This window comes from Andrographis paniculata, unplaced genomic scaffold (assembly GCF_009805555.1).
Source record: "Andrographis paniculata isolate CXL003 unplaced genomic scaffold, ASM980555v1 Contig57END, whole genome shotgun sequence".
Classification (NCBI taxonomy): Eukaryota; Viridiplantae; Streptophyta; class Magnoliopsida; order Lamiales; family Acanthaceae; genus Andrographis; species Andrographis paniculata.
In genome coordinates, this window is record NW_026137592.1 from 2,021,349 (window position 1) to 2,235,306 (window position 213,958).

Sequence of the window (213,958 nt, forward strand, 5' to 3'; positions counted from 1 at the left end):
TCAAATCAAACATTTATTTTTTATTTATCACATTACATTCAAAATCGAAATAACACATATTTCAATTCAAAAATTTACTATTCAAAACCAAAACCCAAAATCAAAATCTTACAAATAAACACGAATGTGATGTATATTTTAAATATTATTATTGATGAATAGTGTTATTTCTTAAAAGATATATATATATATATATTTATAAATAGAGTCTAGATTTGATGGAAGTCCCCTTAGTGTAAGGGGTAAAGGACAATTGCAATACACCATATTTGAATTTGACCTAATTCTATTTTTGGCCTCTCTTGTCACAAATTTTTTAGACAAATTTTCGATCTCAAGTTAGGCATACATACATGAAGTCATCGTCTCACACACACGCCCACACAACATACAATTTATTATGGCCAATAATTTGATACACCGGTGGTTCTTCCTCGATCATTTTCCCTATATAGATTTGCAGATCTAATTTGTCAATGAGGCTTTAGATATTCGATCATAATTGGAATGGGTTAGATTTTGAAGAATCGTATGCATTTAAATTTCAATGGAATCGGACAAGTTGAATTTGAAAATTTTCTAAACCAACTTCAAACTCAACTTGTCACGATCTATCTTTAATTAAATGTGGTTATAGTTCGATTACTCGTATACCATAATTTATATGTATATATACAGTGACAGATCTACATTGGGGCTTGGGGGGTCAACTGACGCTCCAAGCTCTTCTCAAATTTTTTTAAGTGTAATTTTTTTAAATTTTTTTATTTAGTAATCAAATTTCCCCTCCCCCAATTTGGAATTAATACTCTACATAAACCTCCATATTATTATTATTTTAATTTATAATAATATATAATATTTTTATTTATAAATATATTATATAAAAAATAAAATATTTTATCTTAAATATTGTTTTCGTTTATTTTTTTTCTTCTTCACAACCACGTGAGAGTGTTAATAAAAATTAAAAAAGTTAAGATGACATCAAGTTGGTATAAATGAATCGACGAGAAAGTTCTTATATTATTTTTTGTACACACAGAAACAACCGTTCAAATAAAAAATAGGTTCGAAATAAGTTGAAACTAAAAATAAAAGGTAAAAAAAATGAAATAAATAAACATAACAATTTTGCCCCCTCCGGAGCTTCCGTCACTATATATATATATATATATCTAGCATTTATTTTGTTTGGAATATTTTATATGTTAGAAAATATAAATAAGTTAAAAAATATATTATATGTAGATGAAAATTTGTAAATACCATTTGGAAATTGAAAATAGTAAATGATATCACAAGATTTGGGATAAAGATAGTAAGATATTTCTAAACTTCAATAAATTGAACAAATATACAAATCAAATTATGACATTGGTGTGTGGTAATTTAGAGATATGTTTATTTACTATGAAATTATTTTTTTGTGTTAGTTTGAATGTAATATTTCTTAAAAATAAAAAATAGTCACACGAATCCTACAAATTTAGTCCACTTTATTTGTATTTTTAAATTTTTTACATAATATCGTATAAAAATATTATTATTATTATTATTACTATTATTATTTTTTTTGTTACAAAATATCTCGTTCAATCAAGTATATACGTTACAACTAAAACAAACAATTTTATCTTAGGGTAAATTATATAACACATTATTGTATTTTGCTAAAAATGCACAAAATACCCTATATTTTATTTATTACGTGAAACCCCCTTTTTTAAATGGAAAGTTTACATGAAACACCTTTTTGTCCAAAAACTGATGTTTGGTTAGAAATAAATACCTAAATGAAGTAAATTTTATACAAATAAAAAACGTAAAATATTTTAAATAATTTTTTTTGAATAAAATACATAAATAAATAATTGATCAATCATTTATTTTTATAATTTTTTTATAAAAATCAGACAACAATTTCTCTCAAAAAACTATAAAATGAAGGACTAATAATTTATTTATTTATTTATTTAATGCAAAAAATTATTTAAGATATTTTGCGTTTTTTATTTGTATAAAACTTGCGTAATTTTATTATTTATTTAGAACTAAATATCAGTTTTGGTTAAAAAGGGTGTTTCGTGCAAACTTTATATTAACACAAGGGAGTTTCATGCAATAAATAAAACACGACATGTTTTGTGCATTTTTACTAAAATACAAGGGGGTGTGATATAATTTACCCTTTATCATATATATATATATATATAAGTATTAAAAATGCATTCTATCATATTTCATGATTAAGTTATTTTATAAAATAAGTTAAATATAGATGTATTTGGTTTGCATTTATATTCTATATGTTTTATAAAATAAAGTATAATTTATTAAGTAAACAAACAAATACATATAGAGAACAAAAAACATTGCTTGTTTGTGTATGTATTTTATTTTTATTGTTTTTAAATAAAATATTTTATATACTAAATAGTTTGAATATATATATATATTATAATACTTTCTTCGTCCAAATAATTTGCCGACAAAACTAAAAAACAATAAGGACTATAGGACGGAGGAAGTAATTATTAAAAAAAAAAAAAAAGAGATACTTATCTAATAATTAGTGAATAAATTCTTTTGTGTGTATGTGTGTGGTTTTTTTTTTTTTTTTTTGTTTTTGATTATAATTTTTTTAAGTAAAATAATTGTGGAATATAATATTTCATGAAAAATGAATATTAAGTATATAATATAAACAAAATTGGCACTGGTGATTTATCTTGCAATTAATTAATTAGTTTTTATATATTTATTTTTAAATGTAGAACTAAATACCTAATTATTTAATGAAAGATCTAAACCAAATTGGAAAGGCCTGAATTCAGGGCAAGTTTGGCATATTTTGGAATTTATTATCATTCTATTTGTAGACCATTTGCCACAAATAAACCATTTGCCACAAATAAACCTTTCGTTTGTAGAATTTTATCAAAATCCTACTATTCATTCAAAAATTTTCCCCCAAAAATATCAAATCAAACACTTATTTTTTATTTTTTATATTATATTAAAAATCAATTTTACATTCAAAACATCGTATCAACACCTATTTATATCGCATCATACAACTATTCAAATTCAAAACTTTTACTATTCAAATCTCAACTCAAAATCCAAACCCCCAAACAAACACACCATAAATCAAATTCGGGGTTGTGTTTGTTTGTACGATTTTTATCAGTTTTTGTTATTTATGATTTTATTTTTATTTTCAAAAAATCAAATCAATTATTTATTTGTTTTTTTTTATATTACATTAAAATTTATTTTAAATTATAGATATTATATCAATACATGTTTATATCGTATTAAATCACTATTATAATTCACAATTTTATTATTCAAAACTCAAATAGATCGTACAAAGATATACGTTATTTTAGTGATGATTTTGATTTAAAATAGTAAAAGAACAAACCGAATTCATTTAGTTTACAAAATCAAAATCCAGAATTATTAGAAATATTTTGTTGGTCCAAATTATAGGATTTGTTTGGTTTTGATTCAAGATTTGATTTAAATTTTAGTAATTTGAAATGATTTTTATAAAAAAAATTATATGATTTTTACTAAAATCATATGAACCAAATATTGAAATAGATTTATATAATTTTTTTGTTAATTAGTTTTTAAGTAAAATAGTAATTAAATGTTATATTCTACGTAAAAAAAAATTACTCTATCCGTCAGCCTCTATTTGTATTACGTTTTGATATAAATAATATTCAAATATCAACGCACATATAAAAAAAATAAATGAGACCATTAGATCTGAACAAAGATAATATTATATTTTTATAAAGAAAAATATACTCCCTCCATCCCATACAAAATATCCATATTTCCATTTTAGTCCGTCCCATAACAAAGTATCCATTTCATTTTTTAGTAACTGTACTTTTTACCTAACATTACAAATACTCTTACAACTTACAATATATTACACAAATGTCATTACGTTTATATCACACATAATAATAATAATAATAAGGTTATTTTAGTCATTTCTACTTTATTCCTACTATATCTCAATATAATACTAGTATTTTTAAAATTACGTACAAAAGCAAATAAATATTTAGTTTCGGGACTGAGGGAGTAAATAATATTAATAACGGTAAAACATAAAATTATACAAAACGGTTTTATTGTCAGCATGTCTGCCGGTGGCCAAAAAAAAAAAAAAAAAAAAAAAAAAAGCTTCAGCAAACATTATACCTAAATAATTTTTTATTATTAATTTTGAAGCTTCATTAAACCGTAATCAATAATTAATTATAACATCGCCATTATGCAAAAATTAATACTGCATCAAAGCGACGTCGTTTCGTGTCCCTTTCCTCCAGTGCTTATCAATGAAGGCTTCCACCGTCCGCCGGAACTCTTCACTGCTCAGCCTCTCTATCTCCGCCGCGTCGAACCGGAATTCACTTTTCCGGCCACTCCGATTCTCCGGCCTTCGCTCCTCCGCCGCAATCTCTCGCCTCAGCTTCTCCGATTGCACCATTTGGAACTTTTCTATTTGCATCCTCGCCTTCTGTATTACCGCCGAAACGTCGTCGTATTCTTCGACCGTCAATTCTTCCACCGCCGGCGACTCCTCCTCGCCGCCATCCTCCGCCGTACCGGAGCCCGCCGCCGGAGGCAAATACATATAAGCAGATGCAGAAGTCGGCTGATCATCGCCCTGCTTCACGCAATCGCCATCGTCGGAGTTTCTGTCACCGCCGGAGACGGCGGCGTCGCTGTACCGGAAAAGGACGTAGAGCAAGACGATAATGGCGTTTCCGATAAGGAAAACGACGTGGTGGTTGAAAAGAGGGAGGGTAGGCAGGTGTGAGAAACGCGCCGCCGATGCCAGCAGCCCTAAAGCCGCCAGGAGCTCGAAAATCCGGCGGAGCCTCACGGCGGCGCTATCCATCATCATCGCGGAGACAACATCAAGAACGACGTTGGATTCCATGAAATTAATTACTATTAGGGTTGTAATATATAATTAATTGGGATTATATATATATATATATGTATAGCTAAATGATCAGTTTATGATGTTCGAATGAAGTGTGAGTTTGAGTTTCGATTGACTGACTGAGTGCTGCTACACTTTATATAGAGGGGTTTGTTTGTAATTTATTTTATTTAAATAATATTTAAATTAGATATTTAATAAAATAAATAATATTCTCTCCATGTACACAAATTTTAATGAGTATCATATTTTATTAGTTGTTGTGACATATAGTAGGTTTAAAGTGTTGTTGGGATATGATTTAGATATTATATTCTAAATTTTAGATATATGATTTGGATATTGCCTATAAATATTCATGTATTCTCACTTTAACGTGTGTCTGCGTACTTTACAGACTTTATAGCGACGTAGATCATTCTGATCGAGTTACCAAATTTTTGTGTGTTTGTTTGTTTCTTCTTGGATTCCTGGAATTTCCATAACAATATCGAATACTCCATCTGTAAAAATAGTTTATTTGAATCCGATACGAAAATTAAAAAGAATAAATATTTTATTAAAATAACAGTATAATATATATTTTTATGTGTTTGTTTGTTTCTTCTTCTTTTTTTTTTTAAAAAAAAATAAATATGGAATATTATAATTTGGGTGTGATTTAAAATTGATTAGAAATTAAGTGTTAATTTGAATTGTGATTTAAAATCATAGAAGAACAAACTATTCATTGTACATTGCAATTTGCAAATAACAGATCTTGTACACACTAAAATAAAATATATTTAATTATGAGATAGTATAAAATAATTATAACTAGATCAGATACATTTAAAAATGTGTATAATTATGTATACTTAGGATTTTTGTATAATCCGTAACTTACTTTGAATTTATATCAAAGTTATGACTGAATATGTACTATTTTTTAGTATTATCAGGAGGTAAATTGAAATATTTTTATTTAATTATTATCATAATATTTAAAAATAAAATCAAGTAATAAATATTGGATATCAAACCATTCAAAAATTTGTAATAAAATTAATCAATATACTTGTCAGATTTTAAAAATATTTCATAAAAGTCTATCTCCCATTAAATAAAAACCTATCTGATTATTCAACTGATAAAATTAATTTTTAATATTGGTATTCAAAGCAAAAAATATAATGAATTAAATTGAAATATTCTTTTTTAAAAGACCTCTATAAAAATAATTCAAAGCAATTTTTTTTTTCCATACTTTCCAGAGAGAGATGAAATGAGGTTTTTTTTTTTTTTTTTTTTTTTTTTTAATTAGATAATTTTCATGTTGTTTATAGATAGTGACGAGCTCTAAATTTTAGTATTTAATTTTTTAGTGTTTTTTTTTTCATCAATTTCTACTGTAATAACAACTTGAAAGAAATAGTGTCAAATAAAATATACCAATGGTCAGCTCTTTAAAATTCGGAGACTAGTTCTGCCACTTCTTATATAAAGATATTATTTTATTACAAAATATCCCATCATATAACTATTTAAACGGGGAGCAAAATTAAGAAACAAAATCCGAGGTCAATCTTTTTTTAAGGTTTGATTTTGATGTCATATTATTATATATTTAAAAAAAAAAAAAAAAATCATCTCAAAACAATCCATTCAATAGCTTAATTTTTGGACAAAATATTATACAAAAAATTATATCAAATAATATTTTTCATTCAAAATATGAAATCAAAATATTTAATTCAAAGCTTGTATTATGTTCAAATCCAGTGACAAGATTTATTAGTTTTTAATATACATATACAATAGTCAAAATATAATATTCCCTTCATCCCTTAACAATTTATTCAATTTTTTAATTTTGATCCGTCTCATAGTATTCATTTATTTTTTTTTAGTAATTGTACTATATACCTAACATTACAAATACCCTTCAAATTTGCAATATATTACACAAAGGTCATTACAATACTAATAGAATTAATTTAGTATTTTTACCTTTATTTCTATTTTATTTTAATATAATACTAATATTTATAAAATTCCGTATAAAAAGTAAATGAATATATAGATATGAGACGGAAGAAGTATTTTAAACATATACATACTAGATAATACAACAAATACCTATATAACTGTCACAGTATCTTATATAATAAATTATTTTATAGATTACTATCCTATAAAAATAATTATTTAAACAAAACCTTAAAATCAAACCTAAACCAAACAAATCCTATGGTTGTGTTTGTTTAAAGTTTTACAATTTCAAATGAACAACAATTTCCAAAATAAGATACTCCCTCAATTTGGATTATGTAACAATTTCTATTTTTTGTTTTTATAGTTAAATTTATGCACAGTTTATTTACGATAATTTTTTTTATAAAAAAATCTATTTATAATTTTATTACTATCAAGAAATAATAATTTTACCTTTTTTCTTTTATCAACTTTTAATATTTTTTCAATACATTCACTTTAGGCTTTACCTATTTTGTTTCTATCCGACTGGCCTAGTTGTCCAATTGTATGCTTGGGCTTTTAGACACATATTTTAAATCTGTATATATATATATTTCAAAAATAGGCTTATACAATATTTAGTAAAAAAAATAAATTAAATATTTATTCACTAATTTTGTCTGTATTTACATTATTATCCGCACTCATTTTATTATAATCAAAATTGTAATATTACTGCTAAAAAATATTCAAATTCTACTCTTATAAAAAGTACATAAATAATACTTCATCCGTCCCATAACAAGTATTCATTTTTTCATTTTAGTCCGTCCCATAACAAAGTATTCATTTTCTTTTTTAGTAACTGTACTTTATACTAACATTACAAATACCTTTACAACTTACAATATATTACACAAATGTCATTACCTTTATATCACACTTACTAATAAAGTTATTTTTAGCATTTTCTACTTTATTCCTATTATATCCCAATATAATACTAATATTTCTAAAACTACGTGCAAAAAGCAAATGGATACTTAGTTTCGGGACGGAGGGAGTACTCTCTTCGTCCCAATACAATAGTTTTGTTTACCATTTTTGTTCGTCCTAAAACAATAGTCTTATTTTCATAAATAACCATATCACCATAAAACTACCATTACTTTTTCATTTTTATTACACAATTGTCACTACTTTTTACACCGATACACTCACAAAGACAAAAAAAAATCTTTTATCTATGTTTTTTACCAACTACCAATATAATATCAATATTTCTTAAATTATTATTTTCCAATATTTTGAACACACCTTTATTATACGGAAAAATTTATAATTTTTAATTTTAAAAAATAATAATATATCTTAACTTAATTTCTTGGCCAGACAAAATGCAAAAAATTTAGGACGGAATGAATATTATTTATTCAAATCACTTACACAAATCGAAACCAAACAAACCGTAGGTATAATAAATAGAAGTATATACCAATGAAGAAATAAATTAGGAAATAGAGTTTGAGTATTTACAGATTATTACCCCAAATAAAACAAATGGTTGTTCATGAAAGGCATCGATTCCTAAATAGATTTTGTCATTTTTATGCAACCACTTATATGCTGCCATTTTTATTTAATTAAATCATATTCAAATAAAAATAAAATCAAATTAATATACTCCCTCTGTTGTACATATCAGTTTGCTTTTTACACAGACTTTAAAGTATATTAGTATAATATTGATACGTTGTAGAAATAAAGTAAAATTGACTAATATAATTTTATTAATATTGTGTGATATAAAAATAATGACATTTGTATAATATATTGTAAATTGTACTAATATCTGCGCTTCTTATGAGAGTAAACAAAATGAAAAAAAATGAATAGTTTATTAAAATTTTTGTTCACTTGTATTAGTATCAATATTATCATCTGTAGTTTTAAATTTTAATAAATTAAAATTAAAATAAATATTTAAAATATAAAAATAAAAATAACTATTTATTTATTTACAATAAATTGTCTCTATTTTTTGGTCCAATGTTTTTTAATGAAAGCATCCACCGCCCACCGGAACTCTTCACTGCTCAGCCGCTCCATCTCCGCCGCGTCGTAGCGCTCGATTCTATACTTTCCCGGTCGCCGGCAATCCACCGCCGGCGGCCGCGCCGCCAGCTCTCGCTTCAGTCTCTCCGAATGCGCTCTCTGAAACTTCTTAATTCGCCTGGCGGCTTTTCGTATCGCCATCGAAACGTCGTCGTATTGCGGTAAGACCTCCAAATTATCCTCCTCAATTTTCTTCTCCGGCGCCGGCGCCGGCGCCTCACGGAGCTGCGCGTAGTCTTCATAAAATTCCGCTCCGCCGGCGGCGGCGGCGAGACTCGTCGTGGCGTCGCAGCGGGAAAGCATAAACAGCGAGAAGATAATTGCATTTCCGATGAGAAAAGCGACGTGTTGGTTGAAGACATAGCTCTCCGGCGACCGGAAAGACGCCGGCAGCGGCGGCGCCGCCGGTGACAGCCACGAGATTAACCCTAGAACCGCCAGAACCTCCGTGATCCGGCGGAGCCTGGTGATTCTCCGGCACGAATTGAACCGCGCCATTGCCGTCTCCTTCTCCAATTTCACGAAATCAACGACGGCCGGCGATTCCGCCATGGATCCAATTAATCGAAGCTAATTTGGGGATGAAATTAAACAGTGTCGGAATTCTTAAAGTTGTTTGGGAATTATCATGGGACTGAGTGAAGCTCTGAATTCCGATTGTCCGTTGGTGCAGTTTAAATAAAGATGTTGGGAAATTTGGAATTGTTCCATTTTGTAAAAAATATTTATTTCATAGTATCTAAATACCTAAAAAATATTAAAAATGTAAAAAATCTAAAAAGGCAATGGGTATGACTTTATTTATTAATAATAGATTTTTTTATTTTTTATTTTTTATTTTTTATTTTCATTCAGTAGCACTATAAAATTATTTTATTGTGCTCTTATTTATTATCTCATCATCTCCTGTGGAACATGGATAATTCTTGAAAATCTAAAAAATAAAAAATCAAACCCTTGATAAATAATATTTTTACTAATTATAAATATTTGTCGATGGAAATTCAATTTAATTTTAACACGATGGTCTTGAGCTAGTGAATTCCTATTCTACTATTCGTCTATGGCTTTATGTACTTTGTTATGAAATATCGAACTATCTAGTTATGAAAGTTTGTATAACGAAGAAATATATTATGCAATAAATATTGAATTTCAATACTCGATTATATATATATATATATATTCCATAAAACAATGCAATATGTTGGAAAATTTTCAAAATTATGAAATAAAAAAAGTATTGTTCAACAATTTTTAAGCAATTGGATATATAATATATATATATAGTACTTTTTTTTTGTTTTTAACAAAATATACTCTTCTCGTCCCACTTAGACTCTTTTAAAATTTTGTAATAAATTAAAAAATAATACTATTTTATTGATTAAAATTTCGATATTTTTACTTTTTGATTTTATGTATAAAATAATTGTATTTATAATGGTAATTTAGGTAAGAGTTAAAAATATATTGATATTAATGTATGACTATTTTTACTAAAATAAAAATATATCTTTTCAAGTGAAATATACGAAAATAATAATAAAAGAAAAGTATTTTGGGTTGCAAGACGGAAAAAATATATTTAATATAAATATTACCTATATATATTGCTTAACACTATGAATTTTCTGTATATATGCTATGTATTAGATAATCACAATGTATTGTGATCTTAGTAATTTCTATAGTTATTTAAGTTCTGGGTAAACTGTTTTTTTAGTCCCGATAACTGGACCCCCTTATCATTTTAGTCTCGTAAGTGGAGCCTATCGCAAAACTAGTTTCATAAGTGAAAAATTTTCGCTGTTTTAGTCCTCCGGCGCTGGAGATGCCCGCGTGGCTCGCCGGAAGTGACGTGTTCGCCAGGTGTCGCTGACCTGGTAGACACGTGAATTTTTTATTTTTTATTTTTCATTTTTTAAATTTTTTTAAAACTTATTTTAATTTTATTTGTATTTTTTTATTTTTTTTATTTGGTCCAATTAAAAAAAAGTAAAAAAAATAAAAAAAAATAATAAATCCACGTGTCCTCCGGGTGTCACTGACCTGGCTCGCCGGAGGACTAAAACAACAAAAAATTTTTACTTATGGAACTAGTTTGCGACATGCTCCACTTACGGGACTAAAAAACAGTTTACCCTTCAGTTTTTAATACTAATTTTGATGGTCTTTGTATATACATTATTTTGGGGAATGAAAATAGATTATTTGTGAATTTTTTCCTTAGATGATATATATATTTTTCAAAATTCTATTATTTAATTTTCATAATTTCTATAATAATACATTATTAGTCTTACAAAGAATCACATCTAAACTATTACTCAATTTTTGTTTTTAGAAAAAAAATAAAAATACCAAACACAACCAGAAGAAATCTTAACTAACAATATTGTCATTAATTTAGTACACTTATTTTCTGAAAAAAAAAATATATATATTTATTTATCAAATTTCATAAATTATATATTAGCCAATTAGCATTTTAAAGCAACCAGTGAATTTAATAATTTATTTAAATAGTGGATATAATTATAAAATTATGTAACGAATTGTTGGTTGTGTTTGTTTGAAGAATTTAACAAATTTATTATTTATACAAAATTTCTCTTTAAAAAAAAATCAAATCAAAACACTTAATTTTTATTTTCTATATTATATTAAAAATCAATTTTACATTCAAAATATCATATCGATATTTATTTATATTACATTATACCACTATTTAAATTTTAAAATTTTTACTATTCAAATTTTAATCCAAAATCCAAACCTCCAAAAACACACGTGCCAATAATAATAATAATAATAATGATGATGATGATGTCGAGAGAGAGATTTAGAGAGAGACATTTAATTTGGTGAACGAATCATGCAAATATTTTGATTTGTGGTTGTAATTAAAGTTTTTTCCTTGCATGGATTTCATAGCGTCATTATTATTACTAATTATTAAATTCTTGTCCACATTCACCCATTCCTTAATTAATTCAACGTTATTTATCATTTTAAAAAATAAAAATAAAAATTGTAGGATTCTTGTGATTTGATTTTATTATTCAATATACTTAATTAATTACTCTCTCCGTCCCAGATACAGTGTCTGCTACACTGTAGACACGGTGTTTTAGAAGGGGTGTAATTAGTAGATAATTAACAATGTACTAGTGAAAATAAATTATCCTATAATATAAATAATTATAAATTAAGATTAAGATAACTAATTAGTTTCATTAAAATTAAAAAAATAAAATTAAAAAATTTAAAATAAGATTAAAATGTGTAATTTTCCAAAAAAAAAATAATATGGTATGTAGAACAGACGGCAACGGAGACACTGTATCTGGGACGGAGTATCTTTTTTCTTGTACCCGACGTGGACGTTAAGAACTGCTACATCTCCGCAAATATTTGATTTTAAAATTAAATGGGCCTGATTTATGATTTTAATAATATTAATAATAATCAATGGCAAAAGTTTTTATATTTTATATTTTTTAATTTTTAAGTGTAAATATAAAGGGCGGGACATTGGGTCTAAGTTAGAGTTAGAAGTTGAATTTTACCAAAAAAATAAAAATAATAATAATAATAATTAAGTTTTACTATTGAATAATATCCATCTATAATTCAAATATATGCGCATATTTGATTGTAATTTGAGTTATAATATAATAATATATATGGTTAAAAATAAATAAATACTATCTTCGTCCGATTCTAAAAGTTTTATTTATTTTTTTGTATGTTGATATTTGAATATTAATTATTATATCAAAACGTAGTATAAATTAAAAAAAATTTAAAAATACTTCAATTAATGTGTTATAATACTAATATAATAAAATTTATACAAAAAATTATATAAAAATAAAAATATTTTTAATGTTAAAGTATAATGATGCAAAATGTAAATGTGACCCTTAGACGGAGGGATGAAGTATTATATTTTAAAATTGATAAAAATATACTCCCTCCGTCCACTTACAATGTTTACATATTTCTATTTTGGGACGTCCAATTACAAAGTTAATATTTCATTAAATACTCTACTTTTTTCTACAAATACTATTATTTTACATCTCACATCATTACTTTTATACAAAAAAAAAAGTAAGAGCAAAAATGTCATTACATTACTTTTAACTACTCACTATAATTAAAATACTATTATTTCTTAAACACCGTGCCAAAAATAAATGTAAACTTTGTAAGTGGACAGAGGAACGTATATATTTTTTAGTGTTATTTCACAGAAAATAAAATTATGTATTCATGCGGTATGCTATCACTATATTTACTTTGTTATTTTAAATTGTCCACAATTAATAAATTCATTTTTCAATTCGGTAAATATCGATGAGTTCTTTCTGTAAAAAATACTCAACACATTTACCCTAAAAAAATATGTATTACTGATACTCATTATTTTGTATTATCTACGCAATTCTCTATACATAACATGAGTTATTTTGTTCTTCAAACCAAAACACAATACAAATATACCCACGAGCTCTAACTATAAATATGTATTAATTTGATATTTTAAATATAAAATTAAATTTTAATATAATATAAATAAAGATATTTAATTTATGCTTTTTTTTGGAAGGAAAAATTTATGGAATAATTGAACGTTTTAAAAACACCACAATCAAACACATCCCACTTAAAATAAATCTGAAAAAATAGTTTAAAAAATAAAAAATAAAAAAATAAAAATTGAAAGTATAAGCTTACGGAGTGTTGTAACCGATCAAATTACGAATGGTTCGTGTGGGTGAGGGAAATCCCGCACGCCCATCGGCACATGTCATGTCACGTGCAACTCCATTGCCTCCGTCAAAGCTTGTCACGTGCCCGGTTGTTGTTTTTGTACCATACTTTTATATACTCAATCGAATCAAATGGTACCTACATTCGTACGTGCTATATATTCATGCAACTTTTATTTATATTTATGGATATATTTATGTTAGGACACACACATTCTACATGCATGGGGTGTGGATTTCAATAAATTGAAAGCAAAACGAACTTAGGTGGTTGTATTTGTTTTGGGGTTTTTATAGTTTTCTTTTTTAATGATTTTCCTAATATATATATATATATTAAATTAAATATTTATTTTCATTTAAAAAATTAAATTTTCATTAAAAGCAGTGTACCGTCATCTATTTATATTATATTAAATAATTATTTCAATTGAATATTTTATTATTTAAAATTTAAATGTAAAATTCAATGGTGTGTTTGTTTTGGGAGATTGTTGATTTTTTTTATTTTTTTTTTTTAATGTAAGGTATAAGAAATTTTGTAGAGAATATAAAAATAATGAATATATGTAGTATATTAATTTTTTTTTTAAAAAAAATGTATGCTTAATATAAATATAGATATTTTGAATATAATATATTTTTTAAAGAAGTAGGCCGCTACTAATCTGCACATCACATAAAGAATGTGAAATTACTATAGAGTCTTTTCCACCAAATTTATTTTACTTAATATTATTCAAAAATATTTGAAATAAAATAATAATTAATATAATATTTTGAATGAAAAATAAAATTAAAAAACACAATAAAAATAAACAAAGCATTTATTTGCAAATACTTCGAATTACACTTAATTCAAAATTTAAAATTCTTCTTTAACACATAGATGATCATTCAATCAACTATGGTACATTTCTATTACTATTCAATTGTCTTTTCACATATGCTTTTCGAATGTTATTAAGCTTCTTCGACTGCTCTGCGATCACTGCATCTGTCGAAGGATTTTCATCGAACACGATTTCATAACCATCTCGAAGGCCGTCCATTCCTTCCATTAGAAGCTGCCAAAACAACCCGCCGGCTGCCGCTCCTTCTTCCTTAGCCGATAAATAAATCGTCGAAAAAACTGTCTCGAACATCACATCCCTCTTCGCCGTACTGTATCCCGAATCCTTACAAGACTTTCCGAACTCTGCAACCATAATAGGCTTCTTGAGAACCTTAGCCGCATCGCGAATGTGGTTGTTGTGCCACTCGTTCAAGAACGACATCTGCTCTTCGTCGCTTCGATTCGTTAACCTGAAAATTCAACCATTTTTTAGGTAAGATAAGATAAGATAAGATAAGATATGATATGATATTTTTTTATATAGGTTAAACTTTTACGTGATATGTCACTTAACAAGATAAAAATTCATGTCTTTGGACGTTAATATTGGTATACCATTGGTCGGGATATGAATGGATAGTTGCAAAGTCGATCTCCGGAATCAAATTGTTGGTTAGAAAATCCGTTCCGGTTTGAAAATGTGTACTATTGTCCTCATCCGATTGCCCGTAAAAGCCTTCGAGTCCAACCTCGAGTAGGTGGTGGCTATCTATCGACTTCACATAGCTAGCCATTTCAGCTATCCAAGCCTAATGACATTAAAAGAACATCGGGGCTCATTCATCATAAAAATGTAGCAATTGCAGATTTTCACATCATAAAAATAAAAAAATAAAAATTTATAATCAAATTGGTATTATTACAAAAACTGATAACCTGTAAAGTAGCTCCCGATGGATCGGAAGAGCATCGGGGCTCATTAATGAGCTCCCATGCCATTATTGTCGGGTCATCCTTGTATGCAATTCCCGTAAGGTTGTTTTGCCGGTTGAGGACAACCTAAAACAATGCATCAATGATGATTATAAACTTCAATAAAATTATATAATATATAATGATGACGATCTTTATAACAAACTATTCATCATTTTATTACATGAATATGACTTTTGTAGTAATCCTTCACTACAGAGTTTGTGAAGAACTCATCCTCCAACGACACATTTTCCCCGTGGAACGTTCTTGCCCAATCTACATATCGTTGTTTTCCTCCAAAATCTTCATAATTGTTCACTAGGCTTAGAATCAATCTGATTCCCCATTTCCGAGCCTCTGAAACCACGAAATCCAATCCCTATATATAGACCAAATAATCAATCCTTAATCAGGATAGACACAAATGTATGATGATTATTAAATGACAATCTCATATAAAAACTTACTAATACAAAATTACCATATTGAATCATTAACCACTGTATATCTCACATAAAAATTGAAGTAATTCATCATTAATTACATATTATATAGACTTCCAACAATGATCAAGACATATAAGCTCAACCTGGAACATTTGTTCATTGTAAGAGCCCGGAGAATATTGTAAAGGAGAATCTCCGCCGTCAGAAAATGCCCATGCCCGAGTGATGGCGAGGCCATGCCTGGCGGCCGCAACGAATGCCGACGAGACTTTAGATCTCTGAGTCGGATCAGAAGCAACAGACATGAGCCAATATGCATTGAATCCATTTGCATAAAATGGGATGCCCTCAAGCATCAAATGATCCTCTTGAATTGTGATGAATTCATAGCCCAAATTGATTTTCAAATTCATTGCTAAAATAACAATAATCAAGAAGACTATTATTATTGTTTGATTCAAATTTCTCATTTCTTTAACAAGCAATGTAAGAAGTCTTGATTAAGGGTTTTAATGTATTGAGTTGTTGGTGTTTATTATGGTATATATAGTGAAGTATTGTCAGATTGAAACTTTGGTAAAAAGAACATGTGATAGAAATTTTATTTTATTATCTATTATTATTTAAAAGCATTCATATTTTTCTACATATTTGTACTTTACTTTTTCTTTTGCACATTATCTTATAATATATATTCATATTACAAAGTGATTAGTTAACAAATTACGAGTTTTAGTATAATAAGAAAAATCTAAAATATAAACAAATACCACATAGTAATATTATACACAATATAAATGCTAACATACATAATAATAATAATACATACAATATATATCACAATTAATAATAATATATATAGTATGTTAATATAATACAAATATATAGTATGAAGTAACAATACACGACAATAATTCATAAAATCCATATTGTTGTAATTTTAATCATATATTATGTGCTGATTAATATTAATCACATATGATATTTGCGCTTTAATATTAATCGACATGTTCTAATACAATACATTTTTCTTCAACATTGAATTTCCGGTGTATTCTTTTATTTTATATACTTGAATATGATATTTTCATATCACAAAATGATATCAGAAAGTCACTTGAAATGAGAAAATTGAAAATATTTCAACTTCTATTGCCAAAAGATTTTTATTTTTATTTTTTTATATTCTCTTTTAATTTATTTATTCTTTTAACAAACTCTCATGTGATATTATCATACTTCAAAATGATTGTTTAGAAAATCATTTGAACTTTGGCAATGACAAAAATCTAAAAAATATTTGTATGCGAGATTTTGCTCAGAGTACGAAGAGATATTGAATTTGAAATTTTTTAAATATAGATTTAAATATAGATGATTTAGCCATATTGTTTGCATCCATTTTTAGATTGCAATGATTATAGAAATATTGATGTTAATTGATGGTGTGAAACTATTTAATAAAATTTAAATTAAATTGTATATGAAAGTATTTAAAAATGATATTTTAATAAAATAATAATTAATATTTATATCATTTTATAAGTATTTGTTGTAATACAATACAATAGAGTAATGATTATTTGTAATTTTTTCATAAAAATATATTATTTTATATCCTTAAAATATTATATTCAAATTATTATTTATATTAAAATAAAAAAACTACAATCTAATGAAATAAATCCACAAAATAATTATATTCTCTCGATCTAACTCAATATATTCATTTTATCATTTTTATCAATCCCATTAAAAAAAAATATATGTATTATTATAGTAAAAATAATTTTATATAAATACCAAAATAAGAAAGATGTATATTGTCAATACAAATTAATATTTTTAAGAACACTATAAAATAATTAGCAAAAATAATTAATTTGATATATTGTTTTAATAGATCTAGACTTTGGATATGGTCTTTTTGTATTGAAATTTATTTATTTGTTACTGAATAATTTGCATTTTCTAAATAAAGATATATTATTGGTATTATATCGTAAAAGATCACGTTTAAAATGTTATTCAAATAAATTAAATCTAAAAACAAACTAAACAAATACTTCAAACTTTCATTTGTAATTTTTTTTTTCATATTTTTGTGAAATATTCAAAAAAAAATTTATTTTTTTGGTTGTTTATAATTTACTTTTTATTCAGTATACTTTCATATGATTTATAATATTAATAATTATTTAGAAAATCTCTTGCAATCATAAAAATTTGAAAAATTTTACTTAGAGAATCTCTTGCAATCATGAAAATTTAAAAAATTTGTATGCTTTGCTATTTAATTATAAAAAGTAGATTTTCATACTACGTGACAATTAAGTTTTGTTTAACTTTAAAAAAATTCAACAAAGTATTAATTCTAGCAATATATTATAGGTTTGTTAATGTATAAGATTATTTTATTCATTCGAATTATTTTGAAATAGTAAGGGTGCTTTTAATTTGTGTTTCAAATACGAATTGACATTATATTATTCAACTTGTATGATTTTTAATAAGAATATTTTTTCCACAAAATATCAGGTCAAAATATTATTTACATGGAACAAATTTCAACTCAAAACAAACAAACCCAAAATCCCATCATTTATTTTAAAATTATAATTTTTTGTGGTTATGTAACAATTATATTAGGTTGCCAAATTCTTGTAAATAAAGTGACAAGACATTTTTATTTGAGGTCTATAACTAAGTCTGATTCTGGACAAGTGTGAGTGTATTATACAGTAGATTATATCATTTTTAAAATTATATGAAAAAAATAAAAAAGTTATATTTTAATTAAAAATCATGCAAACTGAATAATGATAAATTAAGTTTAAAACTCAAACTAAACACACTCGTATATTGGATAGTTTTCAAGCAAGTTTGTATTTTTATCTTTATAAATTATTTCTTTAGTGATATTAAAGTTGAAGCCAGTATTTGAATTGAGGATTAGGAATTAAATTTTGGATTTGGAATTTTGAATTGAAATAAGATTTTTGAATGGAATGTTTTAAATAATTTTTTTATGTAATATTTTTAAATTTTGAAATGAATTAATTGAGTTTGTTTGGTTTGTATATGGAGTTACATTTTTAATTTAAATTTTATTATGTATATAATTTGAAGTATAAACTAAACACACTCATCATTTTTAAAGAAAGAAAAATATTATAAATAAAGTGAGATCAATCCAAAATCTACAAACAAACACCCTTAAATATGTTATCAATTCAAATTTTTATGATTTTAATTTGTATTTGTATTTTTATTTCATATTTGTATCAATCCAAATTTACAAACAAACACCCTTAAATATTTATATTTAATTTGTTTGATTTGTACATTTCGAAAATTCAATCGAACCTAGTACAAAATAAAATGTGTTCAAACCTTAAAAAAAATAGACTAAAAATTTTTGGGCATGGGCCGGGCTTGGGCTAGCCCAATTTTAAATATTAAATATTTATTTAAAAGTTTTTATAAATACTTAAAAAAATTGTCCAAAGAAAAAAAATATATATATTTTTTTAAAAAAACACAAAACTCAAATAATAAAATTTGAAAAAACGTGACACCTCTAGATTTTTGTATCTAACCTTTCAATTTTATTAATTTCCATTTTTATTTTTACAGAAACAAAACACCACATAGCTCATTTTTTATTAAATAAATAAATAAATAACAAACCATTAATTATTTATATATACATATTAAAAATGTAACAGATTACGAGCGGGATTGATTTGGGCCAAAAATGAAGGCTTGGTTTAATTTGGGCCAGACCCAATATGGAAGTAGTCTCTCCCAAATTAGCTTGAGGAGGAAGAAATGTACAACAAACCCACCACAGTGTGTATGTTTCTTCTTCTTCTGCAGAGCGAGAGAGAGAGAAACCAGCTGCTGAATTCGTTGATTCACTGATACGAAACCTTATTGCACAATGTTCAGGAACCAGTACGACACCGATGTCACGACATGGTCGCCGGCGGGCCGGCTTTTCCAAGTGGAGTACGCCATGGAGGCCGTGAAGCAGGGCTCGGCGGCGATAGGGCTGAGATCGAAGACTCATGTCGTGCTTGCGTGCGTCAACAAGGCCAGCTCCGAGCTCTCGTCGCACCAGAAGAAGATCTTCAAGGTAGATGACCATATAGGCGTCGCCATAGCCGGACTCACCGCCGACGGCCGGGTCCTCTCCAGATACATGCGCAATGAGTGCATTAATTATTCGTATACCTACGAGTCGCCGCTCCCCGTTGGCCGTCTTGTTGTTCAGCTGGCCGACAAGGCTCAGGTTCGATTTGATTTGATTTGATTTGGTGTTTTTGGTTAAACCCTAACTGCTCGATATTAATTCTGCGTTCTGTTTCCGCGAATCGTTGTTTGATGCATTTTGTTCTTGAGAATTAGGTCTAAAATTGTTTGATATTAATTTGGAATATACATAGAAATCATCTTATTGATGCTCATCACTAGTTTTAATTGCTTCTGTGAAACACGAGGATTTTGCAAATGAATCTAAGACTTAAACTTGATTCAATTTAGTTAATGAACGTCACAATGTCAGCCAACGTTGATAGAAGATTTCCATAGAAATGTGTATATTGCAATTTATCAGGATGGAAATTGTATATGTGAAATTGCTTGGATAATTGGGACGCACATTTTATGCAATTAATGCATATTCATCCAGGAAAGTTTGCACTTTGGTTTTGAGTAAGTTCAAATTAATCTGTACAGAACTGTGAATTGGATTTCTTTGTTGATGTGGAAATGTTTTTGTTGCCATAGAAATGAAACTATAAACTTCACAAAAAGAATTTTATATGATGAGAGGTTACTTTCGCAGGGAATCTAATCATAGCTATTGATTACATGTTAGCAATTATACTTTTTGTGCATTTGGATGCATCTGAATTCATTGAAATTCTGCCTCCCACTGTTGATTGTATTTCATGAAGTTGACAATTAACAAACTGATGGTAATCTAGATAGCCCGAGACTCAGTAAGTCCCTCCTTGGAGAAATTATCAAATTTGATTTTTGTAAAAAAAATTTAACCATCTTGGATATGATTGTTTTGTCAAACTTGGAGATCAAAGATGCATATTAACAAGTGGTAGTAGATTCATGTTCCTAGCATCTTTTATAACTTTACCATTAGCATGGTTCAATGGAAATTGCGCCCCCCCCAACCCCCCTTAATGAATTGCTGCAACATGTGTTAGATTGATATGAATTGGAATACTAGTGATATTTTATATTTTCATAGCGAAAACCATTTTTGATACTTTATAGCAAACATTGCACTTTTGTCTAACTACATGTATGCACTCATGATTTTCCAATTCTATTTGGAAAATGCCCTTTAGTCAAGTTATATAACACCTGGATCGATGGGATTTCAAGTTTCATGTGAGTATATCAATTGAAGCATGTGTTTGATTAGAACACAGGGTCTCTCGTATAGTATTTATCCATTCATTGGTTGCCAAGGCTTGTATTATTCCTTAATATAACCCATCAATCAGGTCTGCACTCAGCGGTCATGGAAACGGCCATATGGTGTTGGCCTGCTGGTTGGTGGTCTGGACGAATCCGGGGCCCATTTGTATTACAACTGTCCGAGCGGCAATTACTTTGAATATCAAGCATTTGCAATTGGATCTCGATCCCAGGCAGCAAAGACATACTTGGAGCGAAAGTTTGAGCACTTTGTGGACTCATCCCGTGAAAATCTAATCAAGGATGCACTTTTTGCATTGAGAGAGACCTTACAAGGGGAAAAACTCACGAGCACAAATTGCACAATTGCAGTGCTGGGAGTCGGGGAGGCATTCCACATGTTGAATCAAGAAACTGTGCAGGGACTGATCAATGAATTCGAGATTGTTGGTGAAGACCCCCCAGCTAATGTGACTGTTGAACCTGAACAAGGCAGTGGGGCTGAACCTGATACAGCTCCTGCTGACCAAGATGTCGCCCCGATGGATATCTGATGATTCAGTCCTATGCATGTATGAGGTAAGAATTATGTCTTTTATTGTCGGAAAAAGTGAATCCGTTTTATTTCATTGAGGAACTATTTCACTGCCCTTGAATGCAAACCATTTCATGTCTCTCCATCGGTACCCTGTTTCATTCATTCCGCTTGATGACATGTGCCTTTGCTTTACATTGTTACTGTTAGAAAATATGACACTTGTTATAACTTATCTCGACATTACTGCAATATTTGTTTGTTTGCTAGTATTGATTTCGTATTTAAAGTATGGCATCCATAATTGTCTGCTATAGGGTATGGTATTGGCTTAGCACCATTTTTGCTACACAACAGTTTCTTGATTTTCTTCTGTGCCTTAATGATATGAGTATATTTGCGTGTTAAAATTGATGGGAACATATGCTGATTGAACTAGGCTCGTGTTGTATTTATATTATATTAGAAAATGATTATATTATAACATGTGTTGTGAAGTAGGTGCTGAATTTTGAATTTATAGTTTTTTTTCCATTAGTTGGGTATTCATTTGTCCCAAGCTCAACAAGATGATCTGTGAAAGATGATCATCCATAACATTGATCAAACAGTTAAGATTGAATAGAAACATATATATATATATATATCAGTTTGCAGCAAGCATTGTCTTTGCCTTTGACAGCTCAAGCAGAAGTCTCTTTATCTTCTACGCGACAAAACTGTCGGGCACTGCCGGGATCGGGATACCTTTGGTCTGCATTTGCTTGTACATCCAGTGCCAGTTCTCGGGAGTTACCTCGCCACCGAGCGACCGGATGACAGACCCCCCGCTGCATGACCCAATCTTGCAACACTCCTCCAGCGGCAGCCCCTTAACCAGCCCGTACAGAAACCCGCTGGCGAAGAGATCCCCAGCACCTGTGGCGTCCACTGCCTTCGACTCTCCAATTGCAGGAACTCGGACAACCTACGAGTTTTTACACATGCATTTAGCAAATAAACCGTACGTAGTTACACACTATTTTTACTTTTCTCCAACCGAACTTAATACTCTGCAAACTAAGCCCGATAAAGCAAATCACACTAGGCGAACCATGTATGTCAGATGGACTTGGAGGCGTCGGGTTTGAACCCATGACCTCACGGTCACAAATTCACTTACTACATCACCAGGTTATCCCGTTACGGTATTACTTTTTTCTTTACTTATGAGTGCACTCGTGTTGTGCTTTAGATCGTAAGTAGAAGATAAAATTATGTGCACCTCTTTTCCGTGCTTTGCGATGCATCCCTTCGCCCCTAACGTCACCACGGCCCATTTGCAGTATTTCGACAGAAACTCAATAGCTGACAACTCTGGATCTGCACCGGCTTCTTCGCCCCTGCAATTATATAATGTTGCGACATTGATTTCGTAGAAATTCTAGGGTAGAAAGGAAAATGATCGACTACGCGCGCACCTGAGCAACTCGGCAGCTTCATCCTCGTTGGCGAAGCAAAGGTCTACGCTACCCGACTCGAGTAACTGTAATAATGGCAACTTGTACTTCCTAACCATCTGCACGACGAATCAAAGCCAACAACTTACAGTTAAACATATGATTAAGATGAATAAATTTAACGTCTTTTAGGTAATATTACCTCAAAACTCGCAAGATCTAGCGACACCGAGAGGCCCTCTTGCTTGGCGATCCTAATGGCTGCTTGAATGACATCGATGTTGAATATAGCGTACCTCAAGACAAGCCACTGAACCATAGAGACGGGATTAGTTCCATTGCCCGGCGCAATAAAACCTTAGCACGACACAATTCGTGCATATTAAGTATTTCTAGTACATATCGAGGTTTCACCTTGGAGCCTTTGAAGTCTTCGGGAGTTAGATCGTTCGCCTGGTCGAGAATAAAATTATAAAATTACGCAATGTGCGGTCGAGAAACAAAAGAAGATGAAAACAAATAAGGTGAATGTACCTGAACTTTGACGGCGTTGGAGAGACACGGCCTCATCGTGCGATTGCCCAATTCGTCGACCATACAAACACACTGCATCGAACATCGAACGTTTCAGAAGTATATATTTTTCCATCAATCAATTTTCCGGTGGAAATTGTACGACGAGGAAGAGGGGTACCTGTCCAGTAGGGCCGCGCTTGAGCCTCAATCTCGAGAGGTCGACATTGTGGAAGCTCATATTGTCGATGAACAAGGCCCCCTGATCGTCGTCCCCACACGCCCCGATTATGCCGCAAGAAATTCCGTAGCCGGCAGCGAGGCCTCGTACAGTGTTGGCAACGCTTCCCCCGGCGATTGTCTTCATCGGAGGAGCTGATGCGTGGGCATTGATCTCGTTCAAAATGATCTTCAACTCTTCGGATGAAACCTATAAAGAAGAAAGAAAGAAAAGCCAAAGCTTTCATCACATTATGTAGGACAAAAAGGGATCAGATTTACATGCTAAGTTGCTCGCTGTAATTAGTCCGTATATAAAAATAAATAGTAGGGAACTGTTACGGTGCTGAATTAAAAAAATCATCACCCATAATATATACAAACAACATATATTCTTATTATATACAACACGTGTTAGATATATAATAAATACATGTATTTTTTGTTCATAATTACTAGTGTGCTGTATAACAATATATGATATTATATGGTGTTCTGAAATTTTATGCCGTATAAAACTATAACGTGTGTTATTAGTTAATACTGTCGCCTAAATCGTAAGATATTATAGGTTAAACATAGTACAAATACAATACAAGATCTATGTTGTGATGACAAACTATATTTTATGGCTTATTTGATATATATATATATATCAAATCGACATCAGAAGAATCTGTGATGAACTAGAATGCCAAATTAAAATTCACAAAAAAAAAGAGATTGAAACTTTATAACAAGTGAAATTACATACAGAAACTATCCTGATCCCTCCTCAACTTATAAACTAACAAAATTCCATAAGAACAGTGATGAAGAACTGCGAATTAAACTAAACTACATTGAATTGAATTAAGAGGGGATTTGGAATGGAATTCAATTATATCTATTAGTATCTTACAGGGAAGGAGCCGCCGGGCTCGCCGGGAATTCGGGAGCAATCAACTCTGGCGACGTGGTCGACGAGAGCCGACGGCTGGAGGCCGACTATCACCGGAGCAGTCGCAGGTAGAGTGGCGTCGCCGTCATCGTTTTCGTCGCAGTTTTTGTGAAGAATCTGGAAACCCATTGTTCGATTGGGTTCCGGCGGATCCTTCTCTCTTTTCTGATTCTAAACTAATACTGCTGCGGTGCCCCTGCTTTGCGCTGCCCTCTGTTACTGTTTATTTGTAGGCATAGGGAAGCCATGGCGGGCGGGCGACCCGACCCGACATCATCATCGCGCCTCTCTCTCTACTCTACCCAATTAAGGGCTTCTTTACTTATTTTACAAAGCCCATTATAAATATACAACAAATAATAATAGTAATAATATTAATAAAGTATTTTAGAAGTTTTGTTTTTTATTATATGTATTTTTTAAAATTTCAATACATTATTATGTTAAAAATCAGTACAAGCTAAATATATTGTGAACATCAACTAAACTATAATGTATCTTTAGAAAGAAAATATTATCTTCATTTATTTGCATCTATGTATATATTATTGATTTCCATATGATGCATGTTTATTTAGTAAGTCATATTTATTGCACAGTATTTATATATTTTCTTTCTAAAATTCATTATTTATCACGGTCACCAGTTACTTCTATTTTATTTAATATATATTTTGTTCTTTTGTGATTTCAAATTGTGCCGTTTTTAATAAAATATAATAGTATTATTATTTTTTTTTACAAAATATAACATCAAAATATTATTTAAACTAAAATTTAAATTAACACTCTATTTCAAATCAATTTCAACAGCGACCAAACAAAGTCAATTGTGATAATAAGTTTTTAATTACTGTTATCAATAATTTATTTTTCAGCTACACAAGGCTAAGGTCTTATATTTCCACTATTGATAAAATTTTATTTATATGAATTTATTCAATTTTGTTAGGGTGCTAGCTTCAAGCTAATATAAAAAATAAATTATATTTCCACTAATTAATAAAATATATTATTTTTTAATTTACTATATATATATATAAAAAAAAAAAAAAAAAAACCAAATGATGTAGTTGGGACAAATAGAATATTATTAGTTTTGTCCCACATGATTTGTATACTATTTCTACTTCGATCCGTCCCATATAATTTGTCCACAATTTCTATTTCGTTCCATCCAACATAAATTTTTTAAAATATAATTATACACTTTAATTACATTTTAAAATTTAAAATTTAAAATTTTTTTATTTTAATTAAACTATTTAGTCATTTTAATCATAATCTATAATTATTTTTACTAATATATTTCTTAATTACATATTAATTATACAATACCTAAAGTATAGTATCCAAACTAAGATCAACAAATTAGCTTTGAGTGATGAAAGTAATACTCCTTCCGTCCAAGCTAAAAGTATAAGCGCGAAGATTAAGGAATAATAGTATTTTAATTATAGTGAATAGATAAAAATAGTAAAATGACATTTTTGCCCTTATTTTTTTGGTATAAAAGTAATGACGTGATGTAAAATAGGGGTATTTGTGAAAAAAATTGAGTATTTAATGAAAGAGTTACTTTGTAATTGGACGTCCCAAAATAGAAATATGTATACTTTGTATTTATCTTTTGCTTATTTATACTTCGGGTGTGTTTGTTTGGGGGATTGGATTTTAAATTCACTATTCATCCCATTTTTTCCCCAAAAATATCAAATCAAACACTTCTTTTTTATATTATACTAAAAATTAATTTTACATTCAAAACATTGCAACAATTCCTATTTATACCACATCATACAACTATTCAAATTCAAAATTTTTACTATTCAAATCCCAATCAAATGACAAACACACCCTTCGTGTATTGTATTTCAATCATTTATATGCGGTAATCACAGCCCTCTACTATAATGGTCAAAAGATAAAAAGAAACCCTAAATGATAAGGATAATACTATAAAGATTTCTTATATTAAAATCGATAATTTTCTATTAATTAAATATTGCTACAAAATTGAGAAGATAGGTGATAATATAATGAATCAGATAAAGTGTTCTCTTTCTGTATTGAGTGTTATGATGTAATAATATTGATGTCAATTTTATACTTTTTTTAAAAATATCTATATATATATATATATATATCTAGATTGCTATTTAAAACCTAAAATACAAACCAAGGAAGACTACACTCCAAGAAAACACCTTTAAATGTGGTTTTTGTGCAAAAAAATTGTGATATTTTTATTGAGAAGGATGATATTGTTTTAAAACGCCAGGCCCTGTACAAAGTGAATATTGTTTTGCATATCACTGTAAATTTCATATGAAATTAACACTAAACTAATAAATAAATTTGGACTGGCAACGTGTAATCCAGTCAGCTTCTGAGAATCCATTTCATTAATAATAGAAGTAATAAAATATTATTCCCTAGAAGAAGACACTGTTCAAAGATTTTTATTCTGTGAAAAAAGTGTGTACTCAAAATCACAAGATTGTGCTTCAGAAATTTGGCCCCACAAATAAATCCCCACTCTCATCAATTATGGCTCAACCACTCCAAACAAAAATGTTATTTTAATATACTAGGAGTATTTGATTGAAAATCCTATAACTATAATTTATGTTATAATTAACTAAACACTAATCATATTGTAGTATTATTTCTTTAATTCAAAACAAAAAGCCCCAATTCCAAAACTTATCGAGTCCTAAACCAAAAACCCATTTCCAATATATATTCATAAATGTATCACAATCAAATATAGCATCTATTTCAATTGCCAAGACAAAAAAACACAATCAAGTAAACACAATTTTCAGGCAGAAATATACAAACAGAATCTAACACCTAATTCATCACATCACAAAACACCTTCAAATTCTTGGCATTTCCTAAAAACTAATTACATTAGATAATAAACACTTATTTTCAATCAAAAACCTACTTTTAATTTAAAAACTAAATCCAACACTTGTATATTATTTCCAAAAAACAAAAAAGAAAGAAAGAAAGCCAAAACTTTAAAAATCCAAATGACAAGCCAATACAAAGATTCGAGTATCTTTTATGACAAGGTCGAAAAACACTTTAGCTGTCAACTAGTCACTGGGCAGCCGCAGTAGCGGCGAGACCCAGACAAAAGTTCATATAAAAAAAAAAAAAAATTGATTTTTAAGAAAAAAAAAACAGATAGGGTCACCTAGTGGGATGATTGGGAGCCTCTTATGATGATCATTCTACCTTTATCTATTTATTTATGCAGGGAAAACAACTAAAAATAAATTCACGAATAGATAAAATAAATGCAGGTGAGCTGAAATCACGGATCAGTGAACAAATGTTGGCCATTCAATTCAATTCAATTCCCAAACAAACAGAAACACACAGGCAATCAATCATATTCATCCCACTATGCTTTTCAAGATTCCTGACCACCAATAATGCAGGGGGAGTGACTTACTGACTGACTGATTCATTCTATTTATGTATATAAAACACCCAGCAGATAATGCCTATGATGCTGCTCTAACATGTTGTTATTATCAATCTACAATTTTAAGGAAATCATTCTGCATTGCACATGGGGGGGGGGGGGGGGGGGGGGGTTACGAGTTAAAGAACTTCATACCTGCTTAAATGGTGTCTTAGCCTTTGGGGAAAGAAGCCCGTCTTTGTGTCGGGAACATGTCGAGAGCTTGCTAACAAGTGCAGCATGAAAAACAGAAATGAATTAGTCACGGCATACTATTGATCGAAAATCTTTAGAGGATCGGATTGGATTGGATCTGTGCGCTTACCTTACTGCATTCTCTCCTTTCCATTGTTAGCTGTGGCCGCGAAGCTCAACTGCAAGTCTTGCAAATGACAATGAAACATAGAACTCAGATTATGAATAAATTCATTATGGGATTGATAATCAGATCTGTGAAAGTTAATGTAAAGGGGTATATTCAGATAAAAGGAAAGCATAGTTGCTCGATTGATTCGCTTTGTCGAATGATCACTTGGGGGTGGCAAATCCTCATAACCTTAAACCTTATTTGTCTGGAGAAATGAAGAACAGTTTATTACAGTCTCTGCCTGGAGCAGATGATGGGTCCTAGGCATGAAAATTGGGGAAGATCTGAATATGGATAGGCAGGCAAAAAACTGCTTGTGAGAGATCTCATTGAACAACCTTTTGGGCTTTCTCGGGTAGTCTCTCGAACTATGCCAATCATTGACTCGTACTCCTCATCGCGGTTAGTGAACTTCTTGGGGGAGCATCTTTTCCAGCTCAATCTCCTCAAGAACTTGGCCTGGTTACCTGCCCACAGAGAGGCCTTTATATTAGTGACAAAAATATAATCAAAACAAAGAGGCCTGCAATTTATAACAGGTATAACTTCTTAGCCTACAAAAATAAAAAAGTGAAATAAGCCCAATAGAAGATAAACAAGAGTGGGAAGGTTGGAAGGAGTGAGAACATAAAACCACAAAAAAACATTTCAAGCCCCACATTGATACATGGATTTGGATTTAAAGAAAGAAAAAAAATGATGGGGAATTAGAAATGACTTGAAAATAGATTGCATGCCAAATATTTCAGTAAATCTGTTGCAAATTAAATCCATCCATACAATTGCAAAGAATATTGCTATCAATTTGAAGTTCCTCTACTCAAATGCTTGAATCCAAATTGGCCCTGTTTGAATAGAATGTCATACCTCCCCATAAGGGACTCGAGTATTCTGTCTCACAAGGGAAACCGAAGCAGCCATGGCATGTTTCTCCACAACCACGCCCATCAAGAAGGGTAGCTCCCATTCCAAAGAAAGCCTCATCCTCAATCGTGCAGCCATGTAGTACTGCACTGTGGCCTGTGTTTTCACAGTTCAAGTTAGAATCAATATACATTCATAAGTTATGACAAATGTTCAACTTTTGCAATGGAACTACACATGAAAGGTAGATAAACACCATGCCAAAGATTGTAAAGAAAATAAAAACGTGAAAAGAAATACAAAGCAATATGAGCACTCACCGATGGTGACATTGTTTCCAATAATAGTTGGCAATCTATATCATGTATAACTTCTTAGCCTACAAGAATACATCAAAGTGGAATTTCCAATAATAGTTGGCGACTTATATCATGTATAACTTCTTAGCCTACAAGAATACATCAAAGTGAAATAATTCCAGTAGAAGATAAACAAGTGTGGAAAGGTTGGAAGGGGTGAGAAGATGAAACCACAAAAACGTTTCAAGCCCCACATTGATAGGAGGATTTGAATTTAAAGAAAGAAAAAATGGCGGGGAATTAGAAATGACTTGAAAATAGATTGAATGTAAAAAATAATAGTATATCGATATGATGCTTTGTCGTAAAAATAACATATTTTTATTAAAAACCATACGAATTGAAGAGTGATGGTTTTGGTTTGAAACCAAAATCAAACACACCCTGTAATTATGTATGAATAAACAAAGAATAAAATCAGAATGGTAATGATTTTGATTTGAGTTCAAAAAATTTTATTTGAAATTTAATTTAAATAATATTTTGATGTGATATTTTATGAGATAAAATTGAATATTTTTAGTAAAAATTGCATGGGCTGAATATTATAAATTTGGGTTTGAAATAAAAAACAAACCCTCTGAGAATCAAAGGTTCCCTTTACTAAACACTTTTGAAAATTTTAGTAATATTCATCTTATCTAAAACTTCAATTTTCTCACTAAATATCACATTCATTACTATTTTTTACTATTCATAAAAATTTTCATACCCAATAATCAAGTTGTTGCGGTACATTGGCCAGTGACTGCAAGGTCACTAGGTCAAACACTACCCACACTTTTCCAATCTAGTTTGTCCCCTAGGGCAGGCCATCATAAAAATGAAAACACACTAAAAAATTAAAAATAAACAAAAGTACTACTTCCTCCGTCCCGGATATTTTGTACACGCACGGGAATTTAGGAGGGGTATAATTAGTAAATAATTAAAATTAAAAATATTATAAATTAAATTTTTAAAAATAAAATTAAAGTGTATAATTATTTTTTCAAAAAATGAAAGTGACAAAATAAGTGGGACAGACGGAACGGAAATGGAAAGATAGACATGAGAAATGGAACGGAGGAAGTACTATTTATACTATCATCCAAAAATGGAAACAAAAATAGCTCTGTTCTCTTTGAACTTACAAATGCAAATCAAAAACACCCGAAGAGAATTAGATATATGAAACAAAAGATTTGGTTACCCAATTCGAAGTTTTTTCGGTTTTTTCTCAACCCTCTGTTGCTACTACAAACAAAATGATTTAATTTGAGCATACTAAGCTCTCCAAAGAGTTTGCATTTCACCGCAATCCAACTCAATACCCACATGTATGTTTGGTAGATTGTCACAAACAGGACAAGCAAACACAAACCTAAGAAAATGGACACACGGCCGAATTGAGAAACAAGCAACACTGGAAAGTGAAGAGAGTACAATCAACATTATACATACGAATTGCCACCACCCACGAACAACAAGATCTTCATTCAAATGTAAACAACAAATCTATTCGCTATCAAGTCTTGCAACCTTTCCTTTATTCAAAAGACATTTGCTCCACCAATTCCTTTATATACCATCAAAATTCTTATCCATTTTAACTTAAATTTCGTCTACAAATCCTTTTCCCTAATTCAGAACTAAACCACACACCAATGCTTGAAAAAAATTGCTTACTATTGTTCTCTTCTAGCCGAATCTGAGCTCATCATCTTTTGAATGCCTCCAGAAACCTTTCAAGGGCAAACATGAATCCATCAGTTAATTGAAGAACGGAAAAATTTCAACAATATATGTATATATATATATATGTTTGTGTGTGTATAATGTATTTCATCTTAAAAGCATAGAATCTGCAAACTTAAACTACATTCGTTCACTCCATATTTTTGCTTCCTAAAGATTAAGAGCTCATAAAATTATCTGTACTCAGAGCAGAGCAATCGATTAAACAACACACAATCAAGATCAGATAAATCAGTTCATTGTGGCACATTTTCCCCATATTTTCTTCACAAAAATTCAACAATTACAGTTCGAAACCCTAAATTAATTGAAGAGCAGCAAGAGTAATTCATTTCTTTTTGCCCTTTCCAGATCTTCTCTTAGGGGGAATCACAATCTCCCCCTTGAGCACCGGAATCTCCATAATCTCGTCAAGGCCTGCGAATCTCTTCCGGAACTTCTCCACCTGATCGGCGTCGATGAGGAGCTGCGAGCGGCTGCCGAGGTAGAACGGGTGGTTGCCCGACCACACGTCCACCACATACTCTTGCTTGGTTCCGCCGGTCGTCATCACCAGCTCACCGTTGCAGTAAACTTTGGCGTCTTCGTAGAACTCTGGGTGTATGTCCTTCTTCCGGCAGCTCCACCGCGCCGGACTGTTGCCGGCCGCTCCCTTCACCTGTGAAATCAAAGTGAAACAGAATTACAATGCGGCGTCTATCGCTCAAAACACGAGCTCCTTAAATAATTGTAGCTTTCTAACCTTGGCTTTGAGGGACGGCGGCGCGTGGACACTACTGTGGAGGAATGAAGTGGATAGAGAGAGAGCCATGGCGCTGCTTGTTTGGGGAGGATGAGGAATTGGGGCTTAATTGATTTGTGGTTGAGCAGTAGATTGGCGCAATCGGTTTCGAAATGGCGGTTGGAACCGCCGGTTTGACGGTTTGGAACCGGAAAACCGGCTGTTCCGGTTCAAATAGGAACCGTAAACTTACTGTTCGAACCGTTTTAGATTCCAACCCAGTTAGATTAGGGTGTGTTTCTGCTGCCCAAATTTAGGCAGAAAACTGCCTAAACTTGGGCTGTTTGGTATCACGGCCTGACGGAGGCTGTCACCTTCTTTTTTTTTCTTTTTTTTTTTTAATTTAATAAAATATATACAATATATATATTATTTTATAGAGAATAAAAATTTTTATAATATAAATAAATAAAAATTTATAAATATATATGTAGATATAAAATAAATTTATAATTAAATTATATAAATTAATATACATTTATATTATTATATTTATTATCATTAAATAAATACACAAACTCTCCAAACTCAACTCAAACTTAAACTCAAAAGAAACACATAAATTCAAATTCACCTCAAAATTCAAATAAAAATTAAACTGAAATCCAAATATCTTTATATATACTACCTCCGCTCTAAGGTCTCATTTATTTTTTGCCTTATTTTTAAATATTAATTATTTAATCAAAACGCAGTACACTTTAACAAAAAAAAAAATTGCAAAAATATTTTCTCCTGTAATACTAATAGGATATTTGTAAAAAAAAATTTGTAAAAAAAAAATTATACAAATACAATATATTTTTAATATTAAATACAATACAATATATTTTTAAGGCAGACAATGGAATATAAATTTTTCTATAAATATTATAATAGTATTATAAGATATTAATACAAATATTTTTGTCATTTTTTATTAATTTATAATACGGACAAAAACTAAATGAAAAAGACTAACGGCAGTAGTATAATAATAATAATAATAATAATAATAATAATAAGGGCCTCAACTGCAAATCTTGGAAATGACAAGAAAACATAGAACTTAGATTATGAATAAATCCATTATGGGATTGTAAATCAGAGTTACTGTAAAGGGGTATATTCAAATACAAGGAAAGCATAGTTGCTGGATTGATCCTTATAATCTCAAACCTTATTTGTCTGGAGAAATGAAGAACAGTTTATTACAGTCTCTGCTTGGAGCAGATGATAGGTCCTAGGCATGAAAATTGGGGAAGATCCAAATAAAGATGGGCATGCAAAAAACTGCTTGTGAAAGAAAGATCTCATTGAACAGCCTTCTGGGCTTTCTCGGGGAGAATATTATCAGGAAGAACAAGTTCCGGTGGAGTCTCTCGAACTATGCCAATCATGGACTCGTACTCCTCATCGCGGTTAGTGAACTTCTTGCGGAGCATCTTTTCCAGCTCAATCTCGTCGAAGGACTTGGCGTTTTCAGCTGCATGCACCTTGGCAAGGTTGACGTACGTGGTGGCTGATTGGGCGATGAAGGCGATCTCTTCATCGGTGAGCCTCCTCAAGAACTTGGCCGGGTTACCTGCCCACACCTGAGATACATACACAGGTTTCCGATAAGATTAAGTATGGTCACAGCCCAAGGTATTCAGACAGAAAAAGAACAAATTCCGAATGGCCATTTTTTTGCATTTTGGTAAAAAAAACTTTCACAAAGACTTCAATCACAGCATCGATATTATGGTAGATTAAGGTCTAATCTACTTGTACATTTATAACTTTATTCAAATAAGTATGAACGCTAATATTCATTGCTCCACATGTATTGTATATATATCGATCATAAGATGATAGCCTTAACATTAATAACAATATATATATATGTGGCAAAACAAAGAGGCCTGCAATTTATATCATGTATAACTTCTTATAGGTTGGAAGGATGAGAACATAAAACCACAAAAAACATTTCAAGCACCATGCCAATAGGAGGAGTTTGGATTTAAAGAAAGAATGACGGGGAATTAGAAATGACTCAAGAATAGAATGTATGTCAAATTTTCAGTAAATATGTTGTAAATTAAACTCCTCCAAACAAGAGCAAATAATTATTGCTATGAATTTGAGGTTCCTCTACTCAAATGCTCGAATCCAAATTGGCCTGGTTGAATAGAAAGTCTTACCTCCCCATAAGGGACTCGAGTATTCTGTCTCACAAGGGAACCCGCAGCAACCATGGCGTGTTTCTCCACAACCACGCCATCAAGAAGGGTAGCTCCCATTCCGACAAAAGCCTCATCCTCAATCGTGCAGCCATGTAGTACTGCACTGTGGCCTGTGTTTTCACAGTTCAAGTTAAAATCAATACACATTCATGAGTTATGTCAAATGTTCAACTTTTGCAATGGAACTACATACGAAAGGTAGATAAACACCATACCAAAGATCGTAAAGGAAATAGTTAGTCAAAAGGAATACAAGGCAATATGAGCACTCACCGATGGTGACATTGTTTCCAATAATAGTTGGCAATTCTCTCCCACCGAGATTATGTTTTGCCACATGCACCAGGGAATTATCTTGTATATTAGTTCCAGAGCCAACACTAATGCTATTCACATCACCTGTGTCCAGGGAAAAAACAAAACAAATAAAAAGGAAGAAAAAAATTCAAAATTTATGGCAAGAACCAAATTCTACTTTTGTTTTCTCCTTTAAAGGGTTATTTTTCCAAAATATTCATATTAACTTAAGTACCCAGTAAATGGAATCATCCAGGTCATTATTCCTTGATAAAATTAGAAACCAATTTTAAAAAGCTTATTCAAACTAAATCGTAAAAACTGCAAAGGCTTGTTTTCCTAAGAAACAACTAGATGAAAATTTATAGAGACAATGTAGAGAATGTATCGTCCCAGTCATGTAAGTTGCTGTGGAGATGGTTGTCAATGAAAAAGGGTATGACAAGGCGGAAGATCTTCTTTGACAACACTGAGCATGACTGCACTACATTGAACTTCAACATATTTGTAACACAAATAAAATACAGTTACACAGCACATAAAATTAAAACAAATAAAATATTATAGGGTGTGTTTGTTTGTGAGATAATCTGAAGGGGTATTTTTTTATTCGAGGTATAGGAAATTGTGTAGGAAATATAAATATAATGAATGTATGTGATACATAATGTTTTGGGGAAAACGTGTGTGTTTTTTTGTTGAAAGAACACACCCTATATAGTGAAGAGAAATTAAAATATACCTCACCTTATACTTAGCAAGAAATTACAAAATAACAAAGAGGTGAACTTGCTGCAAAAAAAAAAAAAAAAGGATAAGGTGGGGCCATGCCTTGTCCCGTGCACTTGAGTAAAAGGTACTTAGGATGCACACCAAAGGTGTGATTAGTGACGACAAAACCCAAGTGCCATACTACATGATCTGCTTTAGATTCATTTCTTACGACCCTACATTAGTATCGGTGATTCCATGGATACAGAGCAGTAACAGTTCACAATCAATATGAACTCTTGCATTGGTTTTGTAGGCAGCATTAAGAACAAGTGTTGCTTAATGGAAAATAGAGACATGTTAGAACTCAATGAAACACAGGCTCTATATTCCTTAATTTCACTCGCTCACATATCAAACAAATAGAAGACAAGTTGTTATGAGAAGATTGCGTTTAATTTGCAACATCTACTTGTAAATAACATTCATCCATCAAACCTTTTAATCGGGCACATACCTCGCAGGACAGACCCATACCAGATTGATGATCCTCGTCCCACCTGAACATCCCCAATGACAGATGCACTTGGGGCAACAAATGCATCCTTATCAACTACAGGAGCTTTATCAAAGAGGTTCATCAAGGTACGATGCCTAGAAACTGACATGAAATAATACAAAGTGAATGAAAAGGCCAGTTACAAATGACAAAATAAAAAAATAAAGGAACGAATATCGAAGGCATTTGAAAGAAAAAAAAAGAACCTTTTTATTCTTTAATCTCAATGAATTATTAATCATAAAAGAAACAGGGGTAGGGGGGATATAACTTGATGTTATATTGTCTCCTATATTCTTTGTTAGACACTGCTATAACATTAATTAAACAACTTTACAAACTCATAAAATTTATGTTTATCTTCATTAGAAATTATTGCTTTATTATTCAAGTTGTGGCTTATGGGCATTGTAATAATATCAATTTCATTTTTTAATTCGTTTAGTTTTTATTTATAACTTTCATTACAAGCTTGTTCACAACTTATTAACATTATTCAGCCAAACAGACAAACTTGTTTACTAATAAGAAACACAAACATATGTTTAGAATTTGTATGAAACAAATACGAACAAGCATTATGTTAGCAAACAAGCTTGTATCTATGGTATATTCATTCAACGACACCACAACCCCCCTTAACCATGTCAGTGTCTTAAGAAGCTAAGGCAAGTATGCCTTAATCAAAATTAGAATTAGGTCTGTTCAGTTTGCTACACTCATTAAAATCGAAGTTATAAATTATAACATAGCGTGCACAACAAAGTAAGCAAGCCCTTGAAGTACTATGAGAAATACATAAGATTAATGCACACACAGGAGTACTATTACGGCTACATTTGGATTGATATATAACTACTAAATAACATATTCTTATGCCTGTTTCGATCAATTCATTTTACAATGTACTTCGAACCCTCCATCCTCATCTTAAAGTCTACTTAATAAAAAAAAGTCTACTTCTTGGGATGGGAATGAGTTTGAATTCAGTTCTAATTTGAGTTGCTTCGAATCCTTTATCATAATCTCCCGTTCATAGTCAAATGTTCACTGAACCCTAAACTTCCTTTCTCCTGCATACTAACCACTGTGTTCTCCAGCCTATGAACCTTCATTCCTCTTAAATCCTTAGAACAACACTCAATACTGTCATAATGATTTCAATTTCCAAGATTTTCAAGCAATTGTACTGAAATTAATCCGATAAACCCTAAATCGAATGTACCTATACATCGAACTGATTAATCATCCCACCGAACACCCACTAACCCCCTCCACTCCACTGACCTAACTCTAAATCAAAACACAAAATGACAAGTCGATCAGATTTTTCTTCTCTTCTTCGAAGTAGCCTGAATTCGAATAAATGAAACTAAAACAAACGAAATTAGCATACGACTCACTTTGCTCCGGGCAATAGTAACTTCCTTGGAGGAGGACACCCAGTCGATCCATGGCTTGACCCGTTCCTCTAATCCAGTTCCCCAAGGAGTAAATAGCTCGCCCTAAGGTGCCCATTTCACCGAATCAACCTCGTTTCTCGACTACAACCGTATCAGCAAGATCTTAAACCCTAATTCGCAAGGCTGAGAGGGACCTCCGAGTTCGATCGGCGAAGAACTACGGGAGCTCGGCAGCTACCTCTGATTGGGGGCGCAGCGATTGAGGGCAGGGCAATGAACTGTTGACACTACCAGGGGCATTTTCGGGTTTTCGGACACTGCACTTGTCTGCCGCTTTCACTTGAAAATATTTGAGTGTGTTTATTTTTATTTTGGTATCAATAGAAATATACGGTGTTTGCTTGGTATTTGAATTTTGAGTTGGAATTTGAAATGTAAAAATTTTAAATTTGAATAAGTGTATGTGATATAAATAGGTGTTGATGTGATATTTCGAATGGAAAATTAATTTTTAGTATAATATAAAAAATAAGTGTTTGATTTGATGTTTTTTTGGAGAAAAAATGAGATAAATAGTGTAAATAATCCAATCCTCCAAACTAAGATTTTGATTTTGATTTTGATTTTGGATTTTGATTTTAAATAGTAAAATTTTAAATTGTAATAGTTGTTTGATGTGATATAAATATTTGTTGATATAATATTTTAAATGTAAAAATAAATTTTAATATAATATTTTCTCCTCTCAGACAAAGTATCCATTTTTCTATTTTAGTCTCAAGTATTCATTTTTGTTTAGTAACTGTACTGTATGTCTAATTACAAATACCCTTGCAACTTACAATATATTACACAAATATTATTATTTTTATATCAATTTTTAAAACTACATACAAAAAATAAATGAATATTTAGTTATGAAACGAAAATAGTATAATAAATAAAAATATAAGTATTTAATTTGATGTACTGAATTAAAAAAAAAAATTAGTAAAACAAAGTTAAAAAACTTAGAAGAAAACACACCCATATAAAGCTGTGTTATTCAACCCTTTCATAAAAAACCACATTTTTTAAAAAAAAGATTAATATTTTATTATATATATTTATTATTAATATTTACACTATATTTTATATAAAAGTATATATATATTATATATATTCAAACAATTTCATTGACAAACACTTACTAGTAAAGTATTATTTAATTTAATTTAAATTTTAGATCAAAACTAAACAAATTCTTAATATTTGTTCTTTTTAAAAAAATTACTATGCAATATTTTTTATAAAAACATATTTTTTTACATCCTAGTCAAATGTATTTATTTTATTGGTCTATCCAAGCTAAAGGTGTTCATTTTTTTTAAAAAAAAAAAAATACCTCTCAAGTTATATACCAAAATATCTATTATTATAATAAAATAATTATATATTAATTCTAAAATATTTTTAAATTTTATATAATTTACAAATATATTATTATACATATATATATATACACATATCAAGTACAAAGGATGAAAATATCAAAAGTATCTTATAAATTTTTACTAACTAATAAAATATTATTTTCTTCAACCAAATTTATCCTCAATTTTTTAAAAAAATTCATAAATTAAATTTACTTTATTATTAATTATTATAAAATTAATCAATTTATTTCTTCTTTTATCTTTACTGTTTTAAATTTCAATGTATACAACAGACCAATCGAAGTATGACACGTGGAAGAGAACGGTCCTATAAATATCAGTCGCGCGCTTGAACATTTTAACAGTGTATTTTCAAATATCTGAAAAGCTTCGGGAAGAATCTGCAGAGCAGACATGGAGGAGAAGAGCAGGATTCTGATCATCGGAGGAACTGGCTACATCGGGAAGCTCATCGTGGAAGCGAGTTTGAGGTCTGGTCATCCGACATTTGCGGTGATAAGAAAGAGCACTGTTTCTGATCTTGTAAAAGCGAAAATAGTCGAAGGATTTAAGAGCTCTGGAGTCACCATTCTTAATGTATGTGTATTCATCTTTTGCACCGTTCGATTCATCTCTCTCTGCGCGAATAACTGGTTGATGTCTTCCATTTTTTGGTGTGTGCTTTCTGCTTGGGAAAACTGCAGGGCGATTTGAATGATCACCAGAGTTTGGTGACCGCGATTAAGCAGGTGGATGTGGTTATATCGGCTGTAGGTTCGTTGCAGCTGGCTGATCAAGTTAAGATCATCTCTGCAATTAAGGAGGCTGGAAATGTTAAGGTTCATCCGCTTCTGATTTTTCCATCGTTAATCGTTAAGCTTCAATTCTTCCGGTTAATGTCCTGTTTCTGAATTTGGGGATTAGGTCTAGGAAATTCCGATTCAACGATAACCGCCTGTGAAATTGGGGATATTTGATTAAATTCCACCAGCGGTGATCTAATGTATTTCAAAACAGAGAATCAATCATCTTCTATCACCAATTCACCATTATCTGCAGAGATTCTTACCTTCTGAATTCGGCAACGACGTGGATCGCGCGCGCGGCGTTGGACCTGCGAAGACTCTACTCGAAATCAAAGCTCAAATCCGGCGTGCTACCGAAGCAGAAGCAATTCCTTACACATATGTCTCATCCAATTGCTCCTTCGGATATTTTCTGGCGACGCTGTCGCAGGAGCCCTACGCCACAGCTCCGCCTAGAGACAAAGTGACGATCGTAGGAGATGGAAATACCAAAGGTATGCATCAATCGCACCAAATACACAAACAAATTGCACGATTGTATTTGTATTTGTAACAGCAGCAGTTTCGATTCCTTCCAGCTGTTTTCGTTGATGAACGAGACATTGGCGCATACACAATCAAAGCCGTGGACGATCCGAGAACACTGAACAAAATCCTCTACATCAAACCGCCGAAGAACATCTATTCCTTCAACGAGATGGCTGCATTGTGGGAGAAGAAGGTCGGTAAGAGCCTCGAGAAAGAGTATATCTCTGACGAGCAGCTCCTGAAGCAGATCCAAGGTTATATCGATCATAATTAGCCCTAATTTCTTCCAATTGCCGCTCTTCATTAAATTTCAGATTGTGGTTCAACAAATCTGGCTGGGGATTGCAGAATCACCGGCTCCAATAAATTTCTATCTCGCTATCCTGCACGCCATTTACGCGAATGGCGATCAAACGTACTTCGAAATCGAGCCATCTTTTGGGGTGGAGGCTTCAGAGCTGTATCCTGAGATCAAGTACACCACTGTGGATGAGCATCTTCATCAGTTTGTGTGAGACTGCATATATATATATATATATATATATATCATGATTATGGCTGCGTTATTTAATTATTGTCATTTTATACAAATTAATACGGATGTGTTTGTTTTGTATATATAATTTTAAATATTTTTATCTTAGTTATGAAAAATGTGTAAGTAATATTAAATACAATATTGTGTTAAATTATTGGTCGGTGTATGTATATTGTATATATATTATATTATTTTTTTAATATTATTTGAAAAATGTATGGTAATTTTTTTTTTTGTTAGTTGAAGATACTATAGTTTTAAAATCAGACACGACCTTAAAAATTTGAGATTATTGACATGCATATATATATATATATATATATGGCTTGTTTTCTTGAAGTTTTTCATATTTTCATTTTCAATGTTAGGGTATGTTCAATCACAGTGATTTTGTTGAATTTTTAAATTCTGTATGTATTTTAATTCAAGTTTGATTTAAAAAAAATTAAAATTGAGAGGTATTCAATTTATTTTAAAATATGGATGTAGATTTTTAAAAATCTTTTAGAATCATGAGGTATTTAACAATGAATAAATTTTGTAAAATTTATGGATTTTATTGGATTTTGATAGACAATTATAAAAAAATTTGTACCGCGTCCTTATTTAACCGTATTTGATCTAAATGTGTCCAAATTGTGATGAATTTTAAAATCTCAATTTCCAAACCTCTAAAATTACAAATATATTTATTTTTTTTTTTATTTAGCCTTAAAAAAATAGTCAAAATAAATTCTTAAAACCTGAAAATAATAACTATTTTTTAGTATATTTACTAATTTTTTTAAAACTAAATATAAGAAAAATGAATATATTTGTAATCTTAGGGGTTTAGAAATTGAAATTATAATATTTATTCGCAATTTGGGCGCATTTATTTCAAATATCGTTAAATAAGAATCGTTGAAGGGGTTAGACGCAAAGTTTACGAAATCACGAGAAGTTTGATGCAGTTTTAGAAGTATAGGGGATTTGACGCAATTTCATGAAACCACATGTAGGTTTTATGTAATTTAGCCTTCTTAAAATTATTATTATTATTATTGTTGTTGTTGTTGTGGTGGTGGTGGTGGTGGTGGTGGTGGTGGTGGTGGTGATGATGATATATAATGATATTTATTAATAATTTATAAATATTTAATAAAAAATAATTTAAAACTAATATATATTAGCAAATTATTATTACCCAAACACACTTGTAACCCACACATATATATTTACCCAAACACACTTGTAATCCACACATATATTTAGCCCGTTAGGATGATATGGTGGTGTGAGGAGTTAACTTAACCGTGAGGTCATAGGTTCACATAAACGGATATCACATTGAAACAATGGATAATACAAATAATGAATATTTGATTATTACAAAATTTATTAATGGGAAAAAAATGTGCAATTGTAAAATTATCTTCGTTGTCCTCTGGCTTATATTATGTCAAAATAAGTGTCATAAAAACGTATTCGGAAGACCTGAAGTTTAGACGATTAAATAATTTTTTTATTTGGCACGATCGCCTCATGCATCTTGGAAATACCACAATGAAATAAATAATCGAAAACTCTATAAGTTATTCGTTGAAAGATTGAAAGATTTTGAATTCAAATGAATTCATTTGTGTTGCATGATCACAAGACAAATTAATAATCTGACCGTCAACAATCAAAGTTGGGAGTGAATATCCATTATTTTTTGAAAGAATCTAGGGTGATATACGTGGACTTGTAAATCCACCACGTGAGTCTTCTAAATATTTCATGGTGCTAATTGATGCATAAACGAGATGGTTACACGTATACTTACTATCTACGCACAATTTAGTATTTGCAAAATTATTTGCACAAATAATGAAACTGTGAGCACAATTTTATAATTATCCAATAAAAATAAATTCATCTCGATAACACTAGTGAATATTCATCACAAGCATTTGACGATTATTATTGCGTAGCTTTAAAAATAACTGTTGAACATTATGTTCTTTATGTTCACACTCAAAATGATCTAGCAGAATTCTTTATCAAAAGGATGCAATCAATTTTCAAACTCATATTTTCTGTTTTTTATTTTTTGACATGCAATATTAAATACATCAGCATTTGTGCAAATTAGACCAACAAGTTATTAGAAATACTCCCCAACACAATTAGTGTTTGGACAAAGAGCCAAATATTTCTCACTTGAGGATTTTTTGTTACACAATTTACGCGCCGATTGCACCACTTCATCGTCCAAACAATGGGCCTCCAACGTCGTTTGGGAATTTTTATCGTGTAAAAATCACCGTCGATAACTAAAAACTCAAGCCACCTACGGGTGATCTTTTTACTACACAATTTGCAAACTGTCATTTTGACGAAACAAATTTTTCGACATTAAGGAAATAACATAATCAACTGAAAAGAAATTTTTTTAAAAAAAATACCTATGAATTTCCTAGATCCTCGTTCATGACAATATGAATCAGAAGTATAAAAAATTGTACACTTGCAACATATTTCAAATTAGTTACCGGATATATTCAATGGTTCTAAGTACAAAAGTCACAATGTCATATATTCCATATATAGATTGTAGCCCATTTAGATATTTTGTAAGCTTAACAGTACATGAAAAGCTTGATATGCGTCTTATGAACGTAGTCACTGGTTACCTATATGACTCACTGGAGAATGATATTTATATGAAAATTTCTGAAGGATATGGCATGCCTGAAACATACAAAGCAAATCGCAGATAATGTTATTCTATCAAAGTACAAAAGTATTTATGAACTTAAACAGTTTTGACGCATATGGTATAACCGCATCACTGAGTGTTTAACCAAAAAAGATACATTAATGACCCAACATGTCTATGTGTTTTTATGAACGAAAATGATCGAAATTCATGATCAATTCAATATATGTTGATCATTTAAATATTATCGGAACCCCTGAAGAGCTCCACTAAGTTGTGCAATATTTGGAAAAAATTTTAAAATCAAAGATTTTGGAAAGATAAAGTTCTATCTTAGTCTGCAAATTTAATATATGAATAATAAATATTTATCCACCAAACAACTTATATCCAAAAGGTATTAAAATATTTTTATATGAATAATGCCATTAGGTCACTTAATCTTAATAATGATCCATATAGATCGGAAATAAAATATGAAGAAATAGTTTGTCCACAAGTATCATATCTCAGTGCTATAGGTGTACTCATATACCTAATAAATTGCACAGTGTTAGATATTGCATTTGCATTTAATTTATTGGCTAGATCTAGGTCATCTCCTACTAAACGACATTGGAAATGTGTTAAGTATGTTTGTGCTATCTCCAATGGACATATGATCTGGGCCTATTTTTTATACGAGTAATTATCGACACAAATTATTAGGCTATGCCCATGCTGGGTATTTGTTTGATCCGTATAAAGTACAATCACAAACCGGATATATATTTATATGTGATGATATTGTGATATCTTGGAAGTCCGTCAATTAGACAATAGTTGTCGCATCATCGAATCATGCGAAAGTATTGACTATTTATGAAGCCAGTCAAAAATATAGTTGGATGAGGACAATAACTCAATTATATTTGAAAAATTGTGAGTTAATATCTGAAAATAAAAATCCTCCAACAACTATACATAAAGACAATGCAATTTGCTCATGACCTTCCAAAGAATGTGCAACAAATTCGATTTTCGAAAAATTATGCAAAATTTATTAACCAAGGCTCTTCTAACAACAATCTAAAACAAATTAATGAAAGAAATTAGAATGCTTTGACTTAAAAATGTCAAATAAAATTCAAATTATAAAGTACAATACAAGAATAATATACTATTTTTTTCTTCATTGAGATTTTTTTCATAAAATTTTTTACTGATAAAATTTTAACGAGACAAATTTTTATATAAAAACATTTAAGAAAAAAGTCTTGTAAATGACGTATATATTATATAGTGCACATGTAATGATACATAGATGTTGTGAGACTATACATTTTTATATACCATCACAATACATAATAAGACATTTGAGCAGGTTATCCACACCTAAGGTGGAAATAGGCCAGGTTAGACCAGACTTTGACTAAATAGGCTTGGCCTGGTTTAAAAATATATAGCTTGAGCTTGGCCTAAAATCTGAAAAAAAAAAATATTTTAAAAGTTTAAGCCTGGTCTTTTTAAAAACCTGGTCTGGTCTACGAGCCTGTTTAAAATGCTATATAATAATTTTTTATTATAATTTTGTAAATTTAGTATTATAACAAGAAAAAAATACCATTATTTACATTATATATATATAAAATAAAATTATGTTTTTTCAATGACAAAAATAATAATATTAGTTTGTCATATAAAGTAGAATATATAATGATAATAGTTTGCAAATATATATATATATATATTACAATTCATAAAAAAATAAAAAAAATCATTATTTAGAATTGGAAGTCTGCATACACCAAATGAAAGCTAACAGAGATCACTGCATAATGACATTAAAAAAATATGTATTTTACATCAATTTATTTTCATTTAGTTGATTATTTTTACAAATAAAACACACAACAATTAACTAAAAAGTAATATTGAAAATTTCCACAAATTATTTAGAAATTAATAACATAGCTCCACCAGCCACAGGAATTGAGACTATTTCAATTAGGGTAAATAAAACAAAGAAATTGTAGGGGAAAGCAATATGTGTGCAACAACCGTTCATATATTGAAATTTTAAATTAGGATAAAAATTATTTTTATTTTTGTTTTTTTATAATAAATTTATAATTAATTTTTTTTAAAAAATATTATTATATTTTTATATATCATTATTAGATATAAAACTATTCTTAATTAATAATAAAGAGAAAATATTTTTTATAATAATAATAATATTATTATTAAATAGGCCGGCCTATTTGATAAAAATTTTTTTTGTAAGCCTAAGTCTACCCTATTTATATAAAAAAGCTTTAATAAAAATCTGGACCTAACCTTTTTAATAAATAGATCAGATCAGGCCAGGTTTTATTCAGGCGAAGTCGTAGGCATATATACACACGATATAAGATATTTCTACTGTGTGCAGGCGAGGTCGTAGGCTTTTGTAAGCCCTGGCCTATTTCCACCCCAATCCACACCCATATATACACACACGATATAAGATATTTCTACTGTGTGCAGTAAAATGGGCGCGTTTTTTTTTTTTTTTTTAAAAAAAAATTAAAATTTTATTTAATATTTATTATAATTAAATGAAAAAAATATATACAATATATATCATTTTGTAAAGAATAAAATTTTCTATAATACAAATAAATAAAAATTTAAATATATATATATTTGATATAATATAAATTCATAATTAAATCATACAATATAAATTTTATCAATTAAATTTAATATACATTTATATTATTTTATTCATTATCCATCAAATCAATACACATCAAAACTCCCCAAACCCCAATCAAAATCAAATACAAAAGAAACAACAAAATTCAAAGTCATCCCAAAATTCAAATAAAAACCAAACTCAAACCCAAATCCAACTTTTCCCAAACTCCCCCGACGAATCACACCCTCACATTTGTAATATACATTTATATAGTCATTTCATATCTACAAAATACATCCAAACAAACACCTTTGTGCATGTGACCCATGTATATATATATAATAGTTTTTATATATATAATAATACCCTGACACAGTTGCACGCGTTCCCAAATATATATATATACATGATATAATATATAATAATAGTTTATAAATAATATAATACCCAAACACACTTTACACGCTCCTAGGTTTGTGGATATATATTTATTGATTATTCCTATAATATATAATAATATATATATATATATATAAAGTAGTGGTGGTTAATGTATCTTTATAATAATTTTACGATAAATTATACTCCTTTCGGCCCAGAAATTAAGGGTGGGCACGGTTCAGTTATTTGTAAATATGCAGGTATTTGATAATTGAACCGAACCGAACAAATATCCGAAATCGCGAACCGTATTCAAACCGAAAATTTCGGTTAATTGAAATATTTATAGTATTTGCAAATAAGTCGAACCGAACCGAAATTAAGAAAAAATATATAAAAAAAAAATTAAAATTCTAATTAAATAAAAAATATTTGCAAATATTTCAAATATGTGAACCGAAACCGAACCGTATATAATTATTAATATAGATTTTAAAATATAATATTATAAATACATAAATATATTCGGTTCGGTTAACCGAACCGAAAAAAATATGAAAAACCGAAACTGAACCGAACCGAACAAATATCAAATATGCAGTATTTGTATTCGAACCGAATTTGCTCGGTTAACCGAAAATTCGGTTCGATTCAGTTCGGTTCAACGGTTAGACAATTCGGTTTGGTTTTTTTGCCCATCCCTACCAGATACCGTGTCTGCTACATTGTAGACACAATATTTTAGGAGGTGTGTAATTAGTAGATAATTAAGAATGTATTAGTGAAAATATCCTATAATATAAATAATTATAAATTAAGATTTTAAAATTAAAAAAATAAAATTTAAAATGAGATTAAAGTGTGTAATCATTTTCCAAAAAATGAAAGTGACATGGTATGTGGGACGGACAGAAACGGCAACATGGACATGGTATCTGGGACGGAGGGAGTATAACATCTTCTTCTATTTTTGTAAAAATGCATAAAGTATTATGTATTTTATTTATTGCATGAATATAAAATTTGAACGAAATATTTATAGTAAAAATACAAATAAAAAAATAAATTATACAAATTTTATACAAATATAAAATATCTTAAATATTTTTTTAAATAAAATAATTAATTAATTATTTATTTTATAATTTTTTTTAAATTTTTTATAAAAATTATAAAAATAAATTATTGATCAATTATTTATTTATTTATTTTATTAAAAAAATTATTTAAAATATTTTACAACAGCTGTTGAACTTGTCAGAACTTTAGAACCAATCATCACTTTTGAAACAAACACAATAAATAAATAAAACATGTATTTTGTACATTCTTATCAAAAACACAAGTAGACAATAATGTAACAGTGTATCATCTTTAAATATGTGCAAATCTTCAGAAAGAACCTGCAGAGCAGAAATGGAGGAGAAGAGCAGGATTCTGATCATTGGAGGAACTGGCTACATCGGGAAGCTCATCGTGGAAGCGAGTTTGAGGTCTGGTCATCCGACATTTGCGTTGATCAGAACGAGCACTGTTTCTGATCCTGTAAAAGCCAAAACCGTCGAAGGATTTAAGAGCTCTGGAGTCACCATTCTTAATGTACGGGTATTAATCTTTTGCAGCGTTCGATCTCATCTCTCTCTGCGCGAAGAACCGGTTGATGTCTTCCATTTTTACGCAGGGATTTCTGCACGATCACAAGAGTTTGGTGAGCGCGATTGAGCAGGTGGATGTGGTTATATCGACTGTAGGTGCGTCGCAGCTTGGTCATCAAGTTAAGATCATCGCTGCAATCAAGGAGGCTGGAAATGTTAAGGTTCTGTTCATCCGCTTGTGATTTTTCCGATTGTTAAGCTTCAATTCTTCCGGTTAACTGTCATGTTTCTGAATTTGGGATTAGGTCTAGGAACTTCCGATTGAATGATAACCGTTGGTGAAATTGGGGATTAGGTCTAGGAAATTCCGATTCAATCATCTTCCATGACCAATTCACCATTATCTGCAGAGATTCTTACCTTCTGAATTCGGCAACGACGTGGATCGCGCGCGCGGCGTTGGACCTGCGAAGACTCTGTTCAAAATCAAAGCTCAAATCCGTCGTGCTACCGAAGCAGAGGGAATTCCTTACACATATGTCTCACCAAATTGTACCTTCGGATATTTTCTGGAGACTTTGTCGCAGGAGCTCTACGCCACAGCTCCGCCTAGAGACAAAGTGACGATCGTAGGACATGGAAATACCAAAGGTATGCATCAATCACACCAAATACACAAACAAATTGCACGATTGTATTTGTATTTGTAACAGCAGCAGTTTCGATTCCTTCCAGCTGTTTTCGTTGATGAACGAGACATTGGCGCATACACAATCAAAGCCGTGGACGATCCGAGAACACTGAACAAAATCCTCTACATCAAACCGCCGAAGAACATCTATTCCTTCAACGAGATGGCTGCATTGTGGGAGAAGAAGATCGGTAAGAGCCTCGAGAAAGAGTATGTCTCTGACGAGCAGCTCCTGAAGCAGATTGAAGGTTAGATCGATCATAATTAGCCCTAATTTCATTTTCATTTAGAGTAAAAAGTCTCAATCAAACTCTTTCTTTTTTTTTTTTTTTTTTTTTTTTTTTTTTTCTGATCTTACTCAAAAAAAAAAAAAATTATCAAAATTAATCTTATACAAAAAACAAACTATCATTTTTAGTCCCATAGCTCATATTCAAATTGGCGTTATATAATAATGGGTGTGGATCCCAAGCTCATTATATTATGTGTGTGAGTCCCACACTCATTATGAATATATATAATAATTTATCTATGATATTTATTTGTTTTTTTAATTTAATATATTTAGTTATATATATTAAATTTAATTGATAGTATTTAATAACATTTAAAATTAGATTTTATTTTTTTATGTTTCAAAATTATTTTATTTTTATTTTTATTATTTTTTAAAAATATTATACTTTTAAATGATTTTTTTTCTTACTTTATAAAAGATAATCTCTATTTATTTTTGATAAATTTATTAATTTTAAATACATTTATTTATTACTCCCTCCGTCTCATGTACTATGTTCACGTTGCCGTTTCTGTCCGTCTCACATTCCATGTCATTTTTTTTTAAATGATTATATACTTTAATCTCATTTTAAACTTTTAATTTATTTTTTTTAAATTTTAATTAAACTAATTAGTTATCTTAATTTTAATTTATAATTATTTATATTATAAGATAATTATTTTCACTAATACATTTTTAATTATCTATTAATTACAACCCTTTAAAATACTATGTCTACGGTGCAGCAAATATGATATATGGGACGAGAGTAATATTTTCATATGAGTAGTGTTATTGATATTTTAAATATTTTAAATCTTATAGGAGTAGTATATAAACAATACTATTCATATATATTTAAATATTTTAAAATTTTAAAATAATATATATGAATAGTATATGTTAAATATTTTAAAATTTTAAATATACTTATATTTTAAACATTTAAAATATCAATAATATTATTCATATAAAAATAATAAATAAATATATTTAAAATTAATAAATTTATAAAAGTAAAAAAGATCTTTTTATGAGTGCCGGCTAGTCTATGAGTGCATATCAGTCTATCCTCTTTTTCTGCACACTGAGCTGGTGCACTACTCAGCTGGGGCACTCCTCCCCACAATGATGGCTCTGTTGTCTTGGGCAGCGTTGAAGCTATTCATCTTGACAAGAAATTCTATACATGATAAAAATAAAGTGAAAAAAAAAAAATCATTTAAGTATAATATTTTCAGAAAAAAAAAAATAAAATTAAAAATAAAATTAAAAATAATTTTGAAACATAAAAAAATAAAATTTAATTTTAAATGTTATTAAATAATAAATACTATCAATTAAATTTAATGTATATATAACTAAATATATTAAAGTAAAAAAATAAATAAATATCATAGATAAATTATTATATATATTTATAGTAAATGTGGAATCCACGCTCATTATTATATAACTCATAGTCCTTCCAACCAATTTGAATATGGGGCTTGAATTTGAACACGAGAACATGCCTTTGTTGGTATAAATATAGTATATATTGCTGATTAGAAATAACACGCCCGTGTTATTATTAACACGAGCGTGTTTGTTCCAAATCACTTGCCACATCAGATTTCGTTATGGCCACGTCAGCTTATTCCGTTGAAATTTTGTATAAGATTAATTTTGATGATTTTTTTTTAATCAGACCAAAAATTAAAAAAAAAAAAAAAAAAAAAAAAAAAAAAGAGGTTTGGTTGGGACTAAAATTAATTTTTCCTCTTAAATTTAAGATTGTGGTACAACAAATCTGGTTGGGGATTGCAGAATCATCGGCACCAATAGATTTCTATCTGGATATCCTGCACTCCGTTTACGTGAACGGCGATCAAACTTACTTCGAAATCGAGCCATCTTTTGGGGTGGAGGCTTCAGAGCTGTATCCAGAGATCAAGTACACCACTGTGGATGAGCACCTCGATCAGTTTGTGTGAGACTGCGTGCATGTATATATCATGATTATTGCTGCGTACTTTAGGTGTGTTTACCCGTAATATTTTAAATTAAAATAATTATTTAATTGTGATATAAATATTTATTGATGTAATATTTTGAATGTAAAATAAAATTTGATGCGATATAATAAATAAAATAATATATGTTTGATTTGGAGGTGTTTGACAAAATGTTTTTTTAATTCAAAAAGCTAATTGTTGGAAATGTTAGATTAGTTAGCGTTTCGAAATAATTTTGTCTGTTTAATTTTATTTTTTATTTGCTCTTAAAAATTTATTATGAATTTTACACAAATAAATATATTTTGATTATTTATTAATTATATTAGAATATTTTATTATATTATAGTTTATTTTTATAAATTTAAAATAATTAATTTTTATACATAAATTATTTTAATTGTAAAATATATAAAAATTTATTAAAATGAATACAAAATAGAAAATATAAATATTAATAATTTATTTTTATATTAAAATCACATTATATAAATTTTATACTGAAAATAAATTAAATTTATTGAAAATTATAAATATAATGAACTGATCGACAATTAACATAATAAATATATACACGAAAAAATTATAATTTTATATTTTATATCATTTTCAATAAAAAATATATTATTTTTTAAATCTAACTATAATAAAAATAAATACTATTTTATAACACTTTTACAATTTTCAATAACTAATAACAAAAATTTTTATACATTCTAAACTCAAAAGAACACAATTGAATATAGTAGAAAAAAATAAAATAAAAATGTCATCAATTGTCATTTTAGGTATAAACAGTTAATATCAAACAGTTTTTACCAAACATTTTTTAAAAAATAACTAATCGAATCAGCTAGTCAAACCAGCTAATTGAATCAGCTAACAGTTAATAAATATCGGCTAATTATTGAATTTTTTTTTTTTTTTTTTGCAAGAAAGTTAAATAGTAAAATCAAGGCTAAAAAACCCACAAGTAAACAAACCCTTATTATTGTCATTTTATACAAATTAATACGGATGTGTCAGCTTTGTATTTTTATTTTGAGTGTATATTGTATATATATTATGTTATTTTTTTTTTTTAATATGATTCGAAAAGTGTATGATAATTTTTTTATTTTATTTTTTTTATATATATTATGTTATTTTTTTTAATATTATTCGAAAAATGTATGATAAATTTTTTTATTTTATTTATATATATATTATGTTATTTTTTTAAATATTATTCCAAAAATGTATGATAATTTATTTATTTATTTTTGAAGATACTACAGTTTTTGAATCAAATACGGCCTTAAAAATTTTGAGATGATTGACATGCATATATATGGTTTGTTTGCTTGAAGTTTTTCATACTTTCATTTTGAATATTAGGTGGTTCATTCATTCACAATTCCATAGGATCTTTTTGAATTTTTAAAATTTGGTTGTATTCAACTGATACTTTAAAAAAAAATTTAAAATATGAATGTATTTAATTTATTTTAAAATATAGAGTATTCAATCTAGACTTTTAAAAAAAAAAAATCTATGAATTTTATTGAATTTTGATAAATAATTATAAAAAATTTGTACAGTAGAAAATTTCTTTCGAAAAAATAAAATAAAATGGATTCTTAAAATTATTATTATTGTTGTTGTTGTGTTGCTGGTGGTTGTTGTTGATACTATAAATAGTATATATTAATATATGTATATAAATATTATTAATTATTTCTAAATTTAAAAATATTGCATTGAGTTTGGGACAAATAAAAAATGAAATATTGCAAGGTGTTTGAGACAGAGGGAGTATGATACTATTTATTAATAATTCAAAAATATTTTATAAAAAATAATTTAAAATTAAAATATATTAGCAAATATTATTACCCAAATATACTTGCAGCCCACACATATATATACACAATATAATAATTTATACTTCCACCGTTCCAATACAATAGTTTTGCTTACTATTTTTGTATGTTTTGAAATAATAGTCTCATTTTCATAAATAATCATATCACCATAAAACTATCTCTATTTTTTCATTATTATTACGCGTCACTTTTTTTTACACTAATATACTCACAAGTGCAAAAAAATTATTTATTCATACTTTTTGCCAACTATCAATATAATATCAATATTTCTTAAATCTTGTATCCAATATAGTAAGACTATACTTTTGAACGAATGAAGTATATAAAATAATTTTTATATATAATAATACTCAAACACACTTGTAACCCATATATATACATACATACATACATACACAATAGAATAATATATATATAATAATAATACCCAAACACACTTGTAACCCAAACATATATATATATATATATACACAATAGTTTTTATATATAATAATACCCAAACACGCTTGTAAAGTTGTACATGTTACCCACATATATATATATATATATATAATTCTCCGTCTCCCTTCTAATAATCTATTCAATTTTTTATTTTAGTATATTCTATAACAAAATATTTATTTTTTTTTAGTAGCTGTACTTTCTATTAACATTAAAAATATTATTACAATTTACAATATATTACACAAATGTCATTACTTTTATATCACACAGTATTAATAAACCTATTTTAGTTTTTTCTACTTTATTCATATCATACCCTAATATAATACTAATATTTTCAAAACTTCGTGTAAAAAATAAAACAAATACATAAATAAGAGACGGATGGAGTAAAAATTAGCGACAAAGATAACTAATATCTCTATTAGTTATTGTTAATAAATTTATACATGCTATCAGTACAAACCATTCTTCCTCCACGGTATATATTGTAAGATTTGTATATCAATATTTTCATATGATTATTATTATTATTATTGCAATATAAAGATTTATATCACCCCTTATGATCATAAATGTATAAATGCATCTGGAATTCTTAGGTTTGAAAAGAAAAATAATTAAAGGCAATAATGCCACCAATCAAAGGCAAAATAAGACAACATTGAAATATCTAAAAATCAAGAATCAGACCTGTGAAATAAATTAATATAAATATACAATCACTTGAAATTGACCCTGTCAAAATTCGCATTAAATGATAGAAATTGGAACTTACAAAATTTCAAATCAGTCGCTAAATATAAACATTCTAGCATCTAGAAGATATCAAATGATTACATACATTGTTATATCACTTTCTCCGTCACCATCTATTATGTTATAATCTCCGCATTTTATATCCTATATGCATTATTAATATATTTGTATAAAAGTAACAATGTGATGGTAAAATAAAAATATTTGTGAAAAAAAAGAATATTTAATAAAATAATTATTTTATAATTGAACAATCTAAAATAAATTTATATATATATTCTAATTGGATGAAATAATATATGTTTTTTTAAAAGATTACAAAAATTATATATAATAAAATATTAAAACTAAGGGTATGTTTATTCAACCACAAATTTGAGATTGTCCACCGTTTTGCAGACAAGATGCAGGTTTTATTTTTTTAAAAAAAAATAAATTAAAATATAATTGAATATTTATTATAATTATAAGGAAAAAATATATATACAATATATATATATATACTATTCTGGAGAAAATAAAATTTTGTATGATATAAATAAATAAAAATTTAAATATATATGTTGGATATAATATAAATTTATAATCAAATCATACAATATAAATTTTATCAATTAAATTTAATACACAAACTCTGACCAAACCTAAACACAAAAGAAACAATAAAAATTTAAACTCATTTCACAATTCAAATAAAAACCAAACTTAAACCCAAATTTGCCCTACCACAAAGAAACACACCCTAAATTTCATCTAAACATTGATATATTCAAAATGTTATTAATAATAATTTATATAAAATGATCATAATTATACAACACAACCATAATCATCACTCTCACACAAACTGATCAAGATACTCATCTGCAGTGGTGTAGTTGATCTCAGGATACAGCTCTGAAGCCTCCACCCCAAAAGATGGCTCGATTTCAAAGTAGGTTTGATCACCATTCACATAAATGGAGTGCAGGATCGCCAGATAGAAATTTGATGGAACAGATGATTCTGCAATCCCCAACCAGATTTAATGAAGCAAATCCATTAATTATCAGCAGCAATTCGAAGAAATTAGGGCTTAAGATCGATCTAACCTTCAATCTGCTTCAGGAGTTGCTCCTCAGGGACATACACTTTCTCGAGGCTCTTACCGATCTTCTTCTCCCACAGTGCAACAATTTCGTTGAAGGAATAGATGTTCTTCGGCGGTTTGATGTAGAGGATTTTGTTCAGTGTTCTCGGATCGTCCACTGCTTTGATTGTGTATGCGCCAATGTCTCGTTCATCAACGAAAACAGCTGGAAGGAATCGAAACTGCTGCTGTTACAAATACAAATACAATCGTGCAATTTGTTTGTGTATTTGGTGTAATTGATGCATACCTTTGGGATTTCCATCTCCTACTATGGTCACTTTGTCTCTAGGCGGAGCTGTGGCGTAGATCTCCTGCGACAGCGTCGCGAGAGAATATCCGGCGAAGAAATTGGATGCGACAATTGTGTGAGGAATTCCTTCTGCTTCGATAGCACGCCGGATTTGAGATTTGCTTTCGAATATAGTCTTCGCAGGTTCAACACCGCGCGAGCGATCCGCGTCGTTGCCGAATTCGGAAGGTAAGAATCTCTGCAGACAATAGTGATGGAAGAAGATGATTGATTCTCTGTTTTTGGTGGTGGAATTTAAACAATTATCCCCAATTTCACGAGCGGTTATCGTTGAATCGGAAGTTCCTAGACCTAATCCCCAAATTTCAGAAACAAAAACACCAGAAGAGTTGAAGCTTAACGACGGAAAAATAAAAAAATCGGACGAACCTTAACATTTCCAGCCTCCTTAATTGCAGCGATGATCTTAAATTGATCAGCCAGCTGCAACGGGCCTACAGCCGATATAACCACATCCACCTGCTTAATCGCGGTCACCAAACTCTCGTGGTCATTCAAATCGCCCTGCAGTTTTCCCAAGCATAACCAGACACCAAAAAATGAAAAACATCAACCAGTTATTCACGCAGACAGAGACGAGATGGAACGGCGCAAATGATTAATACACATACATAAAGAATGGTGACTCCAGAATTCTTAAATCCTTCGACGATTTTTCCTTTTACAGGATCAGAAACAGAATTCTCTCTAATCAACGCAAATGTCGGGTGGCCAGACCTCGAGCTCGCTTCCACGATGAACTTTCCGATGTAGCCAGTTCCTCCGATGATCAGAATCCTGCTCTTCTCCGCCATTTTTGCTCCGCAGATTCTTCCTGAAGCTTTTCAGATACTTGAAAATACACTCTGCAAAATAGTCAAGCGCGCGACTGATATTTATATAGCACCGTGCTCTTCCATGTCACGCTTTGATTTGATTGTCTTTTTTTTTTTTTTTTTTTTTTTTAATAAAATATATATATTTTTTCATTTTGATCCAATCTCAAAATAAAGTATTACTCCCTCTGTCCGGATACAGAGATTTTAGGAGGGATGTAATTAGTAGATAATTAAAAAGGTATCAGTAAAAATAATTATCTATAATATATATAATTATAAATTAAGATTAAGATAACTAATTAGTTTAATTAAAATTAATAAAATTAAAAAAATTTAAAATGAGATTAAAGTGTATAATCATTTTCCAAAAAAGAAAAGTGACATGATATGTGGAACGAACAGAAACGGCAACGTGGACATAGTATCCGAGACGGATGGAGTATTTATTAGTAATTGTATTATCTATTTAGTATTAAAACTATATGAATAACTTACATTATCCTTTATCTGTGTTTCTTAACAAGTTATTTATTTGTTTTGCGTCTATTTAGCATTAAAAATATTGTTATAATGGTATAATATCTTATATAATATTTGTATTATAAAATAAAAATAAAAATATTTTTATTTTTTTTTAATTTGTACTTATGTATGAATATAATAGTAATATTTAAAATTTGACAATACAATATTGTCTAGACGCTCTTATGTCTACAATGATAGAGTTAAAATCACTAATTTAGTTATAAATTAAAAAACAATGAATAGAGATAATATGATAAAAATAGTGATATTTATTGTAAATAAATATTGAACGAATGATAATAATTAAATATTAATTTATTAAGTTTATCAAACAATAGTAATTAAATAAAATTAACGAGCAAAATAAAATGAAAAATAAGATTAAAATTGTCCAATGTGGAAATAACAAATTCAAATGTTTATGTACAAAAAGAAGTATATTAGGTTCTCCCGTATTTTTATTTATGATGAAAAAATATTTTCCAACGAGATCAAATTTGATTCTAGTAATGTTACGTATAGCTCTCATCGTTCGTGCATCGATATTATTTTATTTATGATGAAAAATATGAATAATACAGAGTGTGTTTCTTTCAACTCCAAATTTGAGATTGTCCACTATTTGGCCGACAAGTTTCAATTTAAAATATAATTAAAATATTTATTATAGTTATAGGGTAAAAAAATACATATAATGTATATATTATTTTTGTAAAAAATAAAATTTTCTATAATATAAAGAAATAAAAATTTTTATATATATATTAGGTATAAAATAAATTCATAATAAAATCATACAATATAAATTTTATTAATTAATACACATCAAAATTCTTCAAATCCCAACAAAACTCAAACACAAAAGAAACAACAAAATTTAAATTATTTTAAAATTGAAATAAAAACCAAACTCAAACTCAAATTTTTCCAAACCCCCCCTAAAGAAACACACCCATAATTAAACACATCTATTATACTACCTCCGTCCCATATAAGAAATATCAATTTGCTATTTGTACGTAGTTTTAGAAATATTATTATTATATTGGGATATAGTATGAATAAAATAGAAATGACTAAAATAACCTTATTAATACGTGTGATATAAAAATAATGGCATTTGTGTAATATATTGTAAGTTGTAAGGGTATTTGGAATGTTAGGTAGATAGTATAGTTACTAAAAAAAATTAAAATTGATACTTTGTTATGGGACAAATTAAAATGAAAAAATAGATATTTTGTTATGAGACGAGAGAGTATAAAGAAAATATAATAAACCAACAAAAAAAAATGGAAATTTGAATCTTACATACAATATACAATAGAAAAAAACCAAATACTGGAAAGAACGTATCTGGTTTATTTTGAGTCCAAATTCTTAATCAATATAATAAACCAGTTGCGTAAGGGATAGTCTGGTGAGGTAAGGGTTGGATTTGTCATCGTGAAATCATGAGTTCAAACCCCCGACGCCTCAAGCACTTTCGGGTAACGGGTTCTCACGTCATAAGTAAAATATATATATATATATAATAAACCAACAAAAAAAAATGGAAATCTGAATCTTACATACAATATACAATAGAAAAAAACCAAATAGTGGGAAGAATGTATCTGACTTATTTTGAGTCCAAATTCTTAATCACTTAAGTTGGGTATCAATTTTTTATTTATTTACTTTTTTTCGATTTACTTTTATTATATTTATCTTTTTCAAATTTCATCGCATCGGTTAAGCTAATTATATTTTCATATAGGGTAAAATATATACTAACTCAATCGGATCGCGTCAATTTCAAATGTGAAATTTTGACATAGATATAATATACTCCCTCCGTCCACAAACTAATGTCCTATTTTTTTTTATTTGGGACGTTCAATAATTATTGTCCTTTTTAAAAAAAAAAAATTTTTTACATTTTTACCCTTCATTCATTTATTACTTTTAATTTATACCATACAATTATGGGAAAATTTGTCAATTCATAATAAAAAAACAATTACCTAAAAAACCGTTCAAATATACTTTAGGACAGTAGAAATTGGACGGAGGAGTAGTATTTTTGTTGTAAGATCATAGTGTAATAAAGAAACTAAAACCAAATTAATTAAACAAAGCTGAAATTGTAAGTTAAAAGAGAAGAATCGACGAGTTTATTTGAAAGTGAAAGAATAGCATAGTTAATTAGTTATGAATGCGGACCTGATTTCGTCTAAGTTCAACTATGATTATTTAATCGGCACCTGATATCGACCACTACTAATTACATAAGGATAACGGTCCAATTCTAACCCAGTGTTTAGCGTGTTCAAATTTGTGTCTGACTCATTATTATTATTATTATTATTATTATTATTATTATTAAATCTATCTAAAATCTTTAAACTCAAATTTTATTTATTATTTTTAAATATATATATTTTTTAAATCCACATTTTCTTTTCAGATCAATTCAAAACTCCACACTTTGTTTAGAGAAATTTTTGGAGGATTTAGAAGTTTTGGAAATTTTAAAATTAATATTTTATGGTAAAAAAAAAAATAAATTAATTTAATATATATATATATATTAAAAAATAGTGTCAAAGTTTAAAGTTAGTGCACATCCCACAAACTAGGCCTCACAAAATAAGTTATACTAGAGAAACCATATATGGCAGATAAAATTCGAATGAGTCAAATTTAAATTCATGACTTTATGGTCACAAGTCCACCGATTACTATCATATCATCTCTTGGGACACATTTGATCATTTGTATTTTGAATTGAAAGTTTGTCGAGTAGTATTGTTAACATATATATATATATATATTATGTGAGCGTCGACATTCACTTAGTTATTAGGAAAAAAAAATAAAAAGTAACGTTGGCCAGATGGTATTCCGTTAAGCAACACTATAAAGGAAAAAAAAAAATCGAAGGACACCAAAGAATACGTAATTCTATGAAAGAACAAAATAAACATAAAATTTAATGGAGGAAAAAGATTCGGCAAAACTCCGGCGACCAATCGATCACGGAGGAAAATATAAAATGTGAGAGTGAACGCACCCAAATTTATCGCATCGTCGGTCATTCGATTGGGCTTGGGTCGGGCCGGGTCATGTTCGATGGGTAGGATCGATTGAAGTATGTTAACATCTTCGTCTTTATATATAATCCTCAAAAATCTTATAACTAAATAAATTCTGAAAATTACTAAGGGTGTGTTTGAATGGGGGATTGGATTTTAAATCCACTGTTCATCGTATATTTTTTCCAAAAATATCAAATCAAACACCTATTTTTTATTTTTGATATTATACTAAAAATCGATTTTGCATTCAAAATATCACATCAACACCTATTTATATCATATTATACAACTATTCAAATTTAAAATTTTTACTTTTTAAATTCTAACTTAAAATCCAAACCCCAAACAAACACACTGATTTAAATGTTAAGTTACATATATACATACACACATATATCATTCAATTCAATTATGTGTTCAATAACTTCATAAAATAAAATAAAATAAAATAAAAAGGAATAAGTCCATAATTTGATTTGATGACAGAGTCTAAAAATTCCAAAGATTATATTTTTGTGTGTTGTACAAAGATACCTGTGTTGGTAATAATATAAAAGATTTTTTAAAAAATGAACGAATATATATTACATTATGTGTTAAATGGTTTACTTTTTAAACATGAATGATATATGTGTTAAATGGTTGACTTTTTAAAACATGAATGATATATATTACATTAATGTTTGTATATGTGTATTTTTTAATAATATTTATAAGAAATTGTTTCATTCAGAAATGCCGAATCAGCGGTGATTGTTGTAACACAATGTTCTTATTATTTCACACAAATCAAACCATCCCTATACACACATTTGATCTTAATCAGCTCGAACCATCATCGTCCCTTGCACACGACCGGCGGCCGCCGCTGCCACCGCCACCGCCGCCGCCGACTCGGCATCCATGCCGTCGAGGATTTTCTGGGTCGGAATCGCTCGACTCCACGAGAAGTCCTCTAAGGCACCGTCTCCGCACCCGGGGCTCGTACGTAAGCTTCTCCGGCCGAGCCACATTGAACTCGGCCTTTTGCACAGTCTCCGTGCTCGGTTTTGGTTCCTTCGCGATGAGTTGTGCCATAGCCATGTGAACTCCCGGGTTCCTCTCGGTTATCGACGTGTTGACGACGATCGTGTTGTTGATCGCTTGCACGTTGTTGTTCACGTACGCCTCCGGTCGATTTCGATTAGCATTCGCTTCGTTTTTGTCATCGTCGTTCTTGTTTTTTTCGTCGTTGCTTTGGTCGATCTTGTAGCCCCGGCGGATCGGGACGAGCCCTTCGGACGAATTAGGCCCCATTTGCATTACGGCTCCCCTGTTTTCTCCGGCGAGCGTTATGACGCTGACGGGGTGGTCGGGAGCGGCGAATTTGGGATCGCCGACGCGGTTGACGAGCGTTTTGATGTCGTCCCTTATGTCCTTATGCATTGGGTCACGTATTTCCGCGACTCCGGCCGGTTTTGGAACTTCGGTCTTTTCGTCGATGGCTGTGGCGTCGGCGCGTGATTCAGTGATCTGACCGTTGTTGATTTCTTTCACTTCTTTGATTTCTTCGGGATTTGACGACGACTCGAGTTTCGTTTTGATATCTCCGGGGATGTCTTGAGACGAGGTTTTCGGCTCTTTCGGCGATTTTGCGGATTTCGGAGAGTCGGAGGATGTTTGTTTAGGAGAGCGGAGCGGCGAGGCCTTTTTTGGCGCGGACGGTGCGCGGGAAGGCGACGACGGGACGGATCGTGGCCGAGGAGACAGCGTGCGCGGAGGAGGCGATCGGGATTGCGGCATGCGGCGGGAGGACGATGCCGACGACGGCGGGGATCGAGCAGCCGGCGACAAGGATTGAGGCCGGATTTTATTGACACTCGTTTCGTCTTTCGTCGATTGCGTTGATGACGATGATGGAGGAGCCGGCGACGGCCGTGGCGGCTCAGCCTTTTTCGGTGGGGCGGTGGCAGCCGGAGATGATGACTGAGGCCGGTTTTTAGCGGTGTTCGTTTCGTTAGTCGACAATGATGGTGGCGACGGCAACGGCGACGGCTGCTCGGCCTTGGCGGCGGCAGGAGTAGGGGTTGATTGGTCGGCATTGCCGATTTCAGGTGGCGGCGGCGGCGGCGCTGTTGCCGGCGGTCGGGAGGCGGGGCGGCGGCGGGAAGCCGGGAGCAAGGAGCGGAAGAAAGACATGGGGCGGGGATTTTAATTTAGGTGAATTAAAATGAGACAATAAATAAATATGTTATAAGTTTGGGGTTTAAAAGGCAAAGGGTTTATGATTTTGTGAACCTTTTCTTGGTTTATAGTTTTTGAGGGAATCAAGTTTAGAATCTGTGGGAAACTTAAATTGAGATTGTTGGAAGGTGTCGTGTAGTGAGTGGATTCTTGATTCCTATTAAAATTTGAAGAAAACTAATATGCTTGTTCAACATTTTAAATAAGGTATTAATTTAGTGTTTAAAATAAAATATGAATATTAAATGTAATAATTTTGATGTAGTAATAATGAATCAATAATATAGTATAAGATTCAATATAAAACCCAAACCCGTCCACACAAAAATTGCCAAAAATCTCTGTAAGGATGACCAGGTGTGTTGGGAGTGAATCACGTGAGCGTGAGATCAGGAGTTTAAATCTGGTGCTTATATACAGATCCATCTGCTATAAATGATTCACTTAGTGTAACTTTCATTGTTGAGCTTAATTTGCAAAATACTAGGTTCGATCAAAAGTGGGATGTTTATACACAAAAATTATAATAAAGACAGCACCACATATGAATTTATATAATTTTGGAAGCAAATATATATAAATAATTTTTAAAAATAATATTTTAACACAATAAAATAATCAAAAATATTTGGGCTTAGGAGGCAATTACCCCAAACTCGAGTTGTGATAGTGTGAACTGACTCAATTTCAAATTCATTAAATTGACCCTTCAGATCACCTGCCACACATGATTCGCCTAGTGTGATTTACGTGTCGAGAGGGTATTAGGTTCGGTCGATGGTTTACCATTTTTCTTCCAATAAAAATAAATAAATAAATGTGTTTACTTGTGAAATTTTGAGTTTTATTTTGAATAATGAAACTTTGAATTGAAATAATTGTCTTAATGTTATATAAATACACATATTGACGTGATATTCTAAATGTACAATTAAATTTTAATCTACTATAATAAATAAAAATCAATATTTGATTTGATATTTATTTTTAAAAAATTAAAATAATAAAATTATTATAAAACCTCTTAACTAAACACTATTTGATATTTATTTAACAAAAATTAGAATAATAAAATTCCCTTACTAAGATAGAATGACCAAAATAAAAGCACACGACAAGGACGACTCAAAGACAATCCAACGACCATATTTCCTACCCACATAACAAAAACTAAACACTCTCAAATAATTCAAAATATTCGGGTAGATTTTTCTCAAATATATATATATATATATTGAATTTAATATTTTTTTACTAATAATTAGTAAAGAAAATTTGATATTTTTTAATATTTAAAAATATACAAAATAAACTATGTTCGTCACGCAAATTTTTTGAATCTCGATTCCCCAAAAATAATAAATTAAACAATCTATGCAACCCAAAAAATTGATATATTACTATGCAACCCAAAAAATTGTTGCCCTAAAACAAGAAGATCGAGATGAAGCGACCTAACCACCCATCCATGATAATAATAAAATGTCGATCACTCCATAGCCTAACCCATCGTATTGAGGGATGAAACTAAGCGGGCCTCCAACCCCTAAAAAAATATACTCTCTCCGTCCCATATACTTTGAGCGTGTTACTGTAGATACGAGAATTTAGATAAATATAATTAATAGGTAATTAAGAAGTATATTAGTAGAAATAATTATTATTTAGTAAAAATAATTATAGATTAAGATTAAAATAAGTAAATAGCTTAATTAAGATTAAAAAAATTATAAAATTTAAAACTTAAAATGTGATTAAAGTACATAATCATATTTTCGAAAAAGAAAATGACAAGTTACGTGGGACAGACGAAAATAGAAAATAAGGACAAATTATGTGGAACGGAATGAGTAAAATTTTATAATTTTTTATTTTTATTTTTATTTTTATTTTTAATTTGGCCCCTTCCCTCCCCCAATTTTAATTTTTTAGTGCAAAAAAAAATTAAAAACATATGTAGTTTTATTGATTTGCACTTCTAGTTTTTTAAAAAAACATATATATAGTGAAAATATAAAAATATATGCAATTTTGGTAAGTAGTAGTATTTCTCTAAGCATTTAACTATTGTCATTTTTTTCTCCATTTCTTCTTTACATTGCGAAAAAACAAAAAAAAAAAAAAAAAACGTCATCGAATCAGTAAAAATTGTTGGAAGTCCCGTTTGCGGATATATAATTAATGGCTGAGTTTTCCTAAAAGTTCGAGCTTTTAGGTGAGACGGTCATTCAGCATCCGACAAAAATGAACTGAGATTTTGCCCGAGTTATTCCATTTCTTCTTCATGAGTTTCTATGTGAGAGTTTCGAGTGAATTTGGAGTTATTCCGATTAATTTTGGGTAAGAATTTTCTTGGGAGAGAGAGAGAGAGGGGATAGGGATTCTCCAGGAAAGCTGGAATATGCAATAAGAGTCAAGATATTATTGTATTTGTAGGGTCAAAAAATTCAAAGCATAAGAAAAAATGAAGAAGATGGATTCTGATTTTTTTTGAAGATACATATATATATATATATATATATATATCTAGATAGATTGAATTTGAAATGGAAGAAGAAATGGTATTGATTCTCGTCAAAATTAATTAATTAATGTAATCAAGATCTCTATATATCGAGGAGCATAAAGTATATATAACATTATTATCTACAAAAATGGTCGATCATTAATTCGATTCCAAACATGTAGAATAATATTATCCGCGGCTTAATTTCATCTTTATTAGCTCCTATATTCATGTACTTCGTTATTCATCCCATAGACATCGATGACTTCAATATATATATATATCTCATTTTGACAAATGGTTTTTTAAGATGAATAATTCGATCGTGATCTAGTCCACTATTATATTACACTACAATATGATTTTCTTTTTTTTTTTTTACTATACAATTGATTCATCGTTCTCAATAATAAATAATTATATAAAATATTACATCTAGTTATTATTTCATATCAAAACAACAAAAATTAAAATTTACAAAAAAAAAAAAAAGAAGAAGATAATTTCGAATATATATATATATTTTAATTCCAATCAAATCGCTGAATTATAAGTTCAACTATTATGCCAACTAAACGAGTACTGTACGAGTTTCTTTGGGATGTATAACTTTAAAGTTCTATAGTTTTTTTTTTTGGATGACGTGGGAACCTGCAGCCGCTATCCGAAAGTGCGTACTGGGTAAACCTCCGGCCGAACCTAATACCCTGCGAATCAAACCCGACGGGAAAGTCATACTAGGCGAACCATGCGTGGCAGGTGATTGAGGCGTCGAGGGTTTAAAAGTTCTATAGTTAATTGATTGTGGTGTGCTTCCATCATCAATTTTGTTTGGCAAAAAATCAACTTTATATTTCATGATGCATCAGAATATATCTGTGGCCAGATGGAAGAATCCATATTTATTTATTTATCTATCTGATCTTAATCGAACCAATGCAATGCAAGAACTCAACAAGCTTCTTCTTCTTAATAATAATAATAATAATAATAATAATAATAATAATAATGTGGGGGATCTAATCCCAAATCCTATTTCTTCATTTCCCACCAGCTATTTGCAATTCCTTATTTTGTAGTAATCCCACTTGTTTATGATCATATTATTATTATTGCTTCATCTGTTCCGGATATTTTGTCCGCTTCAGAATTTAGGAGGAATATAATTAGTAAATAATTAAAAATATATTAGTGAAAATAATTATAGATTAAGATAACTTATTAGCATAATTAGAATTAAAAAAAATTATAAACAAAATTTTTTTAAATAAGATTAAAAGTGTATAATAATCACCATTGAGATGGTTTAAAAATTATTCAAAACAACTTTGTTTCAAGGCCAGATAGTATGGGGATCAATTCAGCAAGTCAAACTTATTTTAACAGTTGTACATACATTTTTGAAATTATTTATTTTAACTTCTAGTTTTTCATATACTCTATAATTTAAATGAATTTATTTTGACAACTCTAATTATGTAATTTATAAGAAGAATTCCACTTGGTGATGACGATGACAATGGCGATAATGTATTATTATATTTAAGACAAGGAAAAAGGGGTTATTTTTGCAAGAATCAAGCAAACCCTTTGTCCCCTTCGTCTATATAATTTATCATTTCGCTCTCCACTTGTACACTTTCTGACTTTAACTTAGGACTATTTTAATCAAATCGCCTCTCTCTCTCTCTCTCTCTCTCTCTCTCTCTCTCTCTCTCTCTCTCTCTCTCTCTCTCTCTCTCTCTAGATATATATATATCTAGAGATATATAGAGAGAGAGAGAGAGAGAGAGAGAGAGAGAGAGAGAGAGAGAGAGAGAGAGAGAGAGAGACGATGTACTATACTGAATTTTTAACAGTAGCCATATGTGATGATAAGCATATATACAATATAATACTTATTCCAACAAGTATCATGTCTCTTTACCCCCCCGCCCCCCCCCCCCCCCCCCCCCCCCCCAACGCACCCTATATATATATGCAAGTGTTAAGACAATCTAGTCATTGAGACAAACTAGTGACACACTCGAAACAACAATTTGTGGATTATTATTGATTAGGGTTTTCTCAAAGAAATTAATCTTAATTTTCATGGCGTGGACGACGAAGCAGAACAAGCAGTTCGAGGAGGCGTTGGCGAGGTTCGACAAGGAGACACCGGACAGGTGGCAAAACATCGCGAGGGCCGTCGGAGGAGGCAAATCCGCCGAGGAAGTCCGGAGACATTACGAGGTTCTTCTTAAGGACATTATGCGGATCGAAGCGGACCAAGTCCCCATTCCCAATTACACTGCAACAAGACGATCTTCTTACACTACTGTTACCACCAATCAATATGATCACAGGTTAGCCAATCCATTCTTTTTTCTTTTTTTTTTTTTAAAAAAAAAAAGAAATTTGTAAGAAAAATTAATATAAGGGCACATGAAATATAATCCTTTTTTGGGGTTGTGGTTTAATTAATATATAGTACAATGTAACGGCACATTGCATATAATATTGAAGTAGATAAGATTTGTCACATGATGTATGAATTATGATCAAATTGATTTATTTATAAATTTGTTTCTACAAAATTCCTTCATTGATCCCAACGTTATATATATATATATGTATGTATGTATATATGATGATGACTGAGCAGACAGACAACAAACACAGCAGTTCCTGAAAAGTTGTGCTGCTGTAGGATAATAAAAACAATAATATCACAAAACAACCATATCCCTTGAGGATATTTTTTTTTATATAATTCTTCTTCTTAGAAATTTCATCAGATATTTATTTATACTTTCTTGCAAATACTTAAATTAATATTCAATTTTTAAATGATAAAAATAATAATGATTGATTTTTATTGCAGGCTTATGAAGAATCTGAAGCTCTACTGATCTCTCTCTCTCTCTCTCTCTCGTCAATGTGGGCTTTTTTTTTTTTTTTTTTTTTTTTTCTGGTAAAAATATGATCCAAGTGTTCATTCCCTCGTATTTGAACAAACCCTAAATGTGTGTTTGTTTGTTTGTTTAATCCAGTTTCTTCACACTCCAAATGTAATCTTGTAATATTGTACTGATTGTCTGATTCCGATGTTAAGTTATATATATATATATATTTCTGTATCAGTGGTGCATTAATTTTCTGGAATCCCAAAAAATTAAATAAATATGAAAAAATGGAGATGCGGGGTATCGATCCCCGTACCTCTCACATGCTAAGCGAGTGCTCTACCATCTGAGCTACATCCCCATTTGTCTTATTTTATTTTATTTATGCAATTTATTATATAATTTTTAAATGTCCAATTTTCTGGGCTAGGGCGTCACTATTAAAGCCCAGCCCAACTGGACGGACAGACAAGTTTAATTAACCCACCAAATATATTGAAAAAATTTAGTTGAAGAACAACAAGTATTAATTTATTTTAGCTACGTTTTCTTTGACTTTAATAGAGATTAAGAGTGTATTCTTTCTATCCTTTTTTTTTACTTTAGTAAAGATTAAGGGTGTGTTTTTTCTTTTTTCTTTTTTTTTTTTTTTTTACTTTAATAAAGATTAAGGGTGTATTCTGTCTATTTTTTATTTTTTTTTTACATAAATATTTTCAAAAAAAATTATACACTACACATCTTCGTAATTTTTATATTTGTTATACAATTTTGAATTTTCTATAGTTTACGATATAAAATTAAAAAAAAAAAAAAAAAAAACTTTCCAATCATTTCACAAAAAAAAAAGGGACACCCTTTTTTTCAACTTAGAACATATACAATGATTGTATCTAAATAAAACCTATAATAGCTTACGCGGCTATAAAGTAGCTTAGGAAAATTCTGACTCTAAACATTGGACAAAAATAATTACACTTATACTTTTGTTACGTACGAAATTTAGAATTAGGTTAAAAGCCCAAGGTAAAACGAGGAATGGGCCTGGCAATAGGGTTGATTGAACTGGCTGAAGGACACCGTGAGGAAATCAAGGAAAATAAATTTATTTATTTATTTCTAAGAAAATTTCAGGACGGAAGGTCTTCAGGTCGAGAGGTCCGCAAGACGGAAAGACCTCAAGTCGGAAGGTCTTCAGGTCGGGAGGCCCTCAAGATGAAAGACCTCAAGTCGGACGGTCTTCAGGTCGGGAGATCCGCAAGACTGAAAGACCTCAAGTCGGACGGTCTTCAGGTCGGGAGGTCCGCAAGACGGAAAGACCTCAAGTCGGAAGGTCTTCAGGTCGAGAGGTCCGCAAGACGGAAAGACCTCAAGTCGGAAGGTCTTCAGGTCGGGAGGCCCTCAAGATGAAAGACCTCAAGTCGGACGGTCTTCAGGTCGGGAGATCCGCAAGACGGAAAGACCTCAAGTCGGAAGGTCTTCCGGTCGGGAGGTCCGCAAGACGGAAAGACCTCAAGTCGGAAGGTTTTCAGGTCGGGAGGTCCGCAAGACGGAAAGACGATGAGTCGGAAGGTTTTCAAGTCGGGAGGTCCTCGAGACGGAAAGTCGTTGAGATGGGATATCCGCAGGTCGGGTAAACTGTAGGTCGGATAGAAGGAGGAGTCGGACAAACACGGAGGCCTTTGATCAAAGACAGGGGGCGGTTGATATGGAGGTCGGCCCAAGTGGGGTCGGGCGAAGAAGTAGGTCGGACGAAGGACGAAGTCGGGCCAAAAGAGCGGAAGGTCTGTGGTCGGCTCAAGGAGTGAAATATAGGGAATTTTGGTCTGCTGGGGACACGTGTCAGCATAAGAAAGGTTGGAAGACGGTTGAGAAGGAGACGTTGTAACCGTTCGGGTGACGGTTTTCAGTACGGTTTCCCAGGGAATATTTAAGGATTTGGATCATCATTTGGCAAGGAATCTTCAATCAACTTCAACAAAGCAAAGTCAGATTTGGGGATCACCACTTTAAATTTCAGTCTTTTATTTTCCAGTTTATTTTCTGTACCGTACAGTGTTTAGAGATTCCTAATCTCAGGCACTAATTAATCAAGTTTAAGGATATTTTCTATATCTTTGAATTTTACTTTATTTTTGTTGAAAAATTACATCAACAAATTGGCGACCACAGTGGGAGCAAGACAAAATTGCTCATTCCAATTCCGGCGATAATTTCATACGTCTTAGATCCGGCCGAATCATCGGAAGGGTCCATATGGCAGGGTCACAACCGCAAGCATCTTCGACACCGGTGGGAGAATCCGTTCCACCACCCATTGTGCCAAATGCCGGGGAAATCCCACAACCACCAACTGATTGGTGGTCTTATGTTCAACAAATGAACAACCAGCATACCTTGGTTATGCAGAATATGTTGCGTGAGCAACAAACGAACATGTTGCGTGAGCAACAGAGTCAGTTGCAGAACATGATAGATCAAGCATTGTCAAGGGTTAGTCTTCAACCCACTCAAACGCCACCAGGAGTGTCACCGTCCAGACCACAGGCAAATTTCGCAGGGCCATCATTCGTGGATAGTACATTCCCAAGTGCCACAAATCCCAACCGAATGGATCGGGGAAAAACTCCTTTGACTTTTCCCAACAATGTTCCACTGGGACCAAGGGTTACCAGTTCGCAGCCGAACAATACAAGGGAGGACAGGCCTGAAGGATATATACATGATCCGATTCATATTCCTGTGCAGGATCCGTTCCAGGTTCCTGATCATCAACGCTTTCATGTAGATCCTGATGAGATTGCACATATATTAAGGGATCAGTATGGATTAACTCCTCAGATGGCTAACCGCCCTGCATATCAAAGACCTTTCCCAGAAAGGATCATTCATGAACACCCTCTCCCAAGGAATTTTCGACCACCCGACTTTCATGCATTCTCAGGGGAGGACGGATCTTCCACCATAGAACATGTTGGTCGGTTCACAGCACAATTAGGAGAGGTTGGCAATAACCCTTTTTATAAGTTACAGCTGTTTGGTTTGTCTCTTACCAGAACGGCGTTTTCATGGTTTGTAAGTCTACCTCCTGGACAAATTCAGACATGGGAAGGATTGGAGATGGCATTTCACGCTAGATTCTTTAATCCTTTACCAGTTGTTTCTTTAACTGATTTACTTGAATTGAGACAGTATCCAGAAGAAACTGCTTCACAGTTTATAGAAAGGGTGCGATTGATGAAGGGACGATGTCCTACGGTAATCAGTGAGAAAGAGATGACCAATTTAGTGGTCCGGAATATGCATAATCGTTTAAGAAAGGCACTCACTGCCCTGGATGTTGAGGATTTGGCAAATCTTGCATCCAAGGCAGGACGTCTAGAGTCTTTGTTCAGAGAGGAAGATCAGCATAACAGGCGTAATAGAGGCCAACATATGGCGAGTATGGGAACAGAAACATGCGACTTTGATTTTAATCAGTCAGAAGAGATGGCAGCCGAAATCCTTTCTGGAAAACCGTATGTATGTCCTAAATTGAAGCCAGTACCAGGATCTGAAGGAAAGGAGCAACCGACCTTTGATAGTTCGAAAGCTGATGAAATCTTTGATATCCTACTGACTGATGGGCAGATCCGTATTCCAAAGGGCCAAAGACTTGCCACTAAAGAAGAAATCAAAGGGAGACCATATTGTAAGTGGCATAATTCTTTCACACACACTACAAGTCAGTGTACTCATTTTAGGAAGGAAATTCAAAAAGCCATCAAGACAGGTCGGCTCAAATACATCACTTTAGGTGTAGACCAGCAACCATTTCCGAAAGTAACAACTGCAATGGTTGACATCCAACCAAGTTCGGAAACAAGGAAAAGTTCGGTCAATAGTGGACAAACAGGGGAGCAAACTCAGGCAAGTCCCGGAAAAAAGAAAGGGAATCAGCCAAATAGCAGCCGACCGGAAGAACGACTCAAGGTTGTTGAAAGGCCAGTCGCTGAAAAATGGGACCGTCCAGACGGTTCTTTTAACGTGGAAGTGAAGGAAAAGGTTTTAGTGAGAGACCACCCGACCAGAAAAACGGGTTCAGTCGGGAACGATTGGGCTCGAAATAAAAAGCCTTTACCCGTTGATATAGATCCTCGTTTCCCAGGTATGAATCGTACACAGATTCGCAATGCCAAACGCAGGTATGCTGCAAAGTATGGGAAACGAGTTCCTGCAGTGCAACAAAGAACCGACGAACAAAATGCGGCCGACCACTTGACAGGAGATCAGTCCATTAGAGTCTTTACAGAACAAACGACCGACGAGCAGGGAGCGGCCATTCAGTCTCCAATAAGTCGGTCCAGTCGGGTCTGGTCAGGAAAGCAACCGAAGGACGGATTAGGAGCTTCCGACTATACCAAAAGAAGTTCGTCGGGACAGGGGAAAGGTAAAGGAATGGCAGATGAAATAATTAAAGGTTTTAGATGCCAACATTGTGAACGGATCAACATCAATCCATCTCTGGAAGAATTTCGTATTGAATCCTTGACGGTTCAATCTCGAAATGAGACGAAGGAAGAAGTGGTGCCTACAGAGGAAAATTCAAGATCTGTTAAATCTCGTCTGGGACCACGAATCCCTTGTCGAATGACAGAGGTTAACCAGATGAGTGATGAACCGACGTGGGCGAGTCTGGTAGATGATACTATGGACGAACCTTTATGGGCATTCTTGGCAGATGGCGAATTAGAGGAAACAGAGTGGGCAAAGATTACAGATTCTGAGCCTCAGTCGGAAGCACCTTCAATTGTGTTTCCTCCTATTCCAGAGGGTGCGAACTCCCATTTGAAACCCCTGTATGTTAATGCTCACATTTGTGGGAAACCAATCACAAAGGTTTTCGTGGATAATGGAGCAGTCTTTAATGTTATGCCATTGAAGACTCTCAAGAAGCTAGGGAAAGGAATTCATGATCTGTCCCCTGTGGAATTCGAAATGACAAGTTTTACAGGGCAGCCGACCAAGCCTGAAGGTATGATGGTTGCCACAATTGAGGTCGGACCAAAGAAAATTTCCACTGTTTTCTTTATTGTGGACGCAGATACTACATACTCTCTTTTGCTGGGACGAGATTGGATTCATGCCTCTCAATGTGTGCCATCAACCTTGCACCAACAGTTAATGTTCTGGGAAGGAAATCAGGTCTTTAAAATGGAAGCGAATGACAACCCATTCGACGTAACAGAACAAGTGGAAGAGTCAGTGTTTTATTCTAGTCATTTGGCTCCGATGTCTCAGTTGTATATGGCCAGGGAATACCCAAACAAGGGTTATAAAGTCACTGGCCAGAACTCGATGTTCTATTAAAAGAACACCTTTATTGTATGGCTCATGATAAAGCCACACCCATTTCTGTATAAGTTGTTTGTTATGGAAGATACAACTTTAGAAGTATGTAGTTCTCTTATTAATAAGTTCTATTTAAAACAGTTATTACATAAAGTAGAAAATAATAAAGAGATTCTGGATGTTCACCTCCAAGAAGATGAACAATTTCGTTGGCCCGACTTATTAGAAAAAACAGAACCAACAGCTTCATCACAAGACCCGTTATTGGAGTTTAATTTAGGAACCGAATTGGTTCCAAAAGTGATCAGGTTAAGTGGTTATTTGTCTAAAGAGCAACAAACAATGATGCTTGAAGTTATTAGAAACAACATTGATTGTTTAGCGTGGGATTATTCAGAGATGCCTGGTTTGACAAGAAGTCTAATAGAGCATCGATTGCCCATCAAAGAAGGTTGTAAACCTTACAAACAACCTCCAAGGCGAATGAGTCCAGATCTGATGCCTCAAATCAAGGAAGAAATCCAAAAACTTCTCAAAGTGGGTTTCATTCAACCTTGCCGTTATGCGGAGTGGCTGGCTAATATTGTGCCAGTGGTCAAGAAAAATGGTAAGATAAGGATATGCATCGACTTCAGGGATTTGAATCTAGCTACCCCTAAGGACGAATACGTGATGCCTATGGCCGACATGCTGATAGATGCAGCAGCAGGGCATAAAATCCTTAGTCTGATGGATGGCTATGCAGGTTATAACCAAATATTCTTGGCAGAAGAAGACATTCCTAAGACAGCATTCAGATGCCCAGGGGCTTTGGGTATTTATGAATGGACAGTCATGCCATTCGGGTTAAAGAATGCAGGGGCAACTTACCAAAGAGCCATGAATTCAATCTTTCATGATTTAATTGGCAGATCTATGGAAGTGTATTGATGATGTTATAGTTAAATCTGCCAGTTTTGACGAACATTTGAGAGATCTTGAAGAGGCATTTGAAAGAATGAAGAAGTACAAGTTGAAGATGAATCCAACCAAATGTGCTTTTGGAATATCAGCCGGGAGCTTTCTAGGATTCTTAGTTCATGAGAGAGGAATTGAAATTGATGCCAACAAGGCTAAAGCCATTCTTGATAGTCGGCCACCCAAGACGGTTACAGAAATCCAAAGTCTGTTGGGTAAGGTGAATTATTTGAGGCGTTTCATTTCTAATGCTGCTGGCAAGGTCAGACCCATTACTAAATTGTTGAAAGCTGGAAAAATTGCCTTTGAATGGGGTCCCGACCAACAAACGGCTTTAGATGCTATCAAGCAGGCATTGGTTCACCCTCCAGTCTTGATGCCTCCCAAACAAGGTCGGCCACTCAAACTTTATTTGGCAAATACATATGAAGTGGTTAGTTGTTTATTGGCGCAGGATGGTGATGACGGGAAGGAAAGGGCAATTTACTATCTCAGTAAAACCCTTACAGGACCAGAACTGAATTACACTATCCCAGAAAAAATGTGTTATTCATTGGTCTTCGCTTGCACTAAACTCGAGCATTATTTGCTGCCCAGAAGAGTTGAGGTCATATCAAAGGTGGATCTCATCAAATTGATTTTACAGAGACCTACTATGAAGGGCAGACTCATGAAATGGGCCATCAAATTGGCTCCTTTCGATCTTCACCATTCCCCACTGAGGGCAATTAAGGGACAAGCAGTAGCCGACTTCTTGGCAGAATTCTCACAAGTCGGGTATTCTCTTTGTGATAGTGTCCGACCATTTAGTTGTGCATCATATCTGGATAATCTACAGGTCGGATGTGTGCCTTATATAAGTACCAGAACATGGTTGATGTTCTTTGATGGTTCTACCTCTGGAAACAAATCGGGGGCAGGGGTCTTTTTGCAAGGACCTGATGGTCAAAAGATCAACTTACAACTACGATTGGAATCCATGACCCATAATTCGGCAGAATATGAAGCTTTAATTTTGGGTTTGGAGGCTTTAATTGCCAGGAAGGTCCAGTCTGTAATCATAAGGGGGGATTCTCAATTAGTAGTCAACCAGGTAAACAATCAATATGTGTGCAATTACCCTCATCTTCGCAGATATAGGGACATTGTGAGTCGGTTACTGACAAAAATCTCAGAAGTAATAATTGAGTTCATTCCGAGGGAAGAAAACCAACGTGCTGATGAATTGGCTCAAAGGGCATGTAAAGGAATTCTGGAGGATATGTGGTCGGAGGTCAAGTCGGGCATAGAAGGAAAGACAGACCCGATCTGCGAAGTTACGGTCGGGCAGGAGACTATCGGACAGGACCCCGACTGCGAAGTTACGATCGGGCAGGAGAGTGTCGGACAGGAGCCCGACTGCGAGCCTGTCGGGCAGGAGACGGTCGGTCAGGAGCCCGATTGTGAAGTTATGATCGGGCAGGAGAGTGTCGGACAGGAGCCCGACTGCGAGCCTGTCGGGCAGGAGACGGTCGGTCAGGAGCCCGATTGCGAAGTTTTTATCGGACAGAAGTCCGATGGCGAAACAGTGTCCGATTGGAGAACGGAGCTTATCCTGTATTTACAGAATCCTGGTGCGAGTGTTTCAATTGCGATACGATTGAAGGCTTTACGTTTTCAATTGATAAATGGAATTTTGTACAAGAGATCATTTGAAGGTTTACTTTTGAAATGCTTGGGATCTGAAGAAGCTCTAGAAGTGATGACAGAAGTACATGGTGGGATATGTGGAGCTCATCGGGCAGGTCTCAATATGAGATGGGCCATTCATCGCTTGGGTTTTTTCTGGCCTAAGATTTTTGAGGATTGCATACAATTTGCAAAAGGCTGCCAGGAATGTCAGAGACATGGAAACTTAAATCATTTGCCAGTAACCGAATTACAATTCTTGGCAAAACCATGGCCTTTTAAATCGTGGGCTATGGATATTATTGGTAAGATACATCCTGCTTCATCGAAACATCACTGTTTCATATTGGTCGCGACTGATTACTTTACCAAATGGGTGGAAGCGGTTGCTTTGAAAAATGTGGATCAGAAAGAAGTGATAGACTTCGTTTTGCACCAAATTATTTACAGATATGGTATTCCTCAGTCTATAACAACCGACCAAGGCTTGGTCTTTACAGGGGAAAGGTTCTCTAATTTCTTGGCAGAATTCGGTGTTCGGTTACATCATTCTTCACCTTATTATCCCCAAGCCAATGGACAGGCGGAAGCAGCAAATAAGATTATCATTGGGATTATAAAGAAGATGATTGAAGGGAACCCAAGAAAGTGGCATTTGTTATTGTCTCAGGCTTTATGGGCACATAGAAATACCAGAAATACGGCCACAGGGTTCTCACCGTACCAACTTACGTTTGGCCAAGATGCTGTTTTACCAGCCGAAATTCGAGTATCATCCGGCCGAACAGAATTTACTGATAGTGATCTTACAAAGGAATACCAACAACTTATGTTGCAGCAGTTAGAAGATTTGGATGTTAACCGTCTCCATGCAATAGATCGAAGTGTGAAACAGAGTGAAATCAGAGCAAGGAGTTACGGAAAGAAAGTTCTTCACAGGACATTCCAAAAAGGAGACCTAGTCTGGAAGACCATTCTTCCTACATATAAGAAAACTGATCAATTGGGAAAGTGGTCACCGAATTGGGAAGGACCATACATTGTTCAAAAAGATATTGGAAATGGCGCGTTCATTATTGTAAATCATGAAGGTAGAAGAGTACATGATTGTATTAATGCTAAATATCTGAAGAGGTATTATCCTGCCTTTTCAGATAACAAAACTGCCTGAAACCACATATTATTCAGAACCCATTTATGGGGGTTCGAACCTACTGGAAGGTTCATTTCTGTTAGTCATCGTGTAGTTGTGAGAAATTTTCTGTCTCTGAATCAGACTTTTCATCCCAGTGAGTGGATATTAGCTCTGGTTCTTCTTCAATAAGATCTTCCAAGTCTGGTCGGTACCTTTCCCATTGGCTTTGCATGTCATCTAGATCTTGGTGGGTACGTGCTTGCATGTCTGTTAGGGCTTGATGTTCACGGTCAACAATGGTACGCAATCTTGAAAAGACTTTTCGTTGATTGGAAAATATGTTATCCCAACCAAGGTCTGGAAGTATGGTTGCTGCATGATTTTCAATCATTTCCATGTGATGATGGAGATCAGGGATGCGGCTGAGGATGTCACGAAGAGGTTCATACCCCTCAATGACTTTTTCCATCAGGCGGATGACGCGATGAATAGTTCTTCTACCTCGTTGGGAGAATCGGAATTTGAAGTCTAGTTGCTTGAGTATATATAACAAGTCTTCTGCATGGCCTCCAATAGGGTGATTACCTACAAAGAAGGGTTGAAGAACACCCTCCCAGTTGCTTGATGGAACATGAGGTCGGTCATTCGCCATGTTTGTTCACACTTTCAGTGTTTTGATTTTTAAAATATGCCTGGGAATATGTTTCTTATGCTTTTAAAGAAGGAGTTTGGTTCGTTTCCTATAAAGCTGGGAATTGAAAGGTGATCCTTGTTTTGAGAGAAGAAAGAAAAAATGGATTACTAAGTCAGTTGTTGTTACAAAGGGGGAAATATTACAACAGTGCCCCTAGGGCAGTTTTTATCTGTGTCCATTTGTTTTCATCCCTGGATAGCCTTCTGGTATTGGCAGCCGTCTGATATCTTCTGATGAATTGGGATCGGGCTTGGGTTTTCAGCTCTTGATCCAATTCAGCCTCATTTTTGGTATACTTCTCAAGCAGATGCTGTTCATTGGTAATTTGCTTATCCAGGGTAGACTGTTCTTTCCTCAGCTCCCGCAATTCTGCCTCCTTTTTCTGAATGGCATCATCAACCAGAGCTTTCGTGCTAAGGAGACCACCCAGTCTTCCAGTAGTATGCTGAAGGGATTCTCGAGTCTTGGCCAAAGAATTCTCCAGCGTTGTTTGATCGAAGTCGGGCTGGGGGGTTTCGGCTGACAGAAGGCCAATGACTACCACTTCAGTCTTGAGCTCTGTAAGTCTTTCCATCAGCCGATGCAGAATGGGGACGGCTGGTGATTCCGTTGGAGTGTAAAAAAGAAGGCCACCAACCGTCTGAATGAGTTTGTCCAATAAGTCGGACCTTAGTTCGGACAGGGGACGGTTAATGGCCTCAGTGAACACAGTCTGGGCCTCCGCTGGAACCGGAACAGTCGATAGGACGGCTAAGTCCGAAGGCCCCTGCAAGTCCTACAATGTCAATAAATATTCCAAGGGGGTTGCAAATTTGTTCAAAGAAGATATGTGGTACCTCTGGGCGGACTGTTGTCAGTGAGGGGGGTAGCAATGAGGTCGGTCGAGCTGGGCAGACAGCTGGTATAACAGCAGCCGACTCGTCGGCTGCTGCGAATGGTCGCTGAGGTGCCGACCTGGGTCCCTATGGAAAGTAGTATTGGAAACAGTTAGTGTTTTTCGAAAGAAAAGTTATGACCTGGATTGGTTTAATCTTACCAAATTCACAGAAGTCTCCGAATCGGATGAAGACATTTCTTCCATTTCTGGAGGTTGGGCTGCCACAGGTGGTTCTTCTGCCTGCCATTCGATGGCTAGGGGGGGCGCCGCTGCTGGTAGGGCGGTTGCAGGTTGGACGGCTACATCTAGAGCCACTGCAGCCAGGATCTCTGGGGCACCTTCGATTTCGGGATCAGCAGCATCAGGGATGTCGTTCTGAGGGTCAGCTTCGGCGAGGGCGGCTGGTTTTTCCTTTGATATAGATGAGTCTGATGCCATGTATGACGGCCGACCCATCTGGGAAGTAGTCCCCTCGCTGTCAGAAGAGACCCCTGCTGCTGATGGGATGGGTGAAGGTGTCTATGGAAAAATCATGAAGATGTTTGTTGTTAAATATATTAAGGTTGATCATCCGAATCTTAAGTCTTGCTGATAAGGAACTTACTGGTTCTATAGGCACTGTTGGTAAAGATTGTTTCCTGGTCGGGGGCCTGGCCCGACCACTCCTCGGTACGGGAGGAGGGGTTTGCCTCCGCGTCGGGTCCTCCGCCCGACTGCTCATTGGCAAATTGGTCTGGACCAAAGGCCCGATTGAATGGTCGGTTGGTGCTGGCGTCGGTTGCTTGGTCGGTGTCACCAAGGTCGGTTCTGGGGAATGAAATGAGTGAAATCAAAGTTATGATATAGTGAATTGGTTCACGGTGTTAAGAAACATTACCAATTCGGGGTCGGGTCCTTGCTGACGTCCTAGTTATTCCAAGGTCTGCTAGTGTTTGCTGGTCGGTCTCCGAGGTCGGGGGTGTTTGCAGCTGGGAAGTTTTTCTTTTGCGCGTGGGACCCCCAGATCCGATTCCCGGGGCGGTTGTTTGTTTTTGGGTGCTAGTATGTATCGCCGCCCCTAGAACCAGTCCTTGGGGAGGGAGGAGTACGTTCAGCAACCGACCCTCATCAGGGGATATCAGGGACCATACGACCGACCACCATTCATTGAAAGTATCTACACTCTCAGGGTTGGAGCGGAAGGGAATATAAGAATTGGAAATTATATACGTGGTAAGCTGGGAGATATAAGAAGGGATTGAATTAGGAAGGACTCGTCGGTCGGGACTTTGAAAAATTATTTGGGGACCCGCGACGGGTCCGGGGATACCTTGGCAACAGCCGAACTGACGCGCCATGAATTGAGGTTCATAGTTAAAAGTGTAAAAAGTTTTCTGCCCTTTTTTATCAAGTTTCTTGCTACTAAAAAGAGACCTGGGTTTGAGGGCGACGTCCCAGGCGAAAGGATAGGTGGGATGAGGACAAGGCTCAGGAGTCGGAAGCGGGTTTGGTACTGGAAAGGGCCAAAAATGGTCGGGAGCATAACCCGCATACTTTTTATACATAGAAAATCGAGAGTTACTGCGGGTATCTGTTAAAATGGCAGTTATTATTGGATCGGATGATTGGAGTTTATTGCGTCCTGAGCAGAGTCGGTTGAGGACTAATCCTAAATGTTTTTCAGATGTTGGCATAGTGGGCGGAGATCCTAAGTTAAACGCGTTGGGAAAGTAAAGACGGAACCAAAGTTCTAAAAACCAAAAAGGACCCGACGCGGCAGTGTCTAATTTCCTATTATCGTTATCTGTTAAACGAAGGCTAACCCGGGTGAGTCCTTCAAACAGATTGGCTAAAAATAGGGTACCAAGGGAGAAGAACCGACCTGACGCAATATGAATGGCCAGGTCGAGGTGAGAAGGAAGAACACTTTTGGAAGGAGAAACAATGATGTACCTACAAAGCCAGAACAGAATAAAGGCAGTATGCTCCCGGTCGGTTACAGGAGTCCCTGGAGCCCCTTGCTGGTCGGTTGCGAACTTTGTCCAACCCCATTCCTTCACACCTTGTAAAGACCATCCCGGATGGTCTTCTGATGGCTCCTGCCCATCTAGGGCTCCCATTACAGGGTCTTCACCCACGACTGGGAGATGTGCGATCATGGCCACGTCCATAAGGGTTGGGCCAAAGGGGGCCGAGGGCAAAAGGAAAGTCCCATTTTCCGCATTCCAGAAGGCGGACATGGCCAACAACACCTTCTCATGCAGGTTGATAGGCATGGTAGACAGTAGTATTGCTTGGTCGATCTTTTGGGATCGCCATTGGGTCTGGAAGTGTTCTGCTACTCGTCGATACCAAGCACGATACAGATCTTTTGGGTCTGTGAGATGGGTCTTGATGCTGTCTCGGATGCGAACTGCTTGGTAGTTGGGATTGTTGATAGCCAAGGCGTTGCGAGTTTCCAAAACTTCCCTCATCCGATTTGAATCTTCGGGAGTAGTGCAATATGGACGGATCGTCGGAGTTAGTACTTTCGAGGCTGAAAATGGACCTTCTGGAAGGGTTCCGTCGAAAGGAAGGGCAGGAATGTATTGATTCGCCATAGTTAGAATGTTTTGGGATTGTGATTCACACAGGCTTGTATTGCGAAGAAGGAATAAACCAGGAGTGTTGCAGTAACTGGTGTAGTTGCTAAGGGAGTTTCTCGAGAAGGTAGTGCTTTATGAACTTCCAAACATTTATTGGCGTTTGAAAGTCCCTTGGCGGCGGGCAAGTTGTTACGTACGAAATTTAGAATTAGGTTAAAAGCCCAAGGTAAAACGAGGAATGGGCCTGGCAATAGGGTTGATTGAACTGGCTGAAGGACACCGTGAGGAAATCAAGGAAAATAAATTTATTTATTTATTTCTAAGAAAATTTCAGGACGGAAGGTCTTCAGGTCGAGAGGTCCGCAAGACGGAAAGACCTCAAGTCGGAAGGTCTTCAGGTCGGGAGGCCCTCAAGATGAAAGACCTCAAGTCGGACGGTCTTCAGGTCGGGAGATCCGCAAGACTGAAAGACCTCAAGTCGGACGGTCTTCAGGTCGGGAGGTCCGCAAGACGGAAAGACCTCAAGTCGGAAGGTCTTCAGGTCGAGAGGTCCGCAAGACGGAAAGACCTCAAGTCGGAAGGTCTTCAGGTCGGGAGGCCCTCAAGATGAAAGACCTCAAGTCGGACGGTCTTCAGGTCGGGAGATCCGCAAGACGGAAAGACCTCAAGTCGGAAGGTCTTCCGGTCGGGAGGTCCGCAAGACGGAAAGACCTCAAGTCGGAAGGTTTTCAGGTCGGGAGGTCCGCAAGACGGAAAGACGATGAGTCGGAAGGTTTTCAAGTCGGGAGGTCCTCGAGACGGAAAGTCGTTGAGATGGGATATCCGCAGGTCGGGTAAACTGTAGGTCGGATAGAAGGAGGAGTCGGACAAACACGGAGGCCTTTGATCAAAGACAGGGGGCGGTTGATATGGAGGTCGGCCCAAGTGGGGTCGGGCGAAGAAGTAGGTCGGACGAAGGACGAAGTCGGGCCAAAAGAGCGGAAGGTCTGTGGTCGGCTCAAGGAGTGAAATATAGGGAATTTTGGTCTGCTGGGGACACGTGTCAGCATAAGAAAGGTTGGAAGACGGTTGAGAAGGAGACGTTGTAACCGTTCGGGTGACGGTTTTCAGTACGGTTTCCCAGGGAATATTTAAGGATTTGGATCATCATTTGGCAAGGAATCTTCAATCAACTTCAACAAAGCAAAGTCAGATTTGGGGATCACCACTTTAAATTTCAGTCTTTTATTTTCCAGTTTATTTTCTGTACCGTACAGTGTTTAGAGATTCCTAATCTCAGGCACTAATTAATCAAGTTTAAGGATATTTTCTATATCTTTGAATTTTACTTTATTTTTGTTGAAAAATTACATCAACAACTTTTTTTAAAAACTTATAAAATTAACAGATTTGTAAAAATGTTTTGGCTCTTGCTTCACCTGCACAAAGCTCTGTTCAGGTGCTTCTATATTTTGGCTTTCAAAACTGAGTCACTACGTCTTTATTTATTTGACATGAATAAAAAAGACTGGTTAGACCTCCACTACAATAGTTATGTTTATCATTTTTGTCAGTTCTAAAATGATAGTCTTATTTTCATAAATAACTATATCATTATAAAACTATCATTACGTTTTCATTATTATTACATAATTGTCACTACCTTTTACACTAATACACTTATAAAGGCAAAAAAGTTTTTTACCCGTACTTTTTATCCATTACCCATATAATATTAATATTCTTTAAATCCCGTATCAAACACAACTCAGACTATAGTTTTGGGACGGAGGGAGTATATGTTTAAAAATTTTCGGGGAAATAACGAAATTGTCTTATTGATCATCAAAATAAAGGGCTTGTATACAAACAATACAAAACGACTGATAGACTCAAATTTAAGTAATATAATATACGGATAAAACTAAATATAAATAAATCTATTTAATCTAAAATCGAATATCTAAAATATCTCAACAATATGAAAAGTCATCTATAGACAATCTTTTGTTTTTGTCTCGGTATATTTTCCATGAGAGGATTCTTCGTCCCTTTCTCTTAGCAATGTGTGAGAGCTTTACAAAATGTATAAATGATATTATCTACTATAATCACAAAAATAAACAAATATTATAGCGATTGCGGGTTCTTATATCATAAATAAATAAATTGTGGAGTTATTTTTGGCTAATGACAAGTGAGGCCAATAATGCACAAACCTGCACAATCCGAAACCCGAACCAGATCCGATCTTCTATGAAACCGGCAGTCCACAGCTGAACCGAACCCGGTCCAGTGGCTTATATATAAAAGGGCAGGGGGGCCCGGTTTCTGAGACACACAGACTCTCACTCTCACTCTCGCATTCTCTCTCACCGACTCTAAAATCTTCTCTCTGAAAGTCCTACCTTGTGACGGTGATCGAGCGATCTTCCTTGAGTCTTCTCCGATGATCTGTCCGGCGATTCGACTGAGTTCCTTGATAAACAGATTGTGCTGAGGCTGTTCTTCGGTTCGATTTACGATTTCGAGCATTCCTTTACAGTGTATTGATTATATTGTCTGTTGGGAGGGATTAGACTTAAATCGTTGGTGTTTTCGTTAGATCGTAGTTTGGTTCGTATGTTTGTTGCGTTTCCGTGGATGTCGGCTGTGTTTAGGTTGTTATTGTGCATTACAGTAAGTGTTGAGATCGATATTAGATTGGGTAAACTGAGTCCGAGCATTTGCTTTTGTTTAATAAAAAATTCTTTAAATTTTTGATTTAATTCGTGTGTTTCTTATATATATATATATATATGACATATTGATCTTAAATGTGTAACAACATAAATAAATAAATAAAAATAAACACTATATGCATAAATCAACAATATAAGAACATTATATATAAATTAATAATATGAGATATATATTTATATAATACAAATACTTCCTCATTCTCAAAACTATAGTTTAAATTGTGTTTAACACGAGATTTAAAAAATATTGATATTATATTAGTGGTGGGTAAAAAATAATAACAATTGTGAAATAATAATAAAAAAAATAAAAATAATTTTACAATGATATGTTTTGAAACGGATAAAAATAATAAACAGGATTATTATATTGGAACGGAATGGCCATAACCTATCTATCTAGATAATATGTAACGCTGAACTATATACTTTAATTTGATAGTACTCTTACCTAAGTAATAAGATCACATCTTTCAATAGATTTTAACATTTGTTCAATCATTTCTCCCACACCATTTCAACATAGAATATATTTCATTTTTAAATAAATTCAAATTTATTGACCCTTTATGATCATTGTTTCGATGTGAAAATAGAATTTGTAAAATTAATTAATAATAATAATATTTTGAATTAAACTAACCTCCAAACCATTGCATATTCCATACCAAATTCTAACTTACCAAAAACACACAACAATTCTAACTTCCAAGAGTTACCTTCTCCGAACTTGTACCTATTTTTATCGTCGATTCCGATTCCAATTCCGGCGGCGGCGCCACCGTATTCCGTTCGCCGAGTGGTTTTCCGGCGAAGCCTCGATCCACCATCATCCGATTTATCTCGTCGTGCTTCTTCAGCTGCCCCGATTTCCTCAGCTCCCGCATTACCATCTCGTAAAGCGCCGGGCTCGGCCTCAAACACCTCTCCTCGACCATCTGCCGGAAATATTTGTAAGCATTGTTCCAATGCCCGATCGAACAAAACATCAATATCAAAATCTTGAAGCTGTTGGCATTCGCCTCGACTCCAATCTCATCCATCTCCTTCCACAACTTGATCGCCATATCGTTCGACTTCGTCTCCACGAACATCTGCATCAAAATATTGTATGTAACAGTATTTCCCCTGCATTTCATTTCGTTCATCTTCACGAACAAATGGTGCGCCGCGTTCACATCCTTGTCACCAGCGATCAGCCGGAAAATCGGATTGAACGTCGATGGATTCGGGGCGCACCCTTTCTTGGCCATCGTGTTGATCACCTTGATCGCCTCGTCGCGATTCCCGTCCTTGCAGTGAACGGCGATCAAGAAATTGTATGTGATCGCGTCTGGCTCGACTGATAGTCGCTTCATCTGGTTGTACACTTGCAGCACTTTGTCGGTCCTCCCGGCTTTCGCGTGGACGCGCATCAAATTGTTGAATGTAACCGTGTTCGGCGAGCATCCCACTTCGAGCATCTCGGCGAACACGTCGTGGGATCGCGCGATCTGCCCGCAACGACACAATGCGTCAATCACGATTGTGTAGGTGTATACCGTTGGCTGAATTCCGGCCATTTTCATCTCCCGGAACACCTTTTCGGCCTTGCCGATATCGCCGGCGCGGCACCAGCCATGGATCAAGCTTGTGTAGACGACAACATCGATCTCGAATTTGTGTTTCAGGTTATCGAAAAATGCTTGTGCTTCTGCTGCTCTTCGTTTTCTCGACAGCATTCCGATCACTATAGAGAATGATTTCATATCAGGTTCGCAACCGTAATCCTGCATTCTGTTAAAAGTGTGCACAGCTTCCGCAACCATTCCGGCGCGGATGTATCGACGGATTAGAATCGAAAATGTTTCCAAGGAAATTGGAATGTTCTGAGATTTCATCGAATCGATTAACTGCCAAGCTACGTTGAAGTGGCGTACCTTTCCGGAGAGATCGATCATCGAATTGAAGAGGTCTAGGGTTTCGGAAGGTTCCAGAGACGATTTCGCCCAATTGAAGAAGGCTAGGGTTTGGGGGAAGGGTATGCCGTGGCGAGGAGCTTCGCACTTCTTCACTACAAATTCAGCCATGGCGGGGGACGGAGGAGAGTGGACGGCGGCGATTTTGGAGAACTCGATTGAGAGCGGCGGGAAGGCGACGTCGAGGCTCGGCGAGGTTTTGTAGTTTAAGAGGAGGTTAGGGTTGCTGCGATGGTGGTGTATGATTGCGTAATAGAATCTATTGGCTACAGTCATTTCCTCCGGCGTAAGCGGAGGAGCGGCGGCGACCGGAGCTCTCCCATCGCCATCCTCGACGCCGACCAAGTCGATTTCCGGATCAACTACGGGAGAGGACGAGGATAATAGTCTGATGTTGTTTCTGCTCGGGAATTTTAGTCGGCCAGTCGTTCGGGCGGCGAGCGCCATTGCAGTCGGCGGTGGCGGCGGCGGCGAGAGAAGGAGTGAATGAATCAGGGAAATGAAATGCAAAGTAGCGGGTAAACTGGTAAGCCTATAGTCCAAATGTTATTAATTAAAGCCAAAGCCCAAACACAGGCCCAATCATATATTATATGATTATTAAAAAAAATTGAAAAACAAATACTTCCTTAGTCCGAGTGAAAATTATCTATTTTGACATTTCTTAGTTCGAGACGAGATGAAACTGTTTATTTTGTCATTTTTGTTTTTTCAAATAAAATACTCCATCCGTCTCGGAACAAGGTTGTCGTTTACTTTTTGCACGTACATTTTTTAATATTAGTATTATAATCGATTGTGGTGAAAAAGACGAAAATACCTCCATAAGTATTGTGTAATATAAAAGTAATGATATATGTATAATATAGTGTAAGTTAAAAGTAGATATATAGTACAATTACTAAATTAGAAAATAGTAAACTTGTTTTGGGACGGACGAAAATAAAAAATAGGAACCTTTCAATTGGGCGGAGGGAGTATACTCTTTTTAGCCAATGATAAAGTATATATATATATATATTTTAAGTATAATTTAAAAAGTAATAATATTTTAATTGTTGTGGTTAGTTAAAAATAGTTTAAAATAATATTTTTGTGTAAAAATAATAATGCTATAGTAAAATATGGATATTTGTGAAAAAAAAAAAGAGATATGTAATGAAATAATTATTTCATAATTGGATAAATTAAAATAAAAATATATATACCGGAGGGTGAGGACGGAATGAGTATTTGTAGTTATTCTTTCAATATCATTAATGTTTAAAGGGAAAAAAAAAAAAACCTTAATACCGACTTATTTATAAAATATTAATATACCTAAATTTGTTAGCAAAAGTCAAATGAATGTCATTGACTCAGACAACGAAATTATATTATATAGTTATTTGATTTGATATAAATAAGTATGAAAAGTTTAAGTTACAAATTTAAATTTTAAATGGTAAAATTTTGATTCGAAATATATATTTAATACGATATAAATAAATATTGAAGTAATATTTGAGCATAAAATTATATTTTTTTTGTTAGTATAAATATAAAAAAATAAATATTTATTTTGAAATTCTTTAAAGAAAAAAAGTTGAAAAATAATAGTACAATTGAGATTTTAAAACCGTCCATTTCTTTTGATCAAAACTCCTAATTTTTTAGTATTTGAATTTTATATTTTTTGAAAAAATATATATTTTTTTTTTACAAAATATTTTATTAAATATTATTTTAATATTAAATTTAAATTAATTTTTTTTTCAAATCAATAAAAAGAAACTCACTTTTGTAAAAAAAAATAATCATAAAAAATAAACATATATGAGACAGTGTTTCTTTGACAAAATTTTTTAAAATTTTATTATTTGAATTTTGTATTTTTTTAAAAAAATATTTTTTAAAAAAAAATTAACATTAAAATAAAATATTGTCTTTTATATTATTTTTATAATGTTTTATATTCCATATTAAAAAATAAATAAAATTTCAAATCAAAACGCTAAATAAGCAAACCCATAGTCTTATATGGTGCAATAAAAATCCTTACATTGCGATTGTCGCGCCGGATTAGGACTATGTTTCGACAACAACATTTGTACTTTTATTTTTTCTACTTTTTATATTTAAAAAAAATTAATTAAATGATATATAAATGTGTAGTATTTAGAATTACAAATTGATATTAACTATTATTTAATTTTATTTTTTAAAAAATAATTGTTGATTGATTAGTGAAAAGTAAAGAAATAAATTTATGGTTGTTCCAATTTTTCCTATTTTGGCAAAGGTTTCTCTTTCTATCTCTCTCTCATAATTATGATTTATAGTGAAATAAAATAAAGTTAGATTGGTAGTAATAGGTTTTACTTTTAAATTTTAAGTGTGTATTTGATTTGTGTTTAAAATATAAATACTATTCAATTCTTATACTTTTAATTTTTTTTAAAAAAATATATATTAAATTCAAATTCAAATATAAAATTGAAACTCAAATTAAAATAAAACCAAAAATTAGAAAAATAAATAAATAAATACTTGTAAAATAATTCTTGAATATGATGTTTTATACTGAAAACTATCACTAAAAAAAAGTAATATATCTGTAACGGAATTCCGTCTTTAAAGTTCACGTAATTAATATAATTTCATTCATAATTCCGTGAGACAAAAAAATTTTGTTACAAAAATGATTTATATAAATATTTTTAAAAAACAATTATAAGATTATATTGTTCTTTTTTTAAAAAAAAAAACTAATAATAAGCATATATAATCATAATTTTACGTGGGACGACTTGAATTTGTTTAAAATAAATTTTATATATATATATATATATATATGTAGCTATCCACACGAATGTAAATGTATGACTTTTTTTCCCACTAATCATCATTCTTCGTGCACCTAAATACCAATTTAAAATTAATTACTACAACAATCTATTTTAGCTGTCAAATGAGGTGAGGATTCAATTTAACATTGCTTGCTTTTATTGCATTCTTCACCCCAAATATATTTTTTTATTAAAAAAATACACAAAAGTCTTTCTTAATATGTAGAGCCCGCAATGGTCGATTAGTGTCGGGTTGAATACTTTAAATTGGCTAAATTATTCAATCATAATCACACCCGTTTATTATCGTGTCGGGTTCGTGTCAATCCGTATACATAATCGGGTTGAAATTTTTTATCCAAACCCAATTATTTTGTATCGGATTGTTATATTAGGTCAGTTTTTGTGAGCTCTATTAATATGTACATATGCATACGTGTATATATATATATACTTTTTAAATATAATACTTAAATTTACATACTATAAAAAGAAAAGGAGTGCTTGTTCATGTCTACATCGTACCATGCAATAAAATATTAATTACTATTTTTAAAAAAATATATATATACAACGTGTATATTTAAAACTTATTTCTATTACAAAAATAAAATTTAAGATGACCCAATACAAATCCAACAAGACCCAAATTTTTTAAGGGTATGTTTGTTTGGGGTTTGGATTTTGAGTTGGGATTTGAATAGTAAAAATTTTGAATTTGAATAGTTTTATGATGTGATATAAATAGGTGTTGATGTGATGTTTTGAATGTAAAATTGATTTTTAGTATAATATAAAAAATAAAAAATAGGTATTTGATTTGATGTTTTTGGGGGAAAAAATTGGATGAATAATGTAAATCCAATCAAATGTCCCAAACAAACACACCCTAAGTGTATGTTTAAGTTAAGGTCTTGTTCACGTCTCAAAAGTATTTATCATTTTTTAAATTCCTCTCGGAATTATAAGATGAAACTAATATTTATTTATTTATTTTATAATAAATCATTTTTTCATTCAAAATCTCAACTCAAATATCTATTTATATAACATCAAATACAATTTCAAATAAATTTTTTAAAATTCCAAATAAAAATCCAAATTACTTTCAACAACACACCCTAATAAAAAATTTTAAGTGCACAAATTTTCAACTCCTTTATTGCTTGTATAAGATCACTTTAAACAATAATTTCATTCAAAAAATCAAAATCACACACACACACACTACGTGTGTGTATATATATATATATACCAAAAACAAATATTCCCTCCGTCCCATTGAAAGGTTACCATTTTTTTTTCCGTTCGTCCCAAAACAAGGTTACCATTTTCTAATTTAGTAATTGTACTACCTACTTAGAAATAAATACCCTTTTAAACTTAAAATATATTACAGGTATTTGTCTTTTTACTACAATCTAATATAATACTAATATTAAAAAATCTACTAGTAAAAAACAAACGCCACCCTTCCAACGATACGGAGGGGATAACAGTAATAACACCTACATATTTACAGTCATTATTTACAATTTGTAGAATCTTTTTTGTAATTTTATAATTGAGTACATATTCATATATTCTGAAAGGAGCATTTTATGACTGCAAAATGATGTTACATCCACATCACTAATTATTATAAATAAATAAAATAAAATAAAAGGGATTCTTGAGCTATATATGAAATGATGATGCAAGTGAATAAATGAATTACAAAAGGCTCCCACCACATTTTTTCTTACCTGCAAAATATTAATTGATCAAGGCTCACAATCATCAATATTGATCTCCTAACATACATACATAATTTATAATCCTAGGACAAAAAAAAAAAACATTCCTCTTGATTCTAGTTCCTAATTTATTTCACAATAAATAAAAATAAAAATAAAAATAAAAGCATGCATACAAGGATTCATGAAATGATGTAATGGAAATGGAAATGGTTCTGAGCTACATATGTAACTGATTAATTGAAATTAATTAATTAATTAATTAAAGAGATTAGTTCATGAAATGATGACGATGATCAATCACCTGATGAGCTGAGAGCTAGGGCTGCTGCAAAAATGGCGGATTTAAGTACTTTCCATGATCAATTGTTCCTGCGGGGGAGGAGGAGTTTTCTTCGAAGACGATGATGTCTTGTTGTTGTGCATCCACACTTTAAAGACCTGTCTTTTTACGCCTACCTCCGAGCAAAACCTCTGCACCTCCGAATCGTCTTCCCGAGGAATCCGCCATCCCAATTTCTCTGCAAATTCAAGCATTTTTTCCTTCTGCTCCGCCGTGAATTTTGTCCGGAACCGTTTTCGGCCGCCGAATTGGGGCGGCGGAGGGGCGAGACCGCCGCCGCCGCCGGTGTTGAAATTGAGTTCGTCGCTGGAGGAGTCGGTGCCGGCGGAGGGGGCGCCGCCGCCGCCGCTGCCGAAGGCAATTTTGAGGGGTTGGACGACGGAGCCCCAGTGGGCGGCGGCGGCGGCGCGGTGTTGGCTCATGGAGGGAGACGGCAGCGGCGGGGGCAGCTGGAGGGGGTGGACCATGGCGGCGGCGGTGGCGGTAGCGCCGGAGGGATCGCCGGGGTGCTCCTTCCGGTGGAAGTTCCGGTGGCAGTTGCAGGCGGCGCATTTTAGAGCTTCTAGGGTTCCGTCGTCGCCGCTGGGCATGAACTCGCCGCAGCCGTCGGTGACGTGGCCGCCGATGGTGGCGGCGTGGTTTTTGAGGCATTCGCGGTAGCTGATTCTGGGCCGGGAAGATTTGGATCCGCCGGGGTTGTTCGGGTCGGGTCCCCGGGTCGGGCTCATCATTGACGGAGCCGCCGCTGAATTGCTGTAAGCTTGCATTCTCATCATTTCTTTATCTTCCCCAGGTAACGACATTTTTTTTTCAAACTCCCAATTCAGATCTCCACAAACCCTAAAACCCCAAACCCAAATTAAAATAAAACAAAATTAAATTAAATTCACGACTGCACTGTACTAATCAAAGGGATTCCTTCTGCTTGACGATCATCATAACCATCATCATCATCTTCTTCTTCTTCTTCTTCTTCCTAATCCGCAGCAAACCCTAATTCCCAAATTGATCGACGACAAAACCCTAATCAAGAAAACCAAAATTAGAGGCTCTAATCCAGGAATCGAGAGCGTGGGAAAGAGGGGATTAGGTTAGATTTGATTAGAAATCTTTTAACAGTGGAAGGGAGTGTGGAAATGAGTGTGTTTCAGTGGTTCCAACAGCCAACTGAGTATCCAACAAGAGACAGGTTGGTTTCTTGAGAAGAAGCTAAGGAGAGAGAGAGAAACAAAAATGGTTTTGGGGATGAGATAGAGAGAGAAAGGATGAATTGAGTGGGAAACAACTGATGAGATTAACAATCGATCTGAACACAAAAAACAACCGACAATGTCATGTTCGTCCTCTCCCACGCCCTGCCACTTGGTCCCATCCCACCCCTTCATTATTGCCCATTTTCAGGCCAATTCTCAGAAGCTCCCGGGACCTCCATCATCCCACCGTTGATCTACACAATCGACGGCCACAATTCAATCTGGTGCGCCATGCAGTTCCTCCTAAGCTTCCCTCCCTCTTCCTTTTTGCAGTTACTTTGTAAAGAATGACGCCAATAATGTGGCTGGCTGGATGGCTCGAATTATTTCTGATTTTAAATTCATATTTGGCCCTGGATTTGACCCCTGCTCAGCTTTTTTCTTTTTTTTGGACTTAATAATTAGTACTGTTAAATTAAAATTAATTGGAGTATATGGATAATAGGTTGATTGATTAAATAGGTTTAGGGAAATGCAAAATTGCAAAATACAATGCACGTTTCCAGCCATTAATGCAGTATCAGAAGAAATTAATTAAATAAAAAGAGTGACGATGATGACCAGAGAAATGAATTACCCGTTTTGGGATAGGTACGGATGGGAAAGAAATGGCAAAAAAAGAACACTTGCACATTTCCATGAATTTTCTTTTCTTTTCTTTTAATTTAATAAAATCATTATTAATAAATAGGTGGTGTCGAATACTTGAATTTGAATTGAGGTCTGAGCAGAGAAAGAAAAGATGGGCCAATAGTATTTGAGTGATCAGTGAAAATAAATAAATATATATACACATATACATATTGAGAGGGTAGTTTGTATGGCACTGTACTGTATGTATGTATATCTGCAAATTGTGGCAGGGCTCCCATGCTTTTCCCCAAGCATTCTACAATAATAATAACAATAATAATAATAAGAATAATAGTGTCTTCTCTCTCTCTCTCTCTCTCTATGAGACTGATGAGAGAGAGAGAGAGAGGGGTCTGTAAAAATTGCAGTATAGTATAGCATAGCATAGCATGGCAGCAAAACACTGCCATATTTTCTGTGTCATCTGCATTATATGTGTATGTGTTTTTGCTTCGGGACTTGAGGATATATGAAGTATGCAAGTACAGCAGCAAATTACTAAAAAACACCCAACTCAAATTCAGCACTGCCCACCTCTCACCTATATGCCTATGCCTATGGCTATGGCTATATATATATATATTTTTTTAATTTTTTTTTATTTGAAATTGAGATTTAAAGAGTGAAGATTTTAAATTAAAATAATTGTATAATACGATATATATATATATATATATATATATAGATTTTGATAAGATATTTTGAATATAAAAATTAAAGGTTTGACAATAATTTCATTTGTCTAAATAAAAACGTCAAAAAAGTTATCTACAAGTTGGCCCCTATAGCTCAGTGGTAGAGCGTCAGTCTTGTAAACTGAAGGTCTGTAGTTCGATCCTGCATGGGGGCATTATTGTCAATTAATTTTTATTTATTTATTCAGTTTTGGCGCGAAGAACAGCTTGTTCTTACATCACACGACGTCATCCTTACAGAGAAGACAACAAATCGGAAGGACTACTATATCTGGACGACGACTTTAACGTTGCAAGAAAAGTACCGTTACGAAACTCTGTTCTAAACACCACATTCATTTCTCCTCTTTCCAATTTAATCTTAGCAGCCCATCTTCGAATCTTACCCGACGTCGTTTTGGGAATGCTCCCGCTCTGCACAACCACCACCGTTCCTACTTCGATTCCCGCCAAGGAATCTTTTATCCTTTCGCATATTCCCGCCAAAATTATCTTCTCCGCCACCGGTCTCCGCAGCTCAGCCACGACCGTTACACATCCTAACGATTCGAACGCCGCCACGCAGCCGGCTCTGAGCAGCCCTGGGCAGCTGTCGTAAGCCGATGTCTCGATGCGATGAGGATGTATCTCCTGCCCGTCGGCTGCCCTAATTATGTCCGAGCATCGCCCCGTTACGTATAAATATCGTTCGCATGTCGCTATGATGATTCCCCTATCCCCTGTTCGGACAAACGATCGGGTTAAATAGTTTTTAAGCCTCGCATGGAACGTTTCGCGCGATAATGTCGGGTGTCCTAAATAACCGTCGCAATTGCTCGGTGACGAAATCCAAATTTCACCCTCAACTCCATCCTCAACCGGATCGAACGTATCTTCGTTCACGATCACCATCTTGATCTCTTCTTCTATTTCATCCATCTTCGCGCTTGGCAATAGCCCGTCGTGTATCGGGAGATTTTCGCCATTTCCGCTCCGCCAAGCCGTCGACACGAACGTGCAATTCTCGGCGAGGCCGTAAGACGGCGATATGCTCCCGGGACTCAACCCGAACGGCGCGAAAGCTTTGACGAATTCCTCCGTCGGAGCCCCGTAAAGAGGCTCGTTGATGATGATCAAATTCTTCAAACTATCAAGCTTTAACGAACAAGTCCCAGCTTTATTAGTATCCCCGCGCCTTACGACGAGCGGCAAAGCGAACGACGGGACCGGCGTGCACGTCGCTTTATACTCAGTGATCATCTCGAGCCAAATCCTCGGCCGGGTTACGAACGCGCTTGCAGACGTTAACACGCACGTCGCGCCAGATACGACAGTCAGAAGCAAGAACATTAAACCGCAATCGTGGTATTGCGGTAGCCACGAAACGATCACGCTATTCGGGTTAAGATCGTACGCCTTTCTCGCGACCCGAACATTATGAGCCGCCGCGCCGGCCGTTACTAAAACCGGCTTCGGATTTCCCGTCGTCCCCGACGTGTATTGAATCAAATACACTTCTTTCGCTCGACACCCTCGATACGGCGCCGGTAACCCGTCGCCGATTTTCGCCCCCTTAAGCCCCTCCGCGCCGATCCATACAAGTTTCCGTAGAAGTCGAGATACGCGGTTATCATTTTCCGCCTCGTACGACCAAACACAGTCTATATATCCGTTCGTCGCAATCGCGGCCTTCGGCCGCGTTTGCAACACGGCTCTAATAAGGTGACGGTGATCTCCGTCCGGGAACGACGGAGGGGTCACCGGCACCGCGACGAGCCCGGCCCGCATGCATGCAAATACGATCTCGACGAGCTCGAGCCCCGGCGGGCATAAGATCAAAACGGTGTCGCCCCGCCGGAGCGAAAGCGAGAGCCGCGACGAAATCGATTGCACGGACGCGTCGAGGTCCTCGAACGTCATCGACGCGGCCTCGGCGCCGTCGTTGCACCATACGAAGGCCGGCTTGCGCCGGAAGGCCGGGAGCTTGGCCCATATCGGGAGGTAGAGATCGGCGGTGGGTTGGTCGGGGAAGGTGAGGTCGTAATTCTCGAACATCATCGGAATTTGAATTTTTTTTTTATATATATATATATAAAATTAAAATCTGCAGCAACTGCTCTTCGAATAAGAAAAGTTATTAGTATAATTATATATAGGGGCAATGTGGATAGGATTTGAAGTAGCCGTTGGAGCCGCCGGAGTGAAGACAAAATTGGTGGGGTGTGACGTGGCAAATATTCGGTGAATATCCATACGTGGGTTTTGTGAAAAACGTCGTAGGTTTTGGATAGCATTGGTGTCGTGTGTGGGGTTTCATTTGTTTTCTGGAATATTAAGCACTAATTCTCGCATATTCTTTATTTAAAAAATTATTGGGAATAAATAATTAATGGGTAAGCCACGCCTATAGGCTATTACTACTTAACAAATAGTAGGATCATGGAGTCTATATTAGTATAATCCTATTAATTAGGTGTGCTGCTCCTCCAATTTTATTTTATTTTTTTTAATTACTCCCCCTACTGTGTCCACGTTATCGTTTTTGTCATTACACACTTTAATCTGATTTTAAACTTTTTAATTTATTTTTTTTTTAATTTTAATTAACGTAATTAGTTATTTTAATCTTAATTTATAATTATTTATATTATAGAATAATTATTTTTATTAATACATTCTTAATTATCTATTAATTATATTTATTTTAAATTTTCGTGTCTACAGTGACCCAGACATCCAATGTGGGAGTATTATTTTGATTGTCTACTATCAAAATATAATATTCATTGTCCAAATATATGCTCAAATAGCTCTAAAAATCACATTTATCTTTTGTTTTGTTCGTTAATATTTTAATATTAATTATTATATTAATTATTTGTTAAAGATGTTTTAGTTAGTACATAGACAAATTATGAGTTCTATATAAAATATTACCCTCTTTTTTATTTGTCAAATTTATTATTATTATTATTTTAATTTATCCATTAAATTTTGGTCATTATTACTTGTAAGATTTTACGTATGATTTTATTATTTATTTTTTTCTCAAAAAATCAAATTAAATATCTAATTTTTATTTATTTTATTATAATAAAATTTAATTTTACATTTAAAACATCGCATCAATACATATTTATAATCAAAACTCAAAACAAAAACATCACAAGTAAATATAGAGAATTTTTATTTATGTAAAATATTGATAATATGTAAGTAATATAAAAATAATAAGTATGTGTAATATATCTATTTTTTTTAAAAAAAAATGTTGGTATTTTTTTACAAAAAAAAAAACATACCATTTAATTTCTAATTAAATTTTTAAAAATACACTCAATTATCTTTTAATATTTTTAATAAAATATTTATTTTATTTTATTTTATTTTATAAGGCTCAAATATTCTAATCATACCATAGGGAAGTAGTAATATTTAGTAATTTACATATAAAAAAGAAAATAAAAATATACATTTCGAGTTAAGAAAGTACTATTTTAAATATGTTTATGTCAATTATTATGGAATTTTTTTATTTTTAATTTAAATAATAGATAAACATTTATTTTAAAAAATCAGATAATAGTACTATGTTTCTATGAAAATAAGTAAAAATTGCAAGAAATGACAAAATGAATAAAAAATATAACATGTGTTAGTCAGGTTGGTTGGCCTATGCGGGATAAAACCTAAAGTTTTATGTATCAATAGAGTTACCTAGATATAAATGATTTTTGTATGTCCTAAAGCCTAAAGGTATCTATTTTTGAAATATATATATATATACTTCTTCCGTCCCATAACAAAGTATTCAATTTTTTCATTTTAGTCTGTTCCATAACAAAGTATCTATTTTCTTTTGTAGTAACTGTACTTTCTACGTAACATTATAAATACCCTTACAACTTACAATATATTACACAAATGTCGTTACCTTTATATCACACATACTAATAAGATTATTTTAGTCATTTATACCTTACTCTTACTATATCTCAATATAATATTAATATTTCTAAAACTACGTGTAAAAAGCAAATGGATACTTAATTTCGGAACGGAAGGAGTATATTATATTCTTTAGTAAATGAATATTCGACTGTACATTATATTAAAATAATTTATAAAGGTAAAATAGTTCTAGCAAATGAAAATACTACAAATTACTATAAAGGTACGATATTCATTAAAGTAACTACAAAAGGAACGAATATTTCTCGAGTAGATTGGAGAAATAAAATTATTTATTTAGTTATAATTTGAAATTGATATAAAATATAATGTTTAATTCTTTTAATTTTGTTTAGGTATTTTCAACCAGGACCATTAATGACACTGCATTAGTGAATTGCCTTTGCTCAAATTCCACGCCATTTTTTTTTTTAAATTTTGTTATTTTCATTTTGGGTTTTTATTTTATTGTAAATTATAAATATAAAAAATTATTTAAAATAAATATTTGAATAATATTAGTGAAAATAGAGTTATGATTGGAATAAAAATAATATAAATTATTCTTTAGAGTTAAAATTATATACATAGAATTTATGAGTGGAAGATGACTTTAAATAGTATTTTGATATAATATTTTATTATAAAAAAATACTCCCTCCGTCCCGGTGAAAGAGTGGCGTTTGCTTTTTACAAGTAGATTTTTTAATATTAATATTATATTGAATTGTAGTAAAAAGACAAAAATACTCCTATTAGTACAGTGTAATATAAAATCAATGGCACGACGGATGAAAATAAAAAATGACAACCTTGGACAGAGGGAATATATATTTTTACTAAATATTGTACAAATTAAATAATATAAGTTTGTATTTGAAATCATAAAAAAACAAACCATAAGATCCATGTGTTGATTTGGAATTTTGTTTTGATTTTTTTCTTTTTTTAAATAATGATTTGAAAACAATAGTTATGAGATTGAATAATTTCCTCTTATAGAAATCATGATAACTGTATAATAAAAAAGAAATTAAACTTAAACTTTAAAAAAATAGAGACATTATTTTTCACTTGTCAAGTGAATTTAACTTGGCCAGTGTTTGGTTACTAATTGTAGTTGAAGGTATATTCTATCTATTTCAAACAAATAAATATATTAATATATATAAATATATACATATTTTATCTATATTATAATTTTTTTATATACTATATACAATAAAATTTATATTGAAATTAAAATATTATTTTAAATTTATTTTAATTAAATATATACTCCCTCCGTCCCACTTCTCATGTCCACGTTTGTTTCTATTTATGTCCGTCTCACTTCTCTTGTCCACATTTCTATTTCTGTCCGTCCCACTTATTTTGTCACTTTTTTTTTGAAAAAAATTATACACTTTAATTTTATTTTAAAAAATAAATTTATAAGTTTTTTAATTTTAATTATACTAATAAGATATCTTAATCTTAATTTATAATTATTTTTATTATACGATAATTATTTAATAATTATACTCCCTCATAAATTCTCGTGTCTACAATAAAGCGGACAAAATATCCGAAACAAAAGGAGCATTAAATTATAAATGAACTTGAAATACTAAAATGTAAAAATAAATATTCAACTATGCTTGCAATCAAATATTTTTGCTATGTTCTTTTAACAAAAAATTTCAATATATTTTTTCAAAAAATTAATATATTACATATATTTTATATGTTTATATCATCTATACAATTTGAGATATTTCACGTGAAAAATATCAAAACATAAAATAAACATACTTATTTTAATTAAATACGAATGTGTTATTATTGAGTTATTATTATTATTATTATTATTATTATTATTATTATTATTTAAAAAATAATAATTAAATAGTGCATTCCTCTCGCTAGGGGTAGGGTGGGCTTGGGTAGGCTGCCCACCCCCTCCTTAGACATATCACATATCTATAAACACATTTAGGTGCAAATATTTACATCAATGGATCAATAGTAATAATTCAATGTATGTTTTATTTATTTTGATTATTTTTACTTCCCATCTTTAATTAAAAAACTATGGAGTATATTTAAAATATGTTTCATGCGTCTCAATTCAAACGAGTCTTTTGGGATTTGTAATAAATTTAAAAATATACTCCATCCGTCTCAAATATCCTGCAACATTTTATTTTTGGTATGTCCCAAACATCCTGCAGCATTTCCAAAATATGAAATAATTAATCATACTTAATCCATACTCCACACTTTATCTCCTCACATCATCTAAATAAAAAAAATAAAATATATATTTCTTTCTTCATCACATCACTTAATTTCTAAATTATCCTACTTAAATACTACCCACCTAAAAACTCGTGCCAAAAGTAAATGTTGCACCTTATTTGGGACGGAGGGAGTATAATATTTTATTAGTTAATGAAAGTGTGTAAGATATTTTTGATATTTTTGCTATTTGATTTAATGTGTAAAATAAATGTATGTGTAATGATATATTTGTAATTTAAGTAAATATCAAGAATATTTTGGTATTAATGTAAGGTTATTTTTTTAAAATAAAAAATAGATATTTTTAACTGGCACAGACAAAAATGGAAAAAAAATATTCTCCCGTCCCATTTATATTGTCCACTCTTTCTATTTTTATATGTCTCATATAATTTGTCATTTTTTTATTTTAATTAAAATATTTAGTCATCTTAATTTTAATTTATAATTATTTTTATTAAATCATAATTATTTTCATCAATACATTTTTTAATTACTTACTAATTACATAATATCTAAACTTCGTATCTAAACTAAATGAGACAAAATAGGTGGGACAAAGTGAGTAATATTTTGAGTTGAGACGGAAGGAGTATAAAATTGTTATGTAAATATCACAGGTTTCTTTTTATAAAAAACAATATACATATTTTCTTAAAAAAAAACTTAATATACTACCTATATTTATTATTTTTATATTATTTATATAATTTTTTATACCTCACATAAAAAAATATCACTTCAACCATTTCACTTAAAAATTGAAATATAAATATAGAAATAAATATAAACACAAAGGTTGCCCTTTTTTCATTAAATTTCAATTTTTGATATATATTTTAGATTTTTAATAAAATACATATATATATATTTATAAATATCATATTCAAAATTGTGTAAACTAAAATTTCAACCTAATATTACAAAAAATAAAATAAAACAATACAAAAAGAACTGACTTTTGATTATATATATATTTTTAATATATTATACTTAAAAATTCAAAACCTATGAAAATATATTAAAGGAATAAATAAAGGGTTTGCTCATTTTTTAAAATACTACATAACTATTTTCAATAACTATTTTTGAAATTGATTCCAAGTTGAATATTGATTTAAATATTTGTTAAAATATTATTTTGATATAATATTTTATGTAAAAAAATAATATTTTTATTGAGAAGCATGAAGTTTAAATAATACTCCCTCCGTCCAGTTAGAAAGTATACATGTTTCCATTTTGAGACGTCCAATTACAAAGTAAATATTTCATTAAATACCTTACTTTTTTCCACAAATACCCTTAATTTATATCACATCATTACTTTTACACCAAAAAATAAGGGCAAAAATGTCATTACACTACATTTAACTACCTACTATAATTAAAATACTATTATTTCTTAAACACCGCGCCAAAAGTAATTGTATACTTTTTTTGTGGACGGAGGGAATAGTAAATGTGATATTTTAACATAATTTTATAAAAGTATATTATTATTCTTTACTACAAAAAATTATATTTAAATATTATTTAAATAAAAAATATAATTATAAATACAACTACAAAGTCAAATAAATAAGGATAACTAAAAAATAACACAAATACTATATGTTTAGTTTGTATCTGTGTTATATTTTAAATAATTATTGAATATTATAGGTTATAATCTCAAAGTAGTACTTTTTAATAAAAATTATCTGTATTGTATTCTTCAAAAATATAAAAATATTAGAGAAAACGTGACCAAGATAACTCAACTTGAATGTGGGAAATGTTTACTTATTTTTCAATTTTTAATGTAATTTTATTTTTTCTAATAAACAATATATTAAAATTTTAGTATTTTATTAAAAATATTATATTTAATTTCATATTTAATTTCACTTATACTACACGTATGTCATTTAAAAACATATTCATTTTTTTTACACTTATTTTAGGTTTTGTTTGAAATTGTTTTGAAATAAAGTGTTATTTGATATTTTTAAATAATATTTTGATACGATATTTAAAAATAATAATAATATATTTTTATTGAAAACTTTATAGAATGAATACATTTGAAATTATTAAAGAAGAAACATAAATAGATCATAATAGATATACTTTTATAAATATATAAATGTAAAAATAAAATTGTATTTTTTTTATCAATTTAAATTCAAATTAATATTATTTATCTCCAAAATTTTTAATAAAAATATATTATTTTCTTTAAAAAATAAAAACTATAAAAATATTATTTAAATAAAAATTTAAATCAATATTAATCAAATTAAACCACAACCAAACCAAAGAATAAATATAATTTTGTACTATTAAAAACAAACTTCTTTCTAGACATGGGACCAAAAAAATTTGCATATTATCATGAAAGAAGTTTACTTTTAATATCAAATTGAATATTTTTAGTGTATTTTCTTATCTTTTAATTTATAATATTTTAAAAATAAAATAATACTATTAAATTTTGTATGAAAAATAAATATCAAATATTAAATATAACATTGAAAAATAAAATAGATATAAAACACACACCCACACCCTTTATTTTAACATTTATATAAAAAAAATGAATTTGTTTATTTAATATTTTGTTTTTTAAGTATATTTTCATAAAAAAAAAAAACAAATCCTTAGTATTTTTAATTTAAATATTTTTTATATCATATAGGGAAAATATAATTATAGTATAAATTTTATCTTTTATATTAAATTATTAAAACTTTGTAAATATATAAAATATATATTGAATATATAAGCATATATTAATATTAATAGGATGATTTAGTGAACACGCCCTAAATTTTTAATGAACTTCCCATTATTGTCTAACAATGATTATATTTGTTTATATGATTGAAAGAAAGATCTAGACGCTACCAATGGCAGCTAGCTACGTACGCTGTAACTCTACAGCAAGTCCGGGACCAAAGAACCAGGTAGATCTCCCAACCATCAGGAATATCTTTCTGATTCTGGCAGTACAGGGAGCTCCAGAGGATTACTCCGAGTTTTGTCTTCTTCCCTCTCAATTTCTGAGATAAGAACAGTCGTCTTATCGAATCACGACACCACATTGCCAAATCATTTCCATGGAAGCCCCAAAACGAATCTCTGCCCCTTCAAACACTGAGTAGCTGCTGCATATTTATTTCTGAACAGAAAAAAAAAAAAAAAACATAGCCCCGTGTTTATCTCCCAAAACCGCCTTGAATTGAAACTGCATTGACCAATTTAGCAGTTTCTGATCGATAATTGCACGGATTTTAGTTGCGTGGAAGTTTAATTTCTTGTGAATTTTCGATTTGGATTTTGGTTGGGAGGAAGGCGGCAGAGATGAGTTTCAGGGAGGAATCGGACGATGGAAGAGGGGATTTGAGGAAACCCTTTCTGCACACGGGGAGTTGGTACCGAATGGGATCGAGGCAGTCGAGCTTGATGGGGTCTTCTCAAGCAATTAGGGATAGCTCAATTTCAGTGCTGGCTTGTGTCCTGATTGTGGCCTTGGGGCCTATCCAGTTTGGTTTCACCGTACTCAATTTTCTTCTGCTCAGTTATCTTCCAAATCGAAGTTAATTTTTCGAACATGTTTGGGGATTTGGTGTTGCTATATGCCGATTATGAATTAAATTTGAAATTACGTCCTGTTGGAATAGTTTAGTTAATCTATTTGATGCTTTCATCGAAATTGAGTTGGATTAAGCTGTGTTGTTGATTCGTGTTTGAAATCCTGGCAATGCTCATTTAGTTGAACAACAATGGCTGAATTATGATCATTTTCTTGGTCATGTAGTGTGGATATTCTTCGCCGACACAATCGGCTATTACAAAGGATCTTAAGCTTACTGTCTCACAGGTTAAGGATTTTGTATGCTCTTGGTTTCGATTGTGTCGAATTTATTGTGTATTATGTGATAACTCAAATGGTTATTGCAGTTCTCTTTGTTTGGTTCGTTGTCGAATGTGGGAGCTATGGTGGGAGCAATATCTAGTGGTCAGATTGCAGAGTACATTGGTCGAAAGGGGGTTGGAATTTAATTCATTCTTTATCTTCTTACATGTCTTTTATTTCGAAAACTTTGGTTGTAAACTCATAGTTGGGATCGAATGTGTCGATATGCAGTCTTTAATGATAGCTGCTATTCCCAATATCATTGGCTGGCTTGCAATATCGTTCGCCAAAGTGAGATTTCCCTTTCCAAATCACATGGTTTTTAGTTATTAGTACATTGTTTCCTTCGATGTGGGATCTTGATTCTTATCATTCTCGACGAATGCTTGTTTAGGACATTTCATTTCTTTACATGGGAAGACTGTTGGAAGGGTTTGGTGTTGGCATAATCTCTTACACTGTAAGAATGGTGCTTTGTGTAAATACATTAGCAGCGATAAGATCCTAATAAACTTATTCGACTGCTGTCTCCATTTCCATTTTGTTGTTATAGGTGCCTGTGTATATAGCTGAGATAGCACCTCAAAATCTTCGAGGGGCTCTGGGCTCAGTAAACCAGGTTTGTTGAGTGTTAAAAGTAGCTTATTTTTGTTTGATTCTTTCGTGAAACACATTACTTAATTGTGCATCCTTATATATATATATATATATATATATATTTGTAGCTCTCTGTGACAATCGGGATCCTGCTAGCATATCTCCTCGGGCTGTTTACTAGTTGGAGAATTCTTGCTGTTCTAGGTAAAAAAAGTCTTAGCTAAATTTCTGCTCCAAGAATTCTTCGCATCCCTGTGACGATTTGCTGTTGAACTAAATTGGAAAAGTGTATGTTTTTTACTTATGTATGTCTGCATTACATTCTTAGGAATATTGCCGTGTCTGATATTGATACCTGGCCTCTTTTTCATCCCGGAATCTCCCCGGTGGTTGGTGAGTCGATGAAGAAATATATATAATTCTTTTTCTTTTACAGTTTTAGTTAAATAGCAACGGTATACGAGCAATGGCATATGTTTCCATCTGTAATTTAGGCTAAAGTGGGAATGACCGATGACTTCGAAGCTTCATTACAAGTTCTTCGTGGATTCGACACTGATATTACTGTCGAAGTAAATGAAATCAAGGTTAGTTTAATCCCATAGTTGTTGTTGTTGTTCATAAGTCCTCCCAATTCATTCAAACAATGTGCCTTTGATTTCGAATATCTATTTTCTGCAGAGATCTGTAGCTTCAACGAGCAGAAGGACGACAATTAATTTTTCAGAGCTCAAGCTAAGAAGATACTGGCTACCTCTAATGGTTTGTAATCTTTCGAAAACCAGATATCACTGCTCAAAGTATTCAATCTCGATTTTAAATAGCGTCCTACATGTGACCTCTCCTCTGTTTCTAATCTTCGGGTGCAGATAGGAATCGGATTACTTGTTCTACAACAGCTAGCCGGAACAAATGGCGTTATATTCTACTCCACAACCATATTCGAATCTGCCGGTGCGCGAAGCAGCTCCATTGCCATCCATTTTATGTTGTGATTTTCAATCGACGTGTTATAATTTAGTTACTTTCTGAAAACAGGTATTTCGTCAAGCAATGCTGCAACTGTTGGCGTCGGAGTTATTCAGGTCATTGCAACGGGAATTTCGACGTGGTTAGTTGACAAAACAGGGCGACGGATTCTTCTAATCGTAAGTGACACAAAAAACACATCGATTGCATTTTTTCTCATCTGGTTTTTGTCATGATCGCCATTTTTCGTGATGTATGTATTTCTTCTCCAGGTTTCCTCCTCCGGGATGGCTTTCAGTCTCCTCATTGTTGCGATATCATTCTTTGTAAAGGTAAATGATGGGATCATACACCCCCCCCACCACCTCTTTGTTCATCGTAAATTTTTTGATGATCTTGCAATTTGAAACTGTTCAAGGGCATGGTAGCGCACGATTCTTCGCTCTACGACATATCGGGAATCTGCTCGGTAGTTGGAGTCGTGGTATGTCTTCTTCTTACACACACTCGATGATCTTCGATTGCAAAGGTTTGTTATTTTGTTCGACTAAGTTGTCCCCGTTGCAGTGCATGATCATTTCTTTCTCCCTCGGAATGGGACCGATCCCCTGGCTCATAATGTCCGAGGTACATCTTCCTTTAAAAGATTCTGCCTTCCGATATTCGAGGTTCAGACAACAATGACAAACCCAAGAATGTAATGATGGATGATTCATTTCTTACATCTCAGATTCTTCCCCCAAAAATCAAAGGCCTAGCCGGCAGTGTCGCGACGCTCGCCAACTGGTTCTCGTCGTGGATTATCACTATGACTGCGCCATTGCTGCTTGATTGGAGCAGCGGAGGTTCGTTTGTTCGTTCCAATTCTTTATCAAGAAAATTGCAAACTGAATTCTGTACATATAACCAATTATCACTCGTCTTATTTATTTTCTCCGTGTGTTTTGATCATATGCCTTAAAAAAAAATCGTTTTTCTTGTCCCCGGTCCAAATTCACATGAAATATGGTACGGGACAATAAAAACAATTTTTTCTTACGAGGCATAAGATCAAAACACAATCGAAGAAACTATACAGCACGAAAAAATGATAATTCGCCATACAATTGACCCGTAAATTTTGAAGAACAAAAACACTATATAACCGGATGCGAGCTATATTGTCTGGTACAAAAACACAAACAGATCTTCGGGGTATTCGGACAAGTTTGATGTTTTGTTTGTTTGTTTTTGAACAGGAACTTTTACACTCTACACTGTGATAAGCACAATGACAGTAGCATTTGTGACCATTTGGGTTCCAGAAACCAGAGGAAGAACTTTAGAAGAAATTCAACAATCCTTTAGGTGAAACAAAGGTACATTATATCGATTGATCAATCGATCATCTTCTATGGTTTTTTTCCTTTTTGCACAATCCTAAGTTCCCCATGATGTCTTAGATCCATTCTTTTCTTTTCGACAAATCCATGAATTGAATTCATACCTACTGCTGGAGTTGCAGGCTTTGTTTTCTTACTTGTACTAAGAGGATCGAACTTCTCGGGGCGTAGCATATATATATATATATATATGTGTGAAAATGTTCGAATTTTAGCTCGTTGTATGAAATTCATTATATTCTATTCGATGATATACAATAATGCAGTTTAATAGAGTACCGTAAAATACTCTCTGTAAATTTTATTGCATCGTTAATTTTTATTTAAGTGAAAAAGTATTGGGTGTCGAAAGAGATTCGTTATGACATACTATCTCCTTGAAAAGATAATGAGAAAATATTTCGATGACCGAAGTAGAATTAGTTATTCAAGTAGAATTAGTTATTCGATATAAATAATTATTGATATGATATTTTGAAGGTAATTTTTTTTCTTTATATGAAAATTTTGAGTTTGATTTAATGTTTTTTTAGAAAAAAAAATAAAAATGGAGAATAGTGTAAAATCAATTGGCATGCATGCATAATAGCCCATGGCGGCCATGACTGTATAATATATATTATTTGAAGAAGTCACCTACATTAAACACTGTATAATATATATATATATATATATACATAACTATTAGTTCAATAATTTAGATTGTATACTTATTTTGAATAAATGTTGCTCACATAATTAATAAAAAACTCTTATTATTATTACTCTCTCCGTCCTACGTACTATATTCACGTTATCGTTTCTATCCGTCTCACATTTCATATCAATTTTTTTTAAAAAAAAATGATTACACTTTAATATCATTTTAAACTTTTTAATTTTAATTAAATTAATTAGTTATCTTAATCTTAATTTATAATTATTTATATTATATGATAATTATTTTCAGTAATACATTTTACATTCTTCCTAAAATACCACCGTAGCAAACACGGTACGAGGGAGGGAGTATTATTATTACAAAACATTAAATTGGTCTTTTAGAAATGTTTTGACCTAAGAATTGTAAAATAATATTGTATTTGGATATGTTTTGAAATTTTTATTTTTTTTTCTGGAGTGTATTATTCATGATGGGCTTGTTCCTTTGTAATTTTTTTTTTTTATTTTTTTTCCCTAATTATTTAAACTGAAATTATTTCATTTGTGGTCATAATACGGCATAATAGATATTTGTTTGACTAATTATAAATTACTACAATTTACAAGGGAAAGGAAGAAGCCCATAATGAAGTTTTCACATACTATTAATTGATAATATATATTTTTAAAATATTAAATCAAAGTATTTAATCTTTAGCTACAATATTAAGTTAAATATATTTTTTATTTACAAAATATGACAAATATCATATTTTAATTTGTAGTTATTTACATCTACCAAATCAAAATAAAATGACCAAACTACCCTCCCTCATTTTCCTGGCGTAAGTGTGACCGAAGGCTTTCGAATACACAGCAAAGTTCAAACATATATGGCTCATTGATGTTTGACTTTTGACATCATCAATAATTAATTAATTTATTTATTTTAATATAATAAAAATAATATATATATATATAATGAAATTTATAAAGGCTGTGTTTGTTTTGGGATTTGGATTTTGAATTGGGATTTAAATAGTAAAAATTTTGAATTTGAATACTTGTATGATGTGATATAAATAGGTGTTGATGTGATGTTTTGAATGTAAAATTGATTTTTAGTATAATATAAAAAACGAAAAATAGGTATTTGATTTGATATTTTTTTGAGGAAAATTTTGGATGAATAGTAAAAATTTGGATAAAAACCTTCAACCGAACACACCCAAAATATATTAAAGCATATTAAACATGATCACGTTGTTAAAATATTTGAATAAATGTGTAAATATACTGAATTATATTACTCCTTTCGTCCCATAAGTAAATATCTATTTGCTTTTTGCACGTAATTTTAGAAATATTAATAATATATTGGGATATAGTAGGAATAAAGTAAAAATAACTAAAATAACCTTATTAGTATGTGTGATATAAAGGTAATGATATTTGTGTAATATATTGTAAGTTATAAGGATATATGTAATGTTAGGTAGACAGTACAGTTACTAAAAAAAATGAATACTTTGTTATGACACAGACTAAAATGAAAAAATAGATGCTTTGTTATGGGACGGAGGGAGTATAATTTTTTTGTACACATTTTGAACTATTGAAATATAGTTGTTATGGGTTGAATTTCGCCTTCTACGGTAAATTGGATTTGACCGGTTGGAAGATCCTCGTGGTGCGTATTCATCAATATACTATTATTTTTTAATTTACCATTAAATCTCAAATCACTCCTTTTAATGATACAGAGTTTTAAATATTATGTAATATGTAAGTAATTATAAAATATATTATTAAAAATAATTATAATTTAATAAAAATATTTATAAATAAAATTAAAATAATTAAATAATTTACTTAAAATAATATATATTATGAATTTTAAAATATTGATTAAAATGTATAATTATATTTTTTTTAGAATATAATTTATTTTTAGAATAACATTAATTTTTTATTTTAACTATAAAAATATTGTAAATAATTATATATATATATATATATATTGTAGTGTCTTATTATCGCGTAGATTTACAAATGGAAGTCAACATTCGGGATTCAACGCAAGCCGCAGTCCATTTTCGGCAACAAATCAAAAAGTCAACTTCACTAAATCCGACTCTATAAATATTCGACGCTGCATCATTTTAATTCTGCAAATTATTAATCCAATTCTCATACAACCTTAAACATTGCATCAATGGCCGCTATCCTGTTCTTCATCTTGGCATTCATTTTTCTTCTTCTTCTTATCAAGCATTATTTCCAGGCCCGACAGCGCCTTCCTCCAGGCCCGAACCAATTCTGGGCCCTGGCATACATTCCTCAGCTGATCTACAACCCCCACATCGCCCTCCAGGCCCTGTCCAAAATCTACGGGCCTGTAATATCATTACAGCTCGGCCGGCAGCTCCTGGTGGTGGCGTCGTCGCCGGAGACGGCGAAGGCCTTCTGCAGAACCCACGACAGGGCATTTTCCGGCAGGCATTTGCCGGCAGCGTACCGGAATCTTCCAGGGTCCCTGGACTCGTCCATCCTGTTGTCGGACTGCGGTCCAGCCTGGAAGCTCCTGAGGTCCCTGGCACAGAGCGCCCTGTTTTCACCCAGGGCCATGGAAGCCGGCGCTGTAGTGAGGAGGGAGCGGGTCCGGGACCTGGTGGAGAACCTGAAGTCCAGGGAAGGCGCCGCCGTGAATTTGGAGGACATGATGTTTGCCACGCTGGCGAACATTATTTCCAGCGGCCTGGTGTCAGCGGACCTGTTCGATCTCCGGAGGCAGGCCGACAGCGACTACGAGAAGGTGATGGCTCTGGTGCATGAGTTGATTGAGAAGATGATCACTTTTGGTTTTGTCGATTATTTTCCGGCGCTGAAATGGATCGACTTTTGGAGTAAGAGTAGGGCTGAGGAATTGTACACCGAAATTAAGGATATATGGGGAGCCATCATCGCTGAAAGAAGATCGGGCAGCCGCCGCTCCGGCGGTGGCGATAGTGGTGGAGATTTCCTCGACATTGTCTTTTCGGACACAGCATTTTCCGACGATCAGATCGCCAATTCTTTAGTGGTAGTCAATAAATAAAATATTTTTATGTTTGATCATTTCAATTAATTTTATATTGCAATAGCCATTAATCTTGATTATCCTTGCTCTAGTTGTTTTGATTTTTGCATTTGACATTTAGGCATTACTAATAAGACAATACGAATCTTACTAAGGTCACCAGCAAATATCCTACGAACAAATCCAAGAGACGTCATTTTTTTATATATTTATAATTTTGTATCGCATGTTTGATCTTGTACGGAATGTTATTCCAGGAGATGCTAATAGCGGCTACAGATTCAACGACAACAACAACCGTGTGGCTAATGGTGGAGCTGATCCGAAACCCGGACAAGCTGACCCGAGTCCGCGCCGAGCTGGCCGTCGCAGCCGACGGAGACGGCGGCCTGAGCGAGTCGGGCGTGTCGGCTTGCAGCTACTTCCAAGCGTGCATAAAAGAAACTCTGCGGCTGCACGTGCCGGCGCCGCTGCTGGTGCCCCACCGGGCCTTGGAGTCCCGGGAGCTGGAGGGGTACGTGATCCCGAAAGACAGCATGGTGGTGGTGAACTCGTGGGCAATTGCGAGGGATCCGGACATCTGGGAGGATGCCACGTCATTCAGGCCGGAGAGATTCCTGGGAAGCGGATTCGGAGTCGGAGTCGGGTATAGAGGGACGCATTGGGAGTATATGCCATTCGGGTCGGGTCTGAGGATGTGCCCCGGAATGAGCGTGGCGGTGAAGAACGTGGAGATGGTGGTGGGATCGCTGCTGCATCATTTCGAGTGGGGGATGCCGGGCGGGTCGGACCCCGCGGGTATGGATATCCGGGAGAAGTATTATACCACTCTCAAGAAGGAGACGCCGTTGCTGCTCGTGCCCACGCTCAGATACCATAACATTAATTTAATTAATTAATTAATTAATCCCTGAGATTCACATCTAATTTTATGTTGAACTGTGGCGAATTATCTTTACATCTTTGTTTTCTTTATCCAATCTTTTCACCATGTAATCTTCAGTAAATATATATATATATATAATACTAATTTAGTCCATCAAATTTATTTTTCATTTTATTTTTTAATTAGTTTGTTAAATTTATAATTATTAATTTAGCAAAGTTAAAAATATTATGTTCAAGTTAATATTTATTTATAATAAATATTATTATTTTTATTACATTTTTCTTTTACTCTTTTTTATTTTAACTAAATTTTTAAAATTACTTTCAACTATTTCTTTATTTATATTAATATTTTTTTTAGTCACCGTATCAAATTTAAATGTACTAATTTTACTGAATAGATAGAGTATCATTTTTTTTATAAAATATTATACTCACAATAGGTATTTAGAATAATTGTATTTAAAATAAATGCATATAATATTATTTTATTATATTTTACATGAGTGACGTTGTTTATAGTTTTAAAATATAATTTCATATATATAACTAAAAAATTAGAATATGTATTTAAATATTTTAAAATTTATATTTAATTAAAATATATACAATAAATAAAATATATATTAATAATAATATAACTTAATTTTATAAAAAAATGAATTGTTTTAAATATATATATATAAATATTTATTAATTAAAAAATAGATAGTAATAGAAAATTTTGAATGAATCTTATAAATTATTTATTATATACTTAACTAATTAATTTATATTTGTTTAATACTTTATATTTTATATGAATATATTTTATTTAAAATCGAAATGTATTCGTTACTTTTTAACATATTAAAATAAAAAATATATTAATTATTATAAGATGAAAAAAATCAGTTATTATTTAAATAAAAAATAAATTAAAAATTAAGACCTATTCACATTGTTGTGTTAGTGTTATCTAGTGTGCATTTAAAAAATAGCAATCGATATTGACATTTTACACTTAAAAAACTAAACGAAAACTAAAAAATCTTTTATTTTTGTATATATAAATATATGTAAATTTAATTATGATAACTATTGATTTAATACTCCATTTGTCCTAATATATAAACATTTCTGTTCCGTTCCAAAACAATAGTCTCATTTCCATAAATTAATTATATCACCATAAAATTATTCCTATTTTTTCATTATTATTATACAATTGTCACTACTTTTTACGCTAATATACTCACAAAGATAAAAAAGTAATTTATGTTTACTTTCTACCGACTACCAATATAATACCAATATTTTTAAAACTCCTATCCAACTCAATAAGACTATACTTTTGAGACGGAGGGAATATAATATTATTATTTTTGCCTTAACTTATTTGCTAGCTTGGGGTCCGGCACTGTTTTTATGTGATATGATTTTGAAATTTGTCTATTTTATTTTTACTCTTTATTTGTAATTATTTTATTAATTGTATTGGCAAGAGTAAAGAAAATCGTAAATATTTTGAAATATTTCAATATAAATATAATAATAGTAAACAAAAAAATTTCTTATAGTGAGGATAAATCCAAAAAATATTAAGTGAGATGATTATACATATAGCATGTTTTTTATTTTTATTTTTTTTCTAAATTCATTAATAGATTTGAGTTGACATTGTATAAGATTTAGGTTTTGGTTACATAAATATTTCCAAAATATTTAGTACTATTTATAATAATAGTTTTTTAAAAGATATTATACCAAATTAATTTTTAAATCTCACAAAATATAATTTCACATACCTAATTTTTAATATTTTTTAAAATTTCAAAACTTGCAAAATTTTTATCTAAACGAAACCTTAATTCCGATTATGACACAAATTATTATCACACCAATAGAAGCTGACCATGGGTAAAGCCAATATTTAATCTAATATATATATATATATATATATAATAAAATAAACTGTTTTTTCAGTCTCGTAAGTAGAGTCTGTAGCAAACTGATCTCATAACTAAAAAAAATTCGTTGTTTTAGTCATTCGGCGCCGGAGACGCCTGCGTGGCTCACCGGAGGCTACGTGTCCCCAGGTGTCCCGCCCGGTCAGCGACACCTGGCGGACACTTAGATATTATTTTATTTTTCATTTTTTTAATTGGACCAAATAAAAAAATTAAAAAAGACAAATAAATTTTTTTAAAAAAAATCCACGTGTTCGCTAAGTGTCGCTGACCTGGCGGACACATGGTCTCCAGCGAGCCACACGGGCGTCTTCGGCGCCGGAGGACTAAAACAACGAAAATTTTTCACTTATGGGACTAATTTGCGATATACTCCACTTACAAGACTAAAATAATAAGGAGGTTCGGAACTAAAAAACAGTTTACCAAAAAAAAAAAAGCAAAATATTACAACTAATTCATGCCGGTTTCAACAATATCACGTTATCGCATATAACAATATTTTTATATTAAATGATATTTTAGCTACTATAGTTACATATATAATTATTTTAATAAATGACTAAAATAATAATGAATATAACTCTAGAAGACTAAAAAGACGTTTATTTCTATTTTCTAAAACATAAATAATTACCTTAACGTTTTATCTTCCATTTGTAACTCACATTGCTATTTGCATTGTTAATAATACTTATGTTTTTCTAAATTATTACTTTTATTATAAGTTGAAATTTTGAACAAAATTTTCAATAATTGCATGAATAATATGAGAGAAATACGATGACTACTAAAGTCTAAACGAAATAAAAGATCGATAAATGTCAATAGAATGAAAAGAATTCAAGAAATTGAAGCCCAAATATTCAATTTCAATTAAGATTTTTTCTTTGCATTTTAAGTATTAAATTAATCTTCTTTAATTTTTTTAATTCCACACATTTAGTTATAAATTCATTTTTATTAACTTCCAACTATGACAAAAAAAAAAAAAGAAAGTAAACTTCACAAAAATCAAATAAAGACATACATATGAAAAGAAACAATAATAACGACATTAATTTGATTAAAGCAATTAATTAATCATCTTCTTCATCAACCATTATATGTTTTTTCTTTTTTTCCCTTTGGAAGCTTCACAAGCTTCATGATCATGGTCATGGAGTGACACTTCTCCTCTCACTATCTTGAATTCGGTCTCGGCTTCTGTCTCGACATTTTCATTTTCTTCGATGAATTGCTTGTAATAGCGTTTCATGTCTTCGGGAGTTTTGTCTCCGCCAACCACATTCGCCAAATTTTTCCACCTGTCCGGCGTGTCCTTATCGAACACCAACAATGCAACCTCGAACACTTTCTTTTCAAACACACTCCAAGTTGTGTTCGACGATCCCATTTCAATTAGTGATGTTATTCTTTTATTTTTTTGTTAGATTCAAGATGGAATGCATTGTGACACGTTTCGATGATTTATAGTCGAGAAAGTTGCTATTATTAAACAAAATATTGTTAACGGTTGAGACTTCTTACATTTATTCTTCTGCAGTAAGAGATAAAACGAGATATGTATAGATAAAATTAAACGGCCGGGGCGAGAGAATTGATGTATATATGGATTAGAACAAAGCTGCGATTGCTTATCTGGAATTAATTCAAGAATTTATTAGAAGTATAACTTTATATTTCGATGTAGCTGGAATCAATAGTAATATTTAAAGAAAAAAAAAATATCACAATTGATTTGATTTTTTAATTTCTTCAAATAAATTTAATTTACTATGCCGTGTAAAAAATTTAAAATTTTTTTATCCCAATATATTTTGAGAGTGCTTGTTTAAATTTAGGGTGTGCTTGTTTGGGGGTTTGGATTTTGAGTTGTGATTTGAATAGTAAAAATTTTGAATTTGAATAGTTCTGTGATGTGATATAAATAGGTGTTGATGTGATGTTTTAAATATAAAATTGACTTTTAGTATAATATAAAAAATGAAAAATAGGTGTTTGATTTGATGTTTTTGGAAGAAAAAATTGGATGAATAGTATAAATCCAATCCAATCCCCCAAACAAACACACCCGTGCATTATTGTATTATTTGGTACTTTTGAAGATGATAAGTGGTTAGTTTTTGTTTAATGCATATAAAAAGATTTAATTATTTGTTTTAAATACTCCATCAGTCAATTTTGAAAGTATACATTTATTTATAGCGTGAAATTTAAAAAATAATAATATTTAATTATAATGAGTAGTTAAAGATGGTGTACACATAATTTTGCATTTTTTTTTTTGTTAAAAATAGTGATCCGACGGTAAAATATGATATTCGTAAAACAAGTGAGATCATATAGTTACTAAAAAAAAATAATTATTATTTTATAATTGGACAACCAAAAATAAAAATACGTATATTTTTTAGTCATGTGAAGGCATGTTAACTATTAAGTTTGGGATTAAAATAAGTCAGATTGTTTCTATAAAATTAAATTAGTAAATGTAACTATTATTTTGATCTAAAATATCTTTAACTTATATGATATATAAAGTTAATATTAAATTAATTCTTGACGAATAATAAAATAAATTTTAACTATAATATTATTATATCATTTTTTTTTACCTATTCAAGACTTTAATAATTGAAAGTAAATAACAATATTCTCCAATCTAATCACATTAATTAAAATGCAGCATAGTTCCTTCAATAATAATAGTTCAAATAAAAATTTTAACCAAAAATTTTACTAAATACTTAGATTTGGGTAAACTGTTTTTTAGTCTCGTAACTGGACCTCCTCATCATTTTAGTCTCGTAAGTGGAGCTTGTCGCAAACTAGTCCCATAAGTGAAAAAATTTCATTATTTTAGTCCTCCGGCGCCGGAGATGCCCGCGTGGCTCGCCGGAGGTGACATGTCCGCTAGGTGTCGCTAACCTGGCGGACACGTGGATTATTTATTTATTTTTATTTATTATTATTTTTAAAAACTTATTTTTAATTTATTTTAAATTTTATTTGTATTTTTTTATTTGGTCCAATTAAAAAAATTAAAAAAATGAAAAAAAAAAATCCACGTGTCCGCCAGATGTAGCTGACCTGGCGGACACGTCACCTCCGGTGAGCCACGCGGACGTCTCCGGCATCGGATGACTAAAACAGCGAAAACTTTTCACTTATAGGATTAGTTTGCGACAGGCTTCAAGATTAAAATGATAAAGAAGTCCAGTTACATAATTAAAAAAAAATAGTTTACCCTAAAAACATTGGGCTACAACTCTTGCCAAAAAATTACTCCACCGGTTTTCAAACAGAAGTAAATAATTTTTTTTACTAAAAATGATGAAATCCAAAGATATCATCGATAAGAACGAAAACAGTGTGTCTCTAATCGGTCTTTCTTCTCTCCAGATGTTTAATCTTATCTTCACACTGCCCGGCAATCTTTTTACCTGAATTAACTCGAAGATAAGACAATGTCATAAATTTAAATAAATGCGGCAAGAGCGAAGCCCTCGCCCGCCGCTATAAATAACGGCCACAACCCCGACGATTTCCATCGCAACCTAAGTGAGTTCCAAACATCGTCGCTAATATCATTAATTAAAATCATTATGGCGTCGAACACTCCATGGACTCGCCACGAGAACAAGTTGTTCGAGAATGCATTGGCCGATTATCGACATGACTATCCGAATTGGTGGGAAAAAATTGCCAAGGCTGTCGGGGGAACCAAGACCATCGAAGACATCAAGATTCATTACCAAAAGTTGGTCGACGATATCGCGGATATCGAAGCGGGGAGGGTGGAATTGCCCGATTACGAGGGGTATGAGGCGAAGCAGCACGAGAAAATAGAGAATGAGAAAAAATAAATCGGTATTATTAATTTTTTATTTTTATTTTTTTGCTCGTACTATAATATTTTCCGATAAAATGTGTCTATGTCTTAAAATTTGTTTTTTTTTTTTGGGCTAGTAGGAACCTCAAATGATTGAAGGCATGGAGCAAGATGAGAAGCATGGAATGCTAATCCTTGGAAATTTTCACTTCTTGATTTCAAGGGAAATTATTAAATTTAAAAATTAAAATTAAAGAAAAGGAATTAAAAAAAAAAAAAAAAAATCCTATTTGCATGTTTTTATTTATGTTATTATTGCAGTTGATGTTGTAAGAAGCTCCATGCTCTATTTTAATGAATGACTATATGAGTATTTTATATTACTTATTGCAGTGTTTTGGTTTGCTAACTTTCTTTTTTTTTTTTTTTTAAATAAAAAATATTCTATATTTTATTTTCATAATTATATATAAAAATATATATATTATTGTTTAAGAAAATATTCCGCCCAAATTATTATTATTATTTACAACACCAAAATTACATCACCACCCAAACAAAAAGGCATCTAATAAATAAAATAACTATACTATTACCTCATGGATTATTCAAATTATAAAATTAAACTTATTTTTTAAAAAAATCAATACAACGGTCACATATTTCAAATATTTATGCATTGTGTTTAGATATATTGAGGCCTAATGTAATACTCCCTCCGTCCCATGTAATATGAGTGTATTATTATAGACACGGAAATTTAAGTAAAGTATAATTAGTAAGTAATTAAGAAGTGTATTAGTAAAAATAATTATAGATTAAGATTAAGATAAGTAAATAGTTTAATTAAAATTAAGAAAATTATACAATTTAAAATTTAAAATGCGATTAAAGTGCATAGTTATATTTCCAAAAATAGAAATGACAAGTTACGTGGGATGGATGAAAATAGAAAATATGGACAAATTATGTGGAACAGAGGGAATATATAGCTAAGTCCTTCAATAACTTCACAAGATCAAATCCTGTCCGTCTAATTGAGGGTTTTAATCATGACCGTTCATTCTGTTCTTTAATATTCGCGAGAGAGTTGTGGATTTTCGATTAGATTTTCTTTCCAACGGATTAGCAAATAATAAGAGTGTTTTAAAAAAAAAAGAAAAAAAAACACTTTAATTCAAAAATATTAATATATCACACATATTCATTATTTTTATATTTTTTACAGAGTTTTTTTATATATTACATCAAAAAGTATTTATTCAAATTATCTCACAATAGCGAAAACATTCCAATACCCTCCCAGTCTAGTAAGTAAAATATCAGTTTCTTTTTTGCACGTAAATTTTTTAATATTAGTTTTATATTAGTTTGTAGTTTAAAAGATAAAATATTTTTATGAGTATTACGTAATATAAAAATAATATCATTTGTGTAATTTATTGTAAGTTTTAAGAGTATTTATTACGTTAAGTTTCCTAATTGGAAAACACCTACAAATCTCCAATTTTTGATCAAATCAAAAAAGATTTCAAAAGGGAGTAATAAAATTTTGATATAATATTTTAAATAAAAAATAATTTAATAACATGATGTTTGGATAGTGTCTAAAATATTTAAAAATATATATAGATTTACAATTGATAATATATTTGAAATTATATGTACTATAGTACTTCTTTCATCCGCCTCTAACGTTACATTTACCTTCTGCGTCATTTTACTTAATATTAAAAATATTTTTATATTTGCGTAATTTTTTTGTACAAATGTCATTATATTAGTATACAAGACACTAATTAAATGATTTTTTCAATTTTTTTTTTTTAAATTTATACTATGTTTTGATATAATACTTAATATTCAAAGATCAACGTGCAAAAAGTAAATGCGATCTTTCGAGCCGGACAAACAAAAAGGTAGAACGTTAGTTTGTGGATGGAGGGAAATAAAAAATTTATTGACTTAATTCCGAATTTAAGAAAAAAAAAATTGAATTACCATACGGCAAAACAATTTCATCGCTAAATATATTATATAAAATACGATGAGTCTGAAACTTATTTTAAGGCTTGAGTTCGGGTCTAAGCCCGAATTTTTTAATTTTAAAATTAAGTAAAATATTTGATGTAATATTTTATGAAAAAAAATTAATAAATATAAGATATTTTTCGAAATAAAAGTTACATCTAAGGAAAATATTGATTAATAATAATTTCCTAAAAAATGAACAATGCAATAACTATTTATTTAATTCACTCTTCAACATTACCTAACAACATTTCATTCATATCATAGTCTACATTTCTGCATATACTTATGTCTCAATATTATTTTCAGATTCCCTTTCAAGAGTAGCAACAGCTTCATATGCAGCCAGCCCATAAACAGGGACAACCTTGTTCCCTATCAAAATGACCTCATCCTTAATCTCCGCCGCCGCATCGCGGCAATCGTCGACGTTGTCCGTGCTCGCGATCAGTAGATCGTAAGTCGCGGTCTCGTACTCCTTGGAATCCTTAACTTCCGATAGAGCGCTCGAAAACGATCTCAGGATCAAATCGTAGGATGTTTTGCACCGTTGGATCGCATCCATCGAACCCGACGCCGCGTCCCGTTTCGCGAACATCATGTTTAAATGCACGTGCGTATTTGTCACGTTTGAAATTCCCGCCTTCATGATCGCGATCGATAGATTGAACAAATCTTGCGCGGATGACACGATTTGATTGTCCGATTCGAGGATTTCGACGCAGAGTTTTGGGCTGAAGTTATGACGGCGTTGATCGCAGAGCCGTCTGATCAGCGGAGGAGACGACGCCGAGATTTTCGACGAAAATAATGTTGTAAGAATAGAGAGTAAGAGGAGAATTTTAGAGATGGAAGTGAGTGAAGAAGACATTGGGGATTTGGTATAGTGAGAGTTTATGTAATAAAATGGTTTTGGATATGTTTGGGAAAATTTTGTTTTGATTTGATTTATATAGAAGGGTGTCTAATTTAATTGAAATTATTTCAAATTTGTGACAGATAAGAAAAAGAAATGTGGAAAAATTTTGAAATTTAATATGGGAAAGCCTAATTTATTGCAAGGCTGTCATGGATTTTATTTCAATAATTTTTTTTGGGGTGTAGTAATTTAGGAAAGTAAGAATTGAGATAGGGCTGTGGATTTGAAACAGTAAATTAATTTTATTATTATTAGAAAAAAGTGGTAGATATTACTTTAATATTTAGGAGATATTTACAAGATATACCATAAATATTTTTACAAAATAATATTTTACAGATATTTGCTCAAAAAGTATTTTGGGTTATACTTTTGTATTGTATATTTTAATCTTTTTCTAAAAAATTAATTTACATTGCATACTTATTTTTACTTAATTTATGATTTAATATTATTTTTACTTCAAAATCTTGAAATTTGATATTTATACCTATCTCACTACATTTATAAGAAAAATGTTATATTATAATTCAACATATATTATATTATGACTCAGTAAATATTATATTATGTAAAAATATAATACTGTATTTGACTGTTATTATTTTATTTTATTTTGCTACTTTTAACAACGAAATTATAAGAACTTGTGGTGTGCTTTGTTTGGAATTTGATTTTGAATATATTTCTTTATAGAAAATAACATAGAAAAAAAAATCTGAACTTCTTAACAGACAAACATACGAAACAAAGGTTAATAAACTAAATTTGGATATGAGATATTGATTCAATCCAATCAGTTTATACCTCTTCTAACCATCAGCGAGATTCCAGAAAGTATCCTACCGACGAATCGAATCGAACTCGAATCGTCATCCTAGCAATGTACAATTGCAAGGAACCATGATAGTATACGGCCATGGCAGCAGCAGCATCAGCATCCATGATTTTCATATGGAAAGAATGTCGAATTCGTGGGGCATGAAATCTTCACTTGGCCGGTAGTATTTGTCGGGTGAGTATAGGCTCAAATTCGTCACTTGGCTGGTGTAAAGACAAGCAAATCTCTCAACCTGACAACATATTTTCCACAAAAAGAATACGATGATTCAAGATTGAAACGAAGATAGAGACCAGCTCGAGACAGACAAACACGACTGACCTGATGTGCAAACCGAGAGTTCTGATAGCCCGTCTTCATCAGCTGTCCCCATACCTTGTGGAACTGAAAAAACGTTCGATGATATACGCAAAATACTTTAGTCGTTATTCACAGCAGCTTCATAATTTCTTTAAAATAAGCTAACTAATATTTACGAGCATATCTTCCAAACTCCTTGTATTCGTAATTTCAACCTTTAGTTGATTTCATTGCAACATTTTCATAAAAGTTGGATTTTTTAACTCGGTTCGAAAGAAGTTTCATTAAATTCATAATCTCGTGCTAGTTGATGGTATATTTGTACCATTTGATGCCATTCTCGCTGCGCTTGCTGATGGCTTAATCGTACGTCTTCCTGCTGTGCCTGGTATGAAAAACAAAAACAAAAATCATGAGTCGGTAAACATGTTCTTGCAATTTAGGGATTTTGAGGGTCGGTAAATAGTAGTAGTATTTCAACTAAACAATGCATTGAAGATGCCAAAAATGAGAGAGAAGATTATGGATCTCAGTTAATAATAATAATACTGACCTTTAATTTGTCAAGCTTCATATCGAGCCCATCCCGGTTCCCATTATCCATTTCATCAAACCTAATTATCCATTAGGCGAGAAAATGTATCATATGTAAATTTTAGATGCTTCACTTTTGTCTAAAATGCCTGAATTGATGAGGTTTACTTAAAAGACAAGAAATCGGGAGATAATTACCTGAGCGACCACTTAATATGATGTATCTGGTCTTCAATCTCATCGCGATCACGCCTTAATTGCTGAAGTTGCTGCAGTATATATATTATATGCGAACTTTATGAATAGAAATGAAGTAAATCAAGAATCTGGATGAATCGATGTAAGCAGAAACAAAAACAAACACCAACCACACATCCCAACATCAAATTGAAGAAAAGGACTTTTTTCTGAGGCGTGCCATTAAAAACATGTAAATGTTCTATAAAAGCAATTTCTTTCAAAATGTAAATGTTCTCTAAAGCTTAATCGACAGTAGTCAGAGAAACGGAACTGATTATGATAGTCTACCACTCTTAATCTGTAATTTCTTAAGATTCCGTTGGACATTAAAACAGTTAAGTTAGTCCCCTGCTATTTAATTGCTAAGCCATGTAAAGATATTGTCTGGCGAATCAAAATCAGTCTCAAACATGTACCTTCCGTGCATCCCTCAAGGTGCAGAGAATTTCAACTTCCTTCTCAAGCTCCGGAACAACAAGCATTGTTCTCCAACCTACAACAAGATGAAATTGAGTCAGACTTGCGTGACATAAACACACTTGTAACAGAACTTGAATACTAATTTCATGGAAAAATGACCTTATGTTTTAGAATAACTCATTTCAGAAAACCCTTTATTATATTCACAAACATCCTACATTGTATACAGAAAACCGACACAACCTTTCTATAGGAAACCCCCAAAACCAACAAGTGATGCCAAATAAACCACAAAGACATACCGAGAACCTTTTTGCTGCGCAATATGTCTCCATATATGTGATCACCAACATAGAGTACCTGAAAATCAAAAAAATCCCAAGGCCAAAAATTATGCCAAAGGGACAAAGGGTAGAGACTAGAAGTTGACCAGTAAATCCATCTCATATCATTCACATGCTATGGACAAGTGTCCCCCGTAATACTATGGTTGTGTTTAGATATGTTTTGGAAATGCTTTTGAGATTTTTTGGTTGAAAAGTTGGAATATAAAATGTGTTTGATGTGTATGGATGTGATGTTTTGAATAGATAATAGGTTATTTCACGTAATACTTTGAATAAAAAACACGTTTTGGATGAGATGTTTTTAAGATGGAGAAAATTTGATAAATAGAGCAAAAAAACAGAGCCTATATTAAACTAGTGACTTTAAGTAAAACTACACATCAAAAAGCCTTATGTGGCAACTCTCTTTCACTTTAAGAAATCGTACTTGTATGGCATGAAGCTATTCACTATAACATTTTTTAAAAAAATACTTTGATCCGGAGCAGAAAGAATACCTGGGAGCTTGACTCTATAGAAAGTAATTTGTGTAGATGACCAACGTTTCCTCCCTGTGAATGTGTTCTCAGAAAGATTATGAACTAGTAAAAATGTCGGAAAAGATTGCAAAAGATATAAACACCACCATGTATTATTATAATTGCATGTTAAATGGAGACTATAAAGTATATACAGACCTGGAAAACTTGTAATCTGTTGTCCTGGTTATTCAGAGGCAACCTTAGAGAAGTATCTACCTGGTTAATTATAAAGCCAATTAGACTTGCATGAGGCGAATCTTACGACATATAAGTTTTGGAAACAAGGTGAATAATAGATCAAACCTGAGGCATAGGAGTTCCATTATCTGTATTAAGAAGCATCCCTGTCTCGGTGTCAACTTGGAAAAGATTAGCACGGTTTACATCATTGAAAAAACCTGGTTTTGCACTGTTCAAATGGGGAACAAATGTATCATCAGAAGAACCGTTCACTGAGTGGCCTAGCAAATTATGAGCCACCTAGCAACACTAAACAGTATCAAGAAATTCGACAAGATATAACTGCGCAACTCGATCATCCAATTCATCCCACCAAGAAAAAATTTTAATTTATGGCAACACAAAACAATGAAACCAATTTAAATACAGTTAAAACAAAAATAAACAAATATATACTAATACGAATTATTTTAAAGTTTGGTGCAATTCAGCCAGAAGCGGGAAGATTACTAAATAGTGTCTGCTCTTACTTATCAAATTGTCACGTAATAGTTACAAAGGGCAAGATATAACTAGACAATGAAGACTCGAGAATCAAGAATGATTGTGACCTGCCAGTAATAACGACGTCAAAATACTGAAGCCAGTCAAAGTTCAAGGTGCCACAATCATCCTCAGTTTTTTCCCCACAGAGGAAGTTCATGACAACATTTGTATAATCCCATAGGCTGCACCACAGCAAAAATCAGATCAGCCATTAACATTTAACCATGTCACTCAAGTTAATAACCACAAAGGCCTAATAGCATCTTTATTATTTTAAAACATATAATGGATTTAATCCAATTGATTGATTATTATAAGCTGAATGGGCTTCTAAACAAATGATTTTCGTAGATAAAATCTTATCCAATATAATTACTTGAAAAGTGAATGTAACCTCTTAAACACATTCTCAATGACTTTCCATATGCCTTCTGATACATGCAACATATTAAATGTATGGAAATTCTTTACCTGTTTGTCACCAGAAATGTATGGCGGCCAGAATCTCTGAGCATCTTTAGCATGGGAATAATTGCAGGGTCCTCGTTAATGTATCTAATAAGCAAGTAGGAACCAAGATATACAGTCAAATATATCTAAGCTTCTTCAAAATCTACATTTTAGTTGGACGAATAACAACCAGAATCACTCAGCATTCTGAAAGCAAGTGCATGATTTCTTATAAACAGTACCTTCCAGGATCTTTGGCAACCATTTTCTTTAATGTTCCATCACGATGGCACAAATCAACTGCAGCTCGAACATCTTTATATATATGGGAGTAACTGCAACATTATTCCATGAAGGGATGAGGTTAAACTAAAAAAGAATCGCCGATACTACAAAAGTGAAAATATAGCCAACAGCTTATCATTAGTAGCTTATTCACTTCAATATGATTTGCCTCTTCTTACTCTGCAGTAATTTTCTCGGGACTGCTATCTTTCAGATCAACAAGTTGTGCGAATAAATAAGCCTCGGCAAGGGAGAAAAGGGTATCAATCAGAGCATATTCAGGCTCATCAAATGCATCACGGATCAATGTACTTCCATATGTGGCCGTTTTCTCTTCCTTTGACAGCTCTCTAAATCCATGATAAGCAACCTTTACATACTTGTGACGATCCATCTATAATTTGTTCAAATACATAACACCGGATTCAACTTGGAAATGGAAAAGATGCAGCATCTGAAACAATATTGAAAACTAGTATTTCAAATAAGAACGCAGCCCAAACCTTCAATATATTCCCCCTCTTTTTATCTAGAACCAGTCCTCGAACCATGTAAGTCCAATCAAAAGTCCAGCTTAACAACTGCATAAAACCAGTTGTATCAAACTTCCATATAATACTCGAAAAGAAAAAGCAATTACCATGGAATACAAGTTGGCTGCAAAGAAAAATCAATAAACAACAAAAAGGATAACCACACACAATACACTTCACTTCCCGAGCTAAGATAAAGGTATTGAACAAATCAAATTAAGACAAACCTCGGTAGGGTATCCCAAATCATTGACAAGCTTTTGGACAGTGCCTTCATAGGCTAGTGATTCAAATGTCTCTGGTTTGTATTGTGCCAACGTATAATCCATATCAAACCCCACAGCAACAATGTTCCTCATATTCAGAGATCTATTGCAAAAGATCTGTTTTCCTATATCAATTTTCTGTCCTCCTTGGGGAGACGACCACACAAGAGGATGTTTGTCACCCTCACTGCTGCTAGCCCTCTCCAACTCCACTTTTTCTCCGTCCATAGTATCAACAGTATGTAGTAGATAATTTATTGACTCTGTTGCATAAACGGAAAGCAAACTGCAGTCACAATTAGTACACACTTAATCAAACCCATTCGTCAACGAAAACAAATCGCCCAATAAAAATTTAAAGTTCTTCGTGATGTAGAAAACAAGAAATGAACATCCATTTTCACGTTCCAATGGAAGTGTAAGATCAGCTAGCACCAAACACCACCTATCTAATAAAATTTTTTATCCTAAGAAGACAGCTAAATATGTTCCACAATGACACGAATAAAAGGCAAACGACCATTGCCAAGGCAAACAAGACAAGCATATACAAAGATAAGAATAAAAATTAAAATTCAAGCAGCCAAAATGAAGAGCACATGACTTGGACTTCAGAATTCAGATCCACAGGCTAAATATGATCATATATCTTCATCCTCGTGACCATATTTCTCGAGAAAAATTTACATGATACCAGTTGAATTCAATCCCTACAAAAGTATGGACAATGGAAGCAATCTTAAACACCATTCTCCCTATTTATGTGAATTCTTTGTTCCTGGATTTAATCCATGAGTACAGAAACGTCGATATCAGTACATTATAATTCAAAACAAATATTTGGATTCCCTAATCCCTATTGGCCAAAATCGACACTATGGAGTCCTATCAACACAAGAAAGTCCCCTTTCCTTTTCGTTTGGTAGATACAATTCAGCTACGCCACCTATAACTTATCCATTATGGTATATAAAGAAACAGAACGATCCAAGAAAGAGGAAAATGAACAAAAGAAAAACTACACGTCACAAATCAAGCACGTTGAATTAGAGGAATCGCTTCAAACTGATTCTTAATTATCAATTTCAATGACGAAAGTATCTAAGAAAGAAAGGCACAATTTATTTGGATCAAGAACAAATCATACACGTTGAAATCTAATGAAACAGTTCATAGTCCAATAGACAGAGAAATCATCTCAACCCCTTCACGATCAATTACAATTACAAACCCTAAGAATATTCCCAAAAAAAAGCAGTAGTGCAGAAAATGCATCCAAGAAACCAAACCTGTGCAACGATTCGCCTTCCGACCCCTCTGAAACCGATCGGAAATCGAAGAACAACAATCCCGGGAATGAAACTGCAGAATCCTCGAAGAACACGGACGGGAAGAAACGTTGGGGAAGCAAAACACGGATACGCAAACTGTAACTGTTCGACTTCTTACAATGCGCATCTTCGCATTAAATACCCATTTCCATAATCTCTTTTTGAATTTGTTTTTCTTTTTCTTTTTCAAATATGAGTGATCAACCACGAACCGAATCAATCACTGAATCAATCCCAGAAAAAGTATGGAGCAATTCCCGTGCCCCATTGCGCCCCGGAAAGGAATCGAATTCGAATAGTCCCGCAACTGGGCTGGCGCCACGTGGCTGTCGGAACTGTAGATACCCAATGTGAGTTTAGGGCTTCTCGAATTTCATGAAGGAACGGCCTTTAATTTTGCGAGGGAGTGATTGATAGATTAATGGTGAAGATTTGCAGCGTGGGGAGCGATAGGGAGGAAGATGAAAGGGTGACCGAATATTCCCCGGCGCATTTTAGCGCGAGCGGGGGCGTTGAAGGTGACCTGACCGCACGCCAATTTCCTGCCACGAAATTTTACTATATTTTTATATATTTATTCATTTAAATTATTTTTATCAAAAAAATAAATATATTTTCCAAAATTAAAAAGTTAGGCATGCTTTATAGTAAATTAAAAAATTCTTGAGGGGTTTTATTGTTTTAGCCGTACATTAAAAAAATAATATTACCTCGTATTAAAAATACAGGATAAAAAGAAAATTAATAAATATCTCGTAATACTAATAGAATAAAATTTGTAAAAAAATATATACAAATATAATTATAATCTTTAATGTTAAGTGCAAAAGATAAATTAGATTTTTAGAGGGGACGAATAATACTCCAATCACGCAAACATGTGCTAATTTGATCGGACACGAGTTTTAATAAAAGTAAGTAATAATTGTTACCTTTTTCTTTTATACTAAAAAAAAGTATAAAAATGTAATAATTTTTTACTGTTTATTTTTCAATGACAACCCAACAAGGAAAGTGAGCATAGATTTGAATGACTGGGGAAATATTTTATTAATTATTAGAAATGTGTAAGAATTTTTCGATATTTTTTGCCTGTATAAATTAATTGTATGTGTATGATATATTTATAATTTAGATAAATGAATACTTGAAATAAAACAATGATAAAGGTGTACTTGGAATTTGAACTGATTGAGTAATATTTTATTATTCAGTGAAAGAATGCAATAGTTTTTTATATTTTTGTTTTTTTATTTTATATATAAAGTAAATATGTGTGTACTGATATATTTATAATTTAAATAAAAATAAATTATAAACTATTAATATATAATTATTATCAACAAAAATAAAAAAATAAAAGAATATTTTAAATTTGAATGAAGAATATTATTTTTTATATTTTTATCATAAATAGTACTTCCTCCGTCCATTTACAAGGTTTACATTTCCTTTTGACGCGGTGTTTAAAAAATAATAGTATTTTAATTATAGTGAATAGTTAAAAGTAATGCAATGACATTTTTGCCCTTACTTTTTTGTGTAAAAATAATGATGTGATGTAAAGTAATGCAATGACATTTTTGCCCTTAATGAAATGTTAACTTTGTAATTGGACGTTCCAAAATAAAAATATGTAAAAATTGTAAGTTCACGGATGAAGTATTATACAACTATTATAATTTCTGTTTAAAAATTTGAATATATATTTGAATAACGGATAAACTATTAAATTTTTGTGGTAATTAAAATTATTAGCTTTATTAGGTCGATATATACCGAGTTTGATTCTTGAATCAATTCTCTGCGTTGTGGTGACGTGGCGGTATCTAATTGGGTATCAACTAATATGCCATACACAACTGATCGATTAATTTAGGAATATAATATTTGTAAGGAAGGAATTTGTTTTATATGGAGGGAGAAAAATACTCCCTAAAGTATACATATGATTCGAACAAAAAGAATATATTGAAATCAATAATAGGTAAGCTTTTTTTTTTTTTTTTTCCTCGTAATTGGACACTATTATTTTAATATTATTTTAATTTTATAATCGAAGCATATCACAAGTTAATTTTGTAAGTAAAATTTTTTTGTAGTTTAAGCCCTTTATCGATGGAGATGCCTACGTGACACCTGTCTCGCCGGATGTCACCTGTCCGCTAAATCAACGACGACGATAACGGAAAAGCTCCTAAGATGTCGGCTGTTCAATTGGATGACGGACAAGTGGTTTTTTTTTTAAAAAAAAATTATATATTTTATATTTTTTGTATTTGATCCAATAAAAAAAAAATTATGTATCCGTAAGATGTACTGGTCTGGTGGACATGTGGCATCCGGCGAGCCACGCAGGCATCTTCGGCGCCGTAAAACTAAAACTGCAAATAAAATTCCGTACACATAACTAATTTACGACAAATTCCAGTTACATAATTAAAATGATAAAGAGTTCAGTTAGAAAACTTAAAAAATAGATTATGCTAATATATATTACTCTCTGTCTCGTATCTATCTATTCGTTTGTTTTTTGCACAGAGTTTTAGAAATATTAGTATTATATTGGAATGTAGTATGAATAAATGTAAAGATTAAACAAGACTTATTAGTATGATATGACATAAATGTAATGACATTTGTGTAATATATTCTAAATTGAAATGATATTTGTAATATTAGGTAGATAGTAAGTAATGTTATAAAAAAAAAATGAATACTTTACTGTGAGATAAATTAAAATGAAAAAATAAATAGTTTATTAAGGGACAGAAGAAATATGTAAAATATTTATGTATTATCAATGTACTTGTAATATATAAATATATGTATTATATTAATATTTGCTATTTTCTTTATAAATTATTTGTTAATTATGTCAAATTACTATTGAACTAAAATCAAAATATATTTTGTTAAAAGCAGAATATATTTTCAATATATAATTATATAATATATTGTTCAAATATGTATTACATATTACATTAATATTTATTATTTTTTATACATATATATTTGTTAATTGAGTCAAATCATGCAATTAACACCGAGTATGGTAAAGAGAAAAACTTAACGCCTCAAGGTCACACATAGTTCGCCTAATATGACTTAGTTTATCGTTTTTGTTGTATCTTTTTTTGTACTTTTGGCTTAGTTTATTGATTTTTTCAAATTTTTAAAAGAAATTTATTTCTTTTTATCCACATATAATATTTTCTTTTAGCTTAGTTTATTGATTTTTTTCATTTTTCTTTTAAATATGTATCTTTTTATCCACATATAATATTTTATTTTTTAATTTAAGTTCATCTCAAATACTATATTACATTCCTTTAGAAAAAAAGTTATCATATTCTTATAATTTTATTTACTAATTATATCTCTCCTAAATTCTTCTGTCTACATACTAAAACAGATAAAATATCATATTGTTTTAAAAAAAATATCAATAAAATAAACCTCTTTGTATTTTAAATTTGAAATGAAAATTCAATTTTCTTTTTTTTTTTTGATTGAATTATTAATATGATAATTATTTTTACTAATATATTATTAATTATTTATTAATTATATACTCTTTCTAAATCGATAAATCTAGGACAAAATATCCAAAGAAGTATTTATCATATTGTTTTAAAAAAATTATCAATAAAATAAACTTTTGTATTTTAATTTTGAAATGAAAATTAAATTTTCTTTTGTTTGATTGAATTATCAAAATATGTATTGGTCTCAAACTCTTTAAACAATTAGCAAGACATAAATAACAAATTCTTTCTTACAAACTTGAATTCACCCAGACCAGAAAGTCGAACAACACATGCCCATGGTTAACGCATAAATAAGACACACAACTTGTTCCTCCAAATTGACTTGCATCCCAATCTAAATAGAATCAAACAACACAACATTATTTCGGTAACTGATAAATACATATAATTTGGGAATAAAAAAATATACAAAAACAAATAAATATTGTTAATAAATATGTACGGACCCAACTTTATTTCTAGCAAACACTAGTAAATATCATTAAAAAATACACAAGTAATTAAATGTTTAATGTTACATAGTAGGGATTTTAATTTAAATATTTTGAGTCAAAATATTTACAACTTCTAAAAAAAATAAACATTGAACATAATAAAGTAGTACTGTCGATAAATATTTGTAGTAACACATAAACACAAAGGTTTAGAATGTACATGTATATAGAATTCACCATGGCTATCCTCAAATTACATGAAAACATATCAGAGGAGCTTACTTTTTTATCATGTCAAGTGAATAAAATAGTTACCAACTTCAATTTATTGCCTACTTAGGCGGAACCAGGTGGAGTCGAACCACCAACCTCTCAACGCAGCAAATAGCATTGAGCGCTCTCCCAACTTTGAGCTTATGGATCCATTGAAAACGACTCAGCCCTCTCTTTTTAATTATTTGCACTTGGGAACGAGCACTCGAGTTGAGTCATTAAGAGAGAGCATTAAAAACAAAACTCAATATTTTTTTAATCTTGAGAAAACAATTATTTACCATTTTCTGGTGATCTTTTATGGATATAAGCGGAACATGAGCCCCCCAGCTTTAAGTTATAGGCGAGTATATAGGAATGAACACATTATGTTTTCTATACTAGAAAAACGAAATAATTAAGGTAAATTTCAAACACAAGAAAAATTAACACGCAAGCACTAACTAGGCTACAAAATCGTAGCAAGAAAACGCATTAATCAGAGGGCTCGAAATGAAAATTATTTATTATTCAGTTCTGAATTAAGAGTACTTCCCATCCGCAACGTGGATAGCAGGAACAAGAACACCATCTGCACCTCCTTCGCGGGTGTCAATCAAACATTGCAGAATCACATCACAGAAGAGAGTGCAAAATTTCCTGTCCAAAACGTTGATCCAAATCTCCAGCTATATATCTGAGCAATCATTTTGCAGATACACACATCAGAAACAATCGTTGAATGACCATAGGCATGAGAAAACAAACAAATCAAAACCTTGAAAGAGAAACATATTAACAGCTTTCTACCGAAGGGGAATGAAAGGAATCACTTCAACACAGCTGAAAAGCAGCAGCAGCAGCAGCACCGGCAGCATGTGGTTCTTTCACCAAATCAAGTCAGCTGCACAACAATGAACTCAAGGGTCGAAGATCTTCGGAGGACACAAAACTTGAACTGCAACACCAGCATCTTGAGTCTGCAGGCTTCCTCTCACCCATTAGCCACAACAGCAAAGCAACGAAACTTGAGAAGCAGCATCTATCTTCAAACCAGATCCCTCTTTCAAGCCATGGAAGTGTAGTGTAATCCAGCTCTTACAAATGAGACCCACAACCAAACTGCTTTATCTATTACAAGAAACCATGCCTTCAAACTAACATTCTTAGGAAGAAGGCTTGCCCTTAACACACTATCACCTACCTTGACAATGGTAGATAACTCTCCACAGCCAATATGGTAAAGTGAATATAATCACATAATTATTAGAGTTCAATTGAGAAAAATTTAACAGTTAACAAAAACAAAATCAAGAAATAACAAGCCTGTGTTGCAATTTTGTCTGACATATGAACTTTAATTGCGGTGTGGTTAATATGCGTGACTATCAAGAAATTATTGTAGTTCATATGTTGTGTACAAGAAATTAATACCAGAATAGAGCCTCCAGCGTTAACAGCTTTGATTGCTTTTAGAGTGCAGGACTGCATTTATTTTAGGTGATTCAAAGATGGGAGAATGAAATAAGTTGAAGCTAGTCATAATTTTTGCTTGAGCTCGCCAAGAGAATAATGAATTGCAATGTTCAATTTTAGGGTCTGGTTAACATACTATTAAAGATGAATCATGCTCTTTGAGGAGAAGATTTTGTTAATAATAAGAAACTGCGGCAAAAATATGTACTATACTATTTTTCAATTTAAACAATTAACCAAAAACTTCCGTTGCTTGAGCTCAACGAGAAAATAATGAATTGTAACGTTGAATTTTTTGGGTCTTGTTAACATACTCTTAACGATGGATGAATTTCTTACTAATCAGGGATTATGTGGCAAAAATATCTATGATGCTATTTTTCAATTTAAATAATTAACCAAAAACTTAAAAGTTGCTGTAATTAAAATGAACAATAAATTGTATGTACCTCAAACTGATATTGTTGATTCAGATGACGATCCCGATATTGCATATGCTTGCTGACGAACTTTTATCGCAAACAATTTGTACATGCTTTGGAGATGAATGGGTGCTAGCGTTTGTTAGATGATGTCATAACAAACCACGCAACCCATTCATCACCAAACACCATTGATGTATTGCCGAGTATTGAACTTAAGCGAGCACGATCAAGGAGAATAATAGAAGGGGGAGGGGGCAAGAGACGAGACAACACAGAGGGGAGAGCCGGGCAAATCCCCGTACCATCTCCCCTCGAAACAAAAAACCTCAACTTTTATTATGCGGTGACCTGCCATGCGAGCGCACCCAACATGGCAAAGGTCATTCCAAACACACGCAGTGTCCTCACCTCTCACGATTTTTTTCACAAATTTCATCCCTCGCTCTCTTTTTTTACATAAAACTCCCTCAAAGTAACTATAAGCATAAATTTAGCAGAATAACAAAAAGAAATAGCACAAACCATTTTGCCGTAACCGTACGAAGGCGCTGCTAGCGCAAATCCGGCCGACAACTGTAACGAACACGGTAGTCCGTGAAAGGAACATCGGAAGGTTCGAAGAGCAAGCCAATTCACAACTTCGGGCGAAAAGACTCGGATCCGCTTCAGGCACCACTCTTGAACCTGCTAGATTGATATTCCAGGAAGCAAAAATTAAAAGAACAGTCGACGAATATGCTGATAAACCTCAGAACATGAAAATACAAAATAAACGGAAAAAACAACTACAAATCCGTCCAAACAACTAGCAAATTCAAACGATCTGGTACGCGTAGGCAGGGAAACCACGCATCCATAGATTATAGAATCAAAACATAAAATACCTCAACCGATCTTCCAGATGCTGATACATACCCATCGATCTCCTCGATCGAACATCTACGCGACGGATCAAACCTCAAGAAATCATACAACCGACAGGACGAAACCTCCGACGGCCAAACTCAGATCGTAAAACCAAAAACCTAAAAGCCATAGCCAAAAGGTAGATCGGCTCTCGATCTACAAGAATATGCGAGTATTACGCCCGTCGGAGAAGCTCCGTCGCCTAGATCTACGAAACGAAGAGCGTCGTCTACCTGCGGCGGCGAAGGAAGAGAATGAGTTACGATTAGGGTAACGAGGGTAAGGGGATATTTATGGATGAGGTGGGAAGATCCAACGGCTGGAAATTGTGATGGTAAAATATTTCAACGGCTGGATGAGGATCTATGATGTAGGGTTTGAAAGGTTCAATAATTGCGTAAATAGTAAGGCGGTTTAATCGGACGGCTGTGATTGAATCGTTGAAAGGGAAGGATCTAGAATATCGGGTTACGTATCACATAGGGACAGCTAATGCAGCGTGTTTCATCTCTATACGCACGTTTCTCGAATTACCGTAATTACCTTTTTAGCCTCGTAGAATTTGCGTGAATTAAAAGCGAATACTTTTCTGGACGATTTTACCCTTATAAGTAGACGCACGTACTTTTGTGACTTTTTTAGCCTTGGACATTCACGTTAATCAGGCGCAGTACTTTTGTGACCATTTTATCCTTATAAGGTTTTGCGTTAATTAGACGCACGTAACTTTTGTGGACGAATATGAACTCCATTCCCACTCACGCGGTTGATAAGCAAACTCGAATCTTCATACACGAAATCCTAAACCCTTTGCCAAGAACACTGATCTGAATCATTCGTTGTGAATTCATGCTCCATTTCGCTAAATTCCGTTCCAATTCCTACCGTCGCTTATTATTCCACCGACTTAAAATTCCCATTTTTGTGATTGCCCTTTTTTCTCATGGATTATTCAATTGTTCCCATTTGCAGAGATTCGGGCACTTTTTTCCCGGACTATATGTAGGTGAATGCGAGAACGTGTATGGTTGGTGCTGCGATCAGGTTTATTCAGAAACCGGGTAATTCTCGCTGCATTCAATTTTGCGCGTGTTCGATTTTAGTTGCTAGATTTTGTGGTGATCTGGAAATGCTTTGTTTATTGGTATTGCAAAGTTGATGCTAGCTTTGGTCTTTGCTTTTTAACAAATCAGTCTTGCTCCGCGGAGTGGAATTGGGCACTTGAGTTGAAATTTTGCTCTTTGATCTATATCAGACTTCATATCTCGATATGTGTATTGTGTTAATTCGTTGGACTTGACCTTCATGTTTTGGTGGACGTAGGAACTTTGTTTGATCAGTTTCAATTTTTTGGAGATAAATCATGGGCCACTCGAGAAATGTAAGTTGCACACGCATGATCATATGATCCATTATGTAAGTATGACTTGTCGTTAGATAAGACAGTCTTTTCATAGCATTTGTTCTTCAAATGCAGGAATTCCATCAAAATAATCAGCAGAGTGATCCTGGTATGCCTTCTCAACTAATCCGAAATTCTGCAATAACAGATGTTTTTTGCTGTTTATTAGAAAAACACATTTCTCATGTGAGCCATATCTTTGTGCAGCTGCAGCAATACGCAATGGGAAAGAAGTTATATTGCAGGTGAGTAGATAGCACCACAATCATCTTTATTCAATTGATAGGATAATAGATATGGGCATACTGTAAAATTATTCTCTGCTTTGCCAAAATGATTGCTTTAGAGTGCTAATATATTTGAATATTAAATTTATTATGAAGTATTTGAGTACTTTAGAAAAATCTAAAAACTAACTGTTCAAATCCATACATAAGATATCTGAATGCACCAACACTAAAATTTACTTAAAATTTAATGTCTTAGATTTCATAGATTGAGTTTTAATGGTATTTAGTAAGCAAGCTGATATGTTTAAAGAATATTATGATATTCTGTTAAAGTATATGTTGATCTTTTGCTTTCCAGGCCTTCAATTGGGAATCTCATAAACATGATTGGTGGAGGAACTTGGAGAAAAAGGTTCCCGATATTGCCAAGTCTGGTTTTACATCAGCTTGGTTGCCCCCGCCCACAAACTCTTTTGCACCAGAAGGTAGAGAAAAACTAACTTGATGGTCATCCTCTATTAACCTCACATTCTTATTTTTGTCGTTTTAGTACTGATTCTCTTAATTGGCAGGATATTTGCCACAGAACCTTTACTCCCTTAATTCTTCATATGGTTCTGAGCATCTGTTGAAAGCTTTACTGAACAAGATGAAAACATACAAAGTCAGAGCAATGGCGGATATAGTCATAAACCATCGAGTTGGAACCACCAAAGGGCATGGTGGAATGTACAATCGTTATGATGGAATTCCATTGCCATGGGATGAGCATGCAGTTACGTCTGATACTGGGGGATGGGTAAGGACATTGCAGCTAATTAGGACTTTTCGATAGGAGAGATGCAGTAGTGATGTGATGTAGATCATGCTTGACTTTTGGTGTACAGGATTGCTTAAATGCCTAAAAAGTAACTAATTGAATATGGGCCTTGATTGCATTTTGATGAAATAATCGAGGCACTATTCTTTGATCTTATATTAAATCCATTATAAAGGTGTTTATTTTGCTGTTATTTTTGCCATTGTGGCATGCTTACTTCATTTTTTTTCTGTTGATTAAACCACAGGGGAATAAAAGTACTGGTGACAACTTCAATGGAGTCCCAAATATTGATCATACACAACAGTTTGTCCGAAAAGACATAACCAACTGGCTTCGATGGTTGCGCAATGATGTTGGTTTCCAGGATTTCCGCTTTGACTTTGCTCGAGGGTCAGCATTATATTCATATATTTTAAGTTTGTGTTGTAAGAACTTGTTTAATTCAGTAACTCCCTTTATGACTAATCCACTATTGTTGCAGTTATTCTCCAAAATATGTGAAAGAATACATTGAGAATGCAAAACCAATATTTTCTGTTGGGGAATATTGGGATTCTTGCAACTACAAAGGGAGCTACTTGGAGTACAACCAAGGTACAAATTTTCTGCTAGAATGCTTGTAGCCCGATACATTTTGAATTCCACAACTTAATTCTTGTCATTTAATTAATCTGTCTAGGCATCTTATTAATTTCCCTGGAATAATTCATTTTATTGATGTATTGTGGTGTTGAGCCTTTGTCACATATTGGGCTCTTTTTGTTCAAGTACTATTCATCCCCCGATGTTTATTTCGTATATCCCGTGCAATTTTATGGATTAATGGGGTGAACAACATTTCTTTTCATGGCATGGCTTTATTTTGATCATGTCTTGTGGTGTTTTATTCTCTTCAAAACATATGCAGACAGTCACAGGCAAAGAATTATTGACTGGATCGATGGCACAGGACAACTATCAGCTGCATTTGATTTCACAACAAAGGGAATTCTGCAGGTAATTAATATATTCCATGAACGTTGCGTGTTTATACTTCATGGAATTAAAACATTTCATTCTCGATAGAAATACAAAACCGTAAAAGAGCAATGGCCGCGTATATAAATTCTTAGAATACACATTGAAGATGTTGGAATAAATGGGCTAACACAAACCTACCCTCCACCTATGAAAGCAATTCTCTCACGGTTCAATACACGTCCATATTCTGTATTCAGGAAGCTGTTAAAGGACAACTCTGGCGACTGCGTGATGCTCACGGGAAGCCACCGGGTGTTATGGGGTGGTGGCCTTCAAGGGCTGTTACATTTCTTGATAACCACGACACCGGATCAACTCAGGTTCTTATTTCCTTACACTTGTAAAATTTCAGATGATAATAACAATGCCGGCGAAAAAAAATTTCTCCAATCAATGTCGAATTGCAGAAGCTACTCGAATAATTTTGGCGACTATTTGATCCCGCACAAATAACATTCTCTTGATTGACACGAAACTTTTAACGCATTAAAGTTTTAACTACCATAAGTGTTTCTTTCTGTAGGCACATTGGCCATTTCCATCACACCATGTTATGGAGGTACCCATCCATTACAAACTTTGCTTGATTAATAATGCATCTACCTGTGTCATCTTATTTTGAACGTGGGTGACGATGCTTGACAGGGATATGCCTACATACTCACACATCCAGGAGTACCTTCCGTATTCTACGACCATCTCTACGACTGGGGCAATTCATTTCATGACGAAATTGTTAAGCTGGTAAGCCTTTCTGAGTATTCATTGTCATCGACTCGACTAAGTTTACATACAGCATGATCGAGCTCATGCATTGATCTCGAATTTGCAGATCGATGTTAGGAGACAACAAGGACTTCACAGCCGGTCATCGATCACCATCCTGGAAGCACAACCGAATCTGTACGCTGCAAACATTGGAGACAAAGTATCGATGAAGATTGGCGATGGTTCGTGGTGCCCCTCCGGGAAGGAGTGGGCATTGGTGACGAGCGGACATCAGTATGCCGTCTGGAAGAAATAGGTTACAACAAAATAGACTGCTTATAAAGGTACTGCGTTTGCAAACCATATAAATAAATGGCTTCGTCTCTACTTGAGATATATATATATATATGTATGTATATGTATTGCTCTTATGTTATTGTTAGTTGGAATTAGTGTATTGTGATAAGGTCCCTATTGACCATTCCAGATATCAATATATTGGGGTGTGTTTGGTTGAGTGATTTGCTAGTGAAAGTTATATTATTTAATTTATAATATAGTATATACATTTAAAATAGATCTAAGATGTATTATGGGGTTTGTTCTTCCAATAAATTTTATACTAACCTGATTTTTAATATTTTATATTATTGAATCATGCGATTATATATTACTAAGAAAACAGCAATCACTTCTAACACCTCCTCAAACATATTCAAAAAGATTACTCATAGTTCCGATCAAAAAAAAATAAAAAAGATTACTCATAGTTACATAAATTACACAATACTAAAAATCATTTATTAACAAAATATTTTGAAACAATACATTTTGTCGACAATTATGGGCTGATCCGATGATGATGATGATTGTGTCAACAACATCGAGGGTTTGTATCGACGAAGATACAAATTGAAGACCCAAACTTGTCTTCAGCCCAATCAAATAAGAAATTTGTTAGAGTGAATATTCTTATGTTTATAAATTTACCTTTATAATAGAATATAAGGTGAAGGAAAAAAGATTTGAGAAGTATAGAAAAATCTGAATATAATTCAAGAATGTGATCGTTTGTAGACTCTTGGGTAGAAAGGGAGATAGACACTAGTTCGTTGAGTTGATGGCGATGAGAATGATAGATTAAGGGTGAGGTATCTTCAAGAAAGAGTGAGATAGATTTCTAGACAGATCTAACTTTAATTGTATCCATGGAATTTCATGTTTCGATTGCTTTGATAGTGAAATTCGCCTGAGTTGAAACCCAGATGTAAATAGTTGATGACCAAACTGAGTTATCAATTGTTTTGCATTTTATGTTTTAGTCGTCATCAGTTTGTTGATTTGGACGAACAACCTTAGAGCCTGATTCTGTGAGTGGTCTTAGCGTTGAGATATTTGCTGCCGTATGATTTGGAGCGAATTTGAGGTCAACAAAATTCTTACTTTATTTACTTATAATTAATATAAATTAATTTTTATATAAAAATATATATATAAATATAAATATTAATTAAATCCCACATATGATATTATATAATTAATTAAATTAATTTATATTTTTTTTAAATATATTTTATTAAAAGATATATTAATTAATTAAATTTATCTACACTATTTAATATAAAATATTTATATTATTAATATAATTTGTAAACAACAATAAAATAAAATAACAAACCCTAACACGGCGGCAGAAAGCGGCAACAATCCCAAACCCTAGCCTTAGCTTCTGAAATTTCTATTTAAGCCTCCAGTGGCCGCCGCATCCTACATACCGCAATCACTCTTTCATGATTTTGATCCCAATCTCTATTGCTTACTTCTGTTTTGTTCGTCTTCTGCAAAACGGAAGCAATTTACGGTTGTTTCTTGATTGATATTTTTTTTTATTGCATCCGGTTTACCCTCTCCTTGCAAGAATTTGTTGTTTTCATGGAGATATAGCTGATGCAGATACTGAATTGGATGGCTTACCAGCGCACTGCACTGTATTGCATTGATGTCAAATGGACCTTCCTATATTCTTTATTTCTTGTTCAGTTTTCAATAATCTGGTTGATTTTTTTTTCCAGTTTTTGTTTGGTTTTAGTAAATTGTTGGAATTTCTGAAGGTCTGAATTTGGCGTGGCAGATGATGTGATATTAAATCTTATCCTACACACTGAATACTCGTGTTGATTTCTTACTCCGCTTATTATCTGATGCCATTCTCTGTTTAGGCATTCAAATTATTGTCTTCCTGGAGCACTTTATGCAAGATCTTTTTGTTTTTCCGAAAAAATCATTTAATGCGGCAATTAGGCTTATGAGATTGCTTCCTTGTTACAAGATCGGTTTTAATTTTTATTTTCACGTGAGTTTGAATGGTCACTCTGTTGAATGATTCGAAGTGAATACGAATGTTTAGAAATTTGGAAGCAATGAAGGCAATTGATGCAATTTTCTTATTATACACACTGAATATCTGTGTGGACTAAACTCCGCTTATTATCTGATGCCTTGGGTTTTCACATTATATTTGGGTTTTCACATTTTGAGGCATTTCTTGAAAATGCGGCTGATGAGTAGAAATTTTTTATGTGAATATTTTAGGTCTTGACCTTCAATTCCGCTTCATGGTTTCATGGCCCTTTGAACTGTTTCTTTTAATCTGTTTACTTTTTGAGAATTTTCTGTTTTATAGTTTAATTTGGCCATTCTATGATGAGAAAAAGCAGACGGGCGGGCAGAAACTGATGCCGTGTTGAATGTCTGCAAAATTCCTGTTGGGAATGCATCTGAGATTAGGTTTTGCTACATGACATAGTTTTGATTTGTTAACTTTTTTATGCTGTGATGAACTCTTTGAAACAAATGAAGCTTTCTTATGATTATTGATTATGAGTTATGAGCAAATGAATCTGTGTTTATTGTATTTATCTATAATTTGTTATCTATCTTTGCTACTAATCTTCTAGAATCTGTCATAATTCTGTCTACCTTGTTAGGGATTTCATTATTTGACATCCCAAAATTGTGATGTTGCAATGATGCTGAAAACTACCTATTTCCTGATGGGAGTTTAATCTCCATCTGATTATCGAAACCAATGGATCCTGCTGAGCCTCTTTTATTGTTAATTTGTAAACTATATTTTTGTGGCCTTTTCAGTTGGATTTCTTGAATATGGTGTGGTTTGCTGAATTCTGTGGATTTAAAATTTGTTGAGCCATCGAAGGGATGAGTGCGTACCCAGATATGTTAGATGATGATCAAAAAATCCTTCCAGACTACAATTATCTGATCGATGGTTCTTGACAAAATGTGGTTTTATTTATCATTTTCTTCAATTCAAACCTTGTGTTTATATATATACCCCCATATTCATAACAAGTTAATTTATTTGGAGCCCCCTATGATGTGAAGATATTCAAAATGTTTCAGCCTTGTCTGAATATTCATTGTTGAAAATTTCTTTCTGAGGGATCACTGTCCTTTCATTGGGTATATATGGTTTTTGTTATTCCCTTACATTTTTCTAAAATTTAATATTTGTGATTTTTTTTCAATATTTGATTAAAAATATAAAATACATTGTACAACTTTTCACATGCCTTGTGCTACAAAAATAAATTATCTTAAGTTTTGTGAAGACTTGAGCTATGCATTGTCTTTGTTTTGCAGACCTCGCTGCCATTGCTAAAGACTGTTAGTAGCACAAGATCAGTATTGATGGAGCTTTGTTGGTACTGCTTGTGGTTGCCAATTTTAATCAATTTTCATGTATGAAGGTAGTGCTGCAACTAAATTGTTGTTTGAGAATGGAACTCAATTTGTGATCATTAGGAGGATAATTTCCCAATTTAATGAGAAATATGCCCTTAGCTCTAAGTTATTTTCTTTTTCCAATGTTTTTGAATATTTACATATGTTGAGATGATTTTATATTTGCATATTACCATTGTGAAGTTTCATGTGTATGTTCTAGTGTAAGTTTATTACTCTTTTTGTCTCATTTTATTTTTGTCCCGTTTCATCTTATTTGTCTTTTTAAAAGAAAATTTTAATTTATAATTATTTACTAATCATATTTTTTTTGAATTGTTGAAGAGGAAATGGTGGTAAAAGAATAAATTCAATTAATATGTATGATTGATTATTGATATATAGATAAAGTACAACAATGTGTTACTCGATGATCGACGATACAAGATAGCAAAACATTATTGACGCGATACTAGTAATCAAAGAGTCTATAATTTTATAAGTATTGTATGTTATTCGGATAGAAGATTACTTGGCGTCGGTGCTTGTGCAGGAGATGATGGCAAAAGTGGGGTAAACGCCGGAGGAAGACTAGGCGTCGGTGTAGGCGACTCTATCGGAGATGGTGGGAAAATTGGTGTAGGCGACTCTATCGGAGATGGTGGGAAAATTGGTGTAGGAGCCTCAATTGGAGGTGGTGGTGGTGGTGCAATCGGAGGTTGGGATGGTGGTAGAGTAGTTTCCGGCGGTGGGGGCGGGGGTGAGCAAAAGATTTGAGGCGGACGACCGATTATGATTCTAATACATAATTTTGGGATATGGCGCGCATTTGTGGCGCCAAATTCCGCACAAATGATGATAGCTACAAATACAACACACAATTTGGATTCCATTTTTGCCTATATTTTTTAGAACAAATATTGATTTTTCTCAATGTTGAAATGGGAATTGTGATTCATGTATTTATAGGAAAAGAATTTGTCACATTTAGGGTTGTAGTCAATTAATTCATTGTTGACTAAAAGCATCTCTTAATTCACAACTTTTATTCCATTTACATTAAATAGTTTTTTTTTTTATAATATATATTTATTTTAAATTACTCCTCCTTTATGCAAATGTGTGCTCATTTGACGGGCACATGTTTTAATAAAAATGAATAATAATTGTTACTTTTTCAAAAATATAATAATTTTTTATTTAAAAAAAATGAGAATATTTTTCAATGATAATTCAAAAAAGAAAGTGAGCATAGATTTTATTTAACACTTTCTATATATTCAAAGTACAAATACAAATAAATACACCCTAAATGTTTATTTGAAGTATTTTAATTTGATATTTTGTGAACAACAAAAAAAAAATTATTTTATTGAGAACATATTTTGATTTCAATCAAAACCAGACACATCTTTAATATCGAATGTTTTGATAATATTTTATCATTTTAAAATTTAACATTTAATTTTATGGGATTATTCGAATGACAAAAACATTCACCAATTGCGGTGGAGTGTTGGGCTAGCTAATTAAAATATGTTATAAAGTCACTAACATTAATATATATATATATATATGTTATTTATGTCAAAGGTATACAAAAAAATCTCAAAAATATTATTCAATATGTAATCTAATATTTCAATATTCGGGTGAGTTTTTTTAGTCACTTTGTTTACATACATAGTAGAACTATCATTGTGATATTTTATATAAAAATGAATCTTAGATATAATATATATTTTTTTTTATAAAATTAAATTAAATAGTTTTTTGGGGCATGTTTGATTTATATCTATTTTAATATTTTAAATTCAAATAAAATTCGATGTTTAATATATATATATTAATAGAAAATTCTAAAAATTGCATAGTAAAAATATAGAAATAAATAAAACACTTTCACAATTTTGCAAAACGTCAAGGCTATTTTAGGGTGTGTTTTCGAAATTTTAGCGTATTTTGGATTTAAAATTTCTTGAATAAAAAATATGTATTCGATGTAATATTATTTGTTAATATACAATATATTTTTCTATAGATTGTATAGTATAAAAATATGATGGAAAACACAATTAAATATATTCCAAATATTTCAATATTCAAAACAAAATTATGTTGACTACTCATGCAATACTTTATTGTAAACATGGTTCGTTCTTTAAACATTTTAACTCAAAATCAACATTATCATAATTTTTTAATGACAATATACTAATTTTTTTCTCCAAAATATCACATCAAAATACTGTTTAAACAAAAATTCAAATCAATAGTATTTTATTTCAAATCAATTTTAAACCACAACCAAACAAAATAATAATCTTTTAATTTCAATATATGTTTAAAAAATAACCCATTAAGCATTCCCATGTCATATATGTATAGTAATTAGTTTAGGTATAAATCCAAGATCATTTTGAGGGAAGTTTATAGTGATTAGTGATGTCATTAGACACTTTTTCCAAGTTTGGGAAGCTACAACTTTTAATATATTTCATACCTTCTTATTAACATGTTTCGTTCGCCCTTTAATAATCTATCTATTTTTCCATTTTGGTCCGTCCCATAACAAAGTATCTATTTTCTTTTTTTAGTAATGGTACTATTTACTTAACATTACAAATATCCTTTTAATTTACAATATATTACACAAATGTCATTACCTTTGTATCATACAATACTAATAGGGTTAATTTAATATTTTTACCTTTATTTCTACTTTATCTCAATATAATACTAATATTTCTAAACCTATGTTTAAAAAGCAAATTGAAATATAAATATAGGACGGAAGGAGTATTTAATATTTCTTCTAGGGTAAATTATTGAGAATAATTATAAATTACGATGGCCAAGTACCATGAGTTTAATATATATATATATATATATGAGTTTTAACCCAATGTTATAAGTATGATAGATGTATTTTTATAAAATGTTAATTAAATATAAATTATATGTTGTTTATTTTTATATACAATATTTGTCTCACATATATTTGAATGGTTAAACTAATGTTATAATTATATATATTTTCATAAATTGTTAATTAAAATTGAATTATACATTGTTTATATTTATATTCATATTGTTCTCTAAATATTAGGAGTTATTTCATAAAAAGTGTGAGGATATTTATAAATATTGTTGAATAATCGGTTATTTTGCAATCGATTATTTTGTGAGTGAAAATGCGACAGGCCGATGTACCAAATTAATAATTAATTTAGAAGAAATAAATAAATATTATTTATTTATTGTGTACGAGATTTGGTTGATATTTTGGCTATTTTGCCTGTTTCGACACAAACCAAATTGTGCAACCCCAAATTAAACCCGGCTATATGGCCTAAGTCGCAATATTATTTGGATAAAATATTATCCGTTGGACAAATTTATTATAATCTCAAACGGAAGGTTTGAAATTAGAATAAATTACAATCGTTTCAAATAAATTACGATCGTCACAAACGGAAGGTTTGTAATTAGAATCAATTACGACTGCTTCAAACGGAAGGTTTGAATTATAATTAATTATATCGATAATTATGATAGTAATTAATCCCCTGCCATTTTGGCGGAGTAGAGGCGCCTATATAAAGGTCTATCCCTCATTCGAATCACCAACAACAAATAATCCTCTCGTCCTACTCTCCTCTCTTTTAGCTTTTCGGCAGCCTTTCCAACTCAGTTTTTCTCTCGTTTTTTTACGTCGGAACTCCAATGATTAGAGGTGTCACTCTCATTGAAGATGGAAACCGTTTTATCTTTGGGTTAGAATGTCATCCACCAGAGGCACTATCGAGGCGTATTTCATTCTCGACTCGGTTTCACGTTTATTCTCGCTATACCCACACTTTCCAACAAATATTACTCGATAAATAATAATAGTATTTTGTTTGTATCCATATGTCTAAGACTATTAAATATTCTAGATTATTTACCAAACATTGATGAATAGATGTATTATTTGTCTTTGTATGCAATTAAAAGATGTTGAATGAATGTTAAATTTTATTAATATCTATATATATTATGATTTACTAGGGTGTGTTTGTTTTGTGAAAACTATAAGAAGCAAAAATGTTAAAATATATATTAACAAATCTAAAAAATAAATAAAGTAAAATTATAATGTATTTTTATACTGAATTATAATGTTTATATAATAAGAATAAAAATTGAAATCAAATTCTACATAAAGAAAAGTATTTAAATAGCTTTCTTTCCTTTTTTTCTTTCCTTTTGTTTTTCTTTTTTTCCTCCATTTTTTTTATATGATTGAATATAAAACCTCTGCAAAAGTTGATTTATATTCTAACTTTTGAGTTATTATTGAATTTAAATTTTAAAACTATTGGTCTAGCAGTTCTATTTTTCAAATATTTGTTTTACTTAAAATATTACCTTCTATTATCCAACACCAACTTACATCATCCATCAAATATTATTTCCAAATCTATTCTCATTTGAGTTAAATGTGAATTTTAACAAATATATTATTATTATATAAAATAAAAATATACAAAAAATAAATAAAGAGAAAAAAAAATAAAAAATTGATAGATTAAACGTGTACATACCCCTCCCACCCACCCCAACCAACCCAAAATTTCAAAATACTTTTCCATTCAGATTACAGTGTCAACAAAAAAACTCATCAAACAACAAAATACCCCCAAAAACACAATCCTAAATTACAGTTCATAATCTTAACAATCCTATTATATCAAATTCCCAAATTGCTTGACAACTTGTAATAATTCCAAATATCACAAGAATACTCAGCAATTTCCACTGACTTCAACTCTAAGAAAACATTGAATCCTGATTTGAGGAAAAAAAAACCCATCGAGGATCCAAAGGGCCAAGAAAACAAAACAAAACAAACCTCAACTCTAGACTAGTACTAGTAACTACACTACAATAAATTATGAACAACATAACAAAATTGGTAGAGCAAGCATGTACCATTACCTACTGCAATCAAAACTCATTTACAGACATACCTGGGTCGGATCATGTGTGTATTTACAATGTCCTATTACTCGTCGACTGTGTGGATCTCTCCCATCATGATCCTATTGCTGACCACATTAAATCCCAAGACAGATGGGCTCACTTTCTTCCCTTTCTTTCCCTTCTTTTTTCCTCCTTTTGTTGCACCATCGATTGCACCCAATGTACCCTGCTCATTTGCATTGTTATCTCCTGCTGCCGAAACAGTGGGCTTTCGGTCACTGGGATTCTTGAAGGCTATTTCAAGGATGTCAGCAGGTAGAAAGTCTCGATAGTTCAGGAACTTGTCTATGAACTCACGGTTGGCGTCGAGGGAACCAAGATTCTCTACTAGAAGAGTTTCAGCCTCTGATTTTGGTATCTTTAAACAATACTCTAAGATGCTTGTATCTACAAAGAAGATTGTGTGTATGATGATCAGTGCAAACTCTGAGCATGGGCATATACAAGATTTACACACTTTAATGATAAGGCTCGACTGAATCCAGATACCAAACACAAGAATTTAATTGCAGCAAATAATTCTGTGAAAGCTCATTGTGAATCGTGATCTTGACAATAGTGTTACTTTCAGGAAAAAATAAAAAAATAAAACGCAGATTCAGTTTGTACCTTTTGAACCAAGTAGCCTTATGGATTCGCTCTCACACCATTCCCTGAAGTCCATAGCCTCTGCAATATCAACACCGAAAAGGATGTTAATGTTCATCAGCTCTTGGTTTTTAACTTGTGCACAAACGATCATTGACTCCAAAACAGTTACCTGAATTTTTGGTTGAATCAACTTTTTTCCCTTTCACAGATGAATGAGCTTGGGAAGACGGATTGGAAGGTAAGTAATTACTGGATTTGCCACCAGTAGACTTCTGTCGGTTCAACGACCCTCCAAGAGTTCCTTTGACTGGGGTACTTTTGCTTCCCCAGCTGCCCTGGTTACCAAGCTGAGGAAATTCAGACCTGCAGGCACACAGAAGCATCTTATACACAACACAAGATTTCCTTCTGAAAATAACCTTGCACTATACCCCTACACAATATAAGAATTGAATAAAATACAAAACATAACAATTATCAGTTCCCATAGCATCCAGAAAAAGTAATTGAATCCAGAGGGCCATAGTAGTAGCAACTGGAAGTCTGGATGCAGAAACTACGGTATATTATTCACCCACAAACGCTAAGTTGTCTAGTTACCCAAATCTACAGAAAAGGAAAAACTACTAATTCAAAGAGCAACTTCCAAGCCTACCCAGAATCTTATTTCTTACGCTAACAAACTAAAGCTTAGTAATAACTGGCAATAACAGTAGAAATATGGAAGCCTATCCCATATTACTGAATAGTAGTAAGTAGATTTGAAATTTTCAATCGAATGTAAAATACAAAACCAAATGCACGGAGGATAGATAAGAAACAGTAGATTGTAAATGAAAATGGATTCATACAGATTCTCTTCTGCCCTTGATTGCTCTAATGGGCCCCAGAAAAGGTCGTCGTCAACTTTTTGCTTTGTGTACGAAGCAGCTTGTGAGTTGATTGGCACGGGAGTAGCAGCCTTTGCAGGAGATGAGGACCATGAAGGAGCGTTTACTCTAGCAGGTTGAGTTGTAGCAGGTTTTTGAATAGGAGGGTTTGGGATTTCTCTCTTTTCTTGTTCTTTGAGGATCTCCCTCAATGACATTGGCTTTTGAGGTTTTCCAGAATCTGTGGACCATGCAGGGGCAGGAGGACTTGCAGGCTGCTCCCCCTTCCAAAGAACAAAATCTCCCAATGAAGGACCAGACGGAACCGCAGGTAACAAATCCTTTTGTTGCTGCGTCTGGCGAGTACTTTTACCCTTATCAACGGGACTAGATCCAATTGACACATCAACTGGAGCTACAGTAGCAACCTTAGCCCCTGCATTTTTAGCTTTAGACTTTTTATAGCTCTTCCGGATTTCTTTAGCATCAATAAAGTCACCATCATTAAAAGAATCAGTTTGGGAACTCATATTTGAGGTTAAGGGTACCCCATATGCACTTTCAAATATTTCCTTCTCTTTTTCATGTAAATGAGAAACACTACTATCCCAAAATGAATCTTCTTGGCTCTTCTTGATCTGCGCAGTTGAGGAACTGTCTGACTTGGCAACATTTTGTTCTTTGCTGGAGGCATCCTGTGGAATTTCAGTGAGCGTCTTGGGATCTGCTTTCGAGACTACACCAGCCCAAGGAGTGGATGTACTTGTGTGACTCAATGTAGTTGGTATCTCAGAAACTGCAGTCACCTTTTGTACTCTTCTCTGTTCTTCCTGTTGTATCTCCAGTAATGACTTTGGCTTGAATCCAGGAGCAGCTTTCCATGCCCGCTGTCCAGTTTGTGCTTCTATGTTCAACGGAGAAGCATGCGCATCTGGTCCAGTCTGCAGCTTGGTCTCAGCTGCCATGACACCATCTGAATGATCAACAGCAGGCAATGTGATTTGATTAGTTAGAAGATCACCATTATCAGAAACTTTGTTGCCCTTCTTTTTCTCTTTTTTTGTTCCAGATGCCACAGACGAGTTTTCTTGGGCAAGATTTGTCTCAGATTTTGCACTACTGGATGTTGTTTCATCAACTTCTGTGAGCTTTAACTGTTGTGCCTTAGAGATACCCTTGCCTGCATCAGTAGAGGCCTTTGTAGATTTCTGCTTCTTTGACTTCTTCTCAGGTGCCTTTTTTATTTCCCCAGTTTCACGAATTTTTGCTATGTTTCCAGGAGAGGAATCACAAATTTGATGTTTTTGGGCATCTTGTTCTTCAACTGCTCCAACAGGAGTCTCCATCAATTCATTTCCACCCCGATGGGATCCCTCCTCGGCATGACTGAATTCTATATGCTGCTGAGAAATTGATTCTGCCAAATGCTCAATGTCAGAGTTCAAAACTCTAGCAGAATCATTGATGTTTGGTATAGGCTCTGATGTGTGTTCAATTTTCTTCTCTGGCATCTGAAACAAATCTGTAACATCCATCGAACTGGAACCCTTGTGCTGCTCAACATGTCCCAAAAGTGATGCATCCCAGTTATTCTCCTTCACATTATTTACAAAATTTTGCTGTGGCAGATGCATCGAAGTGTCCGAGCCAATCCTGAGGCTAATATCTTGAGCAACACCCGAAGCTAAAGCAAAATCTGGAGTGTTTACACTTACATTGGAAGCTAATGACTGCGAAGCAATCTGAAATAACTCTTGTGGTTGTTGTATATGGATGTGATCAGCATTAGCATTTCCAGCCATAAAACCACCTGCCTGCAATTGTGCAAAGGGTGCCTCACCCAGTCGTTGGATCTGTTCACGCTCAGAGAGCACTTGAGAAAGTAACTGCTGCTGCTGGCGCATTAACTGCTGCTGCTCTTCCTGCTTCTGTTGTTGCTTAAGCAACAGCATTTGATCCAAAATTGGCAAATGCTGCGATGCCACAGAGGTATGTGATTGCTGTTGCAACTGCAGCAAATACTGCTGTTGCAACAAACTAAGTAGTCGAGGATCATCAGACATACCAGAACCAAGAAGATTTTCTTGTGTCAGCATCTTGGAAGGATCAAGAGGTGGATTTAATAAATTAGCTGAGGGTGTAGTATGTGGAGGTAGTCTCTCCTGTTGTATCCCATATGCAGACTGTGGAGGAAAATTCTGATGGTAATGAATGTCCAGCTTATCCTGAAGCGGATTCAAACCACCGGCAGGAAAATTCAACCAACTAGCTGCATTGTTGGCAGTCAAGGGGCGATCAGATGAGCCTGGAAACATGTGCATGGATTCAATATTCTGAGAGTGATGCAGTGTGGAAGAATTGTCTGTGACACACTGTAGTAGCTTCGAGTGAGCAACTGGTGTATCCTTCATATCTGCCGTTGCAACATCTCTTCCAGGCCAGAGTGTGTATGGATTTGGCAGTGATCTCTGCCTTTCCAGCGCCAACATTTTGGCCAATGCATACCGCTCATCTCCACTGTTGCATACCAGAGGAGGTTGCTGTGCAAAGGTGTTATTTCCACACTGACTTTGCATAGCTGCAAATCAACAGTATACTCAGATTAAATAGACCAATACTATCACAAATGCACAAAGCAGACCCGGAAAAAGCAAATAACAAGCTAGCTAATATTTTCCACGATACATTTAAAAGGAAGAGGCATACCCTCTGAAAGAGCAAACTTCTCGAGGGAGCCACCACTCATTTTTCCTGTCATCAGTGACTCCAAAAACCTGTTTTCTGCCTCTGTTGCGGAACCCTGTGTGTACCTTTGATCATTTTTTGTAACATCAGCATCACCTAAAAATGTATTGAGCCCCCCCAAACCACTGTAGTTTAATCTATTAGAGATATCTTGGGGTTCATTTATCTTGGTCATACTAAATCCAGGTGGAGGCCTAGCCTTGGCTCGCAAATGAGGCATCACATCTCCAAGTAAAGAAAAAGGTGAGCTGGGTGGTGCACCACCCAAACGAACTTGCAATTCCAGGCCAAAATATCCAGACTCGAACCATGAAATGATATCACTCCCACTAAAAGGGCCTTGAATTTCACCTTGCGGATCTTTATAGTAAAGAACTAGGTCTTCAGGAGATGGTTGGGAAATCTTATGTGGTTCTGGCTCCCTGTCAAACATCAGAGGAGGTTGTCTTCTTATTACTGGATCATCACCCACCTGCCACTTAGGTCCTCCATTTTTGGTGTTGGGTGAAGCCATCATGCTGGAATCCCAAACATTGTTAAAATCTTTCTGAATATCAGCAGGTACCTCCCTCCGATCAGAAGTTGGACGAGGGCGTTCCACAAAAGACGAAGATCTCCATGAACCCCCATGAAGAATTGAGGAGCTTCCTGGTGATCTTAATTCCTTAGCAGTGGAAATATCACTTTCTTTCTGATGAATACCATAATCCTCCATTAAACCTGAACATAGGGAGCACATTGTTTAAGCATAAAAAAAAAAATACAAAGCAAACAAGTTAACTAAGAATGGAAGACAGCAGAGCTCCTAAATTCTCCATATGAATCACAATTTTTCTGAATGTTATACAAACTTACCATGTTATTCTATGTCAAAGCAAACATTTTCTAACAATGACTCATAAACGATATGTTAGTTTAAGATGTTGGCTCAATTTCCATAGTGAACCTAGTTATCATGTGTCACCAAAAATTGAAACCAAGTAATGAAATTCACCTTCAGAATTCAACTTTTGATCAGAAAAGGCCCTCTTTTCATGGGACAGACCTTCTGAATAATTCAGCAAACCTTCAGCGCTGTCTAGACCATGTTTAGATTCATCAAGAGTTACAGGAAAATCATCCTTAGTACCTGCTCAGATAATTAAAACATCAAGAACACATCGACTGAATGTGCAACCATATAAACAGTTCGGGAAGTTGTGCAATATGGAAATGCCGTACTTAGAAGTTTAATATTACCAATCCTGTTTCGTCTCGTCTGCAAATGGTCGGTTGTGATTCGGCCAGCAGATCCACCATCCTTACTGATCTGTGGAGCACCACTGCTAATGATTTCTCCTTCATCAATGCCCTTCAGGATAACCTACAAAGATACTTAAATAATCAATTCAAGAACAATCAGACAATCAAAAGCTCTAAGATTGTCAACTATGAGATTACCACTTCTTCAGCAGTTGGCTCACAAAAGGCCAGAGGTTCTATAGACTCTTCTTGTGTAAGTGAGGGAACTTGAACATAGCTGCCTTCCAAATATCTTGCATAGCTCACCATGTCAGTTACCCTGTATATGTCGATTAATTTTGTTCGGCTATAGTTTACAGGGTAGAGTTCTCCATGGCCACTTTCACCCTTTTCCACAGCAGATCCCAGAGATTGTAAATTAGATGCCATGTGGGTAACTGAACTCACCCCAGAAGTAACCTTTCCCCTGCCAAGGGAAAAGACGTGAGCAGGGTTTTCCCCGCGTCCACGGCCATGTAAAAATGCGGGGACCTGCTTGTTTGGGGTCAAAGTTTGGTTACCAGGATCCATTCTACCTCTAGCATAGGAAGAGTTCAGTCTCCATGGGCGATAATGATCTCCATCCCTCTCATCCTTGGGAAGATGCGAAGACCCCTTATCTAGGACCCGATCTTTTTTGTTGTAGTCTCCCCACTTGTCGCGTGCAACATCTGTATCTTTGTCATCAGGTCCCCATCGCGTGTTCCATTTGCTCTCCCGATGTAGGTCATGTGTATCTCGGTTACCTGAATCATTCCATCGCTCTCCTGGCACACGGCGTGCTTCTCCAGATTGCCTCCCTGACAAATCAACCTTGCGATCTACCCTGCGGTTATCGCTGTGCTCTCTCTCTCCTTCCCTCCATCGATCTTTGCGGATGGAGGAAATAGTGTCCCTTTCCTCATCTCGCCAGCGGTCTCGGCGACCAGATTCCATATCCAGCACAGAAGGACGAAAAACATCTTTCTTCTTGGGGTGGTCACTGAAATCATCTCCAGTTTCAGTTGGTTTTGCACCAGCAAATTGAGCAGCATGAACTGACAGAGGATTGGAATAGTTCTCCTGCACAAAAAAATGGAATCACTATAACAAGGAGATGGATAGGAACATGATTATTAGCTAATAAAAGCAGAAGCTCAAGTCTACAAGTTGCAAACTACAATAGAAATGGGAAAACCAATATAAACCATAAAGCAAGCACAACACAGAAATTCATTATACAAACCCCAGTAACAGCTCCAGTCTTGCTCTCCCCATGTTTGGGTAAAAGCCACTGTGGTGAAAGTGGAATGGAATTGTCAAGAACTTGAACATCTACATAAATTAGACAGAATGACAGGATTAATTACATAAAACTGAAACAGAAATAAACTGAAGTTGCTAAATATATGTCCTGCTGGTTTGAAAGGTGTAACAGTGATTTCATCATTCATACTATACTGAACAAATTTCACTATCCAACACAAAATGAAATGGTATTAAAAGGTGTTGTTGGTAAAGAAAACTTGAAAAAAAAATAAAAAATGGGAATCTCTGTAAATTACAAAAACTGATTTCAATGAACCCAATTATTTAAAAACCCAGAAAAAACATTGTTTCTAGTCTCTACAGACTAAAATATTACTATTTTAAAATACATATAGAATAGTAAGACAACATATTGACATCAAATAGAACCGTGAATAATTCACACACACCATACAAACATTGACAAAAGAAAAATGCTAATATATGGTGGCTTCAAAAAAACGAGCCTCTCACCCATTCCAGTAAATATCTACGTATAAATATTTTCATTACTTTCGATTTTTTAACTAAAGAAAGTTCCCCAGCATACAATCAAGTCATCGTTGACAATCCCCAAATATAAGCAACTTCAACACCAAATTAAGGCACTGAAACCGTTAACACGGTTCTCGTTCACCGCAGCGCTCCCCACCGTTTAAAAAAATAAAAAAATAAAAAATCATTGACGTACAAGAATCGTAGAACAAGAAGAATACGGCACTCAAATTTACAAACAAAAGCCTTAACCCATAGGCTGCAAATGCAACTCACCCGATTCTAGGGTTTTATCTAAGAACTGAAAATTAACTTAGAAAGACAAAAACCGTCATTGAGTACAGATAACCGACGGCGGAGAGAAGATAAACCTTTCGAGATCTGGTTGGGGCGGGAATCGAGTACGGCGTTGTCAGCCATTAGTGATGGAAGTGTGAGCGAGCGACGGCAAATTTTGAGAACGAGCTATAGTAAGAGAAAACCCTTCTTGATTGACTGCCAAATTGCGCAGAGAGCAGCCCAACTGCAAATGCCAATATAAAACAACACTAATGGAAGTAGTAATAATAATAATAATAATAATAATAATAATAATAATAATAATTTAGATGAAATATGTTTTTGTAATATTAAAGAAATATACAGTTAATATAGAAAAATAATGGGTTTGTTTGCTAGATATATATTTTATCTTATAACAATAATAATATTATTATTATTGTTTAATTTAAAATATTTTTTTATATTATTAATATATTTCATACTTTTTATGATATAAAATAATAGTTTTATTTTATTATTTTCGTCTCTCAAAACAATAGTCTTATTTTTATTTTTAGCAAAAACTCTTTAATATTTTACAAAAATATCCTCAAGTTTTCACAATAACTATATGAAATAGAGGTCTTTTAATCTTTTAAAAATATTTTTAAATCCACAAAAATATTATTATTTCTTAATTCTTGTGCCCATCCAAAATGGGGCAGAGGGGTATATTACATATCAAAAGAATTTCGTCTAAATTAAAACATTGAATAAACAAATCTCAATATTCTCACATTCCATATCTATTTTGTCATTTAACATATTTATTCATTACGGATGTGTTTTATTTCGATATTTTGATTTTGGGTTTTAGTTTTGGATAGTAAAATTTTGAATTAAAATAATTGTTTGATGTTATATAAATATATATTGATACGATGTTTTAAATATAAAATTTAATTTTAATGTAATATATAAAAAAATAAGTGTTTAATTTGATATTTTCATAAATAATAGAAGTTTGGAATAAGAATACCTAAAATCAAATTGCACAAGTAAACACACCAGCTGTTTGCTTGAAAAATAATTTTCGACCTAAAACTTCTCACCGGTAGATTTCCGGGCAACTCGATACGAATCCCCGGTGGTATGCAATAAATTTAAAAACAAATCAAACAAAAATAATCAAATAAAAGACGGTGCAAACGAATTGTATTGATTCAAGATCGATTCAACGTAACTATAACTTTGTGGATTGAGATGTGTTTCTTCCTCGCTGGATTTGTTCTCTTTTTGTCCAAAATCATCTCATTAATTTTTGCATTAAAAATTTCACTCCACTACTCTTTCATAATTGCATGTAACATCTCATTAGAAACCCCAAAATGTCTTTTTTAACCTCATTGTATTATGTATAATCATCAAACCTCCTTAGTGCACTCATCAAAACTTTGTTAATGACAATTAACTCCAAGGATATCCACTCCACTCGTCAACCCTCTCATATCATCGATTGAGCCGGTTTTTCATTGATCTTACATTCTTTTGGGCCGCCACTAACATTATCCACCATCAATTTGAATACTTGAATTTGACGCTAACAAAATTATATTACGTCGGCCTAAGTTATTTTGATCAAATCGATAAAAAATTCTCTAAAAACGGACCGCCATTATTGATGAAATTTTCATGTGGCAACACCAGCCGAATGTTTAATTTTTTTAGTATTTTTTTTTTTACTTTAATAAATACTCTTATATATTTATAATTTCCTCAATATTACAAACAATATTATTAAAAGATAAATGAATTTAACAGTAGGTATTTTTAATCTTTTACCATACTACTATTACATAAAAAAAAAAATTACCAATATTTAACTTTCATATGCAAAACAATTATATTCATGGTAGGTGATATAATATAATTAAAATTTCATTCAATTTATACTTTTAAATGTTGTGTAAAAAGGCAAAATTAGCATAATTAATTTCAAGTATATAATTATACATATTTATAATTTTATTATCATCACTTTAATAGATAATAATTCAATGTATTTTAATAAAAGTAATAAGGTGAGTATAAAATTGCTCACAATATTCGCTTCATAAAATAATTATATATTCGCCTTATTATTTTTAATAATTATTTAATAAATTACTCACAATATTTTTAAGGTGGATTTGTTCTAGGTTTGAATTTTGAATTAAATAATAAATTTTTTGAATTGAAATAGTTTTTAAACTTCTGATTTCAACAATTTAAATGGATATTATTTAATAAAAAATAAAAAATTAAATAATATTATTAGAGAAAATATATATTTATTTTTAATTTAAATAATATGATGGATAACAATATTATATATATTACAAATTAAATATAGTTAATTGTTTTATATTTTAAAAATATTACACAATATTTGAAATATACTTATAAAAAAAAGACAAATATTATATAATATTTAAAATGCAAAGAGTATTATTTTTTATTATTCGTGGAAATATTACCTTTTTATTAAAAATATTTTATATTTTTTAGAATATGTTTGTTTTGCATTTGTTTTTAATGAATATTATATATATAGTATACAAAATCATATCAACTAAAAATTATTGAGTAAATATATGTTTGTTTATATAAAATGACAAATTTTTTTAGTTCGGCCATGATTTATTTATTTTATTTTTGATAAAATTATTCATAATTCTCTTGTGGTTTCGAAATTCGGCGTAAATCCTCAATTTACTCCCTTTATACTTTAAACAATGTAGCATGAAGATCTACCATGATTTTAAAACTTAGCGTAACTCCTCGCTTTATTTTAAAAAATTGCATGACGCTCTCTTGTACTTTAAAAAATATTGTATGAAACTCCTAGAAAATCATATTCTCATCACCCAAGAAAGTTTTCACGGTGATAAAAATTTATGCAACATTTTTTAAAGTATACAGGTGTCTTGCAACTTTTAAAGTACATTAATATTTTATGCTAAATTTTCAAATAATAAGGGAATTATGGACAATTTTATATTTATTTTTTAAAAATAATTATATATTATAATACAATTTTAAATTTATAATCAATAAATTTATAATTTTAATTTATATTTATTGATATTATATAATAATTATTTATATTAATATATTTTTTAATTATTTACTAATTTATTACTTTTAAAATTTTAAGAATTTAAACTCTTTCAAAAACCTTTGTAGGTGTCCTAAATAAAAAAATGAAAACAAAATAAAACGAAAAAGATAAAACTGTGGGTGAGAAATGGCGGGAGCCATTGGCGCCATTATTTTTATTTTATTTTTGAAGTAACAACTTCCCCCAATTTAATGGCCTCATTGAGTTCACCCCCCAAAAACTCTAGACCATCGATAACACTCAATTCGATTCCATCGGCGGCAAGATCACCTCGCTTGATCCGTTTTCTACCGCAGATAATGGCGCAATCGGTCGACCAAATCGCTGAATGCAACGACATTTCCGACCAAGTTTCGAAGCTCCAACAAAACGGCGTTTCGAAAGACAAGCCGAATGAAATCGCTCCATTTTTTAGGGTTAAGAAGCTCTCAGAGAAAGCTACACTGCCTTCCAGGGGGTCTCCACTTTCCGCTGGCTACGATCTCTCCAGGTTTGATTTGTTGGCACTCTTTTGGATTTGTTCTTATTCATTTTTCATTTCAGCGTCGTTTATCTGTTGCTTTCCATTTCTGTAGCGCAGCAGATGCTAAAGTGCCAGCTAGAGGCAAAGCTCTAATCCCCACCGATCTTAGCATCGCCATCCCCGAAGGAACTTACGCACGCGGTGGTAATCTTCTTATAATTGAAACATTACTTACTTTTGATTTCGTGTTCCAATTTCTGCTCAATCTTCGTAAGTAGAAAATTGCAAAAAACACAAGCAATATCATATACTCTAAAAACGATTGTAAAACTACAACACTAAATGTTAATCATTTGATGATTCTTTGTTTGTACTTTTGGTGTTGATTTTGGCAGCTCCAAGATCAGGTTTAGCTTTGAAACATTGTGTGGATGTGGGGGCAGGGGTGATTGATGCTGATTACAGAGGTCCGGTGAAGGTGATTCTGTTCAACCATTCGGATGTGGATTTTGAAGTGAAGATTGGGGACAGGATTGCCCAATTGATCATTCAGAAAATTGTGACTCCTGAGGTAATGGAGGTGGATGATCTTGATGCCACGGTTAGAGGAGACGGAGGGTTTGGATCTACCGGCAATTGAATGAACATATACGATGATGATCGATTGCTCGTGTTAGGGATGGCTTGTTCTACTTCTATGCAGCCTGCACTATATCATTTCGAATATTAGTTGATCTAATACAATATTGGGTGACATTTTGGATATATATGTTCCCCGGTCCTTTCGACGACATGTAAACTCTATGATTTGGTCGACCTCTATTCATTGGTCACTAGACGAACTAATATATGGTAGACAAGATCTAGGTGTATGAACGAGTTCATTTAACATAATAAATAATTTTTTAATTTATAATATATTATATAAATATTACTATTTTTATATTATATAATACTAATAAAAGTATTTTAAAATTTGTATATAAAAAATAAATGACAGTCTTTCAATAGGACAGACGAATTAGTTTTTTGTGTTTCCATACTGCTTGCTTTTTATGTTAAAGAATAATATATCAAAAGCACAAATAGAAATTTTATTAGATAGAGCTCGAAATAACCTTTATAAACAGTTGGCAATTGAATAAATTAGCAGCAGTGTATTGTGCATCTCATGAACCTCCTTCCCCAGGATAACTGCACTTATCATAACCTACACATTTGCAAACACTTATAAATATATATATATATATATAGATATGTAAAAATTATGGATATAATTTTATCTACTTAGTTAAGATTGACATGGAATATTTCTACTACTTACTGGGATTTGTGGAGGTGATGGTGGCGGACTGCGAGAAATCGCAGTTCCAGGGCTTCTTCTCAGATTTTTGGTAGAGCTGATTCATGGCGTACGTCGCATGAGACCTCACTGTGACCGGCTCGAAGCACGAGCCGCCTGGTTGGATTGCGGTGCAATCCACGCCGGGCTGCCCGCACGCGTAGTCGAGATTGGCTTGTAGCTGAGAATCGGAGACGCCGGTGGTTTTGGGGACACACCACCTGGCTAAGCCGTTGGTTGGATTTGGAGCAGCAGCTCGAGTGTTGTTTGAGGGAGGACCCTAATTTCATCACCACCAAACGGGATTTTTATTTTGAATAAAAATTATAGTACGATTTTTAATATAAATATAAATATATATACTTCCTCCAATTTTAACTCATAGTATCATTTTTATAATTTGTCTATCAGACTCCAAAATATTATTTTTTATTTTAGTAAAAGTAATTATACATCAATATCAAAGTACCTTAACTTTTACTTAATTTACAAATATATCATATATATATATATATATACAAAATATGAAATTTCTTACAAACTTCTATTAGTTAATAAAATATTTTATCCGTAAAAGTATCTATTTTTTCATTTTGATCTGTTCCATAACAAAGTATTCATTTCTTTTTAGTAAATGTACTATTTAACTAATATTACAAATACCCTTACAACTTCAAATATATTATACAAATACTATTACTTTTATATTACACAATACTAATAAAGTCATTTTAGTCTTTTCTACTTTATTTCTACTATATTCTAATATAATACTAATATTTCTAAAACTTGAAAAAAAAACAAATGAATACATAGTTACGGGATGAAGAGAGTACTATTATTTTTTAATTTACTACAAAACTTAAAAAAACTCATTTGGATGGAGACCGAGGGAGTACCATATTATAATATTATTTAAATTAAAATTAAAATTCTATTTTAAATTAATTTTAAACAAAAACTAATAGACCTTTATTATATTAGATGAAATACATTGAATTTGTTTGTTTTTTGGAAAAACTTCTCACATATCTCTCAAAAAATTAGTACTCCCATACATCTTAATAAAATATTTATTTATTTTGTACAATATTATATTTAACATTAAAAATATTATTATATTTTCTTCAAATGATACTGCATTTATACTCCATTATACAACATTAATATTTATGTTATCCATAATTAATTATCAATTTACTTTCATTCATATTTATATCATCTAGGGATCACAATAGAATATAGATGGACCCGAGACTTTACCCATTTGTATATTACTGTACCCAAGGCCCTATTCAAACCCGTATGTACTCGGATTATACCCATGTTGTACTCTCCGTACCCGCTAAATCCATAAAATTTTAAAAATCTCAACATAAATTTGACTCGATCAGACCTACCTAAGATATAGAAAATTATATAAAAATAATAAATACGTGTGATATATTAATTTTTTTTAAAAAACATGTAAAAAATTACAAAAGAACACACCATTAGTAACTATAAAGCAAATTACAATACTCTTATTTTTATATTTATATACAATTATATCATTAGCTTTTAGCAAAAATATTTTTCCACAATTAACTACTAATCAATTACTAGTAAAATATTGTCAAAAACAAATATTCATATCAGAATTAGACAAAAAAAAAAAAAAAGTAATAAAAAAAATAATAAAAACATTATCAACCAAACCCATAAATAGAACTTTTTAAAAAAGAATAAATAATAAGCCAATATACTCCTCCGTCTAGAAAATTTCTAAAACTTTATTAATTTTGAATATATTTAATAAATAAAATTTAATTAAATTAAATTTCTAATGTATTATTTGTAATCATTCAAATCTTTTTATTTTTATTTCTCCTAAATAAATATATATTTTATCTATACTTAATTTTCAATTTTTATAATACTAATTTATATTAATAATAATAAATATATAGTTTTATTTATTTATAATTTTTTTTATCTACAAATAAATTTATATTATATATATTTTATTAAAATACAATACATAAAATATTTAAAGACATTTTAAATTAATTATATATTAATTTTTATTTTATTATCAACAATATTATTTATATAAAAAAATAATTTATTATCATTGATTTATTAAGCTTTATCTGTTAAGTGAAATAGTTGAAAAATATTTTATATAGATACAAAATAATTGTGTAAATAATATAAAAAATAAATCTATATACTCTCCCTCCGATGTAAGGTGCATTTGCTTTTTGCAGTAAATTTTTAATATTAATATTATATTGAATTACAATAAAAAAGATAAAAATACCTTATTAGTATGGTGTAATGTAAAAATAATGATATTTGTATAATATATTATAAATTGAAAGGGTATTTATTATGTTAGTTAGATAGTAAAATTAGAAAATGATAATCTTATTTTGAGACATACGAAAATAAAAAAAATGAAAAAATTTCGAAAAAGAAGTAATATATATATTTAAAAAAAATATGTTTAGGAATACATGATTTCCATAAAAAAACACACCCTTATATTTTCATTATTATGTTCAATTTAGTTAAAATAAATAACATTTTAATTATAATTAAAAATAGCATAAAAATAATTTATTTTATTTTATTTTCTAGTATAAAAATTAAAAAAAATTAAATAATTATTTTGTATTATATGTATTCGTGAGTAAACCGCGAGAGTAATACTTAAACACAAATACATCCTTCAAACGGATAAATATTTTTTAAGAGAAAATTATATTTTATACTTAATTTTTATATTAAAAAATGATGATTGCGTTGAAAAATTAGCTGGAATCTAACTAACCTGGGAGGCTGTCGTCTTGGACAATCCAGCGTCATAAATCATGGTCAAATCGGGCTTGAATAGCCCAAACGATCTCTCCGAACTCGGGCCGGGCTTCTGATCCTCGTCGTACAGCGCAAACAAATACGTATCCACAGATTTCCCAGGCATCAATGGCGTCCCCGCCATCGACCTCAGATGGGCAACCAGGTTCCCGTTGTAAGCCCGTGCATTCTCCAGGCCCGGCCCGACTTCATTCCCGTCCCCCTTGTACGGCCACCCTGTCTCCGCCACCACGATCTCCACGCCTTTGAACCCCATCGAATCCAGCGCAGATCTAACCGCATCCACCTCCAGAAATCAATAATTTACCAGAATTTAACGAAAAGTTCTCTATCGATTTCGATCTCTGAAACAAAATTGCAAAAAAAAAAAATCGTGAAAAATTGAAGATATCGAATCGAACAGGACTGACCTGAGCGTCAAACATGTTGGTGTATTTGATTCCGGATCCCGAATCGACCCGACCCGGATTCGGCTGGAACAGGCAGAAGGATAGGGTCTCCGGTCTCGGGTCGCTCCGGTAGGCGAAATACGGGTACGGGTTGATTGCGAAGGGCGAGTCGGTGGCGTTGTTGAATTCTAGAAGGTTCTTCAGCAAGTCCTTGACGTCGGGATCGAAGCTGCCGGACGAAGGCGGATCCGACTGCCGGAGAACCGCCATGGAATGGACGGTGGAGACCTTGATTTTCCCCAAATTGGCGGAGTCAAGGGCGTTCTGGAGATTTCGCATCGCCGGGAGCAGCTGTTGCATCAGGCCGCGGTCGTTGTACGACATCACCTCGTTTCCGACGTTGATGAGGCCGATTTTGCTCGCCGGATGGAAGGGGACGACGTTTCCGGCGATCCAGTTGCTGGCGGCGTTCGGATCCGCCGCCATGGCAGGGATGTCGGAGTTGGAGACTCCGACTGTGATCTCGATTCCGGTGTTCGCTAGGGCTTTGATTACTCCAGGATCCGTACCGTAGAGACGAACCTTCTCGATTGAAGTGGATTGGAGGAGCTTCGCGGTGGTTTCCGGCGGCGGGAGGTTGTCGGCGACCTGGCCGTAGTTCACTCCGATGAACGGCTGCGATTCTGGACAGCCAAACAAATTAAAAAATGAAAAAAGTGAAAAAATTCAAATTCCAGTTAGGGCTAATAATTGAGAACTTACTGGAGAGTGTAGAGAAAGTGAAGAGTGCAGCACAGAGAACCGCCATTGATGAATAGCTTAAGGTCGCCATGGATTGGAGGAAGCAACTGAAAATCTTCTTAATTCAGGTGGATTCAATTGAGGAAAAGGAATGGAATCGAAGGGATGAGAGAAGGAAGGAAAGCATGAGGCTGGAGAAATAGGAGTGAGCATAATAACTAACGTGGGGAGAGTATCTGTAATTCGCTCACTGGAGACGACGAAGGGTATAATAGGAACTTCACGTGTACTTGGGAGTTGAGACCGTCGGTGAGTGAACACAATTAAAATTGATATGCATGTAGCCGTTGAAATATATTTTGTAGTATTATAGTTATGAATGAAATTGACGTTTTAAATGTTGGTTATTGAACGGCGTGTTTGTTGGGATCTTGAATCATATTTTTGATTATATTGAATTATTAAATATATATTGTAAAAATTCATCCGCCTCTAAAAGTTTGCGTTATTTTATTTATATTAAAAAAAAAAAAATTAATATTCAAATATCAACATTAAAAAAATAAATAAGACCCTTAAAGTTACTATATTAATTTATGTCAGCATATTTTATTAGTTTATGTCAGCATATTTTATTGGATAATTGCTAAATTTATGCCCATTATATTTTTAATAAACAGTTTTTTTTTTTTTTAATAAAATAATTAAACTTTTAATCAATTCTTACGTTATAATTAAACAGTTTTAATAATCTTTGTGTTCAATTAAAATTACGTTATTTTTTCTGGGCAAAAAGAGTAAAATTTACACACATGGAACTACAACGTAGAAATTTTTAAAAAGCTGCTGTGTAATGCGTATCGTTGAGAAATTCCCCGCCTTAGCTACTAAGAAATAACTTATTTAAAAGAAATTATAATAATAATAAATGAAGAGAAAAGATGTAACATATTCCCTCCCTCTCATCTCTTTTGGCCGGCTACGAGATACAAATAATTATATATTATACTACCTCCGTTCCACATTCCTTATTTACGGTATTTTAGTAGATAATTAAGAATATATTAGTAAAAATAATCATCTTATAATATAAATAATTATAAATTAAAATTAAGATAACTAGTTACTTTAATTATTTTTTTAAAAAAAATTTAAAAAAATTTAAAATGAGATTAAAATGTATAATTTCAAAAAAGAAAAGTGATATGTGGTATGTGGGACGGACAGAAACGACATCGTGGACATAGTATGTGGGACGGATGGAGCAATATTTAAAATATAATAAAAATATATAATTTTTAAAAATATATATATAACAAAAAATATGGACTGAATTAAAATAGTAGTTGAAAAAACAAAAAAAAATGGAACAGAAGCAGTAAAAAGGAATAGCTTTCCCACAAATATTCATTAATAGCTGAAAGTAATGAAAATGAAGATCCAAAACATGGGGAGCTGGGGGACGACGAAATGAAGTACTCAAAAACAAACATCTCTCCAACCACAACTCACAGAACTTAGGGATGCCAATGGATAGGGTACAGTCGGGAATAGAAATTAAAATAGAAAAAAATAATAAAATTTATTATTTTAATTAATAGGGTCCAGGTCTGGGTTGGATAGGATCTGCTATTAAACCCCGGACCTCACCCGACTCTCAAAAATTTATTAAAGATCCGAACCATACCTGACCCAATACTCAAATAATTAGACCCGATCCTAAATAAATGGAGAGGGTCCAGGTCGGATCTACCCCTACCATTGCCATCCCTAACAAAACCAGAGACACCCAAATTTCAGCTGGGTGACCAAAGGAAGAGGGGTTGGGGGCCAAGGATCCCCTGCCCTCAACAACAAATTCATAATGCCGAACCCAGGAGCAGTTTCATATTTCAATCATCAATATAAAAATTCAGAATAATTAATTAATTACTAATATCCCAAATACCATTTAAAATTTTACATCTATCACCTATTTTCAATTAAATTTTTTTCTTCCTAGTATGAACAAACAAAACCTAAAGATTTCATCAAAAGGATTCCCATATTTCTGGTTCTATACGGTAAAAGATTTCACTGCTTCTAACAGATACAAAGGGCTGTGTCTTACGTTAGACAAATAGACATAACAAACCTCAAAAAGCAGACCTAAATTTCAGGGGAAGAGGAGAATCAAGCGAATGTAAAGTTCAGGTTTAGAGGTACCTGCGGAAAGATGAACTACTGCTTGCCAGAAATGGATACCCCATTTCTCAGGCGGCATCTTGCTGATCATCAAATGAGGCTGCGAGGTATTCGGCGAGGCTAGGCTGTGGAATTGAAATCTTTGAAGATTCAGGAGAAACTTTGGCTCTCTTCATGCTGATGGATTCCGGAAGCCATGATTGTTTGTTAGTCTGATCATCGACACCCTTCCAAATACAGGGAGTCAACATCTTCCATGGATCTTCCACCATCTGCTTACTGTAGTACAAATCAGGCCGTAGCTCAGCTGAAATTGGCTCATGTGAACTAGCTCCTCTCCTCCCACTTGGTCCCGTGCCTCGACCCCTGCCTCTTCCTGAATCATGAGGCTGGCTGCGCCCCCGTTCTGACCAATAATGGGGATTACTGTTGTTCCACTGACCTCTACCCCTGCCTCTGCTGTAAATAGGGCCGGCGAAGTTATTGCCTCCTCCGGACAAATTGGGGGGAGGGCGATAGTTGAATGTACCACCGGATCCTCCCCAAGCATGTGGCGGATTCCCTGGGGGTCTACCAAATCGTCCCATCAGACTTGTGGGAGGGGGAGGGCCCTGATTGAAATGTGTTGCTGGTGCTTGGTACATCCCTGGGGGTCTACCAAATCCTTCCATCGGACTTCTAGGAGGGGGAGGGCCCTGATTGAAATGTGTTGCTGGGGCTTGGTACATTCTCTGACTTGGAGAGTTCTGAGGTGGATATCGATGAACCAGGGGACTAGGACTAGGACTAGGAGTCATACTTTGATATGCAGCTCCTGTAAAACCCGTACAATTCGTTATCTATAGAAAAAGTTTGGCACATAAATAATCTGGTCGAGCGTTTATGAATTTGAACTGATCACAGATAGAAATAGTTCAATGACCTAAATAAACCAGAGCCAAGAAAATTGCTGCATTTTAGACAATAATTTGAAAGAATAGCTATCTATAATTAGCTTCAATAATTACAAAGAATATTATTCAGCTAAAGGAGCATTTCCTATACCAATAATATTTTACAGAATAAGAGACAGTATTAGACCAGTAATAACACAAGATACAGTACTTACTTGGAGGTAAGTTGTGATTACTCCTACTTCCAGAGAATGCAGACATTGGGTCTGTGTAATAATCAAATCTTGGATAATTGTGGGTAGAAATGGTTTCGCTGCTTTCGATTAAGGGATTTGAAAGGCCAGAGAATGGTAATCCAGAACCACCTAGGGCCTCATCAACTCCTGCTTGGGCAGCTTCCATCCGCATTGCCTTCAGCCTTTCCCTTCTTTTCTCGGACTCCTCCATTCCCGCAACTAAATTTTTTAACAGAAATCAGATCCAAGAGATAAACAATTCCATCAAATTCCATCAGAACACTCGTCTGGAAAGTTCGAACCGGAACGGCAAATCACGATACAATTTCAATAACAGAGTTAATGTTATAACTATGAATTGCTGCAACTCGGCTCACTCATATTAAACAATTTATACAAAATGTTTTCTGAAACGGATTAAAAAAAAAAAAAACGAAGAAGAAGCCGCGATCACTATCGAATCATGAGTTCGAGTTCAAAACAACAAAACATTGACCACGTCAAAATTGCTGCAAATGCTCGTAATGAGGAAAGGGGTGAACTTACAATTATCACCGACAATAGATCGCACTGTAGGAGACGAACCCAGGTGAAGATGAAGATTAGGGTTTGATATTTACGTTGAAGACGTTCGATCCACTCCGAATACTATACCACCGTGGAGACCAATGAACCGCCGCTAGACTAGCCCAACCGGTTTCGAACCGCCGGTTTTCAGTTAAACCGGTTGTACAGAATATATTTTGTTTTGAAAAAAATAAAATACAGGAACCTCACCTGCTCCGCTGCTGGTCTGCTCACGTGGTTCGGTGAAGTCGCGAAGAAGAAGATGGAAGAAAGGAAACGGTGAAGAAGAAGAAGGAAATCAAAATACCTACAGTTGGAACCGTTGTCGTCGCGTGCTCCGGTTGGAATTTTCAGAAATTAGAAATGTTGGGGTGCAAGCGCTCGATTCATTTCGACCTTTAGATCTTACTAGATCCAACGGTTAATAAACGAACTCAATAGTCTAGTAACTGGGCCGGGTTCGGGTCAAACTTTATCTATGTATTTATTATACTACTAGTATTTTATTTATCATCATTTTACTCTAAATTCATATGTTGCAATAACTTTTATATTTGAATTGATAATTTTAGTTTATTACAAGGTAAAATTTTTTGCATTAAAACAATTATCTTGTAGGTAATAGTTATTTTTGTATTGGTTCAACTTATATACTTCAAGGATTGTGTTACAATAAGGAATTATTTTACTAAGAAATACATAGATTATTGACAAAAAACATTATAATAAAATGATTCAGCCTACATAGTTCAATATATAATCTATCCTTCAAACAACAAATATAATTCTATCACTATGATAGATCTGTTTATAGATGTTTTCAAAAGCCATATAAAACTAAAGAAACACAACAGCCAAATGCTACAAAGCAAAATCAAGCCCAGCAACAAAACAAGAATAGCCTTAAGCAAAATTAGTATGTATGTATTATGCTTGCAAGACAAAATTTACCAGAACAACCGGCATAAATTCTTCTAAGCAACAGGTGTTACCGTGCAGTTTTATGACGGCGCTCTTTTCTGAAACGTGATTGTTCAGGATCAAATCCACCTTCCTTTGCACCATAGACTGCCCACTGGGGAGTTGGGGCCATGTAATCTTGACTGGTGAAGCTCTCCCCGGCTGAAACCTATCGTAGAAAAAAAAAAGAGTTCATAATTCAGAGAGAGAATTCAATGTGTTGATTGGTAAGACATGGGCAGGTTGCTTACCAGGTCGTGGAACTTTTCGTAGTCTATCCAAGTGTGCCATTGGCCATTGATTTTAAATCTATCGACTTTAGCCAGAAGAACACAGCACGAGTGTTCGTGTTCGCAGGCGACCTCATATGCTCCATTGCTCTTTCGAGCCAGGGCTTCTGAGAACTCTTTCACATCTGAATGCCAGGGAACATTCTCCATTGTTAATTTTGAAGTTGCTGACCTGCAAGAGAGATATAGATGTTGTTTAGGCACTGGATTAGTATATGGCACACCCAGTGAAAACAGGTTGAAGGACCATCTTACGATCCACAATATGTCACTCCCTTGATTTCGATAAAATCAGGATTCCCAACTTCGAACAAGGTAGAATAGGCATCTAACTCTTCTACATTCCATCCTTTAACAAGCGTCAACCTATAAACAGTTCGCTGTTGCTTATCCCTTAGGGCTTTCAAGGACTCCTGTTATTAAATTGGCATTAATCAATTTAGAATACGCGAGGACAAAGAATTACGTTAGAATTGAATGCATAAAGCCAGATAAACAAGATCAAGAATAAGTTTAATGTAAGTCACAAATCCTTGTGCTCACGAATATGATTGTACTACCTAAATAAGATCATATTTTTTCATGGTATATTGAGATTATACATATCCTGAAGAACTTCCTTCACTATCGCTGCAATGAAAGGTCAGACGAGACCAGAATAAAAGGGCGAGATGAAGGGAGCATGGACTTTGTGCTTGATCATGCATATATATGATGTATAATCTCAAATTATATTGTCTAAAAGATCAGTAAATCATCAAGGAAACTCCTAATCATTGATAAACATCAAGATAGAAGTCTTCATACCAAATGAATCAAAATAATACCCACAGGAAGAAGCAGCATAAAATTACTTCATGTTTCAGGCTAAGTTTGGTCACATCGATCTTTTTCCTATTATTACGTTTAATTTTAGGAGAGATCCCTTTGTGCATATTTTTATTTATATTCCTAGAGAATAGACAAAGAGAAATCAGAAATAATAAGAGATCTGATCAAAATCTTGCTTCTAAGGTCCATCTCAAAATAGGTTTGACAGTCCAAGAAACACATTATAGAAGTCTTCAACTAGTATAGTTCAAATTTAATGAAAGAAGCTTACAAGAAATCTCTCCCAGAAGTCACCAAACAGTGGTCTATCAATGGCCTTCAAGCTATCCTTCGTTGCAGCATCTACGCTCACATACAACTGTGTGTTCAAATACAATGTTAAACTTCATTTAGCATATTCAATATTTTTCAGAGTACGTCATTTATAAGAGGCAACGAAAAAAATAAATAAATAAATTAATTAAAATAAAGTAAATCTACCTGTGTGATTGGTTTTAGCATCTTAATTTTTTCAGGGAACTGTGCATTTGTCACAAGAAAAGTTGAGATTCGCCTCCGGTGTAGCTCATCCACAAGAGAGTTGATTTCCGGATACATGATAGGTTCACCAACAAGTGACAATGCACAATGTCTAGGAGAGAGACCCTCTGATAAACGCTCTGCCTTTACCCCTGGGGTCATTTAAGATTCAAAAGTCCAGTCAATGTAGAATCACAAAAGAAAGTAAACAATACAACGAATTAGTAGCAGTCCATGGAACCAGAGTGAAGGTTGGATATGATTTCTTGTAAGAACAGAGTAGGGTTACATGGACAATATATAGAGTGAACGTTTTTAGAACTACTACTATTCACAACTGAAAGGCACAAATCATATAGCAAAAACAAAGTTATGCACAGAAAATAAATAAATAAATAAATAAAATAATAAAAGCACTTGCTATGATGAGTCAATAAGTTCCACCAATTTAACTATGAAAAGCATCTTTAATATTTTTCTTTTCCTGAAATTCTATTAATCCCACTCGGTTATTCTCAAAACAAATCTAATGGATCATGCGGCCATCCTTATCCTAAAAAGTGGATCCAACAAGATTCTTTTGTGGGTAAAAGACATTATTTCTACCTAAAGTGTTCTTCTATAAACCAAGTAATACTTCCATTCATTTTATCCTACGCTAGCTTGAGAGCAGTGGATGCAAGTAGCCTACTCTAACTATCCTTTGCCAATGTGATTAGCAGCTCGAGATGCATAAACAACTAAGGGTGATAGAACTTATCAAACATACCTGGAACTCCTTTCATCTGTCGTATCATCTTCGTGTGCAGATTGATGGCAGTTTCAACAATTTCCAATGGATCGTCCATCTTCCATCGCCAACTTTTCCCAACAGGGTTTGTATGGTGTCTCCAACAAAACACACATTTGTTTGCACATGCTAAACTGGGGGTAGCCTCCATGCACCTAGATAAATGTTGCAAATGCAGAAGCATCATGAGAATCAGTCATTCAAAATGGATACAAAATGCACTAAAGCAGCTGTTATCTTATACACACAGCTTCGCTATAATCAATTAAAACAAGAACCATAATTCATAAAGCTTTGGTTATCCGGAGCTCTAGCAAGTAATGGATCTTTGACATAGCTTTAAGTTTACAGATGATAAATAGGTATAAATATGTCCAATAATATATACAAATACTCCCCAGCATAAATCCCCCAAATTTAAAGACCACAAGTTCACAACTACATCATCCATATAACATAAAGAAGAACAATACCTGTGACTTTCGATACCATAAAATGAGTGCTTATAACAACCTCCACGACCTCTAAGCTGAGACTTGGTCCATCTACAGATTTTAACGCCACTGTGAGAGCCAATAATTTTATACCCCTGCAAGAACACCAGCATGTTCAGGAAAACAGCCTAGAAAAATATAATTAAGAATTATGCTGCCAAGGGCTAAGCAGAAAGTCAGGATAGCAAAACACAAGATTTCTCTCGCAATGGAAAGAAAAATGATTAAGTTGAAAGGAAAATTACAGGCACAGGTTGAGACTGGCAATCTATATGAATCAAGATAGCACAAGCTCCGAAGAAAAAATTCAATGTATCAGATTCAGATATAATACAAGCAGAACTTAAACTCAGCTAGCTGCTCATACCTCAGAAACTTTTAAAAATGATGTAATATCATCAATGTCAAAGGAAAAATCAGATTTCCAACATAGATTATCCCTTAGATGTTAAAACCCTACATAATCTATATGTGCAACTAAGCAAAACAGAAACATTAGCATGAAAAACTGAAGAAACTTGGAAAATAACTGCAATACAAACATCCAATATTCTTGTTTAGTTATCTAACCTGCTTCTCTAAATTAGCTCGAATCACTGGGTTCACCATTTCCTTCTCCCCATTCACAACCTCTCCATTCGACCTACCACTAGCCTTAGATGCCACTGTTGATCTTCTTGATGGCCCATTTCCAGCAATGTCTTCCAGATCAACAATTTCAGATTCACCCCCATTCACATCATCATCATCTTCATCATCATCACTTTCTTCTTCACTAAACTCACTCCCATCTTCACATTCATTCTCAAACCCATTGGAATGTCCATTCTGGCCTGAATTTTCCATCAAAACCTGCACAAGTCTGTTACTCCACCGATCAAAAATCTCATCAACTTTCCCCTCATCCACATCCCCTTCCCCCAACTCCATCAGTGCCTCCCCTCCAAGCTTCCGCAATCTCGCCGCCACATCTCTGGCCACGGCATTATACGTCTCACCATAACTTCCGCTCCCCACACCAAAAACTGCATACCTACATCCCTTCAGAGCAAGCGCTCCAACCCTGAAGTCATCGACGCTCTCCGCTAACCAATTCACCAAAAAACTCCCGTTCTCAGGAGGTCCTCCGTTTTCCCAAGTGGAAGCAACGATCAAAACAAGACTCTCCTTACACAGATCCTCAGGCTCGTAGTCCTTGGGATCGACGAGATCAATAGGTAGATAGTTCCGGATTAGGAGCGCGTGGAGACGCCGCGCTAGGTCTTTGGAAGTGTTTGTCTGCGATAAGAAGAAGATTTTGCCTCTTTCAATTGAACCATCCTTGCGGCTGTCGACGCCGCCAATTCCTAGGTTTTCGTGGAGGAGCGAGAGGAGGCGGCGGTAGCGGTGGCGAGACTTGTAAAAGAAGTACAGCGTAGCTGTGGCGGTGAGGAGGGTAACGAGAGCGGGGCGAGAAGGACGCGTTGACAACGACATGATCGGAAATAGGTCGGCAGTCCAGCCGGCGGCGTTTCAAGAATTAACAGAAAATCGCCGGCGGCATGGCTGAGACAGATCAGAGGTTTTTGAACCTTCGAAACAACGGCGGCGAAGGGTTGGTGTTTTTATTTCATGTTACTGTTGATTTTGTTGAAAATACTTCTAAATAAAAATAATAATTATGAAAAAGAAAAATCTTTATAAAGTTTGAGAATTTTTAAAATAATATTTAATGTAATTATAAAATATAAAAAATATAAAATTTGTAAAAAAGAATACTATGAACATTATAATTTATAAGTTTAAGCTGAATCCTCGTCTAATTTGTATCATCCGAATTTGTGTTTTTTTTTTTTACCTTATACTTATTTTTATTTTTTATTTTATTATAAAAAGTAAAAAAAAAAAAAAAAAAACATCCTTATTAATATTGGTGGCTAAATATTTGAGTACATTTTTAAGTAATAGGGTGAATATATTTTTTAAATTGAATGTTAAAAATAATTAAATATATAAAAATTGTTTGAAGGTATATTACAAAATAATAATTAATATACAATGCTGACTCATTAAGTTAATATTGTACTAATTTGTCTGGCACATCGTATAATTTCACACAATATATGATATAGAGTCAATCAATCATGTTTTATATTAACATAATTAATATTTTCTTTATCCACCTCTAAATTTATAGTATAATTTTTGTATAAATGTCATTATGTTAATATTATAAGATATTAATAGAAGTATTTTTGTTATTTTCTTTTAATTTGTATTATGTTTTGATATAATAATTAATATTAAATCAACGCACAAAAAAAAATAAATGTAATCGTTGGAACTGGACGCATGTAGTATATTGATTGTCTTTCTATTTATATGTCTATATTTTTGTTGTGCGATATTATTACTACTTTGAATTTAACAATAATCCATTATATGTTTAAATATATACTTCCTCCGGTCCATTTCAAATGGGTCATTTAGAATTTTGTAATAAATTAAGAAATAATAGTATTTTATTAGTCAGTGAAAGTGGGTAAAAAATTTTGACATTTTTGTCATTTTAACTTTAATATATAAAATAATTGTATATATAATGGTATATTTGTAATTTAAATAAAAATTATAAATATTTTAGTATTAGTGTATAATTACTTCCTCTAAAATAGAAAATAAATACTTTAAAGTAGGATGAACAAAAATAATAAAAAATATACTTTGAATTAGAGCGGAGAAAATATAATAAATAGTTGATTATACAAATATATTTCAGAAAATAATAAAACAAGACTATCCTTATAATGAAATGTACAATGCCATGAATTTCAAAACATAGATAAGCATATCTAAGTAACAACTAGGCAAAATACAACAACATATTTTGCACAACAACAAAAAAACCAAAATCCAACCAATCTTTTCAAATCCCATTATCATCATTTCGACTATCTAATCCGCTTTTCTTCCGACAATCTACTGGCGGCATGAAATAATCATCAGATAGGCCGACGACATTAAAGCCCACCTCTTCAATTCTCCACGTCTCCTCTAATGTCCACTTTCTCTTGAAATTATTACCGTACCTAAACAGTGTCCCATTAGTCCTTCCTCGATGCGCAATGTTGATACCGTCGACGTACCGGTAGTCTTCGAGCACGGATTCCATGCTCGTCTCGTAGTACACAAAATCGTCCCCTCCGACTACGGGTGTCTTCATCCGAATCAACTTAGAGTCCTCGAATTGGATAAGAAGGCCCGTTCGCTGGCTAAAGTAGCCCCATATGGTGTGGTGAACGATGTCTGTGTTGGCTGTGCTGTGTGCCTTTAGAATGTCGGGGCTCGTCTCTAGCTTTAGGATGAAACAGGCCTCGTTCCCGATCATTTTTTCTCCGATGCATACTGTGTTGAGAAAAAGATTGGCGGTTGATCGAGGATCTAGACCCTGAAGAATGACATTGGTTGTAAATCTTAGGCATGTTCGTCTAATAAAAAAGTTTCGATGTAACTTTTATTAAAAAGATAAACAGATAAATATATAGCAAAACAAATAGATTGAGTGGCGTAGCCAATAGGAACTCAGGGGTATTGGACCCCTAATCATTTTAGTTGTCTATTTTCATCATGTAATATTTGTAAAAATTTTAAATTTTAAGTAACGAGCCTATGAATAAATACAAGTTTTATTATTATTATTATAAATATTCAATTCAAATATTCTAAAAAAAATAGTTTAAACACTCTAAATATTTAAATATATCTGAAAAACAAACTGAAATATTAGCTATTTGTAATTTTATTTTTATTTTATTATATAAATTTAAAATCATTAAATATATTATGGTTGTTCGATAATTTATGTATAATTTATTTATAAAAAAAGTAATTTTATTCTTCTATTTTAATAAATAATACTTCATTCGTTCACACACAAAGTAAACATTTACTTTTGGCGCGGTATTTAAAAAATAATAATATTTTAATTATATAGGGTAGTTAAAAATAGTAAAATAACATTTTTGCCCTTGCTTTTTAGTGTAAAAGTAATGTTATGATGTAAAATAAGGGTATTTATGAAAAAAAAAGTGAGTAATTTAATAAAATGTTTACTTTGTAATTTGACGTTCCACTATAGAAATATGTATAATTTCTAACTAGATGGAGTAATAAATTTGTTATTATTTTTGTTAAATATCATATCACTTTTTTGATTTTTTTTAATAAATTTTCTACTATACTTTTATTTTACTTTTTATATATTCTAAAATATTATTATTTTTAAATTTTCGTATTTAAACAAAATGAAATAAAAATCGCATTAAAAATATATATATTTAGAAGAAAAGAAAAACATTTCAATTATGAAAAAAAAAATTCTAGCATCACCACTGAATGGGGAAGAAGGAAATCTATTTATGTGTTTATTAATTTTTTTATATGTAAAATATAGGAAATTAATAAGTTAATATATAAAAATAATAAATATATATAATATATTAATTTTTTCAAGAAAAAGAACAAAAACAGTTACCTGAAAGAATCGTCGGAGGGGTCGCGGAGGGCCTTTGGAAGCATTGGAGTTGAGAGAGGACTGACTCCAGGAGATGTTGCCATCGCTGCCGGCGCTGATTTTGCTGGCGGCGACCACCAGCTCCAGGTACCACAGGTCCGGGTTCTTCTGCCACACCACAAACCCCCCGCCTTCCCTGCAGCACTTCATCTCATCCTTCTTGCTCCCGGCCTCCGGCGACGTAACCTCCAATTTCACCTCCCCCACCCCGTACATGCTCTTCACGCCGTTCAGCGCCGCCACGCCTCCCGTCGCCGCCATATACTGCTGCACTATGTACTTCGCCGTCGACGCTTGCTGCTCATACCCAATACATCAAACAATTAATTAATTATTTATATTTAATTAAAATTACTCCCTCGTGTGCTCATTTGATCGGGTACGAATTTTAATAAAAGTAAGTAATTATTGTTATTTTATAGTAAAAAATTGTACAAAAATAAAATGATTTTTTAGTTAAAAAGGAAATGAGAATATTTTTCGATGACACCTGAAAAGAAAAGTGAGCATATATTTGAATGACGGAGGAAATATTATTTATATATAGAGAGATGATGGATCGAGAAATACTCCCCCTCGTCTAATCCAATTTTGTGTTAATTTGATCGGACACGAATTTTTTTAAAAAAAATATACTACTTTCGTCCCCGGCTCTAATGATATATTTACTTTTTCTGCATTGATTTTTAAATATTAATTATTATATTAAAATATAGTACAAATCAACAAAAAATGACAAAAATATTTTTATACAAAAAAATTATACAAATAAAATGATAACTTTAATATTACGAATACAATGACAGAAAAGATAAATGTAACCTTAGAGGCGTACGAAATGAGTACTATTTTCGTCTCATTATTTGCCTTTTATGTTATTGTATTAAATATTAAAAATATTTTTATATTTGTATAATTTATTCTATTAATATCATTATATTTATATTATAAAAGATTAATACAAATATTTTTGTAGTTTTCTCTTTATTTATAAAATATACTCCGTCCGTCCTTTATCTATATATCTATTTATTTTTTGCACGGAATTTTAAAAATATTAGTATTATATTGGGATAAAATAAAAATAATGGTAAAAAAATTAAATTAACCCTATTAGTATTGTATAATATAAAGGTAATGAAATTTGTGTAATATATTGTAAATTAGAAAGGTATTTGTAATGTTAGGTATACAGTACAATTACTAAAATGAGTACTTTGTTATAGGACGAACCAAAATAAAAAAATAGATAAATTATTAAGGGAGGGATGAAGTGTTAAAATAGTAATTAATATTTAAAAATCTAATATGCAAATTTACTCTTCTTAATTGACGAAAAGAGTACAAAAATATAAATTTTATCTTTTAAGATAAAAAATAGAATAAAACAGTATTTTTTTTACTGTAGAAAAATAAGAATATATTTTAATGATAATTAAAATAAAAATAAAAATAAATTTGAATGGCATAGGGTTGTTTAGATAGGAATTTTTGAAGATTTTTTAGCATTCGCAAGTTTGAAAAAAAAAAAAAAATAGTATTTGATTTAATATTCTGTAAAAAAAAAATGTATTTGATGCAATATTTATTTAAAAATAAATTCTGTAAAATGAATGAAAGTGTATTGTATAAACAATACGATATATAATATTTATTACGATGGAGCCGTTTTTGACGGGCATGGTGAGGGCGTGGTCGAGCTGGGCGCGGCAAGGGATGAAGGGCGAGCAGACCAGTTTAAGGAGCAGCATGAACTGCTGCTGGCTGCTGCACGCCGATGACGTCACCGCCGCCCACCGGTCGGTGGCGCGTGCCAGGTTCTGCCACCGGTGGGCGGCGCCGCCGCCGCCGCCTGACATGTCTGCGTCGGCGAACATCTCCTCCGGCAGGGGGACCTCAAGGACCGTCTCCAGACCATCCTCCTTGTCCAGATTCGGACACAGCTTCCTCATCGTCGCCATGGCGTCTGATCCCCACGCGCCGCCGCCCCCGCCGCCGCCGACGCCGTGAGGAGAATTGATTGTTATTTAGCTATATATATATATATGCCTATCTATTTTGTTTTTTTTATTTTTTTTTGGGTCTTCAGTGATTTGATGGCAATGGACAAACAAATTATGGAGAGGGAAGAGTCTGATCCACTTTGGGAATTGGAAAGGAAAGAGATGGAGGTCAATGGCCGTTGACCGTTGACCGCTGACCATGCACTGATGGTGTACCAAAGTCGTAGGTTGCGTTGAATCAATGCTCCGAAATTATTTACTTATATTAGTTTGTGGCCTATTTTTTTGTTTCATTTTTTTTATAAGGTGAGAACGGTCGCTATTCCTCAACTACGCTTTGAGGGTGTGTTCGTTTGCATAATTTTACCAAAATTTTATCATTCATTAATTATTTTTTTTCAAAAATATCAAAATTAAATACTTATATTTTATTTTTTATATTATATTAAAAATTAATTTTAATTAAAAACATCACGTCAATACCTATTTATACCACATTATACATTATTAAAATTCAAAATTTTTACTATTCAAATCTTAATTTTGAAATCCAAACTCCCAAACAACCACACTTTGAATAAAGATCAAATGTATTAGCCTGTAAGTCAGTCCCGGCAAGACAAGTTACACCTAGCTACGCTTTTTTTTGCGAACAGAATTTGTTTTTGTTCTGCAAGAGTGAAATAGATCATCCCAGGCTTCAAAAGTCTTATTTATCTTTTGCATTATGATATTTAATATTAAAATATTTTTATATTTGTATAATATTTTTTTATACATATGTCATTAATAGTATTATAAGACAATATTTTTATCATTTTTCATTCATTTGTACTATATTTTTATATAATAATTAATATTAAAAAATTAATACTAACAAATTAAATGAGATCTTTAGAGCATGATAAGATAGTATTTGATACTGCAAAAATAAGTATGCTTTTATTATTATTATTATTATTATTATTATTGAAAACAAGAATTATATAAAAAGAATAAAAAAAATAGAGTATATTTTCTAGGATTTTTCCCAAAAAAAAAAAAAAAAAAAAAAAAGAGGAAAAAAGGATGTGTTTATGCTGGTTTTTAAGCTAATATTTAAGCAATATAAATTTTAACAAAAGCTAAGTTTATTCCGGTCTCGCATTGAAAAAATCGATCCTAATTTTGCGGTCATAATTTTGCCCACAGAAGCTGTCTACAAAATCCACGTAGAGATATATATATATATATATGTATATGGATGATCCTCTATAGTTCCTCTTCAATCTCCAACAATGGTGAAGGCTTCCTTCAAAGCTAGATATGAGCCGGACAAAGTCGCCGCAGCGGCTACTGTGACCGTCAACACTGGAGACGTCAAGCTCCGTGCTTCCATTACCGACGCCACTATCGTCAATGGCCCTACCTTGAACGGACTGGCTTTAGGAGTCGAGAAACCTGGTTTCTTCATCGTTGACTACAACGTCCCCAAAAAGGTGCTCGTATCAATTAAGATCACTCGATTTTGGTTTACGCTGAGGTTTTTTTACTACTGAATTGATAAACCTGTTGCCGCATCGATCGATTTTTTATTTTTATTTTTATTTTTCATGTACTGATTCGAAAATTGCTGCCCTCGCCATGTCCCTCAGCTCATTAATCGAGCTATAATTTCGTGAAATCGGATTAATCTCTGTGAATCGAGCTTGAAAATTGATGTAGGTTTCGGTGATCTTATGCCTGTTTGCAGGATTTTAGGTTTCAGTTTATGAACACCATCAAATTGGCTGAGAAGCCATTGAATTTGACTTACACTCACAGTAAAGGCGATGAGCGGACGGTGTTGGATGGTTCATTGGTGATTGATCCAGATAATAAGGTCTCCGCGAATCATGTGCTTGGCACAGGGGATACAAAATTCAAGTATACCTATATCCATGGAGGATTGACAACATTCGAGCCCTGCTATTGTCTGGTGGGAAATACTTGGAATCTTTCCGTTTCACGCAAGTTTTACGGGAACGATGTGTTCAGGGCTACCTATCAGGCGTCAAGCAAGAACTTGGGGCTGGAGTGGCTAAGGAGTTCCAAGGTGAATGGATCGTTTAAGGTAAATGAATTTAATTTTTTGGAAAATCAATTATGAAGTACTTCTAAGCTTAGTGATTTGCATTGAGGTGCCACTTAATTGTTCTTTTTGATCCATAATCACTGATTGTGAGTTTTGGTGATCATGATTACTGAAAAAGTGTAGCATTTGTGTTTCAATAAGCTTAGAAGAGAAGAATTTTGGCTAAATGGCTAAGTAGATGCAGTTTAATCAAATGGAACAGATGTTCTGCTTTTGATATAGATTGCTAACTTTCCCCAAGTATGATCATATTTCGTATGCTGAGATGAATGGTCGTTTTTGATGAATGGACAATTTTATGATATATTGATTCTTGTTGTCATATGTGTTGTCAGCACAGAGCTAGCTGCTACCATATATATATATATATCTATCGGTTTAAGGTATGTGAGAAAATACTTTGTCCATAATTTGGTCTGTTAGGTAGCTATTGTATTAGCAATTAATTAGCACATAGGCTAGAGCAAGAGCAAGAGCAAGAGCAAGAAGATGGTTAGAGATGTTAGAAACTCGAAGGGTTGCAGATTAAAATGAAAAACTAAATTATATAGATTCTCTAGTCGAATCCAAACTTCTGCCTTCCTTCATATAAGCAAGTTAGTAATTCATCAGCCATTTGACAATTTCAAGATCTACTCATTGGTTTATAAGCTCTGTGGTTCTCTATTTTCTGGTGGTATTCCAAAATTAATCATAGTCAAGATAGTTGATCCTGCTGGTAAAAATGTGCCTGTTCCAAACCCTTTTGTTGTTATCAATGTATGGCTAGTTTGTTTGTGGGAATTATCGCGGAGGGTGTTACTTTCTGAGGTATGTTTAACTAGAAAATAATCTTTGTGTGCAGATCATTGCATCCATGAATTTGGCAGATGAAAAGAAAGTGCCTAAAGTGGCTGTTGAGACAACCTGGGACTTGGAAATATAGTTCCAAAAACTATTTTGTAAAGCTGTAATGAAAGTAAGTTTTCACTTCTACAATTTGTTTTATATGTTTTAATTGGCTTAGTAGTGTCAAACTTCGACTTATTGAACTCATTTGGCCGTATGCCATTAAAAAGTTTGCATTATACTTGCAATTTTAGGGGTGAAAAGTACCTGTAAATTTTATTTTATTTTATTTTATTTTCTGGCAATTGTGTAATAATCAATTAATAATAATGAAAAAGTAAATATAGTTTTAGAGTGATACGATTATTTATGGAAATAAGATTATTATTTTGGGACGGACAAAAATAGCAAACAGGACTATTGTATTGAAACAGAGAGAGTAATATTTTATACATGTTGCTGTTTTTGTTTTTGTCTGTCCACATCTCATGCCACTATGCATCTTAATTTCATTTGAAATTTTTTAATTTTTTTTTATTTTAATTAAATTAATTAGTTATCTTAATTTTAATTTATAATAATTTATATTCCCTCCGTCTAGGATATAAAGTAGAAGGTAAAAGACTAAAATACCCTTGTTTTTTTGAATGATTTTAAAAAATAGATTATAATAATAATTATGGGTAGTTTGGAAAAGTAGGAATAATTTTGTTACAAAGTGATGACCACAATTACTAGATAAGGAAATAAGACAATTATTTTGGGACTGACGAAAATAGAAAAACAAAGACAACTCTATTGGGACGGATGGAGTATTATGAATTAATTATTTTTACTAATATATTTTTAATTATCTATTACTTATATTTATCCTAAATTCTCTTGTGACTTCGAATTTAGGACCGAGAGAGTAATATATTTATATACTTCTTCAATTATCAATTGTGTGTTCATTTGAACTAACGCTAAATATATAAATAGATAAATATATAAATATTTATTTTTTTATAAAAAAAATTAAAAATAATAATATTCCCTCCGTCTCATTGAAAAGTTGTCATTTTCGTCCGTAAATGTTAGAAAATAAACATATAATCAAATATGTTAGCGGAAACGAAATTTAAACAAACCTCCAGCCATTGCTAAAAATTAGATTTCCAAGCAAATCGTGGATTGGAATCGTGGGAAGATGGTGTTGTCAGACTTTAGAAACCTCCGAAGATAGTGTCAGATCGTGGGTTTCAATTTCCTAATTTTGTAATTGTACTACTTATATAACATCATAAATACTCTTCTAACTTATATTATATTATACAAATGTCATTATTTTTATATTATATAATAATACTAATAGGGTGTTTTCATTTTTTTCTTATTATAATCTATTATAATACTAATATTAAAAAATTTAACATTGCAGAGAGATGTAGAAAATATTTTTTTATTAAAAAAATAATAAATTAGATGAAAGAAATAATAAAGATGAGAATATATTTGGATGAAATAATAATTATGGAGCAAAAAAAAATTATCTATTTTTTTGTTATTATTATTATTTTTAACTTTAATTTCTTTTATTGTCATTTTAATTTTTTTTTTAAAAAAAAATCATTTTTATATTTTTTATCCTATAAGAAATTTCTATTTTAAACTTTTTTTCTTTTTTCTTTTTAATTCCTGTCCGATAGAACATAATTATTTATTTATTTATTTATTATTATTATATGGCAGAGGAGTGTAGTATTTTTAAATTTTAGTACTTATCTTGTCCTAACAGACGGAGTAGTATGTAAGGTGGACACCTCACACACCACGCAAGTGCAAGTGCATCCTTTCGCCGCTACTTCATTTATATATATATATATAAAATAATACTCTCATCGTCACATATTGGATGCAGACACAAAAATTTTAAAAAAATATATAATTAATAATATAATAATAAAAATAATTATTTTATAATATAATTAATTATAAATTAAAATTAAGATAATTCATTAATTATAAAATTTAAAATAAAATTAAAGTATGTAATTATTTTTTTTAAAAAATAATAATATAAAAGATGGGACGAACATAAACGATAATGTAAACATAATATGTAAAATATTAAAAATTATACCATAAGAGATGATTTAATAGTATAGGGAATTAATTTGTGACCGTGATATCATCATAAGTTTGATTCTATCACCTTTATAGGAGCAAATATATATATATATAAAAAATAATATTTAAAGTTGTCTATAAATGATGGTCTCAGTGAGATTGAATATTAATATAATATTTAAAATTAAAGACATTTTAATTTGTTGAGAAATATAAATTTTAAATATTTTTTGAAAAGAAAATATATTTTATTACAGTATGCATACTACCAATATTACTTGGAAAAATTCCTAGGCCCCCACGCACTCCACCGGCCACCACACACAATCTAATAATAATAATAATAATAATAATAATAATAATAATAATACTCCCTCCATATCAGATACCATGTTCACGTTGCCGTTTATGTCCGTCCTACGTACCATATCACTTTTCTTTTTTCGAAAATGATTATACACTTTAATCTCATTTTAAATTTTTAAATTTTATTTTTTTTAATTTTAATTAAATTAATTAGTTATCTTAATCTTAATTTATAATTATTTATATTATAAAATAATTATTTTCACTAATACATTTTTAATTATTTACTAATTATACTCCTACTAAAATACCGTCTCTGCAGTGAGTGTAGCAGACAGGGACGGAGGGAGCAATAACCAAACAAGACCGTTCTTAATTTTTGCTAGGCGTATGGGAAAACTGTTAAAAAAGGATATGCAATAATATACATATTTATTTATTTCTATGAATTAAATACGATGCTTTTTTTATTAGACCTTTGTCGCTTTGATTTATTCATATTTTATGTTTGTATTTGTATTTGTATAATAGTTTTATATGATATTTTACAAAATAAATAATACTTTTGTCTCACTTACTGTATCTATTTTCCTATTTTCGTTTGTTCTACTTATTTTGTCATTTTTTAAAAGGAATTATACACTTTAATTTTATATTAATTTTTTTATTTATAATTTTTTAATTTTAATTAGATTAATGGATTATTTTAATCTTAATCTAAAATAATTTTTATGATACGATAATTATTTTAACTAATACATCCTTAATTATTTACTAATTACATTCATTTTAAATTCTCGTGTCTACCGTAAATGTGTGTATTGATATACACACGTGTATATGTATAAAGTGTTACTTTATATATATATATATATATTTTTTTTTTAATTAAACATCAATTTTAGACAAAAAAATATATATATATGCTTTGTGCAAATTTTATTAATATAAGATAATGTCACACAATAAATAAAATACAAATATTTTGTGCATTTTTACGATATTGTTATATGATTTATCTTATACAAAATAACATATTTGAATATGACTAAAAATATTGTCATATTATATTAGAATAAAAAAAAATTATTCGCTAATAAAAAATTAACAATTAAATATAAAGTATTATTATTTTTTTATATTAGTAATACAGTTATGATACTCTATTCGTTTTTTAATAATATATCTATTTTTTTTTATAACAGAGTATTTCTTTATTTATTTATTTTTAGTAATTGTACTGTCTACGTTACAAATACCCTTCTAATTTACGATATATTATTCAAATATTATTACATTTATATCATATAATAACTAATAAGGTTAATTTAATCTTTTTACTTTTATTTTTATTTTATTATAATATTTTTAAAATTATATATAAATAATAAATGGATATATAAATATGGAACGAAGACATTAAATATCATTTAACATAGAAGAAACATATTTAATTAGAAACACATGGTAAATACACCATTTGTTTGATAGTTATTTGCAGAAATAGATACATCATGTATCACGCACAGATGCAATGGTCCCCCTCTCCACAAATCTCATCAGAGAGCCTGGGATCTCGGGTCCATGGACCCCGTCAGCAACGTGTGGTTGTGGGTGTGGCTGTGGCTGTGCATCCATTTTTGACCGTTTGCCAATACTAATTCCATTTCCCTGTTAGCTTACCGGTAGGTAATCATGCCTTTAAGTCTTTATTTATTTATAATTTTTTTTAAAATAAAAATACAGTAGTACTATATAAAATACTCCATCCGTCTTCATATAGTATATCTGACAGGAGGAGTGTAATTAGTAGATAATTAAAAATGTATTAGTAAAAATAATTATTTTATAATATAAATAATTATAAATTAAGATTATTATAACTAATTAGTTTAATTAAAATTTTTAAAAAATAAAATTTAAAAATTTAAAATGAGATTAAAATGTATAATTATTTTTCAAAAAAAGAAAATGACATAGTATGTGGGACGGACAGAAATGACAACATCGATATGATATCTGGGAGGAAGTATTAAATTCGATCGCTATTAAAAAAAGATAAAAATAAAATCCACAAGTCCTATCTTCCTGTTTGTTTGTTTTTCATATTTAGTAATATAGTTTATCTAAAAAAGCATGTATAAATATAATACTCCATCCGATTTAAATAATCTACAATATTTTTAAAATAGAAAATGATTAATTGTACTTTATCCCCTCACATCGTCCAAATAAAAAAAAAATATATATATATTTCTCTCTCTATCAAATCACCTAATTTTAAAATTATCCTACTTAATATTACCCATCTAAAAATCGGTACCAAAATCAAATATTGCACCTCGATTGAGAGCATTATTTTTGTTTAAGATATTAAATTATTATTAATTAACTATACTTTTAAAAAAAGAACATAACTTTCCGTGTTAGCTCCACCAAACCATAATTTGATTTCAAAAATTTCAGCCTTCCCATCATTCATTTCAATTATTCATTTAATGGCTTAAACAAACTTTCAATTATAATAAAAGCAATACCCCTTTTTATTTTGTTTAAAAATAGATATTTTAATAAAAACATAAAAAATATTAAAAATATTTGTTTCCTTTTTAAAGAAATAAATCAGTTATTATTAATTAATTAATTTATTATTATTATTATTTTAATAGGTGTGGTAATCCGTGCAGTAATCTGTAATGTAATCCTCGTGATATGTATAAATGAGCTGTTGGGAGTTTTGAACTGTAAAACCAAACTCCGTCTGGCCATTCGCGCAGCCAAAACGACAAATGAATCTTCAAAACCACTTTTCGCGCACTGCAGGTTATTTGAATCACCTATCTACTGTTCATCTTCCTCGCCGGACTCACGATTCTTCGTTTCCTGCCATCGAATCGCCGCCTTCTCTTGCCTAGTTTCAGGAATGGGGGACCCGATTCGAAACGGCGGCGCCGGCGCTTCGGCCGACTGCATATCGGAGAGCGAAATTCCGAGCGGTTTGAACCGGATTAAGACTAGGAGAGTCAACGCCAATCTCGGAGGAGCTGAGGATTCCGATCAGTTTAACGACTCTCCGTCGCCGAGTGGTGGATTTTTGATACCTGGGGTTCATATGAAGCATAGACACAAGACTTTTAATGGAGGAAATTCGAAAATCGGCAGTTCGAAAGGTTTTGATGATGTTTAGTTATAGAAGATCGTATTTATTTTGATTCCTTTTATCGTTTGGTTTTAGTAATTTGTATCGGACCGTTTATGTGAATTTTGGATTATTGGAAATATCTTCTTGTTTTCGAAATCTCATTTATTGGCCGTAGGAAATTTCAATCGGCTGTTTATAGCTTCAGTGGCAGCTGAAGAGCGTTAAATTTATGAACCAACCAAAGTGACATATCTAGTTTCCCTTTCAGTCAGATGATGTGTATTTCATGGTTTATGTGATAGTTCTGGGCTACGACAAGGGGTGAATAACCTAGAAAACGAATGATTTTATCACATAGAAGCATTAGGTAGAAGCAGTAGGTAAATTGGGGTTTCCGATTGCATTCATCATGTATTGTAACTATCATCAGGTAATTGATTATTTGAAGTAACTTTCTTCTCTCTTGAGTTTTAATCCCTTGTTTGAATGTGCTTATTGTTTTTTGAGAAGGGGTTTATGGTTACACACAAACCACCCGTTGCTTGTTTCTAGAACATTGGTGATAAGATGCTTCTTATCCTTGAGGATCCTGTCGATTTCAATAGAGGTTTAACTAATCTAAGTTTGGGTTTTATATATGTATCTAGTTCAATATAAGCATGACGGGATAGCAGAAGTAATATGGTGCCCTAGATCAATCAATAACAAAAGCATATGAACAAGAATTATGCATTAGTAATCGAAGTGATATCTTGGAATTAATGAACTTCACCTTACATCACTAATCTAGTTGAGCATTTTCTGAGTCATTTCTTAGAAAAACAAAAAAAAGTAGTACAGTGTACAAGATGCGTTCAAGGTTCTCTTGCACTAAAACCGTTGTACCCATCCAATACTTTTTTCACACTTTTTGGTAAATTTCAAGTTGCCTATACAGCTTATTTTTGGGTTCACAATAATGAGATTTGAACTCTTACCATATTTAGTTTTAGTGCATTGAAGTTTAGGTTCGCATTTAATGAGATTCCATCTCTTAGCAAATTTGATTTGAGTGCATTGAAGTTTGGAATCCCATTCTAGAGTGTATACTTCTGAAAACAATGAGAATTGAAGTTGTGTGAAATAACAAGATAATACCAAGAGGATTGGTTGATACAGAAATGAACCTGACATCTACTTCTCTTCTTCTCTATGTGTCTCCACCACCAGAGGCACGTATGTAGGTCTGTTTCGACAGTTTTTTATCTTGAAAATGGAAGGAATCTGTTATAATTATTTCCTCCTTTTGATTTATTTAGCTGATATGATCAAAATTGTACAATTTAATTCATTATGCTTTCATGTGAGACAGGATTTCAGAAAGGAAGGAAGATAGCTCAGTGGTTTACATCATCCCTTTTTAAGAATTCAAATCAATCTTTAGGTGATTGCCTAAGCACTGAGGTAGAACATTTAACGGCACATTGTAAATTTTATTGTTCACATGTTTTCATTCATTACTTTTTCGAGCTGGTATTTAAGTCATGCAACCCAATTTGACAGTCTAGTACATGCGAGCTCACTAGGATTGAGAAGGGCTCTAGAAGAAAATTACGCAAGATGAGAAATAATTTATCGGAGGATTCCCAAAACGTCACATCTACACATAAAGTGCCAAAATGCATTAAAAGTTTCTCACATGAGCTGGGTCCAAAAGGGGGCCTTCAGTCATCTTATCCAAGGGCTCACAGCTATAATGATTTGAAGGTATTCTGTAGATGGCACATGATTTATGGTTTGATTATACGATACATCAAGGATGATATGAATCATTGCAATGTTGTTAAATAAGATATTGATTATGATGTTTCAACTATGGGTATCTAAAGATGTGTATGCTATTTCAAATTCTCAAAATCAAAATTCTCTCAGAATTAGTGTGATATCTTTTACTTGCATTATTATTGTTATTATTATTGTAATTATTTTCTTGGGAATATAGTTGAATTAACTTCTTTAATATTATTGCATTAGGAGCTATTGGGATCACTTCGTGCAAGATTTGACGCAGCAAAAGAAGTTGTGAACATAGAGTTAGGTTCTTTCTCAAAGGAGGTGCTGGAAATATTGCAGGAAGCTGATTCCTTAGCACCCGATGAATATAAGATGGCAGATGAACTTTTTGAGCTCTCTCATCAATGTATTGACATGACCTCATTAGACTTCCGCTCAAATTGTGAAACAATTGTCAGAGACTTGACTTTGAAGAGACAAACATGTCAAGTTGAATTGCTGAAATTGTTATGCACACGCTTCCTTTTTATATTGACTCGGTGCACAAGACTGCTTCATTTTGAGAAGGATTTTGGACATGTGAATGAACAATCACTTGACAAGTTCAGAGAATGTTTAGAAAGGATCCCATCTGTTGATATGAATTGGGTTGTTAATAGAGGTTTTGCGGATTCAGATGCAGGTGATGTTTTGAAACATAAAGGTGATGGAAAGGTAGACTTGCAGAAAAAAGATGGTACAAATATTCTTTCTTGGTCAATTCAGACTAGGTCCAAGGAGCCTGCTGACGAGAAGAGCAAAGAGTTTAATAAGAATGACTCGTCTAGAAATCAAAGGAGATCTGAACTGTTGTTTACTGAAGCTTCAGATGGTGAACAATATAATAGATTTGATGAAATGTTTCAGATGGAACCTATAAACAGGGAGAAATGGTATTCAGATGATTCTAATCTGGTTATTTGCCGGATATGTGAAGAACTTGTTCCCGCTACACACTTGGAGCCACATTCGTATATATGTGCTTTCGCTGATAAATGTGATTCAAAACATGTAGATGTCAATGAACGACTATTGAAAATTGCTGAGTTACTTGAATACCTGTTAGAGTTGCGAAATCCAAGAAATCCTGAAACAAGTATAAATCCAGAAAGTTTGAGGGCAAGTACTGCAAATTCTGCTCTAAATACAGAAAGTCATTCACCAAAGTGCAGTGAGTGGCGAACTAAAGGAATGGATGGACTGCTGGAGGACCTCCATGAGATGGATACCGCCTGCATTGAAGATTCTCATCTTGCCAATTTGGTGAACCTGAAAAGCCACTTGCTAACTAAGGTGAACCACTATGGCTCACCATCCTCTAATGGAAGCATGACATCAGCATCATCTACAAATAGTCCTCGGGCAGGAAATTATGACATATTTTGGTTGGATCAAAATAACTTGTCAGAGCAAGAGGACATGCATCAGGTTTGTCTTTGTTGATTTGTTGATAAAATTGCAAGAGTAGAGGCTCATGTAGTGATATGCATCACATTAGATTCTACCTTACATGATAAATCAAATGAAAAGAAGGATTAAGATATTATTTTGAACCCATGACTTCACGGCAACGAGTCACCCCTCACACCACTTGGCCACCCCTTACCGAGTGAAACACTTTTAAGAGTTTCCTATTGAACCTTACGTTCTGGTGGATGCCCATGTTTGACTTCATGACAATTATTTTTTGTGGTCCATTTAAATGTTTTATCATTAGATGTACTAATTTTTGTTGAAGCAAGCTTATTATGATCATTTCTGCACTTTATGTCATAAAAATCACCATGTTAACTACTTTATGTGTCAAATACCATTTGCAGATAAATGACCTTGCTGATATTGCCCGCTATGTAGCAGGGACTGATCTTTCACAAGAAGGATCCTACGAGTTCTTACTATCTTGTATGCATGACCTGCTTGAGATTTTGCAGCATACCAAGTACAAAGCTTTGCTAGTGGATACCTTTGGTGGCCGAATAGAAAGCCTAATTAGGTAAATAAAGGACATAAAGGGTTAAAATTTCGTTTCATGTTGCTTTTGTGAAAGCAACTGACGTTTCTTTTTTGGCATGCAGAGAGAAATATATACTTGCTTGCGATCAAGTGGATAGTATAGGACATCCAGAAAGCACAAGGTCTTTGCTAGATACAGCATCTCAGAGTAGTGCAGCATCAACTCCTTCCCATCCGACGCATAAAGAGCGAACAAGTATTGATGATTTTGAAATCATCAAGCCAATCAGCAGAGGAGCATATGGCAAAGTTTTTCTGGCTAGAAAGAGAGCTACAGGAGATCTATTTGCAATTAAGGTGTGTGTTACGCTTGTCCAGCCTCCTATCATTATATATAGGGATATGACATCATAGTATCGATATGCATTTCAGTTAAGATGATTATCAAAAATCCAAAGTTTCTGAAAGGATTTTGAATATTTCATGTCCATCTATTGATTCAAATAATTAATGCAAGCTGCCTAGTGGTGTTTTATTTTGAGCATTAATTTACCGGCTGCATTTGGAGATTATACAAGAGGATGCTACTGCAGGCTCTCAAGAAACTGGATATGTTGCGGAAGAATGACATTGATCGAATATTGGCTGAGCGCAATATATTAATAACCGTGCGGAACCCTTTTGTGGTAATACTCATTCTTGACCTCTATTATCTAGATCATCACTCAGCATTATTTCAGGACGTTGCGAACTTTGTGCATGCTTATCTGCAACACAATCACATGTTATTTCATTTGCTAAAATTTTCACGGAAGTAGTACTGTGGCCTGTGTGAGCAGATCTATATAAGCAGTTATATGCTGACATATTATATTTAAAACATTTTTCTATTGCCATTGTAAAATCATTGATATTTTTATTTCCAGACCTTTTTAACATATAAACAATTTGGTCATTGTTACACAGGTTAGGTTTTTTTACTCATTTACCAGTACAGACAACCTCTATTTGGTCATGGAATATCTTAATGGTGGAGATCTATTCTCTCTGCTAAAGAAAGTTGGTTGTCTTGACGAGGCCATTGCTCGTACCTATGTTGCAGAATTGGTAAACTAGGGCACCATCAAATGTAAGATTTTGATTCTACCATTTGCAGTTCATAATATTTATCCTTTTTCAGGTTCTTGCTCTGGAATACCTTCATTCTCTTGGAATAGTACACCGTGATCTGAAACCAGACAACATATTAATTGCTCATGATGGGCATATCAAGGTATAGTCTACAGTATATATTAAAAAGTGTGAACTTTTTGTGGATTAAGGAAATCTCCTCTTAATGTAAGGTAGACTCAATTATGTTGAGGATGTTCTAAACTTCTGTATCTGACATTTTGTGCGAGTTATTATTTAAGTTAGAATGCTAAAGTTTCTGGAATTTTTGAATATGGGAAAAAAAGAGTGTTGGAAATCAATTATATTCAGTTTCTTTTATTTGTAAGATTGAGAATATGCTACATGATTGACACATGATGTTCTTGGAAATTAGCAATGTTATTGCCATGCCATGCTTAGTTAATTTTGTGCATCTCCTCTTATATCTCTTATAACTTATTATTGTTATTTTGTGTCTCTTATAACTTGCTCTATGGTGATTGAACCCAATTTAATCAGCTCCCCCACTTCCCCTTGATCCATATGATTAAGCAATGTGAAGTATTTTATTCATAAACTAGGATATATGTGTATATATATATACATATAAGGTGATATTCTTGAATGATCTTCATTTATCGAAGTTTGACATTTCACAATTTGTCAGCTAACAGACTTTGGATTGTCAAAAATTGGCCTGATGAATTGCCCCACTCAGCGATCCAATAAAGAGACTGGAAAAAGTGATCTCATAGATACACATGGTCAGCTCAATATAGACACTGAGGATAGTCATCAGTCTGCTGTTGGCACCCCAGACTACTTGGCACCTGAAATTCTTCTTGGAACAGAGCATGGTTGGGCAGCTGTCTCTCGATTTTATATTCTTCATTTGATACATGATTTACTTTCTTCTACAGTCTGCTACTTGTTACTCACAAAAATACTAGGAATTTTGTTTGGTGGATTGCTTACAGAATCTTTTGGATGCAACTGTAGGTTATGCTGCGGATTGGTGGTCGGTAGGAATTATCTTATATGAATTCATTAATGGAATTCCTCCTTTCAATGCTGAGCATCCAGAGGTATTTTTGTTTGACATTAATATGCTATTTCATGCATCTTCTATCACCAGTTGTAGATCATAATTTTAATAGACAATTATCAATTCTTTTGACATGTACCCTCTATTGATTTGACAGGTCATTTTTGACAACATTCTGAACAGAAAAATCCCCTGGACTTCAGTTCCTAGTGAGATGTCTTATGAGGCACAAGATCTGATCAATAGGTTGGTTAAGATTTAAGAATAAGCAACAAGAACGAGAAAGTGCATATAAGCATAAAACCAATGCATATGATTTTTGCTATGTGCTATTAATCAGCTAATTCATTCTTTGATATAAATTTAGCTCCGATATGCTTTGTAGATCTTCAATTTAAGCTGAGAAAGTGCATATAAGCTATTTGTGTTTCCATCTTTGACCTTTCCGTGCATGTCAGCATAATGATGTCATCAATATTTATTTTACACAGGCTTCTTGTTCACGACCCAAATCAACGCCTTGGAGCCAACGGGGCATCGGAGGTCAATTACACTTTGCTACACATAATTGTTGGAAAAAATCTTTGTACATTCTGCACAATCATTTATTTTGTTTATTTCCACGCAGGTAAAAGCACATCCCTTTTTCTCCGGAGTCGACTGGGATAACCTTACCATACAGAAGGTAGGTTTTCAAAGATTTGATACATATAACAAATATTTTTTGCTGCATATACTTGCTCTCAGTCAATGCATAATTCTTGCCGTCTTCATAGACGAAGCTATAAATCTCTAGGTACCTAAGTTTCTTATTATTTATCGATTTAGTATAATGCAATTCTAAAGTTAAAACAATAATGGGAGAAATTTGTCTTCAATGTTTCTAAAATTTATTTTTCTATCTTCAATGTCTTTTTTCAATGTGAGAAAAATGTTAAAGACTGTTTTTCTAATGGCTTGTTCGATGGTAAATGCTTCTGTAGGCTGCATTTGTGCCCCAGCCAGAGTGTATTGACGACACAAGCTATTTTGTGTCAAGATACAATTCTTCCGGAATGGAAGTTGATGAGATTTCCGTGGATTCAGACTCTGATAGCTCTGAATTGCATACGACTTCTAAAGTTGAGGTAAATCTCCTGCTCTCGGTTTGCTTCTTGCATAGCATCACAACGTGATGGTTTCTTTTCGTTCTTTTATTTTGTACCAGAAGATGGATGAATGTGGCGACCTTGCCAATTTTGATCCCTCACCCCTCGATCTTTCGCTGATAAATTTCTCCTTCAAGGTACATACATGTATCACATTTAAGCTTCAAAATTCAATCGACATTTTCATCTTGTCTAGTGACAAATGCACGGTGTGGAAATCGCAGAATTTGTCACAGCTGGCATCGATCAACCAGGACGTCCTGTTGCAGAGTGAAAAAGAGGCGTCAAAATCCAAAGGTGGGTCGTCGTAATTAAGCATGCTTTTCTTTTTGTTGATTTTAGCATTGAACGTAGTTATGCATGCCTCTTTGGTTTTTACATGGTAAGAGGGATCTTCTAGTCTTCTTCTGTATATAATCTAAGTCTAGTTGAGCTAGTCGGATTAGTCCCGAGGATCATTCTCGAGCGACGACGCAACTGTATTTATTTGTCCAGAGCGTCTTCGACTTCATTCTTAAGTTCCTTTGTAGAGACTAAAATGAAAGACAGAGTTAGAGGTGGTAGAAAGGTTTATGATGGGTGGGGTGGGTAACGTAGCATTTTTGGTCTCATAAAACGGCTCCCTTATAACGACTATTTGAAATTCTCGTTTTTATGCAGCTTACTTACATTGATGCATGTCTTAGAATATAACTTAGCCTTGTGATAAATTGTTCACTGTAAAGATGTGTATTAGTTAAGGGTTTGTTTTGTTTTTATTTGAAATTGTATTTTTTTATTTGAATTTTAATTTAAATAATTTTTTCCCTAAGCGTTTTTAATAAATTGATTTTTTTATATGCGGTAGAAGAACTCTGTTGATAATATAATAAATAATATTTTTGGTTGAATAGTTAATTTTTTATGAATGAATAATTTATATTATATTAATGTGTATATTTGTATTTTTTTTAAAATAATATTTATGAGAATTGTTTTATTTAAAAATGTTGACTAGACTGAAATTTTTAATGTATTTTTATGAATGAAAAGTTATATATATTATTGAAAATTGTTCGACCTAGTTTTAATATGAATTTAGGGAGTTTGGACGAAAATGGTGAGTGATCAATTGGATGTTTAGTGTCTGTTCATCGAAATAAATTTTTTATTGATATAATTTTTAATATACTTTTATTTTTTATTTAAAAACAATCTTAATATACAATATTATTTATTATATTATCGATATATGTATATATATCTTTTTACAAACTCGGATTTGGTATAATTTTTAACCTAGTCAGTTCCAGAATTTTTTTGAAAGCCTAATTTTGTAGTTAGTCGGGCCGGATTCTTGGGCCATATTCATATTTGCCGGCTCTAACTATTATTACTTCCCTCCGTTTTAAAATTATAGTTTTATTTGGATCGGACACGAGATTTAAGAAATATTGATAATTGGTAAAAAGTACGAGTAAAAGACTTTATTGCCTGAGTGCATTTGTATAAAAGTAGTGCTATTTGTGTAATAATTATTAAAAAAATAGGGACAATTTTACGGTGATATGAGTATATATAAAAATGAGACTATTATGATAAATAAAAATAATAAACAAGACTACAGTATTGAAACGAAACTATTAATATTTTAACAAAATCATTCACGAGTAATTAATGAAATAAAAGTGGAATCTGCACTGTTTGCTCTACAGCAAAAATTATTGAATTTTGTCGAAATTAAAATATAATACTAATATTTTAATATGAAAATAAATAGATTAAAAAAAAAATTAAGAATATAATAAGGAAAAAAAGAAAAAAGAAAGAAAGAGACGCAACTTTGGGGAATACCCAAAGACTTTCTATATGGGGTGTAACTGAAGTGACGAAGCCAATATATTTGATGGCATGCCTTTTAAATAATTTTTTTAAAATTATTTTTTCATTCACTTTAAGGGTGTGTTTGTTTGAGGGTTTGGATTTTGAATTGGGATTTAAATAGTAAAAATTTTGAATTTGAATAGTTGTATGATGTGATATAAATATGTGATGATGTGATGTTTTGAATATAAAATTAATTTTTAGTATAATATAAAAAATAAAAAATAGATGTTTTATTTGATGTTTTTAGGGGAAAAATTTTGGATGAAAACACCCTAAATGTTTACATTTATTTTTTATATATTAATATTTAAATAATAATTATTATATTAAAACATATTATAAATTAAAGAAAAATAATAAAAATACTTTTATTATTATTTTATAATAATAATTATAAAATGATGTTTATATAAAAAAATTATACAAATATAAAGATATTTTTAATATTAACTATAATAACGTAAAAGGTAAATGTAAACTTATTAAGTGGACGGAAGGTGTATAACACAGTAGTATAATTTTATTTTATTTTGGAAAAAATCAATTTTGATTTTAATATAACCAAAATTTATCGATGTCTCAATAAAAAATTCATCAATTTTAGTCGCATTATAAAATTTTTAATTAATTTTAGTCTCACCGTTAAAAAACTAACGGAAATAGCTGACGTAAACGTAACGAGGTTGATGTGGCAGCGGACCTGAAAACTACACGGCTATGTACAATTATACACGGTCATGTATATTTCAGCATACAATTATACACGATCATATTTTTACATGGCCATGTATAATTTTACACGGCCTTATACCTATCTATTTTTGTTATAATTCTATTTTTTTTTCAAAAAAAAATATTTTAAATTTAGAATAGTTGATATAGTTAAAATGAAAAAAATTAATAATAATTCTAATATAATTAAAATGAATTAATTTTAGTTCAAATACTCCATCCGTCCCATTGAAAGGTTGCCACTTTCCATTTTCGTCCGTCCAAAAACAAGGTTACTGTTTCATAATTTAGTAATTGTACTACCTACCATAATAAATACCCTTCCAACTTACACTATATTACACAAATGTCATTACCTTTTATATTACACAATACTAATAGGGGTATTTTCATCTTTTTCACTACAACCCATTATAATACTAATATTAAAAAATCTATGTGAAAAAATAAACGACAACCTTGCACCGAGACGGAGGAAGTATAAAAATTTATATAGTATGTTCTTTCGAAAGATCTTTTCACCAAAGAGTCATCTCGTTTTTTTTTCCGGTGGGTGGAGAGTCAACTGCTAATTTTATTTAGGGGCAAAATAGCAAAAAAACCCCTATGATTTTACGAATTCGAATTCGCTGAAAACCCCTCGTGGTTCTAAAATTACAAAAAATCTATTTGTGGTTTCTTTTTTTTTTCTTTTTTTCTTCTTTCTTATCCCTTATTTTTTTCTTCCATATTCTTTTTCTTCCTCCAAATTCTTCACACCCGCAGCTCTTTCTTTTATTCTTTTTCCTCAATTTTTCTTTTTTTTCCCCAATTATTTTTTACGCCGTAGCAGTCCCGGTTCTTTCTTTTCTTTTTTTTTTTCGTAATTTTTTTCCCTTCTTCTTCATCTCAAATTCTTCTTTGAAGAACGAAGGATTAGAGAATAAGAAGAGAAAGAAGACAACCGGTAAAAGCAGCTGGAGCAGGAAAGAAGAAAAGAAGAAAAAAAACAAAAGGGGAATAAAAAGATGAAGAAGGGCGGGACAACAGGTTTTTTTTTTTTTTCCCAATTTTCTTTGTTATTTTTCTTTTTTTTTTCCCCAATTTTTTTTTTTCTCCCAAATTCTTCATTCTTCCCCAATTTTTCCTATTCTTCATTATTTACGCGGCTGCAACCAACAGACACCATGTTCTTTTTTTCTTTTTAAATTGATTTCTTAAATTTTTGGGTTTGGTAAAACAAAAGAAGAAATCGATAACTTACGCATTCTTGTATCCATCTCTATGTCCGGTCGATTAATTGTATTATAAATTTAAGATCGATTTCAAATTTGGTTATGTTTAACAAATTTAAAATGAAAAAAAAATAAAAATTGAATTGAGATTAAATTCTAAAAGTGAAGGAATATGAAGAATGAAGAAGAATAAGTTAGGGTATTTTAGTAATTTTATACAGAAGTAGATCAGTTTATGGACCAAAAATTGCATTTCAAGCACGTGATATACAACTGTCATTAAATCTTATCGGAGAGGGGATTTTTTGCAACATTTTGGAAACCACAAGTAGGTATTTTGGAGTTTTAGAACCACGATGGGTATTCAGCAAATTCGGAAAACCACAGGGGATTTTTTTGCTATTTTGCCTTTTTTTTATATTTTCAATAATATAGAATTTATTTAAAAATTTAGTATTCTAGAATCAAAACCTTTTATCAATTGCCTTTTTATTTATTTATTTTTTAAATAAAATATTTCTTTAATATAATATTCTAAAAATAATAATAATTTGATAAAGAAATATCAAAAGTAACAAACCATAATCATTATTAGCATAACAATATTCAATTTATTGAACTTGACTTAAACTAAAAATTGCATATAAGAGATTAAAACAAACATATTAGTCACTACTAATTAACATATTGATTGAATTTGACCTAATTTTAGAATTACATTTACTAATATGTCTAATATTTTATTCTAAATATTAGTAGCATTTATTAAAAATAGTTAATATCTAACTTATGTACTATTATACAAAAATAAAACAACTCAACTAATAGCATCTATTAAATACACATGCAATGAATTCCCTAACAATAGTTGACAGAATTGGATTTTAATATTTAAATCGACAATAATGATTAAAAATTATGCCAGCTTTACAACTTGAGCAGCTTTTCGTTGTTTGGCTTCCTTTCGCAGCTTTCGTTCAATCTTCTCGATCTCAAGATTAAATATCAGTTCACATGTACAAGAAGAACGGGGCATAAACAGGAGGATAAATAAAAATAACACAAAAGAGTAAAACAAAGTGTCAATCCCCGACAACGGCGCCAAAAATTGACCTGTCGCGCGGTCAATCAAATATTTCACCTATTCCGTGATCACAATTTAATGTAATAAGGGGAAGAGATCATCTCCACAGGGATTGTGTGATTCACTCTTTCGTGTTCTAATGCAATAAATAATTGGGGAAAATTTTCTTTTATTATCTAATGAAAATAAAATAAGAAAGCAATTAAATTAAGAGAGAACTAGCTATTAAGAGGATGTATGACTCAAAGGATGATGCAGTTATGACACTTGTGTTTTATCATTGATTCAATAAAGTTAATTCTTATTAAAGTATCAATAAATTGGTTATAGTTGTCAACAAGCTCTGACAACCAATTTTTCCTTACAGTGTAGGTAATTAAGGTACGACCGTTAACTACCCCTAATTAAGCAAATAAACTTAGGTGCGCCCATAAGAAATATTGTCTAATCGCATTCTAATATAGAAAAACCCAATTTAAAACAATAACTACCTAAGAGGAGCAATTAGATTTGATTGTCTAACCCACGGGAATGAACTATTCAACTCGGTCGTCACCTATTGAAGTGCGAATACAATTACGGATATCCTACCTGAATTAACTTTAGATTATCAGACTAATTCAAATATTGGTACCAAAATATTCAATCAATCTAACAATCACAAACGTTATTATCAGAATTAGACAAATATTGATAATTAAAAAGAACTTTTATAAAGAAAATTAACAATCTTCAAAACAAAATAACCAAAACATTATCACTCTTCAAACTAGAAAAATATCTACTCCATAATCAAAGAACAAAGAACAAAATAGAAAGATAAAGTCATAGTGGGAGGAGAAATCTTCTCTGTCAATTTGCTCCTGTCCGATCTATGAGTCTGTCAATTTTCTACTCTTGTGCGTATCTATTCTGGCCGTTCCCCTCCTCATGTGTGTATTTGCTTTGGCTGTTCTCTCATCTTCCACGTGTGATCCTCCATTTTTATTTTATTTATGCCCTAATTATTTTGTAGTTGTGTTTTTGGGCCTTTAATTAAATTCTCATGTAAGGAGGATATAGTTTGATTGTCCAATGCTGATTTTTTTTTCTTTTATTTTTCTCCAAATTCACCAAAAATGTCTTTTATTTCTTGTATGTCGGAAATAAACAATATGCACCGAAATTAGATATAATCTAATCAAAATCAATCAAATATCTCATATGATATGAAAATAAAACGCATGCGATTTCTAACTATCAATTCTAAAATTATAATCAATATCAATATAGTATTTTTATATTGCACACATCAACTTTAAATATAATAATACTGCATATACACTAAATTGTAATTTTGCCCTTCAAATAAATTATAGGAACCTCATAATTTATTGGTAATTTAATAAGGAATCATGTGGTATTTTTTCATTGGTAATTTTTCTATATTTCGAATTTATTTATTTATTTTGATCAAATATTTAGATCAGTGTTACAAAATTGTAAATATTGAATAATAGAAATAACACCCCATAATTACTGTAATACATTTGCAACATATATGTTATGTAACACAAAATAGGTAACTGTTTACGGCACAATTTTATTTATATATGGTTTGTCTTAAATGATTATTTGAATGAGAATGAAATTCGATGAGTAAACAATTATATAGAGTACTTTATAATACACTATAAATAATTTATAAATTATACTCAACCAACTATCTCATCATACCCTATTAGTAACACATCAATGTGTATTTTGTTAGTGTGAGTTCTTAAATAATTCTCAATAATTTTTATTTTTTTTTTGGCAAAATAGCAAGAAACTCCCATGTGGTTTTACGAATTCGCTGAAAACCCCTCGTAGTTCTAAAATTACAAAAAAACCTACTTGTGATTTTCAAAATGTTGCGAACTCTCCCCCTCTCTAAATTTGACTACCGGACGTTAATTTTTTTATTAAATTTGACAGTTATTCCTTTATTTATATATTTTTAATTTGTTTATCTCTCTTCTTTTTTATTTTTTTTCTTCTTTCTTATCCCTAACTTTTTTTCTTCCATCTTCTTCGTCTTCCCCCAAATTCTTCACCTGGGCAATTCTTTCTTTTATTCTTTTTTCTCAATTTTTCTTTTTCTTCCCCAATTATTTTTCACGCGCGTAGCTGTTCTGATTCTTTCTTTTCTTCTTTTTCCGTAATTTTTTTTCCCTTATTCTTCATCTCCAATTCTTCTTTGAAGAATGAATGATTAGAGAATAAGAAGAGAAAAAAAACGACCGGTAGAAGCGGCTGGAGCAGGAAAGAAGGAAAGAAGAGAAAAATAAGAAAAGGAGAAGGAGAAGAAGAAGACGATGAAGAAGGGCTGGACAACAGGTTTTTTTTTTTGTTTTTTTTTTTCCAATTTTCTTTGTTATTTCTCTTTCTCTTTCTCCTTTTCTTCTTAGATTGATTTCTTAAATTTTTGGATTTGGTAAAACAGAAGAAATCGATAACTTACGCATTCTTGTCTACATCTCTATGTCCGGTAGATTAGTTGTATTATAAATTTGATATTGATTTCAAATTTAGTTCTGTTTAACGGATTTAAAATGAAAAAAAATATTGAATTGAGATTAAATTCTAAAAGTGTGTAGAAGAAGAATGAAGATGAAGAATGAGGAAGAAAAAGCTAGGGTATTTTAGTAATTTTACACAGAAATATATCAGTTTATGGACCAAAAATCGCATTTCAGACGCGTGGTATACAACCGTCGTTAAATCTTAACGGATGGGGTTTTGCAACATTTTGGAAACCACAAGTAGATTTTTTTGAGTTGTAGAACTACGAGAGGTTTTCAACAAATTTGGGAAACCACAGGGGGTTTTTGCTATTTTGCGTTATTTATGTTTTCTTTTTTCGTTTATATTAAAATTTTTTATCAAACTCAAGTTAGTTTCTGTTGTACCACTTGAGTTTGAGGGGATGTTAGAGATATTTTAAATATTTAATTTTAGATTAAGTAGAATTATATTTAGATTTGATCTTATTAATAGTTATATTACTTAAATTTGAGTCTATCAAGTATGTTTTATATTGTCTATACATATATATATATATATGCTCCTTTATTTTGACGATGCATAAGACAACTACTGTTATCTACTAAAATTTTACTATCTAACAATTTTTTTTAAAAAAATATATATTCAATTATACTAGTGTTATCTACTACCCTCAGTCTCAAACAATGTTTTTAAAATAGAAAATAATTAATTATATTTAATCTCTACTCCACACTTTATCCCCTTACATCATCCAAATAAAAAAATAAAATATATATTTCTCTCTCCATCGCATCACCTAATTTTTAGATTATCTTACTTAATACTACCACCTAAAAACTCGTATCAAAAGTAAATGTTCACCTTGTTTGGGACGGATGGAGTATTTTTTATTTTTGTATACTATAATATTAAAATTATTTTTATATTTCAATACAATTTATATGTTTATGGTTGAAATTGATTGAAATTGTATTTAAATGTAAAATAAAATTTTAATATAATATAAAAAATAAAAAATAGTTGTGTAATTGGATGTTTGTATTATTTTTTATATTTTAATTGTATAACTATTCTAAATTCAAAATATATAGTATATATTTTTTTAAAATAGTATAAAAAAAAAACCTACACGGCAGCCTAGAATTAAATATGGTTGTGTAAAAGTTCCAACAATGCATTTCTTGGACCGAGCAAACGGAACTGCCTGCCGTTGCATATTCGAACTCATTAAAGCATCAAGCAGCGCAACCCGGTTCTACTTGACTAAGCCGTGCTCCTCCAAGGAGGGAGTTTGCTTTACCCAACGTACTTTTTGATAACAAGGCAGAAAGCCCCGCCGTATACTTTTCAGTCAGTTGCCACTTCAACTCCACTACGTCTGTATCAACAATTTTCGTTAATTTTTTTTAACGATGAAAACAAAACTGATTAAATTACAGTCAGATAGGAAATGATGAATTTTTTTATATTGAAATCATAAATTTTAATTATATTAAAATAAAAATAAACAGACTTTTCAATCAAACCCAAACGTCCGTACTGAGTGAATGGTAGACGTGGGAGAGTGAGTAATGATGAGCATTGGGAGGAGTGGAAACAGCAATTTTATCTCTCTGTCAGTACAAACCTCTTCTACGTCCATCACCATCTCCATCTCACCCGTTCCTCATCTCACCCCCTTCCCTCTGCAAACTGCAATCGATCCACCACATCCCGGTTTCTTTCTCCACGCTGCTCTCGTTTATCCAAGTCGCATCCAAATTTCGAAATTAGACACTAATTTGGTGGGACTTGTCGCCGGAAAGTGCGTCAATGGAGGCCTCAGGTTGTGGATGATTTCGGCTTTTGTTACTGTGGCTAGTTTTGTTTCGTGATTTACAAAATTAATTATTTAATTCACTGTAGTTTTTGTTGGATAGTTTCTCATCAATTTGATTCTTCAGTCTGGTACTTGATGGTATCGTTTTCGGCTCCTTTTCTGTTCGGGATTATTGTGACGAGTGATTTCTTCTGTTGGGTGATGGTTCTTGTTTGATTAAGATGCTTAATTGAGATTGATTATCCGCACAATCGAATTGAATGTGGAAATATTGAAAATTAGTTAGGGTTATGATTTACCATGGAATCTTCAATGCATTAATTTGTTTGTCCTCGTCTCACTGAAAAATTCATATGCATAATTAGTTTAAGAAAGATTGGTTTGACTAATAATTCTATCTCATTAGTTATTCAGTAGATATGTATATATATATATATATATTTAATCAAGGGAATGGGATTGATTAATAAGATTACCTTATATGTGACATTTTCACTGATCTTATGCTTATTCAAACTTAAAAATTGGATTTGTTGTCTATGCGGAAGCAGGAAACCATCAGGAGGTGGAGGTGCCGCCTGTGGAGGGTGTTGCAGGAGGTGGTACAGCTTATGGATGGAGTGAAACCGACGTTGACGATGCTCATCTGCCCAGGGGTTTGATTGATCCCATGAAAGTTCATTCTTCAGCGTTAGTGCATGCCTGGTGCATGCCGAGCACGGCAAATGTTGGGCCACAGGACATTCCTCGTAAATTGGAGCCTGTAAGCTCGGACAAACTTTGTTTTCCAGTGCCAAGGATGTGGTAGTTATTATTACCTCGATCTTTTGGTTATAGTTTTTGATATCATATTATTTTGGCTCATTTGTAATCTTGTGCTACATATAACTCAATTCAAGATTAGTCTTACTTAGAAGTATTTAGTAGAGCCTATCTGATGTTATTTCCATTGAAGATCTCTCTTTTATCAGCAAGGAACGAAAGGGAAAGTGTTCAGATAGCTATACGTCCAAAAGTAAGTTGGGCTGCCGGATCTGGTATTGCTGGAATGGTGCAGGTGCAATGTACTGATCTGTGTTCTACTTCTGGTGATAGGTTTGTTCTTCAAAATGTTAATTGCAATCATCTCACGCCAAGTAGCTAATCGTATTGTTAAACTTCTTGGACAAATGCAGATTAGTTATCGGTGATTCAGTGAAGGTGAGACGAGTTGTTCCAGTTTTGGGTGTTCCAGATGCTCTTGTGCCCCTTGAACTGCCAGTTTCTCAGTTGACCCTTTATCCTGGGTATGGAAACCATTCTTATACAATCTCTTCTCAGTTTTTAAAGGTCAAAGATTACTCATTATGTATAAGACAATTTGATGGCTATAATGATGTTGCAGAGAAACAGTGGCAATATGGGTTTCGATTGATGTCCCAGAATCACAATCACCTGGTCAATATGTAGGAGAATTCATTATTACAGCTACAAGATCTGACACAAAGTGATTGTCTACACCCTTATCTCAGATAAATTCTAATTTTGTAGCAGTTTAATGTGACGTTATAAATCAAATATGATTGGTGTTGTTTGCTCAAGATGAGCACATTTGGTTTATTTGATGTATGGTCTACAAAATTTCCATTTTCACTTATCACAGATCTTCAGCACACTGCCTGAGTAAAGGAGAGAGGTACCAACTTTGTCAAGAGTTAAAGAGCTGTCTCGATATCATTGAACCAGTTGATGGCAAACCACTTGATGAAGTGGTAGGTTATATGTTATTTTGACAGGATTTCTAGATTCTCATTTAAATTTTTACGGTATGCCTTAAGGAAACACCTTATTCATTTTCTTTGATTTTTCATTTTTGATATTTAGGTTGAAAGAGTAAAATCTGCTTCTTCATCTTTGAGAAGGGTGCTGCTTTCCCCATCATTTTCAGATTTAGATAATGGATCTGTAGACATGATGGATGAGGATGTTGTCTCAGACCTTTCAATCAAGGTGAAGCTAACTCTAACAGTTTGGGATTTCACTCTTCCAGCCACACCTTCTCTTCCAGCTGTTATTGGTGTATCCTGGAATTAATATCTCACCCAAGTTTATTTCATCTTTTATGGTGGTGGTTCTGTCTCGGTGCCATTTTGAGTTTCTGTCAAACTCCCTCCTGTTATTTTCTTTGGTTTGATATTTTTTATGCCTTTGTCAAATGCTGAAAATATGCTGTAACGTGCACCTGAGATGATGGAACATTTCAACATAAGTCAGTTCGCAATTGCTCCAACATTCTGGTAAATGGAAGCAGGTGTAGTTGAATGTGAACTTAACTATACAATAGATATCTGATACAGTTATTGAGGACCGATTTGGTGTTGAACATGGAAGTAGCAAGTGGTATGAAACACTGGATCAGCATTTTAAGTGGCTGCTGCAGTATAAGATCAGCCCATATTTTTGCAGGTGGCGGGAAGGTATGCAAGTACTGGCATACACCTGTCCATGGCCAGGTAATATAGTATGACATACTGATCTCATGTGCTTCGCTTCACTCAATTGACTAGTTAATTTTTAGTATATGAAACAAGTAATCTGTCGGGTGAATTTCTCTTTGAATTGTACTCATTGTAGCATTTATGTTTTCCATGTTTGAGCTTTATTGTGTATATTCAGGATTGTGTTAAAATCCTTCAACTGTTTATTATGTCCGGTAACAATCTTAGACAAAGCTACATTCTGCATTTCACATTACTAGCTATTGCTTTTTTGATATTGTTGAACTGCATTGTTTGCCTCTGTATCACTGCAGCTGATCATCCAAAATCGGATGAGTATTTTTCTGATCCCAAGCTGGCAGCATATGCTGTGCCATATAGTCCAGTCGTCTCCTGGTTTGTGGCTGTTGCCTTTCTCTATCTTACTCTTATGCTTTATAAATTCTTAATCTGAGTGTTTTTATCTTTTCATCTTAATGTACAGTAGTGGTGATTCATCTAAGGACTTTCTGCAAAGCGAAGTTGAGATATTAAGAACAAAGAATCATTGGAGAAAAGCTTATTTCTATTTGTGGGATGAGGTGAGAGCTGACAAATTTTCTGCCTAATTGATCCCTTCCAAATTCTGTTGGAGCTTTCATTTCTCATTCTGCTCAAACATTCATTTTCTGTACATACGTTACTGAGATGATTCACTGGCATGATGTATCTGTATTCTGTAAAAGAAACACTGATCGGGTAATACAAAAAGATAACAAAGAAAAATAAAACAGAACCATCAAAATATAATTGGAGAGCCATTCGGATGACTTTATGGTTTATGCTAATCTATGCTCTCAATTATGATATATAACCTTACCAAGAAGCTAATCCGTTTGCATGTCTAAAACAAAGCTATTGAGTATGTTTCCTTTTCTCTCTTCACTTTGTATTTCTGTTTCTATACAGAACATTAGTTGTAAGACAAAGCCCTTCTATCTTCCTTTTATGAATTGTAACACTGCATTGAATTACATATTTATATTAGTCAAGGTTTTTAACTCACCCGTATGATCTTATTTTTATTATGGCTCCTTGCTTTTCTTATGCTCATATTCTTCTGTGACTATAATTTGCCATTTCAGCCACTGAACATTGAACAATATGAAGCTCTTCGCAACATGGCAAGTGAGATTCATGCTTATGCGCCTGATGCTCGTATAATGACAACTTATTACTGTGGTGAGCAATTTTACCACAATTAATCCAGTGCATTGCTTTCCTTGTTTGCTTTTTCTGTGTCCTTTATCAGAACTAGAAGTTAGTAGAGCTTTTGTGAATGGAAAGCCCTCAAGGGAACCAGTGTTAATTGTGATGTGTGCATCCGAGCTTGATATAGTATGCTAGCCAACTTAGCTGTAGTTGCTGTAATATCTGGTTAGTCTAAACTTCAATTATACTTATTCTACCACCTGAAAGAATCTAACTAGTGTTGCATCATATTAAATGAAGCACTGCATAAATAATGTACTAAATCTCTTCCTTAAAACAGGACCTAGTGATGCACCCTTGGCTTCTAACAATTTTGAGGCTTTTCTTAAAGTTCCGGAGTTTCTTCGACCTCAAACCCAAATCTTTTGTACAAGGTATTGACTTTCTAAAGTTTAATTCAAGGTTTTGAGCAATACTGCCCCCCACCAGCTGCTGATATATATATATATATGTTCTGAGAACCATTGGTATTATTCTCTCCTTTCAGCGAATGGGTGATTGGCAACCGAGAAGATCTGGCGAAGGATATAATTGCAGAGATACAGCCTGAAAATGGTGAGGTAGTGTGCTTTTAAACCTTTTACGATTACCCAATTCTTTTTCTTCTTGGAAGTACATATACATACATTTTTGTGTGGACTTTATATCTTCTTTTGATGTCTAAACGTTGGTACCACTGTTCTACATGAGTTTCAATGCTTCTTTTACCTCAAGAGCAAACTTCCTGTAGGGATAGAAACATTTTAAAGGGGAACTGCTACATTATAATTAGTCCATTGCTTTCTCCAGACAGGCGAGTGTGTTCTACCAGGTCAGTTGAATAGGGTTTGATATGCCAAAACTTATTATGCCTTGTTCATGGCAGAACGCTGCTATTTTGGAGAATTAGAATGTGGAGTTCAGTCATTTTTCCTTGGCACAAAATGAAATTGATTGAAAACATTAAATACTTGTGCGTACTGCAATTGCACATTTGACACTCTGTAAAAGAGACTAATTTATACTGATTATAATCAATCAAGTACACAGTAGCTTTAACAGACATCCGAAGGCACTTCCCTTCAGCTGAATCTCTGGGAAATGTTGAGTTGTTCCATAACAATTCTTGGGGTGTTTAGCGAAACTTCATTTATTCTTTTATGCATTATCTGATCGCACTCCTTATGTCTTCGTTTCATAAATTTCGATTTGTATTTCTCCCTTTTTTTTCTGAGTTATGTCTTCATCCAGGAGTGGTGGACATATGTCTGCATGGGACCATCCGATCCTCATCCTAACTGGCACTTGGGGATGCGAGGCACACAACACCGCGCAGTTATGTGGCGGGTATGGAAAGAAGGCGGAACTGGCTTTCTCTATTGGGGTGCCAATTGCTACGAGAAGGCGACTGTTCCCAGCGCTGAGGTAGTTCGATATTCTAGTAAGGGAATGATGTCTTCATATTTAACTTCACGATAATTTCTCTTACACTTGGAGCCAAATTATTTTACAGATTAGGTTTAGGCGTGGCCTCCCTCCCGGCGATGGAGTCTTGTATTACCCTGGTCAAGTGTTTTCATCTTCGGAGGAACCTGTTGCCTCCCTACGACTAGAACGACTTTTAAGTGGTTTACAGGTACATGTTTAATCTTCGAAGATTAATTTGTACCATTTCTTGAACTGTAATTTTGTAATTAAAAACGAGTACGCACATTCAGGATGTCGAGTATCTCAAACTATACTCTTCAAGATTTGGTAGAGAAGAAGGGCTTCTTCTTCTCGAAAAAACAGGAATGTATCTTGGCCCCGAGAGGTACACTCACGACCATGTCCCGATTGATGTTATGCGTGGTGAAGTTTTCCGGACATGCCATTCTGAAAGTAGCAAGCAACTGATTTGTTGAAGGTTCGTTAGTTCCCACCCGCTACTTGTCTTAAAAATCCGTATAATATATTATGTATTTCGACGCATGTTTATTATTATGATTCACTCTTTAATCTTCCATCTATACTACTACTACTACCTTCGATTATCGGGTTTGCATTGGTTACCAATTCGCTTAATTTCGCGTCAATCTTGAGTAATGTGCGAGCCGGCTAGTTTCGGGGTGCATAATAATTGTTGCCCTTGCCGGTGGTTTGAAAAGGTATGTTTCTTTTGATGCGTTTTGGAAAATTTTGATTTGAGTTTGATATTAAAAGTCGAATGTGTATTTTGAATGTAAGATTTAGAATAGTGCTAGGCAATTGTATAATGTAAGAGTGACATATAAAGTAGCAAGCATGGCCTTTATTGTAGCAATACTACATAATTTACAATTCATCCAATATTTGCAATTCGACTTTGGAGAATATCTTTATCTTATCTTGCATTTAAATCTCATGATCAACAACAGTAACATAAATTGTCTTCCAATAATGCCCGAGTGTTTTCGTTTCCAAAATACTCCATAAGTTAAGTTGGGTGGGATGGCATATCGTACCTACCGAAAAATATCGGTCGTTACCGATATAGATACCGTATCGAATTGTTTGGAATGACTAAAATACATATCGGTATCGTACCGAAAGTTTTAATATACTGAATTTTGATACACCGAAATTTTTGGTACGGTATCGGTATATCGTTTATACCGAAAATTTTAATTTTGATACGATATAGGTATATACTGGTTATACCGAAAATTTTGATTTCGGTAGATACCGGTATATATCGATTATACCGAAAATATAATTTTAAATTTTAAAATAATTAAAAAAAATTAATAAAATACCACTATTTTTCATCACAAAAATATTATGAAAAGATCAATAAATTTTCAATAGTTTACATATTCTTTTGTTACAATTTTAAAAGATATTAATAATTATTATTTATATTAATAATTAAATTATTTAATAAAAATAATATCGGTACGGTATCATACCAAAATACCAAACTTTTTGAAAATTTATACCGATACTGTACCGAAAACTTCAATACAATATTCATACCGTACCGAAATTTTTGGTATTTTCGGCATGATACGGTACGATAAGTCGGTATTTCGGTATGTTTGGTAAATTTATCCTTCCCTAGGTGAGACAGAGTTTGAAAGAATTACTCCCTCCGTTTCACATCTCATGTCCACCTTTCCATTTCCGTCTGTCCTATTTATTTTATCATTTTCTTTTTTTAAAAAAAAATTTACATTTTAATCTTATTTTAAATTTTTTTTTATAATTCTTTTAATTCTAATTATACTAATTAGTTATCTTAATGTATAATTATTTTTATTATATAATAATTATATTCACTAATATATTTTAAATTATTTATTAATTATATTTCTCTTTAATTTCGTGTCTACAGTGAAGCGGACAAAGTATCCGGAGGGACGGAGGGAAGTATTAATTAGGCAGGTCAGACTATAAATGAGTGGACCCATTGACTAACGTATCTCATACTTTGGCATGTGCTCCACAGCCAAATAATTCTCCAAATCCCTCATTTTTATTATTATTATTACTTATTTATTAAAAAATAAATATCATCATTCCCTTTCACTTCTCCACATATATCACCAAAAAGAAAAAATCATCTAACGAATCACCCATCTGGATTCTATTCCTACCTTCACAATTACATCATTATATATGTATATATATGGGTGTTTTTTTTTTTTTTTATGTATTAGAAATTGTGTAAAAAATATTAAAAATAATATTTTATTAAATTATTAACTTTTTATAAATAGATAAAACATATACCTATATATATTGTATTTTTTCATTAATATTTATAAAGAATTGTGTTACCAAAAAAATACAAAGTAAACAATAATTTTATATTTGAAATTTACTTAAACAACCATTGTATAATTTAAAGCTAAAAGCAGTTTTGTTGGTTGTTCATTGATTTTTCTTTTCTTTTTCTTTTTTTTTTTTTCAGATGTAAAAGATGAAGATTTTATTTCAAATAAGATTTAAGACAGTAGGAATCCTTTTTACAATTTTTGAATTCGGGTGTGTTTGTTTTGTGTTTGGATTTTGAGTTAAAATTTAAATAGTAAAATTAATTTTTAGTATAATACAAAAAATAAAAAATAGGTGGTTGATTTGATATTTTTTTGGAAGAAAAATAGGATGAATAGTAGAAGTCCACCAAAATCCTTCAAACAAACACAACTTAGGATTTCGGGTCTCTCCATTAAAGGCATTATCTAGCAAATTTTAGGTTTTTTTCTTAAAAAACTAAAATTAATATTATTAATTCTACATAATTTTTAATAAAAATATATTATATTAAATAACTATGTATAAAATAAAATAAAAAAACTATAATCAACATTACATTTCAGGTCAATTTGAATTACAATAAAACAAACTAAGTATTGAATGTCGAAATAAATATAAAATTGAATTTAAACATCCAAATATAAGTTAAAGTTAGGGCTGAACCAAATAGGATAAACAACATGGCATTCCTCTTTTACTATTTTTACCTTTATATACATAATTGAATTGACATGTATTATATCTAACCATTTAAACTCTTTTTTAAAGAAAATAAAATAAAATCTATTATTTAATTTTTCCTTTACAAGAAAACATTATGTTCAATTGTTATTTTTCCATTATAAAAACAGCAAATTTGAAAATATGAAAGAACACATCAAATGCACTATAATTGTCCACGTGCCATGCACGTGTGAACACCTTGCTACCAATGTCAATGTAAATATATGCATGTGTGTTTGATAATGATTACTCCCTCCGTCTGCGTGTAATATGGATTTATTAACGTAGACACGAAAATTTAGGTAAATTTAGGTAAAATATAATTAGTAAACAATTAAAAAATATATTAGTAAAAATAATTATTATTTAGTAAAATAATTATAAATTAAGATTAAAACAACTAAATAATTTAATTAAGATTTAAAAAAAATTAATTTTAAATTTTAAAATATGATTAAAGTGTATAATTAATTTTCAAAAAGAAAAAGAATAAATTATATGAGATAGACGAAAATAGGAAATATGAACAAATTATGTAGGACGGAGAGAGTAACTTTTTATTTTTTAGGTATCTTTTTTAGAGCTTTATCTTAGTTTTAATTTAAATAGCACCTATAACAATTTAATTGCGACGGATGGAGTATATTTTTTGAATTTCAACTGTAAGTACAGTTTTAAATGAAAGCAAAAAATACCAACACATATTTAAAAACACATGATATAATTTTATATAATTAATTTCAGCATAATATTTACAGTATATAAACTAAACGATATATATTTTTATATTCACTCCGTCCCACTTAATTTGTCTACTATTTCTATTTTAGTTATTCCCACGTAAAATTTCATTTTTTTTTGAAATATTACTATACACTTTAATCACATTTTAAAATTCATAATTTATAATTTTTTTTATTTTAATTAAACTATTTAGTCAACTTAATCTTAATTTATAATTATTTTTATTAAAACATATTTATTTTCACTGATAGATTTCTTAATTACTTACTAATTACACAGTATAACTTCGTGGTTAATATAAAGTGAAAGATTTAAGTCAGATGAATCAAGTATGATATAATATTAGTATATGGTAATATACAAAAGTATGTACAAAGTGTCTTGATTATATAATGATGATTTAATCCAATCAAAAACTATAGTTGCTGCTAAAGCTATTTATACTTTATTGATAAATGAAATACTACTGCTCTTTTCGTTTCATAACAAAAGTATTTATTTTTTTATTTTAGTCTATCTCATAACAAAGTATTCATTTTTTTTTTTTAGTAACTGTATTATCTACCTAACATTACAAATACCCTTACAACTTATAATATATTACACAAATATCATTACCTTTATATAATAATAATATTTATAAAATCATGTTATAAAAAATAAATGAATATCTAGTTATAGAAACGAATAAATTTTAAATATTTATTTATTTGAGAAAGGTAAAAATGAAGAGTATGAAAAGGTAGGGCGGGCAATCGAAAAGATAATCAAAGCGGTGATCATTGCATGCATTGCTTATCTCTCTCTCCCTAATTATACCTTTTTTGACAATTTTTCCATCTTTCTTTATGCACCACCACCTTTTACTTACTTTACAGCTATCCGATCCTAACCCTAATTTTAAAATTAAAATAATGTTACATAACTAATATTTTAAATATTTTTTTTGAAAAAAAAAAATTAATGAATAATACAGTAGGATAGTAAACTCAAATGTTAAAGAAAAAAGAACTGATTTCTCTCCTACCATTCTTTTTATTTAATTATTTATTTTATTGTATTGTTAGAACTTATCAGAAATTAAACCCTAAGTATAGAATTTGTCGTTTTGTAATAATTGAGATAAAAAATAAAGCAAATAAATCTAACCTTATTCTTCAGTATAGTCGGATTCGAATCTGCAAATAATAGAGAGTTTTGTGTTCTTCAAGCCTATGCCGCAACCTTCCTTAGAAAATCGTTAGGGTTTATGTCGTTACTCTCGCGACGAGATATGAAAAAGTAATCTAAAACCTGGGATCACAACCTCATTTATATTCCTTATTATTATTATTAATTGGTTTCATCACTCAATTAATAATTTACCAAGTTTGTGCGTATAGAAGGTTCTCACTTACTAAATACATCTCGGCCTAATAAATTAATAAATCAGATAATATAAAATTTAATTTGAGTGATAGATTAATTGGATTTTTAATCCAACATGATTTGTATCTTAAGTCTTAAGATAAAATCACTTAATAATTGCAACTACTTATCTTCTTATTTTAATGTGTTTCGATACTTTTATTTTTATTTATTTATTATTATTATTAAATATGTTTGCTACTTGTGTTGTGAATTTGGGGAATTTTGGAGTTGTCTCATTTATGCACTGTTTGAGTCGGGTACCCCTCTGACCACTCTACACTAAAATAGCCTCCCTTTTTGGATTAATTACGACCATGCCACTACGTGGTTTGTGCTACATTACCGGAATTGACTGTGTCACTTATTTGCAAAATTTGAAATTTAAAGGAATTTTTTTATATGATTTTATAAATATAATTATATTCAATAAAATTATATTCGTAGAGTTGGATGATTCCTCACCCATTATTCAAATTTATACAACCTTTTTTATTTGCATTGTTATAAAAATTGTCCTCATTTTGTCTTTTTTTAGTTTCTTTTTTTTTTCAATAAAAAGCAAAAAAAAAAAAATATTATTTCCTCCGTCCTAGATAAAATAGACGCATTACCGTAAATACAAGAATTTAGGTAAAATATAATTAGTAAGTAATTAAGAAGTATATTTAGTAAAAATAATTATAAATTAAGATTAAGATATCTAAATAATTTAACAAAGATTAAAAAATTTTAAATTTTAAATTTTAAAATATAATTAAAGTGTATAATCAATTTTCCAAAAAAAAAATAATAATTTATATGGCACAGACGAAAATAAAAAACAAAAAATAGAGACAAAGTTCAAACAAATATATAAGTTGTTATGGGAAAAATTGGGTATTAACTAATTATAGCATAAAACAGGGTGTTGCAGAGAAATAAAAACATTGGCTCTGTTTATGCAATACACTTTCACTTATTCGATATTATTTTTTTTTAAAAAAATATCACATTAAATATATTTTATTTTTTTATAAAATATAAACCAAATATTAACTTTTTATTTATTAATTTTTTTCAAACTTTCGAAATTCCAAAAACCTTCAAAAACTTCAATTTAATACATACTTTTTTAAAATAAATTGAATAAATAAATAATATAAGATAATTTTATGTTACTATAAAAGTGTAAAAAAAACACATGCATTTAATAAATAAAACATAGTTATTTAATTTAATATTTAAAAATAATAATAAAATCGAAACGAAAACCTTACTTTAAATAATACTCCACATTCAATGCAT

General features: G+C 32.2%; 26 protein-coding genes, 1 long non-coding RNA gene and 6 other non-coding genes across 49 annotated transcripts; 16 read left to right on the forward strand and 17 right to left on the reverse strand.

Moving 5' to 3' along the window:
* Positions 1-14,738: 14,738 nt before the first annotated feature.
* Positions 14,739-16,529, reverse strand: LOC127257222 (mannan endo-1,4-beta-mannosidase 7-like; the record flags this gene model as incomplete). The annotated part of the gene is made up of 5 exons (XM_051283604.1): positions 14,739-15,138; positions 15,284-15,477; positions 15,605-15,727; positions 15,825-16,022; positions 16,233-16,529. Coding segments are annotated over 5 exons (1,212 nt in total), but the record flags the coding sequence as incomplete, so codon positions are not given.
* Positions 16,530-19,924: 3,395 nt separating this feature from the next.
* LOC127257478 (proteasome subunit alpha type-1-B-like) lies at positions 19,925-22,358 on the forward strand. Its single transcript, XM_051283925.1, has 2 exons — positions 19,925-20,383; positions 21,621-22,358. Exons 1-2 carry the CDS (start codon positions 20,033-20,035, stop codon positions 22,086-22,088), a joined length of 819 nt encoding a protein of 272 aa, XP_051139882.1. The 5' UTR covers positions 19,925-20,032; the 3' UTR covers positions 22,089-22,358.
* Positions 22,359-22,513: 155 nt separating this feature from the next.
* Positions 22,514-25,511, reverse strand: LOC127257476 (uncharacterized). Its single transcript, XM_051283920.1, has 8 exons — positions 25,142-25,511; positions 24,203-24,451; positions 24,043-24,114; positions 23,923-23,961; positions 23,711-23,818; positions 23,530-23,627; positions 23,334-23,451; positions 22,514-23,036 (listed from the first exon to the last, which is right to left on the reverse strand). The coding sequence occupies exons 1-8, from the start codon at positions 25,307-25,309 to the stop codon at positions 22,776-22,778; spliced, it is 1,113 nt and encodes a 370-aa protein (XP_051139877.1). The 5' UTR covers positions 25,310-25,511; the 3' UTR covers positions 22,514-22,775.
* A 3,475-nt stretch (positions 25,512-28,986) lies between these two features.
* On the reverse strand, positions 28,987-38,262 carry LOC127257477 (gamma carbonic anhydrase 2, mitochondrial-like). 4 transcript variants are annotated; one of them, XM_051283923.1, is made up of 6 exons: positions 37,947-38,261; positions 36,502-36,645; positions 35,250-35,375; positions 29,896-30,048; positions 29,367-29,495; positions 28,987-29,043 (listed from the first exon to the last, which is right to left on the reverse strand). In XM_051283923.1, the coding sequence occupies exons 1-6, from the start codon at positions 38,059-38,061 to the stop codon at positions 28,988-28,990; spliced, it is 723 nt and encodes a 240-aa protein (XP_051139880.1). In that variant the 5' UTR covers positions 38,062-38,261; the 3' UTR covers position 28,987. The 4 variants fall into 4 exon arrangements, with proteins under 4 accessions (XP_051139880.1, XP_051139881.1, XP_051139879.1 ...); XM_051283924.1 differs by having other exon boundaries at positions 28,998-29,035; positions 37,947-38,260; XM_051283922.1 differs by lacking the exon at positions 28,987-29,043 and having other exon boundaries at positions 29,214-29,495; positions 37,947-38,262.
* LOC127257480 (50S ribosomal protein L31, chloroplastic) lies at positions 32,190-32,880 on the reverse strand. The gene is made up of 2 exons (XM_051283927.1): positions 32,731-32,880; positions 32,190-32,646 (listed from the first exon to the last, which is right to left on the reverse strand). Exons 1-2 carry the CDS (start codon positions 32,797-32,799, stop codon positions 32,317-32,319), a joined length of 399 nt encoding a protein of 132 aa, XP_051139884.1. The 5' UTR covers positions 32,800-32,880; the 3' UTR covers positions 32,190-32,316.
* Positions 38,263-39,775: 1,513 nt separating the features above from the next.
* On the forward strand, positions 39,776-41,210 carry LOC127257223 (isoflavone reductase-like protein). Its single transcript, XM_051283605.1, has 5 exons — positions 39,776-39,958; positions 40,066-40,200; positions 40,421-40,661; positions 40,746-40,949; positions 41,044-41,210. The coding sequence occupies exons 1-5, from the start codon at positions 39,776-39,778 to the stop codon at positions 41,208-41,210; spliced, it is 930 nt and encodes a 309-aa protein (XP_051139562.1).
* A 7,130-nt stretch (positions 41,211-48,340) lies between these two features.
* Positions 48,341-51,679, forward strand: LOC127257177 (isoflavone reductase-like protein). 4 transcript variants are annotated; one of them, XM_051283544.1, is made up of 5 exons: positions 48,341-48,564; positions 48,641-48,775; positions 48,965-49,205; positions 49,290-49,493; positions 51,301-51,679. In XM_051283544.1, exons 1-5 carry the CDS (start codon positions 48,376-48,378, stop codon positions 51,477-51,479), a joined length of 948 nt encoding a protein of 315 aa, XP_051139501.1. In that variant the 5' UTR covers positions 48,341-48,375; the 3' UTR covers positions 51,480-51,679. The 4 variants fall into 4 exon arrangements, with proteins under 4 accessions (XP_051139501.1, XP_051139502.1, XP_051139503.1 ...); XM_051283545.1 differs by having other exon boundaries at positions 48,347-48,558; XM_051283546.1 differs by having other exon boundaries at positions 48,348-48,564; positions 51,335-51,679.
* A 3,555-nt stretch (positions 51,680-55,234) lies between these two features.
* Positions 55,235-56,878, reverse strand: LOC127257238 (isoflavone reductase-like protein). Its single transcript, XM_051283623.1, has 5 exons — positions 56,647-56,878; positions 56,405-56,539; positions 55,973-56,213; positions 55,685-55,888; positions 55,235-55,598 (listed from the first exon to the last, which is right to left on the reverse strand). The coding sequence occupies exons 1-5, from the start codon at positions 56,827-56,829 to the stop codon at positions 55,432-55,434; spliced, it is 930 nt and encodes a 309-aa protein (XP_051139580.1). The 5' UTR covers positions 56,830-56,878; the 3' UTR covers positions 55,235-55,431.
* Positions 56,879-61,280: 4,402 nt separating this feature from the next.
* LOC127257229 (uncharacterized) lies at positions 61,281-62,636 on the reverse strand. Its single transcript, XM_051283616.1, has one exon. The coding sequence runs from the start codon at positions 62,634-62,636 to the stop codon at positions 61,281-61,283; it is 1,356 nt and encodes a 451-aa protein (XP_051139573.1).
* Positions 62,637-67,173: 4,537 nt separating this feature from the next.
* LOC127256876 (protein RADIALIS-like 4) lies at positions 67,174-68,273 on the forward strand. The gene is made up of 2 exons (XM_051283098.1): positions 67,174-67,532; positions 68,051-68,273. The coding sequence occupies exons 1-2, from the start codon at positions 67,279-67,281 to the stop codon at positions 68,076-68,078; spliced, it is 282 nt and encodes a 93-aa protein (XP_051139055.1). The 5' UTR covers positions 67,174-67,278; the 3' UTR covers positions 68,079-68,273.
* Positions 68,274-68,360: 87 nt separating this feature from the next.
* Positions 68,361-68,433, reverse strand: TRNAA-AGC (transfer RNA alanine (anticodon AGC)). Its single transcript has one exon. It is a non-coding gene; the product is annotated as a tRNA-Ala (tRNA).
* A 16,085-nt stretch (positions 68,434-84,518) lies between these two features.
* LOC127257483 (pentatricopeptide repeat-containing protein At1g20300, mitochondrial) lies at positions 84,519-86,497 on the reverse strand. Its single transcript, XM_051283931.1, has one exon. The coding sequence runs from the start codon at positions 86,421-86,423 to the stop codon at positions 84,720-84,722; it is 1,704 nt and encodes a 567-aa protein (XP_051139888.1). The 5' UTR covers positions 86,424-86,497; the 3' UTR covers positions 84,519-84,719.
* Positions 86,498-90,415: 3,918 nt separating this feature from the next.
* On the reverse strand, positions 90,416-92,153 carry LOC127256838 (zinc-finger homeodomain protein 5-like). Its single transcript, XM_051283054.1, has 2 exons — positions 90,845-92,153; positions 90,416-90,549 (listed from the first exon to the last, which is right to left on the reverse strand). Exon 1 carries the CDS (start codon positions 91,684-91,686, stop codon positions 90,886-90,888), a length of 801 nt encoding a protein of 266 aa, XP_051139011.1. The 5' UTR covers positions 91,687-92,153; the 3' UTR covers positions 90,416-90,549; positions 90,845-90,885.
* Positions 92,154-93,547: 1,394 nt separating this feature from the next.
* TRNAT-UGU (transfer RNA threonine (anticodon UGU)) lies at positions 93,548-93,619 on the forward strand. The gene has a single exon. It is a non-coding gene; the product is annotated as a tRNA-Thr (tRNA).
* A 79-nt stretch (positions 93,620-93,698) lies between these two features.
* LOC127257230 (uncharacterized) lies at positions 93,699-95,498 on the reverse strand. Its single transcript, XM_051283617.1, has one exon. The coding sequence runs from the start codon at positions 95,496-95,498 to the stop codon at positions 93,699-93,701; it is 1,800 nt and encodes a 599-aa protein (XP_051139574.1).
* A 7,204-nt stretch (positions 95,499-102,702) lies between these two features.
* LOC127257428 (sugar transporter ERD6-like 6) lies at positions 102,703-106,804 on the forward strand. The gene is made up of 17 exons (XM_051283847.1): positions 102,703-103,217; positions 103,480-103,542; positions 103,623-103,712; positions 103,810-103,869; positions 103,973-104,038; positions 104,132-104,197; positions 104,304-104,379; positions 104,504-104,568; positions 104,670-104,762; positions 104,857-104,937; positions 105,045-105,129; positions 105,214-105,323; positions 105,417-105,476; positions 105,563-105,628; positions 105,712-105,771; positions 105,875-105,989; positions 106,383-106,804. The coding sequence occupies exons 1-17, from the start codon at positions 103,023-103,025 to the stop codon at positions 106,493-106,495; spliced, it is 1,464 nt and encodes a 487-aa protein (XP_051139804.1). The 5' UTR covers positions 102,703-103,022; the 3' UTR covers positions 106,496-106,804.
* Positions 106,805-109,358: 2,554 nt separating this feature from the next.
* LOC127257384 (probable (S)-N-methylcoclaurine 3'-hydroxylase isozyme 2) lies at positions 109,359-111,279 on the forward strand. The gene is made up of 2 exons (XM_051283776.1): positions 109,359-110,250; positions 110,505-111,279. The coding sequence occupies exons 1-2, from the start codon at positions 109,384-109,386 to the stop codon at positions 111,144-111,146; spliced, it is 1,509 nt and encodes a 502-aa protein (XP_051139733.1). The 5' UTR covers positions 109,359-109,383; the 3' UTR covers positions 111,147-111,279.
* A 9,257-nt stretch (positions 111,280-120,536) lies between these two features.
* LOC127257389 (uncharacterized) lies at positions 120,537-127,149 on the reverse strand. Of its 2 annotated transcripts, none has more exons than XM_051283783.1 (17): positions 126,622-127,149; positions 125,294-125,595; positions 125,037-125,114; positions 124,713-124,927; positions 124,491-124,583; positions 124,270-124,353; positions 123,864-123,980; positions 123,376-123,481; positions 123,229-123,288; positions 123,049-123,102; positions 122,507-122,564; positions 122,201-122,277; positions 121,743-121,813; positions 121,564-121,624; positions 121,336-121,395; positions 121,032-121,094; positions 120,537-120,942 (listed from the first exon to the last, which is right to left on the reverse strand). In XM_051283783.1, the coding sequence occupies exons 1-17, from the start codon at positions 126,788-126,790 to the stop codon at positions 120,820-120,822; spliced, it is 1,791 nt and encodes a 596-aa protein (XP_051139740.1). In that variant the 5' UTR covers positions 126,791-127,149; the 3' UTR covers positions 120,537-120,819. The 2 variants fall into 2 exon arrangements, with proteins under 2 accessions (XP_051139740.1, XP_051139741.1); XM_051283784.1 differs by having other exon boundaries at positions 125,294-125,618; positions 126,622-126,762.
* Positions 127,150-131,273: 4,124 nt separating this feature from the next.
* Positions 131,274-133,980, reverse strand: LOC127257539 (uncharacterized). 3 transcript variants are annotated; one of them, XR_007840001.1, is made up of 4 exons: positions 133,686-133,979; positions 132,826-133,485; positions 131,679-132,031; positions 131,403-131,597 (listed from the first exon to the last, which is right to left on the reverse strand). It is a non-coding gene; the product is annotated as an uncharacterized LOC127257539 (long non-coding RNA). The 3 variants fall into 3 exon arrangements; XR_007840000.1 differs by having other exon boundaries at positions 131,274-131,597; positions 131,711-133,485; positions 133,686-133,980; XR_007839999.1 differs by having other exon boundaries at positions 131,274-131,597; positions 131,679-133,485; positions 133,686-133,980.
* Positions 133,981-134,436: 456 nt separating this feature from the next.
* On the forward strand, positions 134,437-138,407 carry LOC127257025 (probable alpha-amylase 2). The gene is made up of 13 exons (XM_051283288.1): positions 134,437-134,768; positions 135,031-135,088; positions 135,185-135,218; positions 135,317-135,354; positions 135,698-135,824; positions 135,912-136,138; positions 136,407-136,552; positions 136,644-136,756; positions 137,070-137,158; positions 137,380-137,502; positions 137,706-137,741; positions 137,828-137,926; positions 138,015-138,407. Exons 2-13 carry the CDS (start codon positions 135,071-135,073, stop codon positions 138,204-138,206), a joined length of 1,242 nt encoding a protein of 413 aa, XP_051139245.1. The 5' UTR covers positions 134,437-134,768; positions 135,031-135,070; the 3' UTR covers positions 138,207-138,407.
* A 1,606-nt stretch (positions 138,408-140,013) lies between these two features.
* Positions 140,014-140,099, forward strand: LOC127257563 (small nucleolar RNA R16). The gene has a single exon (XR_007840012.1). It is a non-coding gene; the product is annotated as a small nucleolar RNA R16 (small nucleolar RNA).
* Positions 140,100-140,312: 213 nt separating this feature from the next.
* LOC127257562 (small nucleolar RNA R16) lies at positions 140,313-140,392 on the forward strand. Its single transcript, XR_007840010.1, has one exon. It is a non-coding gene; the product is annotated as a small nucleolar RNA R16 (small nucleolar RNA).
* A 513-nt stretch (positions 140,393-140,905) lies between these two features.
* LOC127257571 (small nucleolar RNA R41) lies at positions 140,906-140,998 on the forward strand. Its single transcript, XR_007840019.1, has one exon. It is a non-coding gene; the product is annotated as a small nucleolar RNA R41 (small nucleolar RNA).
* Positions 140,999-141,099: 101 nt separating this feature from the next.
* Positions 141,100-141,179, forward strand: LOC127257565 (small nucleolar RNA Z155). Its single transcript, XR_007840014.1, has one exon. It is a non-coding gene; the product is annotated as a small nucleolar RNA Z155 (small nucleolar RNA).
* A 5,170-nt stretch (positions 141,180-146,349) lies between these two features.
* LOC127257056 (protein ESSENTIAL FOR POTEXVIRUS ACCUMULATION 1-like) lies at positions 146,350-154,447 on the reverse strand. Of its 2 annotated transcripts, XM_051283329.1 has the most exons (10): positions 154,299-154,447; positions 153,371-153,459; positions 152,305-153,207; positions 152,104-152,227; positions 151,859-151,993; positions 150,826-151,584; positions 148,102-150,697; positions 147,420-147,613; positions 147,269-147,328; positions 146,350-147,046 (listed from the first exon to the last, which is right to left on the reverse strand). In XM_051283329.1, the coding sequence occupies exons 1-10, from the start codon at positions 154,345-154,347 to the stop codon at positions 146,682-146,684; spliced, it is 5,274 nt and encodes a 1,757-aa protein (XP_051139286.1). In that variant the 5' UTR covers positions 154,348-154,447; the 3' UTR covers positions 146,350-146,681. The 2 variants fall into 2 exon arrangements, with proteins under 2 accessions (XP_051139286.1, XP_051139287.1); XM_051283330.1 differs by lacking the exon at positions 153,371-153,459 and having other exon boundaries at positions 154,299-154,420.
* A 3,078-nt stretch (positions 154,448-157,525) lies between these two features.
* On the forward strand, positions 157,526-158,451 carry LOC127257417 (deoxyuridine 5'-triphosphate nucleotidohydrolase). Its single transcript, XM_051283823.1, has 3 exons — positions 157,526-157,838; positions 157,924-158,015; positions 158,207-158,451. Exons 1-3 carry the CDS (start codon positions 157,540-157,542, stop codon positions 158,449-158,451), a joined length of 636 nt encoding a protein of 211 aa, XP_051139780.1. The 5' UTR covers positions 157,526-157,539.
* Positions 158,094-163,469, reverse strand: LOC127257416 (glucan endo-1,3-beta-glucosidase 7-like). Of its 3 annotated transcripts, none has more exons than XR_007839981.1 (6): positions 163,164-163,469; positions 162,423-163,084; positions 161,969-162,298; positions 159,136-159,433; positions 158,930-159,021; positions 158,094-158,520 (listed from the first exon to the last, which is right to left on the reverse strand). XR_007839981.1 is itself a non-coding variant. In XM_051283822.1 (5 exons), exons 1-5 carry the CDS (start codon positions 163,231-163,233, stop codon positions 158,981-158,983), a joined length of 1,401 nt encoding a protein of 466 aa, XP_051139779.1. In that variant the 5' UTR covers positions 163,234-163,468; the 3' UTR covers positions 158,768-158,980. The 3 variants fall into 3 exon arrangements, 1 of the variants encoding a protein (XP_051139779.1); XR_007839980.1 differs by having other exon boundaries at positions 158,094-158,515; positions 163,164-163,468; XM_051283822.1 differs by lacking the exon at positions 158,094-158,520 and having other exon boundaries at positions 158,768-159,021; positions 163,164-163,468.
* A 1,131-nt stretch (positions 163,470-164,600) lies between these two features.
* Positions 164,601-167,486, reverse strand: LOC127257085 (protein SICKLE). The gene is made up of 4 exons (XM_051283378.1): positions 167,233-167,486; positions 167,002-167,103; positions 166,435-166,674; positions 164,601-166,140 (listed from the first exon to the last, which is right to left on the reverse strand). The coding sequence occupies exons 3-4, from the start codon at positions 166,664-166,666 to the stop codon at positions 165,395-165,397; spliced, it is 978 nt and encodes a 325-aa protein (XP_051139335.1). The 5' UTR covers positions 166,667-166,674; positions 167,002-167,103; positions 167,233-167,486; the 3' UTR covers positions 164,601-165,394.
* A 321-nt stretch (positions 167,487-167,807) lies between these two features.
* On the reverse strand, positions 167,808-172,526 carry LOC127257084 (S-adenosyl-L-methionine-dependent tRNA 4-demethylwyosine synthase). The gene is made up of 8 exons (XM_051283377.1): positions 171,477-172,526; positions 170,886-171,001; positions 170,392-170,567; positions 169,584-169,774; positions 169,375-169,461; positions 168,528-168,685; positions 168,234-168,444; positions 167,808-168,151 (listed from the first exon to the last, which is right to left on the reverse strand). Exons 1-8 carry the CDS (start codon positions 172,380-172,382, stop codon positions 168,011-168,013), a joined length of 1,986 nt encoding a protein of 661 aa, XP_051139334.1. The 5' UTR covers positions 172,383-172,526; the 3' UTR covers positions 167,808-168,010.
* Positions 172,527-173,631: 1,105 nt separating this feature from the next.
* Positions 173,632-177,540, reverse strand: LOC127257453 (uncharacterized). The gene is made up of 3 exons (XM_051283885.1): positions 177,117-177,540; positions 175,420-175,755; positions 173,632-174,333 (listed from the first exon to the last, which is right to left on the reverse strand). The coding sequence occupies exons 1-3, from the start codon at positions 177,417-177,419 to the stop codon at positions 173,812-173,814; spliced, it is 1,161 nt and encodes a 386-aa protein (XP_051139842.1). The 5' UTR covers positions 177,420-177,540; the 3' UTR covers positions 173,632-173,811.
* Positions 177,541-178,619: 1,079 nt separating this feature from the next.
* LOC127257455 (outer envelope pore protein 24A, chloroplastic-like) lies at positions 178,620-180,762 on the forward strand. Its single transcript, XM_051283886.1, has 3 exons — positions 178,620-178,939; positions 179,194-179,553; positions 180,419-180,762. Exons 1-3 carry the CDS (start codon positions 178,739-178,741, stop codon positions 180,497-180,499), a joined length of 642 nt encoding a protein of 213 aa, XP_051139843.1. The 5' UTR covers positions 178,620-178,738; the 3' UTR covers positions 180,500-180,762.
* A 4,783-nt stretch (positions 180,763-185,545) lies between these two features.
* Positions 185,546-193,894, forward strand: LOC127257149 (probable serine/threonine protein kinase IRE4). Of its 2 annotated transcripts, none has more exons than XM_051283490.1 (17): positions 185,546-185,987; positions 187,311-187,402; positions 187,502-187,705; positions 187,973-189,199; positions 189,592-189,764; positions 189,847-190,081; positions 190,318-190,410; positions 190,691-190,831; positions 190,905-190,997; positions 191,544-191,733; positions 191,876-191,961; positions 192,079-192,167; positions 192,413-192,464; positions 192,550-192,606; positions 192,905-193,048; positions 193,129-193,206; positions 193,294-193,894. In XM_051283490.1, exons 1-17 carry the CDS (start codon positions 185,741-185,743, stop codon positions 193,378-193,380), a joined length of 3,288 nt encoding a protein of 1,095 aa, XP_051139447.1. In that variant the 5' UTR covers positions 185,546-185,740; the 3' UTR covers positions 193,381-193,894. The 2 variants fall into 2 exon arrangements, with proteins under 2 accessions (XP_051139447.1, XP_051139448.1); XM_051283491.1 differs by having other exon boundaries at positions 193,132-193,206.
* Positions 193,895-202,050: 8,156 nt separating this feature from the next.
* LOC127257166 (uncharacterized) lies at positions 202,051-208,152 on the forward strand. 4 transcript variants are annotated; one of them, XM_051283521.1, is made up of 16 exons: positions 202,051-202,319; positions 202,865-203,076; positions 203,269-203,408; positions 203,489-203,599; positions 203,698-203,799; positions 203,956-204,064; positions 204,177-204,371; positions 204,637-204,805; positions 205,105-205,186; positions 205,275-205,371; positions 205,915-206,011; positions 206,322-206,415; positions 206,529-206,601; positions 207,272-207,445; positions 207,534-207,656; positions 207,739-208,152. In XM_051283521.1, exons 1-16 carry the CDS (start codon positions 202,307-202,309, stop codon positions 207,922-207,924), a joined length of 1,977 nt encoding a protein of 658 aa, XP_051139478.1. In that variant the 5' UTR covers positions 202,051-202,306; the 3' UTR covers positions 207,925-208,152. The 4 variants fall into 4 exon arrangements, with proteins under 4 accessions (XP_051139478.1, XP_051139482.1, XP_051139479.1 ...); XM_051283525.1 differs by lacking the exon at positions 202,051-202,319 and having other exon boundaries at positions 202,934-203,076; positions 203,285-203,408; XM_051283522.1 differs by lacking the exon at positions 202,051-202,319 and having other exon boundaries at positions 202,936-203,117.
* The last annotated feature ends 5,806 nt before the right edge of the window (positions 208,153-213,958 follow it).

What these genes read in the sequence shown, in the direction of transcription:
- LOC127257166 (XM_051283521.1), top strand. An exon ending in AATGACAACTTATTACTGTG is followed by an intron (nt 206,012 to 206,321) that starts GTGAGCAATTTT and finishes TCCTTAAAACAG; the next exon opens with GACCTAGTGATGCACCCTTG. An exon ending in ACCCAAATCTTTTGTACAAG is followed by an intron (nt 206,416 to 206,528) that starts GTATTGACTTTC and finishes CTCTCCTTTCAG; the next exon opens with CGAATGGGTGATTGGCAACC.
- LOC127257480 (XM_051283927.1), bottom strand. Translation starts at nt 32,799, where the DNA reads ATGGCTCTCTCTCTATCCACTTCATTCCTCCACAGTAGTGTCCACGCG. An exon ending in CGCCGTCCCTCAAAGCCAAG is followed by an intron (nt 32,647 to 32,730) that starts GTTAGAAAGCTA and finishes TTGATTTCACAG; the next exon opens with GTGAAGGGAGCGGCCGGCAA.
- LOC127257056 (XM_051283329.1), bottom strand. Translation starts at nt 154,347, where the DNA reads ATGGCTGACAACGCCGTACTCGATTCCCGCCCCAACCAGATCTCGAAA. An exon ending in AGACTGGAGCTGTTACTGGG is followed by an intron (nt 153,208 to 153,370) that starts GTTTGTATAATG and finishes TTTTTTGTGCAG; the next exon opens with GAGAACTATTCCAATCCTCT. An exon ending in TGATTCAACCAAAAATTCAG is followed by an intron (nt 147,329 to 147,419) that starts GTAACTGTTTTG and finishes TTGATATTGCAG; the next exon opens with AGGCTATGGACTTCAGGGAA.
- LOC127257384 (XM_051283776.1), top strand. Translation starts at nt 109,384, where the DNA reads ATGGCCGCTATCCTGTTCTTCATCTTGGCATTCATTTTTCTTCTTCTT. An exon ending in AGATCGCCAATTCTTTAGTG is followed by an intron (nt 110,251 to 110,504) that starts GTAGTCAATAAA and finishes ATGTTATTCCAG; the next exon opens with GAGATGCTAATAGCGGCTAC.
- LOC127257223 (XM_051283605.1), top strand. Translation starts at nt 39,776, where the DNA reads ATGGAGGAGAAGAGCAGGATTCTGATCATCGGAGGAACTGGCTACATC. An exon ending in AGGAGGCTGGAAATGTTAAG is followed by an intron (nt 40,201 to 40,420) that starts GTTCATCCGCTT and finishes CATTATCTGCAG; the next exon opens with AGATTCTTACCTTCTGAATT. An exon ending in AGGAGATGGAAATACCAAAG is followed by an intron (nt 40,662 to 40,745) that starts GTATGCATCAAT and finishes GATTCCTTCCAG; the next exon opens with CTGTTTTCGTTGATGAACGA.
- LOC127257477 (XM_051283921.1), bottom strand. Translation starts at nt 38,061, where the DNA reads ATGGGCACCTTAGGGCGAGCTATTTACTCCTTGGGGAACTGGATTAGA. An exon ending in GTATGGGTCTGTCCTGCGAG is followed by an intron (nt 35,376 to 36,501) that starts GTATGTGCCCGA and finishes CCCTGGACACAG; the next exon opens with GTGATGTGAATAGCATTAGT. An exon ending in TGGAAACAATGTCACCATCG is followed by an intron (nt 35,087 to 35,249) that starts GTGAGTGCTCAT and finishes GTGAAAACACAG; the next exon opens with GCCACAGTGCAGTACTACAT.
- LOC127257230 (XM_051283617.1), bottom strand. Translation starts at nt 95,498, where the DNA reads ATGTTCGAGAATTACGACCTCACCTTCCCCGACCAACCCACCGCCGAT.
- LOC127257025 (XM_051283288.1), top strand. An exon ending in AAACTCTTTTGCACCAGAAG is followed by an intron (nt 135,825 to 135,911) that starts GTAGAGAAAAAC and finishes CTTAATTGGCAG; the next exon opens with GATATTTGCCACAGAACCTT. An exon ending in ATGACGAAATTGTTAAGCTG is followed by an intron (nt 137,927 to 138,014) that starts GTAAGCCTTTCT and finishes TCGAATTTGCAG; the next exon opens with ATCGATGTTAGGAGACAACA.
- LOC127257229 (XM_051283616.1), bottom strand. Translation starts at nt 62,636, where the DNA reads ATGTCTTTCTTCCGCTCCTTGCTCCCGGCTTCCCGCCGCCGCCCCGCC.
- LOC127257483 (XM_051283931.1), bottom strand. Translation starts at nt 86,423, where the DNA reads ATGGCGCTCGCCGCCCGAACGACTGGCCGACTAAAATTCCCGAGCAGA.
- LOC127257428 (XM_051283847.1), top strand. Translation starts at nt 103,023, where the DNA reads ATGAGTTTCAGGGAGGAATCGGACGATGGAAGAGGGGATTTGAGGAAA. An exon ending in GAGAATTCTTGCTGTTCTAG is followed by an intron (nt 104,380 to 104,503) that starts GTAAAAAAAGTC and finishes TTACATTCTTAG; the next exon opens with GAATATTGCCGTGTCTGATA. An exon ending in CCTGGCTCATAATGTCCGAG is followed by an intron (nt 105,772 to 105,874) that starts GTACATCTTCCT and finishes CTTACATCTCAG; the next exon opens with ATTCTTCCCCCAAAAATCAA.
- LOC127257149 (XM_051283490.1), top strand. Translation starts at nt 185,741, where the DNA reads ATGGGGGACCCGATTCGAAACGGCGGCGCCGGCGCTTCGGCCGACTGC. An exon ending in GTGATTGCCTAAGCACTGAG is followed by an intron (nt 187,403 to 187,501) that starts GTAGAACATTTA and finishes CCAATTTGACAG; the next exon opens with TCTAGTACATGCGAGCTCAC. An exon ending in ATACGACTTCTAAAGTTGAG is followed by an intron (nt 193,049 to 193,128) that starts GTAAATCTCCTG and finishes ATTTTGTACCAG; the next exon opens with AAGATGGATGAATGTGGCGA.
- LOC127257085 (XM_051283378.1), bottom strand. Translation starts at nt 166,666, where the DNA reads ATGGAGGAGTCCGAGAAAAGAAGGGAAAGGCTGAAGGCAATGCGGATG. An exon ending in TAATCACAACTTACCTCCAA is followed by an intron (nt 166,141 to 166,434) that starts GTAAGTACTGTA and finishes CGGGTTTTACAG; the next exon opens with GAGCTGCATATCAAAGTATG.
- LOC127256876 (XM_051283098.1), top strand. Translation starts at nt 67,279, where the DNA reads ATGGCGTGGACGACGAAGCAGAACAAGCAGTTCGAGGAGGCGTTGGCG. An exon ending in ACCAATCAATATGATCACAG is followed by an intron (nt 67,533 to 68,050) that starts GTTAGCCAATCC and finishes TTTTTATTGCAG; the next exon opens with GCTTATGAAGAATCTGAAGC.
- LOC127257476 (XM_051283920.1), bottom strand. Translation starts at nt 25,309, where the DNA reads ATGGGTTTCCAGATTCTTCACAAAAACTGCGACGAAAACGATGACGGC. An exon ending in AGCGCGGCCCTACTGGACAG is followed by an intron (nt 24,115 to 24,202) that starts GTACCCCTCTTC and finishes TGTTCGATGCAG; the next exon opens with TGTGTTTGTATGGTCGACGA. An exon ending in GAAGCTGCCGAGTTGCTCAG is followed by an intron (nt 23,452 to 23,529) that starts GTGCGCGCGTAG and finishes ATATAATTGCAG; the next exon opens with GGGCGAAGAAGCCGGTGCAG.
- LOC127256838 (XM_051283054.1), bottom strand. Translation starts at nt 91,686, where the DNA reads ATGTCGTTACCTGGGGAAGATAAAGAAATGATGAGAATGCAAGCTTAC.
- LOC127257084 (XM_051283377.1), bottom strand. Translation starts at nt 172,382, where the DNA reads ATGTCGTTGTCAACGCGTCCTTCTCGCCCCGCTCTCGTTACCCTCCTC. An exon ending in ACTTCTGGGAGAGATTTCTT is followed by an intron (nt 168,686 to 169,374) that starts GTAAGCTTCTTT and finishes ATTTAATAACAG; the next exon opens with GAGTCCTTGAAAGCCCTAAG. An exon ending in ACGAAAAGTTCCACGACCTG is followed by an intron (nt 168,152 to 168,233) that starts GTAAGCAACCTG and finishes TTTCTACGATAG; the next exon opens with GTTTCAGCCGGGGAGAGCTT.
- LOC127257238 (XM_051283623.1), bottom strand. Translation starts at nt 56,829, where the DNA reads ATGGCGGAGAAGAGCAGGATTCTGATCATCGGAGGAACTGGCTACATC. An exon ending in AGGAGGCTGGAAATGTTAAG is followed by an intron (nt 56,214 to 56,404) that starts GTTCGTCCGATT and finishes TATTGTCTGCAG; the next exon opens with AGATTCTTACCTTCCGAATT. An exon ending in AGGAGATGGAAATCCCAAAG is followed by an intron (nt 55,889 to 55,972) that starts GTATGCATCAAT and finishes GATTCCTTCCAG; the next exon opens with CTGTTTTCGTTGATGAACGA.
- LOC127257478 (XM_051283925.1), top strand. Translation starts at nt 20,033, where the DNA reads ATGTTCAGGAACCAGTACGACACCGATGTCACGACATGGTCGCCGGCG. An exon ending in AGCTGGCCGACAAGGCTCAG is followed by an intron (nt 20,384 to 21,620) that starts GTTCGATTTGAT and finishes CCCATCAATCAG; the next exon opens with GTCTGCACTCAGCGGTCATG.
- LOC127257389 (XM_051283783.1), bottom strand. Translation starts at nt 126,790, where the DNA reads ATGCGCATTGTAAGAAGTCGAACAGTTACAGTTTGCGTATCCGTGTTT. An exon ending in ACATTTCTGGTGACAAACAG is followed by an intron (nt 123,981 to 124,269) that starts GTAAAGAATTTC and finishes GCTGTGGTGCAG; the next exon opens with CCTATGGGATTATACAAATG. An exon ending in CATATTAAGTGGTCGCTCAG is followed by an intron (nt 121,625 to 121,742) that starts GTAATTATCTCC and finishes ATGGATAATTAG; the next exon opens with GTTTGATGAAATGGATAATG.
- LOC127257455 (XM_051283886.1), top strand. Translation starts at nt 178,739, where the DNA reads ATGGTGAAGGCTTCCTTCAAAGCTAGATATGAGCCGGACAAAGTCGCC. An exon ending in ACTACAACGTCCCCAAAAAG is followed by an intron (nt 178,940 to 179,193) that starts GTGCTCGTATCA and finishes GCCTGTTTGCAG; the next exon opens with GATTTTAGGTTTCAGTTTAT. An exon ending in AGGTGAATGGATCGTTTAAG is followed by an intron (nt 179,554 to 180,418) that starts GTAAATGAATTT and finishes CTTTGTGTGCAG; the next exon opens with ATCATTGCATCCATGAATTT.
- LOC127257453 (XM_051283885.1), bottom strand. Translation starts at nt 177,419, where the DNA reads ATGGCGACGATGAGGAAGCTGTGTCCGAATCTGGACAAGGAGGATGGT. An exon ending in CCGTCAAAAACGGCTCCATC is followed by an intron (nt 175,756 to 177,116) that starts GTAATAAATATT and finishes GGGTATGAGCAG; the next exon opens with CAAGCGTCGACGGCGAAGTA. An exon ending in CCCTCCGACGATTCTTTCAG is followed by an intron (nt 174,334 to 175,419) that starts GTAACTGTTTTT and finishes GTCATTCTTCAG; the next exon opens with GGTCTAGATCCTCGATCAAC.
- LOC127257177 (XM_051283544.1), top strand. Translation starts at nt 48,376, where the DNA reads ATGGAGGAGAAGAGCAGGATTCTGATCATTGGAGGAACTGGCTACATC. An exon ending in TCACCATTCTTAATGTACGG is followed by an intron (nt 48,565 to 48,640) that starts GTATTAATCTTT and finishes ATTTTTACGCAG; the next exon opens with GGATTTCTGCACGATCACAA. An exon ending in AGGAGGCTGGAAATGTTAAG is followed by an intron (nt 48,776 to 48,964) that starts GTTCTGTTCATC and finishes CATTATCTGCAG; the next exon opens with AGATTCTTACCTTCTGAATT.
- LOC127257417 (XM_051283823.1), top strand. Translation starts at nt 157,540, where the DNA reads ATGGCCTCATTGAGTTCACCCCCCAAAAACTCTAGACCATCGATAACA. An exon ending in GCTGGCTACGATCTCTCCAG is followed by an intron (nt 157,839 to 157,923) that starts GTTTGATTTGTT and finishes CCATTTCTGTAG; the next exon opens with CGCAGCAGATGCTAAAGTGC. An exon ending in AGGAACTTACGCACGCGGTG is followed by an intron (nt 158,016 to 158,206) that starts GTAATCTTCTTA and finishes TGATTTTGGCAG; the next exon opens with CTCCAAGATCAGGTTTAGCT.
- LOC127257416 (XM_051283822.1), bottom strand. Translation starts at nt 163,233, where the DNA reads ATGGCGACCTTAAGCTATTCATCAATGGCGGTTCTCTGTGCTGCACTC. An exon ending in CCAAGACGACAGCCTCCCAG is followed by an intron (nt 159,434 to 161,968) that starts GTTAGTTAGATT and finishes TGATGAAATTAG; the next exon opens with GGTCCTCCCTCAAACAACAC. An exon ending in CATCACCTCCACAAATCCCA is followed by an intron (nt 159,022 to 159,135) that starts GTAAGTAGTAGA and finishes GCAAATGTGTAG; the next exon opens with GTTATGATAAGTGCAGTTAT.